Source organism: Cydia fagiglandana, chromosome 11, assembly GCF_963556715.1.
Source record: "Cydia fagiglandana chromosome 11, ilCydFagi1.1, whole genome shotgun sequence".
NCBI classification, from domain to species: domain Eukaryota; kingdom Metazoa; phylum Arthropoda; class Insecta; order Lepidoptera; family Tortricidae; genus Cydia; species Cydia fagiglandana.
This window is the reverse complement of record NC_085942.1, coordinates 7,551,561-7,769,358: the sequence shown is the minus strand read 5'-3', so window position 1 is coordinate 7,769,358 and position 217,798 is coordinate 7,551,561. Positions and strand designations below refer to the sequence as shown.

Sequence of the window (217,798 nt, the reverse complement as noted above, 5' to 3'; positions counted from 1 at the left end):
AAAATCGATATTCGAAAGAAATCTAATGTGCATCCTTTTCGCTCCTGAAACACGAGTGACAGAGACCCAGATACACAATATTAGAATTTCGGAATAGCTCCTCAGTACCGAATAAAACAGTAAAATAATCTCAAATACATGTTTTGTATAGTAAAAATTGGTTATTTAGCGAGTTTTTGTTGTCGCCAACTAAATCAAATTGAACATTCATGTGTCCATTATAATATCAGTGATATATTTCTAAAAAGACAAATTTTCTTACATAATTATTAATAATGATATATATTAAGTGCCTCCACAAAGCAATAGATCGAATAGATTGATCTTGATTCTGAGTGGATCAATATTTTCTTGTCAAATTGTAACTGTCATGGTTATGTCTCCTGAGTCACCTTTTAAAACAAATGTTTTTATGATTAAATTCACCAAAAGTTGTCTACTAAGCATGTTCGTAGAATGTTTTAATTTTCAGGGTTCCGTACCGAAAAGGTATATTTTAAACAAACTGATACTGTCCCCTGGCTAACGGCACAGAATAACAACAAGAAAAAGTTGATCCACTTTTTATTTGCTCTCCAGATTTTTTTGTTAAGAATTGTCGTAGAGTGTAGGCATAATTTTTATTTATATGTGTATTCTCTATCTCCTATAATTCCTATATAGATGTTTCTATTCTTTATTATCTCCTAGATGCGCTAAAATTATTTTTGTTCAAAATAGATAATGGTTATGAGATGGATTTTAATTTACATATGTTTACTATTGTTATAGATCAGTATTCATGTTATGGTGATCATGTTAGCTGTTATACAATACACCAAAGATCGTAATTCATATTGTTACTGTTGTCAAAGATGAGTTAGTGAATAAAGATTGCTTATCTCCGGACAAAGTTGCGTTCCTTCGGAATAAAATAACGTTTATTTAGAATTTTAGATGGTGTTATTGTTGCTAGAATGTAATCTCATGATTAAGTACATTAAATAATACTCTCAGTTATGGAGTTCACTAATTAATGTTGATCTAAACATTAACGGGTTTGAGTAATGCTTTATATTATCAGTTACATACTGTCTATCTAAAGATACCTTAGTTACAATGTCTCCAAATAAATTGGGCTAAATGAATAAACCCCCAATAAATTGATACCTTTTATTTTGTTTCGGAGCTACGTAACTTATATATAGATTTACAGTCTACAATGTTAACTCATCTCTGCTGTTTGTATCTACATGGCGCTAGGCCAAGAAATATTTTTATTTTATTTTTCTCATACTTAAGTATGGATGAAAATGTCTTCCAGAAGTTCAAGTACCCGTATTGGCCTTATTTGCTTTGTGATGTGGTTTTACTAAGCTATTTTGGATTCAGAACACATACTTTTTATGCACCGATTGTACAGTCGCCATCCGATATACCGGAGCGGCCAAGATGCTCAAAAATATCTGAACACGCACTCTATCGCCTCGACAATACAGGCGTGTTCAGATATGTGTGAGCACCTTGGCCGCTCCGGTATATCTGAAGGCGACTGCAAGATCGTAATGCAAGAGACATGCTCACTCGGAGCCTTTTTTACAAGATTTTATTGAACTCGCAATGATCCAGGTTAAAATTTGCAATATTTTAAAAATATTTTTTATTTGTGTTTTTATTCCTGCCAAATTTGAAAATTTATAAGTAATATTTTGACATTAAATTATGTACCTATATTGACTATATTTGAAGTTTTGCATGTTTCTTATGAGGACAGGAAGTGAATGTGATTTGTATATATTATGTGATCTGATCGTTTCTATTTGCACGGTTGGCATCAAAGATATTGGTTGTCCGGAGGCAGAATTCCGTTTTCAAATTTTTATTAAAACATTTTAATGCTCTTAACCAAAACTATTCTCTATGAAATTAAGATAAATGCAGATTTCATATTTTGCAAATCACGAAACTAATTTTCAACCCCCTCGCATCTCCACGCACATCGCGTTCAAAAAATATTTGAATTTGAAATCGAAAATCTGCCGCTGGTTACCCTGTATGGTTCCATTTTGCACCTTATATCATTGTGATAAGGATGTCTTTGAAGTTATGAAAGCTTTTGATTTTATATATTCAAGTAGACTATGTTCTACTGAATGGTTAATTGATACTATTTTACAATACCTACATATATATACATATATAAACTGTTAACACAGGCAGGCCTTAAATAATTTTTATTGTTTATATATTTTATTTATATCCTATTGGTTATGACAGTTGAATGTGAATACTTGTTAAATATGTTAGAGGTAGACCAAGATAAGTCTGCAACGATTTTGATAGCACACGCAGTACAAGCGTTATTTTAAACGTCAAACTTCTATGAAAATGTGACGTATAAATAACACTTGCACTGCGTGTTCTATCAAAATCGTTGCAGACTTATCTTGATCCACTCTAGGCGGCTCGCAATCATCCTCATTTGTAAATAAATCTAAATCATGTTTTATAAATTATCTGTACAAAAATGTAAATATGCGAATCATATTCTGTAGAGTGCTATTTATTGGGATATGTTTTTTTCAGAAAGAAATGTATGCTTTGTATCTAAGTAAACCAACAAAAAATGTAGTATTACCACTACGACAGACATAGCGAAATATAAAAGATGCAGATACAATGTTGATTAACTTAAAATCGTGGCCCAAAGGACAGCATTAACTGTCCATTACTGGGTTATTATATCTCTCTGGTCGTATGATGGTTCCTGTGACATTTTATTTTAAATGCATTACGGAGTAGGTAACTAATATCACGTAAAATGGACGACATTTTTGGAAGTTTAGCACATTAATTAATTAATTTAAATGTGACATTTAAGTAGTAAATACTTAAATAGTCAGTAAAATCTATACAATATTTTTTTAAATTAAGCCCAACCAAAAGAGATTTGTAGGAACTGTCATATAGGGACCATCATTTGACACGAGAGGTTTAATCTACGAGCAGCTAAGAGACGCTATAGCGTCTTGAGCGTCGGCGTCTAGTCGGCCCTATGGAAATTAGCGTCGCTGCGCAGTTACGCCGACATTGCGTCGAGAAGCAGCCATGGAGTTTACTAGACGCCGACACTCAGGAGACGCTAGTGTGGAGTGGGCCTAAATACGGCAAGGATATGGTACAGTTTGAAAGACATCGCTAACTATTAAAGATCAATAGATAAAGGGTATCGTCTTGGGTCGTCCCATTCGTTTTTCGTCAAGTTCTTAAATTAGTCCTATTCTGCTTTCGTCACTCATGCTACATTGAAAGCCACCGACGATTGTGACGAATGTAGCATGAGTGACGAAAGCAGAATAGGACTAATTTAAGAACTTGACGAAAAACGAATGGGACGACCCAAGACGATACCAGATAAAGTGCCATAATGTAATATGAAGATATCAAATTCTAGTTAGATGAGATGACTGAATTGCGGGTTATTCTACTCATTTATTGCAAGTAGAGATACCTGAGCGGCTACCGCGAAAACCGAAATTCGCAAATTGCGGGGATCTTTCTCTTTTACTCCAATGAAGGCGTAATTAGAGTGACAGAGAAAAATCCCCGCAATTTGCGAACTTCGATTTTCGCGGTTATAGCCCTGACCCCCTTACATACTGACATACTTACAAGCTGATTGTACTTTATGCGTTTATTTATGATTTAAGTTGCAGCTGTTGAAAGGTGTGACATTTATAAATATACTTTACTACTCAAATATGTTAATATTCTGTAGCTACATATTATGTATAGTAAGAATTTTCGCAAATGATTTTGACGCTTTAGACAAGAACCTTAATACTACCACGATACAGCCGGTTTTTGAACGACATTGTTACTTTGGCACGCGCTATACACGACTTTTGTTTAACAGATTAGGGTCTTAAGTGTAAAAATCATTTGAGAAAATTCATACTATATGTATAGGTACACGACGTATACATATATGACGGTAACAATTTTTAACATTCTTGTATTTCTTCCTTTCCTCGCAGTTAACTTGTCTTATTGAAGCCCTGAATGAAAAACTTGGAATGTGACATTAAAAACTGTATGAGCATATTTTAGAATAACCTTTATTTTACTTTCTGTATTACTAAAGAAAATGGCGTCTTAACATCGTCAAAAACAAGGTAAATGTCCTAGTATTGGCCATACTAATTTCAATAATAAGTAACTCTTTTGCTTGAATTAAATGTGGCCAACTGGCTTACTGGGATAACGTAAATGTACAATCACGCTCATTTAGGGCTCTAGCAAAATTGGACATTCCATAGCGTAAGTACGGAACAACCAATTTAGCTAGGACCATAAATGGCGTAACAATCGCGGGGCGTGATGGTACCTAGTACCTACTAAATCCTTACAAAACGAAGTTTAGTCAAGCAAAGTTTTAAAATGACCCTGTTGTGTTTTTTTTTAGTAAATATATAGTTTAAGACAAGTTGTATGCGTATTTCGGCCTAATTACAAGTACTTTCGTAATATTGTGTTTCGTATAGAAATTGCTGTCCAAAGATTATTTGAGCCAATGATACAGTTATCGATATGGTAACACACTGTAGGTTGTAGCTGAATTTTTGTTTCTACGTGATATTTTTGAACCGTAGTTGCAGAAGATAGAATATTTTTAGACTGATTTAGTTATAAAAAGTTATGCTTTTTGTTGTAGTTGAATAAATTGTTTTAAATTGAGTTTTGTTTTCATTTGACGAAAATCTGCATAAGTTAGACATAATGTCTGCTTTTTAAACGAGGAAAGGAAAGTGTAGAGCTAATCTGAGCGGTGAGAGAAATCTTTATAAGGGTGCCAAATCCTTTGATGTTATGGGGCGTAAAAATCCGATACTCATCACTATGATATCCAATGTTGGTCACAAACTAGTTCCCTACTTATTGGCCCTTCAATGCAGACCTAACCACGACACCTTGGCCCAATGTGTACAGCGGGTATATGCCCTTTTTGCTGTAGATCTCGACCTTCAGAGCTTTTGACACATTCCATGACAAGTGCCCTCCTTGTCAAGTTTGTAAATAACCTTATGAATTTGCTACGAAAAGTATACTTGGTTTCTAAAAATGCAAGACTATCAAATAAAGAATAATCTAATCACTGCAGATAGTATAAAAAACATGACAGTCAATAACTACCCTGTAAGTTTTAGAGTTTCAATGAGGACTTTGTCTAAAACAGGGGCGTTCAAACTACAGCTTACGCCGAATACAAAGCTAAGGCCAATGTGGGGATTTAATTGCTGAGAAGCCTGTCATAGGGCAAGAACTGTCGTATTTGTTTACTGTGTTTACGTATGTCGCTCAGAAACAGTCAGCCTAGCCAAGGTGAAAATCGCTATCGCTTCGACAACGAAGCGCTTTGTGTCTCTATCACTCTTCCATATTAGTGCGACAGTAACAGTTACGTTTCGACATGCCAATCGTTACGAAGCGTAAGCGATTGCCATGTTGGTTTCGCGGCCAGCTCCTTTAGCTTCACTCCTGCTCTACACACCTTCTCTTCTAGGTATAGGTATGTGTACAAACGCAAGAGTTAAAAGCGACTAAAGAGCTTATAGACGGTCTTCCCCACATCGACTTTACAACGAAGAGGGAGAGCTAAATGCCTGGCTGTGTCTTAAAAAGTTTGGAAATCCCCTGGTCTAAATAAAATAAACCATTCATGTTTGCAGCAAGATGTATTTCGCCAGAAGAACTTTATCAACGGCCTTAAGAATGCTCGGAACCTCTTGAAAGACCTACAAGAAAGCCTGGAGGAGACTAGGAAATGCGAGAATGAACTGATGCGATGCAGGAGTACGCATGTCCACGAACACAAAGACCACATAATAAATGAGTGGTTGAGCGATCATGAACACGAGGAAACCCACAAGACATGGCAATCATCAGGTTTTAATTTAATTATTATAAGTTTTGTTAGTTATTTTAGCTAAAGCCAACAAGCGAACAATAGGGTCTTCCTGGGGAGACCGCGTCGGTATATCTGAATATATCGACGCACATTCGGCAAATGCCGATAGGAAAAAGCTTTATGTCCGCGTTATAAAAGAGTGAAAACGCCGTTGAGGTGTCGGCCGATGCGAGCTGAGCTGAACGACTTTTCCACTCTTATTGCGCAGACAAAGCTTTTTCCTATCGGATTTTGCCGCTTCCGTGTCGACATTATGTGGGGGAACACATAGTCGTATGTATACTACTAACACTATAAGGTTTTAGTATTTTACTGTTTTACGATTTTCACGTCTTCTATTCAAGGCTCTGAAACGCAAGACCATGGAGCCATAGAATCGTGGTCGACCATGAGCATTGTCTGTCTACAATATCAGTAAGTCTATCATTTACCATGCAGTAAGTACCTATCTCATAGAAATATGTTACTTACTAATGTAATAGGTAGGCATAGGCACATATACAAGTTTGTTAGAAAGTATTATTGTTTCATCATTATACTAAACCTATCACTAGACTTATAGCATAGCGTAGGGAACAACTCATGCTGTATTTTTTCCCGGGCCGCGGGCCCCCACGTCAGCCAGTTTTTCTACAGGGCGAAGAAACGCAGTCGCAAGCGCGCAGTCATGAAACGTCAGCGCTAATTTCAACCTTATACTATGCGCAATTAAGTCTACTTGTCAATAATATTCTCACCAGATACGAAGAACTAGCAAAGCGTTACAAATCCCTGCTCTGCCAATATTCGTCTTGCTGCGAGGCCGCCGATGCTAAGAACACGGAGGTAGCACGACTGCAGACGCTTGCCAACTCCACTCATGCGCAACTCATGGACGCTCATACGATGCTATTAGCTGTTGGGGAGAAATACATGTCGCTGAGGGAAAGGAAGCTTGCCATGGTGACGTACATTCTGTTAACTTTTGTTGTATGAAAGCTCGCTATAGCTAGCGGGCGGATGACCGTCCGCGCGGACAGCTTTCTCATACAATTTGGCGGTGCGGAGCGATCCGCACGGACGGTCCGCGTGACAGTAAAACCAGCCTTAGACCTCACCACTTCTATTACGCGGACAGTGTCCGCCTAATAGAATTTATTTTATTGATGATTTAGCATGTGTGTCCGGCGGATCGGAAATCGCCTCTGCCTTGATAAGGGTTAACTTAAGTAGGTACTTATTCAGAAAAATGTTCAATAACTTCGATTGTTTTTATCAGAAACACGCATACTCCATAAAAGTACATCAACTGAAGAGAACAGTGAAGGGGTTGATAGCAGCAGCTGACCGAGCGAGACGCGAACTCGACTCAAGTCTGAAGAAAGCGATGAGGACTGAACGGCATGGAGCAGCTGCCATGTTGCTTATTGAGGTGACTATTTCAATACCTACCAATCCCTAATTAGCTAGGTCCACACAGAGCGAGCATACGCGCGAGGCATTTTCCTTGCGCACAAAACGGCCAGTGTAGACGTGCCTCGGCCGAGGCGGCGCGCGCAAGGCACGTCTACACTGGCCGTTATGTGCGCAAGGAAAATGCCTCGCGCGTTGCTCGCTCTGTGTGGACTCGGCTATTCAAAATTGTCTTAATTTTACATGATCCACTGCTGGGCACAATCCTGTGTTTCACTAAAAATTGGTACTTATATTACTTAGGTACCTACCTATCTATAAAAAAAATACTGGTTCCGTGAGATGTAGACCGTATCCCCATGGCTCCGCCATTTTGAAAAAAACCCTATAACGGAATCACCACAAAAATCTATATAATTATCCAACCTGCTCACAAATTTTCACGAGAATCGGTTAAGAAATACGACTTTTAAAGTAGTAGGTAGACGGTATGTACAGATGGATTATACAAAAGCATTTTTCCCAATCTGAAACGGAGGCCTTCGCTCTCGCTCGTTCAATGAATATGTCCCCTGACAAACAACTTAAATTCGACTTATTAACTATATTAACCTAGTTATACCAATTACCATATTTCAGATTCAAAAATGCAACAATCTAAGCTTAGAAAATCTTCGCTTAAAAGCTCAAGCTCAAGAACTAATACCACGAAAGGATACTTTTTATTAGAATTTTATTTAGTAGGCATCTATTATTTATAATACGGATATATTTATTTTTTAAGAATTAAACAAGGTTTGTTATCATTGAATAAAAAAATATATCTTTTTACAAGTTCCACAAATAAAACTATAAAGTTTGTTTAATATATTATTGGATGTTTCATTGGACGTATAAAAATGCTGTGGCTGATTCCAAAAATAAATCATACCTTCGTATGCCCTTGTCAAAATATGCCACTGAATTAATAACCATGAATCTGTAAATTTCAGTCCTACTTGTCCGGGACAAATCATACGAAAGATTAATACCTAATAATGACAATTTACGTTTAAGTACGTTAAATTTTGCAATTTATAACTATCATTAATGCTACACTAAACTTGGGGTCGAAAAGTGCTCGAGTGGAGACCACGGACTAGCAAGCGCAGCGTAGGACGTCCACCCACAAGATGGACAGACGACCTTGTTAAGGCCGCCGGAAGACGCTGGATGCGGGTCGCTTCCAACCGGTACGAATGGAGGTCCAAGGAGGAGGCCTATGTTCAGCAGTGGACGTCTTATGGCTGAGATGATGATGGTGATGAAACTTGAGGTAGATCCACAACGGCCAGTTGACTATCTCCATCCTGCAACAAAGTGCAGTATCAGCAATGCAGTTTACATTCGACACGCACGGCCCACTGACCTAAAAGCTAATAGTTTCTGGTTACTAGATAGTTTCGTAATCAGTTCGTAATGCATTAGTTTCGGATCTAATGTCAGATACATTTCTGGCCAATCGAAATCCCACCGTATCACTCTTAAACTTTGGACACGTAGGTACTTAATTAAAACCAGAAAAAACATACCTTGTACTGAGAAGCCATATCAAGTTAAACGTTAAACCCCCCTTCTCCTCTCCTCCTCTACCGCACCGTCTGGTGCATCCTCTATATCTCCTCCACCATGCCGTCCAGTATGATGGCCCGCCGGTCAGGGCTAAACAACCAGCGCCGTATCACTCCTAAACTAGTGACAAGTATAAGTTAATACCAGAAAACATATACCTTGTACTGAGAAGCCACAGCAAGCCGTTAAACCCCCCTTCCCCTCTCCTCCTCTACCGCACCATCTGGTGCATGCTCTGTATCTCCTCCACCATGCCGTCCAGTATGATGGCCAGCTGGGCGGGGCTGGAGACCAGCGCTCTGTCAGCCACGGCGCCAAATCGGAGAACGCCGTCATAGCAGAGCGCAGTCACTCCTAAACCTGTAAAATGTGAAAGAGTTATTTTATTATTTATTTATTTATTATTATTACTAGTGGCCCTGTAAATATTTGTTTCTGAGTTAAGGATGTTTTCTATGTGGGTATATATGTATGTGATTATTATATATATTATCGTCTACTACTTACCCACAACGGCCACAACACAAGCCTTCTTTTACTGTGGGACTAGGTCGATCTGTGTAAAATTGTCCTATATTTATTTATTTATTCTTATTCAAGAGGTGAAGAATATGTAAAATTATCTTAGGACGCCGAAGATGCGAGTTTTACTATGATACTTTACTTGATAAGCTTACCAGTATTCCCTTTCAATGGCACAAAAAACACCAGAGTCTTGAGGGTATTTCCTCCGCAAATGTTTAGGCGTTGCGGGCCAGGTAGGTTGCTGAACACCATGGTTGCTTGGCTGCTGTTGAAAACGGGCAGCAGAACTTGCTTGGGTAGGACGCTGTTGAAGATCTTGAGGAGGTAATAGTTAGTCTGGAAGAAAAACGAACGTATGACTTCTACTACTCAGCTGTTTTATCATCTTCATTAAGGCGCTTCATTAATCGTTTTCAACCTATTAAGAAATAAACCATGCTAGTCAGAGAGTTGCCGTGCAAAAGGTTCTCTTGGTTTTACTTGTTTAGCATCGATTCTCTTTAGAATGACACTTACCAAAGGGTCAGCACTTCTGCGCAGCTCATCGCAACGTTCTTGAACTTCTTCCCTTTTGCACGTTTTCACCGGTAAATCCAATATGGTCACGCTAAAATCGTTTTCCAAAACCAGACCATTGTCCACTATCGTAGCTGGAGGAAATCTAACTGGCAACACAACTGCTACGTCCTTGGGAATGTGGGTCATCGTCTGTTAGAAGCGTAAACAATATTATGAGTCGAGGTGCAAGAAATTACTCGGAAAATTACTTTAAGTAACTTACCTACGAGCACAATTTACCTTTGAAAAGTATTTGTGCAAGCCACTTGATAAAGCTGACGCTAAAACATCTGTAAATTTCATATTATCTACACTGTCCTTAATTTCTTTTACCATTGTCAACAAATTTTCATCAGATTCAGTCCACTTGAATATTTTTTCACCAAACAAGACTGGCCCGTGTAGGGAATTATCATCTGGTTTCCTAATAATCCCATCTACAAAGCAAATTGGCATTTCTAATAATTTCTCCATCATATCTATTAAATTCTTTGGGGTCTCCTGGATTCTAGTGTTATACTTTTCAGAATTAGAAAACATGTTAACCGCGCAATCGTTTTTATCATCAGCTAAAGTTTTGCATAAAAATTCAATCAGAGCAACTCCATCACCAACTGAATGGTGGATTCTGAATACAATACCGTATTCACCTCTTTCTTGACCATAATTACTGACCCTCTGCTTTGTCACTAATATTTTAAATAACGCTTCATCATTGTACGGCAGCGATTGATTTGATATTTTAGTCATTAAGATTTCTAAGTCATCGGTATTTAGCGTGTCAGAATTTTTTGGAAAATCAACCATTTCAACATACTGATTTATATCGATACTGCTGTAGCGTCTCCAATAGTAAAATCCATATCCTTCACTTCTTCTGAAGAATAGTTTATCAGTGGTTTGATTGGGGAAAATATTCAGTAGCTTGTGTTTGATATTTAGAACGAGAGCTGTAGGTGAATCAGACTGTATGACTCCCAGTACAGTTATGACACTCTTCGTGGTATCGTCTTCCAAACTCCAGAAGACATCGAAGCTGTCAAGGAAACCAACGAAATATTTGTCCTTGTTCTTGATAATCACAGCACACGCAAGTTTGTACACTAATGCTAAGAGCAGAAACGCTATTATCAATGGCAGCATTAACGCTAAGATAAATAAAGTTATAGCTCTGGGTAGAGCTTTTGCGTTTAAATTTCCGAGATTTTTATGATTCGTCCACGAAGGTGCAGAAAAAATGGCACGAAACTGAAAAATATATATAAGTGTTTAGTCAGTATCAGAACTCTCTCACACATAATAACCGGATTTAAAGAACCGATAGTGTTATTGTACCAACTAGATATAGGTATGCATTACCTTTTGATTAAATAATATGAAGTTAGCCACTGTAACCAACACCAAACCGACAATGGCACCGACTCCAACTGTTTTGGAAACTTGCAGAGGTACACTAGGAATACTTAAAGATACATTAGTTAACAACTGTGTCCTATTTAAATGCGATTGTTCATTCACTGAGCACTTTAACAAATAACTGATTTTCTCCATTTTTAAAACGATATATATTGTAGACAGCGATTCTTCAAGACACCGCAGCCAACTGAAAGACGGCTATTGATTCGCAAACATGTAAACTGTGGGAAGCCATATTTGCTTAAGAAATTATTACTTACCCTGTTGATTTAATTATGCGAACTATATTCGAGTAATACCTATTGTGCAAAATGACATACTATTGTGTAATCGTTCGGTAGTAAGGTAGGAACAACTAGGTTCTAAGGCAGGAACAACTAGGTTCTAAGGTTGGAACAACTAGGTTCTAAGGTAGGAACAACTAGGTTCTAAGGCAGGAACAACTAGGTTCTAAGGTTGGAACAACTAGGTTCTAAGGTAGGAACAACTAGGTTCTAAGGTTGGAACAACTAGGTTCTAAGGTAGGTTAAGGTAGGTAGGTATTAGGTTCTAAGGTTCTAAACTAGGAACATTTTCTATGTTAAATCGAAAAAGAAGAAATTGTCATGCTATAAAAATATGCGAATGGCAAAACAATAAAATACCTTTTTTAATTTAAGTCTAATTTTATTATTATCTAAAAATATACAATTTAAATACAAATTAACATGTGCATTTGTTAACGAGTATTTATTCATTACGCACAGTATAGGATTACGTACAATTGTTTCAGTATCAAAATAGAACCTGCTATTTAAACTAATTAATAGAAACATACTTTTTAACTAGGTACCTATAATGCATATAACATTATCAAAAATATAAATGCCTGACAATCGAATGTTCTCGAAAATCCCTAAGTGCCTAATTAATATGTAGATATACTTTACTAATAATAATTCATTAGACGCAATAAGGTTCACTTACACCATCCCACTAACCCGGGGTTAAGCGGTTTAACCGTCAACCCAGTGTCAAATTGCACTGGTAACCATGGTAACTCCAGGTTTAACCGGTTAACCCCGGGTTAGTGGAATGGTGCAAGTGCAAACATTTTCCGTATTAAACTACTCATAATTATTCCTAAAGACTTTTATCCCTTCAAATTTTCCCGCTAAATTCATTCTCATAGATCCTTTTCACTGGTAGTCATCTTCTGTCTCTTGATGAAGCAAAGCACGTTGATCCAAATGAAAGAGACAGATGAGATGTAGACGACCCTCAGCTGAGGAGGCATGAAGTAGAAGTTGATGGTCTGTCCAGGGATCCAGAAGCACTGGTTGGCGATGAAAGTCTTCCAGTACTTCTCTTTCAGCTCTTCGAAGATGTTGGCTTTGCCTTCTAAGAAGCCGAGTACTGGAATAAGAAATGATGCAATTAATTACATTTTTGTATAGAAAAGGTTAACTGCTGATGTTTGAGGTTGCACGTAGGTATTTTTTTATCGAATATGGTACATCATGTTCGGCTTTTTCGTCGTGGTTACTTTTCATAAGTTTCACAACAATCTTAGAACATCTATTGATAAAACAAAAGAACCATTTTAATTCTCGGTTACATGTAAATACCTACTCTCTTTTTAACCCTTTACCAGGCTGACATTTCAAAAATTACAATCGAATGTCAGTCGTACTAATCGAAAATAGAACTCATGTTTGAAGTGCAGTACGTATGTGGGAAATATATATATCCCTTAGCCTGGTAAAGGATTAATAAGTACCTTCTTCAAACAATTAATTGATGTGCGGAATCTTTCTATGGCAATATACCCAAGAGTTATAAAAGCGGGTCACTTACATACATTCTTCATTTCCATAGATCCCCCGTTATTTCATAGTGAGTGTAAGGACTGATTTAGACGGCGCGCGAACTTGCATGCGATTTTATGGCTCCTCTTCACAATGGGCCAGCGCCGGCCACTCCAAGGGACGCAGCCATGCGGTAGAATGAGATAGCAATATCACTTGCTCCCTCTAACGCAATAAAGTTGGAGTGGCCGGCGCTGGCCCATCGTGTAGAGGACCCATTAATTACATTGCGGACTGTTGGTTACGTCCAATTCAACCGACCGATCAAAATCCGCAATGGTATGAAACTCGCATGCGAGTTCTCGCATCGTCTAAATCAGCCCTAACCAGGCGTGGCTCACTCCGCGATTTCGTCGCGTTGCTACAGGTAGCTAAAAGTACATCCGTTCGACCCCAAATTTGGGGTTAGCCGCGCGTGGCGCTGTCGCCACCTAGCGGCCATATTTGTGCTGATCGTGACAGACGCGTTTTGTTAGACAGTGAGTCTTCTGTACCTAGTACTATTATTTATTCTGTGCCCTAACTCATAACAGTCATAACACTTACTGACATAAAAGCTGGCTAGCAGGACCGGGGTCATCGTGAACTGATCGATCACCACCTTCGTGGCCACCGTCTTCATCGCATTACCTACGAACTTCGCATCTAGGAACTTATACCTATCAAACATATAGAAGAAATAGTTAAAAACCCGGCCAAGTCGGACTCGCGCACGAAGGGTTCCGTACCATATACGTAAAAAACGTCAAAAAAATCACGTTTATTTTATGGGAGCCCCACTTTAATATTTATTTTATTTTGTTTTTAGTATTTGTTGTTATAGGGGCAAATACATCATCTGTAAAAAATTCTATCACGGTTCATGAGATACAGCCTGGTGACATACAGACGGACAGACGGACAGCGGAGTCTTAGTAATAGGGTCCCGTTTTTACCCTTTGGGTATGGAACCCTAAAAAGTAGGACTAGGTGCCTATCCTATATAAATGCTTCGGTTCCCTTCAGAAACTAGGGGCCTAGCCAAGCTGACAACTGTTCGCAGAGAAACGAAACTCTATCGATCTCTATCGCACTATATGGAAGATTGATAGAGAGACAATTAGCGTTTTGTTTCGTTTTATGCAAATGATTGTTATCTTGGCTATGCCTCCAGTTGACCTTAAACAAGTAACAACAATCGTTTCCATAAATTAAAATTAAAGTGGAATTAAGTAACACTTAAGTAAAAAATTACACATTATTTCTGGAATTAAGACGAATATCTGTAATAAAAACATGGCGGTACGGTAGTCAACTCATTATGAATTGGAAAATACTTGCCAATAATACAAGGTAGGAGCGTAGACGCAGCTGCCGACTGCCACGATGCGCGCCGCCGCTGCAAAGTCTATCTCCGGCTTTTCAGGCTGAAAATATGAAAAGTATAAAGGTTTTAGAAACGAAAGTAGAAGTACGAGTGGGTATAATCCATATCCATCCATACGGGTCTCTATTGTTTCCCAAATAGTTTTAAGTCATAATTGTATTGTTTGTCCGAATTTTCGTTAGTAATAATTGGTTTTTCTCAGAAACGCGTAACTTTTCTGGATTGCCATAAAACAAACCTAACCTAACCTATCTGTTAACGGTTTCAGTTTAATGACTAACGATAATATGACAAACAATACATTATGACTTAAAACTTAATGGGAAACAAAGGGACCCCCCATCCATACTAATATTATAAATGCGAAAGTGTGTCTGTGAATGTTCACGTTTAATCCGCTGTACCGATTTACATAAAATTTGGTATAAAAGATACATATAGTTTTAGGCCCCAGGAAGGACGTAGGATAGTTTTTATGCTATGTCCTTTCCTCGTCAATTCATCATCCATCATCATCATCATCCCAGACGAAGTCGCAGGCAGAAACTAAATCAGTTTTGATTCTTTTTAAAAATAAAGGAATGTCTCCTTTAAGTAAAATGAGCCAACTTAAGGATTTAAGGTAGTTTCCCTCCAGGGCTAAATTTATTTTTCCACACTGTATATACATATATACTGACAAAGTATTATTAAAACTGATCATGATCATATCTTGTCGCTAATATATCGGTCATACACAGATAATTAGCTATAATTATCTCCCCTCACACGTTACGCATATCATGAATATGATGACGTAACAGGCGACAGCAAGTTTTGTCAACATTCGTCAGCCACGTCAACGGTAGCGTGGCCGAGCGGTCTAAGGCGCTGGTTTAAGGCACCAGTCTCTTCGGAGGCGTGGGTTCGAATCCCACCGCTGCCACGATCTTTTTGTTATTTTTTATTATAATTCCATTTTTGTGTAAATTTGAAATGGGTTACTAAACATATGAAAGATTGTTTTAGCCGCTCTACATAAATAGATTATCACACTCTTTTATCTTATGATAACCAACCCTAAAAGCTTTTAGTAACCATAAATGTTATTACATATAAATATACGAATAAATCCAACCAACGGCAACGACAAAAGTACGAGAAATTATTAAAATTAGTTTAGATATGTGTACCCATGGCCAATACTAACACATATTATGTATCTATACCAGGTAGAGTAAAAAAACAATTTTTAGAGATACGGTCACATTGATTTGCTTATAAACTCTACCACGGACTTTGGTGCTGCCACCTGTTCATGCTATATGAGATCATTACCGAATTATATTTGTTGAAGGTCTGTTGTGACAGTTCCGCCGCCGTGTAGAAGGTGGCGTACACAGCCGTGTTGGTCATCAGGGGGTACTTGCGTAGCGCCATCTTGCCCAGCCCTATTACTCTTGACATGATGCTAGCTTCCTGAAAATATACACACCATATAGGACAATATTACACAAATCGACCCTACAGGCCAAGCTGCAAAAATCCATGTCTACTTTTTGAGTGAATTCAGGTGCATGTCAATGTCCAATAATATTTTTTTAGATATACAGTCAGCAGCAATAGTTTCTAAGCGGGCGAGGCGCTCAAAATAATCTTGACGCGACTTTATTCTTAAGAGAATAAGAGCGCGTCAAGGTAATTTTGAACACCTCGCCCGCTTAGTAACTTCTGCTGCTGACTGTACATATTCTAATCGTATGTTACGTTGGTAAATAGCCGAGTAGAATTCCTAGACAGGCCACTTTCAAACCAGCGGTCGTGAGTTCAAACCCTGAGTCATACACTATAAGTTACGAAGCACTTTTATGTATGTGGAATCTATAACAGGTTGTTAGGTGAAGACAATTAGCCAAGAATCGGTAAATATATATAGTTATAGGTGCATATAAATCAAAAATATGTCCCATAGTTCTTCAATCGCTTACATAGGAGCTATGCGACATATTTTTGATTATGAAGTTGATATGTGCAGTGCTGTGCACCCATATTTTTACACTTGATTGTGCAGCTAACTATATCAGTGTTGTGAATAACGATTATTTCTAGGCTTAAAGACTCGAGCCCTCAAGTCTCGTAAGTCTTGAAGACTCGACTATATTTGACTATTGTATTTAGGTATTTATTTTAGCGTACGGATGTAAGAAATCGTTTTTGCCGCGCCTTTGAGGCGTTAAGCCTCGAGAGTCTTAAGGGTTTGAGTCTTTAGGCCTCGAAACGAGCGTTATTCACAACACTAGTTATATGCATGTAAATATCTGACTACTACAATCATTGTAAAACAGACCCTTTTTCTTCGCTTTACAACTGCAAGCATCCTAGTTAGCCAGCTCCTCATAGCCCGTGAAATTTCATACGTAACTAACTATTTTCCAATTTTATGTATATAAAGCTCTGAAATGAAAGCGTTTTAGGGGTTCTATCAAGCCGGTTCCTGTTTTCACAGACATCTTGTAATTGACATTAACTTGTCTTGTTTGACAACTTCGAAGTCAAGTAAAAAAGAAAGTTGTTTGTATGTAGTTTAGTTTTATTGATAAATCTTTTGTCTCTATGGTTATATACCTATACTTAGAGCCACCCCACATCTAGCGTCCCTCGAGCGTCGGCGTCTGGTCAGCGCCACTCAGCGCTATGGAAAATGACGACGCTGCGCAGTTGCGTCGAGCAGCGGCCATAGAATTGTAGACGCCGACGCTCGAAAGACGCCAGATGTGGGGTGGCCCTTACTATACCTACTCTTTGATATACCTATCCGTCAGAGAGCAAAGAGCATATAATCCAAAGAATATAATACTCACTAGGAGAAGAACGATAACTCCATACAAAAAAATGTCCCCTTCAAAAGTTCGTTTATACTACTATAGTTCGTTTTTTTTAGCATTAGAAATAAGGTAAACAATCTTGATGTGTCTTTTAATTGAAAAACACATTTTAAAAATAAGTTACGGCAAGTATGTAACAATTATGAATCTAATACGATCATTTATATTCTTCTGCTTTCATAAGTAATCGTTTTTGATTTTTAAAAAGCGTTTCTCAATTAAAAGACATGTTAAGATCGCTTACCTTCTTGCAAGTTCTTTCTAATGCTAAAAAAAACGAACTATAGCGCTCGGTAGGATACCATTGTAATTAGAATTGACAACCCGTTTAGCCTAGCGCCCCTAGCGGGTATTGGCAGTAATCCAGTTCAGGAAGCTAATGGTCCTGGGTTCGAATCCCGGAGAGGGAATTTCTTTTTGTATTATTTTATTTTTTGTTGGGGTCAGGTTTTTAAGAGCCCATCAACGTGCACACTAGCGCCACTGCTGAATACATTAAACTAATTTTTATGTTACTGGATTCGTCAACCTACCCGTTCAAAACTAAAGCGGCCGTTTTTGTTTTGAGCTCATAGACTGACGAATCCAGCAACATAAAAACTAGTTTGATGTATTCAAAAGGTACTTAAATACACAATACAATCAGTAGCGGCCACTTTTTTAAATACCTGTAAAATTTAAATTTAACTTAAATAATCACGATTATTTATTTTAGCAGTGGTGCTAGTGTGCACGTTGTTGGGCTCTTAAATTAGCATATCACAAATAAATAAAGAAATACGTTATAAGATAATGATTAGGTACTATATTTAAAAATTCGTCAAATATAAAAGGTTACAAAAAGTTTCGTATTATTAAGATATAAATATTTTCATTCCTATTAGGATTAGTGTATATATGTTAGGAGCAATACATATGAATACATACATTGATATGGCAAATGGTTACAAGTTGTTATTACATCTATCCGGTTATCGGACATTTCTGCTCCACAGCTCCACGCAGCGTTCTTGGTCACCGGAAAACTAGTCTGTATATGCAGCAGATACGTGCCCTTTGAGCTTTTTCCAAGAAATCATATGACGGGCCAGGATTATATTATTATTTCGCGCTCAAGCCATGGTTCACTTTCTAAAACAAAATAGTCACAAATTAAACAATATAATCTAACTTCCTAATTACTAACGTCGCTAATTCCTAAGGTCTAAATTTACCAGCTTACTCGTAAACAATGAGAGGTTTTACATCTATGATGAATTTAGATTATAATTTCGGACGCGATATAGCGTCCGCGGGACTTACGGGGATAGTAAGATTAAATTATTATATTTGAATTTGGTAATTAGTACGCTCATTTTTATTTAAAGATTGATATATTTCTTACCTTGAAATTATCGCTGTTTCTGGTTTAGTACAACGGTTTCCACACACACATTAGGGCTTTTCATAATTCGGATAAGAATTGTTGATGAAGTCGCCATTGCCGGATACATAATACAGCAAGGAAGGAAGAGCGACAACGGTTTAAATTTAACTAAGTCTGTGCGAAGACGCATTTAGATATGTTGCTCGTACATATGAATAGTTTTTATTTTTAAATTAATAGGTAAATAAATATATTTCAAGTGAATAAATCGTTTTATATGAAAATTTATATTTTTGGCGTTAAATGACTTAAATGACAGCATTGACATTACAGACTTTTGTCTTGTCTATGTTCTTACCGGCCAGACTCAAATCAAGGCCTATCAAAGAGGCCTATTGACAAAGATTTTTTTTAAAATTTTATCAAGGAGGGTAGAGGCACGTCTACCCTTCATAGATTTTATGAACATAGACAAAGACAAACTGAAATAGATAATAATTTACATATTTCAAAAAATAAATAATAATTTACATATGACTTTGACTACTTCATAAAATACAAATCAAAATATATTTGATAGAGTCTGTGCGGAAAGAGAAGAGTCGTGGGATTTGAGGGCGCGCCAGTGCTATTTTATGGTTTTTGCTATGCTGACAACACTGGTCACGTGATTATAGTACGACACTAAAGGTCATGATACTTGAATCCCTTTTGTTCCGGTTTTTTACCACGGCTTACTAAACGGAGCCTGGTGGTGGTGTCGGTTCGTTAACTCAATCCTCTGATTTAGCGCAGGCACTAGTTTTCTTTTTAAAACACACTTTGTTTTTATATCTCAGATACTAAAAAGTGACTGCGATTGACAAAACTGCTAAAACTATTTAAGAATCTGCCCAATACAACTGTAATTTTATCTGGGATATATTTCACCCATTGTAAACTTGACTTGTAATGTATGTGTAAATTATTAATAATAAATATGAATATGAATAAAAATAGTGCATATGTAGGTAGGCCTTATTGGGATATGTCCGCTTCTCTCATCTCACGATATTTTACTTCGCCGAAAAGTCACTGCTAAATATGAAATATAATTTCGTAACTAACAGAACCTACAAATAGAGAAATATTTTAATACAAAAAGTTTTATTCTTTGTAATCGAAGTCTGAATTAAAATATTAAATGTCACTTATGTTTGAGCTAGCTTCAAAACAACCAGGGACACTCATAGAACTATCTTCATCTGAACTGGATGTGCTTGAATCCGGCACGTAGATTACGAATTCTTGCATATCACCTACTTAGCGGTCTTTTATTCGAGATACCGTAGGTACTTTTACACAATCCTGAAAAAGAAATTACATATAAATATGCATAAAATGGCAAGTATCAAGACTATTTGTCAGTTATTTTAAAGATCATGAATGATCTGCATATTTATGAAAATTTATATATTTTGAATGAATATACTTACCGATTATGTACCGGAGACAAGTTACTTAGGGGGCTTATTAAATAGGTAATTATTTAATATTAAATACAACATCAATACCCGCGAACAGCGGAAACACGTTCCGCGACTTTTTGTAAGTCGATAGTCGGCATAGATATAAACTATGGATGAGCGCATGCATATGAATTGCCCGTTGCGATCTTCATGTCAGCAAAAAAGCGCCATCTGTTACACACTGCGTACAACTACGTGAGCTCGACTCTCGCGATAACTTTGTACGGGCGTACAAGGCTTGTTAAGTTTATTCGCGGTTTATATCAGAAGAGCGTCGATTAAGTTTATGGTTAATCAAAATTATTTGTTGTATTTGTTGGCGTTGTTTGATATCCGTGTCGTCGACACTGACGCTCCTTCTTACCTCTCAAGACCCGTGACATCTGTACTAAAATCAGCTGAAGACGAAAAACAGAGAAAATATTCCACGGCCTGTGAAATGCGACATGCAACTTTCACACCACTTGTAACATCTGTTGACAGCGTCTATGCACCCCAAATGTCCTCCGTTATAAAACATATGGCAGAAACCATATCTCAACGTTGGAACCGATCTCTAAGTACTGTACTGGGCTGGCTGAGATGCAGGATCAGTAACGCCGTTATACGTGCCACCACCATGTGCATCCGAGGCACACGCCACCGGTTTAAGTCCCCCGCCTGGTGGCTTGGGTTCGACGACGGTGCCGCCCTTCCACACATCGACTGAAACCCCTTTTCTACCCTACCTACATATGTCTTAACCTAACCCTTTGCCTATGTATTACTTATGATTCTCGTAATAAATGCTTTAGTTAACATATTTATTGTATTAAAATGGGCGAACTTATCCTTATAAGTTTCCGTTCTTCTACGTTATTTCGTGATGTCATTATCGTCTCAGGTGGCAATGCAATATTTTAAACATTCGCGCAGTGCGGTGTGCCGCCCTGTGTAAGCCGGCTCTGTCAAGGTCGACAAGTTGGCCGAGCTACTAGCTACAGCAGTACAGTTCGATAAGTACCTCCCGAGCTTTCGCGAGTAAAATGCGGCGAACAACTATTTCTGTTAGTTTCTTGCTTGCAAAACAGGTAGAGTAAAAAAGAAGGAAACAGCAATACAAACTAACTATTTTGGCTCAGTGATCCAAAGAGAATCTTGGCCTCCGAAACGAGAGCGTGCCACCTGTCCACAAATATGATGCAAAAATATAAGTAGGTAATGGAAAGTATTAAATACAGCGATGTGAATTAATCGGTGTTTGAAAATGCGCGCTTTATTTCTAGCGCTCACCTGTTAATTTTTTTTGAGTTTTACCTACAGTTAATTAAAAACTTTAACCTGACAAGAATTAATATACTAGGTACCTAAGTCAACGAATAAAACAATAACAAATACTTGATCTTGTTATTTCGAATGTTTTTAATAATTATGTAAAAGAAACGGGAACAAACTCTGTAAGACAGACAATAGGTACTTTAATTTCGGTAATTATATCCGGTAGGTAATCAACTAATCATATTTAAGTAAATTTACCTATACAAATCACGCAGTATGCATTTCTACTTCATAATAACTTCCAAAGAGAAATGACGTCCTTACAAGGTTAATGCATTAGCGCTATGACGTACGAGCGAACATTAGTTGCTCGTGAGAATGAAATAAAATTATCGTTTAAAATTGGTTTTAAGCAATAAATAAACCTAATTGGAAATTACTTACCGATGATATGAGATCCCATTTTTTTTCTTATACTTCCTATAATGGTTTTTGCACCCTTTTACAACGCAATAAGGCATTTTTGTGTTATGCTGCGTGACAACTTTCTACTGCGCAATTCGCCACACGACTGAGCGCCGGGGTGTGATAAATGCAAATATCACACCCATGTAGCGGCCCCCTTTTTAGTGCTCGTTAGCCGCGTCCTTACGAAGTAATATATATGTCCATGATAGTCGGCTTTTAGCCGTTTTCTTCCCGCTGACAAAACCGAACAATGTTAAATATAATTTTCCTTGTGGTTTTATGTACGGTTTTATCGTGTTTTGAAAATATTTTATGCATAAAGCTTGCGGTTTTTGTTAATAAAAATATACATTGACAGAAATTTGTTTACTTTTTACAAGACAGGTGTCAAAGGTTTAATTGCCATATAAAATTTAAAATGTTAGTTCCCGTTTCTGCCACGACTCTTCTCTTTCCGCACAGACTCTAAAATAATTGGATTTGTTCCTAGAAATCGTATAGACAAAGCCAGTTCTAGCAATGTTGCTGCAGTAAAATATTTTTATGGTAATTACTGGCAATACAGGGGGCCGATTTTTGAAATTCGACCACTCGATTTTGTGTATTTCGTTAAATGATATCTCCACTACTAGGCGTTTAAATTCTACTAAAAGAATAGAAAGCGAGTGGTCAATACCACTAGATTTCAAATTTCGATCGCTCGTATTTCAAAAATTAGCATTTCCCCGTTTTCCACCGATTTTCGAGTGACGAAATCGAGCGATCGAAATTCAAAAATTGGCCCCCAGCTCTAGAAACGGAGCACACATTATGGAAGGTAGAGATGAGGAAAACAATCTTCATGTATTAAAAAGTGTCCCTCAAAAACATTAAATAGGCCGCGCCGCGGCGCCACTGTGCATCGCGAACCAATTTTTGACGGTCTTTTAGCCTTGTCGGTAGTGACCCCGCTTATGAAGCAGGAGGTCGCGGGTTCGAATCCCGATAAGAGTATTTATTAGCTTTTTATTATTTGTATTTGTAGGTATTTAATACCAATATATAAATTAATATTGATATACATATGTAAGTTGAAAAAGATAGAGAACAGAAATTGTGATGACCAGCATCACTGGAGGAGGCCTTCACCCTCACAGGAGGGGTTGTTGCAGAATAAATTACAAGAAAAAAATATAATTACTTACTACTTATTACATAACCAAGCATAATAGAACATTGATTTGAGGAATATTAAATATTATTGTAATACTAAACCTAATGTAAATTTAAGTTTATAATATTGTGTTTGTTTTACCGGCGAGAAATAAAAGGCTCTTTTTTGTTTTTCGTTTTTAATATTAATATAAAAGTAAAATATAAAAACACAAAACAAAAAAAAACACCCGAACACATTTTTATATATGTATAATGTAGTGGCGGATTTGCAGTCTTTGCCGCCCTAGGCCCCAGGCCCTGTAGCCGCCCCTTTCTCAGCACCCATCATATTGACTACATTTTGAGTTATTTCTTGTTAACATCAGCGAATGTTTTGTCACAATTTGCCTGCATCTGACCCTTGATCCAGTCTCTAGGTGTTGGTCGAGACTCTTCGCTATGAGACCGTACGCTGAGACGACTATCGCAACAATGATCGTCGAGTCAACATCCCACATGGCGGTAATCTCGTATATAAAGTATTACTTACCTAAGTATCACTAGTGAGATTGAGTTGGAAATCAAAACCTGAGTGTGCGCGCTGCGCGGTAGTTTTCAGCGAATGCGAGTTCTTAGTTCGGGGCGAACTATTAGTAATTAAGACAATAACTTGGCATTTATCCTATTCATTTTAGTTTTGGTTTTGGCTGCGGCGTAACGTTTATTTTTATATTTTGCCAGAAAGTGGGCTCGCATAACTACGTACATATCGATAACATTTTTTAATATATGTTTGAAATGGTCGACACATCCAACTTTTATCAATGCTCCTTTTAGTCATTCTTGCGTAATTTCACTGATCGTCTCCATATTGGTTAAAGCTTTGCTTATTACTCTTAACATACATTTCTCTATCGTTTTGGTCAGATTGAATAGATCGTCACTAGCATAAATTAACCCGCCGTATAAATCCATTTTATCGATTACGTCGTTTCTCACTAACAGTTTTCCCTCATTAGGACTCATTTGTATGAGTTTTAAACAATTATTGCATTTTACGATTTTTCGCAATTTGCGGACGATGTACCCAGCAATGTAAGACTGAACCGCGTCACTGGTTTACAGCCTCGTTGTAATCATGGTCTTCATAACCATGAATCAATGGTTACCAGATCCTTCGCTCCTAGTAAGTTCTTCAGCAAATCCTTGCCGGAAACATTACAACCGGGCGTATTAGGGAAAAACGAGACGCCAATCGGTAAACTTGTGCAAACATTTTGGGATCAGGGTGATCGTTTCCTCCACACGAATATCTCATGACGGAAAAAAAACCGAGACGACTATCGCAACAATGATCGTCGAGTCAACATCCCACGTGGCGGTAATCTCGTATATAAAGTATTAGTAGGTATCACTAGTGAGATTGAGTTGGAAATCAAAACCTGAGTGTGCGCGCTGCGCGGTAGTTTTCAGCGAATACGAGTTCTTAGTTCGGGGCGAACTACTAGTAATTAAGACAATAACTTGGCATTTTTCCTGTTCATTTTAGTTTTGGTTTTGGCTGCGTCGTAACGTTTATTTTCATATTTTGCCAGAAAGTGGGCTCGCATAACTACGTACATATCGATAATTTTTATTGATACTTGTTTGGAATGGTCGGCACATCCAACTTTTATCAATGTTTCTTTTTGTAATTCTTGCGTAATTTCACTGATCGTCTCCATATTGGTTAAAGCTTTGCTTATTGCTCTTAACACACATTTCTCTATCATTTTGGTCAGATTGAATAGATCGTCACTAGCATAAATTAACCCGCCGTATAAATCCATTTTATCGATTACGTCGTTTCTCATTAACATTTTTCCCTCATTGGGACTCATTTGTATGAGTTTCAAACAATTATTGCATTTTACGATTTTTCGCAATTTGCGGACGATGTACCCAGCAATGTAAGACTGCACCGCGTCACTGGTGACAGCCTCGTTGTAGTCATGGTCTTCATAACCATCAATCAATGGTTCACCATTATCTAGTATATGGTCGAGGCTTTCCAGCCATGCTTGCTTAGCCTCGTTTGAACCAGTTACCATATCCTTTGCTCCTAGTAAGTTCTTCAGCAAATCTTTGCCGGAAACGTTACAACCTTTCGGAGGGCGTATTAGGGAAAAACAAGACGCCAATCGGTAAACTTGTGCAAACATTTTGGGATCAGGGTGATCGTTTCCTCCACACGAATATCTCATGACGGAGAAAAATCTCTGAAAACAAGTCAAAATTATTATTCAATAAAAAATATAGGACCTCGGGTCTCAAACTATCTCCATAATTTTATCTAAATTGGTTCAGCGGTTTAAGCGTGAAGAGGTAACAGACACACTTTTGCATTTATAATAGTACTAATATTTATATGGCTATGTTCGTTTTTTTAGCATTAGAAAGAAGGTAAGCGATAAAAAACGTCCACAGCCCAAAGTTACGCCTCATTTCAAAAGAATTAAACCCAAAAACACCAGGCAGAAATATATTGATGGGTACATTAAGTATATGGACTAGGTAGGAACTGTATCCTAAAAAAATATGTGCCACCTGTCATGCTTAACGGAGCTCTCTTAGACAGAGTACAGAGTTTCAAGTACCTAGGGCATATTGTTACTGCGGACCTCAAGGATGATGTGGATATGGAGCGGGAGCGGAGGGCGTTGTGCGTAAGGGCGAACATGTTGGCTCGCAGGTTTGCTCGTTGTAGTAGTGACGTGAAGATAACGCTTTTCAAAGCGTACTGCACGTCGCTGTACACGTGTGGCCTGTGGGCGGACTACACGCAAAGAGCGTACAACGCGCTCCGCGTCCAGTACAATAACGCATTCAGGGCGGTGTTGGGGCTGCCCCGCTACTGTAGCGCTTCGGGCATGTTCGCGGGGCCCACACGGCCTGTTTCCACGCCACCATGCGCGTGCGCGCAGCTGCGCTGGTGCGGCGCGTGCGGGCCAGCGCCAACACTGTCCTGGCGATGATCGCAGATCGGCTTGACTGTCCTTATATTGTGCACTGTTGCAACAGGCATGTAAGGACAGGTGTAGGTTAGTTTTGTATGTATTGTTGTGTTTTTGTGTATATATTGTATATCATTATTCTTTAATGTGATTTGTAAATTTTTAAATTTTATTGTTAATTTTAGTAGATTATATTTAAATGTAATGTTATTAATGTTGTGTAATCAAAATGTAAATAATGTAAAAATATGAGTATAATTAGCTTGAATTAATGAATTATAATTTATTTTTTATTTTTAAAAAGGCTTTCTGGACTTTCTCCAAAAGTAAGGCAGCATACATGATGCAGATTCCATACAAGCAGATTCATATTCATTGGATTACATAATTAGTAATTATTAATTACCTCCAACGGATCTTGAGATAGGGTTGCTGTCATCAAATACAGCCAAGGAAATTTTCTCTCTTAATTGGATATTCTGCAATTATATGAACGGTCGATATGAAATTCGTTACTCAAGTAGGTACAATGTATAAAGTTATAAGCCGACAAGATATTGTAGTAATTAAAATGTGGCAACATCGTAGTGTCGTCCCGTTTTCTTAGATTGATTTGAAAGGGACGACACTACGATGTTGCCACTTTTTAATTTCTACAATTTCTTGTTGGTCTATAAGCGGGTGTGCGAATAAAAAACAACAGCTAAGTAAAGTGGTATCCAGACGGGACTGATCAAATCGGTTGATTTTATCAGAAATGAAATTGGCGTCAATCTCTAATTTTAGATTTATGGTGATATTAGAGCCCTCTACATTGAAAAAATCCAGAAATGGTATCCAGACTGGCCTCACAAATTGGTATTCTTGCATCTGCACTTCATTTTATCGGTAATATCGGTCATTATCGGCGGTTGAATTCGGCGAGCCAAATTGGTATTTGCATCCGCACTTCGATCCTGATTCGATCGGGCAATTGAATCAGATTGGCGAAAAATTTACTAATCTGGATACGCCTTAAGGGACTTCGAAATGATTTCGAAAAATATGTATGAAAACTTCTTGCTCAAGTTTCTTTTTGTATTATTTTACGTCTTCAATTATACAAATACAGTATATTATAGCGTCGCCTAGTACCCATAGTACAACTTTTGCTTAGTTTGGGGCTAGGTTGACCTGTGTAAAGGCCAGTACACAATGGGCCAGCGTGGGCCAGTCTGGGGGACGCATTTATGCGTTAGAGGGAGCAAGTGATATTGCTACCTCATTCTACCGCATGGCAGCGTCCCTTGGCCTGGCCGGCGCTGGCCCATTGTGTACAGGGGCCTTTAGATGTTCCCTAATATTTATTTATTTAATATGTTTTTGATAAAAAGCCGTAACAGACTACCGCACCATACCGCGACTTTAGTGCGGTGCGGCGCACGTACCGATAGTCGTAAGGTGGTCGCCGTACGTGCGTTAAGAGCCCCCTCCAGACTATGCGCGTGAATCGCGGGCGAAGCCGCGAACGCGAGTGTGGAGTCCAGAACGCAGACCTGCGAAATCGACTCCACACTCGCGTTCGCGGCTTCGCCCGCGATTCACGCGCATAGTCTGGAGGGGGCTAAGGATGTAGCTATAATTTGGAGCGTGAAAGAGATATTTTAACCGCACCATCAAGGTCGTGGCGCGGTGCGGTAGTCTGTTACGGCTTTAATGCCGGCTACATACGTAACGATAAATCGTTGCGATAAAACTGTGCAGTCCGATTGTCGATTATCGTAACGATTTGTCATACACACGGTTCGATTTATCTGCACAGTCGGACTGCACAGTTTTATCGCAACGATTTATCGTTACGTATGTAGCCGGCATAAGACTTACCGTCCTCTTCAGACGCTTGCATTTATGTACAAGATTTGAAGCGCGCCGTTTAGCTTCTGCCATTTTTTGTAATAGAGTTGAAGTGGAATTACGGTTCTGCAAACGATTTCGTAATATTCGACAAGATTTACATCTTGGGTACTGTTGATTTCTTTCGTAAGTATCATCACCAATAATCACACCTTTACAAAATCTGAAAATTGATGTAATTATATATTAGATAAATTCGTTTTTATCTTTTATTATTCTCCTGTACCATTGTTTATGTATAAATAGTGCTTTAATCTACAGGTACCTACATAATAAGGGTTCTTAAAATACGCATAAAAGTCGAGTTTTAATAGGATAGGTTCAAGAATTAAGACCTATTTAATGTACCGTTACATACAATATTTTTAATGACAAAAATGTTAAATAAAATCAAAGTTATTAGGCTTACGAGTTATCCTTTTATTTTAAATACAACTGTTACATTATGGTATATATATTCATAAGACGACTGCAAACAGTTGTATTATCGCCTACACCCATAGTACAAGCTTTGGGGCTAGGTTCCTCGTATTCGAAATGAAAAGTAGAGTGTTTAACTCGGGTGAATGGCATCATTTTAGCCTCGGACTATACTCTCACTGCGTTCATCCCTTGGTTAACAATCTACCAAAACTTACTTATTGTCGTCAATCTGAGTACCAACGCACAAAGGCCATCTTTCAACCGATTTTAAGTAATCGTAGGTGTTGTCATATGAATTAATTTTCTCCTTTAGTGGCAATTGTTCATTATTGGGAAAAATTACCTGCAATTAAATAGCAATTATGTTTCGTTACAAATTCAAATCATGCCAACCGAATTTTATTGTTACATTAATAAACACTTACAGTGACAGTTAGATCATCGTTTAAACGTATATGATGTTTAATCTTCTGAGTTTTTGGATCCATTCGCATAAATTCCAGCCCATTAGGATTTTCTGCATGTAGCCAAAAAGGCGGCAACAACGAAAATGCCCGAAACTTACTTTTAAAATTCTCTATTGGATTAATTGTTACATTAGTATCCTGATATTGACTAAACAATGGTTCCGCAAAGTCCTGTTGTATCATTTCATAATCCATTAAATTATTAGAATCATTTTGATCTTCTGATAATTCCTGTTGCTCGGCATTGATTTGTTGTTGCTGCTCGTCCTTAGGTTGATTGGGGTATGGTTCGAAAGATTCCTCTATGTGAATAGTATTGGCTTGGAGTTCATGTTCGGGAATGGGAATAAACTGATGCTCAATCGTGGGCACAGCTTCTTCCTTAAGCGTTTTTCTTTGTGTAGGAATATATTTGAGCTCTCCTTTAATAGTTAACTTTTCGTACATATTTATATTTTCTTCTTTAAAATGAAGATGGCAAATATAATCATTTGCTTTTAATGCAATTCCTAACGACTTTTTCCAACTTTCTAACCGTGCCGGAGTCTGAGAATTAATAGAAAAATGAAGAATTGTTGAAGTGAAATTGTGAATTTTATAAGAAAAATATAAAAATCACAATATAATATTTTATTAAATAACTAGCGACCGGCTTCGCACTATAGTTCGTTTTTTTTAGCATTAGAAATTAGGTAAACAATCTTGATGTGTCTTTTAAGAGTGACATTCCATTTCCAACTGCAGCTGCAATACTGTTCATTTTACTATGGAAACCCGTCGCTGTCATTGTCAATTGCCATAGAAAATGAACAGTATTGCAGCTGCAGTTGGAAATGGAATGTCACTTTAATTGAAAAACACATTTTAAAAATAAGTTACGGCAAATATGTAACAATTATGAATCTAATACGATCATTTATATTCTTCTGCTTTCATCAGTAATAGTTTTTGAATTTTAAAAAGCGTTTTTCAATTAAAAGACATGTCAAAATCGCTTACCTTCTTGCAAGTTCTTTCTAATGCTAAAAAAAACGAACTATAGTCAACAAATTATATACGTAAACCTTCCTCAAGAATCACTCTATTGATACATGAAAATCGAACTGAAACCGTCCAGTAGTTTGTTTATCGCAAAGATACATTCAAACCCACGAACAGACAGTCGCGGCGGGGGACTTTGTTTTATAAGGTGTAGTGAAAATTACATACTTACCGTTGGTTGGAAAATAGATACGGATTTCGTAACATTTTTCTGTTTTTTCCTCTTACGCCCACTTTGGCAACTGTTTACGATGCAAACTTTTCCCATTTTTACTATAGAAAATATATCCTATAGCGGTGGATTTGCCCTAAAGCCCCACATTCACACTCCTACCTTGTAGGCCGCCTCGTAGTCCACGTCGTTGGGTAGGATTGTGTATGGGGGTTGCGGACTACGAGTCGTCCTACCGTTTAGCCGTTTGTAGGACGGCTCGTAGTCCGCAACCCCCATACACAATCCTACCCAACGAGGCGGACTACGAGGCGGCCTACAAGGTAGGAGTGTGAATGTGGGGCTTAAGGCCTGGTAAGCCCAGGCCCGAGGTGGCTAGATAACAGAGGTGGCTAGATAACAGAGGTGGCAGTCTATATGATGCGTACTGAGACAGGGGCGGCTAGTTTTACTGCACAAGGAAATCCTAAATTAAATAAATCACTTTATGAAAATTTTTAATAAAATTTCAAAAAACTGACAGCGCACTTCACTCAGTCAATAAGGTCTAAATTCATGTTAGTTCCCGGTGCTACCTACTAGCGCCACCGGAGAGATTTCGAACTATTCTTTATACTGACAGCTGGACACTTTTACAACCGTCTTATCATAAAAGATAGCTCTCCTATAGCACACATGTACAATTATGAAGGGTCACGTCATTCCAAGGAAGTCAATAGGCCTTGATATAATCACTACTCAGAGAGTTCTATCATATTTGTTGGCGTGAATATCAATATTTTGTGTAGTAATCTTATTTTCGTAAAACAATGTAATAAAATATAATTGCGCACGATTCTGCGATGCGTGACATATGGGTTTCATTATTTTACAAAAAGCGACAAGATTTTCTCAAAATACCAAGATAACAGTGCAGAATAATGTTCAAACAAGAAATGTTTTTTCCGAAAAGCCCTGCTTTGCTACACTACACTCCAACAAACAAATGCATTTCAGCGGTTTTCCATATTCTATTTCTTACTTACCTACTAATGGCCTTAGACCTGATATTTCTCTAGTTAGTATGCAATGCGCCATTACTACATTTTAATAAGTAGGGATACACTGCTGTTACACAGCAATTTCCGCGCTCACTTTACATAGTTTATGCTGAATAATTCAGTTTGCACATAGGTTGGTGTAACTTACAAATTACCAAAGAATATTAAGAAGGTCGTTCATCACCATCATCTCAGCCATAAGACGTCCACTGCTGAACATAGGCCTCCCCCTTTGGGGGGTGAATGCCATAATCGCCACGCTTGGCAGGCGGGTTGGCGATCGCAGTCGAGTACACCGAATTTGAGGGACGCTGCTGCCCGTCCACCGGTGGTCTTGGACGTAGTTTAAGGACATACCCGGGTCCAGAACGTCATTAGCAGTTAAGAAAATGTAATAGTAGCGTATTTTTTTCTTATTTTCAGTAGATACACGTGGGTAACTGTAACTTGAGCTCTACGATTGGATAATCTGACTTCATGACTCTAACTCAGAAATAATTGTTAAGTAGGTAAGTACCTAAATTAAGTAATATGATTTACCTACCCATCGGAGTCTTGCGGCCTTCGATTCTCCAATGATGTTCGGCTCGGACACCAGATCTTCAATCTCCTGGTTCTTGAGGAGTCTCCAAAAAAAAACACAAAAAAAAAGAAAAACCTTAACAGAAAGACCTTAGCGAACTCGGCGCCGTCGACTGGACAGAAACGGCTTTGGACAGAGTAGCATGGCGGTCTTTGGTGTCGGAGGCCAAGATCCACTTCGGGTCGTTGCGCCATAGCAGTAAGTAAGTAAGTACCTACCCATATTTTTTTAGAAACACATGTTTTTACCTGTACAACAACTGTAACAGCAACTGCGTTAGCGAAGGCCCTTTGTCACAGAAAACCTATGTCTACCTATTTTTTTATAATTATACACATACTCGCACCTGTCTTGACTTCTAAAGTCACGGCTCGATTCGGGAAATGAATAAGAGATGCACTAGATATGAAATAGTAAAGATATGTGGTACACAAGGTACCTTATGGCGGCAGGCGTCGCGATTCGGGAAATTAATTAGAGATTCACTAGATATGAAATAGTAAAGTTCCAGGTTCCATGTGACGTTCCACGAAAAAGGTACCTTATGGCGGCTGGCGCTTACGTCGCATAGCGCCGCAATAATATTGGAGCGACGTTAAAGCGCCAACCGCCATAATGTACCTTTATCCGTGGTACGTCACATATCTTTACTATAATCGTATCTAGTTAATCTCTAATTGAGTCGCTTAACTTCAAACTCGGGTAAATCCATCTGTCAGATTATGCGATTTTGGTATTAAGAAAACGTAATAGGGTAGCTATTTGTTGAGAGGGTCCAATGGATTTACCCGAGTTTGAAGTTAAGCGACACAATTCACTTTCCGAATCGCGCCGTCAGTCACCTATTGGCAAGCGGACCTGAATAAATAGGTACCCGACAGCTTCGACGGATGCTCGTCACTCGTAAATACCCGCCATCGCCATGAATGAAAATTAAACCATTTATTTTAATAGACCACAATATTACTACGTGAATTTAAATATACAGCTAGCCGCGTCCGGTCTATCCAATCCAATGTTTCTAATATAACTAGTAATAATTCAAATAATAAGTAACACTTGAAACACAGCCTCTTTTAGCAAGCAACAATTGTTATGTGCTTGAGATATTTTTATCTAAAGATATCTCGTTTAACCGTGATAACACATTGAATAACTGTCAAGATTGTTCAGTAATAGTTTCTCTGGTTTTATATTAACACAAAATAATGGTTTTATTCGACGTGCACATGCTGGTAGCCGAGGGTGTCACTGCGCACTGTCCGTATGCTAGTTATTCAATTGACTTCAATACAATAGGTAATTTAGAGTAACCTATTTTTATATGGTTTGTTTTACTTTTCAATTGTGACACTGCAGTGTTTTAAGGTCAGACGTGTATTTATATTTATTAATCAAACAGACAGACACCTATTTGTAAACTTCATTTTATAGAAACTTGTCTCAATTCCCAACTTATCAACATGTTACATAGCTTTTATACATATGTAGGTACCTATATATAAAAATACTGACGTGGTAAATGTAGTCACCTTAATGAAATGAATCTTTAATCTAAATAACGTTTAACAAATTAAAGTACCTAAACTATTTGTTATTACACGTTGCTAAGTTTTTGTTATACCTGTAGGTAGTAGGTACATTTTCTAAAATACCTATTTGACCCATAGGTAATTGCAATTACGTGAAAATTATTAAAATTTAATTTAATTAATGATTCAAATAAACCATCGGTTACAAAAAAATGGGTCTATTAAACTTATTGTTACTACAAAAGATGCATTACGTCCGTCCACAATATTATATTATACATATTACTATGTAGTATGTACTATGTGATATTATACAATAGGTTAAATAGAGATAAGATAAAAATTACTTCCTTGCATGACAAATCTATTGTGTAGTCGATTGTAAACTGCATAGAAACACCTGATAAGAGATAAAGAAAGCATGTTGATAAATTGATAATCTGTTGACCCACACAAAAAAGTTACGATCCTAATATTGCCCTCTAGGTAAATAATGAGTAATGTAGCACATTTGAAATAGATTAGGGGTTGTGCACAAATCACGCGAGGTGTTTTCGGCTACTTTTTGACCCCCCGTCCCCCTTGGTGATATTGAGAGTGAGGTTTTTGGCAACCCCCCCCTCCCCCCACACAACCTCACGTGTATTTTATTGTTTTTTTTTTCATTTGACCTAATTTTAAGATAAATAGTCTTGTATATAGAAAATCGTGCTTAATTTTATATTTTCGTTAAATAGACTCGCTATTTTGAAGTGCAGAGTGAAGATCTATATATGTTTAAAGCAGGCCACTGACGAGCCTTCCAAATGGATGCCGTTACAATGGATTCATCCAAATGGAAGGCATCCTAATATTAAACATTGTACGTTTTTGACATTCACGGACCGATTTTGGATTGCAGCCACGCTATTTGGACTGTTGGAAGGCTCGTCAGTGGCCACCTTAAAGAAACCGAGAAAACGTATTATACTTATGTGGTAGGTTTTTTTTTTCTTAGTTTCGTTCACTGTAGAAAAATACACGTGAGGTTTCCATTAATACATTATATGAAAACCAAACTTCGCACAGTAATTATGTCATAGTAAGCGGTTGGTCAGTAGGTATATGCGGAGTCATAATAAACTGATTCCACTGTATTTTAGAGCAAATATTTTTGTCATCATGTGCGGCGAAACGTGAGCGGTCATGCACATGTTTAATTCTCAATAAATAATGAATTAATCAAAACCACACGTGCTGAACTTCGTCGTATTTTATTTATCGATAGGTTTGAATCGTTTTTCAATAGGCAAGTTTACTATAGGGAAATTCTTTGTTTTACAGCCGTTATAAAATCTGTTTATTCCATGTTTACCTACATTACATTACAACTAACCGCAGTTTCGGTTTCGGCAAAAAAAAAATTGGGGCGAAGATTCGTTTTCAGCCGAAACTAGCGAAAAGCGAACCTTCGGTTTCGGTCATACACAAATAAAAATAGGAATTATGAAATATGAAGTTTATAATGGCATTGTTACACTTTGTCGCTTGCCAAGGCGCTGCAGAGTTAGCTTAGACCGACTATTATTATCAGTATCACATTAAGATTTTAGTTAGATTACTCAATTTATAAATATACATATGATCCTTTCATAATATGTATGTATGTATAAACTCTTTATTGTACAAAACACAAATTTATGGCACAGGATAGGCAGTACAAAGGCGAACTTATCCCTTTAAGGGATTTCTTCCGGTTAACCTTTGAATAACTTGTCATCTAACCTATTGTTAATCAAAAATTAATAATTATCAAAATGACGTTACATACCTTCACTTAAGCATTGGGGCTGTCCATAAATTACGTCATCGAATGACGATTTTGACCCCCCCCCCCCTCTATAATCTATCATCCAAAACCCATGCTTCAAATGACCCCATTTCCTCCTACTTCATGCTATGTCCGATGTCCAGACCCCCCCCCCCCTAATTTGAAATAACGTAATTAATTATGAATAGACCCATTTCAATACGTATACGTATAAATTTCTAAAATGTGGTAAATTATATAAGCGATTGTCATTTGGCTACCCCTACCGTGCCGTATATACGGGACTGTCACCGTATTTAAGTATCACGTCCCGTATTTTTACTGGTCCCGGTTTTGTCCCGTATATTAATTTCCCGTATTTTGTCGACCGGTATGGCCTAGTGGGTAGTGACAGTGACCCTGCCTATGAAGAGTATGAAACCGATGGTCCCGGTTTCGAATACTGGTAAGGGCTAATGGTTGTTTTCTATGTACCTATTTAAATATTTCTATACATATTATATATATCGTTGTCTGCAGTACCCATAACACAAGCCTTGTTGAGCTTACCGTGGGGCTTAGACAATTTGTGTAAAAATGTCCAATAATATTTATTTATTTATTAATTAATAGCGCTGTAGGATACCACTGTCCCTTATCAGTTATCAGTCACTAATTATGGCAACCCTACCCCTATTAGCATTAAAACTGTCTGAGCGGTGACAGCCCCCAATTGCCTTGCAACCTGTTGCTTCTTATAGCCCTGACCTGAGCTAATATTATGATAACTTTGCTTAAGTCCACTTACCCCCGGGTTAAGCGGTTGAATCGTTAAGCCAGTGTCAAATTGTACTGGTAACCATGGTAACTCCAGGTTTAACCGGTTAACCCCGGGTAAGTGGAATGGTGCGAGTGGGCCTTATTATCACTTGTTATGTTCGAAGCTTAAATAACGGGATAGAACCCGTCCAAGCTGACTAGGCACCCACTTGGACAGTGCAAAGTGAGGAAGTGTAATTATGACTTCTATAGAAATTTGACCAGTCATATAGAAAACAATACATAGAGTGCGCTCTCTATATTTCTCTATGCTAGTGTTAATATTGCTGCATTTTGTCATTGCACATACCATGCAGAGCAGAGTTAAAGTGACATTCCATTTCCAACTGCAGCTGCAATGCTGTTCATTTTCTATGGAAATTGACAATGACAGCGACGCGTTTCCATAGTAAAATGAATAGTATTGCAGCTGCAGTTGGAAATGGAATGTCACTCTAAGGCTAACATTCCATTTCTAACCGCAGCTGCATTACTGTCAATTTTACTATGGAAATTGACAATGACAGCGACGCGTTCAGTACCGGTAGTGCAGCTGCGGTTAGAAATGGAATGTTACCATTAGCTTGGTCCGACTTATATATTTTAGATTTTGACGAAGGCAAAGGCTCAAATTACTTGAACCACCTTAATTCTAGAAAAAAACAGGATCAAATGTTAAAAAGCATGCCAATAATTCTACAAGCACGCTAATAAGCTTACCAACAAAAAAATTTAAAACCCTACCTATAAGTGGTCCAGCGCAGATAAGATAAGATAATTAGGGTTTCTCATAAGTTGTGAATTCTGTAAAGTTGTAAAATGGAGACGCGCGGGGCCGTGAGCGCCGGTGCCAGGTAACAGGAGGTACGGTCGCACGGTGGTTCACATGGCCGAACCGTGCTGGACAAAAAAAAAATTATTTATTTTTTTAGTTGAAAAAGGTAAATCCAATAAAATAGAATAACCTTAATCGAAGTATACGTTCGAAATACCTATTATATTATAACAAAGAGAGGGATTAGATTGAAAAAGATAGCTAGAATTTTGTAATTTGGGTATTTAATTCAAAATAAGTAATTTATACGGAGTATTTTTAAGTATTTGTTTTATAAAATTGGATTATAAGTAATTGTTAAGATAAACCTATAAATTGGGATATAATTTTTCTTAAACATTTGCCTATTCACTAAATAGGTACTTACTGTTAATGCCATAAAAGTTATGAAAGATTTTCTTTGCGTTTTCTACGTATAATACAGTAGGTATAAAATTTCGAAGACTAAATACTAAAGTATAACATCGTATTTCTAATATAATTTAGTTTTATGCTATACACAAAAACGAGTCTGATGGTAAAACTGATTCAATAAATGCTAAAAGTAATATACATTAGACACATTCGTCAATACATCAGTGATTCACGTTCTCAGAGTAATCACTCTCGGTTCTAACCATTAACAAATTCTTTGCGATAATTGCGCACATTATACAACATTTAATTAGATCTCTAATAAACGATACTTAGAGCCGCTACTTTAGTAATTGCTTGTCTCATTATTGCATTTTCGCATTAAAGTCAATCGTTAGCACAAATGTCTCGCATATCATGAATCTAAACAATTCTGGTATTTTGATGAAAGCAGCCCAGTGGGCGCTCTTGATCCGTCCCTCCCACGGCACCGTGTATCTCTCTCTAGCATCATCGCGCTGTCCCTGTCCCGCAGTAGTCAGTCACCGCGGAGCGCTAGCGATATACAGGTGTACCGCTCCGCGATATGATAAATATTCACGTAAATGAAAACCGGTTTTTTCAGCAAGTTTAACTGATAACTGCAAGTTTATTTGATAACTGCAAGGAAGAATTGTGATTTGTATAAGTGGTTCCTGGGTTTGTTGTTGCGAGTGTTTTAAGTGGTGTTTCGAAACAGTGACAACAAGTTTTCTTGTGTTGTGTGTACGGTCCTTGAATAGGAGGCTTCGTCGGTGCCGTTTCTTTTACGTTTTGGAGACGATTAGTGCCGAAGGTATGCGCTTTGTCTTTTTTCTATGCCCTTTCTTTTAAATACCCATAGAGTGCCCATGGATAAGGCACTTCAATATTTCTTTTATTGTTATGGCCCATAAATTTACCAAATGGAAGTAACATCAATAAATACAACGCATTAAATTTCATAGTGGTCCTTCGAACCGGATATTTACCAATTGGTGACCAAAATAAACACATAAAATATGCTGTTTATTATTATGTTATTATTACACAAACTTGTTTTTCTTTAGAGATGAAAAATAACAGCTTACTTTAGTCAAATGCCATCTTTAATAAGGGCTATTAGGCAATTTATTCGTGCACGTAACATATTATTTTCATCTTTAATTCATAGAGTCGATAACGCTATAATAAGTTTATATAAAATGTATTGAGCAACCAAAACATTGCCAAACTACAGGCCCTAAATTATCATTTCAACCGTAACTTGTTTGAAATAAGGTTCAATTTTGTAGAAAATGTAAAAAAAAGTATCAGGTGCGTCAATTGTGGGAACGCAGTCAAGTGCAACGGGAATGCTTACCTAAAATAGGGTGCATCGTTTTTTTATAAACCAAATAGAATTAAGTACAAATATTGGTACATTCTAAATTAAATCATAATTCAATGATGTTAAAGCTGAAATTAGATCGTTGCTTTGACTTGACTTTTTTAATATCTGCAAATATTGACTCTACCTGTTTTATACTCTACAACACAACAGTTTTTTTATCATTTTATGTACCTACGCACCAAATGGCATTAATGACTTACATTAAATGTATATCAGAGTTCGGAATCGGAGTATAGAAAAACATCTCTACAATTTGAATGTTAATTTCTATTTACAGACTTTTCTCTCTCTCTATCTACGTTCGTCTATTTTATTTATATAGTAAAACGTAACGGTAAACGTATAATACATATAGACCAAAGATTGCGATCTTTGTCCCAAAATTTCCAAATGGTTCTATCTCTCTATCAATTTTACGATTGAAGAAAATTTTTTTTTATTAAAGCGTAGTGGTAAAGTTGATAAAGTTCTGTTACTTAATTGGTTTGACTGCCATTACTTATAACGAGTTTTAGAAACCATCTCCTATCCTTACAAAAGGAAATCCGTTTGTAATAAAAATATGTTTCCGGTTTTAGAAACCATCTAATATAGTTACAAATGGGAATCCGTATGTAGTAAAAATATGTTTCATTTTGGTAAAAAAACTTAAACTAAGTACGGTATTGTTAGGTATTACCGGCGTCACTAACCCATGTTTACCTTTTTTGTTGCCATGTGATATAACAGTAATTTCACTGCCTTTCTTTAAATAATATAAAAGCATATGTTATGTGTATGTAAATGTTGGTTATGTTATTTCCTTTCAGTATCCGCTTTAATTATAATTTGAAAGTATGGTTCTCTGACAATTAGTGCATGTCCACCCGAAAAGCTAGTGGCTGCTTTTGTAAGCCATTGTGACTGTTACAAGCGGAATTGTAGCACGAAGAACAAATTCACTTTAATGTAGGTACATGTCTAGACTTTGAAGTTCATTTTCTTCTTCCACGTAGTTTCTAAAAGGTCAATATTTTCCACTGTATTACAGATAAACAGCTGGAAATTGTAAAAATCCTGTGTTACCTGTTGCGTGGCATCACGTACAAATGACCGGCCATTTCCGATATCTGTGTGCGGTAAAACAGATCTCTGACTCACCGGGTGATACAGTAAAAAAAGTACTTAATGATTGGTACTGTAAACGACAACAATTGTTAAATTGTACGTAATTTTAAACTGTATTTGTGAAGTATTTTTTTATCTATAACTAATTTTTTACAATGAAGCAGAATGATAAATTAGCTCAATTTAAAAAAAACATGCCTATGCTTAATTGCTTAGTTGTTAACAATAACAAAGACAATAGAGGTAACAACAGGCGGTTTTATCGCTTAAGAGCGATCTCTTCCAGACAACCCAAAGGTTGCTTAGAAGAGATCGCTTATGGGAGATAAGAGAATTAGTATACGGTAGGTGGCGCAAAGAATAAATGTGAAAATAATAATATATATATATATATTACCTATATTATTATTTTCACATTTTTTCTTTGCGCCACCTACCGTATACTAATTCTCTTGTCTTGTGTTGTGTTGTTTTTATGCATAGGTACACATTGTTTTCAGTTATTAACGACCAATTTAGAATTCCATTTTGCAGGTTATACGAGCAAGACCGTTCGTAACCGGGTGCGGCCGTTCGTTTTGTTTTTGTTGCTAAACGAACCAATTGTTAGTTGCGATTACGTAAAGTATGACGATTTCTTCGACAGAAAAAACGGCACGTAGGTACAATAAATTGTGCTAACTCGATTCTGTGAAATACGTGGAAAAAAACTAAGATGTGGTTCAATAAATCTATTAACTAATAGACATTACAATGAGTTGTCTGTGCCAGCGTTGTTTTTATTACCTATACCTAGTTCGATTTTATTAACATTAGAAAAAGACTACGCGGTCTTATAAATTAAAAAACCCCTTTTTAAAAATTAGTAACTATACTTGGTCAAGCAGATCTTGTCAGTAGAAAAAGGCGGCAAATTTGAAAATTGTAGGCGCGAAGGGATATCATCTCATAGAAAATTTGAATTTCGCGCCTTTTTCTGCTGACAAGATTTGCTTGACCCTCTATATGACTTATGAAAGCAAAAGTAAATAATCGTATATATGATTTATAATTGTTACATATTTTCCGTGACTTATTTTTCAAAAGTGTTTTTCAATAAAGATTGTTTATCTTTTTTCTACCTACCTACTTACTTCTCATATTTTGTGTATAGGTAGGTATCGAAATCTCCCATTTTTTTTGAAATTTCCGAGAATTTATTTTAACATTTTGGAAACTTACACATTCTATTCTAACTACGTCATTTTTTTCTGAATTATCTGAGATTTCTTTTTACATTTTGGAAACTTGTACTTTCTGTAGTTAAAATCATAAGCCTATGTGGGAATGGTTACCCGAGTATATATAGATTAATATAAATTATAAATGTAATTTGGTATCCTCAAACATTCCTAAATCACTTTCTTAATCCACATCACGAGGCAAGCGGCGTGTGCGCACGAGTCGCACGACGTAGATTTACCTCCTATAGACTGTGCATACGGGCATTTCTATTTAAAGTTACCCACTTGCATTTTTTTGGGATTTTGGAATTTTTAAATTTTTTCCACTCAGAATCACGAGCTCTTTTGGTCCTAATACGAGAAAAAAAGTGTCCCCAAAATTTCATAGAAAGTTGTATTGAAAATCGTAACCAAACAGACCAAAAATTGTGAAGACACTTTTTTCTCAGTAAAAATGGAAAGAACTCGTGATTCTGAATAGAAATAATATAAAAATTCCCAATTGTAACACAAAAATGTTTGGTACAATTTTAAATAGAAATGCCCATACGTAACAAACCTTTTACGAAAGACTACACAACAACGGTGCTTTTCAAATTAAATCTTATACCGGTCCATGTTCACTCCTTGATCTGTTTATTAATTTTATTTATAATTTTATATGAGGATAGGTCGTAATCGTATTAAGGTAGTGGAATTTGCCAATCGAAATGTTAAATAAATGAACACAACATCTGACAAAACATAAATTTTATTGATGATTTTTTTATTTACATTATTTACCTTAAGTTACATACAATCGACCTTTTGTCATAGCAATAAGTATTACGAATCATTAGTTGACAGTATGGACTATGCTCTGTCTAGTATGGGAGTGATCTGTACCGCTCAGCCGGTGGTTTGTAACAGCCACCAAGTTAGTAAACACGCAGCTATTCTGGCCCGAGATGGGTCCGTGTTTTTCAACATCCATTCAACTATTGTTCAAGAGGCGTATTCATTGGAATCTCGCTGTTATCATATTAATGCGGACCTCCGCAGCTCCGGCCTGACAGGCGTGTTCAGATATTTGGGAGCACCTTGGCCGCTCCAGTATATCTGATAGCGACTGTACGATATAGCGATGCGATTTGCATCCAATTTGAAGACCGCCTAATTGAACTGCCAAGTATATTCATTTTTGTTAATTGAACTGCCAAGTATTTATATTCATTTTGTTAATTGAACTGCCAGGTTTTTTTAAGAGTAGACGGTCTGTGACGTCTTAATACTTTTACGATATTGACGACTCTATTTCGAGGAAGAAATTCATCCGAAGAATTGACGCGAAAGCTTTGTGATATAGCTTTTGGTACGTTTACGGTTTGCCACCATCACCACGTGGAAAATATCTATGTAATAAATATGTACGTAGACATTTCAACATAAAAAATGCAAAAAAGATAACATTAAAAAATTTAATAACCAGAGAGTATAAGGTATTAGGTACTTTGCTTCAACCCCGTTTTAGTTATAACACAATCAATTACATGACTTAAATCAAGTTATAAACTGTTAAGTTCGCAAATAAATGACAATGATGTGAATTATTATCATTAAAACTAACATAAGATCCAAAAGAGTGCGTGCCAACACTGATAACGATGGAAACCCAAATAGCTCTACTTTCCCACAATGTATCTAGTACTCGTATTTTTAGGTCAAAACGGTTTGTTTTCAGAATACCCGCGAAAAGTTGATTACGATACTGATAAGGAAAACGAAAGCTAAACGTCGCAAATGAAAATGTAATAAAATACTGAGGAAATTTTTATTCTCTTCGTCGGTCTAATTATCTATAACTAGTAGTAGGTGGAATAGTACTTAGATAAAATGTACAGTCATCAGCAATAGTATCTTACACAACTAGGGCCGCAAAAATATGTGACACGTTCTTATTTGGAGCGCAATAAGAGCGCGTCATATATTTTTGCGGCCCTAGTTGTGTAAGATACTATTGCTGATGACTGTACCATAAAAATGCGCATATTTTAATCATTATAAGCGCTAAAGTAGGTTAGACCATGTTTTTCAGTTTATTTTCATAGATTTTACTTAATGACTGCTGTTAAACGATAGTTTTTCTATAAAAACCTATCCTATAATATGGAGGAATATCTAAATACGATTTCTCCAGAGCCATTGACACCGGTTAGATATGGTCCTAGATGCTCATCACAGAGCTCAGCCCGTCCCATGAATAATAAATACCTTGTGAACAGTAAATACTCAAGACAATGGAACAAACAAAGACATTCCTCCAATTCAAACTGAATACACTAATAATTTTTCTTGATACTATAAATAAATAAATAAATATTATGGGACATTTTTACACAAATTGACTAAGCCCCACGGTAAGCTCAAGAAGGCTTGTGTTCAATTCAAATCATGAATTTCTGTTTAAAAAATTATCCACTTCTAAAAAAACAAAATATTACAACATTATTTATTTTGTTTTGACATAACAATTTAGAACCTGAAGTCAGTTCATTCTTGTTCACTACTTCCCTGAGCTTTTTCATTCCTTTCAATCATATTCTTTAATTTTGTCACTCCCCAGGGTATAATGTACCACTGTGTTTTTGTCCATAAGACACTACTGGCATAAAACTCGTTCCTAACCGTCAGTGGAATACCTGAAAACGTCACATTTAAGGATAAGGATTACTGCAGTAAAAAGTCTTCGTATAACTCTTTGTTTCCTTTAATTAGCTTAGGGCCCCCCCACATCTAGCGTCCTTCGAGCGTCGGCGTCTACAACTGTATGGCCGCGCTGGACGCAACGTCGACGCACCTGCGCAGCGACGTCATTTTCCATTGCGCTGACCAGACGCCGACAGACGCCGACGCTCGAAAGACGCTAGATGTGGGGGGGCCCTAAGCTAATTAAAGGAAACAAAGAGTTATACGAAGACTTTTTACTGCAGTAATCCTTATCCTATAATCCCATTTCGGCACGTGGTGTTCTAACGTTGTAATTTGGTAGACTGCGCGCTTCAGTGGGCCTTGTAAGGCTTCTTATTCTTCATCGCTTATGCCATCAAAATGCTGACGTGAATAGTTTCTTTTAATATTAAATACGTGGTATTTACCTTGGCATTGTTTAATGTGTATTCGTACGATATTTTACCTACTTAAACAAAGTTTCCTAAACTTGATATGCTAGGTTCACAGACACGTGTTCGTGCTATAAAATTACTACCGTAAAATGGGGTGAGTTGGGTGAAATTAGACTTTCAAACCTCGATAAAATTTTATTTTTACATGTGAAAACTGAATGGTGTATATAATAAGTGGTTCGGACGTTTACTTGTATTTACACATTTAGGTAAAACTACTTTTGACCAACATGCTCAGTCAAAAGCAGTTTTGCCTGTTTTTGTTGGTTAAAAGTTCTTTTGACCAGTTCACACTTTTGACTGCGACATATACACTTTTAGACCTCTGTGGCAATAAAGTGGTGAAATGCATATACGTTTCTGACGCTGACTCTACATGAACTTAAATATACTCTGTCAAGCAATTTCCGTCAGTACAAAAGAGCGGCAAAATGTAGGCGCGACGGCTTAATTATCCTCCTCCTATACAAAATTTCTAGTGCCAAACTTGCTTGACCGGCTATACAGTCTGTGGCCTGTAATACGAGCAAAACATTTAACGTTAGGCTGTACTCCTCATACTGACCAACATTTGTTCAGCAACTTTTAAAGATAACTTGTGGTTTGATTTTTAATACACTTTAAAGTTTATTCTAAGACGCAATATATTGCGAATTTTGTTACGTTTAAGGCGTTATCACCAACGTCAATCACAATGATATGGCGTGGCGATGGCGTCCATTGAAAATAATATTTATGTTGTAAGAAAAATAGGGACTCTAAATACTTCATAATTTTTAAAAGTTGTTGAACAAAAGTGTCATAGTTTGAGGAGTACAATATATGTTTTAATTATTTGCTTGTGTTAGAGGTCACACCCGGTATATTGCTATGTTACATAGATAATGTAAAAAAAAAACCATCTTTCCATTCACACCTTACAGTTAGTTTCGCACTCAATAGACCCTTGTTCTGACATGAGAAGGTTAGTTCTTGCGCGAGATTCCCATAGGCAACAACAGGGGGGATACAATGTGACATTGTGAGTAAATTGATTGGTTCTGAAGCATCCGGGATGTAAGACAATACACGTTTCGAGGAGAAAAAGTGTTAGTCGCCTGTAAACCGTTTACTATTGAGATTACATTTACATTCTTATAAGATAAATACAGTATCTAGTTGAGAGAGTTCTAACGAGAGAACATTGTAGTGGGCAAAAAAATCGAGCAATGGTAAATAGCTACTTAAATATACCTTAAGTCGTATACTTACAACCTTACCTCATGTGTTGCTTTGCATAAATTCCGAATATACCTAATTTATAAAAGCAAATTATAGTCGTAAGTCAATATGTAGGTAGATAGATAAAATATAATCAAAGTGAATAAACTAAGAACTATTAAAATAATATCTGCATCGACCAGTTATGTCCACTACAATATGGGAATCATGCCAACTTTAAAACAAAAACATCAAAATCACGTTGCCACACATATCATTCATAAGATCCTACTCATCACAACCTAATATCCATCGTAAAGTTAGTTCGTGAAGTTTGCCGTGACCAACGATAAAAGCCAGGTGGGAGGTGGTTGGCCTCGCCTCGGGAACTACACACGAAGGTTTTTTTTTGTACATAAAAACTAATGAACCTGTTAAAGCTATGAATAGCTTGTAGTTTATTTTAATACCTAGTGCTGGCATAGTGTTATTAACCTAACAATTGAGAAGGTACCGAAGAGGAAGCGTCACTATTAACTTCAAATTACTATGAAAATAACCATACAAAGTGTTAAAATGGCAATATTAACGTCTGTTAATATTGCCATTTTAACACTTTGTCTGGTCAAAGTTGGTGCAAACGCCTTACACCTTGCTTTAACAATAACAAAACCACTTCCTCAAAATGTTAACATCATTAACTTAATACACCTAATTTAAATAGTCTAAATATTTTCCCTCGGGAAGCCCTCTAGTCCCCTCTTTATTCCCACGCCTAAGTTGGAAGCCTCAGAACAAAAACTTGTGTTCCTTCCTACCCGTTCACACCGGACGTCGCGCGCCGATGCTCACCGTGGGGAGGGAACAATCAAATGATATTGAAATGCCAATTTAACGGTATTGTAGTGCTTTCGCGTGCACCTATAATTGTTATCTAAATTAGGTTCAAATGTTTGTGTTCACGCATGAAGTTTATGCCATGAGTTGAGCACACAGACTTTGGACATCTTATTAGTTACAGTCTGTGCGGAAAGAGAAGAGTCGTGAAATGTATGCGATCCAATACAATCTACGACTCTTCTCTTTCCGCACACACTTTATATTGGTCCCTTACGTATGTTACAAAGGAGTTGAGCGTTATTATTTTATTAATCAGATCTCTAACTGTTGAGTATGAATGGATGGATCTATTTCTCTCTCTGTCTCTCTCTCTCACATAGTGTAGGAAGTGTCGAGAAAGTACGACTTAATTTAGTTTCGCAGTGAGAAAAGTAATCCCCAGGTAGATTGTGATATATCTTAGATAATAATGGCTGCATTCTAACAATATGATATATCTTAACAAGTAACTAGAGATAATAAAGATATGGAAAACTTTTTATTCACATTGTTATGTATTAAACCCGACAAAACATAAAGATGGGATGGGAGATAACATACACACTGATTTACGTAATGTAGAATAATGCACATAACTACGTACTTTTGTTTCTCTTTAAAACATAACGTAACGAGTTATGTTTGTTTTGAAATAGAAAATTTTGTACAATGTCGGCCATCAAAAGTACTTTCTCGAGCTTTGTAAAGTGATTCATTATGTGTTACTAACATGAGATTAAAGCGGTCAGTTCTTTAAAGAGAGAAAGCCGTTTAAGAAAACAAATGCAATTAACTTGCATTTTCTCCTATTTAAGTATGCTGGCCATTCGATACACGGCTTACACAAACGTTTAAGATATTTAATTTGTTATTGTTGTAAAAAGTCGGAACTTTCATGCTACGTTCACGATGTCATATGATTCAATGCAAATTAAGAATGGTTTTATAGATAGATACCTAAAGGCAAATTGTTTAAAGAATGTTGTTATATTATGTAGCAGTGTAACAACAAGAAAAAAAAATTAAGGATACATGTCATGAACATTATTCGCCTTTATTCGAATGTAAATTTTAGCATCTCAAAACTTTCGTGACTAAATTGAGCAATATCTGACTCATCGTTGTTTTCATCAACACAATGTATCAAAATTAGCGATATCTTTGTGTTCAAAAAACGTCTGATCTCTAAATTAATCCTCTTTTAATTACGTCGCATTTTTCATAGTATTGCAAATGACAAAAACGTTTCACACGATTCATCGCAGCACGCATAAGTTGATACAAGCAGTTATGTGAGACATCAGATACTACGCTTTCTATCACTGATACTTGAACTTGAGACCGAAGTGACATTTGTATGGATGCAAGCCTTTCAATGGGGGCTTTCTTTGCGACAAAAGAATTGTTCCAATGGTGAGGCACGAGGCATGACGCGGACAGCTTTCACGACTTTATCAAATATCACCTATTGTTTTACTGTTAGTTGATCTCACAGTTGTAGGAACAATTATTACTTAATATTTACTGAACAATAATGCATGTTATGTTGTTAATGAATTAACATGGTGATTATGTCGTGAAATATTGCATAAATTTTCGTCTTCATATTGTGGGAAAAGGGTGATATAAAACTTCCTTGTAGAAGTTACGCTTTCTTCTATATTTTACCCATCAGACGACGAGCAACTATGCCTACACATGGATATCAGGCAGTCTAGCATGAGTCGCGTTCTCGCGCGCGACTCCATACATCTGGCGCGACTTCAAGTACTTATGGACTCGCATGCGAGAACGCAACTCATGCTAGACCGCCAGAACATCTATTTGTCTTCCACATTCAACATGCCGCAGCCTAAACGGCGGATCAAAATGTCATATTTCATTGACGCCATGATGTAATTTATGATATCAATGATATATATCATTCCATGACAATTAAACCAATGGCGGGAGGTCAAGGAGTCATCTGCGATCACAGAATACCGCTTAGACTCGAAGGGCTTGTGTATAAGTGCATTATCCGTTCTGGCGCCAAGACGTGACCGGTTCTTGAAAGGCACGTTCAAGAGCTTCGCGTTACAGAGATGAAGATGCTGCAGTGGATGTCCGGCGTCACGCGCGCTGACCGCATCCGTAACGAGACTAGGCACATCGCAGTCCGTGACATAGCGGAGGAGCTCCAAGAATGTCGACTCCAGTGGTTTGGCCACGTTTGTCGCAGGCCAGCTGACGATGCAGGAAACATGCCTTATCCTAGCTCTTGATGGCCTCCGACCCCACGGCAGACCGAAAAAGCAATGGCTCGATGTCGTGAAAGTACCTAGATATGAGCGTAAACGGGAAAGGACGTCCAGGTTCGCGCAATGTGGAGAAAAGCAAATAGGAAAGCGGACCCTGGCAAAGGCCGGGATAGGTAGAAAAAAAAGATGCCAGGACATTCAACAAGCTTTTACGATTACAAGCTTGTAGGTATACGTATTTTTTTTTTTTATATTATTGAATAGGACGTATACGTATTTTAATATTGCAAACTATTGCTCAAGTATTTTGCTGGTAACCGATTAAACTAGTTTTTTGGTACCACCAAGGGCACCAAATCAGTCCGGTAATGAAACATTTAATTTTATAAAATTATCCTGTTAGGAGACTTGACGTTTGCACAAAGAAAGATAGCCAGCAAAATAATAGTTTGTCAGAAACCTATTATCATTTAAACACACAATACCCAGCACGTGTGCCTGCATTAATGATTGAATCATGAGAACGTTTGTATCGAGCCGCACACCAAACTAGTCAGCTCAACTTGACCTGGATCGTTCACCTTGGACCTAAACACTATGTTGGCTATTTAGCACGTAATACGGCCTCTCAATGCAGATAAACGTTTATTTATGTAAACACTTATTTAAATTTTAAATCAATCAGTGTAGAAAACAAGCCTAACCAACCTAACGAAAGTAACGAAACCTAAAAGGTACGTTCGAGAGTCAGCCCAGGGTGCCGATTTTTGAATTTCGATCGCTCGATTTCGTCACTCGAAAGTCGGTGGAAAACGGCGAAATGCTAATTTTTGAAATACGAGTGATCGAAACTTGGAATCTAGTGGTATTAACCACTCGATTTCAATTCTATTAGTAGAATTTAAGTGCCTCGTATTGGAGATATTATTTAACGAAATACACGAAATCGTGTGGTTGAATTTCAAAAATCGGCCCCCTGGGGGCGCTAAGATTAACGTTTATAATGTATGGAAATGACAGTGTTTCGTTTCGTTTTCTGCAATCGATTGTCATCTTGGCTAGGCCCCCATATCGTCATGCAATTAACCAAGTCTATTTGCCAAGATAAGATCTCTTTTTGGTCGAGAGACTTTGTTATGGCAGTTATTGTGTTATGTATTATGTACAAATTTCCTTGGCCTTCCGAATTTATATAGAAGGGGTAATCCTTCTATATAAATTAACGGATCCTAACTATATTTGTAAATTCGTATTTTGAAATAAATATTTAATGAAATATGATCGTAAAGGGGCGTAGTGTGTCTGGTCTTTATATATCGATGACTAACCAAATTAGCAGCGTTCAGGTACACTTGTATTTAACTAGTGTCATATTACGTTGGGCGTACAATTTTAGCACCCTTTATAACATTTTAACTAGGTTAGAACTTAGAAACATTCACATTTTGTCGTTGTTACGTGCGAGTTTTATCTTCTGCTGTTCTTGCTAACCTATCGTAACCAATAGCGGTATGTATTTGATTTTATAAGTCGGTTATGTGATGTCTGTTAAAACTGTCAGTGCATCTCGATCGGTAAAATAAGATTAAATTGACGTCAATTTTATTAACTTTCGAATCAGCCACCAGATACCTATCAACGAGGAACTGAACATGAACTAGCCACTATTGAAAAACCCCCTGATTACCAACAAGTCTTCTACGGGTGATTAAGCACAGGGCCGCTAACCGCCCACATCCGCAAACTCTCTAGGGACACCGTTACGTATGGTAGATCACAGTCCCGTACCAATTGTTAGTATGTAGGTATTGTACAGTCGCCATCAGATATATCGGAGCGGCCAAGGTGCTCACAAATATCTGAACACGCCTCTATTGTCAGGGAGTTAGAGCGCGTGCTCAGATATTGTGAAACCTTGGCCGCTCCGATATATCTGATGGCGACTGTACCTAGGAGCGAAATAAAGTGAGATCAAATCATCATTAACTTGCAAGTCCGAATCGGCATCCAAATCCTAACTTAATTAACACGATCTGGCCAGTTTTATTCCAACAAGCCCTTCTCGGACGAATTAACCCACTCATATAGCAAACTCCGCAGGGACACCGTTTCGTACAATCAGCAGCAGGTGACTAGCGGCCGAAGCGTTCGAAATGAACTTAACACAACATTATTATTCAGAGAATAAGAGCGTGTGCAGGTCATTTTGCATATACAGGGTGATCAATCCAAATGGGTCAGTATGGAGAAGTCAGAAACTATGAGAGATAGCGAAATCTATTCTTAGGAACCATGGCTTCGATTTCAGATTTAATAATAATGGCATTCAATTTTTTTTAATCTATCATACATAACCGGGACTGGAACCTGGTCAATATTCTTTATGTAATCGCGTGTAGTATTTGTTTGTATGGCAACTTTAAAAAAATGCGTGATAGGTGGGCGGTGCTCAACCAAATATCGTACAAAATAAACTACATTAAAAGAATTCAAAATGGCCGACTTTTTTTTTAAATTTCTTTCTTAATTTTAATTCATTTGGATTGATCATCCTGTATAACTCACCCACTTAAGTAGCTACTTTCGCTGCTGACTGTACGGTAGCGGTAGACCACGGTACGGTGCCGTCCTTACGCAAACTTGTTGAAATGGTCGTTAACCTATTGCCTAATAGTTAAGTAAGTACCATCTTACAGTTAAGTGATTTTAAGTTGCAACCTAGGAAATTCATTTACTGTTACAATTGCTGATTGCAATTAGCTAGATTTTTTACTCTGACTGTAATGTACTGAAACTGTAGTTAATTATTTTAATACGTAATTCGTGAACAGTAATTTATATAAATAGTGTAAGATTTTATGCTTACCTTATATTACCTACTTATATGTATATAGATAATAGTTTAAATGTGCGTTCGACTTATTGTAGGTTTTTTGAGACACACTGTCGGCCCGATTAGAACTTTAAGATACGCGTCAGTTAATAGATCTAGAACGATATGGATTAGATATGTTTTCAAACAAAAACGTCACACAAACACACTGACACATCCAATCCATATCGTTACTTGATCTATTAATTGACGTATGTTAAAGTTCGAATAGGGCAGCAGGACATATGCTCGTGACAATAATGTAAAACTTCCCATAAAATTTAATCCAGTATATACCTACACTTAACACAATTTTCCGAAGTTTTCCTAACTATTTAAGAACTTTCTTTTGGTCGCACTTAGTATATCGCTGGCCCAATATTACAGGGTTCTATGTTACATTTTGAAGGTAGTTGAAATTCGACCTAATGTCACTATGACAATGTTCAAATTTCAGTTCGATTAAAGTGAAACATAGAACCAGATTGTGCCAGCGATATGTCAAATTGGGCTTTTCAATGTTATAGGTACATTAGGTATTTTTCATTTTCACATTCTAACATGCGATTCAATTTTATTCAATTTCTGACTGCTCAAGGCTATCACTACAAAGCGTATTAATATCAGAATACCTATCGTTTGGTATTATTGGTATTACAAGAATGAACACCTGAATCAACGGCGATGCATTGTTCTCACAGGTGGCATATTGATATGCTTCAAACAACATTTATAATGTTGAATGTGGCCGCAAAAATGATGGTAGAGTTAGAGATCAAGAAAAGTCTGCAACGATTTTGACAGCCCACGCAATGCAAGTGTTATTTATACGTCATAATTTCATAGAAGTTTGACGTTTAAAATAACACTTGCACTGCGTGTGGGGTATCAAAATCGCTGTAGACTTCTCTTGGTCTAACTCTAGTGAAGTTAGAGATTCAGTTATTGGCGTAGTAACGATCAGCTGTTATAATCTCTCTTCATGGCCATCTCCAATTATTATGGGCACCTTTGCACCGGAAGAGTGATTTTTATTGCTGTAAATGAAATATTTTAGGATACTTTTGCGTGTTAATATGTTTTTAATAAGTTTTTGAAATAACTGTTATTCGTTGAGAAGAATGACGGCAAAAATGATGGCAGGGAAAGCAAGCATTCAGTAAGAAAAGTCTCAAAAACTGGTATGTACTTAGGTAAGTACTTATTACCATGACTCATGACGATAAAGTAGGTAAACCAAGGCAACTGTGTTTGTATTTGCGCACCATAGCTATCCTTAATTTACGAAAAGTACCTACAGGTAGAGCAATTATTACATTACAGAGTGAAATTTCTTTAAAAAGTTGCCAGTCTGTAGAATACAGAAAAAAACTGATATCGAGTATGAATATAAAATTTTCTTCACAGCGTGCAAATAACTCGGTGTTTTTTTCTTGAGGCATTCTACTGAAGTTTGCGTTTTCCATATGCGTATATTTAATTAATTTGTATTCATACCTAACGATTGCTTAAAAAATCCACGATATGTGTTAGAATGGAACTAGAGCAGTAACGTTGGTGTGCAGATATCGCAACGGATACGTACGAATCACATTTAAATAACGATTCACGCACTGACTTTACACGCCATTAAGCCGAGTTCGTTTTTTATTGGCATATGATGTATTTTACATACGAACGCAACAGTGAAACGATACGTACTTATTCTGTAAAAAATACATACCTGCTTACGTACTAGTTAATATTGTAGTTGTCGCTAAAAAGTAGTTGCCTGTAAACAAGTTTTTATGTGAAATTTCTGTACATAGAGGACGTAAAATACCTACGCTTAAGAGCTGTGAAAACGGTCATGTTGTAAAGAAACAACGTGTTGTGCCTTGGTTTTAAACTACCCACTATACTGATTTGTAAACACAAACTACTACAAATAAATCCATAGCTAAAATATCCAATCCCATTCAGCATTATTTTAAGTATGTCAAAAAGTATTAAGTCTCAATCAAATTCTATTAAGTTTCTTGGTTATTCTTTTAGCCTATAACATTAATATCTATCGCCGCAGCTATTTCGGTCAGATTAATTAACTTACAGATCTTTCATCTTTCAGAAGTAACCATTTATCAAGATTCGACTTCACCGTCATAGTAATAAGAGCTAGATTGCTCGCATTCTCGAAATGCAACAAAATAAACGAAACACAAAGTAAATGGCGCTGAAAAACGCTGGGAGACGCGTGGAATCCCAAACATCTTGTGATTTATCTCGACTATACGTCTCTTCTGTCCGTAGAATTGTCTAATATATCACACTGATAGTTAAATCTGTAGCCGTATGGCTACAAATATTCAAACGTAAACTATGTAATATTGACGTTTAGAAGTATAAATAGAAGACAAATGTCTGCTACGAGATCCTGTTGATATAAGAAGCCTTTGTTACTACGTTAACAATGCCATTAGCTTGGCAATGAAGTTAAATATCTACCTACGTAAATAGGTAGTTTTTAATCCATATTTACATAACACGAGCAGTAAAAGATAACGCTGGCAAATAGCTGAAAACGTGTTAATATTTGACTAAAATGTCTCCTTATTCGTATGTTAATATATTTTTCCTTTTTTATTGTGGGACGTACCACATTATCCATAAATTGTAAATACCTACAGATGTTAATCACAATGAAAAACCCAGCCTCGCAGAGTAGATCATCGTTGATGTTTTCATTGTGATTGACATCTGTATTAACAATCTATAGATCCTAATCTGTATTTATTTTAAACGAATAATATAAACCATGTTAATTCAGTTTATTAGTACTACCTACGCAAGTGGATATGTCTGCCAATGTTTATAAACTTGTTAGTATATTCTCGCTAACTGACTGGAAATGCTAACATCAAGTCACGGCAAAAGTTAGACTCAGTATCATGATTAAACTCGATTCATCTACTCATAAAAATCGTTTTACCGTTTACGTACTATCATTGTTTTTCAGTAATTAAGTATCGATGTACAATATATTTATTGCTTTAACCCTTTTCCAGGCCGCACCAATCTACAAGGTTTACCCGAAAGATTGAATCTTAAATCGGAAAGCTAAAGTTGAAATTATAGTGGCGCGTATATATGTGGACGATAGGTAAATCGTACTATGCCTGAAAAAGGGTTAAAATATCGGTAGTACCATTTGAGTTTTTCTCTGCGGGGTGTAGGTTATAGATACATCTATAAAAAAACACAAAGGTGATACCTATATTTTATTATTTTGGGCGGTATTGTATGATGTCCTGTTTTACATTTGTACCTATATATATGTAAATACGAGTTTGTAGTAATAATAATATGCTACTGCGTCAGATATTTCCACTGTATCCCTCGACCTTCGTCTCCGCTAAAACGTATGCTTTTGCAATGCTAATGTGCAACAGTTACTACGATTATTTTTTAGTCACACGCAAAATGTCTGCTGCGAGCGGAAAGATTTTCCTTATCGTAGTGTTGTAAATTGCAATCCTTGGAACTAATGTGTGTATGATACATACATGCCCAAAACCGTAGTATAAAATATCGATGTGTTGTTTTTTTTAACGTTTAAAAGTAAATAGGTGCCACAATAACTAGATCTAGAACTAAATAAAAACAATATTAAAACTAAAACAATTTTAATAAAATCTGACAGCCCTTCGGTCTTCGTAAAATCAGCGGAGACCCAGAGCGCCAGAGGAACCCACGGCCTAAGGATTTCAAACGCCGCGTGTAATAAAAAGCTGCTATGCTGTATGAATACCTACTGCAAAATGTTGAAGCTATTGGTTTCTATAAGCAAAAACACAACTATAACGTAATGATTTTGTTGACAAAACAGCGTGTTTTAGTGGAGCATAAGTTTTTACCTGTAGGTATACAATGTCTAACGACCAGGAACCTTGATCTTCAAGACGTGTCAGAATGACGTGTCCGTACGAACGTGCCAAATCTCCGTGCGACGTAACGCACATTCTATTATTTATTCTAAACAAAAGACGGTGCCATGACGTAGTCTGAACACGAATGTTGCCGTCATTTTCCTGAACACTGATCATCGCCATCAGAGTAGAGCAGTCCGGATATGATGGTCGTTCTTGTCTACGTGTCAGCGTGATAAAACAGTGTCCGTCATTTTCTATCCCACGGTGTTAAAGAGTGACAGTTATTTTATCACGTGGATAAAGATGGATAAAACTATCCATAAATAGGGAGACCGAGGTGATTTGTGACAGAGGAGAATTGTGACATAGTCGATTTTTTGGAATCTATTAACTAAAAACCAGGGCGCGCGTTTGTTAGTTCAAGTTACAAGCTAACAAACGCACACTGTTGCGAGCTCGCTAACAGTTATTAGATTCCAAAAAAACGATAATGTCACAACTCTCCTCTGTCACAACTCATCTCGGTCTCCCCTACCTACGCCGGCTGGTTTGGCATGCAAGTACTTATTTGATGTTCGACAGACACTTTTAGTTTCTTACGTCAACCACTTGTTTTGCGTTTGACGTGATGTCTTTAAAATCAGTGAAAGTGAACTTAACTTGCGAAAGCCAAATGTACTTATATGCTACTAAAAGTGATATGGGGCGGTCGCTTATGTACAATATGTAGATACAATAAGCAACCGAATAGAGTACCTACCTAACAATCTTTTAGCTAATTCCAATGTGGCACAGCACATAGTGGTAGGAGAAATAAGGTTAACATTGCACCAACATGCACGGAAAAAAAGTATGGGAGAAATTCGACGATCTCTATTAAAATATCAATAATAATAGCACCGCTCACAATCTCTCTGCTTAGCCTTAAGGTTGACTGGTAGAGAATGCCTTATGGCATTAAGTCCGCCTTTTGTACTATAAGATTTTTCTTTTGTGCAATAAAGATTAAATAAATAAATAAAATATTTCCTTTATAATGACTCTCCCATACTTTGTTCCGTTCAAGTTGGTGCAAAGTTAACTTTATTCGTGATGACATTGCCACATTTTGTCATTTTAAATGTCATGCAGGGTTATCGTGGTCTGACTCTGTAGTTTAAGTCAAAACATACCACACCTTTCACATCCAAACGCATACCAAGTAAGCACTTAAAGTAACATATGACTCATCTAACTATGCATCGGAATTCGGAACCGATGAACTTTAGAAACTTGAGTCCGAATGACGTGATGCAAGTTGCCTTTTCTCACGGGTTAAAATGGTGATCTCACTTTCTTTATGCAAAACATTAAACTTATTTAATATTACCATATTTTTATACTTAGGTACCTGCTTGCTAGGAATATTCAAGTCTATAGTCCGTTTTTTAGCATTAGAAAGAACTTCGCAGAAGTAAGCTTGTGGTTCCAAATCCGGCACTTTTAGCGGTAATCATTTGAAGTAAATTATATGTATTGACCATGCTACATTAGATAATTCAATAATTATTACCAATTAAAGAGCCAGATAAAAACTGCACACTTGCTTCTGTGGAGTTCTTTATAATGCTAAAAAAAACGAACTATAGAGCATGTTGTATGGAAAGCTTTAGACGACCGAATAAAAGTGGTACAGTTCAGATAATAAAAATGGTACAGTACTGAGACCCCGTGTCTTGGTCTAAATAAAAAAATATTGAATATTCCTGTACTAACGGCTCGATTCGGAAAATCAATTAGATCTTTACTAGACCTCAACAAGTTACGATATGGATAATTTAAAGATATTTGTAAGATAGATATGTCAAATTTGACGTTTCCGCGATTCTGGAGGTCCTCTCGAACGATTTCGACAAGTTATGACTTAGATATCCAAGTCACATCTAGTCGATATCTAATGTAGATCTAGTTGATCTATCGTCTCTAGATCTTGTGATTATCTCGTTTCCCGAATACGCGTGTAAGACAGTTGAAGATCGGTGTGACCTCGTACACATCGAGTTATGCATCGAGCCCAACCTTTGCTTGCCCTAGAATGGAGCAGAACAGCCGCAATTCGTTTCCGTCTGCCCTAGAAAACTAGCGCGCTAATCGATACTCGGTTCAACGGCCCTAAACAATCTTACAAGCAAACTATGTTTGACTTAAAACCCTCATCTGTATTGAGTAGTGATTGGGTTCGTAATAAATAATTCAGCTTGGTCTACAGAATAAGTACGCAAAAGATATGCTCAAAATTACCTGCACCTGATAGTGATGCCATCAAGGGATTTTATTTTATTCACGACCCTAAATTTAAATATAAAAAAAAAACATTAAAATTTAGTTTTAGTCCTGCTAGTAGATTTCACCTGGACGTTGCGAAGGTCACATTGTTTTAGCAAATTTAGCAGCAAATTGGCACTGTGACGCCGTCATTCTCCTAATAGAGCGTACAGTCACCTGCAATAATATGTTACTCTTCAAAGGCCGCAAAAATATGTGACACGCTCTTGCGACTCTACGAATAAAACCGTGTCAGATATTTATGCGGCCTTCATTGTGTATCATTTTATTGCATGTATAGTTCGTGTTCACGATGACGCGCAGATTTGTCAAATCTAACCTTTAATTGTTCACGGAAGACCAGCGTCAGGTACTACTTCAGTAGGACCCGGCATTATGCTGAGTGTTCACCTTTTTCAGTGTAGGTATAGTTACAGTGTACAAGTTAGTTATAAGTGTTATTTTTTATTTTCCTTTCTTTCTGTGTATGTATTCTATAACTGTGTACTTATACTGAAATAAATGATATTCTATTCTAATTACCATGACAATATGAGTTAAGGTACGCGTCTTCGTGAATGACACGTACATCTATTACTGTATAACTATAGATGTGTGAATTCACAACAATCCACAACTGTATTTTTTAATCGCTCATTGCCATCAATTGCGTGGTTGCGATTGTCCATCAAAAATCACCTATAGAGAGCCAGCAAGGAAATGATACTTACGAGTATAGTCATATTGTAAGCAATTACTTCAACAATGTCATTTAAATGGACTCATAGTAGGTATGTATGATACATACATTAAGTTGTTGTTATGCGATCGTGGCGATTATTCATACAGTCGGTTATGTTATGTACTTATGTAAGTTGTGGCATGGCGGCTCACGCAGTACAATATGGGTGCGGCAATGCTCGTTTTTAGAGCTTCAATCCACTTCCTAACAATAACTGTCAGCAGCAGAAGTAGGTAAGCATAAGCAGGCCAGAGGGCCTAGCCATCATGATAATCGTACATTCACAGATGAAAAACGAAAAGAAATAATGTATCGGGATATCTGTTACAAAAAGTTACATGACTATTTCCAAAGTGTTGATTGGTGTTTTCATCAACGTATCTTGGCTAGGTTCCCATGTGTCAAATAATCTAGCTCTTATACCTAAGTGATCAGAATTGTGCTTAGATAATTGTGAACACAGACATGTTAAATATATTAAGAACGGGTCACTCACTCATTTTAAAATACGTGAGTGACCCGTTCCTAATACATAAGTACATATATTTAATTTTGAACACCTTAATCCGCTTAAGCTACTTCTGCTGCTGACTCGTCTATATCCTTATAAATATCAAACTTGTTCTAAAATGGGTAATCTGAGGACACCTTTTTGCAAAACCCACTTATAATAATAAAGTTTCCATATACATTTTTCCTGTTTCTATTAAGATGCTAATAAAAGTCGTATGTATTCCTCATTTCTAGGTATTTAGTGTTTTGAAGATGGACGGAAGTTTTATACAATATTTTGTTTACGACGGTCCCTATAAAGTTATTTTTCTTCCTAGTTTTCTCAGGGGGCATTCAAATATTACATAACGCAATTTTCGAAGATTTTTGAATTTTAAAAACATTGTTACGTAACGCCTTGTCCCAAGACCTTTACAATATCTAAAAAGGTCTGTAATAGTTTACTTAACACTGAAAAAGTAATAGTTTACTTAACACTGATGTCCACGGTTTGAATATGATATACCTATGTATGTACTCGTACTGTGTAAATAATACTTTGTTCTGGCATTTGATCCACTTTTTATCAAGCCTATCAACACCTTCTTTAGTAAACCTTATTTGGAATAGATAATCAAACAACATGGCTTGGTACAAATAGCAGTAGGTACTATTTAATTTGTTTAGGCAAGCGTTGACCGCTGGCATAAATAAATGGTACAGCTACATTGCTGCATTGTTGGTTGCATCACCGCATGCGTGTTTCTAAAATGCTTGTGTGCATCAACACGGTTCTGGAGTCTTGCTAGTTTCTTGCTCTAAATATATCCGGGTTGTGTTAATTTTCACCTAAAGCCAGCTTCCTTATACGAAAATTCCTTCTTAAACGCCACAGTAAAAGTTATTCCACTATCATAACTATCTTCACTCTTTGTAGTCTTTGTGTGTCACTCCACACACCTCTAATTAGAGTTTCAGCGTAATATTTTCGCATGTCACTTAACATCGTAGTCGACATCAAACATACGTTCACATATTGCACCTTATTCCTTTGTAATAAGGCAAAAAATGTATACGTATATCCGACGTCGATCGCCTAAAAGCGTTCCTCGGAACTCCAATACACAGGCGAGTAAAATTAGCTCCACTATGAGACTATGGGACGCCTTGCTCCAATTATAGCAAACATTAATACCTAGTACACTTTATATCCTCGCAACTATTTCGCTGTGAGTGAAATACGAGCGAGTGTCTCGGGTTCTGGAGTGTGGCCAAGTCCTTCCACGGAAATAAAGTAGGATTGAAGAGAACTAAAGGATTGGCCTAGGACATGACTGGAATATTAATGGTATAGCGTTCAATTGAATCGCGAAATGGTTATTTACTCGTATGTTATGTTATAATTAAAATACATGTTACAGGCATCAAGTCATTAAATGGCATATTTAAGAGAATTATTCTGACTCGTAAAAAATTAATGATCAAATATGCAAGTCCGGAAAGCCCCACTAACTGCCTCAGAATACATACCTACCTACTTAGATGTGCCTAATAAAATAAGTAAATACTGATACCCCTTAGAATTGGTTAATAAAAATCTACGTTAAATATTTTTGTATGGTTCATGTACGAAAATGTTTCCGTTTTTCAGATGACATCGAAGTCACTTTTCTAAAGATTATTCAATAGCTGAGAGTGTATTAATATTGGACATATTGAATCGTTAATAATACGCAATGACACCTACAAGTACCTTAAGTATGTTGCAATCAGAATCGACACCACTTTAAAATTTTGTCACCTCTCTACTTCCACGTCTTTGCAATTCTCAATCTGATTTCAACAAGATGCACGAGATCTCATTTCGTCGCTTCCAAATCGATCCCACAACTATTTAAGACGAAACAGGAGCCGAGTTTTAAATATTTTAGGTAAATATACCCGTCTCGCTAACGGAAGCGGCTCTTAAACTAGTGCGATAAGGACAAGGCGAAAAATACTGCGTAAAAATCTCAATAATCGAGGTTTCGTACTCGACTCGACTGTTTCCTCCTCCAAAACTTAACCAATCGTAACCAAATTGGTTAATTGATATCAGTTTTGAATACTACGCCTCTCATTGCGGCATAGTCAATGAGGCCATTTTGGCCATTTTTGAAGGGCTCTAGCGCCTTAAAAAACAAAACTATCAAAAAAAGCAAAACGGTCCGACACAGATATTGACAATATTAATCTGTGTTGAAAAAAATCATTGCTCTCTAGCATCAAAACCCACGGAGGAAACAGTCGAGTACGTTTGTATGGAGAAATGATCACTCCTGTTGGCTCTTAACAGCCAATCTTCTTCAAATGGCATCTTTCCCAGTAACCGTAAAAGTTTTAACAGGTCTGATAGATCCAATGAAGGGACGATCAAAGTTGTGTCAGTTCAAAGCGTTTACGACGTCGTATTTCCTTCGAAAACTAGTTTAAAACTAGTTTACCATTTTAGACGAAATTTGGGTTATCGGCTGACTTGGCTTGGACTATTGAGGACAGTTTCATGACGTGTCCGTCGTAAAATCGATGAGTTGCGGCTAAAATGTAGAAGTTATAGTTCGTTTTTTTTAGCATTAGAAAGAACTCCACAGAAGCACGCGTGCAGTTTTTATCAGGCTCTTTAATTGTTAATAATTATTGAATTATCTAATGTAGCATGGTCAATACATATAATTTACTTCAAATTATTACCGCTAAAAGTGCCGGATTTGAAACCACAAGCTTACTTCTGCCAAGTTCTTTCTAATGCTAAAAAACACGGACTATAGGAGTTGGAAACGATAACTCAAAGGGTTGTTAGGTTTTGTAACGATTAGCGTGAAAATAGACATATTTTAGCGGTAGTTAAAACCATCCATCATAAAACTGGTTTTAATTACTACAGAGACTAAATGAGCGAAATAAAAAAGTTTAACTGCAATTTTTAAACCCAATGTCAACGAAACGAGTATTTTTGTTGCAATTTAAAAACAACCCACGAAAGTATGGCCTTGACCGCAGTAGTAATGACGTAGCCTGAAAATTATTATTGTTTGACTCATGTGCCCTTTCTGATTGTATCTTTGGTCGGAATCACCTCGGTTTGTGGTACTTGTGGTATATTCTAGCCGAATATGGTATGACGCTAAAACGTGGGCGCTGTAGAGGTACCAATTGTAAAGGCTTTGAGAATGACTAATCGAACAACTGGTTTTGCATCGAGATGTACTCGGATATAACGCACAAACTTGGCTAACTGCCCGATTCGAATTTTAAGATACTAAATTAATAGATATAGAAACGATATGGATTAGATGTGTCAGTGTCGAAAGCGACGTTTTTGCATGAAGAAACGTCATATTTACCAATTCATATCGTTCCTAGATCTCATTGAAGCATCTTAAAGTTCGAATCCGGCCGTAAGTTTTGCTAACAGAAAAGCATATTACCTATGTGCTCTACCGTTACCATTTTCCTTTAACCATGTTACTTTTATAATAAACAACATACAAAACTAATACTACATAATATAATAGTACATTTATGTCTTCATATACGAATGGGAGATGTGTGTAGGCCAACGAAGGCCGCAAAAATATCTGACACGATCTTATTTGTAGAGCCATGAGAGCGTGTCACATACTTTTGCGGCCTTTGAAGAGTAAAATAATTATAGCAGGTGACTGTACATATTCATTTGGTAATCTTACATTGTCAGACTTGCGAATAATAGCGAGTTAAAATCATAAACCAAGGATGGTAAAGCTAAAGACCTCTTAAAATTCCTTTATTAATAAAGAAACAATGGTAAAAAGTCAAATGGCATTTTGAACAATAAGCCGGTTATCGTCACGACTGAGATATCGATTGGAGCCTACTTCTATAGCTATAGTCTATATTATGTTATGCCTTTACAATCGACCGACCGCTGACCACTGTAGCTGTCGCTACGGACAGTTACTTTTAGAGGTCGCCATGATCGCCATCGGCTTTCCCTTCAAACAATCCAAATATAAAGACAATTAGTGAATTGTTTTTCTTCTTTTGTTAGCTGTAGATCTCCAATACAATAAGAACCTTTTAATGCACTCTTGGAGCAAAGAACGTTAGATTTATATAAGTACCTAACTACCTACAACAGACGGCATTGCACGTAGTGATTACTTGGAGGCACGTTGGATGGCGGAAACAGAAAAATTGAATAATTTTCGCCAATCTTCATCAGCCGCCATAAATAGGTAACGAGTTACGGGGTTTCATTCAAGTCCGTTAACAAACATCCTCAAAAATATATCCGCACAAATATATTATCGAATATAGGTACTATAGATTATCGAATTATTTATTTGTGAAAGTAATGTTGACAATGTCTTGTTGTTGTTGTTGTTGTCCTAAGGCACCCCAGAGGTACAAAGGGCCTTCACAAGCTCGCGCCACGCCTTCCTATCTTCAGCGACCGCTCTGGCCTCGCTCCAGCTCAACCCGACCGCTCATAGTTCATTGACAATGTGTGTGTTCAATGTTGTTGTTGTGTGTTGTTGGTGACAATGTCTTACAAATAGATAATGAAAAGACCAAGTTTGTAATCAACTCAGCTCGTCACGTAAAATGGATTTCGATAACTTATCATTATCATTATTTGAAATAGTGAACTGTTCTTAAATTTATTGCATAAATATATAAATAGGCAATATGCAATTTATTTAAGTATGTCGTAATCACAAAATATACTTATTTATTACCTATCTAACATTTTAGCATCGTTTTCTATGGAAATCATCACGTGATCGCCTGTCATGTCATAGAAAAGTAAACTCCGGAAGCTCCGGCCCGGACACGGCCCGGTCTAACGTGAGTCATCCTTTAGCCTCTGATTATAGATGTCATGCAGTGTAATAAATTTTATTGCGAGGGGATTAGGTACATTGTAGGGTCAAACCGAAAACTGTGTTACGTCTTTCCTGTAGACATACACAAGAGTTAAGGGCTATAAAGGTTAATTTTCTTATTTAACCCTTATCCACGTGAAAAGGTCCTCCTTTTATTTGGAGAACTATGATAATATCATTACTTACATGCCCACAAGCTGTTAACTATTGCCCACAGGAGAGAAAAATGTACAGTTCGCGCCAACACACTAGTTTTCTCCCCTGTGGGCAATAGTTAACAGCTTGTGGGCATGTAAGTTGTCGTCTGCGGGCTCTGCCGACGTCTGCGGGCTCTGCCGATGCTCAGGTGCCGTCCGCGGGACCTGCGCCTGCGCCGCAGGCTACGGAAACTGTGCCGACCACCGTTTCAACCAAGAAGAGGAGATAAGTAACGTGAAATGTGTACAACGTAGTTAGCCCGTGGTTATTTGTCGCCGTTTTCCTTCCGATAATGCAATAATGCACAAGTAAATGTGATGAAAACCTACTCATGAAATTTATATAGGCTATTTAAGATTACCTTCACTTGTTTTTTTCTTTTTTTGTAAGATTTTACATAATTTAAACGATCTACCGTCTTTAGTTTTTATATTTTTAATTTGATCGATTGTTTTGATAGATCTTTCACAACTGTCAAGTGTCAATGGTTGCGTTTTGTAACTGCTCAAATTAAGTTTTTGTTGTCATTTTATCTTTGTGTACAAGATTTATACTTCCCTCATGTTTTAGTTATTTTCTGTGCTTATCTATTCTTGTTTATTATGTGCATTTGATTTAAATTTTGTGTGTGCAAAGGGTCGGCTGGCGGGGTAAACAGAACCAACTAGGTTTGGAATTGCTTTGCAATTTGCACCAGTGCTATTTTGCACTTTATACATATATATTTTATTTGTATTTATTTTATTTATGTACCCACTAGTGTAAATTATTATGACCGGCGATGACGATGACGATGACGATGAATCTTACCATTCCGCTTGCGACATGTCTTTATCTTACCACTCTGTCGATAGTATTTCACCTGAACCGGACACATTAGGCGACTGCATTAAACGAACTTTTCAAGGCCAACATAAATTGCTTAACATATGTCACATAAATGCACAGAGTATACCCAGTCACTATAACGACCTCCTTGACACTTTCACTTCTTGCAATGTTCATGCCATCCTCGTTTCTGAATCCTGGTTCAAACCTAGTCTTCACTCCACTTCCTACGGCCTCCCCGGCTACGTATTATTGAGGAATGACCGTACAGGCAAAGGTGGCGGCGGTGTTGCCATCTACCTCCGCAGTGACATTTCCTTTAAAATTATTTCTTCTTCCCCGTCTCATTATTCAGGTTCCTTAGAACACCTGTTCTTGGAAGTAAATGTCGGGGGTACTAAGTCAGCTCTCGGAGTTGTCTATTGTCCCCCCACCATTGATTACTTTGATACTCTAGATACTGTTCTCTCTTCTCTTAGCACTGAGTATACACATCAAATAATCATGGGTGACTTTAACACCGACCTTTTGAAGGACAACCGTAGGACACGTAGATTACACTTAGTTTTAGAAGCGGCTGATCTAAAAGTGCTTCCTCTCAAACCTACTCACCACAATGTTGACGCGTCAGACTCCTGGCTGGATCTTATCTGTACTTCATCTGTTGAACATGTCAAACACTGCGGTCAATTTCTGGCCCCGGGTTTTTCACGTCATGATTTAATATTTTTGGGCTACCAGATCAAGCCTCCGAAACCACCTTGCACTTATTTAAGACTCTGATGCTTTACGGGAAAGTGCACGTAGAGAAGATTGGTCGGTGGTGCTCTCAGCACAGTCAGTGGACGAGGCGGTAGTGTCATTAACTAATAGTATCCTTAAGTTATATGATGCTCATGCGCCTATTCGTTCGGTAAGACTGAAGCGCCCACCCGCGCCTTGGATTACGAATGGGGTTCGCATGGCCATGACTAGGCGGGATAGGGCATTTCGAAAATATAAGCGGGATCGTTCCGAGGAAAATTGGCACCTGTTTAAGATGGCAAGGAATCGGTGTAATCAAGTGGTGAGAGCAGCGAAGCGAAAACATATCTTCAATAACATCGTTCCATCATCGCCTAAGGAAACTTGGAAATTTTTGAATTCTATCGGTGTTGGTAAAAAACAGAGTCTGCAGGCCATGCCCTTCTCCACTTTTCCTTTAAATGACCTGAACTCCCACTTTTCTAAATCGACCATATTAGATCCTGTCACTAAATCTCATAGTCTCTCTCTCATTTCCGCCCTGCCCTGCCCCTCTAATACAATTTTCTCGTTTACCTTGGCCACTGATGATGAGGTTGCTAAAGTTATTAGCTCTATCAAGTCCAATGCTGTTGGCCACGACGAGGTTAGTAGACTTATGTTAACATGTATCTTGGAATGTATTCTTCCAATTATAACCCACGTTATAAACTTCTCACTGTCAACTGGGGTTTTTCCGTCCTTGTGGCGTAAAGCACATGTCATTCCTTTACCAAAAGTTTCTAATCCCAGTTCATTAAAAGATTTCCGTCCCATCTCTATTCTCCCTTTTTTGTCGAAAGTCTTGGAAGCTATAGTACACAAACAATTATCAGCTCATATCTACTCCAACCTTGTTCTCACTCCATTTCAATCAGGTTTTCGTCCAGGTCACAGCACTACCACGGCATTGCTTAAGATCGTTGAGGATGTGGGGCTAGCTATGGAATCTACGCAGCTGACGGTTTTGGTACTGATCGACTTCTCAAACGCATTCAATGCAGTCAACCATGACCTCTTGTTAGCCGCATTGAACCACTTAAGTATCACGTCATCAACGGCTAAATGGTTCGCCTCATATTTTCGAGATCGACGTCAGATGGTTCGCGTAGATAGTTCCTCTCTTTCCGACTGGTGTGACCTCACGTCCGGTGTTCCGCAGGGCGGCATACTCTCTCCTCTTCTTTTTTCCGTTTTTATTAACTTAATTGCATCTCATATTTCATGCTCTTACCATCTTTACGCCGATGACCTGCAATTGTACACCCACAGTAGCATTAACGATCTGGATTGTGCCATAGCAAAAATCAACGAGGATTTGAATCGTATCTCTGTTTGGTCCCGTTGTTTCGGCATTTCTGTAAATCCGTCCAAATGTCAGGCGATTGTACTGGGTAGCCCCCGTTTACTCGCCGTAGCTGACCTCACTCACTTGTCTCCTATCGTGTACGAAGACATTCCTGTGCCGCTGTCATCGCAAGTGAGAAACCTGGGGTTGATTCTTGATAGCGGCCTGACTTGGGAACCACAGGTGTCTGACGTATGTCGTCGGGTCACTAACACCCTTAGAGCCCTATACCGGCTTAAAAATTTCCTTCCGACTGGCACCAAGGTTCTCCTTGTTCAGGCTCTTGTGTTACCTATTATAGACTATGCTGATGTGTGTTACGCGAATATCACAGAAGTCTCTCTGAGCAAGCTGGATCGGCTTCTTAATAACAGCATCAGATTTATTTTCGGACTCCGTAAATATGATCACATATCTGCATATCGCCGTCGACTTAACTGGCTCCCTATTCGTGAACGGAGGTCGTCACGTATTCTGTGCACACTATACACTATCTTATTTGATCCAAATGCGCCAGACTATCTTAGATCCAAATTTCATTTTATTACCGCCCGAGCAGGTTGCACCCTTCGTGAGTCCCGCAGTCTCAAGCTTTCTTTTCCTTCTCATCGTACCGGTTTTATCTCTAACTCCTTCACCGTTCAGGCGATCCGGCTTTGGAATGATCTCCCACTCAATATCAGACAGGCTCAAACCAAGCTTTCGTTTAAGCGCATGTTACGTAAGCATTTCTTCGACAAACTCACTGGTTAATTGTCCATCGTAGGCATAGTATTCTTTGCACTGGGTACATAAAGTAATATATATGTAAGTTTATTTAATTATAGTATGTATATGTAAGTTTATTTTCGTTAGTATGTATTATATATCGCTATTTTTTTTTTGTCTTAAGTTACCTATTCTGCGTTTTTTTTTTGTTTAATGCCTGCACCTACTACTGTTTCTGTTTAGCCTGGTGGTTGACTGGTAGAGAATGCCTTTAGGCATTAAGTCCGCCATTTGTACTTTATTTGTTATATTGTGCAATAAAGATTAAAATAAATAAATAAATAAATAAATAAGTAATGATTTTATCATAGTTCTCCAAATAAAAGGAGGACCTTTTCACGTGGATAAGGGTTAAATTAAAAAATCAACCTTTATAGCGCTTAACTCTTGTGTATGTCTACAGGAAAGACGTAACACAGTTTTCTGTTTGACCCTGTAACGATTTACGCGAAAACAAAAGACTGAATATAACTAAGCCAAATTATTATAAGTCATCCAATATCTATTAATCAAATTAGGTAAGTTGTTATTCTACTCATTAGCAACCTAATATTTATACGTAAAGCATACAAACAAGGGGATTGATACGTCAATAGATCATAATTATTTCATAGTTCCATGAACGTCTTCTTTTCAAAACTGGATACTTGTAGTACAATGTCATTTATAATTTTGCTCGATATATCGGGGCGAGGTTCTAATTTTTTTAATTACAAACAAGATATACACACACACACACACACACACACACGCATAGGTATAGACATGCATACACACGTATATATATCTGGCACTTTATTATAATTATGCAGTGGTATTAGTAAAATAAATTAATAACTAGCTTAAATCTATAATAGGCCCTTAAGGCATTGTACTTACAGACCTTACAGTCAACAACAGAGCTATGAATACAGGCAAAGTGCCAAAAATATGTATACACGACCTTAATGTACAGGCAATAAAGTGCTGTATACATATTTTTGACATTTTTCCTGTATTCATAGCTCTGTTGTTGACTGTACCAAGGATGCTGGCGGCATTTCCGGCAATAGGTATCATAAACAATTAAGTTTGAACGATTCAAATGTCGTCAATTATCGTAATCTGTAGCTTTTCGTCTGTGGCTAAACCCGAATCGGGCATGGTATCGTTGCGTTATTCAAAACTTCATTGTCGCTATTTATATTTACACATTTTTCACAAGTTAGAGAGAAGAGGATCACATTAGGTAGGTATTAGCTCAATAGTGGGACCGGATTTTTGCACTAAAAGTTTTGATAATTCTAAAGTTGAAAAAGTGATACTTATCTGATATAGGACATATTTTTAAGCATATATGCTATATATGATGAAAAGTTAGAACGAGCGTTAGATATAAATTAGGTATTTATATATTTTTAGTAATGATTTTTTAATATTGAATTAAAGTGCAATGTTTAAGTTCCATTGTTTATAATATGTATGACGCTTTATAATGTAAAATTATTAGAAATTTTTTTAACGTGCTTCTTTGTCAAACTACAATTAGCTTATTATTTTGTCGATATTGAATTAAAGTTTAATAAATCTACAACAACATATCTAAATTTATAAGTTAATAGGCAAGCTAAAAAGCTAGAAGAATAAGATATATGCTTTAGAATTAATATACGTTTTTTGTCCTATAAGATCTAATATTGAATTAGAGTCTGTAAAAATAAGTCTATTACTATAAAATAATATACGCAGCCATATTATGGAAAGTAAGAAATTTCTGTGTGTAGCTTGCATTGTAATAGTAAAATCTAGTTAAAAAGGCGCGAAATTCATACATACGCCGCGCTGGTCCGTCAGTCGCCGGCGCGGCGCTCGAGAGCCTATCATAGCCTACCTATACCTCGCCCCTCGCCCCACCTCCCGCTCAGTAACACTGTCTGTCTTTTCTTATCATTCATTTGTTTGTTTACCGTGCACATATATAAATTAGATGCGGACATTACGTGAAATTAAAATATCTTATTAAGTAAAAATACCTACAGCTGGTCAATCAGATCTTGTCAGTAGAAAGAGGCGGCAAATTTGAAAAATGTAGGTGCGAAGGGATATCGTTCCATAGAAAATTTGAATTTCGCGCCTTTTTTTAGTGACAAGATTTGCTTGACCAGCTATTTCATTATCTTGACTAATATTGTAATAAAAATGTACAAGATATTCACAACTATTTTTTACTATACATAGTTTGTCAAAGGACTGTCTCATTTCAAACATAGACAGGGAGAATCATCATACTATCTTTGACTTACACTAGTACTAGCACCCAAAAGAAAAGGATGAATATAGTTTTTTGTTTTTATTTACTGACAAATTGGTTTGACCAACTATACCTATTTCTGGTTCCTATTGTCATGTCCTGTCCTATTCAACGTCAATATCATAATATGTATATTATAAACCAACTGATCAATATTACACGGTATACATCCTGAATATACAATAAGGTAAGTGGCCTCACTTACCTTATTGTATATTCCGTGTGGGCCGTATATGCCTATATACAGCCCACCTTAAATTAAAATGGTTTTTTTTTTTAATAAACAGGATATGAAGTGTGAAAAACTCACTCGAATAGGTTTCTCATTTATTTAAGTTTCTTCATTATACCAAAATAGTTATAAAAATATTACGATACTCTTGGAAAATATACCTTTTATAAAAGTCCTGTTATGGGCCTTATTGAACACTACCAGTGTATTACTTGTCTTAATCCCGCAAAAAATAATCATTTTGACAGTAGGTAATAACAGATTTTATTGTTTTTAACTTAAGACTTATAGGTACATATACAAATAACAATATTTGATACTTCATAACAGGAGGATTTATTTATAATAAGTGAAAATAATTATTTTGGGTCTTAATAACTAAAGATATAAAAATTGTCTAGTTTACGCCAAAATAGTAGGTAACTAAACATAAATCTTTATTAGTTACAGTAGTCTCATCTTTTAACATCTGGGGGCACGGCAGTGCCCCCGCCAAGACGAGAAAAGCGCAAGGGCACTATCTACCTTTTCTCGAAGCGCTTCGTCGTTTTTTGGAACCCTCATAACTTGGGGTTGGATTATACCAGATAAACAAAGTTCTCGGACTTATTAAGCATATCAATTGCATAGCTCTTATACTTTAGATTTTATTCATATCTAAAAACTTCGATTTCGTCACTGACTCACTCACTTGATGATCATCAATACCGGGTACTTCCTGAAGTCCTCTAAGAAGCTGAAATTTGGTATGTAAGATAGTTTTAGTACACAAACAACAAATAAATTCAAAAAAAATTTATCCCTAAGGGGATGAAGATGGGGTTTAATTTTGTATGGGAAATCAATAATCGCTGAACCGATTTAGTTGAAATTTGGTATGTAGATAGGTATTGTCATGGGGAAGGATATAGAATAGATTTCAACCTCAAAGTTTACCCTTACGGGGTGAAAGCAGATTTCAACCCCAAAGTTTACCCTTACGGGGTGAAGGGTTATATGGGGAATCAGTAAGAAGTACATTGTGTAACAGATGCCCCCAGATACTTATTTCAGGATTTTTAATAGTAAATCACCCCCAACCCTTTAAATTAGGGGATGGAAGATTGTCATAAACAACTTACAAAAAGAAGTGAAATCCCATCAAAAACATTTTGATGTACAATGTTGCCCAAACGAAACCATAACGCTACGTCTTACGTAGGCGAACAACGCGCGAACGCGGCGCGGCGCGGCGCGGCGAAATCAATCCTTTGATGCCCATAGAAGTGTCCTACGTAAGCGATCTCGTTGCGAACGCGGTGCGGCGCGATTTGCACGCGAATATCAGGCGGCGCGGCGCGGCGGCGGCCGCTTTCGCCGCGCCGCGCCGCGCCGCGTTCGCGCGTTGTTCGCCTACGTAAGACGTAGCGTAAGGCTCGCACTGTCAAAAAGTTATCAGATCTCTTGCCAAGCTTCTAACTCTACAAGCCCTCTAACTTTACTAGCTCTACACCAAAAGTGTGTGGCTTGGCCGTTTCGTTTCTACAAGAACTATTGTATGTAAGTATAATACAAAAACCGCCCAAATGCGAGTCGCACTCGCGTTCCAAGGGTTCTGTACATTACACAATTTTTAACAATATATTTTTTTAAGAGAAAAGTGAGTAGTCTTTAAAAAATCCGTAGGTATCGGAAAACTAGGTACTTAAGTCCGACTCACGCTTGACTGCACATTTCTAATAGGTTTTCCTGTCATCTATAGGAAGAGAGCTAATATGTGTATTTTTTTCATAATTTTAGACCCAGTAGTTTCGGAGATAAGGGGGGAGGGGGGAATGGTCATTTTTTGCGTATTTTCTTAAATAACTTCTAAACTATTTATTTTAAAATTATGAAAAAATATATCTGAGATTCTTACAATGAGCCCCTTCGTTTGATATATATATATATATATATATATATATATTTTTTTTTTAATTTATTGAACAATAAGCTAAATAAAGTACATAATTATTACAAGACCCATCGTGGGCAAAACCTTGAGGAGGTTTGTATGCCGATGGGGAGTTCGAGAAAATAACATGACAATATACATATCTATCTTATACTAATTAAAATTCTAACAAAATTCTCTTATATTAATTCATATTCTAATTCTCTTATATTAATTATAACAAGATATAGTTTTTTTTTTCTATTTATCATTCATCTCAAAAGTGACCCCTTTATTTGAATTTCTATTATTTACTTTACGTGTATGTCCTTGGGCTAGAGACTTACATGTGTATACCAAATTTCAACTTATTGGTGCAGTTGTTGCGGAGCAAATAGGCTGTGACAGACGGACAGCCAGACACACGAGTGATCCTATAAGGGTTCAGTATTTTTCCTTTTGAGGTACGGAACCCTAAAAATAATGAATTTAATAAATTTTTCACCTTATGCCCATGTGGCGGTAGCGAAACAGCCAAGCCACATATTTTGACTAAGGTGTAGAGTTAGTGAAGTTAGGGCTTGTAGAGTTTGAAGCTTGGCTCGACAAGAGATCTGACAACTTTTTGACAGTGCGAGTCTTATGGTTTCGTCTTAGCAACAAAATTTACATGAAAATGTGTTTGGTGGGATATTTTTTTACAGTAAAAATATTTATTCGTAACAGTAAGTATTATCTTTTAACATAATTTTTACAGTACATCTGGTGCTACATTACGACCGGTGCTATAATAAGCACGTTAAAACACTCCCTTTGACCGTGTTTTAAAATTCGTCACTCGTTGCAAAATATCTATTTTTCGCAATTCTATCGTAAAAGAAAAGAAAACTAACGAAGAGGTTTTATCGCATACGAGGGCCGCACTGAAAGTTTTGCGTAACTTTTGAATAAAATCATTTATAACCATAATAATACATTTATTGCTTCTCAAAATGTTTCCCTTTACATTCTATGCACATATTCACTCGCTCAGACCATTTTTGGAAGCATGAGGCCCAATCACTTGACTGCATGTTTTCGACGTGGTGATGAAACGTAGTAACTGCCTTATCCGGGGTCTTAAATGTCAAACCCCAAATTAAATCCTTAATTTTGGGAAATAGATAGAAGTCACAGGGTGCAATGTCTGGATTATAATCCGTATAAGAGACATTTTCCACGTTTTCGTAATTAAAAAATGTTTTTGCCTTTATTGCGGTATCGGTGGACGCATTATTATGACGCAGGAGGATGCGGCTTCTCGGTCGTCTCTCGCGGTCTTTTTCAATGACTGCGGGCACACAAATGGTAGTGTACTACTCAGTATTTAACGTTATTTTATTATTTAAAAGTACGGTACAAAAAAGTCGCGTTTAAAAAAAACAGACGATCAAAATGTTTGGCAACGCTTTTGGCTTGTTGAACTTCTATAGGCCTCCTGTCACCTTCGAAAGACCCATTGACTGGACTAATGCCTTTTTTCCGGATCGTAGCAGTAAATCCAGATTTCATCTCCTCTAACTATGTTATATACAGCATTTGAACTTTCTTGCTTGTACTTACGCAGCATTTCTCGGCACCAGTCAAAAAGTACCTGTTTTTGGACTGAAGTTAATTCGCGAGGAATCCAAAGACAACAAGGCTTCCCGACTTTTAAATATTCTTGTAAAATCTTTTGTATTTGTCTCATACCTATCCCTAATTGTCCTCAAATTTCGTCATAGGTGATTCGTGGGTTTTCTTCAATGAGTCGTCTCACAGTAGCCACGTTTCCTTGAATGATCGCCGTGGACGGTCGACCTTCACGAAAATCATTATCTAGAATAATACTGTCTCTACTAAATTCACCATACCAACGCCTCACGATGCTCAGATGTGGTGCTTCAATCCCAAAAGCATTTTGAAGGCAAGCACTACACTCTTGCGGAGTAAGCGAACTTTTAAAATCATAACAAAATCATAGCTCTAAAAATATTTTCGCGTTAAAGCCACGTTCAACGCACTGACTTACTTTGACAAGCCATTAAAAACAAAAGACGATCGATTTGTCGCCAACATTTGTCACATTCCATAATCAAAAGCCTGTATTTTTTTAAATATACAATTCATAATTTAAATGTTTACCAGTGGCCAGTAGTGCAAAACATTCAGTGTGGCCTATGTATGTAGGAGAGAGGAGGAGTTTGTTAAGAACTATAGACAATAGAAGAGGAAGGATGCTTGGGCACCTGATACGACACGACGAATTTATCAAAAATATCATAGAAGGGAAAGTTGAAGCAAACAGGAAGAGGGGAAGACCAAGGAGAGCGTACATGGATCAAATAAAGGAAAAGATCAAAGTCGTGTCGTATCGGGCTGTCAAAGAGAAGGCGGAGGACCGCCAAACATGGAATTTGCTCCACCGACAAGAGTCATACTCTTAAATATATGATGATGATCGTAAATACCTACCTATGTATTAACAAAAAAAAGTCACTTGTAATTAGTTACTGCCTTTAAAAAGTATAAGTGCCTCAATGTTATTAGACTTTTTGATTCTTTAAAACGTCTTTAGGTCAATAAAGCAAGTGAAAAATTATTAGAGTTAGACCAAGAAAAGTCTGCAGCAATTTTGACAGCCCACGCAGTGCAAGTGTTATTTATAAGTCATAATTTCATAGAAGTTTCTTCAAATCGACCTTATTAATAAGAGATTAAAAATATTGAAATTATCTTAAAATATTTTAATCTAATATTTCATCTCATACGTTCAATAAGGCCCGAGACTAGACCTTTTTACCTGCACTGACAGTGGGCCTTCTTAGCAACAAGTACAAATTCAGAATAATTGGGAATAATAGGGAGCAACTGCTATTTTTGAATGCTGGGCCTTGTTACCCGCCGGGCCTCATATGCCTGCACCTCATCTACCTTATTTATTTGTTTTACAAGGGGAAAAGTTGTTGATTAACCGCTCGTGCTAATATTGATACCCAAACAAGCGAAACATTTTTTTTTATTAAATAGGAGGCAAACGAGCAGACGGATCATCTGGTGGTTAGCAATTACCGCCGCCCATGGACACCCGCAACACCAGAAGGGTTGCAAGCGCGTTGCCGACCTTTAAGATGGGGGTCTTTGAAGGTTTGAAGGTCGTATCGGACAGTTCATTCCACAGTTTGGCTGTTCGAGGCATTCACAAATTCAAACATTCTAAAATTGAATCACGAGCGTAGTTAGTGGTTCGTAAAGTTGAACCTTGAGCGTAGTGAAGGTTTCAAGGGACGAAGGTTAAATAAAATTTTCACTACATCAGCTCGTAAAGGCCCTCTTGATTGTTCGTAACGGATAAGAAAAGTGGCATTTAATTTGATGCAAATTTTGAGTTGTTACCGTAGGTAAATTGGATCAGTTGGTTGGTAATATTGACTTTAAAATGATAAATATTGAATAACGTCAGTTTGAAATTGATTTTATGATAAAGTAAATATTATCGGAGATGATCGCTCTTAAAAAATATATGTCGCTAGTCATTTATAACCTAAAAGCGCCAAATTACGCAAAATTATATTGAAATGACACCTGTGTATTGAATTTGAAGAATACTTTAACAAGGGTAGTTATCTGTATGACAATGCACCTAAAATAATTTTCTAATGTATCTATTATTTCTGTACTTAACACGATAACGAATTCTATGTAAACGAAACCGCGGGCAATCCCTAGTACATATAGAAATAAATAAGGGAAGGTAAGTTTCCATTAGTGTACTGTGTAAAATAACTATTTACCATTGATAATAATTTTATAAACGCTTTGCGTATTTTTAAGGGCACCGCGCTAACCGCTAGCCCGCGACCGTCGATCGCTGCCTCCTACAACGCCGCGCGTTTGAAATGTAACTTAATATAAGCTCGGAATGCATACTTACGTATCAGTATTTAGTGTCGCCGTGATTTTATATTTCTAATCTTTTGTGTGAGAAGTAAGATCTTTATTATGACCGTGTAATATTAACTCTACAAACTTTAATTCAATATTGGCTATACTGCTTAACGAGAAATCAATATCTAGACAAGCACATTGTCTACATTTCTAACTTTTTACATGTATACTAAGTTGATAGATAATATCGTAATTTTGCAATATCAGCTACTCTAATTCTGTATTTTCATAATAATTCCTGTTTTTACGTTCACCAGAAAGCAGCTGTTCCAGATTTCTAAAAACCGAATAGTGTGAATAAATTAAAGTGTTATTGAATATGTTAAAGTTTTTTGTAACTTTAATTTTATATTTACATAGTTATTTAGCAAAAATTAAAAATTTAAATATGGCCGAACGCTCCACCTAAAATTGTCTAACTTTTTACATGAATGTTATTTAACATGCTTACAATAACATATCAAAAAAGAAAAAACTTTAATGTTATCAAAACCCATTTTTGTTCCACCGCTGGTCTATATCGACAGAAATGACACAATACATGAATGACTTAGAAACGTATTCAGAGCAACAAGAAGAAAGAAAAAAAAATTGGCCATGTTTTTTTTTACTAGTACTGCTCAAGTAAAAATTTGAAATTTACGAAAAACTGCCATAGAACTGAAAAAAGAATGTGCGCAAATTTAAAAATTTCTAGGCCTGGGAAGATAGCAAATGACTCAACCTATCTGCCGTTTTAATTTGGCAAACGATGTACAGTCACCTGCAATAATATGTTACACAACGAAGGCCGCAAAAATATCTGACACAATCTTATTTGTAGAGCCATAAGAGCGTGTCACATATTTTTGCGGCCTTCAATGAGTAACATATTATTGCAGGTGACTGTACCAAACACACTGTATATCTAAGAAATATTTTCTGTTTCTGAACGTACGCGATCTGAGTTTAAGTCAGTGAACGTAATTCCGTACCCTTATTAACGCGTTATGTTACCCCACTGTTACCCTAATGAATAGGCAGTGAGCATCAACCGTTTCTTCCCGAAAGGCCCGTTATACGTACCACACTGTTAACTGTACATCGGTGGACCTTATGCCTTTTGTAATAAGGTCCGCCGATGTACAGTTAGGAGTGTTGCCGTTTGTACTAACTGCAACACACTTAAGGTACCGTAGGTTCAGATCAAAGAACGGAGTTTTTAAAAATCGTACCGATATTTTAGATCCCAATACGGTTGCCAAAAAGTAATTAGCAATGTTGAAGATTTTGTCTCATGATTTCATCGATTAGAATCCTGATTTATTGGCCTTCGCTCGATAGAAAATGATCAGGAACATAATAGGTTTCAAATTCACTTTAATTTGTAACAGTTATGGTAACATTCCATTTCTAACCGCAGCTGCACTACCGGTACTGAACGCGTCTCTGTCATTATCAATTTTCATAGTAAAATTGACAGTAGTGCAGCTGTCGTTGGAAATGGAATGTTACCCTTACATTGCAACCTTGTAACATTGCTTCTAAACATGCGTAATTTTATTTTTAAGGAACTCATTGCTTTTTTTTTGTAAAACTGTCAAAATTTGAAATTCAACAATATGATATTCACGGTCCCCAGAACGCACACCCATGTCACTCACGCTTACGCTCAGTAGAGTTAGAGAAGTACACGAACCTACGGGGCCTTAACAGCATTGGCGGCGGTACCATTCCCTGTTAATTGACTATTTCTAGTCCTTACGGCAACGAGATAGAGTCTACTTATGGCCATAGTTGCTGTTAGTGTAGCGTAGATAATAATGATAGCGTTGCGTGCATAGACTAGACTGGTTATACGGCAGCCCTAAGGCTGTAAATCCTGTTGGACATCCGTGCCTTTAGTAGAGGTCAGTTACCGATTCTGGTTTCGTTTTAAATATGATATTTAATCCGACCATTTGATATTTTAAAGATTTATATACTAAAGTTATTTTGTCCCGTAACACTTTCTAAAATCAGTCTTGAATTTATTTACTCTTTGCACACACACACACACACACACATTATAAATACTTACTTAAACAACGTAAATTTAATAAACATAGTAAACTAGACAATAAGGAAACAATATCTAGGGGCACAGCAGCGCCCCGCCAAGTCGAGCAAAACAAATAGAAAAGGCACATTTGTTAAAAATTTGTTTTGGTGGGTACAGTCAACAACAGAGCTATGAATACAGGCAAAGTGTCAAAAATATGTATACACGACTTTAATGTACAGGCAATAAAGTACTGTGTACATATTTTTGTAATTTTTACTGTATTCATAGCTCTGTTGTTGACTGTACTACACCCAGTTAAAAATTATTGTAAAGCGCAACGTGTTAACAACTTGCCTGCCCAACTGTCATAAAAATAAATATTATGACGAATTTATGGAACAGTTCATGCATGTCACTAGGAAAAACCAATTGACATGCGGAACAAAAACCGGTACTAATGAATAGAAATCACATTAATTGAAGAAGAACAAACATGCATTACCGCGTTTTAATCAAATTGCCGGATTTCGTAGACACTCCTACTTTGATATTTGCACACGCACTAATTGTTCTAAGCCTAAAAGCCAGCGATAGGCAGTACCTAACTAATAGCTTAAATATTACATAGGTACCCGTCTAAGATTAAACTTACAACAGTGGCAGTTAGATATTTCTAGCTGTAGGTACTTATATATTTGAGAAAAGTTACGGAAATACAAAACAAGTTATAATGATATCCATGTAAGTGATACCCGTGATACCTATTGACTTCCATGCCACTTACATTTTCTTCGATGTTTTGTCTTAATGAAACGTGACCATAATTCGATAATTGCTGACCACAATGCGACTAAAGATTAGGGAACACGTGAAATTTGACGTCAATTACAGCGGATCTTTAGGGAAGCCTTAAACCATAAATATATAAGAGCTGGTCACAGTTTAGGTGGTGAACTTGTGATACACGGTAGTGAAGCCCACAAGTAAATAGAAAAGGCTTCAGTCTATAGATAACAATTGTATTTATTTTATGCTTAGTACCTACTTACCATGGTATAATAATATACTCCGCCTGGTACTCTCTTCCGACCACGTGACTGACACAAGCCTACGTCATTAAGTCATCATGCGACAGCGCTATATAATAGTATGCAATAGCGCTATACAAAGTGGCTATGTTATTGTGACGTAGGCTTGTGTCACTCTGGGAAGAGAAGACCATGTTGTATTAGACTATGGTACTTACAACAGTATGTACTTAGCTAAAAATAGTAAAAATACCAAAAATGTGTTATCAATTGAAATTAAACAACACTAGCGATCTCTCTCGACTTCTCACGGGTAATTGTTTAAATTCAATTTTTAAACATTATAAGATCTACAATTTGAATAAAGCTGACCTTGCGTGGTTATTATTCAAATGCCACTGCTACAGACATTAACAAAGCTTGCCAAATATCACTATCATGGGTATCGAATCACCTTTATCCAACGCGGGTGTGTCTAATCTTAGAATGGATCGACATCGTGTTATTACAATGTCTACCGATCGCACCGGCATCACAAAACTACCACCAGTTTGATGGTGTCTTATTTACTTGGTAGTTCTAGCAAATCTCCAGATCACTATTGTATTAGTTTGTCTGAGGCAATTGGCTGGGTAACGATGGGAATGCAGCCCAGAAGCGGTTCTTCCTGACCTTTCAACTGGCGCGCTCCGCAGAAATTATATCGCTTTCTGATAGCTTTTTGCCATTCGCAAAAATGGTTTTGATATGCTTTGTCCCACTTACACTCGAATTAATTTTATAATGCTGAATATATTTTTCTATATTTATGGATCAAAACAAAAGCGTCGTTTATTATTCGATATTTCGCAAGAAAATTAATTTGGGGGCTCGGTAGTGCCCCCGCCAAGTCAAAACAAAGGGCACTTTCTACTTTTTCTCGCAGTGATTTATCGTATTTTCTAATTCTCTTGATAAGATTAAGCTGAAGGATTTCATTTACACCATGCCTGCAATCAAAATAGTGTTTAGTGGCAGTCGAGATATTTTGTAGGTCTTCTTCTTCTTTGTCATTCATTATACTCTTTATAGAGTATCGTGCCTTATATTTAATCAGTACCTACTTACATGGTAAGTGTAATTATTGTCAAATTAAATTCTTCCTTCTCTTTTCAGATCTCGCTGTCTCCAAGAAAGGTGGATAATCGTTCGGTGAGCAAGTTTTTATAGACATCACAATAATTGTTACGTCATTAAAGGAAATGGTGGCGGTATGCGGTACACGTCCCCGCGTCCGTCCGGTTTGCTTCTTATTTCGGGGCATTGACAAAATGTTGTGTTTCATTCCACCGTATCAGCTACCTACACATTATTAATCTGAATAATCTCCCATCATTTTGGTGACAGCGTATTAGAGTTAAAATGTTAATGTCAGAAATGATTCTGAAATATTAAGATCGATATAAACAATAGGTAATAGTTCAGCGTTTCAACTCAAATTAGCTACACCGATTATACTCGAAATGATGACATGATGATTATACCGATTTGTACTAATCATTCGGGAGACTACCGCTCTATGTCTATAATTGTTATGATTTTCGATATTGGCGGATAATTCCCAAACTAAAATATTACATACAAATAATAAAATGAGTTTTACGACGAACTCGATTTTAAATAAAATTGTCATAACGATAAATGTCATGAACACATAGGTACTGTCAGCAATTTCTTGCAATAATTTTCTGTTTAGAAGAATAATTCTAAATAACCATTCAGACTGATAGACATGACTGTATCGGCATTAGATGATCACAATAGATTACTCAACCAGTGGGTTTAGCGGTGAGGTTAATTTGGAGTTAAGACTGACTGTGGCGAATGGCATCACGTAAACCGCGCATCTAGCGGGAGTTTAAACTTTAAACGCGAACAGCCGTCACTACTAAACTTAGTTAATGGTTTAGCTTTAGTGGGAGATCAGTGTGGCCAATTGGGTTGGCCAGTCGAAGTATTTAGCAGATGGCGCCAGCACAGCTTGCCCTAGAAATGTGTCAATTTTTTTTTATGGTATTTTATGCCCTTAATCCCAGCCACTTAGCCAAATCTCATAGAAAAAGGGGCAAGCTATTGTGGCGCCATTTGTGCAAGACTTTGATAGTTGCCAACCCCATTCATAGATCTGTTAAAACACGCGGATGCAGTTAAAATACATATTTTTGCCACAAAACATCCAGTCCAGAAGCACCATATTTTTCATAACCATTATTATAAATTTCTATTTTATTAAAAATCTCTAAGTACATTATTAATTTAGATATCAAATTTCTAAAACTAATATCGTAGCAATAAACACATGTATGTTCTCATAATATGTATTTCTAAAAAAAACCTTGTTATATTTAAAAAAAAAATATGTTTATGTTTATATAAAAGTATACCGACTAATAGAATACCCCCTGTAGGTGTACTCTTGCGCAACTCTCGCAGGTTGATGCCACCGCGACCACGGAGTCTGCAGCTGCACTTTTCAACCACTATTAACCTTTACTTTTATGGTAACTGCTTTCAAACTATCTTACAAAATCAAAGCTGTAAATATATTTTTATGCATGCAATTAAAGACCTTGCTTATTTAACGAGCGCGTGTAAGACAAGATTTTGTGTCTTACGCACAGAATACCTATACGAAGTATCTATTCTTTAATTTTTTTGTACCTAGACAACAATTCTAAAAGGGACATGAATGTGCAATTAAATATTGACAATTGTCTGTGTTTAACAAATTAGTTAGTGCTAAACTACGCGCGTTTTAGCTACCACTACTTTTTGCGTCTTAGAAAACTTGGCCTGTTTTTCACGATTCATTCAGATTAATGTTTTGGGTGCATATAAATTTGTATATGAAATTAGTTTAGTAAGGTATATATATAATTGATTTAATAACATTTTTACAACATAATAAAAACACTACGAAAACTTTAGAAGAAGAAAATATCTTTAAAAAAATAGTTTAGTTGATGTAAACCAAGAAAATTAAGTAAGTACTTTAGATAGATTTTTATTGAATCATACACTGCATGTCCATTACATAATAAAAATTGATTACAAAACTATAATAAATTAAAATTCACATGCTAATAAAAATTAAATATTTAAAATAGAAATCAAGTACAGTCAAGGAATTTAAATTCCGACCCATTTCGTACTTTGTCACAGTGACAATCAATATGAAAGCCGCTAGAGACCTCATACGGTTGTCACTGTGACAAAGTACGAAATGGGTCGGAATTTAAATTCCTTGACTGTACTTAAACAATTAGATAAAATCTTTGTAACAAGAATGGCGTGTGTTCTCGCTTTGCTCTATTTGGTCAATATCGCATTTCTCAATACTGTTGGCTAAACGCGACTTGCGAGAGAAACTTTAACCGAACCGGCATGCTGGAGGAGGGTATTGTATTTTTAGCACATTCTAACGACATTGCACAACACTGATTTATATGCAATACATTTTATGTGGTAAAATGTAAATTTTTGATTTGGTTTGCGATATCAATATATCTTTTTAGATCTGACAGATTTTTTTTGCTATATGCTACCTATAAACGTATAACGTGCTCGACATGCTACAGCTTGGAAAAAAAAAGTAGAAATTAAAAAGTGGCAACACTGTAGTGTCGTCCCTTTCAAATCAATATGTATAAGAGAACGGGACGACGCTACAGTGTTGCCACTTTTTAATTTCTACTCTTTTTTGCCAGGCTGTACTGCCCAATAGATGACAGCTTGCCGTCACCTCTACTGACAATGACTTAATTTTCAAGATGACATGTACTGCAGTACGCTTACCTTATACCGGGTGTGGCCTGTAATATGAGCAAAAAATTAAACTGCAGGCTGTACTCCTCATACTGACCAACATTTGCTCAGCGATTTTTAAAAATAACTTGTGTTTTGATTTTTAATACACTTTAAAGTTTATTTTAAGAGGCAATGTACATATTGCGAATTTTGTTACGTTTATGGCATGACAAGCAACATCAATCACAATGATATCCATTGAATATGATGGCGTCCATTGAAGATAATATTTATTTTGGTATGAAAAATAGGGAGTCTAAATAATTCATAATTATTAAAAGTTTTTGAACAAAGGGTCACCGTTTGAGGAGTAGGTACAGGAGAAGGTATCTATGTTTTAATTATTTGCTCGTGTTACAGGCCACACCCGGTACAGGTTTTGAGTAGATATCTGGACACTAACAAGGAACTTACATCCACATCTATATTTAGTCGGATAAAGTAATCAGAAAGTCATGAGCAGGGATATGACAATTTTCCTGCTTATACCGGTTTGTTGGAATGAAGTTACACAACCAGATCGTGTGCAGCAAAATAGTCATATCCCAGCACTAATTTGCTCAATTTCTTTATCTCTTTTAATTTTCTCCCTGGCGACTTATAGTAAAAGACTTCGTCTGTGTAGGATGATGAATTGGTTATGATGAAAAATATCCTATGTCCTTTCTCGGGCCTCAAACTATCTCCAAACCAAATTTCATCAAAATCAGTTCAGCGGTATAAGCGTGAAGACGTAAGACAGAATATTAGTAGTTAATACAGCATTCGGTACGATATCGGAGATAAAACCGATATTATAATAATATCAAGTAAAATAACAGCATCTGATTTTGGAAGAGATGTACTTACATATCCATCACATCTGTCCGTCATACCTATTTGCCTCGCAGATTAAGTCGGGCGGCATAGGAAATGTACAATTCACCTGCCATAAAAACATTGGATAATGGGAAAACCTACTTAACATAATCTAACGCTGGGGCCAAATTCGACACGTACAACTGTCAGATTTCGCATCCACGTCAAATCAACAGTTTATTTTATTGCATACTGAGTGATGATTCCATCAACGGTGGATAATGTCATTTGGTACAACCAAAACTCAACTCTAAACTAAGGGTGGTTCGGTTTGGTTTGCTTGTCACCCTAACTGTGGATTGTTAATGTCAAATTTTGACATTGTACGTATTCGAGAACTTATGATTTTTCCCACATCAACGGGAGATCAAAACGATACGTCAAACGTCGCTTGTAGAATAGGGGTCCTGTTTTCTATCAAAGCTAATAGTCCGATAGCAATAACTTTTGAAGTTATAAGATTATTAATGTTGCCTATTTTTTACATATAGTTTTCAGACCACATACTAAACCTAAGAATAATAATTTGTGTCATCCTAGGTATTTGCTTAGGTAGAAATTTAGGTATTTCTTTTTTTAAACAGCATTCGGTAAAAAGAATATTCGAGATGAAATTCTTTGTTTCCCTGTAAAAGCAAAGTGGCTTCTGACGTACACACGCATTTTGTGTCATTTTCATCCACGGGTATAATGACATTTAATAAATACCTAATAGTGAACCTAAAACGCCTAAAATAAAATTATAGTCGGTAAGTGAAGTGTTGTACTTCACAGGATATTATAATATGTTATTCAAACAAATGTGTGTCAAATTCATCCACAGCTTTTATTTTTAATCTTTTTTTTTCTTATAAACATCATGTATCTGCCACAAAAAAAAATTCATGTTATTAAGTTTACGTCTACATTATTATAATGCCACATCGAGACAACATTCATAATTTGGGTCATTTTCAACAACGGTTTTTTACTATTTGGCAAAATAAAACTTTGCATGAACGGCGTACGCGGGGAAGGCTACCTACGCGGGTAGCGAGTACCTACTTGCTCCCTTGGAGTGGCCGGCGTTGGCCCATCGTGTAGAGGAGCCATTACAGTGTATTTATTTCATTCGGAGGCATAATTATTATATTAAGTCTTTTCATAGTGTGGGAGTAGGTATGTTGTAAGTATATTTAAAAATAAAATGTAGGCTCCTCATACTGACCAACATTCGTGACGTTCGCAATCAAAAGGTACCACTTTATCCTTGCCATAAGGACTCTCTGACAGGTTATTTGTATAAAGATACAATCAAATTTCGTCTTTATGGTAAAGGACAAAGTGGTCCCTACCTTTTGAATGAGAATGTCACATCAGCGACTTTTAAAAATAACTTTTATTCGATATTTAGTACACTTTATAAGATTATTTTAAGACGCAATGTATTGCTAATTTTGTGATGTATAAAGCGTGGCAAGCAACGCCAATTACAATGATGATGGTGTACATTGAATACAAGACTTCATACATTTTAAAAGTTATTGAAAAAAATATGTTCCTTTGAGGAGCAGAATATTTTCTGTTAGAACGATTATGAAACAATTGAATTAATGAATGATTTTATAGGACATTGTTACACAGATTGGCTTAGTCGATAAACAACGATATTATAGAATATAAGAAATTATGTATATATATATATATAATATAATATAAGAAATTCCACTGCGAGTAAAAGGATGATAGTTGCTGAAAAACACCGAGCTGAGGTTTTTAATTTGAAGAGAAATGTAAGTCCGTGTCGCTAAGTCCATGTTACTTGTTTTAAATTTAGAGTTTAGAAACTAATTCGTGGTAGTAAACGATACAAATATTAGAAAAGTCCTTTACAACCTTGTTCGCTACATATACTTATGGTAAAATCATTTTAGGGCGGGTCATAAAGGGCAAGTAAAATAATAATTGTCAATAGTAAAATATGTCCTTTACGACCATATTGACCACACGAGATACGATATGAAAAATCATCAAGACAAATGAAGGGCTTAAAGGACGACAAAAGACATGTAAGTCATTTACAATCATATTTATATTTAGCGGTAACCTTAACGATAATATCTATGAATTTCTAATTTATAACTGGTCATTTACGCCCCTTTAGATAAGCTGTTTTTACAAGCTCATAGTGCAAAAATTGGGTCAAAAGGCAACTTTTTAAGAGATATAAAAAATTTCACTATACAGAACGAAAGCGCTTGGAATTCTGAACAAAACTGTATATAACGACTACCGTAGGCTCAAAGGGCGTAAGGGACAAAATTGCAAAAATGCTGTTATACTCAGTATTTTTTTCTCTATCGAATAGTATATTTAACGTATCGATAACTTGAAAAAAAAGTCCGTTAAGCCCTACGAAAAATCAATGCTTGAACACAGTTTTCCAACGCATTTGGCCGTATCTGCCAATTAAAAAAAATGTTGTGAGGCATTTTGGCGTAACTCCCGACTTTGTGTACGATACGCCCTTTTGCATCGGAAATTTTTGAGTGCTAAATGTACGTTACGCCCACAACTAATGTATAAAAAAAGTATAACTATTGTATATTTATACGAGAGAGAGATTCAATGTAAGAGATACGCCGGCGCCCCCATACTATGTATAATTTCGGGTTTATAATTGTTTCTTTTTTGTGTTTAAGTGGGATGACCTAGTTATACCTACTTTCCTTCTCAATTTTTTTGTTAAGTAGGTACTTGCATTACCTGCTCATGTGCTCATTGCTTTATTTATAGGGTTACTAATTTTGACAATTTAAACTGAACTAGTGGGTACTTTTTAGAGATGCACCGGATATCCGGTTACTATCCGGTATTGGCCTATCCGGCTATTATTTTACTATCCGGCCGGATACCGGATAGTAACATTGCTTGATTTCAGAGTAATAAAATTGGATTTAAGAAACAGACACGGTCATAATCGTAGTTATTTATTATTTTAAAACAATTTAATCATTCTACTGACTTGTACGCGCACTCATTTCGAACCTAGAAATGAGTGTGCGCGAACGTTTACTAGGAAACAGGTCAAACCTGCAGAATGCGCACCTGAAAAACCGAAACGTAGGTATAGTTCCTCTGACCGGATATCCGGCCAAACAACTATCCCTTGCATCTCTAGTACTTTTTCATCAGTTTTGTAAAAATAATAAAACATGACTATATTCAAATGATAATTATGGCGTTTAATTAAGGTTAGACTGATAACTATTAGTTTTGTTTGTGACTGGGTCATTGATAATATTAATTAAGACGTAATATTAATATTTTTTTGTTTAAACCCTAATTTACAGGATTAACCTTATGAAAGTTACTGTCTAGATATAACGTTTGCATTTAAATCCATAGAAGTACGTAAGCCTGGCCTTTTTCTACTCTAATGTAATGTCATAAATATGCGATCATATTCATTAAGTTTTACTGAATAGGCATATGAAATTTCTAAACTACTATTGTACCTAATAGTATTTTAGTATGTAAAAGTAAAATTTATAATCTAATTAACATTACAAACAGAAATAACGCATAATACTTTCTATAGTTAAATTAATTTGTTAGAAATTGTTGTATATCAATATATACATCAATGGTAGGACAGCAGTGATTCTGTTGAAGTAATATACCTAAACAAATAAATAGAACATTGTTTTAGTGGCTAAGAAAACGACCTTTTCCACGTTTAAGTATTCAAAATAACAAAAATGTGGAAAAACTTAACAGTGAATACTACATCTCATTATATTTTAACTCTAGTAAGTGTGAGGTGATGACCTTTTCGCGATCGCAGGGGCCTATGGAGTATGAGTATGCCATCGGGGATGCTTGTATAGCACGTTCGGCCCGCGTCCGTGATCTAGGTGTGCTCTTCGACCCTGCACTCTCATTTCGCGATCATGTTCAGGCAGTGACGGATGCGGCTTACAAGAGGCTGGGATTCGTTTTGCGTAATTCTGGGCCCCTGAGCGTATACGCCACTCGCGTGCTCTATGCTGCACTCGTCCGGACCTTACTGGAGACGAATTCTGTAGTCTGGAGTCCGCATGAGAATAAATATATTCTCATGTTAGAACAGGTCCAGAAAATGTACCTAAGGGCTTTGTATAAGAGGCTATACGGCTATTATCCGTACATGTACCCTACCTTATTCTTACAGGGTCAACTCGGGTATGACTCCTTACAGTTACGAAGGTCGCTCTCATTAGCCAAATTTATATTGGCAATCTTTAGGAATAAAATCGACGGTATAAAACTTGTCGAAGTCTGCGTGCGCCTGTTCGTACCTAACCAATACACCCGCGCGCGCCGGCACCCGCTGCTGGCGGGGGGCTCCGCGCGCACGCAGGCACACGCGCAGGCGCCGGTCGCGCGCGCGCACGTGCTGCTCAACTCCCTGCTCGAGGCACAGCCGCAGTGCGATTTATTTGTGAGTGCGATGGGGCGAGTGACGATGGAATGCAAGAGGATGTTAGAAAGAGAGATGCCTAAGAGTACCATACCATAATGAATACATGTGTCTTAGCTGTATATTGTATTGTTATAAATAATGTTAAAAATGCTTTATGTTGTTAATGTGTTCCAATTTGTGCCGCTTTGGCATTAGCTGTAAGGTGCAATTTGTTATTTGAAATAATAAATAAATAAATCTCTATATTTTTTCGGAACAAAAATGTAAATTATAGTAAGTACTTAGAAGTATAGTGTTCCCTAAATGCAAGTAGTAGCAATATTGGCAATATTGCAACGAAATTATTGGATTTACGCCAAATGGTACTAAAACAGTTTAAAGTTTAGTACATTACGCCCTTTTTCTAATAAGATAAACAATAAAGAAGAGACGTAAGGGACGCCCTTCTTAAAAACAGTCGTGTTTTTTGGCGTAACGGACAAGCTATTTTCGTTAATAAGCATTGTATTGTAAGTTCAAGAAATCAGTTTAAAAGACCTCAAAAAGTTAGGAATAAGCCACATACAGGCATTAGTTTATTCAAACAAACAAAAAAGGTCTGATTTTTTTTCTCAAACAAAACTGTTTTTTGGCTCTCCTGAAAAATCGCGTTTTGTCAGTTAAGCCCTTTGAGCCTACGGTAGTCGATATAACTCATTTTCACCAAAATGTCCTTTACGCCAATTGAACCCAAAGGTAATTATTATCCAAGAAGCTTGAACTATCAAAAGTGTTGGTAATTATTATTGAGGGTAAATGTATAATAATAATACTTCAATTTAATTTGTTCAAATACTTCATAGTAGCCTAGCTCTTGTCGGTGGAGTATTCGCCATTCCGTTCTTTTCTCTGCCACTGTTTTGAGCTCCTGATGCGTCACGTCACTACATTAATTTTCTCTTTGGCCTGGTCAATATATGTACGTCTCGGTCTTCCTCTGCCTCTCTGTTCTTCTATTCTGCCTTCAATTATAGACTTTATGTAAGTATCGTGACGTATCAGGTGCCCCAACATGTTTCCCCTTCGGTTTTCAATTGTTTTTAGCAGAGATCTCTTCTCATCTACCAAATTTAATTTAATTAATATACTTGAAAAACGTGTGTAAAAAAACATTGTTTTCTTAAAAACGACCTTTTCCACGTTTAAGTATCCAAAATAACAAAAATGGGGAAAACTTGACATTAAATACATACATCTCTATAAATTTTCAGAAAAAAAAATGTTAATTATAGTACTTAGAAGTATAGTGTTCCCTAAATGCAAGTTGCGAATATTGCAACGAAATTGTTGGATTTACGCCAACTGGTACTAAAACAGTTTAATTTTTAGTACATTACGCCCTTTTTCTGATAAGATAAACACTAAAGAAGAGGCGTAAGGGACGCCTTTTTAAAAATAGTCGTGTTTTTTGGCGTAACGGACATGCTATTTTTGTAAATAAGCATTGTATTCAAGAAATCAGTTTAAAAGACCTCAAAAAGTTAGGAATAAGCCACATACAGGCATCAGTTAATTCAAACAAACAAAAAAGGTCTGATTTTTTTCTCAAAATAAAACTGATTTTTGGCTCTCCTGGAAAGATATCCTGGCGTTTTGTCAGTTAAGCCCTTTGAGGCTACGGTAGTGGATATAACTTATTTTCGCCAAAATGTCCTTTACGCCAATTGAACCCAAAGGTATTATTCAAGAAGCTTGAACTATCATAAGTGTTGGTAATTATTATTTAAGGTAAATTTATTCAAAACATAAGAATAAACAGGCTTTAAATAACCTCAATACGTGTAATATTAATAATATCTATTGTAAAAACAATGCTAAGAACAAAAAAATACATTAAAAAAATAATGTGCATAATTTACGTTAAGTATGGAAAGACTGGTTTGTGCTATTTATAATGAAAAAAAAAATGTTTATATTAAAATTTATTAGTCCATATAATTAAGATATATTGAAGTTAGACTTGATTAGATAATTAGATATAGAAATCAAAATATTAATAACATTAATATAAATTAAGTTCAAGAAGTAATATTTTTATCAAAGAATGAAAGTTACCTCAAGTCACGGCATTAATAAGCAAATTTTACTCAAGTGGTACCTTTTCCCTGTCATTGTCACAAGTATATGATGCGTAACCGTGAACACTAAAGTTTGTAAATTGCGAACTCTTTCTCTTTTACTCCAATTAGACGTAATAAAAGTGACAGAGAAAGATGTCCGCAATTTGCGAATTGCGATGTTCGCGGTAGGCCCTCAGGATGGATATGTCGCATATTTGTTAATCAACATTACGTAACGAATGTCAAAGAGGAATTTCACATTCTCAATGTGTATAGATATAAAGTTAAACAGACCTTAATTCTCTTTCTTACTTACACACTTACAGTTATTTTGCTAAATGGTGACATAATGTACAATATCTATAAGTTCTCTTTGTAGTAGTATAACTTTGCATAAGTTGCGTTAATTTGGCGCGCAGGCGAAGTAAACATGCGTTGCGTACGCAACGTGTGGTTTTTAGAGAGAGGCCCTTACCCGCCGTCACGCCAAGGTCGCGCCGCGCCCGCCGCGCCCGCTCCCCGTGCACGGCCCGCGTTGCCCGTTAAGAGCCACCCGCTAACGTCGTATGAACGCGAACATTATTTTTGTATTATTTGTTTATGCAATGGATGAAACTGACACAAATTCATATTTCTTATTTATCCCGCCTTTTATATTAATAAGGTGTGAACTCTAGTAACCTTAATATTCTTTTGTTATGGTAATAGCCTGTTAGAACAAAATTATCAAAAAATCTTATGAAGCTGTGCCTCAATAAGACACAAAAACATGTAATGTACATATTGATACGATTAAATGCGACGTCAGCAATTTATTTTAACTTTAATTATTTTTTGAGTCATTTTGAATAGTATGACATAGTATCCGATTGCAATGGACGTAATTGACACAAACTATGTTTTCACATTAAAAAAACTATCCTAAATGCGACACAGTTACATGTTTTCTCTCGAATATTCTTTTCTCCAAAATAATTCAAAATAAAAATAATTACCACAAATTATTAAATAACTTAAAAAGCAAATAATATCTGTGACACAAAACAAAATGTAAGATTAACATCTTAAAACAGCATTCGTAAGCAAAAAAAAATTGACTTTAATATTACTTTAAGTTAGGGCTCAAAATATAGCCAGCGCTGCAGGACTATAAATAAAATAACCCGTTACAAAGAACAATCATGTCACACGGACATAACCGTCCGCACATAAGTATTTGACGCGTTATAAGAATGCCATTGGAAAATACATTCTTATTGTAAACGGAACACTGTCCGTTTAGTTCAGCGGTCGGCAACCTGCGGCCCGCGGGCCGCATGCGGCTCGTGAACCTGTCACTTGCGGCCCGAGAGCCGCCTTGGCTATTTTGTATGTAATAATGACACACGACAATGTCTCATAAAGTCATAAATATTAACAGTCACCTCCGTTAACTACTATGTGGCCCTTAGCTGCTAAAAGGTTGCCGACCGCTGGTTTAGTTGATTGTCGTGACATTATGTTTGCCGTTCTTACGACATATTAGCCATTGTCACGTTGAAATAAAATTTAGTTTCTCGTGGCAGCTTTTTAACTTTGCCTATACCTACTTTGATTATCATAACTTTCTCGTTTTGAGGCCGCTTGCGATAAGTTTAACAATAAATGCAGCAAGCGGTAAATGCGATCGTTAGATATAATACCTAAGTAAGTTGCATAAAGTAAGTCGAACTGGTGAAGCGGTGCATGGCCAGTTGAAGCCGGCCGTCGGCTAGTCCGGTCCTTTGCCTTTAAACGGGATTTAAAAAAAAAGAAGGCACAGGCTGTGTCGTTTATACAGCCAGTCTTCGGATAGTGCGAAATAAGAAAAAGTTGAGAGTTATAGACGGTCAAGCAAATCTTGTCAGTAGAAAAAGGCGCGAAATTCAAATTTTCTATGAGACGCTATCCCTTCGCGCCTACATTTTTCAAATTTGCCGCCTTTTTTTACTGACAAGATCTGCTTGACCAAGTATACATTTAAAATCAATGAGTAAACGTCGTTATTGTGGTGATGAAATCATGATAATGGAATCCACTTAAAATAGTAATTTGATGAGTTTACCATTATAGGTACCTACCTAAACGTGAAACTAAACACGGTATTCTTAAGCTACATATCTTTCCTAATACCTACATAATTATGTATTTAAAATACGAAAGTAATTATAAAATATTACAGATGATAAAGATGTTTCAGGCAGGTTTCAGTGAATGATGTTTATGAGATACTTATTATTTATTGTAGTGTATATAGATAATATGATATGTGTGTTCAGAAAGTTTACACAACTGATCTTGACATTCCTGGACGATGATAACAAAACTGCACGTTGACGTATATAAGAATTTCTTGTAAAAAACATAAACTTAAGATTTATTTACTAACATATTTTTTTACATAGGGGAATGTGAATATAGATACTTTTCACAAAAATCTGTAGCTTTTACATGAAGTTTGATAACATACATATTTATAGGTACCTACATACGAGATATATTCTCCTCCTAGGGGCATAGCAAAGCTGACAATCTCATTTGGCTTTTGTCGCTGTACGATTGTCATCTTGGTTAACCCCCTTTTGACATACGCAGACGAAGTAACGTGGGCAGTAGCAGACAATTTTCCTGCATACTTATAAAGAGATTCGACTCTTCAACTAAAATATGTACAGTAGAGCTACAAAATTGCATGGACACATAAAATATGAATAAATTCGTTCAAAACGTCGCCATACATTTTTTCTGCTGGATGTACCTAGCTGGTATATTCCTATTAGAAACAACTAGGAGTGCATTATAAGGATAGAGTAATCAATAAAAAAGACCTTGTCAAACCTATTAATCTAGTAGCCTCGATATGTTTGTCGGCATTTTCACTTGCGTGTCTTGTCTATTTACTAATAGCTATACCGAGTTCGCAACATATCAGATTGCTATCAGAACCAGTGAAGCGTGAGTGTGACAAGCACTGTTGCCAACTTGGCATAAATGATGCCAGATCTGGCATATTTTCACTCACTTTTGCACCAAAATTTTCCATTTAGCATCTGGCATATTTTTTAGCATAATTTATTCTAAGCCAAGTTTGCACCAACTTGGCAGCAACAATATGCGCCATCGCCTTATGTGGTTCATATTTTCATATGAATTTTGACTTTTGTGGACGGATGGACGTCGATGGTCTACATAAAGTTGGTCAAGCAGATCTTGTCAGTAGAAAAAGGCGGCAATTTTGAAAAATGTATGTGTTTTAAGTGTCTCATTTCAAGTGCCATTTTAGCATTTTTTTGGCATATTATTAGTCTAGCATTTTTTCATAATCCGAGTTGGCAACACTGGTGACAAGGTACCACGCCGTTCACGTATCAATGGATCTGCTCTCAGTTCTCTTTGCATGCAACCGTGTGCAATTAAATATTAATTTCGAGATAGCTGGGTGCCTAGCCAAGGTGACAATCGTTTGCGCTACTATAACGAAAAGCTTTGTGTCTCTCTATCACTCTTCCATATTAGAGCGACAGTGACACTGACAGTTGCGTTTCGTTCACTACGGAGCGTAAATGATAAGCATGTTGGCTACGCACCGTAGGCAGATAGCGTGAACGATTTTGTGTATGTGATTACATAGGTGTAATATAAGCCCGGCTATGACATTTAATATCGAAGTTAATGATATATGATTAACAAATTGCAGGCTACTGATACGTTATTATAGTCCGTTTTTTTTAGCATTAGAAAGAACTTCGCAGAAGTAAGCTTGTGGTTCCAAATCCGGCACTTTTAGCGGTAATAATTTGAAGTAAATTTTATGTATTGACCATGCTACATTAGATAATTCAGTAATTATTAACAAATAACGAGCCTGATAAAAACGGCACGCTTGCTTCTGTGGAGTTCTTTCTAATGCTAAAAATAAAAACCGGGCAAGTGCGACTCGGACTCGCGCACGAAGGGTTCCGTACCATAATGCAAAAAAAAAAAACAAAAAAAGCAAAAAGAAAACGGTCACCCATCCAAGTACTGACCCTCCCGACGTTGCTTAACTTTGGTCAAAAATCACGTTTGTTGTATGGGAGCCCCATTTAAATCTTTATTTTATTCTGTTTTTAGTATTTGTGGTTATAGCGGCAACAGAAATACATCATCTGTGAAAATTTCAACTGTCTAGCTATCACGGTTCGTGAGATACAGCCTGGTGACAGACGGACGGACGGACGGACGGACGGACGGACGGACAGCGAAGTCTTAGTAATAGGGTCCCGTTTTACCCTTTGGGTACGGAACCCTAAAAACGAACTATAGGTTTCGATATCATAAATACAAGTGTGATAACTATGAAAATGCTTTTTGAATTTCGAATTTCAACCGGCTATTAAAATTACCCCGCAGTCTAAATTGCCCCCTGTACCTTAGAGAAATCAGAGTTCACATTACACTTTTATTTCATAATATCATAATAAGTACACCGTATAAGTAGGTAAGTAAGTACATATAATAACTTACTGCAAAGCAGGTATCTGTAAAATAAGAGATTTTAAACGCGATGCTCTGAGTGCCTGAATTATTAAATTTAAATGATCATTTACTAATTTAATCAATTTAAATACTTAATCATTATTAATTAAATACTTATCAATAGCGCCGTCGCAGATTAATATTTTAAAGTTTTGACTTTCTTGACTGACGGATTTGACCTCTAAATAGCTGTTCGTATGTCAATTATTTGCCAGATATTATAGGAGTTAGAAGCAGTTCATATTAAGGTGTATTCGGGTAATACCAAATGTCGGATAATTCCGAAATTCAGATGAAAATCACCCTTAATTCCATCATAATGAAAGTCTCTTTTCGGAATTATCCGACAGTTTTCGACATTCGGAATTACCCGAGTAAACCTTATATTGAGCAACGGTAAACGTGTACCGCTAGAACTATTAACATGTTTCTTATTACATTTGCATAAACGGGATACAATGATCAATGTAATGTGCTAGATTACACCCACATCAGTGGAAATTATTTAAAAATTCACATTCGCATTTGAAAGTTTACAGAGTATATGTTTTATAGTTATTAATACCCGCATCTACTTGAAATGTGAAGTGAAATTTATATGAAACAGTTTTTCTGCACTTACATGCAAAATAACTGCAACAAGGAATATATTTAGTATAAATTACCATTTTTAATGAAGATAATGCCAATATTTGACTGATATAGTTTAGATTGATGCAAAAAATACCAGATATCCAGATGCTAAGATTTAAAGTGGCTTTTATGCTGTAGAATGAGTGAAGAATTACTACCTACACCTACTGTTTTACTCTGCGGAGTAACTATATCTACAAAAGCCAAAATTAGACGTATATTATTAAGATATTGACGCAACAAATGCCAGATATCCAGAAGCTAAGATTATCAGTGGCTCTAGTGCTTCGAGGAGATGTGTTGGAGGCCCTCAGGCTGCTGGAGGTCTGGTGGCAAGGGGTCCTGGTCTTCTTGAGACTGTTCGTGTTCTACTGTCGGCTGCTGCAGCTTACTTTATATGGTAGGCTTTGTTCTTTTGTGCCACCCCATAGAGTCTTTTGTACGTCGGCGTCTAGTCAGCGTCGTAGAAATAAGTTTTTGGCAAAAAAAAAAATTTGGTACAAGCTTTTATCGCTGACTGTACTTTTCTTTCCACAGGCAACTAATGTTCATCGAGACAATTCTAAAAACCCCAAACACAATTAGGTTTCGTTGTTTTATCACATAGTTCCTATGGCCACCTCCGGTCTCCATCATCAGATCAGCTCGATGACACCATAATATTGCATTGTCACCCGTTCACCCGACTTACGTATGTATGCAAAATTTCAGCTCAATCGGAAACCGGGAAGTGGATCAAATTTAACTTGCAAGATTTGATTACACACAGACAGACAACGGTCAGGTGAAACTAAATAAAAGCTTGTAAAAGACGTAGCTGCGCAATTGCGCCAACGTTGCGTTGAGCAGCAGCCATACAGTTGACTAGACGCCGACGCTGTGGATGTGTACTTCACTTTATTTAGCTATTTATTACTGACCCGCCGCGGGTCCGCCGCCGACCCGATCCACGCCCGCAACTCCTTCCAATATAACTTGATCCCCAAGATTCACAGCTAGTATACGTTATCGGAGATCAAACTTATACTGGTGGTTGTCACAGGTAAGGAAGCTGTAACCGTTATGAATGGCACTCCAGTAACGACCTCTGGCGAATTGTGCAGTCACGATGTCCGGTCACGATACAAGCTGTACTGGAATTCAAGCTTACAGACTAACCATCAACGACATAATTAACTGGCCACACCTAAACCTTACTCCAATGAGATAAGGTCTAGCAAAGGTTTAACAGTTGGCGACTGTAGTAGTGATGCCGTTTCTCACCAGCTGTTTTTTTAAAGATATTAGAGCACCCTATCCTATAAAAAAACTAAGTCAAGTGATCTCATCCCGGAGTCTTCTATTTCTCCACCACTTCATTTTCTTGAGCATGCATACCCCTAAAGCATATCCATAAAGCAGTACATCGCCATAAAGTTAAAAATGGTATTAGTTCTTAGTAAAGTACAGTCAGCGTCGTAAATAGGTAGCATCCAAAGTACTTATTCAGATAGTTCGGTCGTCGTAAATTTAAGAGTTAGACTCTTGTCAGTGTAGCTATCTCCATTTTACTCTATCCAGGGCCGCCTTCCTTATACAGCTACCTTTTCTTTTAATTTGTGTTATGTAGCTTATCCTCAGCCTTCCTCTTCCTCTCTTGCCTGCAATCTTTCCTTCTATTATGTTATTTATAAAAGCGTCATGTCGTATAAGATGAGTAAGATGACCAATCATTTTCCCTCTCCTACTCTATTGTCCTCAACAGTTGCCTTTTCTCTCCTACTCTTTTTAAAACTTCTTCATGTGTGATTCTTTCTGATCATTTTATCTGAGATAGTTCGGTATGCCATACAAATAATATGGTGTACCGAACTATTTGAATACTTTGAATGCTACCTACTAGGTATATGACGCTGACTGTACGAGTAAAGTAGGAACACCTAAGGAATTAGACTAAAATTTCCCTGCGTAGCAACAATATAAGTATACTTTTTAGGGTTCCGTAGCCAAATGGCAAAAAACGGAACCCTTATAGATTCGTCATGTCTGTCTGTCTGTCTGTCTGTCTGTCTGTCCGTCCGTATGTCACAGCCACTTTGTTCCGAAACTATAAGCACTATACTGTTGAAACTTGGTAAGTAGATGTATTCTGTGAACCGCATTAAGATTTTCATACAAAAATAGAAAAAAAACAATAAATTTTTAGGGTTCCCCATACATAGAACCGAAACTCAAAAATTTTTTGGGTATCTATGGATAGGTCTTCAAAAATGATATTGAGGTTTCTAATATCATTTTCTTCTAAACTGAATAGTTTGCGCGAGAGACACTTCCAAATTGGTAAAATGTGTGTCCCCCCCCCCCCTGTAACTTCTAAAATAAGAGTATGATAAAACTAAAAAAAATATATGATGTACATTACCATACAAACTTCCAACGAAAATTGGTTTGAACAAGATTTGGTAAGTAATTTTTTTTTAATACGTCATAAACCGTAAACCGCAATGTTATTATGTTACTTGCTGTTACGGAACCCTTCATGGGCGAGTCCGACTCGCACTTGGTTGCTTTTTTACTTAATGATGGCAAAAGGTGGTTCGATTTACGCTAGCCCCGTTGTCGCCAATATGAACGTATTTGATTGCTAAAGTAAGATATCACTATAAAAAAGATATTTATTTATAATTTGGACACAACACATAATACATCTTAAATAGTTACGAAAGTAACTATCCGTCAAAACCCGTTCCTTATCGCTTCCGGTGCAAGTGCCCATAACACTCACGGCATTACCCCGCTGGATGGCTATGGACAGCCTCTGCACCAGAAACGATTCGGAGCGGGGATCCTCTCCCTTTTGCCTGAGTCGACGGCCTATGTCACGCACAAATTGTTTCGCGTCAGCACCCCAGCAGCCCGCCGTTTCCACCGCAAAAGGGACGAAAATATATTAGTACCTAGTGGTGAAAAGGTAGTGTAAATATCACTATTATCACTAATCTCCGTCATTCTAATAATACCTAGGCTGGGCTGACTCATGAAGTAGGTACCATTACATGACTGTTAATGGCTTAATCTCCCATTTCACGACCTTGTTTTCAATTAATTGATTATTAGATTGTTGTCGCATAGTTACAATAAGATGACAAATCGGTAAACTAAATATTTATATTATAACTAAATTCATGATTTTAATGTAGCAAATTTGTTTTCTATCCATTATATTGTATAAGTAGCGGATTCTGGCGCGATTAGGGCATATTTCCCTGGATTTGTAAAATAATAGAGAATATAGAGATATTAGCGAAACCAGACAAATCCTTACCTTGTTGTCAACAGGTGGCACCAGGCTACTTCAGGTGCTCCCCTGAAATAGTCTGCGAATTTAAAAACAGAACCTTTATTCAACCTAGGTATTAATATTAACTACCAAACAATTAAAGGTCACTGCAAAAAAATAAATTTGGTCGAGTGGTGCGTTATTACTGAAAGGTTGATTGGGTAACATAGAAAGACAAAAACACGCTATAATTGGACTTACGTTTGATTCCAGAACTGAAGGTGCCGACGGCCATGATGGCGCCAAGCGTGACGCAGCGCACCAAGTCGCCACGCTCGCCCGGTAACCTGCCCAGGAAACTACAGGTCAGTACAGATTTTTGCAAAAAATAACCTCTTTCACTTTCATGTAGGAGGGTCTTATCTTATCTTATTGTTTTCGGGGGCCCTTGCGGATACACTTCGACCCATAGGGATCTTTTTTGCCGTTACTCCCTTACTTATGTATGTACATAGGAGGGTCACTTTTGCTACGGCCAAAGGCGCGTTCCACCAGAGTACAGATGTGCAAGTAGCGGAAAGTTTCCAAAAAGCCGGTTAAAAGGAATATTCCACTAGAAAACCAAAGGAAACTTTTATTTTGGAAGTGGTCAATATTGAAAAAAGGATCCCGTACAAAAATTTAAGAAGATTGCGCAATTTCGCGACGGCACATCAGTACCGTTCTACACCAGATTATATCTTGCAAAAACTGTTTGATACCAGTCGGAAGTCTCAACTCAACATACACCTAGTACTAGGTGATATCGAGCGTTTCAGAATGATCCCTTTCGTTGTATTTCTAGGTCTCGATTATTCATCTACTGAAATTGAATCGACGGTTCCACTTTAGCATAGTTCTTAAAATACTAAATGATAAAGTCATTCCGACGACTTATCTCTAAGTGCAGTTCACTTTGTGTGGATTGACGTGCACTATCTAATGGCTGTCGAGGTTACTGGCGTTATTCAATTCAGTTGGAGGGCCTTAGCCTCGAAGAAGTTGGCATTCAGTTATATTGATAGGTAACAGCTCTCTAGAAGGGCGGATAACTAACATCGAAGGTACATTGACTCCGACAGTCGTCGGGCCTACCTGAGTTTCTTGCTTGAACTCTCTCAGATAAGTATGCTAGGTTTAGTGAACCAGCAATAAACCCTTACTAGATCCACTACGCTCTCTCACCCCAGATCAGCTAATCTCACTGGAGCGAAAACTCTATAGGATTTAGGAATATGTAGTACACATTAAGTCAGGGCGAGGACGGATCCTTGAATTCGAACCTTCGCACCACCCAGCCTAATAGGTAGCTCTAGGACCTACTGTATGAGCATTATGTACAGTCCAAGTCAGGATGGGCATTTTCACTTAAATGAACACCTTTAACAACCGGTTAGCAATCGTTACAAAACTGACGGTCAATATATGTCAAATCCCATACATTTGTGAGGAATGTCGTTACATATCGGTAGACTACGTTACTAAAACACGACTTAAGTCGCGCTTAAAAGTGCAAGTTAAATGAAAATGCCCGGATAAAAAGTGCTCTTGCCGAGATCCTTCCATGAATTATTAATCGATAACTAACCAGTTTACTTGTCGTTTTCCAGAACGGGTCGGAAGCGGGCCAGTCGGAGCCGACGGCGGACTCCAGTCCAGGCAATTCCATCTCTGACGTGGAAAACTTCGAGTGCTACGGCGAGGCCGACGCCGATGTTCCCGCCAACGCGTTAGTATCTTGGTATATTATAATCATTATAAGCCGGACGGGGACCAGAATTCGACGCTAAGTAACCTGTGGCCATAATTAACAATCATGTCGAAGGGGTGCTGACCTTCAGCACATCCTCTGCTAAAATTGGCTCCAAAGGGGGGGGGGACAGCACCAACCACACAAGAACGCAGTCCCTACGAAAACAATCCCCTAATAAATTCGCCTTTGTACTGCCTATCCTGTGCCATAAATTTGTATTTTGTACAATAAAGAGTTTAATACATACATACAACAAAACAGCTAGAAAGAGATTAGTTTGAGTCAACGTAAAAAGCATTAGAACGTTAACCAACCTTGTACCTATGTCAGGTACCAGTTTGTAGTGTGACATACGTCCCTAAAGACTAGGTCAAGCATTTCATGTCTGTCCTAATCCTAACAATACTTTACTGACTGTTTTTAGCTCTTTTTGCTTTGACATAAGGACTTTAGATAGTCAACTATAAACGTTACTGTTGGTAACTTGTATTTACGAGCAGAACCACATTTTCAACATCACGAATTGGTGTCACGTTTTTGTGTTTACGCCATGTTGCCCAAAACCACAGAATAAATAATAGTACTAGGTACAGGAGACTCACTCTCTAACAAAACGCGTCTGTCACGATCAGCACAGATATGGCCGCTAGGTGGCGACAGCGCCACGCGCGGCTTATGGCAAACCCCAAAATTGGGGTCGAACGGATGTACTTTTAGCTACCTGTAGCAAAGCGACGAAATCGCGGAGTGAGCCACGTACGCCTGCCAAAACAAAGTGTCGTGACTACTCCTAGTTCTAGCGTTTACCTACCTTGTTTAAGTTAGACTTGAATATCTAGTATTCATAGGATTGCTAGACCATCGGGTATAAGAGTATCTAAAGCGGGATTCACATTACGAAACTAGTGTACCTAATGCATGTTGAAATTAGTTTCACGAAAGTAGTTTCGATATATGCGAAAGTAATTTCTTGAAATAGTGTCGTGAAATTCACAGTGTCGCAGTGACCATGGCGCTATCGCTCGAAAAGATGGCACCATACCTTTGGCCCTGTGTCGAGTAGATGGCGTTAGTAAAAGGATTAGGATCAATGTTAAATGGCGTTCTAACTTCTAACGGTGTCGAAAGATGGCAGTAAAGTTACGGTGGCTACACAATTTTCTTTGACAATCCGCCTCTATTTCAAATTCTCTTTGCCAGAAGGATTTTGAATGCAAATAAAATAATGATCTTATTGATACGATGAGGACAGCTTTGCTTAGAGGATATAACCAACGGAGACGCCATGTCTATAATTTTCGGTACAAAATAGTCTGCCGTTTTTTGCGGGCGAGGGGCACATCAAATGTATACGTAACGTCAACATAGCCATGTCAGATAAACGTCAGTCCATACATGTGGTTGACATGTGGTTGACCATTGGCTGCCTTTTTTCGACAGAGGGGAACGCCTGTTAATGACCACTCCGTTGGTTATATTCTCTTAAGCAGGCCGCGCAGCCAAAATGCCAATCGCTTACGCTCCGTAGCGATCGAAACGCAACTGTCACTGTCGCGCTAATATGGAAGAGTGATAGAGAGAAATAATGCTTTTCGTTATCGAAGCGATAGCGATTGTAACCTTGGCTAGGCCGGCTGCTTTGCATAGTACAGTCAGCAGCTCAAGTTGCTAGGCGCTCGAGGTATTCTAAATTACCTTGACACGCTCTTATTCTCTTAACAATAATGTCGCGTCAAGATCATTTTGAACACCTGGCCCACTTAGCAATTTTTGCTGCTGACTATACGTAACGGGCCATAGTCACGCTTATTAAAAACAAACAAGTGCGAGTCGGACCCGCGCACGAAGGGTTCCGTACCAAAAAAGAAATCACGTTTGTAGTCACGTTATATACGAGGCAAACGAGCAGACGAATCGCCTGATGGTAAGCAATTACCGTCGCCCATGCCTGCAACACCAGAGTGGCTGCAAATGCGTTGCCGGCCTTTAAGATGGGAGTACGATCTTTTCATGAAGGTCTAAGTCGTATCGCTCCGGAAATACGGCGGGTGACAGTTCAATCCATATCATTCACACGGTTAATGACAATTTTAACACATTCAGCGCCAAGAACCCGACTCTGCCGGCCTAGCCAAGGTTACAATCACTATCGCTTCGACAACGAAAAGCTTTACGTCTCTCTATCACTCTTCCATATAAGTGCGACAGTGACAGTTGCGTTTCGATCGCTACGGAGCGCGTAAGCGATTGGCATCTTGGCTACGCGGCCTGGTCTCTGGTACACTGTTCGTAGCGACTACGCGCTCCATACGGCAAAGACGTGGCTACGCACTACGAGCGTAACCCGTAGCACTTAGTGGAAATCAACGTGTTAAACCTTATAGCAAAGATGTAAGGTCTCCCATTGGTCAGCTAAATGTGTTAACAGCAAAACGACATACCGCATCGTATATAGGTATTTGATAGATTATGTCCACCGCGACTTATTTTTAGTGGCGGTCGATAACAACTACATTTGTCTCATCTAATATGTATCAAAGGTACAATGTCAAGCTTATAGAGAACGTAATAGTTATTTGTTTTACAAGGGGGCAAAGTAGTTGTTTAACCTAAGCTCTCGTGCTAATATTGATACCCGAGCAAGCGAAAGATTCCGAAATTGAACCACGAGCGCAGCGAGTGGTTCGAAAAAGGAATTGAGCGTTGCGAGGGTTTCAAAGCACGAGGGTTAAACTAAAAATGCCCCCGAGTGAAACACAAAATTTTTCACCACGCCAACCCGAAGCAAATATTAAACGTAAAATATCAAACTAAATCAAATCCAAATGAATGTTATTAAATATTTATCATTCAAAATCATCATTTAAAAGTCAATTCTACCAACAAACATAAGAAAAAAACTCAAAATTTGCATTTGATTACTTTGCCTCACATGTGAATAAATGCGATTTTGCTATCAGTTTTTGAAGTGCAAAGTAAGCCTTTTCGGGCTGGTGTGGTGAAAACTAATATAATATAATAATGCCTTTAGCTTTGCCTTGAACTCTTTCTAGGTGTGTCTATCGATTGAATTTTAATATGTTATCTCTTTCAACAATTTATGGCTTAATGGATATTGGTGAAATTGAGTTTAAAAAAATAATTGAGATTAAACATTTTTTTTATTAGCCTGACATACATAGGTCCTACCAAAAAAAACCTTAATTAGTCTAAGTAACTATTTAGGTACTTTATACATTCCAATTAATTAACCTTTAGGACAAAATAAATAATAAACTTAAAGTTAAGTCAATAACTTTATTTCTGCAGAGATCAAAGCATTACACGTCTAAATAGGTACTCAACTGCGATGCGATTTAGTTTAAAATACATTTGCCTGACTTATTTACACATCAAACGCTGTTTAGATAATCCAGATTTCCTCATCATAAAGCTAGCTTATAAACAATACCTTAATGAATGATAGTTATGATCTTATGATGCATATTGCTAGGTCAATATACCCGTAAACATTAAATCAGAATTTATGTCTTCTTAGAGTTGTAATATACGCCACGGAAGTTAAGTAGTTTAGCGGTTAATTTCAAGTACCTGTTGAGTAAGATTAGCTATAAATTAACTTTAATATCTATTTCAGTGGTTACTTATAAATAAAAGCAAAATGCTGTTCTTGTAATATAAAGAAATAAGAAAATAAAAGTCAATGGCTGACTATTTTTCTAATAAACAGAGGTATACAAAGAGTTGATATGTAATAGAAGAGACTGAAGAGACATAAAATGTGGAGTACTTCAACCAATACTACCTTCAAGAAAACTGCGTATCTTAAGAACCAGCATCTCTCTTGCTACCTGTGTTGCAGGTGTCCCAACACCAGAGAGACACCATCCTGTAGTCTTGGTTTTACCATGTTTTACTTATTACAGCACATCAGTGGATCAGTGCCTCTATAATAGTTTTCCAAGATTACGAAATTTCTACGAGGGAAAATTTCGGAAACATCTCATATTTGTGTATAAAGATCTTTCCACTTCCAAAAATTGAAATGTCCATGAAATTGTACATGATATTTTGACCCTATTCATAGGATTGACAGGTAAAACTTATGCTAGCGCCGCGCCATCTGTACTTCGACCACCTCCATTTTGGACGTAGTTATATATTATGTACTTATGCTGAGAAAAACTTTAATTATCATTATTTTTCTTTTCCACAGAGTAGAAAACGGCAACCGGAGCCCCGGCAACCTGAACCGGCACTCTTGGACGCGGACGAGCCTCCGGCGGACGCAGCCGAGGTCAGTCCACAACCATCTTCAAAAATTACCTTTCGTAGACCTTAATATTACGATTATAAGCTTATCTTTGTCGCTTACTATAAGGACGAGATTTGCTTGTATCTTTATACTTATAACCTGTCAAAACGTCCTTATGGCAAGCGACGAAGTGGGACTTTTTTGCTTGGATACGACACATATAATTTGCTTGTTTTTATATTTCTTCTGTTTTCTTATGTTGCTGTTTTATTTCATTTGATATCGCCAGAGTTAACGAAAACTGCCATGAGTACAGATGTAGTGCGTAGGTCATTGTTTTCCATCGTACTTTCTCGGAAACGTTCGTATTCGTCATGCTACTTCAGTCAACCACAGTACTTTTTGTAGAGACTGACTGAAATAACAAGACACGTGAAAATACGACGAAAAATAATTATGCACTACAACACAACTATTTATGTGTTTTGTGGGTGTGATTTTTTTGGGTTATTTTATTGATAAATTATGGGGTAAATAGGTAAGTATGTATTAATCTAATATGGAAAGCAAACATTTCATTTTCACTGTCCTGGGTGCTTTTACTTTTCCGTACTTTGATTCTATATACCTCCATAGGTTTAATTAACTCCGGGATTAAATTTACTGAAAATCAAGCAGTAATTTAACAGTAGAAGAGGTGCAAAGTCTACAATAATTCGTGCCTCAAACTCGACATCTGATGTAGATGGCGCTGCACAGTATAGCCCCAAACATCACACTTCAACTTTGGTTTTCAACATTCAGTATTAGCGACATCTACAAGAAGGGATCGGGACCGGTTTTTTGCAAAAACTTTAAAATAACTAGCCGCCCAGAGACCTATAAAAAGGTCACCTGTTCCATTCTAATTTAAACTTTGTGTTGACAAAATAAAATTTCATTTTGCTTGGCAAGGTTTGACGTATGGGCGGCTAGAGGATATACATACTAATTTTGAATTATTTTGTACTAAATAAATGTAGGACTCGGTTGTGTTTTAGTTAGCGCTTAGTATTATAAGATTTCCCAATTAGAAATGAAAAATTTAACACAGAAAGAAATAATACCGGGTTCCTGCCTATCCAAAAAATATCGGTATCCGATCCCTGTATACTAGTTCGAACTGGGGCACGATTTTTTTCTTAGACCACACTTATTCTACAATAAATAACTGTTTGCCGAAAATGGATTTGCCGCTAATATCGAAACTTACTTAAAAATTGGCGTGATTTCGTGTGATTCCTTTTGGTGCACCGCTTGTTCGCTTACACTGTGTTTTGTCCGTAGCCACCAGGAGAACTTGCCGCACCGGCGATGGGGCTCCATGAGACAGTAAGCTATTGTTTTTTTTTTTTGCTTTTTCTGTAGTAAATTAATCAAGAGTATTTACTTCATCATATAATGCCGCGTGCCTGGACATTGTTTTACTACTACATATACCGGGTGTGGCCTGTAATATGAGCAAAAAATTTAACTGTAGGCTGTACTCCTCATACTGATCAACAATTGTTCAGCGACTTTTGAAAATAACTTGTAGTTTGATTTTTAATACACTTTAAAGGTTATTCAAAGACGCAATGTATTGCGAATTTTGTTATGTTTAAGGCTTGACAAGCAACGTCAATCACAATGATATGGCGTGGCGATGGCGTCCATTGAAGATAATATTTATTTTGTATGAAAAATAGGGAGTCTAAATACTACATAATGTTTAAAAGTTGTTGAACAAAAGTGTCACCGTTTGAGGAGTACAATCTATGTTTTAATTATTTGCTCATGTTACAGGCCACACCCGGTATACAGTATGGAGCTGATATGAAAATTGCCACTTAGAAAAGTTTCGGAAACTTCTTTCATATTTTTTATACGAATTTCGAAACGAAATTTTCCATTTTCAAAATGAAAGTTTGGTCTGTTTCCTTGGGGGTCATCCATTAATTACATCACACGTTTAGGGGGAGGGAGGGGGTCAAGAAAATGTGATATATTGTGGCATGGGGGAGGGGGGAGACACAAACTTTGTGACGTCACTTTAACTTCATCAGTAACCGAAAATTTATTTAAATTATTTTATTCGCTGTACATTTAAATAACAAAATATTAATAATACTTAGGTACTTACTTAATTCAATTTGGCGATTTCGTAGAAAAAATGTGACGTCACACTAGGGGGAGGGGTTTGCCAAATGTGACCAAGTGTGACAAGGAGGGGGGAGGGGTCAAAAAACCTAGAAATTCGTGTGACGTAATTAATGGATGACCCCTTGTGATATTTCCGAGAAATTTTTGGAAACTTTCCGCAATTAGCACTGTAAGAATGGCAAACCTATTTGTCAGTACAAAAAGGTGGGAAATTCAAAACTATTACGAGATAGCCCTTTCGCGAAAACAGACATTTAAGCCTTTTGCGTATGTAAAGCTTATTGCACAAGTATGTGTCAGCGATCAGGCAAGTTATAAATACCAGACAGGTAACATTTTCCATACGCAAAATGCTAAAACGCAAATGGTGTAAATATGGCCTACAACAATGATGGGGCACGCGGCGTTATATAGAAATTGTCAGTTTCCTTAATTTTTTACTCCCTGATTTTTCCATAGAACAAGAAAGCATAGAATGTTAACTTCATACATGTTTACAAAGCCCGCTTAAAATTAACGTCGATTATACCTCATAGTTCCACATATTGTGACAGATGGCGTTAATTGAGTCGCTTAACTTCAAACTCGGGTAAATCCATCTGTCAGATTATGCGATTTTGGTATTAAGAAAACGTAATAGGGTAGATATTTGCTGAGAGGGTCCAATGGATTTACCCGAGTTTGAAGTTAAGCGACACATTGCAACTTACACTTAGTGACATCTATCGAGTTGGCAATCAAAATGCTGCTAGTATTTCATGAGCAAATTGTCTTTGTCACTGAATTTATGAATGGCGAGTAGTTTTTTTATTTATAATTCTTCAATATGGAAAACTTTGCACGGACTTGGCAACAACATGCTTTGCTATAGCTAGATGTACCTATAATATAATAATATGTCAATTTTCTATACATATGATGTTTATAATAACACTTCCAATCTTTGTTCTGTCAAAGTCGGTGCCGTTAGCTTAGAGCCTTAGACCGACTCTGTGACTTTCTTTGCCTAATGCTTCTTTGGACCTTTCATAAGAGGCTTTGAATATTTCTGAAACTGCAGATACCTATACTTAATATTTTATTGTCCCATAATAATTAACTGTAAATATGTAGTTAGAATGTTTGTTAAGTGTAAATATGTTGACGTCAAAGATATAATATTATGTTTATACATTTTTCGCCGTGTTATAAAATATATTTTTGACGTCGACTGTATCTATACCTTCAGTGAGTGTCAGGGTTTGTTGATCAATTTTAACGTGGGTTTCTATTAATTTGAATTTATTTTCACTTACATACATACATACTCGTATATCACGCCTATTTCCCGGAGGGGTAGGCAGAGACCACGGATTTCCACTTGCTACGATCCTGACATACCTCTTTCGCTTCCTTCACTTTCATAACATTCCTCATACACGCTCGCCGGTTTAGGAATTTCTTTTCTGTGTTTATATATAAGAAAAAACGTATCATTATCATGATCACTGGTCTCATACTTTTGTGAAGTACATAAGTATACCTACAAACATTAGAATACATACATCTTCATAAAACTCATAAAATACACATGTTTACCACCAATTTAGTTTCGTTATTACCTAATCAACATAACAATATTTAGGTAAGTATATTTAAAACCCTATTCGCTCTCATTTCAGTAGCGTATAACTACTTGTTTATTTTGAAGCGTAGGTAATTAAGTACAAATGTTTATATTTATATTTAAACACCATCATTAAACTGCCAAACTCATAACAATTCAACTCGTTAAAGTAAAAGTAAAACAGAATAGTTTATACAATAGACTTTCACGCCGTATTGAGTAACGAAGGAAGCCAACACTATTGTTAGAATCAGAAGATAGATAGATCACAAATAGACAACTGAAGTGCGTGTCAATCGGCAGACTCAAATACAGAGACTAGTTGTCGGTATGACTTCCACCACATTAAATTTGCCATTTCAAAAGCCAATGCTTTTCAATTTTATCCTCTAGAGCTCTCAAAATAAGTGCTAGCGCATTATTCAGATAGATGCAAGAGCATTTGTCAGCAGTACTATTGTGTACTGGAAACAATGCACCCACCACTATTTTGAGATTGTCAATGAGTCATCGGCACGTCAGATTTAGATGTGATGTGAACGACAGACAGACAAATTGTGACAGGTTGGGCATTCATAAAAAAAATATGGGAAGAGATGAGGACCGTGTGGACTCATAGTTACGGTTATGGTTGTTACACTTATTACTGTAATTATAAACACACAATGCCCTTACCGTGATTCGAACCTGCTTCGTAGGCAGGGTCACTACCGACAAGGCTAGGAGGACGTTAAATACATACATACATACATACATACATATAATCACGCCTATTTCCCGGAGGGGTAGGCAGAGACCACGGATTTCCACTTGCTACGATCCTGACATACCTCTTTCCCTTCCTTCACATTCATAACATTCCTCATACACGCTCGCCGGTTTAGGGTGCTCTTGACCTGGCCTTTCTTCCCCGATCTGATCAGAAAAAGTCCGCCGAGGTCTACCCCTTCCAACTCCCACTTCCACTTCTCCCTCATACACTTCATATTTAAAACGACGTATAAATATTTTTAAAACGTGTACACCCGAGTTTTCCTGTAAGTACTTACAGTTCAATATAGAGACCTGTCAAGTCTTTTTTTTTAACTTATTGGTTCAATCCTGAAATAACCATCATGCGAACAGGCAAGGCAAGTTATTCTGTGTTCCATAATAGCCAATAGTTTCATCCTGATGAAAGTGATGACTTAGAATAAGAAAGGAACGAAGAGTGTCAGTCGGTTTCGATTTCACATTATGTGTGTATAGTTATTTACCTAATTTTCTGCTTGAGAGATTACGATCACGAAGAGTAATTTCTACTTTACTGCCAGACATGTGTTGACATCTTGACAGTAATATACAGTATGTAGATTGACGTTGAAATTGAAAATACATCTAGGTATTTTATAATGTAAACAAATTGTAGTGGTTAGGTAATAGTAATACCTATTTAGAGAATTAAAAATTAACAAAACCTGGCATCTTCGAGCAACACCGGCTTCCGACACGTCGGAAGGGAGGGGCCCAAGCGATATCTCACCGTACAAATCTTTCTGCCATTTTTCGCGGGGGGAAAGGTGCACACAGTCGCACTTCTCACACACTTACATACAAAATCCAATCTGTAATGACGACACTACAAATACATAGAATTAGAAAATGACGCACGTCAAAGACAAATCTTGCAAACCTCGATCTCTTTTTGTGTGCGGACGAGTGACTAGTGTCACAACACGCACACTAACACATTTTCGTTGAAGTATGTCATTGTATTCTGAGAGATGAGAAGTCGGATTTGTCGCTCGACCGATCCGCAATTTGTACTGAGCGAGCAAAATCGATAAATCCAACAATTACTTGAGACTAAAATATAATAATTGTATTTAAATGTAATTTAACGTATGATATGTAAAAAAAATATTACATGTGAAATGTAACACTTTCTTATTGTAATTTTGATGTCCCCGACCTATTTTTATAACAAAAAACCGAGCAAACAGGCATTTTTGTGCAGCAGTGTTCACGCGCGCGTCTGGACTCGGTCTAGTGAAAAATCCAAGTGCAACTAGTTTTATTACCCGCGCTAGATTAGATTGACGTGCTAATCTTGTACCTCGGCAGAGGGGAAATAGTGCGAATGCCGCCTCCCTTCCGTGTTGCTCGAAGCCTGGCATAAATAAAATCACCATTTCGTTGAATTACCTTTCCATTAGGTTTGGACTCAAATACGTGAGATTATTTAGTCCAAAAGTTTCTTCAATTTGAAATTTCAGCTTTCGCTGTAGAATGAAAAGAACTTTTTCAACATTAGGTACATTTCTAGAAACAGACACTAAATGGTTTATTTGGACTAAAAATGCGTTTACAGAGATAGAAGTAAGATAATGTTTAAATACGCATAATAGAATAAGAATAAGAATAAGAATAAGAATTATTTATTGCCACACACATACAAGAAAACTAAGACGATAAAAACAAAACAAACAAAAAAATTCACATGTTGAACAATAAGTACGTGTTGAACCAGCAACAATGAAATTAACATAGATTGACATTAATCGTTCTTATGTTATAAAACTTACACATAACAACCAATAGTGTGACAATAGGGATGGACTCAGCATTTGCTGTTACAGACTAGCTGTCACAGCGCTGGTTTTCAGTTCACCCCTAATTATACATATAAGACATTAAAATATAATAAAAAATAAAACAAGTGTTTTATTAAATCTGAGTACTAATAACAACTAAATCTAAGTTAATTGGCAAATGACGATGGCATGAGAAAAAAAAAAGGCGGGGGAAAAAATAATAATAAAACTATTAGCTAGGCAGGGCAAGACATGAAAACTTACTAGGTACTGTTCAATAGGTGTTTCAAGGGTGCTTAAGTATTCTTCTGTTTATAGATTTCAGTTTAGTTTTAAAAGTATTTTGGGACACATTATTTCTTAGAGGTGGAGGCAGATCATTCCAAATTTTGGCTGCTGAGAATTTAAAGCTCCCTCTATACCCAACAGTTTTGTGGTGCGGTAAAGATAATTTATTTTGTATTTTACTGCGGGTGTTCAAATGGTGCTCATCCTTTAACCAGTTAATTTTTTCATAAAGGTAATCTGGTTTCTTGGTTGTTACAGTTTTTTTTATAAGACAGGCTAAGTGCAATACTCTTCTGTCCGCCATTTTAAGTATACAGTTCTCATTAAGATACGGTGAGATGTGGGCTCTCTTCGGCACCGAGTAGCAGAATCGTGTGCACGCATTCTGTACTCTTTGTATAGCTTGGGCAGTTTTGGCAAATATTCTTGGTCCATACACTGCATCACAGTAATTGAACTGTGACAGGACAAGTGATTCCACCAACATTAACCTGACTGGCTCAGTTAAATGATTTCTTATGCCATATAGAATTTTCAGTCTATAGAACGCATTTCTAATTTTAGCATTGATGTGCTCGATGTAACGCAATTCCTCGTCAACTAACAGGCCCAAATTTTTCGCGGAGTGTACTTTATCGACCGCCTGTCCGTTAATGATTATATTAGGGTTATGGCTTGCGACACGATCACACTGATGCTTGGTTCCTATGACTAAAAATTTGGATTTCGTAGGGTTAAGAACTAAGTTGTTATTAACTGCCCACCGATATATAATATCTAAGTCCTCGTTAATTTGTTCTACTGCCTGTGCTGTCTCTTGTGGATCAAACGATAAGTAAACTTGCGTATCATCTGCATATAAATGAATAGAACAGTGCTTTAGTCTATTACTGAGATCAGCTGTAAAAAGAGTAAAAAGAATTGGACTTAGAATGGACCCTTGAGGCGTTCCTCTATTTACAGGTTTTACTGAGGATCGTACTTCTTGGCCCTCTTCATTTTCGGTTAGGACAAACTGTTCTCTATTTGAGAGGTATGAGTAAAACCATTTTCGTGCCGAAAACGAAATGCCATAATAAGACATTTTAGCCAACAAAAGATCTTTATTGATGCAATCAAAAGCTCTTGAGAAATCTAACAATACTAAAATACTACTTTTTCCATCATCTGATGCTAATAATATATCATCTGTGACTTTCGCGAGAGCCGTTGTTGTACTATGTCCGTTTCGAAACCCAGATTGTATATTAGGTAAAATGTTGTTATGTTCTAAGTATTTTGTTATTTGCGCACAAACTGCTCTTTCCACTATTTTAGAGAGAACTGATAAGATACTTATAGGTCGGAGGTCTTTATACGACTCTACATTTGATCCTTTAGGCAGAGGTTTTACTTTCGCTAATTTTCACTTTGTAGGGAAACATTTCGACGAAATGGAATTAATAATGATGGCCGTTATTATAGGTAGTGTTATGGGTAGGGTCATTCGTAACATTTTAATTGAAACTGAATCATCTCCACAAGCATTTGTTTGTATAGATCCAATTATTTTCAAAATTTCATTTTCCGAACATTCAGTTAAGTTAAATTCGTTACTTCCATATTTATTATTAATAAAGTAGTTATACGTATCTAGATCAGTATGGCCATTACCTGGTATATCAAGAAAAGAATCATTAATGGTGTCTGGATTGTTTAAGTGATGTGGTATACCGACATCGTTGGTGCCAAGTACCGCAGAACGTTTTAGGTAGCTCCACATTTTATTTGGGGTCTTTATATTATTATTAACATAGTGTGCGAAAAATGCTTTTTTTTCGCTGTCAATTGCCGAGTTAGTAAGATTACGCAAAGCTCTATAGTAATTACGATGCGTTTCCTCGCCGGTAGAGTTAGCTCTCATCAATGCTTTGTTCCGAAGGGACATCATAAGCTTAACGTTATCTGTGAGCCATGGTCGCGGTTTTTCTCTCACACGGACTCTTTTAATCGGCGCATGTTTATCAAATAATTTATGCAGCAAGTCATAAAAACAATTAACCATAGCATTAACGTCAACACATTTCAATACATCAGTCCAAGGCAAAATCTTAAGATCAGAATTAAACTCTAAATCATTAATCTTATTTAAAGGTCTATAATCGATAAAACGCTTAGTCTCTTTCGGTTTTTTAATGTTAAATTCAGAAATAATCAGAGCATGATCGCTCAAACAAGGATTATGGTAGACATTGACCCTTTGGCACAAGTTAGCGGAGTCCGTAATAATTAGGTCCAGAAGTGTAGCAGAGTGGTCAGTTATACGAGTGGGCTCCTGCACTATCTGTTGTAAGTTTAGCTGGGAAAGAAAAGTCAACAGTTCAGAAACGGATTTTTTCTCTGGATGTAGTAAATCTACATTAAAATCGGTTAGAATAAAAACATGGTTACAATGAGCAAAGGCACTTGCAGATTCGTTTAGTGATTCAATAGCATTTGCCACAGATAGCGCTTCAGGCCTGTAGGCTGAGCAAACGGCTATACGTACGCCACCCGGGAGCGACACCTCTAGCCATAGTTGCTCGAGCGTTGAGCACGGATGCGGGTACCGATAGAATAGATACCGATCAAGATCATACTTAATTATAAGCGTTAAGAAATAGAAAGTACGTCTTTTTAAATCCTAACTAGTGTAATTAGGTGCCATAAGTAGGTATTAACCAGTTACCACGATGCAAGCGAAACATCTGCGTCATAAAATTATAAGCATAATACTATAAAGAGTCAGTGCGGTTTTATAATAGTTAACATTGTAATATGGGGGACCTACATTGAGATAATTTTCTATAATAGGTATAAGGAATTGAGGAACCGGGACACATATGGTTTTATCTAAAATGAAAGACATATCCGAATAAATAATCCTACATGCACAACTAGATTTTTCCTGTTCGGTTGTATTTCTCATGACACACGCTAGATTAAAACTTAACATAATAGCAATGATCACTCCGTTCTATTCTAATATTTCTAAAAAGGGGCCCACTGATTAACAGTCCGCCGGACGGTATCGGCCTGTCAGTTGTTCGGGACTGTCAAAATTTTGTTCTAACTGACAGGCCGATACCGTCCGGCGGACTGTTAATCAGTGGACCCCTTAACGCATGACCGACGAATGTTAATCGAAATGCGAAAATCATGACAACTTCTTTAATTATTGCGGCACACTAACGTATATTTCCAGTTTGAATACATTTGCATGTGATCGTGTTTAGCTAATTAGCTTTCTTCCTTTAATATGCTGTGTGCATTTTATGAATGAAAATCCGAGTTGTGTAATGTAGGAATGAGAAATTATGGTGTGTATAAAGCGTTTAAAATGGTATCAGGAACTATTAGGTACTTTAGTCGTTCCTTAACAAGTTCCTATAATATTATGCTTATGTATTACATACATACTTATACACGTTAACCGTTTGGAGTCATTGGATATGTAGAACTGGTAGCCTAAAGGTATCAGTTCAGTCAGTGTCTCGTCTTTTTGGCTACTCACTCTATTTAAAAAATGCTACCTTTTTGTCTTTACCTTACGATCTCTACATATTATAGGTTAAATGTTATAATATCAATGAACCTTTAGGTCTTCACATAAGTATAAATTATACGTTTGAAGAAGCTGGCGAGCTCGTGATATTCAGAACACCGCATCACTTTACATAACTGATCCACACCCCAGCTTTCGTTACGTCTTGTAAATTGAAAAATCACATTTTGCCGGTTCTACTTCGGCGTATTCAGAAACGAAAATTTAACACCGATCTAATACCAATTCAATATGAATATGAGTACGCCGTCCGTGATCAACTGATCACAAACATATGCTATGAGCGCGCTGGGGCACGGATCCAACACATTTTCAATATCATTTTTACACGTGAAACGTGATGTACGTTTGAGAAAAATCGTCAGATTACTGTTTTCCTTTTGAATTTTAGCGTTGGTTTTGTTACGACACAACTCATGTAATTGTGGTTAGCGCTGGAAATCCGACTCTAACTGCAATAATTGCATACCACCTGACGTGATGAAAAGAACTTGCAATTTTTTCTTTATTAAACGGATAATTCGCTAAAAACAAAAGACGTGCCACGATTTACAAGAAAATACATTTAGCAACCAACTGAAATGTCTATTTAGGTACATCTAAAACGAGTAAGTAAGTAAATACTCTTTATTGCACCACAAAGAAAAATAAAATAACAGATTTACAGTGTAAATAATGGTAGCAAGGAGCCCATTTTATTTATTTTTTATTACAAATTAAACAACGTCTGGTCTTTGTTGCATTACCACCAAATCAAAAACTTAGGTAGCTCACTGTTGGAATAGCCTATCCACTATTACTTTGAAGGCCATAAATAAATAATAAATATTATGATATAGATACTTAAATACATAGAAAACACCCATGACTCAGGAACAAATATCTATGCTCCTCACACAAATAAATGCCCTTATAAGTAATTCGTTGTCTACCCAAGTTTCGAAACCAACTGAAACATCTAACTGAAACATTTCCAAATCGCAATAAACCTCTTTACAAAAGATGCGCATCACTGTTCGCAAACGAATGCCCGATGCATACAATTGATAAGCGATTGCACTGCGCTCAAGAAAATGCATTCGGCTTGCATTCGGCCAATCAAGATGTAAATAGCCGTCTAAATTTTACCGATTAGTATGGATATGGAGCATTTTGCAGGCCGCGGATTCTCTTCAAGAAAGTGAATGTTCCAGCCCGCTGGCGCTGGCGCCGCGTTCCGATGTTGCCCAACACGCGTGCCTCTCGTTAAACTAAGTCTGGAGTCAGTGTAATTAATAGACGCATGCTAACACACTTACACATGATTGGTTATTCCGGAGATGACCTATCAGGTAGACAGTGGCGGATTTGCAGTCTTTGCCGCCCTAGGCCCCAGGCCCTGTAGCCGCCCCTTTCAAGGCACCCATGATATTGTCTATATTTTGAGTTATTTCTTGTTACCGTCAGCGAATTTTTTGTCACAATTTTCTAGAAACATTTAGATCTAAGCAAATTTATCTGACCATATTTTTAGATCGTCACATTTTCATCTCATAACAAGAAAGTTAACCATCTCAACGATGTTCCCATACGTCTTCTCTTAATTGAAAATTTACGGCCGAATTTAGGACCAATAGGATTACAGTACCTATTTAACCCTTAATATAACAACTACAAAAATGGAGCCCCGCTAATCCGAACCATCGCTAATCCGGTGGTCCCTGTAGTCCAGACGGTCTGGACGCGGGCGCACCGACTTCGATATTCACGAAACTTTGTTTCTATATTAACTACCTAATTTAGGTAGATAAATCTAAAATACTTCATCATCGTCATCATTATCATCATATAAGCCAGAGGACGTCCACTGCTGGACATAGGCCTCCCCCAAAGAGTGCCACAATGACCGGTCTTGCACCATCCGCATCCAGTGGACTCCCGCGACCTAAAATACTTCGTGTGTGACAAATTATAATTACTGTTAATAATTTCAGCGTTCTTTACACTGGACCCATTTATTGTAAAGTAAAAAAACTTTATCATCGCATTAACTTTAAAAAAACTACGACCAAAAAACGGCCAACCTCGATACATTGACTCGTAATAAAATTGAATCGTGGGAGCGCATCGAAATACTGTACCATTTTAAATTAACCCTTTTCAAAGCGTGTTTTTCTTGACATATTTGAAGTTTGGAGTAGAGTCAATGACCAGCATCGCTCGTGATGTTTTGGTAACGAGACAAATAACAAAAATCGACTGGTAGTTTATTTTTAAAAAGATCCAGTCATCATGGAAGATTAGGGAAAATACGCAAACCGATAACCACGCGTGTCCACGTTTATTTTCATATTTTGTAGTGCATAAAACCGTAATGTACCTACTTCTTTCAATTATTCTCACCATACCAGTGTCACCATCTACAGTATGACTCTTAATAACTTAACTGTCTATAGGTGCACCTTATGCCTTTTGAAATAAGGTCGACCGATGGACAGTTAACAGTGTGAGCCATGGTATACCCCATGGACAATCTTTTTTACTTGTGTCTGATCAGAGTCAGAGACCAATGACGTAACGAGCAAATCTCGTGTCTCTCATTTGTCATGATTGCTGCGTGCTACACCTTATTATGTTGCCATTGACTTCGCCAAGCCGATGTTTATTGTTTCATCTCGTGTGTACTTGGAATTGCGTATAAATCTGTAGTGCACTGCCTTCTGAGAATCGCGGATTAGTTTCTAATTCTGAATTTAACAGCTCTAGTAGTCAAGCGATTATCCATCAGTCTGCATCGAAAGTAGAGGATCAGACTATTCCATATTCTAGCAGCTTCACAAAAAATACATTTTTACATATGTAGAATAATTAGACTGTGATAGAACAGACATCGCGCCTTCTGTCAATACGGTTACGTTCTAATGGTAGCACTCGTCTATACGTGATCATGAGAATGGTTATACCAGAGGCTGACTGTTCAAAAATGACAATCTGATATTTGATTGTCATTTTTGAACAGTCAGTTCTTACTCATCGAAAATAGAACACATGTTTGAAGTGCCGTATATGGGAAATATATATCCCTTAGCCTGGTAAATGGTTAAATAGTACAGTGTTAAAAACTGACGTTTATTTTATAACGTGGATAAATTCATCCATTATCTACTACGTTACCTTGGGTATATATAATCCTTATTAATACAGACCACACAGTTGAACCATTGTTATGAGAGTTTGAGCGCAAAATGACTTCAACCTTTGTACAATACTATTTATTATCTTTTCAAATCAATCAGTTTCCTGTATTATGTATGCAATCATTTACATATCCATCCGTCATCCTTTTGTGTATCCTTTTGTAATACCTTCCCAATGAAAATTTCAATGTATGTTAGCTATGTGCGAAGTGCACGGTGGGAAACTCAAAGTGATGGCAAAGGACAAGAAAAATGAGAATTTTAGTGCGCCTACATTTTTACATCTAAACATCTTTACATGTTTTTAGATGTTTGTGAACCCGACTGTACGTATGTTCGTTTTTTTTAGCATTAGAAAGAACTTCGCAGAAGTAAGCTTGTGGTTCCAAATCCGCCACTTTTAGCGGTAATAATTTGAAGTAAATTATATGTATTGACCATGCTACATTAGACAATTCAATAATTATTAACAATTAAAGAGCCTGATAAAAACTGCATGCTTGCTTCTGTGGAGTTCTTTCTAATGCTAAAAAAAACGAACTATACTATTTAGCAGCTGTCAAATAACTAAAGCCGACCACTGACTAACAGGCCGCCGGACGATATCGGCCTGTCAGTTAGAACAAAAATTTGACAGTTTCGAACAACTGACCGGTCGATATCGTCCGGCGGACTGTTAGTCAATGGTCGGCTTAATGCCTCTAATAGCCGAAGCAAATTAATTTAATTCTATGGATACTCGAAACTTGAGCCACATAACTGATATATCAATACGTGGACACGAAACGTATCGAACGACGACTTAGTCGTGATTGTTGGGGGCACAATTATTCGACCTAGATGCCTTAATCGATGGCAGATACAGGATGCCAGGATAACGGGACTGTGGCGGATGTAAAAACCTCGTAAAATCATCTTACAAGTTACTTTATTGCGTCTGTCTAGACATAGCTTAATTTATTTAAATAAATACTTAACGCAAAATAATCTACCTATGTAGGTATTTGTAAGGACGGACTTGAAATATGGATGTTTGTTGTTGTTCTATTACATCAAGCAAAAACAGTAACAGATTTATATGAAATTTGGCGCACACATACCTAGTTGATTTCTGCTATTTCTGGCTGAAAACATAAGCATTGTCATCTTTGTCTAAAGAGGAAGGGATGGAGTCTCTCATAAATGAGTTCTACGCGGATAAATTCACAAGCAAAAACTGAATTAAAATATATTCCATCACAAAATACTATGTTCAAGACCGTTTGTATAAAAAGCGCGTAATGACGCCACATTTGTAGTATTCGTGCCTGGCCTTATGGGCAAGGCAATTAACAATAGACCACAAAGTGTTTCGTAAACCCCATACAAAGTGCCCCCATTGTCACGGCGCTATCTGCGCTGATGCGCTAATTTGACAAAACCTACTACATTTTGACTTACATAATTTAATAAAGTCGGGGTTTCGCAGTTGTTGCCCATTGTGAATAATTGGTGCTTCGCGGCCACTGCCTACTGCCCACTGGTTTTGTTTGCATTTTATTAACAAGCGGTTGCCAGTCGGAGGTTTAATGAACCAGCATAACTGTGGACTGTGGAGTAATGAAACTGCGTTTATAGGGAGTACATTTATACTGGTTCTACTATCCTATCGCTTCGTCTGCGTTCGCATGTGATTGGAACTACGCCGCTGGCCGGTGGTCTGCCGTTTGTTGATGCGTCAGTCCCGCACAAACAACACTCGCGAACTGCCGTCCACGCGGTAAACAAATTCTAAATTCGAACTTCAAATTTGAAAAAGGAACATCGGCATCCGAAATAGTGATGTGCATCTGTTTTGCTTTTACGTTTCGCGTTGTGTATTTTGTGTGATGTCGCAAAACAAATTGTGTTCCTGTTCCATGTGACCGGTGACGGATCACGGTGAAAAATTCATTGAGTGCAACATTCATTAGTAAAGCTGGAGCGAAACGGTGTTTACATGCATTACAGAAAGCGGCCTTACAGGTTAGAGAAATGTGCTCATTAAGCAATAATTGTACTAATCGTAATTAGAGCCAAGCTGATTATAAGCAAGATACCTAATGCAATAAAATTGCAAGTTGTGCTCGCTTACTTTTTACACATTTAGGTAAATTCTTTTGTTTTTCTTGCCAAGTAGAAGTAAACAAACTGAATATACTTGATAACGTCACATGACATTGTGCAAACTGTCCGAAAGGCGCCAAACTCGACCAATCTAATTACCAAACTATTCATAACATCCTTGTAAACTGACCTTTCTTACTTTGTGAACGTTTTTAACAATTTCCTAAGTACACAGCGCCGCAGCTATTTTAGTTATTAGAGTGTTACCTAAGATATAAATTACCGTGATTATGTCCGATTGTTTAGCCACGGTGTTATTATATTGTCGCAGCACTGTGTAACAAATGACATACGCAACGTTTCTGACCGGCGCGAAGGTATTTTTATTATGGCCTGTATTGTTTGTTTACATCACTACGGTATGTGTGTTTCGTTTGTTGGGTAATATGGGTCACTCGTAGTAAATAGTTAAAAATGTATTACTTACTGCTGTGGCTCGTTGGATCTTGACCTCCGACACCAAAGACCAAAGCCGTTTCTGTCCAGTCGACGGCGCTCTTTGCACTCCGGCTCTCCAGTATATAAGAGAAGTTTAATTTTAATCCAATTTTTCATTTTTGTTTAATTCACACAACTTCAAAATTCCAACAATAACTATTATTTAAGTAAGAAACTATATTGTTAAGGTTAGAAAAATAAACATAGTAAGCTATAATTTACCTACGTAGTTACGTACGAATTGATACATATCATGAGATCCCGCCTAGGAGCAATTAAAATAGCGTGTGTGGTGTTAATCTATCACATTAACTATAATAAGTCTAAGTCTGCCAGTGCAGTCATTTTGAGCAATTTTCAGGTCTTAGACCTTGATGTCTAGAGGCAAGGGTTATTATACTTATTATATTGTTGCTTCAAATTGTAGAAGTTGTAAGACATTGTAGGGAATGTTATCGCCCCATATTTTGCAAATAGCTTTTACCTCTAAAACGTTTTTAGTTACAGTGTTAATGTTAACGTTTGTCAGACTTCAGCTTTTGAGTGCGTTTATAATTTCACGCGACTAAATAATCTAAAGCGAATAATCTTTTAAATTTTCATTTAATTCAAAGAGTTCTATGAATAAAAGTTTAAGAAAAAAATTAGAGCGACAAAAGAGCAAGTTACCAACATTAATTAAAGAGTACAACCCAAAAGGCAACGGAGATGTCGAACCGTTAACTAAAAAAAAAAAAGAGAATCGCGGGATTTTCTTATTTTAATTTACGATAGGTAGGTAGATTTTTTCACGTCAATGGAAGCACGACGCAAAAAGGAGTTACCAATGTATGGCTCATTAGTAGCAAGCACGGTTAGTTTACTGCGAAACAGTTGTAAATGTAACCGTTGCACAACTTCCGACGAAAAGTGGCTGATTTGCCATGAACGAGGTACCAGCTACTTTTACGAAAAGCGAGCTCATCTATATATATAAATGCAAGTGTCCTGACTGACTGACTGACTGACTGACTGATTCATCAACGCAGAGCCGAAACTACAAAAGCCAGAAAGTTGAAATTTGCACACCAAATTGCATTTATAAAGTGTACAAGAGATAAGAAGCGATTTTGAGAAATTCAACCCCTAAGGGGGTTAAAAAGGGGATGAAAGTTTGTATGGGGTGAAAGTTTTCTTTCAAGCGAGGAATTTGAAACTTCGTAAAAAGATATATTATTAAAATACAAGAAAACTAATTTCAGCGTTTTTGAAAATTCATCCCCTAAGATGGTGTAAAAGGGGTTGAAAGTTTGTATGGATATCAAAATTTTTTTCGAGTGGTGGACTTGAATCTTTGTATTTAGAAATATTATTAGAAGACATGAAAAGTAATTTCAGCGTTTTGTAAAATTCATCCCCTAACAGGGTTAAAAAGGGGTTGAAAATTTTAATCCATTACAAATGCTTTGAAACTTCTTAGAAAGGCATAATAGCCGATTACAAAAAAAAGAGATTGCAACGTTTTTGGAAATTCAACCCCTAAGGGGGTTAAAAAGGGGATGAAAGTTCGTCTTCGGGTGCAAATTTTATTTTAAGCTAGGAACTTGAAACTTTGTAAAAAAGTATCAAATTCAAATATAAGAAAACTAATTTCAGCGTTTTAGAAAATTCATCCCCCAAAATGGTGAAAAAGGGATTGAAAGTTTGTATGGAAATCAAAATTTTTTTCGAGCGCGGGACTTGAATTTTTGTATTTGGGAATATTATTAGAAGACAATAAAAGTAATTTCAGCGTTTTCTAAAATGTATCCCCTAACAGGGTTAAAAAGGGGATGAAAATTTGTATGGGGTAAAAGTTTTCTTTTAAGCTAGGAATTTGAAACTTCGTTAAAAGATATATTATTAAAATACAAAAAAACTGATTTCAGCGTTTTTGAAAATTCATTCCCTAAGGTGGTGAAAAAGGGGTTGAAAATTTGTATGGATATCAAACATTTTTTCGAGTGTGGGACTTGAATATTTGTATTTAGAAATATTATTAGAAGACGGGAAAAGTAATTTCAGCGTTTTGTTAAATTCATCCCCTAACAGGGTTAAAATGGGGTTCAAAGTTTGAATCCATTACAAATGCTTTGAAACTACTTAGAAAGACATAATAGCCGATTACAAAAAAAAGTAATTGCAACGTTTTTGGAAAATCAACCCCTAAGGGGGTTAAAAAGGGGATGAAAGTTCGTCTTGGGGTGTAAATTAAATTTTAAGCTAGGAACTTGAACTTTTTGCAAAAAAAAGGTATTAAATTAAAAAACATGAAAACTAATTCAAGCATTTTTGAAAATCATCCCCCAAGGTGGTGAGAAAGGGGTTGAAAGTTTGTATGGAGATCAGATAATTTGTGAGTGCGGAACTTGAATCTTTGTATAAGGGCATTATGACAATACAAGAAAAGTAATTTCAGCAACCAACATCAAAATCCACTTGACTTAAAACTTCATACAACTTGCTAAAAAAGAAAAGTACTTAATTGCAACATTGCTTGGATATGAAAATTATAGAAAATTATAGGTACGAAGTCGCGGGCAACAGCTAGTCCCTAATATAACTTGGTCTCCAGATCCATGGCGATCATATGTCTTCGGGAATCACATGATACTGGTATACTGAGGCGTAGTTTTTGGGAAGTTTCGTGTAACATTTGGGTAAATGACAGTTTCTGGTTACGATTATTTCACTCATTAGGATCAGGTTTCGAATCGATTTGGTTACATTGCTTCATGCGACGAGAATTCGATGTACTCGTTAGTTCGGCATTTGTTCAATACATAACATACGATGTAAGCCCAATTAAATTAAGTATGATACTTAGCAACAACATAAAGGCGTGCGTCATACGTGCTTTTCATTTTCAAACATGGGCATCACCAAAACTAAGGAATACTAATTAAAACTTAAATAAATCACCCCATTAAAGGCTAGGTATTTTCCATTCTTTTATATTGTAAGCTCACAATATAAAGCAAAAATGTTTATTTACGGGTATCTTTGAAACATCCGTCCGTCTATTTCTAACAAGTTCAGACTGCATTAGTGCCACAGAAAGAACAAAGATTTATTAAACAACAAATTCGTATTAGTTTAAACTTTATTCCTTTATCTCTAGCTTTGTAAGAGCAGATATTTTAGTAGGTAAGCAAAACGTGTGTTACAGAAAGAACCCAATATATCCCTTATGTTTTATGCTACCTACCCAGTCCTATAAAAATAAATAAACATACAGTTAATTACCTCTATAGGTAATGTGATTTCGGAGTTGGTCCCATAGAAAAAGTTGTTCAGTATGGCCTAATACCATACCTAATCACCTCGCACAATAGATATGACTAAGTAAATGTCCACAAATGGTACCCTGTATATATGTACCGTTACAGATATTAAAGTTCGCTTTCTTCCTACACCCATAACATAACAAGGGGTCTGGCGCATCAACAGTAACGCCCACCCGTCAGCGCAAGCGCATCCCATTGACGACAGTAATAACTAGATTTCAATTAGAAACCGTTGCGTCGATCGTTGATACACCTAGTGTTTTGTAACGGTTGTGAGCAGTCCATTGTGGGCCTCATTGTATAATAATATACTCCGCCTGGTACTCTCTTCCCGTCTTTTCGTGGTCACGTGACTGACACAAGCCTACGTGTGCCTATACGTCATCATGCGACAGCGCTATATGATAATATGCGATAGATGGCAGTAAATTTACAGTGACTACAACATTTACTATGACAAGACCCCTCTATACTATCCATTCTTTTTGCTATAACATATGCAGCGTTCTGTATTATATACTATTAGATAGATACATCTATATCTATCGCCCACTGCTAATGCTAAGCACAAGTCTTTCGTTATGTGAACCTAGCACAGGAGGGTCCGCGAGATAGATTAACCGTAACCCGCCTTTTTCTAACTGTATTCATTAATGAGGGACGGTTAGTTTATCTCGCGGGCGACATACTGTCGCGCCACTTCTGTGCTAGCCCGACTGATCCAGATAACTGGACTTTAACACCGTATACGTTACAGTATAAGTTTTTTTTCTAGAAATAATAACAATGTAACCGCAATAGCCTTGTGATCAGAGAAAGCGGCCACGACTGCGGTTTTATGTTATCAAGCCAATTTATGAAACTAATAACCAAGACGATAGATTTCTACTAATGAGTTTAGCACATGGAGCGATAAAACTCTCTATCACTTTCAGTCTAAAGCCTGACCAGGAATATATGATCACGCGCCATGTTGCGGAATTTCACTGGAACTAATTTTTCACCACACCAACTGGTAAAGGCTTTAAGGTCTACCAAGAAAAATCTGCAGCGATTTTGAAAGCATACGCAGTGCAAGTGTTATTTTAAACGTCAAACTTCTATGAAATTATGACGTAGGTAAAAATAACCCTTACACTGCGTAATGCTATCAAAATCGTTGCAGACTTTTCTTGATCTGTTCGAGTTGGTTGCTTGGTTTAACTGCATTCGAATTTTAGTGAGTTATGTCGATGTTCGCTATATTAATTTGAGAACGGCAGTAGCGATCGGTCACGCGTTAGTAATGTACATAATTGCAGAGTTATACGACTGTTCGAGTGTTCCATTTATTAGGCTATGTACTTTCCTCACACTAATCCAGATCATTAGAATGAGTACCTTATCAAGATCTGATAAGGCCTATATTTGCCTACCACCAGAATTAACAAGGTATCGTTCTGATTACCATGCGGTCTATGAACATGCTAAAACGGTACAATGTATGTACTTAATACAATTTCAGTAAAGTCAGAGACAAATTAATGATAAGGTCTGCGTCTGCTTCTTTTATACACAGATATAGAGAGAGAGAGAGAATGAAAATGTTTTGATAAGTTTTGTATGACCCAACTCTATTAGATACCTAATATATTTTTTATTAAGATTAGAGATTCTATGTATAATCGTGTAATATTCGTTCTTTTCATGCTAGAGTAGTCTGTGCGGAAAGAGAAGAGTCGTGGAATAGGTATAAGGGAACCAATAGGTACATTTGGAGGTACAACGAGGGTTTTGTACCAAAAATATTAAAAAACACTCTCGTAATAAAATAGTCTGGGGGCGATTTTTGAAATTCGATTGCTCGATTTCGTCACTCGAAAATCGGTGGAAATCAGGGATATACCTACTAATTTTTGAAATATGACCGATAGAAATTTGGAATCTAGTGGTATTGACCACTCGTTTTCAATTCTATTAGTAGAATTTAAACGCCTAGTAGTGGAGATATTATTGAACGAAATACACGAGCGGTCGAAATTCAAAAATTGGCCCCCAGGGGGTCCGTTGTTCCACCATACGTTTTAGGCCAACCCACTTTAAAAGCTTGATCAACAGACAAATGCCACATGCAAGTGTAATCACTGATATTGTAATTCGCACGTTAATTCGTATTGCATGATACAACTGTGTAAGTTTATGGAAAGTTATTCCGTTTTTGTTTGTTTCAGCTCTGGGAAGCGGCAAATCGGATCCAATGTCTTAGCTAGGTAAATATTCACACAATTAACATAATACTTTTTTTATTTAATCTTTACTGTAGGTCTAGGTACGGTGTCCTACGATGACGTTTGTGTGGATAAACTTTATCAAAGAATCATACTGACAGCGCCATCTATCGTATTATGTGTATTCTACTATGAGCGCCCGCAGCTCGCTCAACCTTGTAACTTTAATGTCTATTGCATCGCTTAGTAGTTACATATATTGTCACTAGATGGCGCTAGCAATCAGATTTCTGGTCTAAAATAAATTTAATTTTGCTCCTATAAGTAGCTTCGGTCTTATTATTTTCATAATTATAATTTGCATTGTTTTAGCCAATTATATCGTTCGTCGTCATTCAACTCTTCGGGCTGCGGCTCAGGAGGAGAGCCGGCGGATGATATGTACTCGGATGTATCGCTGGAAGAAGATGTCCAAGGTCTTAATTATAAGGTCAGTCACTAATTATTCGGTTAACAGCCAGTGCTTCTTTGAGGTCTGTAGGCACCCAACGGATTGGCACCAACTAACCTCATTCATAAGATATTAGTATCCTGGTAAGTACCTATATAATAGACTGCTGAAATTATCACAATATGTTTTAAGGGCCGATTGCACCAACCACAATAGACGGACAGTTAACGTCACTCACTGTGAAACTTCCCATACAATATAATTTTGCGAATGTTTAACTGTGATAAACTGACAGAAGATTTTGTGCAACCGATTCTAAGGTCCTGTTGCAACAACCACATTTAACAGATTGATTAAGGTATGAAATATCCCACACAAAAAAAATTGCGAACGCTTCAACAGTGACAGATGGTTCGGTGCAACCGACCCTAAATCAATTTTAGGCCATAGTCAGCCGTAATAAAAGTTTATGGAAACTAGAAGAGTCGCAAACTTTCATTCTCGAGCTCTTTTAAATTAGAATTGACTTAGAACCAACAGTATAGTGGTCCATCTTTCCGTCTACAACGTAGCCTAACTTTGAATGATCTCTTTCATCCAATTGATATCATGATCGGACTGATTTATATCTGCAATAATATGTACCTATCTCCATAATTGTTTGCATTTATTTGTATGATGATACAGATATTTGTTCCTAAGTCATGGTTGTTTTCTATGTATTTAAGTATTTATATATTATATATATCGTTGTCTGAGTACCCACAACACAAGCTTTCTTGAGCTTACCGTGGGGCTTAATCAATTTGTATAAAAAATCCTATAATATTTATTTATTTATTATTATTATTTTATAATGATTCATTCAAGAGACGACGAATGATATTATGACATTCCTTAGTCAGCGATAAACATAATTCCGAGAAAATGAGATAAACTTTTAAGAATAACTTCTTAGTTTCTTACGTTCGTTTTACACCCTGTACTCGTAAGTGTATCACTCATTGTTTGTCTTTATTATTAGTTTGTCATCATCCACTTCCTACGGAAGTATTTCATCTATTCTCGCCCTGCCGGGCTTGCACATATTGGTGCGACAGCACAGAATAAATAATAGTACAGAAGACTCACTCTCTAACAAAACGCATCTGTCATGATCAGCACTGATATGGCCGCTAGGTGGCGACAGCGCCACGCGCGGCTTATAGCAAACCCCAAAATTGGGGTCAAACGGATGGACTTTTAGCTACCTGTAAGCAAAGCGACGAAATCGCGGCGTGAGTCACGCCTGGCGACAGTACTTATCTCTCGGCGAGATGGAGATAGACTACCCGTCCCTCTTTAATTAAAAAGACGGGTAGGCTATCTCGACGCGAGATACTGTCGCGCCAATCATGTGCTAGGCTAGGCCTACTGCTGTCCGAAGTTTTTATGTCAACGGCAATTAACTTATGTAGGTGATCAAGCAAAAACCACAACGATAGAGAGAATAGCTACCAATTTGACCCCCATATACCTATATTACGAGTAAGTTCAGTGAGTAATAGTTTTGGAGAAATATCTTCTTCTTCTAATAAATTCTTCTTCTTCATCATTATTCTTGTATACTTATGCGTTTTCCGCGAAGTATTATTCTATAAATACTTTAAAGTCACCATGACTTCACCCGGCAAGTGGCCAATATTGCTTTTATCTTATTCATACAAGATCAGTTCAGTACTACGCGAAATATTGCTCACGCGTTCCGAAATAAGTATGAGTGTGTATGCTGAAGCAAATTGATCATATTTCCTTTTTTTTAGTGTATCGAAATAGATCTTAAGCCAATATCTGATGTCGAAATGTTGTATGTGCGGGTTGGATTATTTATGCTGTAAGTCTAAGCGCTCTTCTCGTCGAAGCCAAGAAGTAAGTAGCATTCAAACAAGTGTACAGGCGGTCTAACATAAGTAAGTTGCGTTATCGCGCACTAGTCCATACGTGAAATCGCGCTAGATATGGAGTCGCGCGCGAGACCGCTACTCATGCTAGCCTGTTAGAAGTAGTGCATAATTGTTTTCCATCGTATTTTCTCGGAAACGTTCGTATTTGTCATGATACTTCAGTAAACCTCAGTGCTTTTTGTACCGAGAGTGATTGAAATAGCAAGACACGTTCGTGCGTTTCCGTGAAAATACGATGGAAAATAATTATGCACTACATCTGTATATAAATGTATAAATGAGTATTTGTTCAAATTACTACGATGGTGGTGATATTTTATAATGGCAAAACAATTCTTTGTAAGCGCAATCTCGCGTACCTATCTGAAATCTGAACGAAAATGTTTTGTTTTCAAAGCTACTCATAGACAGATTGATGTCGTTAATGTTTATATTTGTATACCTAATAGTACTTAGATTATTTTGATCCTAAATGCTTTTCGTATGTATGTATCAGTTACCTCAATGTCAAACTAAACCTTGCGAGAAGCTATGTAACCTGATAATTTTCATGTGTTTCTTATCATCAGTAGCAAGGTCGTGTTGGCACTCAACCAAGTGCACATAAAAACAGCTATTTATAAACATCGGAAGATCGGAACATAACTTTATCACAATTTATTCAATACATAGCTGCACAGCCACCATCATAAAATTGTCGAGTTCTGCGAACATTTGAATTCCCATTCTTTCAAATAGGAAAATTGTCTTATTGAAATTAAACTAGACGATTACCTAAGTATCGATATAAGTACATTAGGTATACACCTATCTATCCATCAATAACCGTCCTCCTTCCCAGTTCTCGCATAGCGATTGCTTGCATTGCATTCTCGAAAATCTAACCAGATCAATAGCTGGGGTTCTAAGGTCCACCACCTTGCATTTTGGAGACAAAGCAAACCGCTTGGAACAGGTGTTCCTGGGGATGATCTGAGCCGATTAAGCCCGGTTGCCAAGAGGTTCCACCCAGCAGGTGGGCAGGGGAGGGGGGGCAAAAATGGCTCCGGCGCGCCTCACTCTAAGCTATATATCTGCATACATCTAGCAAGTATATCAAGTTTGGTGTCTTTTTCGTGTAATTCGAGGATGAAGAATTCATTTCTGTGACTAAATTTTCACTCTTCCATACAAAAAAATCGAGAAATTAAAAATTCCAAAAAAATCTTTTCACTTTTTTTTTCGAAAATCCTCTACAAAATTAAAACTATGGGGATTTGCTCTAGAAAAAAAATACCTGTGAATAGCCCAGTTATCCTACTATATAGAATAGTTAACTTGTTAAACATTTTTTTTTCATAACTCTGATAAAAAAAATGTTTTGTGTCGCGCGGCGTACCTGCATTGTAAGAGCGGTATGCAGCGTTTAGGATTTTTAAGTATGTTTCGATGGTTTCTGATAAGTTGTTATTCTTCTGGTTGTAGAAAATTACTTCTGGACGTGATATATATACAAATATAAATTAAACGTATAAATATAGATGTTGGGAAAACTTTCGCCAATAGAGTTATTATAAATGTGATAAAATTAACAAAGCAGATGTTTGATTAAAATGCGGGTTAAAATACGAGTAAGATATATATTGTTCGCAATTGCCGCTACATGCCCATGGGTCCGTGCATTTTAGTTTTTTCTTAACGCAGTTGCACCTCCCTGCGCATTTTGTTTTGCAGCGGCAACGAATAAGCTCTAAACAATCAGCAGCCGCCGCAGGTAGGCTTGTACATATGGGCTCCCAATAACCATTTTGTTTGGACCAGCTCCAGTCAGCAGGACATGGAAGCTGTTGCTGAGGGGCTATAATCTGTCCCCAAACATAGCCTCCTTGGTAAACTGCACGGAGAATATGTTTACGTAGGTAGCGCATCTTCCATTGGAGGCAGATTCTCTAACTGAAGATTATTTTTTGTAAAAAGTACTTTTCGGCACTCTTTTACACTTGTACTTGTACCTGATCCGAACACTGTAACACAATGCATAGTATCAAAATAATGTCTAAGGACCAATTCACATCTCGTAATTCAAATCTGTTCAGATTTAATATTGTAAGACTCTTACTTGTCATACAAGACAATAACATTTTTTTCCAAAATTGGCTGCTCAATGTTGTTTTGTTTACCGTATTTAAATCCCTCCGGAACATTACAAGGACCACTAAAACCAGGATTGTCAGATCCCTCATATTTCCCACTTTTCTGTATGCTGTATGTCTCACATGGACACTAAGGGCATCCGAAAAACAGAAAGTGAATGCACTAGAGATGTGGTGCTGGAGACGAATGCTGGGCATATCATGGACTGAGCATCAATTATTGAGGAGCTTGGCATTAAAGAGCGGTTGCTTTCTACGGGCAAAACTCGGTACTCAACTTCTTTCGACACGTGTCTCGTCGAGACGGAACCTCTACAGAACGTCTAGTTGTGCAAGAAAGAGTAGGAGGTGACAGGGCTAGGGGAAGATCTCTAATGAGATGTACTGACCAAACCAAATCAGTGTGTCGGTCACAGTAAGCGAATGCTTACGGAAAGCAGCTCTACGGGAGGAATGGCGACGTGTCGTTAAATGAGTCGCTCAAAAGTTTTCATAATGGCCACGACCACTCTATCAAGAGTGTAACGAAGAAGAAGGCCCTCCGTTACAGCAGGATATGCGCTTTAAGCTTGAAATACGCTTTTTTTCCCTTTCCACACACAAAAGAAACTGTGTTGTAACCTGAAAAGGCGTGGAAGAATGGCAAGACTACTATCCTTTCTGGTCCTGTAAAATAAATCATATATCTATGAGTTACAAATAAAATCATATATTTAAAGAAAGTTTGCAGCACGTGACCATTAGCCCAGTTGACCTGTCTCTTATTGCGGTGACATATTTATTTATTTTATTTACAATTAATGGAAGAACTACAAACGTTAGCTTAAGAAAATGCAATAACATGGCACGAGAGGAACAGGTGATTCTTTCCTGTTCCAATCCTCCATTAATTGTAAATAAAATAAATATGTCACCGCAGTATACGAGACAGCTCACCAGGGCAATTGGTCAAGTGCTGCAAACTTTCTTTAAATATATGATTTTATTTGTAACGCATAGATATATAATTTATTTTACAGGACCAGAAAGGTCAGAAGTCTTGTCATTCTTCCACACCTTTTCAGGTTGCGACACTGTTTCTTTTTTGGTATGGACAGGGAAAAAAGCGTATTTCAAGCTTGGAGCGCATATCCTGCCGTAACGGAGGGGTTTAAATACGGCAAACAAGGCAATATTGAGCAGGCATTGCCAATATTGATAAAAATTGTTATTGTCTTGTATGGCAAGTAAGAGTCTTACAATAGTAAGTATGGACAGATTTGAATTACGAGGTGTGAATTGGCCCCTAGACGTTATTTTAACAAAATGCATAGTATTTTGTTACTGATTTTACGAGTACATCAGGTACAAGTACGAGTGCAAAAGAGTGCCGAAAAGTACTTTTTACAAAAAAAAAATCTTCAGTTAGAGAATCTGCATCCAATGGAAGATGCCCTACCCACGTAAACATATTTCTCCGTGCAGCTTACCAAGGAGGCTATGTTTGGGGACAGATTATAGCCCCTCAGCAACAGCTTCCATGTCCTGCTGACTGGAGCTGGTCCAAACAAAATGGTTATTGGGAGCCCATATGTACAAGCCTACCTGCGGCGGCTGCTGCTTGTTTAGAGCTTATTCGTTGCCGCTGCAAAACAAAATGGGCAGGAAGGTGCAACTGCGTTAAGAAAAAACTAAAATGCACGGACCCATGGGCATGTAGTGGCAATTGCGAACAATATATATCTTACTCGTATTTTAACCCGCATTTTAATCAAACATCTGCTTTGTTAATTTTATCACATTTCTAATAACTCTATTGGCGAAAGTTTTCCCAACATCTATATTTATACGTTTAATTTATATTTGTATATATATATCACGTCCAGAAGTAATTTTCTACAACCAGAAGAATAACAACTTATCAGAAACCATCGAAACATACTTAAAAATCCTAAACGCTGCATACCGCTCTTACAATGCAGGTACGCCGCGCGACACAAAACATTTTTTTTATCAGAGTTATGAAAAAAAAATGTTTAACAAGTTTACTATTCTATATAGTAGGATAACTGGGCTATTCACAGGTATTTTTTTTCTAGAGCAAATCCTCATAGTTTTAATTTTGTAGAAGATTTTCGAAAAAAGAAGTGAAAAGATTTTTTTGGAATTTTTGATTTCTCGATTTTTTTGTATGGAAGAGTGAAAATTTAGTCACAGAAATAAATTCTTCATCCTCGAATTACACGAAAAAGACACCAAACTTGATATAGTTGCTAGATGTATGCAGATATATAGCTTAGAGTGAGGCGCGCCGGAGCCACATTTGCCCCCCCTCCCCTGCCCACCTGCTGGGTGGAACCTCTTGGCAACCGGGCTTAATCGGCTCAGATCACCCCCAGAAACACCTGTTCCAAGCGGTTTGCTTTGTCTCCAAAATGCAAGGTCCCCTTAGAAAACAGGACCTTAGAACTTCTGCTACAATGCATTTTTATGCGGAATATTCTGTGATCTGACCAACCTTAAGGAGAAAGTAAGATTCCTATTCTCTGGAATAACTGTTAGATATATACCTAATAGGTACTTTATTCCTATAAAAAATCTAGTGAGGCGGTAAAAGCGACTAAGTAAGAAGACATTCTTTATTCCTGTCCAATGACCCTGGGAAGGGTACGAACAATAGAATCGTGCCGCGTCATTTATTGCTCGTCCTCAGCGGAAACGCCTTGCGTCCGGTACTGGCCCTCCACCTATTCCAATCCCTTAGCAAACACTAGCTTGGAGTAAGCCAGTATAATGTATGATCTCTGGTTACACACAGATGTTAGTGGTCTCGAGACTGGAGTTTAACTGGTTCGCTTGAAGCTATTTGCTTTGTAAGTTTATAAATGAAGGGACAGCCCATATGATAACTGGATAAGTCAGTTTGAAAACATCACAAGTTCAATCATTCCTACATGGAAGTTGTACATTTTTAATCTGATACAATGTTTCTAGTTTGACTATGAGATATGCGGCGTTTTTGAAATGACCGTTTAAAGTGCATCTGTATTCAATTAGGCAATTATCACAGACCAACTGTGGCAATTATATATAGTGGGACGTGACTGTGTTATGATTGAGTGAATTTGTATATCGGCCATTGTGTCTTTCCACTCTTTCCTAGTTATTAATAAGTACGTAGTATAGTGGTAGTATACGAGAACAATCAACAAAGTACTTAGTTGACTAATATTAGTATGAGTAGATGAATTCAACCGGTAATTTTGTTAACCTACCTATTCTATTGTCATGTATGGAACGTCTTATGGTTCTACCATTAAGTTCCACTGTGAGTATTTAAGTATTGTAAGTATCTTGCACGCAAAACATACCATCCATATGTACCATCTTGTTTGGAAGAATTTACACTATTGATTACTTTTTATTGATCAGTAAACAAACGTCCATGTTAACTTTCTATTAGATACACGTACCTACTTATTTACTTTAAATAAATAGGCAATCTTTGGAACTACAAATATACTTATCAAAGATATCAATAATTTCGTGTTACAATATCTATCGCGGTCACTCCCGATTAGCCTCGACTTCCGTCCCATTTTGAATTCATTCACGCCAACCAGCTAGTCCAACACTAAACTAACTAGACAGGGACACCAGCGTAGGCGGACACACCCAGCTATTGTTGTCACACAAATTTGCACGTGCAGCTAATGCAACAAACATCTAATACCGCAAATGGAAGAATGCACCTCTTGCAAATGCACAGTTTAATTTGTAAGGGCTGTTATTCCGATTGGGTCGTGCCATAATTTTGTTATCTAGGTAGGATTATTACAAATCTAGTGCCTTTAGTGATTTTCATACGCACAATGTAAACTGTGACATTGTGGTAACAGTGACACCTAATGAATTTGAGGTCTGGATTATTTAAGACGCGACTTCCAAACCGTGGTGGGTTCGAAGTGTCATTTGAAGAACAATATAAGAAAATAAGGTAAAAGTACGCTCCACCGAACGCTCTGAATCCGTCCGTATCACCGAATTTCTTCTATTTTAGGCTATAAGTCGATTACTTACAGCTGATATTTACTTGCGTATTTTTTTTTCACGAGTTAAATACCTGTCCCTTCCATTAGGCCTCAGAGGCGGCCAATTTGTGCCGCAGTTGGGACGTGGCAATTGATCGAAACAGGTCGTCGCTGCCGATTGTATGGGCAACCTTAAAGAAATCGTTAAGAAGTTGCGTATATTTCTTAAGGCCATAAAACCTTTTAAATTTATTTCTGTGTTTCAAAGTATGGTTTTACAGTGTGATTACCTAATTAGTTTGTGTATTTTAGTAAATTTAATTAATTTAGTGCAGTCATATTATCAGAAATTAAGCTTAATGTGAGTTCGGTGATGAGTACACCGACAATTTAATTGGAAGGTATTATCGAACAGCGTCCGGAATCAGGAAAAGCGTATGTTTTTGAAATTATTTTTCTAGTGGTTGATTACGAACTATTTAGATTAACTACCTAATTTCACAAATAAATTAATGTATTTGTAATTTTATGAGCAATTGCCGAACACCAATAACCTATATAGATTATTATAAAACTGCGTTTGAAATGTTCATGTTTTACGACTTTTTGGCATCAAAATAAGGTTTTTGGCAAGACTATTATCAAACAATAATTTTAGATATTTTACGCCAGTATTAGCGAGAATTTTATACATGTACGGTTTAGTAATGGATTCAAGTATTAAATTAATTGATAGATTTGTAGTTATACCATATTGATTACGATTTAAATACTATTTTCAAAATCTGTTCGCGAAATAGGTTCCTCATATTTTCCATGTTTCGTTCACCGAACGGCTGTTCGGTGAATGGTACCCATGGTCTCTGCTACCGAACTCACGTTTGCGTTGACCATGTTTCTATTCGACGTTCATTAGAATATCATCCTTATTATTATAACGACTAGGTCTATATTTATATGTTTATTTTTTGTGACCATTATTTCAATGCCAGCCCTTCTCAAACTTTAGACATACTTATTGGACGCCTGATAATAGTCTCGGAATGTGGACAAAAAAACTCAATCTGATAATAAAAATAATAAAGCAATAATATTTTATACAGGATGGTCCAAACCTAGACGTCCAACATTTTTTTTAGATTCGTCTCGTCGTCGTCGTCATCTCGTCGTCGTGGGGCGATTTAAACTTGACTTTTTAAACTTCAAACTTTTGTTTGTTATTTAACCTTCCCTAGAAAATGGACGAGACAAAATGCATAAAACAGCCAAATTTTTTTATACATATACGTACATGTTTGATAATTGTTGCATACGTCTATTTGGGATGACTTATTTTTCAATAAAAAAGACACGTCAAGATCGCTTACCACCTTTCTAATGCTAAAAAACAAAGTATAGTAGGGATTTAATACTGAACTACTAAAGTTTGGGAACCACTCAACACCATATTTTCATACAATTATTTCCTAGTTCGGTAATGCGGCCTCCCTATTCGGTATAATGTGCAAATCACCTTTCTTAGTTCGGTAAATGGTACAATCAAGGAAACTGGAAGAATTTATTTTAAAAATATTTTTAATATACGTCCAATCATTTCAGTAATTTATAGTTATGTTTAAATGAGGACAAATTTATCTAAGTTTCAATTTTAGTATTGAACATATTCGTATGCAAATACCAGAACTAATTAAAAAAAGAAACGTAAGTTTAGGTCTTAAGCATTCGGTGAAGCGTACTTTTACCTTATCGATCAATGAAAGAAAATATCACGATAAAATTTTGATTATTTAAAACCTAGTTTTCCCTAAAAAATTTAATTCAGATGGCAACCACATTCGTAAAAACCAATCCGCAAATTTTTGGGATTAAGTTACTAAAGGAGGACCTCGCATCCCTGAGGGATGCAACCGTAAAAAGTGAGATCTGAAGTTGGGCGGGACATGTTGCCAGGCAGAGTGATGGCAGGTGGACCAGAATGTTACCGGAATGGTGCCCGCTTTCGGGTAAAAGGGCGTCCGTTAGGTCGTTGGGTGGACGACATTCAGAAGGTTGGGACTCACTTCTGGATAAAATTAGCTCAGGCTTCACCAGTTGCTCCGGAGTGGCGTATACTCGAGAGAGGCATTATATGCTCAAGTGCTCCTCAATTTATTAACTATGATGATGATCAATAAATTTGGAGGCTACAACAAAAGCGGTTCTTCTGATTTGACTACTCTGTAAGCCAAGATAACAGTGCAGATAATGCACAATGCACCGGAGAAACCGAGTGCCAATCGCATTGACAGCAGGAAGGGAATGCACTTCTATACAGAATCGGTGATTCTAGGGACAATAGAGAAAGTTAATTAGAAACCACTGTTAAGTACTACGGTTATATAAGCATCGCTTGTAGTATTAGGACGTACATATGTTCCATGTACCATATAGGTGTGGACAGAGAAAGTATGTATTAGCATTGCTGCCTCCCGTGCTGTATTTTTTACCAACACAGATTAGAAATATTGTCTTTTAGGACTTACGCAATTAAAAAGGAAGAACCAAGAGACCATCTCTATTTTCCCATTTTACTTGAAGACATTATACATGCAGCTAAACCAAGATGAAGTGTAGGTAAATACTCTGTAAATATTTACTTAAGTACCCCTTAATTTCAATGTAGGTAGAGATTTCCATTTACTTCCTAATTAGAGTGAAAAATCATGAGATACAAATGAGAATGCTAGAATTTCCTTGATGATGTAAGTTAGTACTCCGGTAGGTATTCGGAAAAAAGTTGAGGCCTTACCCTTGTAATTGTAACTAATCACTTCATTAACAAACACCAAACACCCTTCCCTCATTCCGGTGATGAATAAATAATGCATGTCACTAATTTGATAGTCCGCCTGTCGAACAATGGTATCTCGCGTGTTGGTGGCATCGCGTGGGCCAAGTGTGCCAAGGATCGCCGGGAGCTGGCTTCTCCTCTATTAGTTTATAACTTTATTATCACTTGTTGACTCTGTTTCCTTTGCGTCAATGCGCGGTAATGATGTTTTGTTTAATGAGTGTGCCTATACAGCGTAAAAAGTACGTCACGAATATGATTGCAATTAAATTTTCAATGAATAACTATCTAATATTTGTCACGTTTCTCCGAACGACATGATTTTTAATTTTGATATAGTGATTTTGAAGGAAGCCGAAATAATAATTATATAGTGGGTCGTTGATTTTTAGGGGGGACCCCACTTTTATCATACGTTTTTCGCATTAAAGATTCTAAGTTTCATATCAATATTTAGTGGGTACCTTAAACCGATAAATACCTTTAAGATTTAAGATTGAATAACGTCAAAACTATTCTTGTTTTTTGTATGTTACGTATTACGTAAACCTCATGTTAAAGTTATCCAGAAGCAGATTGTCCAAATCGATCAGTGATAATGATAAGCCACTATCAAACGTCACATTACACATCATACAGCTCATACAATGATGGATGACCTAAATAAACAGATCTATCGTTGCGTAAGCCGAGGCAGGTTAGACGCCTGTCTTAATCACAGTTATCTTTTATCATCTCTATAGGTGTTATAAGAACGTCAACATAGTTAATATCTAACGAGTTATTAGCGTTATTACACTGCGAAAATGATCTCGTATAGGGCTACCCATTTGTAAAGTTCGGTATTTTCTTCATTCATAACATAAATCCATGACAAAAATGACTTAATATACCTTTTTTTGTTTTAATGTTCAAACAAAGTGTCTAAGTAAAAGTGAAGTTTGATTCTCATAACGCTGTAGGTAAATCAATTACCAAAAGCTGCATAAATTACTGAACTACCTACTGACATTTCAGTCCATTCAACTAGGTACTACCTACTTTAGTTTTGAATGACAAAAATTCTTGACATTTCATGTAAAATCTTGACTTCTGGTGACCCTAGCAGCGTGAAACGGAAAGTGCGAAACGCGTGCGAATTTATCATTGTGTGCAGATGAATGCAACACACACGGTAGACGACAATCTTTGAGTTGATTGCATATGAGTTTAACTATTACAGTCCTTACTACATTGGAAAAGGGACCATAATGACTTACGTACATGTGGTATCGACATTTTACTTCACGCACTTTTAGTTTCCGCACATAACATCATTCAATGTTTTTCGCAAGGCAGTTTATGCCAACATTTTCTTTTCGCATTGTGTGCAAGAATAGCTAATCTAGAAATCTAATTATTCTTTCCCATGAGTTAAAATACCTGCTTATATAATTATTTTTACGTTTTTATGACGGACACAAATCTTTTCAAGATTGTTTCATGTTTTAATTTTTTTCTCTTGTTTGTCTGTCTTAGTTTTAACGCCAAAATTTTACGATTAGCCTCATTAGCGTTTTAATTTTCAGATCGTACCAAAAATAATATTGGCACAATGGTGAAAAATCACGGAAGTTAGGGCGATGGCATGAATCGGGGGCAAGCATTAGGAAGACGGTATAAGGCATTGTCCTAACTAAGATGGGGAGAGAGACAGATTATAATAAATTACATCATTGTACGTCATTGGACTGTCACTTGTTTGTATTTGCAATTGTCAAACTAATGTTGTGGTTGTTGTCGTGTGGTCGCGTCACGTTGTCGCAAGCCACTTTAGTTAGTTTAGGCAAAATAGATAAGAGAGTTATTCTAGAAGCAATAACTTATCCTTATTTTACTTGTTATTATTTCTCTAAACTCTTTAATGCCAGCAATTTAGCTGCTTCGCTTCTACTTCAGAAGTTATCTTTCAGCCATTTGCCACCAGGTAACTTTTTCCCATACTTTACTGCCAAAAATAATTAAATGGGACATTTTAGCAACCATTCGACGATTGTCTAACAATTTTTAAACTCCGTTTTAATTAGAAGAGAATTGTAGGTGTTAGATATTAGTTACTACAGTTGCAGATGCAAATCCTCGTCTTCGTCGTGTGCCATGCTGCCATGGCTCTAATGCTCGTTAAAAAAACGCTTTATACCGTTTTTAGGGCGCGAAGATCCCCGCGTTGGGAACGCTATATCTGGAGATCTAGACCAGATAGATTTAATTATAACCATAACGAATACTGTAATTAAGAGATGACACCGCGGGAAACCGAAGCGCCGTAAAAAGACTTAGATGGCCTAGATAAAGAGTACAACGCTCTATGGTTCAGGGAGTTCTTCTCGTAATGAGCCGATTTTTTATCTGGTTTGTTTTTGATTTAGATATCTGCCTCCTTTTAGGCGGAATAAATACAAAATCCCAATTTGTCCCAATAAAAATGTATGTATGTAATTTTCCGTTGGGTTACAAAAATGCCATACTAAAACTAAAACTCGCAGGAATTGTTTTTTTTTGCATACAGTGATATTGCACAACAATGCAGAACAATGAACTCTGTCTATCCACCAATTTTTATCAATATTGTCGAAAAAAATCAAAAGAAAATAAAACATAGAGATTAATATACTTTTCAAGATAATAAGAGTTTTTTTTTTTGTTTTGCTGCAGTGATATTAGTGATTGATCCATAAATAACTGCCACACCGCTACGGGTGTTTTTCGCCTAACAGAATAGATTTATTAAAATTCAGAGGTGTAAACAACTTGAAAGACTTGAAAGTTTTAAAGGACTTTTGTTGAAGCACAAATGATTGCCTTGACCCTGGCTGATGTCTTCACTATGGTTGAATGCGGACTCTTATGTTATGTGGGCCGCTTATCATCATCAAGTCATCACTGTGCCCACCGCGCATGAACCCGAACGGATTTACTACATACCGACAAAAACACGGCTAATATCAATTATATACCTTATACCTATGAGATAAAGTCTACTTATGATTGTGTCAATATGACATATTTACATGTCTTTCTAAACGCGAATTGATTGTGACTTAAACATGATCAATTTGAAACTGCCACCGTTGCATACGATGATCATCAGTTGTAATAAAATGTGTCATAAAGTCATAACGTGATTTTCAACCATTCTTAAAATAACAACTACACACTCATAATCAAAATAATTTAACAGACAGAAATGACCACCCGAAACCAGACCACCCACCAGAAAAAAAATAGAAAAAAGATAATTGTTACCTATAACAATTATCTTTTTTCTATTTTTTTTTTCTTGTGTAGAATTTTTAGGACTATGAAATAGCAATAGGTAAGTCTTGAATTGTAGATTTTATTTAATCTAGCCCGTTAGTGAAGTTAAAGTTTCAGAGTTCAGATTCAGCAGCAGTAGAAAAGTTCACGGTTTTTTCTTCATGATTATGCTTTCGATCTAGTTGCAGTTTCAGTATCAATAAGAGAGAAGCATTATTTGATTTTTTTCGATATTAATTCACATTAAATCATTTTCTAAAGAGGTAAATGTCTTACAAGTTTCTCCAGCGAATTGTATGAGTCATTTATGTGAACATATATACTCGTACATCCCATATGGCTGTCACCAGATGCTATAATTACTAATGTGGGAAGGCTAATCAAAGCTAGCTAAGGCAACTACTAGCATTTCAAGGCGAATCTCTAGATATCTGATACAACCCATACAACCATTTCCAGTCGCCGTTACGACGCGGTGTAGACACATCTTGTGTCGACACCGTCTGTTTCGGTCACAATTCCAGTCGCAGAGTCGTCGCCGTGTCGACACAGTTACCAGAAATGGGGAAGGGTCGACACATGACACAAAGTGACATAAAGTGTGGTCGCCGTGTGCACACATTGTTACTAGTTTGCGACTACTTTATGCCAAAATCATTCGTTCATTCGTTCATTTTGTTCCTGTCAAATGGAAACTGTCAGATGGAAAAATAGTTAAATAAAAATAAGTGACATTAATACGCCATCTCTAAAACGGATTACAAGACGTAATTATATATTGTTTGCATTTATATTACAATAGGACTTAAATTATTATGGGGAATTAAACTGCTCGAGTGATTTGATAAACTAAGTGTAATATAATCAACGCGCCACCACATTGTTTTAGTTTAGCCGGAAATGAAATTGTTTACTTCTCAGTGCTTGTGTTCATAAATATATTATTTGATGCATTTTTAGTACTTCGATGCGTATACTATACTTAGATAACAGAAATAACGCTTTACATACTACGAAACTTGTTAATTATGATGTATAAATATGGTTTAAGGCTGAGAAATATTGCAGTCACAAAGTAGTCGCAAATGTTTCGACTTTGTGTCGACTCTGTGTAGACACATGACACGCGCTGTCAAAAGTAATAACAAAGTTACTCGATTTGCAAAATGGCTCCTTGTGTTCATTTGTTTTCAGATATTCTCAAAGTGTAAAAATGACGTGGTCAGAGATGGGACTTAATAGATTAACTGTTTATTCGACTAAGGCCCACTTGCACCGTCCCACTAACCCTGGGTTAAGCGGTTAAACCGTTAACCCAGTATCAAATTGTACTGGTAACCATGGTAACTCCAGGTTTAACCAGTTAACCCCGGGTTAGTGGAATGGTGCAAGTGGCGCTAATTAATGGAATAAAAAAAGTTAATCCTCAAATTTTAATCACGATTAGGTTAGTCGACCTAACATAGATTGAATTTGAATGAATCTGAACATTAATCGAATAAATTATCGATTAAATCTCGGTTGGAAGTTGACAGGGGGCCATTTTTGTACGTAAAAATAATAGAAATGTCTTGCATGCAGGCCCCTGTTTCACCAACGTGACAGGTGCGACGAATTGTAAAATCACTGTTGCTGACGTCACAGGCATCCATGGGCTGCGGGTACCGCTTACCATCGGGCGGGCCGTATTCCTGTTTGCCACCATCATTGTATTATTAAAAAAAACTTTATGATATCGGAATAAAACAGATATTTCTCTTGCTAAGTTTATGACAATTGTCACAAGAAACATTACAATTGTCACGAAATTCCGACATATAACTCATTACCTGTCAAGAATTACCTACAATTCTTCTAAATCTTTGACAATTGTCAGAAAGTTCGCAGGAGAAATATCTGTTTTTTTTCCGATATAATAAAGTTTTATTAAATAATACAATGATGGTGGCAAACAGGAATACGGCCCGCCCGATGGTAAGTGGTAATCGTAGCCCATGGATGCCTGTGACGTCAGCAACAGTGATTTTACAATTCGTCGCACCTGTCACCGATGTGAAATTGGGGCCTGGTAGCCAAACACTTTGTCATAAAAGTCGAGATGGGTGTCGATTTATAGGTTTTAGGGAGTGCCGATTTCGAAAATGATGACCATTTTGGAATCCAAAATGGCGGCCATGCACTGTGTCATAAAAGTCGTCATGGATGTCGTTTTATACTTTTTAGGGGGCCCCAATTTTGAAAATGATGACCATTTTGGAATCCAAAATGGCGGTCATGCACTATGCCATAAAAGTCGTCATGGGTGTCGTTTTATAGGTTTTAGGAGGCGCAGATTTCAAAAATGATGACCATTTTGGATTCCAAGATGGCGGCCATGTGCTATGTCATAAAAGTCGTCATGGATGTCGTTTTATAGGTTTTAGGGGGCCCCGATTTAGAAAATGATGACCATTTTGAAATCCAAAATGGCGGCCATGCACTATGTCATAAAAGTCGTCATGGGTGTCGTTTTATAGGTTAAGGGGCGCAGATTTCGAAAACGATGACCATTTTGGATTCTAAGATGGCGGCCATGCACTATGTCATAAAAGTCGTCATGGATGTCGTTTTATAGGTTTTAGGGGGCCCCGCTTTCGAAAATGATGACCATTTTGGAATCCAGAATGGCGGCCATGCACTATGTCATAAAAGTCGTCATGGGTGTCGTTTTATAGGTTTTGGGGGGCGGAGATTTCGAAAATGATAACCATTTTCGATTCCAAAATGGCGGCCATGCACTATGTCATAAAAGTCATCATGGATGTCGTTTTATGGGTTTTAGGGGGCCCCGATTTAGAAAATGATGACCATTTTGAAATCCAAAATGGCGGCCATGCACTATGTCATAAAAGTCATCATGGATGTCGTTTTATGGGTTTTAGGGGGCCCCGATTTAGAAAATGATGACCATTTTGAAATCCAAAATGGCGGCCATGCACTATGTCATAAAAGTCGTCATGGGTGTCGTTTTATAGGTTTTAGGGGGCCCTGATTTCGAAAATGATGACCATTTTGGAATCCAAAATGGCGGCCATGCACTATGTTAAAAGTCGACATGGATGTCGTTTTGTTGGTCATGGTCATCATTTTCGAAATCTGCTCTTCCTAACACCTATAAATCAACATCTATGACGGCTTATATGACAAAGTGCACGGCAGACATCTTGGAATCCAAAATGGTCATCATTTTCGAATTCTGCACTCCCTAAAACCTTTAAAACGATATCCATGACGACTTTTATGACAAAGTGCACGGCACACATCTTGGATTCCAAACTGGTCATCATTTTCGAAATCGGCACTTCCTAAAACCTATAAAACGATATTCATGACGACTTTTATGACAAAATACGAAGCCGCCATCTTGGATTATAAAATGATCATCGTTTTCGAATTCTGCACTCCCTAAAACCTATAAATCGACATCCGTGACGACGCAAGTTATCTTTATTTTCAGATCTAACAAATTGCTACAGAATACAAAGGACAAAAAAAGAAGCGAGGAGGTAATGAAACAAGCAAAAATACAGATGATTCCTCGACGCAATGGGATGCTTCTTAAATTGTGTCCAGATTTTTTGTCATAAAAGTTTTTATTTTTCACATATTACTCTCACAAGTTCCGTGACATTTCGACCTTGTAATTTTTTAAGTAAATGTTTTTGTTTATCTGTGAGGATCTCACTAGAATAATATAATCAAGGTATGTTTATATTTGATGATTGAAATAGTAACGCAAAAAAAAAATTATATCTGTGTCTTATATTCCTGCCGAAGACTTTTATTTTTCCTTGTCCTTCTACACAAGTTTGGTCAAGTAATAAGAATTTAGAGCTCTCAATTTTATTTTGACTTCTACAACATTAAAGCTACGAGGCCATGTTTGGTATCGTTTTCGTATAAATTCGCAGTACCAAATTTAGTTATGGTATCACATTGACACCATTCCAAAGTAAAAACATATACTTTCTTTTAAACTCCTCTTCACGCTTAAACTGCTGAACAGTTTTAATTTAAATTTAGTACACATATATATTGAGTCCCAAGACAGGACATAATAAGTTATCTCAAAAATCATCCTTTAAAGGTGTGAAATGAGGTGTAGGGGGGAATTCAGAATTGACTTCTTGAAGTTAATACTGTTTAAGTTTAGGTTTGAAGTCATGTTTTTTTATCATTTTTAACTAAATCAAAGATGTAGACCATCCCAAATTTAATATAAATCAGTTCAGCGGTTATTGATTTCCCGTACAAATTTCCACGCCACTTTTCACACCTTCAAAAGATGATTTTGGTTATAAGATCTATCCTATGTCCTGTTCCGGGACGCAAACTATTTCTATACCAAATTTCAACGAAATCGATTCAGCGGTTAAGCGTCAAGAGGAGTTTAAAATAAACCGGCCAAGTGCGAGTCGGACTCGCGTATTAAGGGTTCCGTACATTAAGTCCGACTCGCGCTTGACTGCACATTTCTAATAGGTTTTCCTGTCATCTATAGGTAAAGAACTATTTTGTGTATTCAGACAGACAGACATACAGACGCACGAGTGATCCTATAAGGATTCCGTTTTTTGCTTTTGAGGTACGGAACCCTAAAAAGATATTTTTTTATTTTGTGGAATGGTGTCAATGTGATACCTTAAATGGATTCAGCAACCCAGATTTATACGAAAACGATACCATACACGGCCTTGCACCTTCACTGATGTAGATATATCAAGATAAAATTGAGAGCCCTAAATAAACTTTCAAGAGCGGATATCTCAAAAACTATTCAACATATCGAAAAAATTGACTGAATAAACTTGTAACAAATTAAATTAACTTGCATTTTGTATAAGTGGCCATGTCGCTAAGATGCATAGTTTCCGAGATATAATCGAAAAACCGGAAAATGGGACCTTCAAAGCCCCCTCTCTTCCCCCGCTCAAGGGCTACGGCCGGGGACTTTTGATATGTTCACCTCCTAACTTGTCCAAACCAAGTTAAAGAGTCAAAAATTGTGTTCCGAGCATTTCCCTCTACAACTTTTTGGATCATTCGTTGGCTGACCTAAGTAGCTTATTGCATTTCTTTAAAAACTTTTCTGTAAAAGGTTGACGGGTGTTGGGTGTTTATATGGTTTTGGTCGATTATTATCATCTGCATCGCCCATGATGACTTACTAGAATTACTTACGAGTAGCGGAAGCAGTTATAAAGTTGACCCAAAAATTTTTTATTAAGCTATGAGCTTCATCACATATGTTCCTTGAGTAATTCTAAGCATTTCAAGCCTGGGAGCCAATAAGAAATGTGTGTCTACTCGGATTTGTAATGGATTCAAACTTTCAACCCCTTTTTAACCCTGTTAGGGGATGAATTTTACAAAACGCTGAAATTACTTTTCCTGTCTTTTAATAATATCCCCAAATACAAAGATTCAAGTCCCGCGTTCGAAAATTTATTTGATATCCATACAAACTTTCAACTCCTTTTTCACCACCTTAGGGGATGAATTTTCAAAAACGCTGAAATTAGTTTTCTTGTATTTTAATAATATATCGTTTTACGAAGTTTCAAATTCCTAGCTTAAAATAAAACTTGAACCCCATACAAACTTTCATCCCCTTTTTAACCCCCTTAGGGGTTGAATTTCTCAAAATCGCTTCTTATCTCTTGTACACTTTATAAATGTAATCTAGTGTGCAAATTTCAACTTTCTATCTTTTGTAGTTTCGGCTCCGCGTAGCAAAAATCTCCAACCAAATTTTTCACCTTTTTACGTTTTTCTTGTAAAATTACTATGAAATTGAAAAAAACAAATATCAGCAATGAATTCTACGTCTTTGGTTTATACGAAAATGATACCAAACTTGCCCTAGTACCCACCAGGATCAGAGTAGATTTTTTTTAAAGATGACGGATGGCGGCCGTCTTTGTACCCCACCCTCCCCCCCACTTCACGCTAGAAATGCTTAGAATTACTCAAATATCAGATGTGATGAAGCTCATAGCTTAATAAAATTTTTTTGGGTCATGTATGGCAGCGTTACATAACTGACTCCAGTAGAGCACACGAGACACTAATAGTAGTTTGACAAACCTTGGTTTTCAAGAGGTATTTTATATTGACATTTGCTGTCACAAATTTGCTGTCAGATTTAGTCGCAAACCGCACGCAAAGTGCACACAAATGTGTCGACACCTTGTTACGGAAAAGTGTACACACGGCGACGACACTTTGTTTCGAAACAATTCTAGACACATTGTGTGGACTCTGTTACGACACATCTGACATTTAGTTACCACTTTGATGATTCTGCGACTGGAATGGTTATATGGGAACCGTGTAAGTACAGCTCTAAAGATAATCTATTAATCTATCATCCGTCGGTCATGATAAGACTGTAAAGAAATAAGATTTATTGTGTCGCTATAAAATTTCATTTCCTCACTTTTCGAGCACCAGCTATAGAAAATCTGTCATTTTTCACTTGTATCAGTTAAGATGACAATGTAAAGACACAAGTCCCAATATCTAAGGCACTTTTATCTTTATCATCTGAATCATATCGTACGCGCCGGATTACTAAGCGTTTCAAACTCAATAGACTCTATTTGAGACTATCAAACACGTGTAAGTAAATAAATGACGTCACAAAAGTCATGACATGAACACATCCACATTGAATGCGAGTTTCTGGACACACCCTCTCCGATCCTATTGTCCTGCCCCTCGGATGACTAATCTCTTAATAAACGACGAGGGGAATACTAAACAGAAGCAACTGTGTATTACCATTAGTTGCGTTGCACGAGTGCATCCGAGTTGAAGCATTCGACAACGTGTTCTTATAAACTTCTTAGATTCTTCTTCTTGAGTGACTTGAGTCTTCTGCAGAAAATCGCTAGTCCTTTTTAGAGAAGATGCAATCCTATTCACGGTGTCCAAGTATGTCTTTGGCGACGATCCTGACGGTGTCGGTTTCGTTTTCAGTACGGATCAAACGAAGGCCAGCAGTAGAAACTAAAAGCTACCGATTTGATCCCCGTGTGTGTTCAGCGAAAAATAAAGGTTTCGAAGAAATCAGATTTTTCCAATGCCTTTTAGGTACTTACAGCTGATCTGCGGGGATCGTGGATAGAGCATTGTACATAAAATCGAGTCTCTAATCGACTATTTATCAGTCTCGTAAACTGACTTGATCTTCTATTAAGATGAACGCTTGTAAGAGTAGAGTTCTGTCTGACCAACTCTATCAGGGACCGCAAATATAGTGGTTGCCCTGTGCCCTCGGCTTATCCATACTTAACAGCAATTTGAACTCTATCCAGAGGCCGAGCATTGCGTGTTCAAGTCTGATAAACCTAGTAGAATGCTATCTTGAAAATTTATTTGTAGGGTGTTTCATTAGTACCTACTGTCGAGCTACTGCCCTATTCTCTTTGTTCTTTTCGTCTGTTAATTTTCTAAATAAATTAAAACTAAAACTAATAAATTTCGTCTTCATTTTTTAATACGTAAAATTTCTATTTTTTCTAATTCATGTTGGAAATGGCTCTACAACAATCTACAGGTTGCAGTTCAAATCTAGGAAAATCTATTTTATTTAGCAGTTACATACATATGTAGAAATGGCATAACAATCCCGTGTGGTGACGGTACCATGTTTGCCAATGGTTTCTATTCTATTTTATTATTTATTTATCAATTATCAACAATAACGATTGTGTTGAAAAATGCACTATACAAGTATACAGCCTTTATGAATAATTTATTGTAAATTAAAAGAATCCCTAGATGAAAGTAAATCTGTTAAACGTATTCCAAGAACTAAACGCACTATAATAGGTATTTGTATATTTATTTATAATAGGTAGGTATAATAGGTATTTATAATAGGCATAGGTATTTGTAATATGGGCCTTGTTGCCTGAATTAAATATCTAAATAAATAAATAAATAAAACCCTGGATCACTGCTGGTATATTACGTTGTATCCAAAATAGAAACAGAATGCAACTTAAACTACGTGCTGACCCTCACAATGATGTACTAAAGATCACGTACAGGCGGTACAGAAATTATTGCAATAATTTAATTAAAAAACTGAAAAGGAAGTATGAAAGTGATCTATTAGCCAAATCTACTAACCATTCTAAAACTCTATGGAATACCATAAAATCAATAATTTTAATTTATTATTTTATTAATGTACGGTAACATATTTTATTAAGTTTAGTGCCTTATTATTATACAAATGACCATAAGGCCGTCTGTTTCTAAAACAGGCTCTGCCTATAAATGTAAGATCAAAGCGCCGAAAGATTCAAAAAGATTATATGATGATTGATGTTGCTTGATTAGACGACTACCATTGCAATATTTTATGTTTATGTAATACATAAATAACAATTTGTACATTTACAATAATATTTACATGTACAAATTTTACATAAATTTGTTCAGCTTTCTCGAATTTTGAATGACTTCAAAAGCATATAACAGACTATGTTAATGTCTTGTTTTCAAACCTGTCAAAGTCTAGACTTGCCTAACTACATAGAATTAAACATAAAGCATTTGAATACTTAATTTACCCGTCGTCGCAAAACATACTAATTATCCTTTTTATACGGATTCCGTACTCGTAAATAAATATTGAATGGCACTTGTTCGCCAGCGATTTAGCATTTTTCCACGCCTGTCTGTCTCACAAAAACAGTATTAAAATGTATGAGATCGCATTGTTTCGTTCATTCGCAATTGTTTGTCTGCGAGTTGTATAACACTGTAACACCTATTCGGTTCTTACGACAATACGTTTTTCAGGACGATTGAATAATGAAAAGTCGTATTTGGTATTAAATTAAAATTGTATTGATTTTTGTCCTAGTGAAGATAATGAACCATGTTGAATTGGAATTAGATTTAGACAATCAGAATGCAGTCCAAGTACCACAACAAACTCTTATCATTTTGAGTTTTTTTTGTGTCAATATTTTTTTTTTGGTACATGTTTATTGCCATTGCATTACCAATTACACTTATTATTAAAGTTTTTTTTATAATTAACAGCTAATCTGTTATAAGTGTTATTACGTAGATTTGAATAATATTAGCTGGTATCAAACGCAATAAATTAAATTAATGAAAGCCAAATTCAATACTTTGTATTAAAAGGGCATTTTGTAGGGCACTAACCCATCGGTCATTAATTTAATTATGAAAGCATCTTTAAAATCTAATTTTGATCACTATGTACAATTTATGTCCTTACTGTACACTGTGCACTGTATACTTGTTTTGTGTTTCTTATGTATTGTATCGTTAAAATAAATAGAAATGTGCACCATCAGTTCCTAAAAAACTTGGTTGATTCTATTTCGGTCCTCATTCAAGATAAGGTGAACGTCTGGTGGTTTACAAGAGGCCATATGGGCAGCATCTCTTTACGTAATTAAGCCAAGATGCAGACATTATTTAAGAATGCTTAATGCAACACAGAGAAACTTGATGTTTGATGAAGATTAGGTAAACTCTCGGTTTCCTGAACTCGGTTATTGTAATACCTATAGTATGTTATACCTAGGTATGTTATTTTATTAAAAGTTTATTAAACTTTACCCACCCAATGGATAAAAAACCGGCCAGGTGCGAGTCGGACTCGCCCTCCGAAGGGTTCCGACATATTGTTCCTAAAAAAAGTACAAGAAAGTAATTTACCCTTGGTTGGATTTTTATCAGGGTGCCTTTTTAAAGACACTTTAAAATGCAAATAAAATCTCCAAAGTGTCTGCAAGGTCCCCCATCTGTCGACCAACGCAATAATGGTGGGCCCTCGCCCGTAAAATTACGAGATGCACCCAGCGGATTGGGGGAGCTCGGGGTTATTGCCTCTGCATATCAGACAGTGGTGCATATGCGCACAGAGCGAATAAACTTTATTTGTATTTGTATGTTGTGTGGCGGCTGGCGGCCGAACGCTGATAGTGTCGTAGTCACTGCAGGAGGGGCGCGCCGCCGGTTAGTGTCGATCGCGATTCTCCGCCCGACTCACGCGTTACGCTACATCGTCCATACTGTTCCAATTTCGAAATTAAAATCGTAACATTCCACCTGGATATTTAGTTTTCTGACGCCCATAGACAATACGATGTCAACGCGACCGTTGAAAAATTTAAATCGGCGGCGTTTTGTCTTACGCGATATAATCTTAATTCTACTTTATGATAACAATTAGGGAGTTCAGACATTGTTTTGAAGTTAACAGATACCGGTCAAGTGACTGTGCATGAGATTTTCTAAAGCCTCTTATGTGAGCTATGTGACAGTGTGTTACGTGTATGCAGTGCAAATTTAATAATAGTCATACATTACGTGGTCATTGGTGTCCATCGATACCGCTTTAAGTCTAGTGTGCCATTAAGTTAAGCTTTAAAATATAAACGTAACATAGGTATATCATAGACAAGTGTGTGGGTAGATGAAAAATTAATTTGCGCACACGTTTCGGACGGTAGTGCAGTGTTGATGTTTAAATCAGGTTTGTTTAACCGCTCTGGCGGCGCGATGGAGCCAGTGGAAGTGGAAGACAGCTTGGAGCTTGAATATGACATGTGGGACGGGCAGTTCGACTTTGTGGGGCCTCAGGGCCCACCGCCTGAGACCAGGGGTCGGATATTCTCCGACTCCAGTGTGACGGAGGACCTGTTCACTGGGTCCCCGCTGACGCCGCATCTGACGAATGGATTGAATGGAGGAAAGAAGACTGCGGCACATCAGTGGTGCGACAATCTGTCTGATCAAGTGAGATTCGTTATTTTTTCTAATTAGTCTCGCTGTTTTCTAAGTTTCATAACTTTTGGTGAATTAGGTCAAAAGATCACTTTAGAGATCTTTTGACCTAATTCATTTAAATTAACCTTAATAAACTCTACGAGCTACCTACTTGTAGAAGTGCACGTCTCTTCAAAAGCTTATTAGGTGCTTGGTTACGCGTTGGAATTTTGCATTCAATCATCGTCTCCTTGGGATATTTACTTACTATTAAACAAATGTTAGCCTATCCCACACATTTGGTGCCTTAAACATTTATGTAATAGTTCATTGTTTAGACAACCGTCGAAGGTTGCTTCGATAAAAAGACTATTGCAAGCAAGACAAGATCTAACGTTACCTACGCGCTCTAAGTATCTACCAGATAATGTTACTTAGGCTAAAGCCCGTTGACCTAGAGGTCAACCATATTAACCTTAAGGTTCAGACATAGATATATCTATCTCTACCTCTCGTTTTCTATTCTCAGTTTATTACTGGGTGAATGTGAAAATGTGAATCGTATACGTATACCTACTTACATCTAGGTGACAAAATGTCTAGCGCCTCTATAAACTGGGCGTTACCAGACGCTCGCAAAATGTCCATTCATAGCTGATTGGAATTCGTCCACAATGCTCTACATTACGAGTATCATCGTCGACACGATTCGTAAACCTTACCACACCGAGACAAGGTCGATCAATGGTCAGATATTATTGCTGTTAGTACAGTAGCCACTACAATACCAGCCGGTGCGTAACCGGCAACGGAACTCGATCCAAATCAAGTGTTTTTTACTCGGTCGATCAGGCGCGTCCGCGGACCTGGCCGTACCGTCGCCGGCGAATTTGTATACCAACTTAACCTGGCAACTTTCGTCACTCTTACACCATGGTTATAAAGCCTATTGTTCCCTGATACATGTACGTTTTTATTCTGGTGGTTCTATTAGCGGCTGTCACGCGATCCTACTACTTATTTGTCGGTATTTCATCGACCAAACTCCCCTCAAATCCATATTTACAAATGCTACCACTTGTACACTATCTATATCTTCTGTTACTTCGTGATTGAAGATCTTTATCTGTATCGTCAAAGTTATCCAATTTCAAATTGACTTAACAGACTTGTGTAATGTAGAAATGTAGGCAAACTTAATTTAAAAATACTAATTAGGGAGTGCCATATATATAAATCTCTGTTACAACTTCATCAGATAAAGTATTAAGTACCTCTAAAACACGCTGTTTCTCACTAGCGTTTGTTTCCGAGCTTGGATTGGTGCTGTAACAATAGTATAATTTAATTTATTCTTAGCAATTGTTTAGAAAGATACAACGCGGTTACTTGCTCTTACGTGTACAGTGAAAGCTTACGTGTTACTAGAATATATTCTAGGAATTTACAATCTATTTGAAGCTGATTTATTACTAAAAATTCCCTTGGGGCTAAACGCCAGTTTCCAATTAAAATCGCTATGCCCCCTCTTTAGCCACCCCCAGGAAGTAATTACATTATATGACGCTATCGTATTCGCATCCCTAGTAGTACGTAATGCCCTGAGGCCTAAAAAGTAAAGACCAGTCCAGACGGGATGATCAAATCGACCGATTAAATTAATTGGCGTCAATCTCCCATTTAATCACCAATTTTAGATTTTAGGTGATATTTCAGTGCTCTAATTTAAAAAAATGCCTCCAAACGCGAACAGCAGCATCACAAATAGGTATTTTTGCGTCCGCATCTCCATTTTATCTGTAATATCGTTCATAATCGGCGTGATTTGAATCAGCAGCGGCACGGCCTAATTTGATCAGACAATTTAATCAGAATGGCGAAAAATTGTTCCTGTCTGGACCGGGCTTAGATATAATGGATCTGTAAAATGGAACCAATTCTTTTTTATGCCGTTTAAACCTGGTTTAAAGTTAAAATGCCATCATTCTGCTTCACTGCATCATTCAAGAAGGCCTTACGCGTCAAGAACGTCCAATAGGCTTGCTGTAGGCAATAGGTCCTGAGATTTTTCGCCTTCCAAAAGGTGAAGACTTCAGGGCTCCCCGCCAACTAGATGGTCTCACCAAGTTACAAAGGCCACCTCAGGCAAACTCCATCAGGCGGTGAGGGCTACCGATGGAGACAAATTGTAGAAGCTGCAAAACCAGGTGGTCAGGGTCCTCAGTAATGAGGGACCGACGAAGAAGAAGGCAATAGGCATATCGCTCCACGTTTGTTCCACTTTGTTCAAATGTGTAGTCGTTGACTGTCGTTCAGATATCTGCAATGACTAAAGCGAAGCCAATTTCATACTTATTTAATGAAGCTATCTGTCGGCGTAACTAAACATCCGATTGATTACGATTGATTTCCATCTTACTTTTGTAATACCTGTAAAGTTTGTTTGAGCTGTCTTGATAAATTGACGCAAGAATTTACCACGTGAAATACGGGGTGGGCCCTGTAACGCTAGCAAACATTTTAAAGTTAGATTATGTAGCCAATTACTTATATTTATGGACGGTAAAAAAATCTACCGACGTGCCCGAAAAGTGCGCGTGCGGGGCAAACCTACTAAAAAATGAAAAAGTTTCATTTCAAGAAAGTGAAAATAAATTGAAAAATAAATTCAGCGTAAACCCTAAAAATATTACATTCCCAATGCATTGGTTTCTTGTATATTTGCAAACAGTGCCAGGGCCAGCACACGCGTCACTGCAGTAATTAGGTTACCGCAACGTTGCACTTCCATCCTTCTCACTTCCTCCATTAGTATTTATATATTTGCTTCCTGCTCCTTTACACGAGATCTTTGTTAATGTTATTATGTAACACCAGTATTACAACATATTTTTATTCCTACAAACAGATTAACTTCCTGGGTTTAGTTTTAGATGAAATTTAAATCTTAAGGCGCCTCTAACAATCACTGAACACTTACATACATACAAAACTGCACAAATTGTACTGGAGTCATTGTTTTTGCACCACCTTCATTAATCTTTACTTGAAAGAGATCGTCCTTTAGCAATAAGGTCGTCTGACGTCTGTTATTCACTTCTGCAAGCTTTATTTCCTTTATTTGCATTGGATTAAAATGCCGTTTGTTTCGCGACTATATTTGATCGATCCCTCGTGCACCATTGTATTCAACCCGACAATTATTTAATTAGCCACCGAACGGACTGAAACTGACCGTTAGCACTTATTATTGGAGCGAATGACAAGCAAATGTAAATCGTAAGCGTGACAAATGTCACATTACACCTTATTAATATTCGCATAGAGTTCAAAATTAAACACGGGTAATACCGCAAACCGACCTAATAACGTATGCTTATTGAAGTGAGACATATGGGAATTTACAATGTTCGGTGACCCGTATGGAACCCTTGATGGAATGATATAGAACTGTGTATATTTTTGACCTGAGTGAAGAAAAAGAGAAGGTTAATGAGTATTATTAAAAATAGAAGAGTCTGCTACGACACGATCACTTCATCAGAAACATCGTAGAAGGGAAAATAAATAGAAGGAAAGGGAGGGGAGGACCAAGGAAAAGTTATATGAGCCAGTAAAAGGAGCATGTAGGGGCCGTGTCGTACCAGGAAACTAAAGGGCTGGCTTCGGACCGACCAACCCCAGCTCTTAAACTGAATAATGATGATAATGATGTACATTTTTAAAGCACTTGCAAATGGAGACTTACAATTGTAAAAACTTGGTTGAGCGTTTACTATTCATATCCATAATGCATTAGTAAGAAGTTAATTGCAAAAAGATTTAATTGTAATTCATCCAAATTGATATTCTGTAACTCTGTAACTCATTAGAATTTAATTATAACATCGGGACTATAATTAGAGTTAAACATTTTTAAATCGTAAAAGGATTTCTATTTTAACTTATAACTACCAAATTAGGTGATGATCATCAACTTGCAGTTTTGTTTTCGACCACTGACACTTTGTTTTAACATCGTAAACACGTCGTCGTATATTAACATTATAAAATAATGGCTATTTTATGTCCCATCTTCAACTCTTTCTTCTTCTTCTTGCTTGCCACTTTCCAACAACAATAAAAATGTAATTATTAAAGATATAGTCAGTATGCAAGAATTAGGCTGTTATAAATAGTTTCCTACTTACTTTAAATGAATCGTCACTTCAAAACTTCACACTCAAAAAATCAACGTAAAGCATTTGTAAAGGAAAACAAACTAATTAAATATCATGACTTAACATAATGCAGCTATACAGCGAATTAGCTGCCTTCTTTACACGAGTTTTTTTCTAGTTTAACAATGCTAATTCCCATGTATTTTTAATAAATCATTTAAAGTTTCAAACCTCATCAGCTATAAACTTCAGGGTTGTCACAAATTTGTAACTCCCTGGATAATTTTGACTCTCTTTAGCAAGGGTATTTAGGCACGTCATTATTTATCTAAACAGTCGTTCACAATCCATCAGTACAGGTAAACGTACTGTTTACAAAAGCTGGAAAGTTGTAAGACAAGTCTGTGCCAAGAAAATGTTTCTCTAGGAAGTCACGCGGCCTCACTCTGCTATTCAAGTATTCATTGATTGCTGATAGCAATCTTTTACTTAACTAACGTGCAATTTTCGTCTGTCTACTTACTGTTTTGTTTTAGTCTTAAGAGCCAACAGGAGTGGTCATTCCTCCATACAAACGTACTCCTCGTTTTCCTCCTTGGTTTTTGAGGCTAGAGCAATGATTTTGATGATTTTTTCAACACAAGTGCTTAAAGACGTAATTTCCAGTTACTGTTCTGTATCTTTTTTCTTGAATTCTTGTCGTTACCATTTTAGCACTAGTGCTCGACGCTGCACTAGTATTCGCCATATAGGTTAAATTTGAACTAGCAAAGATTTTTCTGTATTCAAATTTAATCCTTGTCACTTTGACATAAAGTGCCCATGTCGAATACTAGTGCAGCGTCGAGCACTAGTACCTACTTCTACCTTAACTGTAAAACTATGTTTAAGTCCAAAAGTCGTTAATCTTTAAAGTATTTTTTTACTCATTCAAAACACAATGGTGGATTATTTTATGCAAATAATCTTACGTTAACATTCGTCTGAATTAACTTAAATGCAAGTGTCCAAATATTAACTACATTTAACATTATACCTATCTAGGAATTGCCTGACATTTTGTGACTACATTAAATTTTCATTTATTTCATAGTGAATGAATGACTTGTAGTTTTATGGTCGCGTTGACTCTAAAGTAAAGTTTGTGTTTAGGACGAATAATTATTTATTATGATATTTAAATCTTTAAGTGTTAAAAGGTCACCGTAAACACGCCGAGCGAGAATGATAAATTGATAATGAATGTTTCTAGTTCAAAGTTTACGTGAAGATATCGTGGTATTGAGGTGATACCTATCATTATTATACTGTACCTATACTTATATACAATTGTTGTTTTGACTACGTACACTCTCATACTTACTGGAGAATTACCAATTATTAAGGTTATCTTAGTTGACCTTTGAGAAAGAGCTCGTTAATTGAGCGACAATCAATTTGAAGATGGTTTTCTACGATTTGGTTTTCCGATAGATGCTGAGACGTAGCATATGTTTGTATTAAATGATTTAAAATAATAGCCCATATACCTATTACATCCTTTTTTTTATTAATTTAGTTTATATTTAGCTACAGTAGATGACTAAACTGACATAGAAACGTGTTTGGATTCACGGCCAACATATCGATTTTTTTATGAATCAACGGAAAAACGGTTAACTCATAATCATTACCTACTAAGTAATTGCAACGTGCGTCAAAAAACAGTAGAAAAAATACTGCAGGAACTCATACAAGTTCATCTCGCATCATAGTCACATCATAGTCCTCGCTTTTTCATTCACGCTCGTATTTTTACGAGTATCGATTTTTAATATTCGAGCAATATCGAATACGACTATTAAGAGAGATTCATTCAAGTTATCAATTTCACTTTCACCAGTGTTTTATTATTATTACACATTGCCCCGCGCCATCAGTTATAGCATGCGTCCAAACCCGTCTTTGATATCATTTATCAAAGCCTACAATTATTAAGTTACTCAATTGCACACTTCCATTACTTTGTGTAGGTATGTAATCCATTTCTTTCATTTCTTTGTATGTAATCTATTTTCCCGTGGACAATTTGTTTGGATATAAAACGGTTAGAAGCGTGTGCCAGTTGCATAATCTTACCGTGAAAGCTGTAAGATGCTTTGATCTTGTATCAGGTGCTGTAACGTGGATGTAATGCCTTTATCTAACCTATGTGTACGGTAGAATGGGTCTACTAGGTAGATCAGCTTGGTTAATAAACTTTGAAACTAGGTACTGAAGAATCATCTTTCAAATCTACGAAGCATAAGAGATATGTTGGTCTGGATCTAACTAAACCCGAAAAGAAATACCTACCTACTTAAAACTTAATAGCTTAATACCTACTATTTTGATAAGTAGACTAGTAGACGCCTGACTATCTTACTTTCATATGAGGTATCTAGTTTCAAAAATCATACAATTTTGTTATTAAAACTTCCAGGGGGCCGATTTTTGAAATTCGACCATTCGATTTCGTGTATTTCGTTAATTAATATCTCCACTACTAGGCATTTAAATTCTACGAATAGAATTGAAATCGAGTGTTCAATACCACTAGATTCCAAATTTTAATCGCTCGTATCTCAAAAATTAGCATTTCGCCGTTTTCCATCGATTTTCGAGTGACGAAATCGAACGATCGAAATTCAAAAATCGGCCCCCAGAAGTTAGATACGAGTACATATATGTCGATTACACTATTTCCAGAAAGTGATAAACTTCCTTCTTATCAAATTTAGCTTCGCCGCGTGACTATGATCAATAAACAACATTATATAAAACCACTCAAGTGTTTACGTCGTGTATTAGTTACAGAATTTGTGCCATTCTCAACCAAAAGGGTACTTATTGTCGGTTGTCAATAAGGCGTTATTGCCATATAGCTTCAATTTGAAATCAACCTTATCGACAACCGACAATGTGGTACCTTTTTGTCGAAAACGTCACATTTTATTTACAGCATTATAAACTGGCTTCAATAAGTAGCTTTAACACTTTAATACCTATACAATACACTGAAGCCACACTAATACTTTTATATCCATGAAAACATAATCGAGTTCAGAAGTGGTATCATATTTTTATCACTTGTCATGCCATGCGTCACTTTGTCGCTTACATATTTGTTAGAACGTGACAGGCATGGTGACAAATGATAAAGAGCTGATCATCTTAGCTAGCAGCTAGCCCTACAGGTTATTGCATTAAATAGATGTTTAGGACATGCAACGAGTAAATACAGTATTAGCGAAAACGGACTTTGAACTTGAAGAAAATAAATGGAAAGTCTTCTAAATAAGGAATTACAGCATTCCAACTAGTATATCCCTATACCTTTTCTGTTAGCTAAACTCTCTCTTATAGTTAGTCTCTGTTAGTTACAGGAAAGACATAAAATTATGAATGTTGTGTTTTCCGGATGTCAACAGATCGTATCGTCTGTACTGTAGGATATTTATGATAATTTATGTAAGTACTTACTATATTAATCTTTAATGAGTTAACTCATAAATATAACATACTATATATATCTATACCCATCTAACTATTAGAAATGGTGAAGTCGAAATGAAAGGTGAAGTGATGATACCGATAAAAGATGCGAATATTTCCGAGCCAAAGGTAGTAACTATGTATTTGTTAATCTGTGGCCAAAGGCAGTGGGACAATATCATATTGGTTTCTATAAAAACATGAATACAAATAGTTAAAATATAAAGCAGTTATAACGAGCAGTGTCGCTGTTAAAAATATAGGTATACATAATATTTTAGTTAAAAGGTACCTACATACGGAAGGAAGGGAAAACTTTACTCGCCAAAGTAAAATTAGGATTATTAGAATCTACGCTGGTCAGATTTTTTATTGAAAAAATAACTTGTTAATTAATCAACCATACTGCTAATTATTCCCGGCGGCGTAGCACGGTGGCGTTTTTATCCCTTGTCACCATACCTGTCACGTTCTAACAATTATGTAAGTGCGAAAGGGACGCGCATAGTGATAGTCGATAAAAATGGAACCGTGCTGCGCCCGCTGGTTTCGAAACGGTGTCTTCCAGTCATACGAGTGCGTGGACACCGTTTCGCACGTAATTTTAAATGTTCGTGCTTGATTTGATTTAACAGCATGCAAATTTAATTGCTCCCAGAAATGTTTGCATGCACCAGCCTACTCGCATGCATAACTTTAGATGTTCACATTGCTTACCTGAAATAAGTGAGATACCCATACCATGAGTCTCTGACAGTCTCAAAACTTACATATTAGTACGCTAACGTCTGTCTACGTACCGACAAAACCGAAGTTTGACAGCGATTCAGGGTCAAATCGTGATATTCGTGATACTTATATCCCCTTCGCCTATTTGGGGTTGTCAAAATTCAAGTCATTATCTTAACTGTGCACTGTTAGGGTCGTCAAGTTGTGTCACCCCTAATAATTGCTCGGTGCAACACTGAGCCGAACGGAGCCGAGTTTGCCCGAAGTCAGGAGTGTCTCCCCACTGGTGAAGACCGCCTGGGTTCTCGAGTTCTCTCTTTACTGGTTTACCTGAAGCATAGATCGGTCAGCGATCACAATGACAGCTCAGGGCTAGGAGTGGGAATTGATACTGTAGTGTTAGCGGCAACAACATTCCAAGAACCGAATATTATTAGGTACTTACCTAGTCGCTTTAGTTACAGCTTGGCAAAAAAGAGTAGAAATTAAAATGTGGCAACACTGTAATGTCGTCCCTTTCAAATTAATCTTTATAAGAAAACGGGACGACACTACAGTGTTGCCACTTTTTAATTTCTACTTTTTTTGCCAAGCTGTAAGTACAGTCGTCATTAGAAATATATATCGAAGCAGCCAAAGTGCACAACATATTCATATATTCATATTCATATTCAATCATTTATTTGCATAAGAAACACATAGAAATGCATGCAAATACAATTTTTAAAAAACACAGTAAAAACAAGAATTAATAATACACAAAATAAAAACATTAAGTCAGGTATCAGGTACAATGGTCAAATACAACGTTAAAATAAACATCACAAAAATAATAAAAACTATGTCAAGGAAATAATAGTAATTAATGACTCAAATGAATGTCAAAAAAAAAACAGCATAAATAAAAGAAATGTCAGGTACATTGGTCAAAAAACTTATCATAATATTCATTTATCGAGTAAAAAGGACGGCTCAGAAAATATTCCTTAACTGTTTTGTCAAAAGTTTTAAAATCTTCTATACTTTTAATTTCGTCAGTCAATAGATTATATACTCTTATGGCAGTATTATTTAAGCTTTTATCGAAATTTACATAATGTGCTTCATTTAAGAGTAGCATAGACTTTGTCGTCTGGATTTCTGATAGCGACTCCACTGTACCAAACTTCTATACCTACAGCCCACGAAATTGTCTACCGTTGTCCCGTACAAACGCAAATCTTCTGAAGATTTGCAGGTATAGTTCTTTTTCTTTAACAATGGATGTAAAAAAATGCTCAGTAAAAAAAAATCTGAATCGAAAAGTTAAAAAAATGTGCCTAATGTTTTTATTTAAATTACTTATACGAAATGAAATGTATTTGTCTTATTTCCGATCGATTTTATTAATCTCTACCCTATCATTGAAAGCAATGTTATCTAATGATAAAACTTCAATAACTTTTAAGTGCTGCACATTATCATAAATCAACTTAATTAAATAATATGACTCTATGGACTTTATTGCGATTTATATTACCGCAATATGCCATTCGTCTATAATTATATATTATTAATTATAAAACATACAGACAATTATGTTAATTTGTTTTCTACGTCCAAAGGAAAACTTTCCCCGTGTTTTGCAAACGTTACTTTAACGTTACTTTGTAGAACATCATTTGCATAAATTAATAAATATAACCACTAATAAACACCCTGAACGATTTACCGACTGTTGCTATAGTTGCTGTGTCGATGGTATAATGATATTGATTTTAAGAGTCACGTAACGCCGTCAATTAGGTACGTTTTGTATGTAAAACTTTTATACTTGCACTAATTTAATTTCTTTGCTCGCAATAATTATCTTGCTTATTAAAGTATACTTTAATACCTTTATTAATTTAATTGTCTAGATTTAGAACAATCAAAATCTAATGAAAGGTAACCCAACAAACTAATTGTGTCGCTTAACTTCAAACTCGGGTAAATCCATTCGACCCTCTCAGCAAATATCGACCCTATTACCTTTTCTTAATACCAAAATCGCATAATCTGACAGATGGATTTACCCGAGTTTGAAGTTAAGCGACTCAATTGCTAATCTATAAATGCCCTATCTAAAGTTTTGTTAAATACCTAATAGCCTATAAACCTTGATAACCGTTAACTACCAGTAGCTAAAAAACTGAGAGCAATCATCCACTTACGAGACGCGTGTAACTCGGCGAGAAAGTGAATTCAAGCCTCGGAATTAGATTTTTTGCCAATCTGTAATTATTATGGGGTTAGAGCACTCTACAAACGATCGAGTCTTTAGCCCAATAACTGGAGCAATGTTCTAACTTCTTAATTCGCCGGTTTTTTTATAATGTGCCGTAGAAAAGTTTCCAAAATTGCGAAATTTCCAGATTGAAGAATTTCTAAAACACCTCATAAAACTGCACATTGAAAAATTTCCACATTGAAGAATTTCGAAAACTTTTCTCTTTTTCGTTAAAGAAAAGAAACCCTTCAAAAAGGTTTTCTACAGTTACAAAAGTAACCATAGGTAGGTACTTAATTTTATTCAAGTAGGTAAAACATTTTCTTGGTATTTGTGACACATTGTACCTAGTAGGAAATTCAGGCCCTGGAGAATCAATGGTTACGCACGTGCTCGCGAAAGTACAGTACTGCGATGCCAGTGTAGGGCAGGTGCGAAACAAAACGAATTGTACAGAATAAAAGAACTAAGCGTATAATAAATGCTTAAAGAATTACCTTTTCTAAAACTTTAAGACAGAGGTTGCGCATAAATTCTTATTAATTATTATAGAGTCTGTGTGGAAAGAAAAGAATCGTAAGTCATGGCGTTTTTCGACTAATATGGGCTCCAATAGATTCCATAACTCTTCACTTTCCGAATAGACTCTATCCATTACAAATCCAAATCAAATTCATAACCTGTTATTACAACCAGAACAAGCCTCAAGTATACCTATTTAGAGGTAGAGAAGGATAATAATCGAATGTTGGGTTTCGCGGTAGGTCATTTCATAAAAAAAAAAACTTTTGTGTGATACTTACGCTAGAAATTTTTACCACATTTTTTCAGATATCTGTAGAAAAATTGGGTGAAGTATATTTAATTATTTGTGCGCTAATTTAGAACAGACTTCGTTCTTCGTGGATGTGAATCATTTATTGGCGTGCATTCAACTTTTGCTATATTTTTTCTTCTTTATTTTCAGCTGCCGTTTTACTCATTAGTTTTTATAAGTATGCCATTAAAATTTCTGAGCGGGTCTTGTGAATGAGGTTTTTAGAACTAGTCGTATGTATTATTGTGTAAGCTCAATGAAAACTATTCTAAGAAGAGTTTGACTTGTAGATATTAAAAATATTAATTTCAGAACGAACTCGCGCTCGCATTGCTCGTAAGTATCTGTGCGAGATTTATTACAAACCAATATTATAATTTAATTAATGAATACCCTAAAAGTGTGAGTCTCTCAAGCGTCATTGTTTTATTCGTCTTAGATTTGAATTAGCCTTTCCTGTTTGTCAGTTGACTCCTTCCTGTGGTGACGCCCGGCGGGCATTACTCACTTTGATATGCGTAACAGCTATGCGGTGACTATGAAACTAATAGGGATATTCTAATAGGGAAGGAATACGCTTAGAATGTTTTTAAACAATTTGTTGTACAGGTTGCCGCTGCAGTCTATTTACAGCTCTTTTACTTAAGTACCTATCCACAATTTTCGAATTCAATTTAGCAGAACTCCGACAGAGATGTTATCAGTTATCACAGACGAACCTAATTTAAAGAACTACTGCTAATCCAGTGGAATGAACAAATAGCCAGGGGCAAGGCCCGCATTCAATGGTGCATAAACAATGCTACTTGGCCTAGCATTAGAATGAACTTCCAGATAGCTATTGTTAGGTTAAATTATTTCTTCGAATATTGGCTATGTTTTGGTGATGGACATTGAACTTGTTTGATACTTTGAATATCATAATATCAGTTGTCGAAATCGATCTGCGTTTTACTCGAAAGCACAACATTAAGTAGGTAGGTATGTTCAGTCACGGTAATTATAATTGCAAGACATTGTTTCACCTTCGTGAGAATATGTCTAATTGTCCATATCCGTGATAATAGGTACCTTAAATACCAAAAATCGTTTCATTTCCTAAACCCCTTAAAGTTATTGTACATTAATTGGTTTAGTAGATAGTAAAGTTTACATTTTAATTGTACAAGCACTATCATTCGCCACAGTAGACTTGCGAAACATCCTCAACGAAATTAGCATCGCGTCATCCATCTCAAGGTTAACCCAAAATAAACTGAATCCCACAAATCTAATCATGTAAATGATTTTGCGATAATTCTACTTATGCGAATGTGGCGACCTACAAACAATTGCAACATTATGATGCAGTGTTACCTGTGTCCAATTACGTGCACTACAGAAGACCTCATAAGAGCTTCCCCCGGGGGTTAAAGGTGGCAAGATATTAATTAGTTATGATCCGTTCACACGATAAGAAGATTAGGTGTTGTCAGAAACAATCACACTGTCTAGATGTTAGATCGGCGATATCTATAATGAAATGGTTCGATGGTTAGGGAAAGTAAAAGTGGTCTGTCTGGAGTGCAACATGCTCTCTTCTTGGTTTATAATACGTGTAAAATTATCGTAGAAACTGAAAGGCACTGTGGCCCCACTTTTTGAGACTGTATAGTCGCGATGCAACTAGCAAAAATGTAAATTTGGCAGGTAGTAGGTACCAAAATATGTCTCCTATAGGTATACCTAAGATATAAGCAAGACTTTGATACGACTAAGAAATAAAGACGAAGGAATGATTGGCCATAAGCCTGCATCTGAAGGTGTCGATGTTTATAATGAGTTGACCTGTAACGTTTACGTTTTAATAAGCATTCTAGAAAAGTGCAGCTATATTTTTCAAACAGTGACTATGCGTAGGTATAATGGTTCTTGCATAATTAAGTACGTACCTAAACCTAATTGCATTTATATCAATGTTATCATATGTGCGGTGGAGCTAAACGTCTTATTTAAATGACTGCCCTACTTTTTCGGTGTAAAACGTTGACATTAGCGTATTGATAACAATTCAAGGATTAACAGATAATATTCATTCATAGGTATTGAACATGTTTTCTACACTTGTGAGATGTTTTTCTTAGCTGTCTTTATTATGCCAGATGTCAGCAATTAAAGCTAAAGAAAACCGGATGCAAAGTCGAGATGCGCTCGTGGCTCGTGCGCTGATTTGTTTTCTTTGCATTGCAGCGTTTCATTTAGCTGCGGATGCAATTATATATATAAGCAGATATCAAGAATCGAATAACTCGCAAATAACATTGAACAAGCATTATTACTAAGCACGCACTAGAAATATTCGTTAACTTCCTGATCAACCAAAACATGTAGATAGGTAATTCCCTGTTCATTTTTTTTTCTTCAATCGAACATAGATATATATTATAATTATAACCTATAAATACCCATTACAATTTCAAAACTTTTTGGGTACTGTTGGATTTTTCTAAGGTACTACTTACCTACCTAACTAGGTACTTATATCGTTGTGGTAAGCTATAAGTTGTAAAAAAACATTTGGAAATTCTTTCAACGTAAACTCATCACAATTTTGTTTTGGTTACAGGTGCAACTGCTACAGCAACAGGTGACGTCATTGGCAGATACGCAGAGCACGGCGGACGAGCGCTACGCGCGGGCGAAGGCCGACAACGCGGTGCTACAGGCGCGCGTACACATGCTCGACGAACAGATACGAGAGGTGAGTGCAACTGTTACAGCAACGTCACTAGAGCACGGAGCGCTACAGGCGAAGACAAGGCGGTGCTACAGGCGCGGATACATAAATACATATGCTCGACGAACAGATACGAGAGGTGAGTGCAACTGTTACAGCAACGTCACTAGAGCACGGAGCACTACGACCGAAGACAAGGCGGTGCTACAGGCGCGGATACATAAATACATATGCTCGACGAACAGATACGAGAGGTGAGTGCAACTGTTACAGCAACGTCACTAGAGCACGGAGCGCTACGGGCGAAGACAAGGCGGTGCTACAGGCGCGGATACATAAATACATATGCTCGACGAACAGGAGGGCTATGATGGTTATGTCACCGTATCATTAATCATTTAATGCATGATATGACGACTATCTGATAAATGATATAATTCGGTAAAAAGTCGCGAGGATAACGTATAAGTGGCTAATGATAGCGTGATATGTTTTGAGGTTTATAAAAATCAATTTTAAACTCGATGACTTAAGGTGTATATTAAAGAAAAGATGGTTAAATCACATTCTACCACTTATCCACATATGTCATTGAGAGTTAAAACTTATCCATGATTTGAGCTTTTGAAAAATCAATTCTGAACAAGTTTACATAAAGCGTATTTTAATTAATAGTTCGCGAGGATAACGTATATGTGACTAATGATAGCGTGACATGTTGTGAGGTTTTGAAAAATCATATTTATACTCGATGACTTAAGGTGTATTTTAAAGAAAAGGTGGTTAAACCACATTCTACCGCTTATCTAGATATGTATGTCATTGAAAGTTAAATTTATCTATAGTTTGAGCTTTTGAATAATCAATTCTAAACAAGTTTACTTAAAGCGTATTTTAATGAATAGTTGGCTAAATGACATGCCGCACACACCACTTATGCACATGTGGCATTGATAGTTAAAAGTTATTGGATGGTTTAAGATTTTGAAATATAGATTCTAATTGAGTTTATATAAGGTTTTTTTTAAAAGTGAATATTTTATTCCATCGCCTCAAATTTAACCGTCTTTATCATGTCGCAAAATCTACTTTATTTCTAGTACTTAGAATTCATAGTCTTTGAAATAAGCTTATACATTATAGGACTAAAGTAGACTCGGCTACAATACTTAATTCACGATTGCTGTTATTTGCTTGTAATGCCATACAAAATTTTAAGGACAGTAGTCGACCTTATTAACCTAAAATACGGTGATCTGTCAAAATCAAATAAATAATTCGGCCGTGCTTATTAAAAGAGCAGTAACTCATTTTGAAATCTCTTTCAGTTGTAGAACATATTGTACAAGTACAAAGTATCCAATTGAATGACACTTCAAAATGAGTTAGAGTCGGACCAAGAAAAGTCTGCAGCGGATTTGATAGCCCACGCAGTGCAAGTGTTATTTATACGTCATAATCATAATTTCATAGAAGTTTGACGTTTAAAATAACACTTGCACTGCGTGGGCTATCAAATCCGCTGCAGACTTTTCTTGGTCTGACTCTACTGCTCTTATTATAAGCACGGCCGAATTGTACAATCACCCACACTGTTAACAGCACATCGGTGGACTTTATGCCTTTTGAAATAAGGTCTACCGATGTACCTACAGTTAGAAATGTTGCAGTTTAGAAAAAGAAATCGTTTAATTTGAAAATAAAACATAACCTATTCGCTGGGTGCGATATGACAGCGGACTTTGAAATGTCACATGGCTGGCTGTCAACGAAGAGAACAAATAATTTCAATGAGATATTGTAATTTACATATATTCTATTCGAACAGGTAAATCTAACATTTCCCCTCTAAAATGGCATAAATGGCACAATCAATAAATTTCAGGTAGTACACTCACACGGACTTCCTCATGGCCGACTTTACGAGAAGTAAAGAAATAAAAATCGAATAACGCATTTCATATAAATAACTAATATCTGGGAGACCGAGCTATGCTCGGAAAACATATAAAAACCTAGCTAGATCAATTTTTCGCCCCCGAAAAGCCCCATATAACAAATTTCATCGAAATCGTTAGAGCCGTTTCCGAGATCCCCGAAATATATATACTTACATATAAATAAATAAATATCCAAGAATTGCTCGTTTAAAGGTATTAGATATGACTGTAGTGTCGTTAATAATGCAGACTTTTCGTGTTTTTCCAAAAGGATAATAATAAGTTTTGGCTTAACATGTGCAAGATGTACCTAAAAGAAATCAAATGTGAAGATCATCAGATTCATAAGAGCCACAGCATTGAAGCTCATGTACCTAATTCGTCAAACTTCAGTGACAAAAGTCCTTGAATGTAAGCTGTTTTTTCAATCTTTGACGTAGTACATACATAATATTATGATCCATTAATGTAATAGAAAGTAAAGAAATAATTTATTTTTTACAGATTGATTCTAGTCGTTATGTTACGAGTGGAAAATGTGATTGTGTGTACGTTAGCAGTAAACATATCGCGGCTCTGATATACTACATCTACTACTAAGAAAACTTCCCAAAAACCAGTAAAGAGCAGCAATTGGGCAGACCTAGTGCCAGACAGTTCGCCAAAGAAAATAACTCAAAAGGGAAATACCTACTTTGAAGAAATATATGCACCTGCAAAGAAAATTAGGTGTAATCCTTTGCCGTTACATGTTGGAATTGAAGGGAGAGTCAGCATTAAAGTTAATAATGGAAGCTGGTCCTGGTGCTTTATTTATTATTATTACTTTAAATACACAGATACGTAGGTAAACCTTGCTAGTAAAATGTGACAGTTGGTCTGCCGAAAGTTTCTTTTTGGGCCACGGTGCGCGTTGTGATCGATTCGTGGTTCTCCGACCCAGCGAATAATATGTACAGTCATCAGCAATAGTATCTTACACAACTAGGGCCGCAAAAATATATGACGCGCTCTTATTGCGCTCCAAATAAGAACGTGTCACATATTTTTGCGGCCCTAGTTGTGTAAGATACTATTGCTGATGACTGTACCTCTTCTAGTAATAAGTAAAACTAAATGACTTAACAAATACAATATTACCCCCCACTCTGATTATACCCCGGACGTAATGTGCCAAAAATACTGGCGGCATTACCTCGCTAAATGGCCAGTGATATTTGTTGGACAAGGAATGAACCAGAGCGAGGGTCACAGCCCCTTTCCCGTAAGCGTCACCTTATACTAGCCCTATATGTTGCGGCAGAAGCAAATATCGTCAGTCATCGCCTCCCGCTTAATACTTTGACTGAGATGATAGTTTCTTAGATGTTATCGTGAATTAAAAAATTGTCAGCCGGTCGTATTGCTGTGGAAAGACCGTCAGTTGATCACATGAAATTGTATTTTTTTTTTTCAATCATCGCCTCCTGATACTTTGCCAGATGATAGTTTAGATGCTATTATAAATAAAAAAAACCGGGCAAGTGCGAGTCGGACTCGCGCACGAAGGGATCCGTACCATAATGCAAAAAAAAACGGTCACCCATCCAAGTACTGACCCCGCCCGACGTTGCTTAACTTCGGTCAAAAATCACGTTTATGGGAGCCCCACTTAAATCTTTATTTTATTCTGTTTTTAGTATTTGTTGTTATAGCGGCAACAGAAATACATCATCTGTGAAAATTTCAACTGTCACGGTTCGTGAGATACAGGCTGGTGACAGACGGACGGACGGACGGACGGACGGACAGCAGAGTCTTAGTAATAGGGTCCCGTTTTACCCTTTGGGTACGGAACCCTAAAAACGGTCAGCCGGTTGTATATGTATAGCGGTGGAAAGACCGTCAGTTACTTGCATAAACATGTAAATATACGGGCCTACCATTTCATGCCTTAAAGGGGTGGAATTTTGTATGGGGACTTAACAACAACTGCACAACAAACATTGTCAATAGGAACTGCCGGCCTAGCCAAGGTTACAATCGCTATCGCTTCGACAACGAAAACCATTATGTCTCTCTATCACTCTTCCATATTAGTGCGACAGTGACAGTTGCGTTTCGATCGCTACGGAGCGTAAGCGATCGGCATCTTGGCTACGCGGCCTGTCCCGCCCGCGCGGTGCAGGACCGGCGCTGGTGCAGAATTTAGTCGAAATTTGGTATGGAGATAGTTTGAGTCCCGGGGAAGGACAAAGGGTAGTTTTCATTCAAGAATGATCACCCTTTAAGGGTGTGAAAAGGGGGGTTGAAGTTTGTATGGGGAATCAACAAAACGCAGGTTGAATAAAATATTTAATAGCTAAGTACCTAAATTAATAATTCCACGCTGACGAAGTCGCGGGCAAAAGCTAGTATTATAAAGGCGAAAGTGTGTGTGTCAGTCTGTCTGTTACCTCTTCACGCTTAAGCCGCTGGATCGATTTAGTAAATTTGGTATAGAGATAGTTTGACTCCCGGGGAAGGATATATATTAGGATAGTTTTTATGTCGGAAATTATCAAAGGAAGGAAGGAAAAAATCAAAGGGGGGTGGAATTGAAAGAGTTAATGAATTATCTATTAATTGAAGTAAGCATTGCGCGAATTAAATAACTGCTATTAGCATTATCCAGGCGCTATACCTACTTTAGCTGCTGTCACTAATTCCACGCAGACGAAGTCGCGGGCAAAAGCTAGTATATATATATTATATTATAAATGCGAAAGTGTGTCTGTCTGTCTGTCTGTTACCTCTTCACGCTTAAACCGCTGAACCGATTTAGTTGAAATTTGGTATAGGGGTAGTTTGACTCCCGGGGAAGAACATCGGATACTTTTTATCTCAGAACTCACCCTTTAAGGGGGCGAAAAGGGGGATGGAAGTTTGTATGGGCAATCAATAACCGCTGAACCGATTTAAATGAAATTTGGTATGGTGATAGTTTGAGTTGTGAGGAAGGATAGAGAATAGTTTTTATCCCCGAAATCATCCCTTAGGGGTGTAAACAAAGGGTGGAAATTTGTAAAGGGGTTCAATAATTTCTTGAAATGGGACTTGCCTTTTATCATTTAAAAGTTCGTAAGAGATAAAGAATGTTTATGTATTTGTGACCAATTTTACTAGCCATACCTAAGCCATACCATAAGGGTGAAAAAGAGATGACATGGGGGTGGAAGTTTGTATGGAGAATAAATAAAAAGCAAATTTTAACTTCTCCAACTTTATCTTCCTAACCTTCTTCAACTTCTCCAACATCTTCATCTTGTTGAACTTCAACTTCTTCAACTTAAACTTTTCCAACTTATTTAACTTCTTCAACTTCAAATTCTCCAACTTATTTAACTTCTTCAACTTCAAATTCTCCAACTTCTTCAAGTTTTTCAACTTCGACTTCTCCAACTTTTTCAACTTCAACTTCTCTAACTTCTTCAACTTCAACTATTCCTACTTCTTCTCCATGGTCTTGTCCAGTTCCTCTTTAGTAACTACCGTCAGCCAGTAGATGCAGTGATAGTTGATGTTAGAACCTAAAACAAAGAGTTGTAAGTTGGTATGTCGTTATTAGATAAGGTGACAATAATGATTTGAGGAATAGTGCAACATAATACGAGTATCTTTACTTTAAAATGTGCCGGCAATCCATCGCCATGTTGAGGCTTGAGGTCAGCGTCGAGTTTGGCACACAAATAGAGTGACAATTCTTTGCGCACTCTATATATGTGCCGAAACTCCTCGCTGGGCATATCAAATGGATTGCATGTAGTCCTTAATGGCCCGTCGTTGGAGTTATCTATTTATGCTATTTTTCTTCGATAGCAGCAGCTGCCAAGAAGAAATGATATTATTATCTTGCCATCCCTACAAATAATGTACGTATTGATAATGTTATATGTAAATTCAAATTTAAGAAAAAAAAACAGATACTTACCTAGTTTACCTACTGATATTTTAACTTCAAGAAATTGCATTTTTTACCACTTATATACCACAAGAACATTTATGACTTATGAGTGAAGTGCAAACAATTTGTACATAGTTAAGCACCTGTAATTAGTCCAAAGTTAATTGATTCCATTGTGTTACCACAGTTAAGCCATTTCTAATTAAGTTAGATGCATGAAAGTGTGTTAGCGAATGCTATAGACTTATATGTGTACGATTTAAGTACAATAAAATACAAACAATACAATTTACATAGTTAATTTTCGTAACACAAATGAATCAATTAAGTTAAGACTAATCACAGCTTCTTAACGGCGCTTATCGTGACCCAGTGAGCACTACGACAAATTAATCAAAGGCTAGCCGTCAAAAATCGACTATATGTCTAATTATCCAACAATCGTAGCCATTTACCGTGTATTGTTGTCTAAGTGGACAAAACGGTATGAATGTTATAAAACTGTATAAATCTAGACAAGTGGCATTTATATCATTTAACTTATCCACTTATCCACTAAGTTTAAGTTGGAAATGTAGACAAATGACATATTATCCAACGACCATGTTATGCAGTTAATCATTTAACGACTATCGCTGTCAAAAGTGGAAAAGACGACAAATCAATAAAAACTGGATAAAATGTCAGTTTTATCATCATTTATACAGCCATATCATTTATCCAGTCGACCATCATAGCCCTACAGATATGAGAGGGGAGTGCAACTGTTACAGCAACGTCACTAGAGCACAGACGAGTGCTACTTATGTACTTGTAAGTATTAAATCAGTCTGTTACGGTCTTAGATCCAAAACCTGTCGAGTTTTATTATGGATGTTCATTGCTCCATTAGTCGTCTCCTCCACTCCTCCTCACTCCAAGGTCAGATATTCTACTCTTGATATCTGGTAGGTACCTAAATAATATTTACCAAGATGGTCTCATGAAACTGCGTAACGACCTTTAACGACTAAAGTTTTTTATTCTTCAGTTGAGTAGATATAGATAAAGAGCATCATTCAGAAAATAAATAAATTTTAAATGTTATTGCGTGTGAGTGAACATTATTCCTAATGGTTTCACTACAAAATGGAATGGACAGAACAGTTCATGCATTGTAGACTTTAATCACCGGCTATAGAGCTGAAAGTATTCGTTTTGTCTTTTCAAACTGTTGAAACTCTGAATGGGTCGTGTATTGTTTTTAATTATGTTAAATTAGTATCTTTGGCAATTGAACCAATTGAAACTGGCCATTTTCAGTGCGGTTGCCCAACGAGCCAATGACTGGAACTAGAATCACGACTTTATTTAAATACTTGTCCTTGCACTATCGCTCCATTGCATTTAACTCTTAACTATTTTTATTTTATTTTATTAGAAGACCAACAGCGGTAACAAACAATATAAACTTATAACTAGGATACAGTCATAAAGCCAATAACAGGTCTCCCTAACAGATACAAAAGAAAATATTACGGATTTGCTTAGGTACTAGGTATAGTAGGTATTACAAATTTTTTGTGTGTGCGTCTACGCGCGCGCGCATTTATGTGTGTGTGTGTATGTGTGTGTGTGTGTGTGTGTGTGTGTGTGTGCGTGTGTGCGTGCGTGCGTGCGTGCATGCGTGCCTGCGTGCGTGCGTGCGTGCGTGCGTGCGTGTGTGTGTGTGTGTATATTGGTCTTTTATATTTAAGTACTGTAGGCATGTAGCTATCTCAAATATTTATACATCAACTACCTAAAAAACAATTTAATAGGAGTAGAGTGCCTACATTAAGTACCGCAGTGGAGATAGCTTGAACAGAATTTGTTATGCAACAGCAAGCACTACATACTTGATTCTAGACACATTAAAGTCAATTACAAGTCCTAATGTAGCTTAATTTCCTGCAAAGTAATGTGAAGCGGCAGCGGCAACCCATTTGTCAAACGCTGTACATACCTCCACGACGAAATACCTAAGGCTAATTTCTAGATACATTTAGTGTCATAGATAAGTAACCTACTAAAACCTAAATTATTTACGTAAGGCACCGACGCAAATTACTACACTTAAAGACCTCTACTCGTAGAGAGTATCTACCTTGCAAACCATATTTTCTTCGCTTAAAGTAACCGCCAACGGATCTGGCTACGCGTCTAAAGCAACTACCATTCTCTAATAGCTTAATAACTTAAAATATGTCCCTGTATAAGCAAATTATACTCGTATACTATTACTAAATAAACTATATACGTGTAGAGATATACTTAGGTACCTCTATCTAGAAAAAATAGTGGATGGCAGATGCTTTCATCCGATACTGTTGATACTTACTCTACCTATAGTTTACAGTATTTCTAAAGCTTTATTTTAATTGGATTTTTATTTTGTTTCCAGATCGAAAGCCGATGCGAAGAGCGCATAGCGGAGGAACAGAAACGATGTCGGGAAGCGATATCACGTGTCGAGCGAGACAGGGACGCGCAGCTCGCTGCGTTCAGCGACAGGTTAGCTGCGGCTGAGACAGAAGCCTCCGACCTCAAGCAAGAGGTAAGGCATCTCATTGTAGTAAAGCAGCGATGTTGAGTGATATCACGTGTCGAGCGAGACAGGGACGCGCAGCGCGCTGCGTTCAGCGACAGGCTAGCTGCGGCTGAGACAGAAGCCTCCGATCTCAAGCAAGAGGTAAGCATCTCATTGTAGTAAAGCAACGATGTTGAGTGATATCACGTGTCGAGCGAGACAGGGACGCGCAGCTCCTGCGTTCAGCGACAGGTTAGCTGCGGCTGAGACAGAAGCCTCCGATCTCAAGCACGAGGTAAGCGTCTCATTATATCGAAGAATCCAGGCGATATCACGTGTCGAGCGAGACAGCAGGGACGCGCAGCTCGCTGCGTTCAAGGACAGGCTGTCTGCGGCTGAGACAGAAGCCTCCGATATCAAGCAAGAGGTAAGCGTCTTATTATATCGAAGAATCCAGGCGATATCACGTGTCCAGCGAGACAGCAGGGACCCGCAGCTCGCTGCGTTCAACGACAGGCTAGCTGCGGCTGAGACAGAAGCCCCCGATCTCAAGCAAGAGGTAAGAATCTCATCATATCGAAGAATTCAGGCGATATCACGTATCCAGCGAGACAAGGACGCGCAGCTCCTGCGTTCAGCAACAGGTTAGCTGCGGCTGAGACAGAAGCCTCCGATCTCAAGCAAGAGGTACCTAAGAATTTTATTAAAGCGAACGAGCGATGTTGATTGATATGGAGTATCTCGCTCGAATCGTATTTATTGAGCAGTCAGTTAATTTATATTTTAGAATTAAATTAATGTCATGTCGAGGAAAAAAACCTGCCTATTCGACTGAAATAACCAAGGTTCCAGTTATTGTTAGGTACAGGATAAAGCCATTGTTGCCTGATATATTGACGTCGTTTTTGCGGTTTAAGTACCTACCTACCTATTATTATCATGGTTTAACAGAGTTTTAGGATATTATAATACGAGCAACAGGCTCATTTATACAATTAAAGCCGTATAAAAATAAATGAATGAATATGAGGCAGACATCGAGAGTATTTGCATCAAAAGTTTCATTTAAGGCTTTTTCATCAAAAGTTTCTGGATTTAGCTCTCTAGCGTACGATATACGAGATGAATTTATAAAACTCCTATTGGCTCTGAATCATTTATTTTATAGCCTACTAAAAATATATTCTCAACAGGTTGGAAGACTCCGAGGCGTAGCAGAAACGTTGCGCGCAAACGCCGACGCGGCCCAACGCGCACACCGCGAGGCCCAAGAACAAGTTGGCGAACTAGTCGCCCAACTGAACGTAGCGAGAGAGAACGAGCGCAAGGAGAGGGAGTCCGCCGCCGCCGCGAATAATTTGTTGGCGTCGGCGAAGCTGGAGTTGCAAAAGATGAAGGAAACGCCGCCGCCGCCGCCGGACCCGAGACTAGATGAGCTCAGGCAGGAACTGACGCTGCTAAGGACGCAGAATAAAAGTAAGTTACATTAAAACTATGGGGATAACTTTGCATGAAGATAAAAGTAGAACATTTTTTTAGCGATGCAGAACATTACATGACAAGGGAAAAGAATTTCCAAGAGAGTTTATAAGTATAATATTTGTACCCACTGCTGTTGTGCTGCTTGACAATAAAACCTAAACCTATCCCAACATTCTTGTAAAATTAAACGCTTGTAACTCAACTCTGTTCAGTGTAATCAAAGGGAATATATTGTAATAGAGAGGTAAAGTCTAAGAAAAAAACGTGCCCCTTGGTTTGACAACCAAAACAGATGGCGCTGTACCGCGCCATATATTTTGCGGTCACTTAATTGTCAAACGTCAACTTTTGACAATCAGAGTTACCGCAAAATGTATGGAGCTGTACAGCGCCATCTCGTTTACCTGTCAAATTCGAAGCACGAAATTGTCTTAGATTTTACCCATCTTACTCAATCAATATATCTTTGGTGTAATTAACATCATGAGAACGCGCAACACGACAACTCCAGATACACTTACACTACTGTCCACTCTGTCGGTATGTATATATTTTTTAGTAAATGGTGCAATAAAATTGTATTCTCACTTGCAGCTTTATCAGAAGCGCAAGAGGAGCTGCAGGCGCAGATCCTGACGCGCGGCGTGGAAGAGGGCCGCAGCCTGCTGGACGGGGTCAGCGGCCCCCTCGTCGCCAACTCACTAGCTCACGAGCTCTCCCAGATGAGCGACGACCAGGTAATTAAACACAACTATGCCCTTTTCTGCGAATATCAGGCCTCCGGCCTCGCGGTGTGTCCAGATCTGGCAAACGCACTACTAGCGCGCCATCAGTGAACCAAGATTAAAGCAAATGGCGCATTGGCCAAATCTGGACGGACCTTCGGAGCTCGCTTCACGGACAAGAATGCTATGCTACAGAACGGTAGATCCCGAACAATGTGTTAAGATTAAGAAGCTGGTGTTATGACAAATGTATGCGATGTAGTATGTATATTGATGTTTCTATACGTTCTATAGAGCTGATATATGATGTGATTACGTAGCGCTCATCTAGACACGCGGCAGCGTGTCAAGCCAAGTTCAAGCAAAGGAACTGGCTAGCCAGCGCCAAGTGTAATATTACACGAACCACTTGGTGCCACTTTTGACCCTTCTATAACTCAAAACATCTTTAACGTAAACACATAAAACTACGTGTGTTTAATTATATCCATAAGGACATCTAGAAGCCCAAATTTCATGAAGCTAGCTCAAACGGTTATAAAGATATGAAGGTCAAAAAGTCGTAAATTTTAAGACTGACTGACATACCTATAGTACCTAAACCTAACCTACTTCCAGATGACCTAGAAGGATGAAATTTGGAATCCAGCTCAGTTATTGTGTGAAAGCGTAGGAAAAAATCCAAAAATTAAAAAAAGTTATAAAATAGGGGGGGTCCCCATACAAAAAAACCATTTTTTATTGTGACTGACATATAAGTACCTAAACCTAACCTACTTCCAGATTACCTAGAAGGATGAAATTTGGAATCCAGCTCAGTTATGGTGTGAAAGCGTAGGAAAAAATCTAAAAATTAAAAAAAGTTATAAAATAGGGGGGGTCCCCATACAAAAAACATATAAGTACCTAAACCTAACCTACTTCCAGATGACCTAGAAGGATGAAATTTGGAATCCAGCTCGGTTATTGTGAGTAAGCGTAGGAAAAAATCTAAAAACAAAAAAAAGTTAATAAATAGGGGGGGTTCCCATACAAATTTCTTTTTTATTGTGACGACAGTCTGATTCAATTAAGGTTTACTCGGGTAATTCCGAATGTCGAAAACTGTCGGATAATTCCGAAAAGAGACTTTTATTATGATGGAATTAAGGGTGATTTTCATCTGAGTTTCGGAATTAGCCGACATTCGGTATTACCCGAATACACCTTAGGTAATTTCTTTCAACGCTTCATTTTATGTCACATCCAGACGATTTTTTTTTCTTCTTCTTTCTCCGTGCCACTTCCCATTTCATTTGGGGTCGGCCTTCTGAATATGCTTCCGCCATTTGGCTCTGTCATAGTAGGTAAATAAATTCTGATACTTATTCGTATAAAAGGTCTTCTCTTTCATTCTGATTTTAATCTTTATTATACCAAACCAAATTACATTTATCTTGGCCAGTTTTGATGTCTGGACGGCTAGAAGTTAGAGTAAAAACAGGTCAATGAAAAGTAGATACGTCATTCATTCTTTAAATACCGTTCTCTTGTCTCCTAATCACGAATCTTGCTATTGACTATTGGGAGCCCGAATTTTTCGTTAGACTGCGTTTACTTCAAAGTTATACAATCAGAATAAGGCTGCAAGTCTTTTTGATTCTACCGACTAATGCCGTGGCCGCGGCGTACAGTCAACAACAGAGCTATGAATACAGGCAAAGTGTCAAAAATATGTATACAGTACTTTATTGCCTGTACATTAAGGTCGTGTATACATATTTTTGGTACTTTGCCTGTATTCATAGCTCTGTTGTTGACTGTACGATCTAATTTGTTATTAAATGGGCCATTATTCCGACCAACAGAGGGTGGGCCTTTGGAATCTAATGAATTTCAACTTCTGTCATTGGAACGGTCTTTAATATTTAAAAAGGGATGAATCGCTTAAGATACCCCTCTGTTTGGTTTAGAATTATCCTTTTTTAGGTATATCCATTAAACCAGGTTAACGGGTTTTTATTATAAAATTAGGGTGAGAATACATCATATGTGGAGCAAGAGCTGTGTTTGCTCTGACCTTATTAAAAATAAAAGTACTTATGCTTTTATTGACCATTTGTTTATTTAGGAATCTACCTAACCTTAATATCCTTTAAAAATTTAATTATTATTTAGAATACTGACTGAATTAATTGGTAAAGCTCTACAGTTGACAATTACCTATTATATTCAGTCAATCTCCTATATCGAAAGTTAGTTCAAATTATATTTTGATTTCTTGACCTCTTTGTTATGTAGGTACAACAACACATTGATACCGATCAGATTGCCTGCGATACATGCAATAATTTTACAAATAACACCTAATTTCAGACTACAAATGTCTCAGAAATGAACTTATAAAAATCAAGATTTCCAACAACTTGCCATCACTTCATCGTTAAAACTTCGTACCAATTTGTAGTCACTGCACACAATTTAAATTAAAAAACTTAACGACTCCGATCAAATCAGCGGCACATTAGTACGGATCCAGATTTGTAATTCAATCCCCCGTTTTCTGTAAATTTTCTCACGCCCGTTTCCTTCTAAGAAGAGTCCCTAGTTTTTGAAACGTGATATTATCTTGGCACATTAGTTTTAAGGTTTTACAGCGGGCGGTATGTTCCCAAATTAATTTTAATCTCAGTAGGATACCGCGAATTCATAAAGCAGCAAATCGCGTTGTTTAAGGCTGCGCGTTATCGCTATCATCGGAGATGTTTGTTTTGTTAATGTTGATTTACAATGCTACAGTAGTGGGGTGTGACTGGAATATTAATTTGTACAAGACTTGGAATACTTGTTGTATTTTTTATTGGATTGAGTGTAAGATGATCTTGCGTTTGCTAAAGCACTGAAGGTGTATAACTCTGTTTCAATGAGACTGAATACACTTTGGATAGATAATTAAATCGACACGAGTTGCGATTGCGAATTATTTATTCGCACGTGTATCGTACAAGGTTTTACAGTACATATGGCCCTTTAAATTTTCGACGTAGTTACGTAATGTGCTTATTATAGCACAGGGTGTCGTAATGGAGTACCAGATGTACTGCAAAAAAATATATTAACATGCATATTATGAGAATGTTTTTATTTTCTCTACTTCAAAGAGTTCAAAGTAGAGCAATAGACGTGTTTAAACTTATTTGAGTACAATATGCCAAAGCTGCTACCTATTTAATGTGTTTGTTGGTCATGCACTTGGTATTTATAAACTTCCTAGAAATATTTAGAATACCACGCAGCCAGACTTAAATAAATTAATTTGCATTGGTTTATTAAATTTTAAAATTAATAAATACTAACTTATACCTATATTTTTGTTAAACATAAGCTATAACTTAATGTCATATTTTGAAATTGTGACCCCAAATGTATTATCTCAGATCTAGACACGCGGCAGCGTGTCAAGCCAAGTTCAAGCAAAGGAACTGGCTAGCCAGCGCCAAGTGTAATATTACACGAACCACTTGGTGCCACTTTTGACCCTTCTATAACTCAAAACATCTTTAACGTAAACACATAAAACTACGTGTGTTTAATTATATCCATAAGGACATCTAGAAGCCCAAATTTCATGAAGCTAGCTCAAACGGTTATAAAGATATGAAAGTCAAAAAATCGTAAATGTTAAGACTGACTGACATACCTATAGTACCTAAACCTAACCTACTTCCAGATAACCCAGAAGGATGAAATTTGGAATCCAGCTCAGTTATTGTGTGAAAGCGTAGGAAAAAGTCTAAAAATTAAAAAAAGTTATAAAATAGGGGGGGTCCCCATACAAAAAAACCATTTTTTATTGTGACTGACATATAAGTACCTAAACCTAACCTACTTCCAGATGACCTAGAAGGATGAAATTTGGAATCCAGCTCAGTTATTGTGTGAAAGCGTAGGAAAAAATCTAAAAATTAAAAAAAGTTATAAAATTGGGGGGGTCCCCATACAAAAAAAACCATTTTTTATTGTGACTGACATATAAGTACCTAAACCTAACCTACTTCCAGGTGACCTAGAAGGATGAAACTTGGAATCCAGCTCGGTTATTGTGTGTAAGCGTAGGAAAAAATCTAAAAACAAAAAAAAGTTAATAAATAGGGGGGGTCCCCATACAAATTTCTTTTTTATTGTGACTGACATATAGTAACTAAACCTAACCTACTTCCAGATGACCTAGAAGGATGAAATTTGGAATCCAGCTCGGTAATTGTGTGTAAGCGTAGGAAAAAATCTAAAAATAAAAAAATAAAAAAAGTTAAAAAATAGGGGGGGTCCCCATACAAAAAACCTGTAATACGCGCTAAACAACCGGCCAACGGTGTGTCGTTGGCGGCGCGCGGCACCACATAATTAATACAAAGAACAGAAGTAAAAAACATGCAGCGGAAACACAAGAAAAAACATTAAATCTCAATACCTGCCTAGTTTTCTTTACAAAAAGTATTGATATCCCATCAAAAACATAAATGTAAAAAAGGAGAGCCAAGTTCAATACAAAAATTATGCTTGGCTGTGGGGTTCGCCGCAAAAAGAATGGAGATTTAAATGAGTGCCAAGTTCTATGCAAAATCGAAATATGTATTTATAGGAACAAAATAACATTATAAACAAGTATTAAACTCTATTTCTTTGCTTTATTGGATACCTATAACAATTGCTGTTATTTAAAAAAAATGTGAGATCTTAAAGTAGGTTAGATTTGGCTTGGCCAGTTTTTATCAGAATTACAAAATATATATGTTGAATAACTTTATAAAATGACTGATGTAATGAAAACTGGCCAAGTCAAATCTAACCTGCTTTAAGATCTCGCATTTTTTTAAATAACAGCAATTGTTATAGGTATCCAATAAAGCAAAGAAATAGAGTTTAATACTTGTTTATAATGTTATTTTGTTCCTATAAATACATATTTCGATTTTGCATAGAACTTGGCACTCATTTAAATCTCCATTCTTTTTGCGGCGAACCCCACAGCCAAGCATAATTTTTGTATTGAACTTGGCTCTCCTTTTTTACATTTATGTTTTTGATGGGATTACATTTAACTCCGATTATCTGCATATTTTATTCGGATGCTTTTTTGCATGTAGGTTCATTATGTGCAATTCATAAGATATCACGCCATCTACATAAAATAATGAATTAGCTACTCCCTTTGACAAAAAATAACTATTAAGAATGATAAGTAGGTACCTAGTTTGGTAACGGCAGCATCACAGCACAATCCCATCACATCATCACATGTGCCACTATGTCTACGATTATTACGATTACCTATGTCTTGATTGGCTATCATTATTATAAAGCAAGGTAGTCTGTGTACATAGGTAGTTAGAGTTATGAAAGAATACCTATGATTGCGTGCCTATAGGTACCTACCTACTTTTTAATACTGTTTTATGTGGTGCCTAAATCGTCTTCGTAACTATTTTGAGTACCTAATCTACCAAGCTTCTCAAAGAAAATGTTTTAACTGTAGTAGTTTGTCCATGTTTGTCCTTCGCTTTAACAGTCGATTTTTTTTATGTTCGCTTTGTCTTAACAGCCTCGTCCGAACCGCCACCACGCTGTTTATTTTGTGTATTCATTGCCATCTGCTATTTTGCTTCGTATTTTTAATTTGCCCTTACTTGCATAAGGACCAGATCATTTCGCAAAAAGACCAAAAAGTTAGTGATTAATGTGATTCATAATGTTCTTCCGTATCGGTTATTTTGTCTGAATATATTCACTTTTTTATATTTCTTATTGAAAATATGATTTATTAATGATAACATGCTAAATGTAAAAGCTCTTTTTAGTCTCTTTACGATGTGATCGTAATTCAGACATTGTTGGTCCTATGAGTAAACGCCTGATATGCGATGCAATTTATTTTTATTTACACATATACGTTTTTGCAGCTCGATGGTAGCGATACACAAACTGATCACAGCATAGAGTTGGAAAAGGTACGCATTTTTACTAACTGTGTTGTCTTCTAGGCTTCACCATAGACCAAAGAGCTTTAAGTATACGTATACTATTGAGGAATAAGTACTTATATCGTGGACGTCGTCTATCACTCCATGATGTATAGGTACCTAAATTATTCTTCAACTCCTTACGTCTATTTCAGTTCTATAGTCTATGCCCTATGGCTTCATGCATGCTTCATTAACCTTCATCTAACTGTATGCTTCTGGATTGGAATTGGTACCTTTTTCAAACTATGTTTCCATATCTAACCATATACTAATCAACACCATACTGTCATTAAAAAGCACGAATTAATATTGTTGTACTGTTTGTGTTGCTATACTTTTGTTAAAATATTCAGAACTAATTTTTAGTGTTCTGTACAAAACTTTGTTTACGGAACACTTATGGGATCACTTTGGTCTTGTTTAACTGAATAAGTGTAATTTTGCTCTTGAAGGGAATTTTAGCAAAAATATCTTTCTGCTAACTCATGGTGTCCTTTCGGTTTTTAAATAGGTTTGATTATGAATATAATATAATTGTTTGAGAAAATATGGTCATGAATGTAAACGTTATCTTTAAAACATCAATAAAGTCCTATCCTTCTAAAAATATATTTACTAACCATTGATTTTATTACAGTTACAGAAAGCATTGAAGGAACAGCAGGACGTCAACTATCAGCTAAGGAATTACATCGACGGTATCCTGCTGTCGATCGTCGAAAACTACCCTCAACTACTCGAAGTCAAGCACGCGAAACCCATAGACATGAAGTCATAACGGCAAAACTCCGAACAAAGTTAAAACCTGACCAGGAATATATGATCACGCGCCATGTTGTGGAATTTCCCTGGAACTAATTTTTTCATACTATACTGAACTGTTACCCTATACATGAGAATAACAGTGCCCTCTTGACAATGATCATATATTGCTGGTCAGGTTTTATATTAAATTGGTTAATTTTTTTAAATTTAGACAATTTCGACTAACAAAATAATCTTATTTGAATTTGATATTAATTATTGAAATCCCTACTGTGATAAACGAAAATTATTTTGTCCACTTCTCCGTAAAGTTCAATGAAATTATTAAATATAAAGTACTTAGGTATTGTTTTTGACTTGAACTATGAATCCTGAATGAGCTCTTCCAATTATATCTTATTTGGTCATGCCATGAACGCAAGTAGAAATTATAGCGTAAAAATTGTAAATATTGTATAGAAATTACTTTAAGATAAGCATATAAAGTATAGATATATTGTTCCTTAGTCTCATCAAAATATAATTGTTTGTAATTATTAATTAACATGCAGATCTGTGTTAAATACCTTATTGTAAATGATATTTGAGCAAGGCCAGGCCGTCCATAAAGATTTTATAGATTCATATATAAGTAGTTACGATTAAAAGCAATTTTATGAAAGACTGCAGGAATGTGTGAGTAGAAGTGCGATACGACTGGTTTCGTCGTCTGTAATTTTAAGAGATTGCTATATATAACACGGACTATAACACTAATAGATGTGCAATTTAAAAAATAAGTACCTACCTAAATGAACTTACAACCCCAGAGAGTTATTTCAATAAATGGCGTTCGACATGGATATGGTTAAGCAACATGGTTAAATATCAAAACCAAAGTTAATTGTATTATTGCCAGTAAATCTACTGTTATAGGCTTGAAATGTTGAAATGCTGTTAGACGTTGCACATCTATTAGTACAATTTAAGACCTATGATATTTAATACCTACTTAAAAGAATGTACCTATATTTTTACAATGATATATTTAAATTTTATGTAAATTAAGTAGTAGTCATTTAAGCATTTGTGTACATTTTGATAACATGGTTAATGTAAATCTAACAGATGTTCATGTAACAGTCATCGACTTAAATTAAATGAAAGGTATAAATTCAGTCTTTTATTTTCTCATTCATAATTTCATAAGAAAAATTCTGCTTACATTAACTTATTCTTCTTGTTGGTCGTTTTCTGTGGGCCCAACTTGATCAGTCTTATTTTGATCTAAATTACTTATCACTTGTTGGACATCTAAACGCAGCATCATAAATTTGGGGTCCATGTAGTCCTGAAAACAAAAACAAGAATTGTAAGTCATAAACTGAACTATAGTTTGGACAGGGACTGTCTTAATTCAAACATAGAGCGCTACGCTTACGCTTACGCTACGCTAGCAGCCAAAAAGGGATGAGTATAGTTTTTTCTTCTTATTTACCGACAAATTGGGTTTACCAGCTTATATAATAATGTTATTTACAAAAAAAAAATAGACCGAGGCCTCCAGTGCCCAGTCGGGAATCTAATGAGGGTTATCTGTATTTGCGGCATTTGAGATCGATTTACACACAGGTACCTACTTATCAATTTTTACAAAAAGGTAGACAATAGTAGTAACATTTACCTTAAAAGTCCCTGTTTCAACTTCACCCGGTTGTATATTTTCATCAGCATTTCTAACATCGTTTGCATTAAGCCTCTCTTCACGATTTATATTTAAACCGGGAGTATGTCTGAGACTAAAACTTTGTCCCATTAAATGCGCCATTTCTTGTTCAATCGCTGTCATGGCCGAAGTCATCTGCGTATTTCCAAAATCTCTAGACACTGGCATTTGTAGAAACGTTTCTGGTAAATATGAAGAATCGAAATTATACAGAGGGGCACTTTGAACAGATTTACACAGAGAACACTGCTGTTTTCCCTCCATTTCCTTTCTTTCGTTGTGCAAGTTTAGTCTCTCTCTTGAGAGAGCTACTTTTTCTTTCGCTATTTGTTTTTCTCTATTATTTAAAGACACTACATGTTCTTGGATTCTACGTATCCTTTCTTCGTATTTTCTTTGAATAAATTCAGCTTCAGAATATTTTTTATCGGCTTGTGATTGTTTTTCTATCGCTGTCTTGGCTAGAAGATCTAAATCTCGACTCCTGAAACCAATAAGTTAAATTTAAATCAACTCCTTTCGTATTGTCTCATTTTTCAATTATTGCTTTCTCTTTCATTTTTTTAGTCTCATCCTGATGATTCGCAGAAATCTTATGTTGTTTTCGAACATTAACGTCTAATTAACCTACTTGGCCAATATCCTTTGCTCCTCCATGTGCATTTGTTGTTTTTCTATATTCAACCTGGATCTTTCTTCAGTTACTTCTTCTAGTTGAGCTTGAAGATCAGTTTTCAATTTCTGAAAGATCATATCAATAAACTTTATACAAATTTTACCTACAATATTTACAGATTTCTGTTATTTCGAATAAAAACTGTAATTCTTTATAAAATTAATCTTAATTACTTCTATTTCTTGTTTAAGACTTTGCGTCGATGCCTTTTCCTTGGCAACAAGAGCAATATCCTTCAGAGCTTTTTGTTTATCTTCTTCAATTTTAGCTATCTTCTCTTTGTATTCCTTTTGGATATCTTCTTTTAGCATCTGAAAATTTTCAGTGATTAGGGGTCATCCATTAATTACGTCACAAGTTTAGGGGGAGGGAGGGGGGTCAAGAAAATGTGACATATTGTGACATGCGGGAGGGGGGAGACACAAACTTTGTGACGTCACTTTAACTTCATCAGTAACCGAAAATTTATTTAAATTATTTAGTTCGCTGTACATTTAAATAACAAGTTTTTAAAACGAAAATAGTTTTTAATCGTTTAATTTTCTTTCCTAAGCAGTTTTGGGTTATAAAATTACTAATATTTATATCGTCAAAAATATTTTGATAAAATATTAATAATACTTAGGTACTCACTTAATTCGATTTGGCGATTTCGTAGAAAAAATGTGACGTCACACTAGGGGGGGAGGGGTTTGCCAAATGTGACCAAGTGTGACAAGGGGGGGGAGGGGTCAAAAAACCTAGAAATTGGTGTGACGTAATTAATGGATGACCCCATATGTAAGTTGCTATATATCAGTGGTCTGTGGTCCCGTTATATTGTTTTATTTATATTTTACCTTCATTTCTTCGTCCTGCCTTTTTAGAACATTCTTAGCAAATTCTGTCTGCTTGCTAAAAGTTGCCTTTTCAAATTCGAACTCCATTTTCTTTTGTTTTAATGATGCAGTTTCATCCTCTATCATCTGTAACCACAAACACATGTTTATTAGGTTTTATTATGAAACTACTTAGTTACCGTTTATTTCACTAGTTCGACGTATATTTTTAACCGACTTCGAAATCTCAAAGAAGGAGGTTATCAATTCGGTTGTATGTTTTTTTTTATTTTTTTTATGTTTGTTACTCCATATCTCCGTCATTACTAGATCGATTTTGAAAATTCTTTTTTTGATTGAATGTATATGCATACAGATTGGTCCCGTTTTTGTCAAAACCCAGTTCTGATGATGGGATCCATGAGGAATCGAGGGAACTCCTCAAATCTTAAAGGCATACATATAGTGATTTTTGGGTTTATATCAACAAATCAAGCATATACACCCATAAAAGAGACATTTGATGAAGTGGAACTGCTGATGATGATCAGAACGGAACTCTTTTACGACGCATAGTTCACGGTTGGCGATTTGTCCTCTTCGTTATGTTTGTTAAGCAAGTTAAGTTTTTAAGCCACATTTTTGTCAAGCTCGAGTTCTGATGATGGGATCCATGAGGAATCAAGGGAACTCCTCAAATCTTAAAGGCATGCGTATAGAGATTTTTGTATTCACACCAGAAAATCAAGCATTTTCATTAAAAACTGTTGCATTTGATGAAGTGGAACTGCTGATGATGATCAGAACAGAACTCTTCAACGACGCATAGTTCACGGTTGGCGATTTGTCCTCGTCGTTATGTTTGTTAAGCAAGTTAAGTTTTTAAGCCACATTTTTGTCAAGCTCGAGTTCTGATGATGGGATCCATGAGGAATCAAGGGAACTCCTCAAATCTTAAAGGCATGCGTATAGAGATTTTTGTATTTACATCAGAAAATCAAGCATTTTCATTAAAAACTGTTGCATTTGATGAAGTGGAACTGCTGATGATGATCAGAACAGAACTCTTCAACGACGCATAGTTCACGGTTGGCGATTTGTCCTCGTCGTTATGTTTGTTAAGCAAGTTAAGTTTTTAAGCCACATTTTTGTCAAGCTCGAGTTCTGATGATGGGATCCATGAAGAATCAAGGGAACTCCTCAAATCTTAAAGGCATGCGTATAGAGATTTTTGTATTTACATCAGAAAATTAAGCATTTTCATTAAAAACTGTTGCATTTGATGAAATGGAACTGCTGATGATGATCAGAACAGAACTCTTAACCGACGCATAGTTCACGTTTGGCGATTTTTCCTTTTCGTTGTGTTCGTTAAGCAAGTTAAGTTTTTAAGCCACATTTTTGTCAAGCTCGAGTTCTGATGATGGGATCCATAAGGAATCGAGGGAAGGCATACGTATAGATTTTTTTGTATTTTCATCATAAAATCAAGCATTTACATTAAAAACTGTCGCATTTGATGAAGTGAAACTGCTGATGATGACCAGAACAGAACTCTTCAATGACGCATGGTACACGTTTGGTGATTACGAATTTCGATTTTGACTTGGACTGGGACCCGCTCTCGGAGTCATACCCGGATCCGGTTCGGACCCGGACCTGGACTCGGATCCGGATTCGGACCCGGACTCGGAACCGGACTCGGACCCGGACTCAGATCCGGACTCGGACCCGGTCTCGGACCCGGATACGGACCCGGACTCGGACCCGGACCCGGACTCGGACCCGGACTCGGACCCGGACTCGGACCCGGACCTTGACCCAGAAAACCACTATGATACCTTAACTAAATAAACAACTATGATTACCTACCATAAAATTAATGTAGGTATAAAGTACGATGATGCCAATCTTACTAGCCCCTCCCGCTTAAACCCCCGTACACCGCACGGCATGCGCCATTAAGTGGGTTAGGTTAGGTTTGAACTGCGATCCTCACAGAACCGAACAAGGATTAGGTTAGGTTAGAACTGCGAGCCTTACAGAAACGAAATGCTACTTGAAAAGTGGGTTTGATTAGGTTCGAACTGCGAGCCGCACAGAACCGAACTGCTATCTGAGGAGTGGGTTAGGTTAGGCTAGAACTACGACCCTCATGGCTCCTCTTCACGATGGGCCAACGCCGGCCACTCCAAGGGACGCATTTATGCGTTAGAGGGAGCAAGTGATATTGCTATCTCATTCTACCGCATGGCTGCGTCCCTTGGAGTGGCCGGCGTTGGCCCATCCTGTAGAGGAGCCATTATACAGAAGCGAAATGCTAGTAGAAAAGTGGGTGATGGTTTTACCTCCTTTTCTACATATTGTACCATCTACAATAATCTTTCATCGGCCCCCATGAAAGTCGGTTTTTTTTTCTTAAAAATTATATTTCTTACCGATGTCATTTGCTTTAATCTTGTTTCCAACATTTTCACAATGTCTCTACTCTCTGACTTTTCAGCATCGAAGTTTTCCCTTTCCTTTTTTAACTGTTGTATCATTTCTAGAAATAAAAAATAAAATCGATTCATTCGATAATAATCAAAAATAAATTACATCGCAGTTTCGTAACTAACCCTTTTCTCATAAAGCGACAAAATTTAACAATTACCATTAATCTGTGTTTCTCTGATCTGTAAGCTCTTTTCATTATCATGTTTAGAGCTTTCCGCCAAAGCTTGGACTTTCTCGACAAGGACAATACATTGGGTTTTGCTTTCCTTAACGTCTGTTACCAACTCCTGCAAATTTGACGAAAACCCAGCTGAATCCTTAATTAACAACTGTTCTTGTTTTACTGCGTTTCTGAAAAAAAGGGTTATGCTATTTTTTCGCTATCCCAGACTTTTCTCGTATAATGTACGAGATAAATAACACTAAACTCCAGCAAATGATGAGGAAAGAAATAAAGACAATTCATGTATTTAACGCCACAACAGTACAGTCGGCATAACTAGGTATTAGCTAAAAAGTAGGTACATAAAGACTGAACACTAGAATTAGATTCCAAGCATAATGATGCGAGATCTATGGCGTTGATTTAAAGGACGCTTATATATGGTCCTACGAGCCTATTATTATGACCCAATATAAAATATCGCAATTTAGAGAGTGACGAATACAAAGAATCACAAATGGAATCACAAGACCAGGAAAAATAATAATAGCAATAATAATTTTACATTTAACCAAAAATCTAATCTAATGTTATGAAAGTGAAGGAAGCGAAAGAAGTATGTCAGGATCGTAACAAAAGAGTGGAAATCCATGGTCTCTGCCTACCCCTCCAGGAAATAGGCGTGATTATATGTCATGTAAACTAAAATCAACCACACTGGGAACTTCTGCGCTACCTACTGCACAATATCATCATCTCCCCTTACCTAATATTCTCCATCAACGACGCATGATGTTCTTGCAGCACACGAACATTGTCCACGTGTTGTTGTCTCAGTATTTCAGTCTCAGCTCTATGTCTATCAGTCATAGAATTCAAATTCTCTTCAACAAGTTTTTTGTAAAGCGCGTGATGTTCTTCCAACCAATTGATTTTCTCTGAATAAAATTTTATTAGCTTGTCGCTCTCGTCTTTCATGCGCTCTTCGGATTGGCTGAGAGATATCTCTAGAAAAGCTAGTTGACGTCTGAAAAAGTAAGTGTATATATATTATTATAAACATACCTACATTGTGTAGACATATAGACACGATCAAAACATATAAATATTTATAGTTATGACCATGACTGTAGGTGGTCCGTGGCATTACATCTGAAAATAACGAGTAGGTAGATCTAATGGATATTTAACTGTGGGTACTCTGTGCCTCCGTCATCACCACCAATGATTCACCATCACTGCTTTCGCCAAACGCTTTCCATTCTTCCTGCACCCCATAGTCTACAATAGGGTTTCTAAATTATGTAAATTTGATGACTTCTCTTGCTCTGTATTAAAATCGAAAACTAAGAAATGGCTTCTTACACAGTCTTAAGCCCCCTCCAGACTATGCGCGTGAATCGCGGGCGAAGCCGCGAACGCAAGTGTGGCGTCGATTTCGCAGATTGTTCACGCCTTCGCGCCTTGTTCCCCGTTTTTTGTCGGTATTTCGGCCCGCGTCAAAGGAGACGCGAAGCGCGAACTTGCAAGACTCCACATTACACACTATTTTGGCTCTTCTGTGGCAAGATAATTATACGAGTATTATGATTATAATATATTAAGCAGCTATATTTTACGGTTTCACAAGAAAACAAAATGGAAAAACAGCTAAATCACGTATGATGCCATAGATAACTAACAGTTAAACTCGATCAGCTGATGCTTTTCCGCCATCTTGCCGCAAACCAAACTGCGAAATCACCGTGAAGCGTGCGAGTGTGGAGTCATACGTCAACTTCGCGATATGTTCGCTCCGCGACGTCGCGGCGCGATTCACGCGCATAGTCTGACAGAAGAAATTATTCGTACTTAGGTAGCGTATACACACACACACACACACACACACACACACCTATTCACACACACACACACAATTCACTCCTTAAATTTAAATCCACTTACGCTGCATGGTTTATTTCCATGGACATATATATTACTTCGTAAGGACGCGGCTAACGAGCACTAAAAAGGGGGCCGCTACATGGGTGTGATATTTGCATTTATCACACCCCGGCGCTCAGTCGTGTGGCGAATTGCGCAGTAGAAAGTTGTCACGCAGCATAACACAAAAATGCCTTATTGCGTTGTAAAAGGGTGCAAAAACCATTATAGGAAGTATAAGAAAAAAAATGGGACCTCATATCATCGGTAAGTAATTTCCAATTAGGTTTATTTATTGCTTAAAACCAATTTTAAACGATAATTTTATTTCATTCTCACGCGCAACTGATGTTCGCTCGTACGTCATAGCGCTAATGCATTAACCTTGTAAGGACGTCATTTCTCTTTGGAAGTTATTATGAAGTAGAAATGCATAATGCGTGATTTGTATAGGTAAATTTACTTAAATATGATTAGTTGATTACCTACCGGATATAATTACCGAAATTAAAGTACCTATTGTCTGACTTACAGAGTTTGTTCCCGTTTCTTTTACATAATTATTAAAAACATTCAAAATAACAAGATCAAGTATTTGTTATTGTTTTATTCGTTGACTTAGGTACCTAGTATATTAATTCTTGTCAGGTATAAGTTTTTAATTAACTGTAGGTAAAACTCAAAAAAATTTAACAGGTGAGCGCTAGGAACAAAGCGCGCATTTTCAAACACCGATTAATTCACATCGCTGTATTTATTACTTTCCATTACCTACTTATATTTTTGCATCATGTTTGTGGACAGGTGGCACGCTCTCGTTTCGGAGGCCAAGATTCTCTTTGGATCACTGAGCCAAAATAGTTAGTTAGTTTGTATTGCTGTATAGATTCCTTCTTTTTTACTCTACCTGTTTTGCAAACAAGAAACTGACAGAAATAGTTGTTCGCCGCATTTTACCCGCGAAAGCTCGGGAGGTACTTATCGAACTGTACTGCTGTAGCTAGTAGCTCGGCCAACTTGTCGACCTTGACAGAGCCGGCTTAAGGCTCCTCTTCACGTTGGGCCAACGCCAACGCCAACGAGGGACGCAGCCATGCGGTAGAATGAGATAGCAATATCACTTGCTCCTTCTAACGCATAAATGCGTCTCTCGTTGGCGTTGGCGTTGGCCCAACGTGAAGAGGAGCCTTTACACAGGGCGGCACACCGCACGGCGCGAATGTTTAAAATATTGCATTGCCGCCTGAGACGATAATGACATCACGAAATAACGTAGAAGAACGGAAACTTAGAAGGATAAGTTCGCCCATTTTAATACAATAAATATCGTTTTGATTAACCATAAACTTATTCGACGCTCCTCTGATATAAACCGCGAATAAACTTAACAAGCCTTGTACGCCCGTACAAAGTTATCGCGAGAGTCGAGCTCACGTAGTTGTACGCAGTGTGTAACAGATGGCGCTTTTTTGCTGACATGAAGCTCGCAACAGGCAATTCGTATGCATGCGCTCATCCATAGTTTATATCTATGTTTATTTCTGATTGTGCTTTTTGTTTGTATATATTCCTGCATGCATTTTTTGTACTTAAATTAAATTTATATTAGATAGTTCTTTAAAAAAAAAAAACGGCCATCATATTCAGTTTTGTTAAAGTCTCTCAGTAAATTCTATTTTTCCGGTTCCCGAGATACAGGCTGCGCCTAGTTTGGGGCCGATGGATATTAAGTTTAATTGTAAAATAAAATTTTCTGCTAAGTTCAATCTGTGATGTCAATTGTAAAAATATTTGGTCAATAAACGATTTGTATTTGTTGTATTTTGATTCCCTCAACGACCATCTGTTTTACGATTAATATAGGTAGTAAAGCCACGACAACGATTTCAATCTATTTCAAGGTTACCTGTAAGAAGTCTCCATAAGATCAATCTCCTTATCATGGTTCTCCTGCAACGACTGTACCAGCTGCAGCAACTGTTTCTTTTCCTTTACATGCGGGCTCTCTTGGCGCTCTGTGGGGCCTTGTGGGTCGTTTTCAGACATATCAGCGCCTTCAGGGTTGATGTCAGCCGTTCCTAGCATAGCCTGAAATTATTTTACTTACCGATCAAAACAATTATATGTGTATTGTATATCTACAGCAATTATTACATTTACCATGCTACTGCGACGAACCTTTAAAGAAAGATAGTGCTTCTGACGCGGAAAAGTAAATTGAATACCTCTCTTTTTAGGGTTCCGTACCCAAAGGGTAAAACGGGACCCTATTACTAAGACTTCGCTGTCCGTCCGTCCGTCTGTCCGTCTGTCTGTCACCAGACTGTATCTCACGAACCGTGATAGCTAGACAGTTGAAATTTTCACAGATGATGTATTTCTGTTGCCGCTATAGCAACAAATACTAAAAACAGAATAAAATAAAGATTTAAATGGGGCTCCCATACAACAAACGTGATTTTTGACCAAAGTTAAGCAACGTCGGGAGTGGTCAGTACTTGGATGGGTGACCGTTTTCTTTTTGCATTTTTTTCCGTTTTTTTTTTGCTATATGATACGGAACCCTTCGTGCGCGAGTCCGACTCGCACTTGCCCGGTTTTTATTACTGTGGCCGGATTTAGCTAGCTAGTGTCTGGCACTAGGTACAGAGATGTGACTTATTTGAAATACTTGTATTTAAAATGCAAATACAAAATGCAAAATACCTATTTTGTATTTTGTATTTAAATACCTTTTGAAGAAAACTATTTTGTATTTTATTTGAAATAGTTTTTGGGACATATTTTCTATTTTCAAAATACAAAATACTTTATGGTAGGTAGGTAATGTACGTAGGAGTTACAATCTCTTCTGATGTTACAATCCTGGCAACTCTCTCATTCTTTTAACATGAATCTGTTTAGTAACGTCGCACATGACCACACAAGCGTAGCGACTGTAGCGAGTGGTTAAAAAGTGGAATCTTGAGTGTTGCGAGGGTTTCAAGGCACGAGAGGAGAACAAACTTTTCTGCCCTGGTGAAACACAAACGAGACCTTTTCATCACACTAACGAGAGGGATTATACTAGCTGTAAAACATTGCAAATTAATGCTTTAAAAGTTGGCCGTTAAAAACCATCATCCATAATTCCATAGTCCATACCTACATCCTACCGGTTAATATGGGCAAACAACTAGAAATTTGCACTTTAGATAGAGGATTGATTTCAAAGAATAAAGAGAGTCTTTTCAACTCGGAAATTCGGAGTAATACTTTTAATTCAGACTAGTATTCACTACTCAGAGTACCTTTTATCGCAAAGTATTTGTATTTTTAAAAAGTATTTTGAAAATACCTATTTCGTATTTTGTATTTAAATACTAATTCAAAAACTATTTTGTATTTTGCATTTGAAATAGTATTATCAAGGAAGTATTTTGTATTTTCTAGGAGAAGGATACTCCAAAATAAAACCCGGAATGGAGTTTCCGTAAGGCGCGAGTAGGGTCCAACCTGAAATATGCGGCAGATTCCTGCAGCTGACTTGTCTCCACACGTATTGGCTCGCCTTTCCTGTGGCATAAGACAATGAAGCCGAGAGGGTAATGCAGGTGCTGGGCATCCCTGCGTTTCCTTAATTCCGTCCCAGGCGGTGTAATGTATGTTACACCATAAATCGTCTGCAATAGACGTAAAGGCCAATGATTTTGTATTTTGTATTTAAATACTTTTTATAAAGTATTTTTCACATCTCTGACTAGGTAGTTACATTTAACGCCTCTTTCACATTACTTATTACCTGAATGCCGATATAGGCTTACGATCCGGCCACCTCAGCGGCGGCGGCAGCCGGATAGTCGCCATGAGTTGGATCAAGAAGTTCATGTCGCTGTCTTACTCCAACACATGGACACTTCCCGCTCGCCGCTGCCGCTATAGCACTATGTCGTGGTCGACTAGTGACTTGATTTCTGTAGCACCTATCCACCAGCACCGATTTTCTACAGACCTGTATTCGTTGCGTGATGCGATCCTGATGCGCAGCGATCACTGCCTGCATCTGCCGGCGATGCTCCGCTTGACGTGCTAACATGGCGTCGAATTGAGCATGGTGCGCAAGCGCCGCTTCGCGTTGTATGCGTTGCGTTTCTTGCTGACGCACTGTATAATTAATGTTCAATAAAATGTCGTTGTCAGTTATTGATGTTTTCAACATCATCCGGAATATATAAGAAATATATCTACAGCAAGTTTTGACAATCAGAAATTAGAAAAAGAATAAGAATCTTACTCTGCATTGCCGCAAGTTTTTCTTCTTGCGCTTTAAGCTGCAAAGCAACCATTAACTGTGCCTCTTGTTGCTGCATATACAACGCCGCCCCTTCCGCCGTTATATCTTCATTGCTGCCCTGCATTATGCTGTTACTAGTCGCCATCTTAGACAACTGTTCCAATTTTGAATCAAATTGAGGGTACTGTTCAGTTTCTTTTTCAATAACAGGTGCGTTTTCAGGTTTCTCTTCGACGGTTTGTTTCGTTTTAGGTGCAGGTTTGTCTTCGCTTTTCGCAGATTTCTTCTTAGTATCCCCACCCGCCAGCCAGGATGGCATATCAGTATCATCTTCCACTTCATCTTCCTCTTTCTGAAAAATACCCAACCAGTCTTCGCTGCCTTTTGATTTCTTCTGCGGTTCTTTCTTAATTTCTTTTATAACTGGCTTTTGAATAGTAGTTTTAGTAGACGATACAGTCTGCTTAGATTCGCTCTTTCCCAGAAACGATTCAAAATCAAATTCTTGGCTTTTCGCAGCAGTGGCTGGCCGGGCTGCCTGGCTAGAGCCACCCGTTTTAGTTGAAGACCCTCCGAGAATATCGTCTAAAAGAGACTGTGAACTTTTACCTCTCTCTAAAGTTTTGCCTGGTTCTTTTTTCGTCTCTAGGGTAAGGTCACCCAGTATGTCCTGCGACCCCCCGCTAGTCCTAGGTCTAGTTTTTGCTGGTGATTTTCCGAGGACAGTTTTATCAAAGTCAGTTTTACTCTTAGAATCGGATGGCTGCAATTTAATTGATTCTTTCGACGCCGTTCTGGTAAATGTAGCAGGAGACTGGGGTTTTGGCTTGTCCGCTTTAAAATCAGAAGAGGGAAGTTCTGTTTTGTCTTCCGTTGTTGGCTTTGGTTTGTCGCTAGTACCCAAATCGAACAACGCGCTTTTCTTTTCAGCTAAGGGTGTCGTTTTCTTCTTGGCAGGTTTTTTCTTTCCCAGAATATCATCATCAAAGAAACTATCATCACTGCCATCACTAAGAATACCCGCTAAAGGATCGTCTAAACTAAAACTCATTGTAAGGTTACATAAACGCAGAACATAACATTTTCAACTTTAGATTACACGCTAAATTCGTAAACCACGCTCGTTTGTTTACAAATTAGCCGCCATAGAAACAATGACAGGGCAACAGAAAGAATAGAAGGCAAAGGCACGGCCAATCAGCCTTGTAATAATTATTTACTTTAAAATTTAAAGTTTAAATGGTCGAGTAATATAATTTATATAAGCAATAAATTCAATTGAATTAAGAGAATAAGATTTGCTAATTTCTTCAATATTTAAATAGATTGTTCTTGTTCACAATTAATTTTTAGATGTTTATTTTTGTTTGCACCCAAAACAAAGTAATTGATTTCTGAACGCAACGCAATGGTGACGAAAAATTTGTTGCTTCATGTCACTCGGTCGGCTCTATTTTAATTATTTTTCAAAACAACTCTAATATACTGGTGATTCTTATTCATTTACACAATCTATTCTAAATTATGGATTATATCGGTAAGTCTTTACAAGTGTCGTTCATTTAAAAACTGTTGATTTCTTTGTTACTGAACTGCATTGAGAGCTTTTGTTCTAGAAATTTTGCAAACTCACGTTATGTTATTATTTACCAGCTTCCGAAAAGGGAGACTCTACAGAAAATTGTGATCCCAACTCTTTAATATCGAATGGCACAAAGACTGCGTTAGAATGTAGACCAAGCACTGAGAAACCACACACGGAAGCTCCCGCCGAGAGCAGCGCATGTACGTCGGAGTCCGTCGAGGAGGCCGAAGAATGCGAGATCCCTGAACAGATCGAATTTACCGTAGTCTTTAACAAAGTTAAACATGACATAACCTTTGCATATGATGCGCCCGTGTTAGATTTAAAAGCCCACTTGGAAAGAATATGTCAAGTGCCACAACACGCACAAAAGTTAATAATAAAAGGCATGGCGCGCAACGATCAGACACTAAGGCAAGCTGGAGTTGTCAAAGGAGGAAAGGTCATGCTTGTTGGATCTAAAATGGATGATATTTTAGCTGTAAAGAGTGTGCCAAAGGTGGGTAACAACACAATAACATTCTTATTAGAATAATCAGCTGTAGTTCAGAACTAACAGTTTTATCGTTTATAGGAAATACTGGAAGAAAAAGCTAGTAGTGGCCAGTCAAGTAAGGAGCCTTTGTGTGCACAAAAAATACACAGGAAAGTGTTGGACAAAGGAATTCCTCCTGATGCTATGCCAGGAGTCAAGGGTGTTAAGGTGAGACTTAAAAAAAAGTGTATTCTTCTGCTTCAGTCAGTCCCTCAATGCTGTGGGACTGACTGAAGACCAGGTTTATCCATGACGCTATCCTCATGCAGTTTTATTTGCATAGGTGTAGTAATTTGAACACACCATCTAGTAGGGTGAGGGCCCTGATGTCTGGTGCCTTCAACTTAGCCCGTAAAAAAGTATAGTATATTATTTTAATAGGCATATTCTTTGCTTGTTTCTACCCAATGGGTATATAGTAATTGTGGTCATAATATAATACATTTTCAGGAGCCACTGCCACCGGTGCCTTTGAGCGGAATGTTAAACAAACATGGTGGCAAAGTGCGGTTGACCTTCAAGCCAGAGCAGGACCAGCTTTGGCTGGGGACAAAGGAGCGCACAGAGAAACTTGCCATGACTTCCATTAAAAGTAAGTAATCAACTGGTTATTTATAGATGAAAAACACATTCAGTGCCAAAAACCCGACTATCGGATATTTTATGATTTTGTTCCTAGGCCGGATGACTCGATAGTGCTTTATATGACGAAATTGTTGTGTTCTGGCGCGGATGTCTTGTTTGGCTGGGTGGCAAGGAATGTGTTAACTACTTAGATGGAATTTCAGCTTTTGCCTTGAATGCTGTGAGTTCATATAATGCTACTATGTTGTTGTTGTGTTTGAACACTAATATATATTTAAAATGATAAAAGACAAGAGAACGCTTACCTGCCTTTTTTTTCACGGCTGCTTTGTCTCGGTCTAGGTAACATGTTTTACACAAAGTTTACTGTTAGGCAAAATCTATTTATAAATATTTAAAGTAAAGGTTATTTTTTTATTGTTTCAGGCATCACATCTGAACCTATCAAAGATCATGAAGAATATCACATTATGGTATGTCAATTAATATTATTTCACACTGTAAAATAAAAACATGTGTAAATTTTCTATTTTTCCTTAATTATATTTTATTCCAGGGTCTGCAACTAGGGCCCACTGAAGCTTCCAGGTATTGGGTGTACTGGGTACCAGCGCAGTATATAGAGGCAATAAAGGACGCTGTGCTTGGTGTGTGGCAGTTCTTCTAATTACCCGTAAATGTCAAACTCTCTGTCCAGTCGCTGTGTCTATCTTCCCATGCCACTTGGGCGGTTGCAATATTTTAAAAATATATATGTCCAACTCGGTACTGTGGTACCATTTCTTTTGTGATATTACAATGCCAAGTCAATTAAAATTGTCCATTCAGTCTGGCATTTATCTGGTCAAATGAAATATTATTTATTGCTATTGTAAGTTTGCATTTCATGCATTTGGGTTCAGTGAGCTGTACAGTGATGCCAGTAGATAAATTCTTATGATGTGCCACTCAGTTAGCGTGCAGCGTGAGCTTAATGTGCCTTCGAGTTTCAAACATGATCTCTTTACGTGAACTTTACAATAATCAGTCACTTTAGTGAAGGATTGGACGGGATAATTGCAACCTTTCAACTGCTGTTGTTTTTTTTTTTTGTATTGATGTTTAGTGTTTGTATCCAGTAATTGTTAGTGGCTCATGATATGAAATTATGCAGATTACAAGCCAATCCTTCACTGAAAAAATTTTTGAAACTAGAATTAGAAATTACAATGTTTTAAACTATTAATGTTTTTAATTTTTAACATCATACCAAGACAACCCCAATTTTTTGCCGGTTAAAACCAGATTCCAGTTTGGTATAAATTAAATAAAAAGTTAAATTTTAAAAAGTTTATTCAGAGTATAAAGACAAGTTTAAATTGCACTTCAACAAAATATTGCAAATACCTAAAGCTAATTTGGCAGATGATAGTAGTTGTACTACTTAATGGCACCTTACAATAGAGTAAACATTCGAAGAGTAATAAATAGTGTAAATAAAAAAAACATTGTAAAATTTTGGCATGTCGATATGTAGAAAAGAATGCTTATTTTGTACTTAGGAGTGACTTAAATAAATTGGTCCTTAATTTACCCATACTCAGACTGTACAGTCATTGAGAATTGGCCCTTGGGGATGCTTGTGGCATGGTACCACAATCTGGTGTCCAAAAAAACTGTAAAAGGTAAAAATAATAATAATAATACAGTGTCTTATTTCAAATTGTGATGAAACAAGGAAAATTAACTCTGATAGGATGACAACACTAGTAATGGACAAGGACCATATGATGAATATGAATGCATATAATACTGAAACTTAGGGTTGTGCATAACAGCTATACATAAATTCTTTAATGTTTCTGGTCTTACCAATGTCTCCTGGTTCAACATAATACTGGAGCTTATGGCAAACATCATCACATTCAGGCACTGGGGCAATAGACCACCACTTGACACCTTTTACTTGCCCCTGCCACATCAGTCTTGAAATATAGTCCAGCTGAAAGTTATATAAACAAACTATCTTTAATATTTTGTAATAACTTGCAAACAAACCCAAAAAATGATGGATTTTTTAAACATAGGGCAGGGCAGCTATCAGTTCCCGCACAACTACGCCGAAATGTAACCCTCCCTAATTTTTCAATTAGAAGTGATTGGTATATACAGATTTTGAGAAAAAAGTACAGTTTGCAACAAAATTGTTCATCATCATCTCAGCCATAAGACGTCCACTGCTGAACATAGGCCTCCCCCTTTTTTGGGGGGTGAATGCCATAATCGCCACGCTTGGCAGGCGGGTTGGCGATCGCAGTCGAGTACACCGAATTTGAGGGACACTGCTGCCCGTCCACCAGTGGTCTTGGATGTAGTTTAAGGACATACCCGGGTCCATAATTGTGACAAAATTGTTAATTGTGACACAAATATTTATAGTAACATTAACTTACATGCATAACAGCTCCCATTTCATATCCAAAGAATATATTTTCAGTTGCTGGGAACTCTGCGTCTTCAGGTAGGAATTCTGGCATGTCATAATATTGTCTGACTTTGGCTAAAATATCTGGATGACAATTTCCCCTGAAAAAAAAACAAGTTCCATTCACCTAGTTGAAGTGCTTTGTCATGCAAAAATTACTCTACTTTTCTTATGCTACATTATCAAAATATTACATGCTTTCAAGCAAGAATTATACAAGTAAATGACCTCTTTTCAAGGTGCTATTGTTATGTCAGGCCATACTCTAAGATGGCAACAGGCGGCCCGCTACCTCTCATATGCGTTCCGGGAGCCTCCCTTATTTGTTTGTAATATTGACAAACAACAATGTCTGCTAAAGTCATAAATATTAACAAAGTGCGGCCCGCGTCAATTTCGTTGACTACTATGTGGCTGCTAAAAGGTTGCCGACCGCTGCTCTAAGAGGTAAATAAGAAGCCACTTGTAGAGCAGCTCATCATGTGTGGTGGCAGCTCATTCTATTTTTTAACCGATTCGGGGCTGATGACACGCCTGCCGTGTCATCAATGTTTTGTATGTGTGGAATATAACACGGGAAGAGTGTCATCATATTCTATGGCGCATGGCATGGCTGCCGTGTCATGAAATGATTGTTCCGCACCACAGCCAAAAGTTTTCGAAAATGGAACACGCAAAAAATCGCTTAATAGACAAATTTATCCAATGCTGGGCAAGGCCTCCCCTTGTTTTGTATTCCTTCTAAAATAAAAAAAGTAGTTTGATATATACTTACCAACCAACATACCAGGGTTTCTGCCCTGGCTCGTTCCTGGCCCTGGCATCAGGCATATTAAATACCTCCTTCAACGTAAACAGATCTGTTTTGAAATTAAGAAACTGGCATCCTTCGTCAACACTTTCATAGCTGCCCACAGTATTCTCATAAAGCCTCTTGAATTTGTAGAAGTCAAGGTCTGTAGCTCTCCAATGGCTTATGGCATTTTTTACTATGATAGGTCTAGATAAATATGCATAGTTCTAAAACAAAAAGTTGAATAATATGAGCAGAAACTAACTAGGTAAGATGGCAGTTACTTATTGTAAAAAGTAGTGCCTACATCAATTCTTGGAATGAGTTGCCAAGCGGACTCTAGGCTTCCATGAGGTTCATGAATTTTCTCCCATTTAGTAAAAAAATCAAAATACTAGCATTTTTAAGTGACACTGGTGGAATGCTCTGAATATGGTCATTAGGGATATGAATAGTATTCTTACAGCAAAGTCTCGCCGGGAGACGTTCCGCAGTATAATGGGTTTCGTGACGTTAGCGCAATATGCGCAATCTGCCAGCGGCCGGGTCGCTTCCCACACAAGGTAATTATTAGGTAATAAACATCTCACACTTAACACGCTATTTCCTACACTCACGCTTATCACTACCGATAGAAAAACTACAACTATCGCCACCACCAATTTCCTGTTGTATACTTTGTTTGCTGTTTCATTATTATAATTGCAAACGTAATTATACTGTCTCAGCAAAACCCCGTTTAATCCACCGTCAATGGCACTTTTTTGTATGTTGCGTATAGCTTTTCTTATAAGTCTAGTCCTGAGGGGCGCTTTTAGCATTATTACTAATGCAAATAAATATTTCTCTCACATTTTAAAGGATAGTTTTAGTGTATAAAATACTAAAAATAGTTTTGAAATTGCCTTTTGCGACTTTAATTTGACAGTTTTGACATTTCTATAAAAGTACAATACAATAGACTCGGTTTCATTATACGCTTAAAAATGAAAAAACACCTTGACATATTCACTTAAAACCAATAATTTATTACAACAAGGACCATACGTAATTATTTATTTACGTAACTTTTTGTGCAATTAAAAGTTATTATAATTATATTTCTATATACATATATTAAACCATTTTTTTTTTCAATAATCCGTTTTTTATTTATAGGCTTTTTATTTTAAGTTTATTTAGTTTAGAGATAGTTTGTATTATTATTTGTAAGCTAATTTAATGTTTTATATTTACTTAATTATTTGTGAATTAAAATTCCATAATCCGTACAGTCTTGATGTCTTTCGTCGATTCCAAAGAGAAAAAAGTATAATATGAAATTGTCTATGCTCGCACTGACGCTGCCCGCCGCTGCTCACCCGCGATGTCGACCACCTCCACCTGTCAAATGTCATCTAAGGCAAGTCAACGAACCGATAACCGATGAACTTGGCGGTTTAGTTGATAATTAATCAAACTAAGCAGAAATGCCCCCTAAAAAGCGCGATAAAGACAATGATACAACAAAAAACTCTAAAATCGACCATCTCCAGGCCGACCATGAGCTGTTTTTGCAAGCATTTGAAAGTAAGTTCCAGTGTTAGATAGTAGCTTTCAGTGATGAATAATAATTTGTGCTAGATAATGCTATTTTGTGTTTTACAGAGCCAACACAAATATACAGATTTCTGCGAACTCGTAACATGCTATCGGTAAGTTTTATTGAATTCTATAAACAAAACACGCTATTAGGTTGCACGCTATTATCTACAACTGTACTTTCTTTGTTTGCAGCCGATTTTCCTGAATAGAACGTTGTCGTATATGAAGCGGAGGATGTCTAGGAGTAATAAAAGTCGCGTGGGGTTCAAGGTTAGCTCTTTGCTGGAGAAAATCACCTTGAAGAAGAGTACAGAACTGCAACCTAACAGTTTGGGGGGGTACATGACTCTGACCTTCCTGGGCTTTTATGACAAGAGCTTAGTGGATCCCAGAGACTACCAAGTGAAAGTGGAGACCTTGCTGCTCAAGATATGCCATAAAAAGAGGAAAGAGAGCTCATCTGATGTGATGGAAGTTTCAGTAAGTGTTCTGAATTCATTTAATGACACTCTCCAGTATGGATCCTTATTTATTATCATTGCTCCGCGACAATTTATGCATATTGTACATCTGATTACTGAGTATGAATTAATGAATAACGAATTTAAGATATGATAATGTTCTAGTTTTTGTTATTGATTATTTATATTTATAGTCTGGTTAACCCTCTGTATCATTTTTTCCAATAGACTAGACTTTATTTAAAAAAAAAGGAGTAGTTTGTACTTGCTACCTAACCTACAGTTAAACAGTTTATTAGCTGGCCATAGGTACTACATATAATACTAATAGGAGCATTTCACAAGCAACCCATACAAGCATATGCATTTGTTTATCTATTAATGTTTTTTCTGCATATATTGATAGCAGAAGCATGTTTAGAGTACATTTGTCTCAGAAAAGGAAATTCATATACCTAAAATCTCTACAAAATATGAAACATGTAAGACAATTCAGTGGAAATCACAATTTTTTGTATTAGAATACCATAGAAACAACTAGACTTTTACTATTTTCTAGATTGGCACCTGCTCACTGCCACTTAACCCCTCCACTTCGGAGCCCCCCACCATGGCTTCAGCCGTCAGCATCTCCAGCGTCACCTTCAGTCCCTCGCAGGGGCCCAATGTAAAATCCTATATGCTTATGCTCAAAGTCACGGTCACAAGGAACTCGGGGAACGCTACCAATGGCAGCAGTAGTTCTACCGAAATCATGAATGGAGATAGTGAAGGTAATGTTTAACCTCTAGCGTCCCAGCGCACCAGCCCTCCTAAGCCAAATAGCGGTATCTCAAAAACAAATGATGTTGAAAATGGAATTAACAGATAAAGAAATCAAGGTATATATGTTTGCATTAAATTTTTATTTGAGATACCGTTATTTGGCTTAGCAGTGTAGACCTCGCAAGCATTGCTCATCGGAGTCTTTCCAAGGACGCCAATGACGGCTACAGCCGACAGCTTCGCCAATGCAATTTGGCTTAAATAATCGCGATCGCCTGGCGGCCGGGGTACGTCATATTCCTTCACCGTCTTGCGCTCAAAAGGTTAAAACAGGCTCTGTCACATTAAAATAACTTCCAAAAACGGAATTGATAAAAAAAATCTATTTAATGAACTTGCTCACAAAATTTAACGAGAATCGATTGAGATTTGCGACCTGTAGAGGAGAACATCTAGAGTCTAGATGCATTGATTTCGTATGTCTAGATTCTAGACATACGAAATCATTTTTGCCCGACTGAAATTATTCAACACTATTTATATAAATTAATATTTATTTAATGCAGAACCAGCCACAAAACGCCTGAAATCATCTGAGCATGTCAACAATTCGTCCTCTGACAGCAAATGGAGCAAGCTCTACGGCAGTGAGCTGATAGTGTACGACAAGCACAACCGCTGCCTGCTCACTAACGGAGAGTATGATCTGGTGCTGCATGACGTGACGCCGGGTGGACGGAGCACAACCCTGGCCAGGTCTCCGCATAAGGCCCTGATGGCTCAATGGGAGACTATTCCTAATGTAAGTTCTATTCTTAACTTTGTATATTTAATAGCGGCTATGTTAAATTAGGTATCCATTATATTTCAAAAGATGCAAATTCGTATAAGCTTAGAGTGCTTACTCCGTGCATGGATAATAATCTCATTTATAATAAGATTAATGAGTTTTAAATGACCTTAGCGAATATACTCTTTACGAACAGACTCTAGCAATGTGTTGAATTAGGATGTCCTTTTTTTAATCTTTTTTTTTATAAGGGGTTTTGTCACAACTAACAACTTCTTTATCACTAATTATACCTTATTTTTGGTTTGCTGTAATCCTTCTACGATTCACCTTATTATTATACTTATACTTACTTACCTAATACAAAATATGTATTTTAGAATGTATTTCTTTAGGTTGCTAAACAATTATAATGTAGAGTTTGAGATACCTAGTATCTCAAATCTCAATGTAATTATGTCCATATCAGTCGGGTAATACTTGATTGCTTTTAATTCTGTAGCATCAAGGTCTCTAAACCATTTTAGAAATGTGCGCATCTCCAGTATCCTATAGACGCAATGCGCACAAACACAACGAAAGTAGGTATTTGGGGGTGTTTGCATGTGTAGCGCTATAAGATTTATTTAGAATCTTTAATACATATTTGGATGCAGGTCATTGACATATATCTTAAGACGGGCCGTATGGGCAATAAGAATGGGGCCAGTACAGTGGTGTTACGCACACGATTTCAAGCCAATCGTGCAGTCTAACGCAACTAGTTGCGACCAATCGCGCGCGTTATGCGATCTCATCAACCAATCGCGTCGACAATTATGTAATCGTTACAGGAAAATGAAATGCAAACTGACATAAACCCGTTCGACATCTTCAAAGTGAGACCGCTCCTCAAACTGAAGCTCAGCTGGAGCCAAGAGCCGACCAACGGGCTGGTGAACCGCCCCAAGCTGTACCAGCAGGAGGCCAATGGTGCTAAGAAGGATACTGTCACTGCCAAGGAGAGACCTTCGGGGAGCCAGCAGAAGAATGGGAATGAGGCGAAAAATAGTAAGTTGAATGTAAAATGAATGAGCAGACAAGGTGTTCACAATATCTGAACACTCACTCTAACGCCCTGACAATAGAGGCGTGTTCAGATATTTGTGAGCGCCTTAGCCGCTCCAATATCTATGATGGCGACTGTACTTTCAAGGGATTATGGCTTTATGGGCTAACAAGCCATTATTTACATTCCAAACTAGTAACGATACTTTGAAATGTTGCCCCCTCTTTATATTATACATAATTATTAAATTTAAAATTAAAAAAATTACACTTCCAATGTGTTGGGATTAGCGTTGTTCATAACTATTCCAAATTTCAAATCGATAGCTCCAGTAGTTCTCGAGATATTTTGCGATGTGACAGACGGACGGACAGAGTCGCACATAAGGGTTCCTTTTGTATCTTTTTGGCATGGAACCCTAAAAAACAAGAATTTGACAATTTTGACACTATTCGTAGGATTGACATTGCAAAAGGCAAACAAAAATCGATTTGATAGCTGTTAGTCCAAATTGTAATTCGTCCAAGTAGCGATTTGTCCATTACGTGGTTCGTCAAGTATCATTTACGCCGTTCGCCCATATCGCGATTCGTCCAAGTCGCTATTTGTCCATTATTTACATTCCAAACTAGTAACGATACTTTGAAATGTTGCCCCCTCTTTATATTATACATAATTATTAAATTTAAAATTAAAAAATTACACTTCCAATGTGTTGGGATTAGCGTTGTTCATAACTATTCCAAATTTCAAATCGATAGCTCCAGTAGTTCTCGAGATATTTTGCGATGTGACAGACGGACGGACAGAGTCGCACATAAGGGTTCCTTTTGTATCTTTTTGGCATGGAACCCTAAAAAACAAGAATTTGACAATTTTGACACTATTCGTAGGATTGACATTGCAAAAGGCAAACAAAAATCGATTTGATAGCTGTTAGTCCAAATTGTAATTCGTCCAAGTAGCGATTTGTCCATTACGTGGTTCGTCAAGTATCATTTACGCCGTTCGCCCATATCGCGATTCGTCCAAGTCGCTATTTGTCCATTTTGTTTCTGCCGCAGTGGAAATGGAGCCTAATTAATCCCATTTAATTACCCACCTTCGAAATCTAAACCTTACTCTAACATGTCATATTTAAAGTCATGGGTTACCTTACCATGTTGTTTCAATATCATTGAAGTACCAAATTTCGAATCAATAGGACATATGGAAGGTAGTCAGATCCCCTCATCAACGAAAAGAGCTGATGACCTTCAAACGGCTGAACAGATTTTCATGAAACATGGCTAAGAACACTCGGGGTAAAATTATCTATGACACAAATCGGATCCCCTCATCAACTAGAAAAGAGCTGATGATCTTTAAACGGCTGAACAGATTTTCATGAAACATGGCCAAGTCAATCTATTTTATTTAAACATAAAAGATTTTTAAAAGCGTGTTGGACGTAAAGTGTGTTGGACGTAATGCGTGTTGGACGAAAAGCGTGTTGGCCTAAAAGCGTGTTGGACGAAAAGCGTGTTGGGCGAAAAGCGTACTTAAATTCATTTGGACGAATCGCGTTTCGGACCAACAGCTATCAAATCCAAAAATCTAGCTATGATACATTTTTAACATGCATAATTACGAAATGTATTCATAAATTTTATAATGACAAGTCCATGAATTCAGATCTCAAATTTTATCTATAACTCATTTACTTACATTTCTTATAATTCCTAGACAAATCCAAATCAGACACAAGCGAAGAGAACAAACGCCAACAAATCATCTACCAATTCCTATACAACAACAACTCGCGGCAACAGACGGAGGCGTGCGACGACTTGCATTGCCCGTGGTGCTCCCTCGACTGCGGCACGCTCTACTCTCTGCTGAAGCACTTGAAGCTCTGCCATTCGAGATTCAATTTCACGTATTTCGTAAGTATACAACATCCATTCTACATTTTAATTTTTAACAAGTAGAAACATCTGCGATCGATGCTATCGACCTTAGAATAAAGCTGGGGATCCCCTTTACCTATGTAGTGGAAAGCTTTGCTGGCTATGATGAGGTCTTGGTGGCTTAGATGGCAGAGCGCTGGAGTATCGATCCAGAGGCCGTGAGTTCAAGTCTCACCCACAGTAATTTTCCACTTTTAATCCATGTACATGTTTTTTGGGTAATATTTGTTTATTTTAATTTTATTACACAAAAGATCAACTTGATGTACAAAAGGCGAACTTAATAACGCAAGGCATTCTCTGCCAATCCACCTTAAGGCAAAGCAGAAAAAATTGTAGGAGTACATAAGTATGTAAACAATATCTATACCTATTTATTTAACTAGTAGTTCGCCCCGAACTGTGAACTCGCGGTTCGCCAAAAAGATCAATTGAATGCAGTGCTACTTAGTCCGAGATGGGCATTTCGTAATTGATTCCTGATTCCACGATTACTGGAAATTACTTTGTAATCTGATTACTGATTCCCAGATTACTTTGTAATCTAACAATACCGAATTACTAAGTACAATCCCATTTGAGGAATCAGGAATCAACTTTCGAATTCTACAATTACTAGTAATTGGAATCAATGTAAATTCCTCATTACAGGAATATATTACTTGACTCCTTTCAGATTACATTTCGTACTACTATCAAAAGTACAATTCGATAGTAGATATAGATGTTGTTGACTTACTAGGATGCATCTACCTATACCTTATTTGAAACAGGTGTGTAAATTTCGAAAATGATGATCATGACCAGTAAAACGACATCCATGACGACTTTTATGACATACTGCATGGCCGTCATTTTGGATTCCAAAATGATCATCATTTTCGAAATCAGGCCCCCCTAAAACCTACAAAGTGACATCCATGATGACTTTTATGACATAGTGCATGGCCGCCATCTTGGATTCCAAAATAGTCATTATTTTCGAAATCTGCGCCCCCTAAAACCTATAAAACGATATCCATGACGACTTTTATGACAGTGCATGGCCGCCATCTTGGATTCCAAAAAAATCATCATTTTCGAAATCTGCGCCCCCCAAAACCTATAAAACGACATCTTTATGACATAGTGCATGGCCGCCATTTCGGAATCCAAAATGGTCATCATTTTCGAAATCTGTGCCCCCTAAAACCTATAAAACGACACCCATGACGACTTTTATGACATATACGACATAGTGCATGGCCGCCATCTTCATCTATATTTTGTTGCACACTTACCTTGGCCGCAGACATTCGGAATTTTCATTCAGTTTTCGTACGGAATGACAGGTAGGAACGGGACGTCGCTCTACAAATGTCATTCCGTTCGGAAAATGGGGTTGGCCGGTCGAAGTATTTTGAAGATGGCGCCAGCATAGCTTGCCCTGTCAATCCCTAGAATTGTGTCAATTTTTTGTTTGTAATGAATATTTATGTCCTAGATGCCAGTCATTTAAGCCAAATCTCATAGACAAAGAGGCAAGCTATGATGGCGCCATCTATGCAAACCTTTGACAGTTGCCAACCCCATTCCGAACGCATGGCCACCATTTTGCAATCTAAAATGGTCATCATTTTCGAAATCTGCGCCCTCCAAAACCTATAAAACGACATCCACGACGACTTTTATGACATAGTGCATGGTCGCCATTTTGGAATTCAAAAAGGTCATCATTTTAGAAATCGGGGCCCCCTAAAACCTATAAAACGACATCCATGAAGACTTTTGTGACATAGTACATGGCCGCCATGTTGGATTCCAAAATGGTCATCATTTTCGAAATCTGCGCCCCCTAAAACCTATAAAACGACATATATGACGACTTTTATAACATAGTGCATGGCCGCCATTTTGGAATCCAAAATGGTCATCATTATCGAAATCTGTGCACCCTAAAACCTATAAAACGACACCCATGACGACTTTTATGACATAGTGCATGGCCGCCATTTTGGAATTCAAAAAGGTCATCATTTTCGAAATCAGGGCCCCCTAAAACCTATAAAACGACATCCATGACGACTTTTATGACATAGTGCATGGCCGCCATGTTGGATTCCAAAATGGTCATCATTTTCGAAATCTGCGCCCCCTAAAACCTATAAAACGACATATATGACGACTTTTATAACATAGTGTATGGCCGCCATTTTAGAATTCAAAATGGTCATCATTATCGAAATCTGCGCCCCCCAAAACCTATAAAACGACATCCATGACGACTTTTATGACATAGTGCATGACCGCCATCTTGGAATCAAAAATGGTCATGATTATCGAAATCTGCGCCCCCCAAAACCTATAAAACGACACCCATGACGACTTTTATGATATAGTCCATGGCCGCCATTTTGCAATCTAAAATGGTCATCATTTTCGAAATCTGCGCCCTCCAAAACCTATAAAACGACATCCATGACGACTTTTATGACATAGTGCATGGCCGCCATTTTGGAATTCAAAAAGGTCATCATTTTCTAAATCGGGGCCCCCTAAAACCTATAAAACGACATCCATAACGACTTTTATGACATAGTGCATGGCCGCCATGTTGGATTCCAAAATGGTCATCATTTTCGAAATCTATGCCCCCCTAAAACCTATAAAACGACATATATGACGACTTTTATAACATAGTGCATGGCCGCCATTTTGGAATCCAAAATGGTCATCATTATCGAAATCTGCGCCCCCCAAAACCTATAAAACGACATCCATGACGACTTTTATGACATACTGCATGACCGCCATCTTGGAATCAAAAATGGTCATCATTATCGAAATCTGCCCCCCCCCCAAAACCTATAAAACGACACCCATGACGACTTTTATGACATAGTGCATGGCCGCCATTTCGCAATCTAAAATAGTCATCATTTTCGAAATCTGCGCCCTCCAAAACCTATAAAACGACATCCATGACGACTTTTATGACATAGTGCATGGCCGCCATTTTGGAATTCAAAAAGGTCATCATTTTCGAAATCGGGGCCCCCTAAAACCTATAAAACGACATCCATGACGACTTTTATGACATAGTGCATGGCCGCCATGTTGGATTCCAAAATGGTCTTCATTTTCGAAATCTGCGCCCCCTAAAATCTATAAAACGACATATATGACGACTTTTATAACATAGTGCATGGCCGCCATTTTGGAATCCGAAATGGTCATCATTTTCGAAATCTGTGTCCCCCTAAAACCTATAAAACGACACCCATGACGACTTTTATGACATAGTGCATGGCCGCCATTTTGGATTGCCAAATGGCAAATACCTATACTATGTTTATTTTTATCTTGCTAATTATTTCAAAATGGTAAATTTAACGACGATATTATAAAAGTGCAAGACGAGCGCTTTAATTTGATACCAAACTCGACCATACTTTCTTACAAAAAAGATGACCAGAAATGCATGACCCCTCACAAATAGCTTTTTAGCATTTTAAGCTCTTCTAGCTTAATAACCTCTTGATAAAGCCTGCTCATAATTTAATGACTAAAATTTACTGCCCTCAACTACACGTTTACCCAATTTCATTTAAATTAGGACAAATTTACTTAAGTTCTTGAGTATCAAACTATCTTCTGACAGTTCAGCTTAAAAACATCGAAATGCCGGGACGTGCCGCTAGCCGGCCGCGTGTCCGAAGTCGAATGTAAGAACTTCGCTTCGCTTCGCTCGCTCGTTCGATTATACAAACCGCGATATAATTTCATTGTTTTACCCCGCTCATTGATTCATTGGTTTTTGTAATTAAATATGTGTACAAAACGCGAGAGTGTAATACTCATATCTATATTCTAAGATTTGTTCCTTTTCTTGTGCCTTAATACATACTTTAATGCCTGCTCTAAGTTGTCAGGATGTATTTTTCTGTAGTTTTTCACGGATTTGACTGATCATTTTTATATGTATTTATCGTCAGGAACTTTTCTATATTTGTTTTGGCTTATTTTAATATATTTTATGTCAAACTATGCCACATCAGACCGTTTCTTGAAGTCGGTTCATTTTTATTAATAATATAATCGGTCTCCAGCCAATCCCCGGCGGCGCTCGCATCGACGTGTCCATCAACGAGCTGTACGACGGGTCGTACACGGGGTCGCCGCACGACCTGATCGCGGCGCAGGGCCGCTCGGCCGCCGCCGGGCCGCGCGCGGGGCCCACGCGCCGCACCAGCCTCACCCGCGTCCTCATATGGCGGCCGAGAGCCCGGCGACGCCCGCAGAGGCATAGTTTAGCAGAGTTTTTGGAGCTGGACGATAGCGAATTGGTTGAAGCTCAGCGGCCGTACCTCACGGGGCATAATCGGTGAGTTCTTTTTACGTGATTATCCAGTAGAACCTAAAGATCCAGTCGTTGCCCCGGCCTTACGAGATTAGCTATAATGATATAATGAATCTGGAAACCCAGGGCTTGTACATAATTTTCAAAGGTATTCGACTCATCATCATCTCAGCCACAAGACGTCCACTGCTGAACATAGGCCTCCCCCTTGGATCTCCATACGTGCCGGTTGGAAGCGACCCGCATTCGGTCCGGTATTCGACTATTCGGTAAAAACACCAAGTGACTCACCGAGTCGAGTCGGTTTAGACTTAGACGAACTCGTGTACTTTTGACCGATATTTATGAGCAATGGCAGTAATCTATTTTCAAAGGTATTCGACTATTTGGTGAAAACACCAAGTGACTCTCACCGAGCCGAGTCCGTTTAGACTTAGACGAACTCGTGTACTTTTGACCGATATTGAGCAATGGCAGTAATCTACCAGTTTCTCTAAACCAATGCATTGTATCCTTATTTATGGTTTCCCAATTTTACGAAAAACTAAATATTTTTTCCAGCCTCTATCATCACACGATCACCTGCCTCCCAGTATACCCTAACGAGCTTGACATAGACTCGGAAAACGAGACGGATCCGCTCTGGCTCCAGCAGAAAACCATGATGATGATCGACGAGTTCACCGACGTCAACGAGGGAGAGAAGGAGCTCATGAAGATGTGGAACCTCCACGTGATGAAGTACAACTACGTCGGGGACTGCCAGATCCCGCTAGCTTGCCAAATGTTCCTCCAAATGAAGGGGAAAGAACTCCTCGAGAAAAACCTGTACAGAAACTTTATACTCCACATGTGTTCGCTTCATGACTTCGGACTATTAAGTCCTGTGGCCCTCTACCAAACCGTGCAAATGCTTAATCAAATGCTAGCGGACAACGCTGAAGCCAAAGAAAAAATGAGAGAATCACTCAAAGCGCAACGCGAACACTGGAACGCTGTGGGCAAATACCAGCAACCGGTAGTGATCGAGCAAAAACCACAGAACAACACAGCTAAATTAAACAATGTCGAAGCCTCTCCATCCGTTAGAAGAAAGACTTCCAATCTTAATAATAGGATTAATACTCCGAGCACTAGTTATAAAAACGCTCCGAGCACATCCAACGGTGACACCAAGAGGAAAATGTCTTCGGGTAGTATTCAGAGTCGCAAGCGGTCGTCGATATCAGAGCGAAAGCGATCTGTATAGCGAATACTGACGCGCTCGGGGATGCGGTGACGCGTCGAGTCGAGGCTAAGTACATTGTGAAGGCTCTAGCGGGGCATTTCTGCGAGAAGTCACAAGTGTACAAATGCTACAAACTTATTATTTTTAAGTATAAGTTACGTCGGTTTCTGATTCTGACGCTAGGTATACTCTGTTATGATTTATCTGTTGTTTTTCAGTCACTAAACGTGTTACTTGCGTTGCGTTTTCCCCTTATATTTCTTTGCCTAAGCGGTGTTAACGTATTATCTTCGGTATCTATGTATACTCGATTCCTAATAAATTGTCTTGTTGCAAAACGTAAATAATATAGAGTAATTCGCCAGTAACTGGCCACCCTAAACTAAAAATGAATTCTATTCACCTATAAACAGAATTCATTTTAGTATAAGGCGGCTAGTTAATGAAGGCTGGCCAGTTATTGAAACCTTATACTAAAATGAATTCTGTTTATAAGTGAATAGAATTCATTTTTATTTTAGGGTGGCCAATTACTAACAGTTGCCAGTTACTGGCGAATTACTCTACTCTAGCTGTCCATAAATTTCGATTTTTATGTAAAAAAAATAGAAATAATTTGATATTTTTAGGGTTCCGTACCCAAAGGGTAAAACGGGACCCTATTACTAAGACTGCTGTCCGTCCGTCCGTCCGTCTGTCACCAGGCTGTATCTCACGAACCGTGATAGCTAGACAGTTGAAATTTTCACAGATGATGTATTTCTGTTGCCACTATAACAACAAATACTAAAAACAGAATAAAATAAAGATTTAAGTGGGGCTCCCATACAACAAACGTGATTATTGACCGAAGTTAAGCAACGTCGGGCGGGGTCATGGTCAGTACTTGGATGGGTGACCGTTTTTTTTTTGCCTTTTTTAGCATTATGGTACGGAACCCTTCGTGCGCGAGTCCGACTCGCACTTGCCCGGTTTTTTTCTCATACCACTTTGTGACCTTGTTGACATCTCGCAGAAATGCCCACAAGACTTATGAAAAAGTGGATTGTCATCGAAATGTATTCTATTATACGTAGATAAATTTTCAAGACTGGATGATAGATTCGCTTTGATGATTTACACTTTTTAATGACTTTCATTTTTCATGTGTTTAATGATGATTTTACAATAATGACGGAGATAATATAGAAAAAATATTGATCTTGCATGTTCCTCTTGTCTCTTAAAATTGGCCATATCCAATTGTGAATCAAATAATGTGATGTTCCCGAGCAAAAGGTACTTTATGTTTTCAATTGTGATTTATAATTTCGTCTTTTTGTCAATATCTTATTGATATTCGAAAAAAGGTACCTTTTGCTTGAAAACGACACCAATGTTGTCAAAATTATTCGCTAGTATTCTGAATAGGATAGTCTTGTTACTGCCAGGAGAATTTAAATGTTAGTCAATGTCCATATAATGGATGACATTGTAGTCTTAAGATTTTGCACGTTTTCGTTTTATGAGAGAGTATTGGTATTATGAATGATTGTATAAGATGTGTAACGCGTGAGAAAAAATCGTGCGCTTTATTATAGCTCAAATAGATGGCGCTATGTAGTACGCCATACATTTTATGGGCACTGGCAGGCGTGGCTCACTCCGCGATTTCGTCGCGTCGCTACAAGTACATGCGGCCCAAACCAATTTTGGTGTCAGGCAGTAGTAGTTGCCGCGCACCGCTATGGAACGGACGCCTCGATCATATCTGTCACAATAGACGCGTTTTGTTAGAGAGTGAACCTTCTGTACCTAGTACTATTATTTATTCTGTGGCACTGGATTTTTAACTTCCTATGTTCCAGAGTCAATTTTGCAGTTTTGAATTTGGAACCTTCTAGTGTTTCATTTAAGTTCAGAATACGATTTGAATTTGTCATTTTAAATGGACAACGGGACTTAGGAGGACAAATAGTCAAATTTTCACAACCAGCATTACCGTACAATGGTATAAATGTACGAATTTGCGTAGCAGTTATCAAATTAAAGAACAGAAGTAGGTAGTTTATTTTTTCAAGTAGACATTTATTACAATGCGCTTATAAACGTCAATAAGCTACGCCGGCTCTAACCCTACACTTCTGCCCGAGAAGATTTAAATCGTTCCTAAATTGGAGGAGGATATCCCAATACGGGACCGGCAAGAAACTCGGCTCAAACTTTACACATCTGATACAATCAATGACTCTTAGTATATTGGTATTATAGATTCCCAATAAAATGTTCATCACAAACAAAATGAGACTTTATACCGTTTTATTTTATATGCGGGACGATTGCGAGTTTTTTTTAACTAATCATGTTGATTGTTATGATTATATGCAATAATAGCACTTGTATTTAGAGATATAAGCGAATCTTGTTCTCTTTTTACCACAGAAAAAAAACTAATCTAGATGGCATTGTACTACGTTTTTTGGTAAGTTATTTTTCCATACATTTGATATTCTACCTTAAGCTCACCGCCTTCTATCTAAAGTTAGCCAAAAAACTCATTGCTCACCCGATATCGCGTCCGTGGGTCTCAAGGAATTAAATATGAATTTGTAGAAAATCAAATGCAATTATACAGGATGGAAAGATAAGTCGGGCCCTGGAGGGAAACTACCTTAAATCCTTAAGCTGGCTCATTTTACTTAAAGGAGACCTTCCTTTATTTTTAAAAAGAAACAAAACTGCATTCAAAATATATTTCTTTTTTTCTTCAATTTGGCTTATCTAAAAAAATCTTAAGTACTAAATATTAGATTTTATGGATATTTTGTACGACAGATGAGTGTAAGACCTAATGTTTCTTGGAGAAATGTTATCATTAACATTAACTGTATCGACTAGTAGAATAAAATTGCGAGTTTTTATTTTTTGGAATTTTTGGTCGGTTCGAGTCCCGAGCGAGTTTTAGAAAATCTTTGAATGCAGTTTTGATTCTTTTTAAAAATAAAGGAATGGCACCTTTAAGTAAAATGAGCCAGCTTAAGGATTTAAGGTAGTTTCCCTCCAGGGCCTGACTTATCTTTCCACCCTGTATATCATTCTCAAACAAACAACTATCAGATTATTTATTTTACACGTAAAGAAGGCTGTAAAATTCTGACTATGCACGTTTACTATACAGAGTGTTTGGTAAATCGTTTGCCAAATTAAAACGGCAGATAGCTTGAGTCATTTGCTATCTTCTCATGCCTAGAAAAATAAAATTGGCCATGGTTTTTTTTACTACTACGCAAGTAAAAATTTGAAATTTACGAAAAACTGTCATAGAAGTGAAAAAAATTTTTTGCAACAATTTAACAATTCGGAGAAGAAAGCAAATGACTCAACTTATCTGCCGTTTTAATTTGGCAAACGATGTACCAAACATCCTGTGGGTATATAGGTAGTTCTTTTGAATATGGTTTGCACCGTCAGTAACAATAGTTGGTGGCTAAATATATCGAAACACCTTGTTCACCATAGAAATATAGTTTTTTCAAAGCTAGTTTGTTATTACTATTAGGTGTAAGAGAGAGAGAATCCATTGATTTTCTACCTTGAGAAAACCGAAATAACTTCTTTCTTTAAAACATGCCACCTAGACATTTAGGTATTATTATCGATTTAAGTACCTACTGTTGAAGTTGTGAATGTTGCGTGTCGGACTATTGACAATAATTAACATTATGTGTAGTGGGTGGTTTGAAAATGTGATGTCTACCCCAAATATTTCATACACCTTTCGTCAGGTAGTGCACAAATCTATGTTTTGACATTTTGCTGGGACGTCAGTTAGCCGCGACCATGACCAGTGTAACCAGTGTCGAAACGTCTGTAAATAAAGGTACCTAAAATAAATTCGCCACTAGTTATATTAGGTAAAAGCATTGTAAAGCATGTGTTGCTGTCGGCGGCCGATCGTAAGATCAGGCATATCATGAAATTCGTAGGCATATCGTGTAATATAATTTGGAATTTGGAAACGTGACAATCTTTGACTCGTTCCCCGAATCGACGTCCGCGGGGCTCCTATTTCTGGGCAGTTTGCCCTTCGGGCATCTGAAGCAACTTAACGAACCTATCTTACCTATATATTGGTTTAATGTGACTATCCTCAAAACAATACCCAGGAACATTACGATCTGCCTGATCTTACGATCGACCGCCGACATTGCGATATATTTAGCCACCCTGGTTACTGCCACTATATGCTGACTGTACCTACTCAGCCGATTAATGGATTAATAATGATAAATTGATAAAATAACAGACTAGAAACTTTACTAAGTACCTACCACTAAGTACATATGTTGTATAGTCGACG

At 37.2% G+C, this 217,798-nt stretch overlaps 9 protein-coding genes and 1 non-coding gene across 15 annotated transcripts; 5 read left to right on the top strand and 5 right to left on the bottom strand.

Annotated features, from left to right (window-relative positions):
* The first annotated feature begins 5,028 nt into the window (after window positions 1-5,028).
* Window positions 5,029-8,144, top strand: LOC134668518 (uncharacterized). Its single transcript, XM_063525964.1, has 6 exons — window positions 5,029-5,175; window positions 5,709-5,925; window positions 6,292-6,361; window positions 6,688-6,889; window positions 7,206-7,358; window positions 7,979-8,144. The coding sequence occupies exons 1-6, from the start codon at window positions 5,101-5,103 to the stop codon at window positions 8,066-8,068; spliced, it is 807 nt and encodes a 268-aa protein (XP_063382034.1). The 5' UTR covers window positions 5,029-5,100; the 3' UTR covers window positions 8,069-8,144.
* Window positions 8,145-9,129: 985 nt separating this feature from the next.
* LOC134668820 (uncharacterized) lies at window positions 9,130-11,603 on the bottom strand. The gene is made up of 5 exons (XM_063526277.1): window positions 11,393-11,603; window positions 10,274-11,281; window positions 9,992-10,183; window positions 9,628-9,811; window positions 9,130-9,310 (listed from the first exon to the last, which is right to left on the bottom strand). Exons 1-5 carry the CDS (start codon window positions 11,582-11,584, stop codon window positions 9,162-9,164), a joined length of 1,725 nt encoding a protein of 574 aa, XP_063382347.1. The 5' UTR covers window positions 11,585-11,603; the 3' UTR covers window positions 9,130-9,161.
* A 1,008-nt stretch (window positions 11,604-12,611) lies between these two features.
* Window positions 12,612-33,140, bottom strand: LOC134668517 (mpv17-like protein). Its single transcript, XM_063525963.1, has 5 exons — window positions 32,842-33,140; window positions 15,980-16,120; window positions 14,617-14,702; window positions 13,843-13,955; window positions 12,612-12,844 (listed from the first exon to the last, which is right to left on the bottom strand). The coding sequence occupies exons 2-5, from the start codon at window positions 16,106-16,108 to the stop codon at window positions 12,615-12,617; spliced, it is 558 nt and encodes a 185-aa protein (XP_063382033.1). The 5' UTR covers window positions 16,109-16,120; window positions 32,842-33,140; the 3' UTR covers window positions 12,612-12,614.
* Window positions 15,506-15,587, top strand: Trnal-aag (transfer RNA leucine (anticodon AAG)). The gene has a single exon. It is a non-coding gene; the product is annotated as a tRNA-Leu (tRNA).
* Window positions 28,454-29,789, bottom strand: LOC134668516 (uncharacterized). Its single transcript, XM_063525962.1, has 2 exons — window positions 28,994-29,789; window positions 28,454-28,911 (listed from the first exon to the last, which is right to left on the bottom strand). Exons 1-2 carry the CDS (start codon window positions 29,480-29,482, stop codon window positions 28,780-28,782), a joined length of 621 nt encoding a protein of 206 aa, XP_063382032.1. The 5' UTR covers window positions 29,483-29,789; the 3' UTR covers window positions 28,454-28,779.
* A 4,599-nt stretch (window positions 33,141-37,739) lies between the features above and the next one.
* On the top strand, window positions 37,740-184,428 carry LOC134668835 (rab11 family-interacting protein 4). 5 transcript variants are annotated; one of them, XM_063526303.1, is made up of 15 exons: window positions 37,741-38,035; window positions 80,178-80,213; window positions 98,971-99,062; window positions 100,347-100,465; window positions 104,706-104,786; window positions 106,071-106,115; window positions 126,250-126,288; window positions 126,619-126,736; window positions 165,785-165,919; window positions 174,180-174,289; window positions 174,425-174,467; window positions 175,499-175,781; window positions 176,382-176,524; window positions 182,452-182,499; window positions 183,152-184,428. In XM_063526303.1, exons 3-15 carry the CDS (start codon window positions 98,991-98,993, stop codon window positions 183,290-183,292), a joined length of 1,377 nt encoding a protein of 458 aa, XP_063382373.1. In that variant the 5' UTR covers window positions 37,741-38,035; window positions 80,178-80,213; window positions 98,971-98,990; the 3' UTR covers window positions 183,293-184,428. The 5 variants fall into 5 exon arrangements, with proteins under 5 accessions (XP_063382375.1, XP_063382373.1, XP_063382372.1 ...); XM_063526302.1 differs by lacking the exon at window positions 174,425-174,467 and having other exon boundaries at window positions 174,180-174,332; XM_063526305.1 differs by lacking the exons at window positions 174,425-174,467; window positions 182,452-182,499 and having other exon boundaries at window positions 37,740-38,035; window positions 174,180-174,332.
* Window positions 184,429-196,560, bottom strand: LOC134668828 (fas-binding factor 1 homolog). Its single transcript, XM_063526291.1, has 11 exons — window positions 195,334-196,560; window positions 195,052-195,203; window positions 192,967-193,148; window positions 189,904-190,164; window positions 189,132-189,325; window positions 188,917-189,023; window positions 186,500-186,625; window positions 185,834-185,971; window positions 185,616-185,725; window positions 184,943-185,468; window positions 184,429-184,609 (listed from the first exon to the last, which is right to left on the bottom strand). Exons 1-11 carry the CDS (start codon window positions 196,382-196,384, stop codon window positions 184,490-184,492), a joined length of 2,967 nt encoding a protein of 988 aa, XP_063382361.1. The 5' UTR covers window positions 196,385-196,560; the 3' UTR covers window positions 184,429-184,489.
* A 152-nt stretch (window positions 196,561-196,712) lies between these two features.
* On the top strand, window positions 196,713-199,259 carry LOC134668840 (ubiquitin domain-containing protein UBFD1-like). Its single transcript, XM_063526311.1, has 6 exons — window positions 196,713-196,870; window positions 196,987-197,417; window positions 197,493-197,621; window positions 197,904-198,045; window positions 198,465-198,511; window positions 198,595-199,259. Exons 1-6 carry the CDS (start codon window positions 196,858-196,860, stop codon window positions 198,703-198,705), a joined length of 873 nt encoding a protein of 290 aa, XP_063382381.1. The 5' UTR covers window positions 196,713-196,857; the 3' UTR covers window positions 198,706-199,259.
* A 93-nt stretch (window positions 199,260-199,352) lies between these two features.
* On the bottom strand, window positions 199,353-202,222 carry LOC134668839 (uncharacterized). Of its 2 annotated transcripts, XM_063526309.1 has the most exons (5): window positions 201,760-202,222; window positions 201,278-201,522; window positions 200,471-200,603; window positions 199,890-200,019; window positions 199,353-199,693 (listed from the first exon to the last, which is right to left on the bottom strand). In XM_063526309.1, the coding sequence occupies exons 1-5, from the start codon at window positions 202,114-202,116 to the stop codon at window positions 199,608-199,610; spliced, it is 951 nt and encodes a 316-aa protein (XP_063382379.1). In that variant the 5' UTR covers window positions 202,117-202,222; the 3' UTR covers window positions 199,353-199,607. The 2 variants fall into 2 exon arrangements, with proteins under 2 accessions (XP_063382379.1, XP_063382380.1); XM_063526310.1 differs by lacking the exon at window positions 199,890-200,019.
* Window positions 202,223-202,617: 395 nt separating this feature from the next.
* LOC134668819 (polycomb protein suz12) lies at window positions 202,618-213,596 on the top strand. Its single transcript, XM_063526276.1, has 9 exons — window positions 202,618-202,864; window positions 202,943-202,989; window positions 203,072-203,359; window positions 203,900-204,113; window positions 204,672-204,907; window positions 205,729-205,945; window positions 207,669-207,868; window positions 211,981-212,255; window positions 212,793-213,596. The coding sequence occupies exons 1-9, from the start codon at window positions 202,765-202,767 to the stop codon at window positions 213,478-213,480; spliced, it is 2,265 nt and encodes a 754-aa protein (XP_063382346.1). The 5' UTR covers window positions 202,618-202,764; the 3' UTR covers window positions 213,481-213,596.
* Window positions 213,597-217,798: the final 4,202 nt, after the last annotated feature.

Bases quoted from the DNA above. Each gene is read 5' to 3' on its own strand.
- LOC134668828 (XM_063526291.1), bottom strand. From the start codon at position 196,384: ATGAGTTTTAGTTTAGACGATCCTTTAGCGGGTATTCTTAGTGATGGC. The intron at 186,626-188,916 runs GTAAGAAATATA...TTGTGGTTACAG, and splicing joins GATTAAAGCAAATGACATCG to ATGATAGAGGATGAAACTGC. The intron at 185,972-186,499 runs GTAAAATATAAA...GAAAATTTTCAG, and splicing joins GGCAGGACGAAGAAATGAAG to ATGCTAAAAGAAGATATCCA.
- LOC134668517 (XM_063525963.1), bottom strand. From the start codon at position 16,108: ATGTCAAGAGTAATAGGGCTGGGCAAGATGGCGCTACGCAAGTACCCC. The intron at 13,956-14,616 runs GCAAGTATTTTC...TATGTTTGATAG, and splicing joins GCTCCTACCTTGTATTATTG to GTATAAGTTCCTAGATGCGA. The intron at 12,845-13,842 runs GTAAGTGTTATG...TTCTTATTCCAG, and splicing joins GCTAGCCAGCTTTTATGTCA to TACTCGGCTTCTTAGAAGGC.
- LOC134668840 (XM_063526311.1), top strand. The intron at 197,622-197,903 runs GTGAGACTTAAA...ATACATTTTCAG, and splicing joins CAGGAGTCAAGGGTGTTAAG to GAGCCACTGCCACCGGTGCC. The intron at 198,046-198,464 runs GTAAGTAATCAA...TTATTGTTTCAG, and splicing joins TGCCATGACTTCCATTAAAA to GCATCACATCTGAACCTATC.
- LOC134668819 (XM_063526276.1), top strand. From the start codon at position 202,765: ATGCCCCCTAAAAAGCGCGATAAAGACAATGATACAACAAAAAACTCT. The intron at 202,865-202,942 runs GTAAGTTCCAGT...TGTGTTTTACAG, and splicing joins GTTTTTGCAAGCATTTGAAA to AGCCAACACAAATATACAGA. The intron at 204,908-205,728 runs GTAAGTTCTATT...TAATCGTTACAG, and splicing joins AATGGGAGACTATTCCTAAT to GAAAATGAAATGCAAACTGA.
- LOC134668839 (XM_063526309.1), bottom strand. From the start codon at position 202,116: ATGCTAAAAGCGCCCCTCAGGACTAGACTTATAAGAAAAGCTATACGC. The intron at 200,604-201,277 runs GTAAGTATATAT...TTTTTTTTTCAG, and splicing joins AAACCCTGGTATGTTGGTTG to GGGAAATTGTCATCCAGATA. The intron at 199,694-199,889 runs GTAAGACCAGAA...TACCTTTTACAG, and splicing joins TGTTGAACCAGGAGACATTG to TTTTTTTGGACACCAGATTG.
- LOC134668518 (XM_063525964.1), top strand. From the start codon at position 5,101: ATGCAAGACTATCAAATAAAGAATAATCTAATCACTGCAGATAGTATA. The intron at 5,926-6,291 runs GTTTTAATTTAA...CTTCTATTCAAG, and splicing joins CAAGACATGGCAATCATCAG to GCTCTGAAACGCAAGACCAT. The intron at 6,890-7,205 runs GTGACGTACATT...TGTTTTTATCAG, and splicing joins GGGAAAGGAAGCTTGCCATG to AAACACGCATACTCCATAAA.
- LOC134668820 (XM_063526277.1), bottom strand. From the start codon at position 11,584: ATGGAGAAAATCAGTTATTTGTTAAAGTGCTCAGTGAATGAACAATCG. The intron at 10,184-10,273 runs GTAAATTGTGCT...CGCTTCTAACAG, and splicing joins TGCACAAATACTTTTCAAAG to ACGATGACCCACATTCCCAA. The intron at 9,311-9,627 runs GTAAGCTTATCA...CACATTTTACAG, and splicing joins GCCATTGAAAGGGAATACTG to GTTTAGGAGTGACTGCGCTC.
- LOC134668835 (XM_063526303.1), top strand. From the start codon at position 98,991: ATGATGGCGCCAAGCGTGACGCAGCGCACCAAGTCGCCACGCTCGCCC. The intron at 104,787-106,070 runs GTCAGTCCACAA...TTTTGTCCGTAG, and splicing joins CTCCGGCGGACGCAGCCGAG to CCACCAGGAGAACTTGCCGC. The intron at 176,525-182,451 runs GTAATTAAACAC...ACGTTTTTGCAG, and splicing joins CCCAGATGAGCGACGACCAG to CTCGATGGTAGCGATACACA.
- LOC134668516 (XM_063525962.1), bottom strand. From the start codon at position 29,482: ATGTACGAAAAGTTAACTATTAAAGGAGAGCTCAAATATATTCCTACA. The intron at 28,912-28,993 runs GTAAGTGTTTAT...ATTTAATTGCAG, and splicing joins ACGATGATCTAACTGTCACT to GTAATTTTTCCCAATAATGA.